The sequence below is a fragment of the Stenella coeruleoalba genome (assembly GCF_951394435.1).
Source record: "Stenella coeruleoalba genome assembly, chromosome: 3".
Lineage (NCBI taxonomy): Eukaryota > Metazoa > Chordata > Mammalia > Artiodactyla > Delphinidae > Stenella > Stenella coeruleoalba.
This window is the reverse complement of record NC_137148.1, coordinates 94798575-95086932: the sequence shown is the minus strand read 5'-3', so window position 1 is coordinate 95086932 and position 288358 is coordinate 94798575. Positions and strand designations below refer to the sequence as shown.

Below are 288358 nucleotides of genomic sequence, written 5' to 3'. Positions count from 1 at the left end.
CTTGTGTGTTTTGCTTGGCACTTCCTCAGACGTCCTTTATTTGTTTGTTTGTTTTACTTTAGAAAAAATGAATTCATGTCTTTCAATTTTTTAAACAGGCAATACAGTTGCATAGTTCAAAAACAAAAATAATATGAAAATGAATACCTGGAGAAATAATACTCACACCTTGGCTCTCATCTCCCTATTCTCTCCCTTCCTTACAGGCAACTACGTTTATGAGTTTCTTATGTATCCTTCCAGTTTGTTACATGATATATTTATTTTCTCCCTTTCTTATTGGACAGGGATGATACCACCCCCAAGGGGGTGAAAATTGGTTTTGGAAGGGAAAAATTCATACTCTTTTTATGTATAAATCACAGATATACATTACACATACAGCACATAAACAGATATATATGGTATTAAAATTTCATGGGGGGTGGCAATTAGAAAAAATGTCTTAAAAAGGCTTCTTGGGGGGTTATAATGAAAAAAGGACTGAGAAACTATGATATGGAAAGTAGCATACTATAGACACTGTTCCGCACCTTGCTTTTTTCACTTTACGATATATCCTAGAGATCTTTCCATATCAACTGATACAGATTTACCTCATTCTTTTTTATTGTGGCGTAGTATGTCATTATGCAGATGTACCATTATTTGTTTGACTGGTTCCCTATTAATAAATACTTGAGTTGACTCTAATCTTTGGCTATTGGACTATCACAGTGAATAGCCTTCTGTGGACATTGAATATATGCACAGGTATATCTGTTTATAGATGCCCAAAAGTGGGGTTGCTAGGTCCAAGGGTAAATTCCTTTAAAATGCAGGTGGACATTGCCAGATACCGCTCCATTTTGCAGTTCAACTGAGTCTGTCATCCAGTAAGTAAGAAACACTTTAGCTACTCTTTCAGTGGCTTTGTCTGATCCTCCCCTGAGGGGTGTGTGAATGGTTGCTGGGTTAGGGGCAAGGAGGCCACAGGGGTCTGGGGTCTTCTCTTGGTTGAACTGTGACCAGGGTATCCCCAGGCCTGAAGATGGCCAGTGTTCCCTTGGCTAAGCAGAGAGGGGGCTCTTTGTGACAGTGCTTCGGGCCAGGAAGGGAACCCTGCATCTTGGATGAGAAGCTTTCAGGCCGTTAGAGGGAATATTACCTGAGATGACCTCAGGCCACGGTGTGGGACTCAGCACCCTCCCACCCCTAACCTGGAGCCTCCAACTTGTAAGTGGGCAGCTCCCAGCACAAGCTGAATACAACCCAACCTTGACTTCCTAGCCTGGGAGCAAAGGGCCAGCCCAGGGAGGTTGTATGGAGTATTCAGACTGCCACACAGCTCAGCCCTGACACAATTCCCTTCCCACTGTCCTGCCCAGGAAGGGAAGTCAAGCTACAGTGGCCTCCTCTTCCCCAGACACTTTGGGGATCACACCTCCTCCATCACACATGCAAGCCCCGCTCCCACTTTAATCTACAGCTTGAGAGACATTTGTGCTTCACACCTCAACTGACTCTGCGAAGATGTTATTTGGTCCTTAAATTATTTAAACCAACGTAATCATATTTGCTTTCAACAGAAATCTGCTGTATTCACAGGTTTGAAAGTGGACTAAATGAAGCCCTGGGGTGGCTGGTTCTGTTTGGATCCCCTCCTAGAGACTGTCACCTCAGCAGGGGACACGCATCCCTGCTCTGCAGTGCCTGTTAACCGAGGTCGAATACATCACAAAATACCGCAATTTCTGCTGCATTACAATCACCTCTAAGCTATTGCTGGCCAGGATTTTGACTCTTCTAATTTATTCAAGACCATCTCTTCTTCCTCATTTCCCAGTCAGATTCCTGAGTCAGCCTGGTCCTTCCTGCACAGTTCTGTAAGCTACTCGGGACTCCCATTCAGCTCCAAGATTACTTCTTGGTTGAGTGAATGAATTTAAATAAATAAACAAACATCTGCTATCAACATGACTTCAAGGATGGAGTGGGCACAGTGCCTCCCCTCCCCTCTGCTGCTTCTCTCCACGAAGCTGAGTGTAATAAAGCTTGTGCCGGCGAGAAACACGACAGAAGTGTCCAACTGCATCAATTGGGAATCGTAAGTCACTGCTCCATTTGCTTTGCCACAGAGTAAAAATTACAGATTTTTCATCAAGAAAGAAAAGAAGAACTTTGAGCACTTCAGTATAACTCAGCTGCCGTGACATTTCCATCACCTGAGCTCACTGGCTGCCCACCTCCTCTGTCCCCACACAGCAGCCCGTCCGGGGCTGCACCTGCATGGCCAGTCTGTGCACACACGTTCCTCACTCTCTTCCAGTTTCCGTTGTTGTTTCATTCATGGTAACAACAGTGGAAAAAGATGTCAAAATCGAAATCTCTCCTTCTTCTCCCTGGTGATTTTCACTGTGGTTATTCTCCTCCAGTTCTTCTCTCTCTCTCTTTCTCTTTCTCCTCTCTTTCCCTTCACCACATTTTCTCCCACCTGCTCAAGAATCTCAGAAAGAGGTGGGACAGAAACTAACAGGGCCCAGACTTAGGAAAAACCACCACGTCCTTTTACAAAATGATCCTGAGGCCTACGGACAACAGTACTTGCGTGGGGCCACCTCTTAAAATTTGAGGGGGTCACTCTATGTCTACGAGAAAAATTCCATGGCTTCTCCAAGGCCTTCCTAGATCCCAGGTGTGTCTGAATCTCCAACTTCTACTTCTAGGTTGTCACACCTCTGGCCTTCCTGAGCCCATCTCTGCATAGTGGGCCAGGGAATACTGCCAGACGCCAGGCAATCGTAGACAGGCCTCCGCCCAGGGGTGAGTTGCTTCTTAATGGTTTATTGCTGGAAGGCTTGTCTTGGGCTACGGACTCTTGATACTACCTCTGAGCAATGACAGCATGGGCTGACATGCCGAGATGGAAAGGATGCCCGTCTGGTGTATTATGTTTAAGAAAATGTGTTAATACTGTCATCTGAAACCTAAGTCAGTTTGATCAAGTCCCCTGTAACTTAAAATTAATGGAGGAAAATGGGCTCAATTTGTTAGGAATGGAAGTCTTATTTATTCTTTGGCCATCTACTTGTTTATAAATAAACATCTATCAATATACAAAGTAAATTGACATATATCAATATGCAAAGTGCCATGTGGTGGAGCAGAAAGATAGACAAGATGGGCCCCTGCCATCAGAAAGTTTAAAGGAGAAGATATAATAATAATGATAACAATAGTAATAAGTAATAATAAGCCAGCTAACATTGCCGAGCCCTGCCTGTCACTGTCATACACATTCAACATGGATTTGCTCGTTTGATTTGCACAGCAGTCCTGCACGGTACTTCATTATCATCCCATCTCATAGATGAAGAGACTGATGTGTAGAAAGGCTGGTTAATATGCCCAAAGCCACACAGCAAATGCCCAAACCAGGGTTTGCTCCCAGAAAACCTGCCTCCTGAATCCACCTACTTAACCACTATACCAAGAAGCTAGGCAACCATTAAACGATGCAGAAATGAATGGGATCCGTAAAATAGGTCACAGTAAATAGCTATGGGGATCCAGAGGAGATGGAGATCACCTCTGGGTGGGTCTCAGCTGAGGCTTCACCGAGGATTCGGCATTTGTGCTCACCTTTAAGAAAGGATGAGTTTGAAAAACTAGTACCTCTGGAGGCGCTTTTCAGGTAGAAATGTTGTCTTAGAAGCAACAGAGAAACACAGAACAGTGAAACATCCAGCTAAAGGGTTAAAGGAGAGTCGTCTGAGGTAGAATTGAAAATGGTTTAGAGAGAGGAGGTCATGCATTTTATACTGTACAACAAAACTCCCAAGCGTTCCAGGGCTCATTTAGGTCCGATCCCCTCACAGAGAAGCATATGAATGGCAGGATGGATGAGCATCTGCCTAGGGGTGCTAGGAAAATGAGGGGGGCTGGGGACACCTGTCAGTGGAGTATTGAACCCAGGCAGTCAGTCACCTTTCTGCTGTCACTGCAAAACTCTCCTAGGGCAACATAACTTTTTTTTTTTTTTTGCAGTATGCGGGCCTCTCACTGTTGTGGCCTCTCCCGTTGCCGAGCACAGGCTCCGGACGCACAGGCTCAGCGGCCATGGCTCACGGGCCCAGCCGCTCTGCGGCATGTGGGATCTTCCCGGACCGGGGCACGAACCCGTATCCCCTGCATCAGCAGGTGGACTCTCAACCACCATGCCACCAGGGAAACCCAACATAACTTTTTATTAGCACAGTTAGACTAGGCCCGAGCTGATGCCCCAGACAGGCTCAGTTCCCTTTTAAAGGTGAAGTGTCATCAGTTCCAAGGAGAAGGGGCTTGGTCTCCGCAGGTGGCTACTTAGGCTGACTGGTGACCGGTCTCTGGCCACGTCCTGTGCCCTGAGTCTCAGGGAACGCATGCTCTGCTGGAGGTGGCTCGTAGCTTCTTTCCTCAAGTTTAACGGCTTGTCCCACTGCTAGGAATACTGTTCTCAAAGTAACATGGCCTCTGGTGTGCTGCTCGTGGCTGTCCCAGCCCCAGGGTTACAGGCAGAGAGATTTACTTCATGGAGAGCTGGTCCCTCACCGGCCCGGAAAATCCAGGTCGAGAGGTAACGCGACACCAGGGCCTGCCTAGGCCCAGCTCACAGCTCTGCCCTCACCCAGAGCGGGAAGATGGACACAAGGGATGAGGGTTTCCGCCGTCCTGAAACTGAGGAGGCCTGGCCAGAAAGGGCAGTGAGGGAAGGAGTGGGATGACTGAGGGCGACTGCCAGCCTCCTGGTTTATACAGGCTCTCAACTGTTCATTTGATTAAATAGCTAACTTAGGTGAACAGATGGTACGAAGATAACATCAAATGCTTCCACTTCCTCTGGCGTCTCCTTCCTTGTCCTCAAAAGAGTTCCAAGGTTTTTTTTTCTTTTTTTTGTTTGTTGTTTTTTGGTTTTGTCTTGCTTTGTTTTTTAACGAAGGAAATTAGACAAACCTTTGGCACACCATGTGTAAGGGTGAGGGGTGGTATGTGGTCTTTGCAAAAGGGCGGCTGGCATTCTTTTCTCTTCTGCTTGGATCCCGGCTAAGCAAAGGAATCTTACTAGCAAACAGGGCCTCAGATCCTGGGCACAAGACGGCAGCAGGCCTCTGTTCTCAGCAGGAATCTTCGGCAGGGCAGAGCCTGACAGCACAGAGGAGCAGGTGGCCATCCTGCAATAAATCCTCCATCCGAGCTGGGGAAAATAAAGCATTTTCTTACACATTCGTTTGTCAGGCAACTCGGGCATACTGAGGTGAGAGAGGGGAAAAAAAGTAACAGAACCCAAAATAGCACAGCGCTGCGTGGGAAGGATGATAAAATGACGGCACTCTGAGCAGTGACAGACAGCAAGGCTTCGGTTCATCACTCAATAAGTGTGCCCCGGGGAAGCTCCCTGTTTCCACTCCGTTTCCTTCTCCACGTCCCCATGTTTTCCTCACGTGAATGTGTACACTGTCGCCTATTTGACTTCAAATTTGGATGTTTTTGCTCATCTCGTGCCACATCATTCAAAGACCAGGTACGGCTGAGGCCCCTCTGAAGGCAAATGCATCCTGCGAATCTGGGAAATGGGATTTCCTGGTACCTCTTCCCACTGCCGCATCTCTAGCTTCCAGCGACGCAATCCGAAGCTGCTTTGCGTCTCCATCGTGCCAGTCTTGTGGTGAACAGCTGTTCCTCCGATGGTGCTCATGTGCACAGATTCTACCTCCTCTCCATTAACCCCAAGGCCAGCCTGAACAGCCCAGGAGAGAGGGGAATGGTGGGTGCCTCTCCCCCTGAGATGGGGGTTTTAAGGGTCCCTGCCACATCATTTGCATGTAAACTCTCTTAGGCGAGGTACGACCACTGGACCTGCACACGATGAGACTCCACAAGTGTCATGTGCTGCACTCATTGGATCGGGCAGGGTTTGATTGGAGAAGCAGGACCATTCTGGATGACTTAGATTCGGATCTGTTAGAGTTGACGGGAGTTAGACCTTCCTCAGTGGACGGATGTAGTCTGTGCAGCCTTCTGCTTTCATGTCTAGCGCTGGATCTGCAGTTACTCTGGGTCAGTCAGACCATCCGCTGAGAAGGGAGCAGATGTGGGTGGCAGCAAGGACAGATTGGGACCTACGATATGAACTGAGACTCACACGACATCTGGAACCGGGGGGATGCTGCTCTGTGTCTCGGCACCTCGACGTGGTGGGTGACGTGCAGGAGAAGTGGGGGTTCTATGCTACGGAGATGCACGCACACCTGGCCCAGGCCTTAGAGAGGCCGAAGGAGATCTGGTGGGGGTGGGAAGATCTGCACAGCCAAGTGCTGCCCTGTAGCACCTGGGTGAGCCAGCACATCAGCATCGGTGCGTGTAAGCTGCTACCTTGCTTACACCTCATACCCACATTCAGAGCTTAAGAACGGTGGCTCCTGGGAAAGGGAACCCCCCACACACACTGTTGGTGGGAATGTAAATTGGCGCGGCCACTATGGAAAACAGTATGGAGGTTCCTCAAAAAACTAAAAATAGAGCTGCCATATGATCCAGTAATCCCACTCCTGGGCATATATCCAGACAAAACTATAATTCAAAAAGATACATGCACCCCAGGGACTTCCCTGGTGGTCCAGTGGTTAAGACTTCGCCTTCCAATGCAGGGGGTGTGGGTTCGATCCCTGGCCGGGGAGCTGAGATCCCACATGCCTCTCAGCCAAAAAACCAAAACATAAAACAGAAGCAATATTGTAACAACTTCAATAAAGACTAAAAATGGTCCACATTAAAAAAAAATACATTTACCCCAATGTTCATTGCAGCAATATTCATAATAGCTAGGACATGGAAAAAACCTAAATGTCCACTGACAGATGAATGGATAAAGAATATGTGGTACGTATATACAATGGAATACTACTCAGCCATAAAAAAGAATGAAATAATGCCATTTGCAGCAACATGGATGGAGCTAGAGATTATCATACTAAGTGAAGTAAGTCAGAAAGAGAAAGACAAATACCATTATTGTATCACTTATACGTGGAATCTAAAATATAGCACAAATTAATTTATCTACCAAACAGAAACAGACTGAGACATAGAGAACAGACTTATGGTTGCCAAGAGAGAGGGATGGGGGGTGGATTGGGACTTTGGGATTAGCAGATGCAAACTAGTATATACAGAATGGATAAACAACAAGGTCCTACTGTATAGCACAGGGAACTCTATTCAGTATGCTGAGATAAACCATAATGGAAAAGAATATGAAAGAGAATATATATGTTTTATATATGTATGTATATATATATATAAAACTGAATCACTTTGATATACAGTAGAAATCAACATTGTAAATCAACTATACTTCAATAAAATAAATTAAAAAAAAAAAAGAACTGTGGCTCCTGCTTTACCTCCACCTTCCAAATTTTATCCAAAATGTCTCACGTGGCCAGTGCTCACCTAGAACCATACGGCACAGGGAATGCAGGAGGCCGTGGCTCCAGTTAGCTAAGTTGGTACAGTACAAACAACCGTAATACTTGTTAAGAGAGCCGTGATCTTCCACCCCCACATCCCTCTCCCACACCCGTGGGAGAAATACCAATGCCAATGCAGGGCATTCGTTCTCATCAACACCTATTTGTGTTTTGCTCACCACCATATCCCTGGGCCTAGAAGGTTCTCAGTCAAATTTGGTTGAATGAATCAACGCCAGAGATAATCAGAACAAACTCTGATTTTTGCACAAGTCTTCAGCCCTCTTTGTATTTTTACAAGAGTCTAAACAAGCATTTGCTAAGCACCTATTTTGAGCCCTTCACTAAGCTAGCGGAAAATGCAAGGAAAGAGAAAGCCACTCCTGACCTCAAAATTGTAGCCAGCTGGATGAAGAGGTGACACGGGGGGCTTCCCTGGTGGCGCAGTGGTTGGGAGTCCGCCTGCCGATGCAGGGGACGCGGGTTCGTGCCCCGGTCCGGGAGGATCCCACGTGCCGCGGAGCGGCTGGACCCGTGAGCCGTGGCCGCTGGGCCTGCGCGTCCGGAGCCTGTGCTCCACAGCGGGAGAGGCCGCAGCGGTGAGAGGCCTGCGTACCGCAAAAAAAAAAAAAAAAAAAGAGGTGACACGGGTCCATCTAAAGCTAATGAATATCACAGCATTACATTCAGTAAGAGGCATTCTTTTGTCATTTAATTTCAGTTATGATTAGGGAAGGAAACAGGCCAGAACTTAAACTAGGTAAATTATAAGAAAATTCTGCTGCCTAAGAAAGAGGCTTTCTCTACCCAGGAGGGCAGATTGGGGAGAGAGCCTGCATCGTGGTACCACACATATTTATCTTGGAGTGAACGCTCGGTACCTCTTTGCTTTTTAGTTTACAGGGGCTTTCCCTTGTAGATGACAGGTTTCTTTTGTGGAACATGTTTTCAGTTTATAAGGTAAAAAGCACTCGGTAATGTTGGTAATGAAACTGGGCTCGCACACATGAATCGTCAGCTAAGTGCCCAGCCTGTGACAGCCCTCCAGAGAGCTCAGAGCTGCCTCCAGCCTCGGGGGTGAGGCTGAGGGAGTGGAGGAGACCCCCCATCCCCCATCTCCAACTGCATGGCCAGAACTGCTCCAGCAAGGAGTGGCTAGGCTGAGGGCAACGAAGCAGGAATGGAAAAGCCGCTCGAGCTAGTAAGTGTGTCCATTTATTTGGACTCCCTGCAATTTAGAAGCTGATTTCAAAGAAAAATTGCTTCAGGCCTCAGACTCCTTCTGTTGTTGCCAACTGTGGCCCATTTTTACAGCTGACTGACCACCACTGCTAGAAAGGCAGGTCTCTGGTAGTCCCAGCAGGCCTTGCTGGCTCCTTGCTGTCCCGGAGCACAAGTCATGAGCATAATTACAGCTAATGGAGACAGGCTGGGGCAGGCTGTAGCCCACACGTCCCCACCACCTGCTTCCCCGGGGACTGGGCTGCGGCTTGTATGCGCAGCTGTTTGTTGTGAATCCCCCGTCAACAGCTGATGTGATCCATGAGAACGTCACACTCCTCCACTGCAATCCCCTCACGCCTCTGGAACCTTCTCTGCTATCCGTCAGGCACAACCCCGGTCCCTAGCTTCACGTTCCGGGCTTTCCCTCTCTCCCACCCTCGCCCCACTTGACCTTTAAGGTTAATTATGCTGCCTCTGGACCTCCACCCAGTAGGAAAATCAACAGTCTGATTTCGCTGGGAGTGACTGGCCAGGGGGGCAAGAAATCCACTCCCCACACACATAAATCATAGCAGAGTCCTTTCTCTTCAGCAGCTTAAATCTGAGTACCTCTCATTTAAAATCCATCTCTCTCCCATCGCCAGCCTGAGATTAGGGATAAGGGGTTATCAGACGCCTCTACGGTAATAAGGAACACATTAATCTCAGCTGAGTTTCCAGAGAGATTTTTTTTTTTTTTTTTGGTTCAGAAAGGGCAGTTATTTAAATAGAGTTGTTTGGAGGGTGAAGCATTAATACGCTGTCCCCTCAACAAACCCTTTAAGAACCTATTAACAGAGCCTTGGTTGTTCAGAGGGGTGATTCCTCTGCATGGCCTATCTCAGGGCGATTGGAGGATGTATTACCTCTGCTCAAAGAGAGCCTGTTCTGAGGAAACAGGCGATCTGGGGGAAACAGCAGCAAGGCGCCTCAGCCGGCAGGGTTATTCTAGCTGACGTAAAACGTGGGAGGCCAGAAGCAAACAGAAGCCCCCGCCTGCAGATGCGGCCCAGTGGACTGAGGGGTGTAGACCAGATGACCTTTCTTCTCAGCTGCACCCCAGCCCTGGGTTCCGCGCCTGAACTTTCTGCCTCTGTGAAGACAGCCATCTAGACAAATGTAGATAACCTTTCCAAACCAATCACAACCTTTCGCTCGGGCATTTGCATGCAATTCTTATGTAAAGGTCACCGAGAAAACTCCATGGTCAAACAGCATCCTTCCAAACAACAAATGTGACAATTAAAACAAAGCACCCTTCTCATTGGAAGGCGCGGAAGCAGCTGGGCTGGCCCAGGCCTGTGGCATTTGTTACCTGAGGGAAACAATAGCAGCTCTGTAGGCATTTCTGGCCTAAAGGACAGGAGCTGCTGGTTGCTCAGTTCAGGCCAACAAGAGAGGGGCACCAGGAGACTTCCCAACAAGACCGCAGGGGAGTTTCACATCTTCCGCAGCACCTGCCCCTGGCTCCCGGTGTGTACGTGCCAGTGATGAAGACTTATTCTGATTCCAGAGCCGGGCTTAGAGCTGGGAGCACAGGGTAGCCCTAGAGGCTCTGGGTGTGGCTCTTTCATTCCACTCTGAAATAGCCAGATCGTCCATGGCTTTGCCCTTAAATGGAAAATGTGTGTTGGACTGTTAGAGCCAAAGACACATTTTTCACCTTCTCCCAGCTTTTTCCGCTCTCCTATGGAACCAAGTCTTCCATGGGAGTGGTAGTTTATGACTAGTCAACGGCTCCTCTAAAAAGACTCTCCAATGCCCATAAATGCTGGCTATGTTGGTGGGAAGTTGATGCCTGCTTGGACCACACTCTGTTCAAAGGGAAGCTGGTCCACGTAAAGCCCTTGCTGCTTAGGTGTGTACTTTCGAACCATTTCTCTCCATCCATACGCCTCCCGCACAGCTTGTTGGACCAGGGCTTGGAGACCTGACCCACAAAAAGAACCAATAATTACCTTTCCAGTGACCTATGACCCATATATTTCAAAAAACAAAGAGAAGGAGAAGTAATGATTAAATTCTCTCTCTCTCTCTCTCTTTCTCTCTCTCTAATTATAACCATGAATCAGACAAAACTTTCCTGCTGGCAGGAGAAATTACTTCTGAAGAGTTATGCAGTAAATGTGGAGCTAAAGAAATCAAAAGTAAGGGTGAGCTAGGGCCATAGGCAAGCAAAGGAGCCACTAATTGTTGGGAGAGAGAGAGAAAGAGGCCATCACAGTGAATGTAGGTACTGTTGTCCCTTGGTATCATGGGGCACTGATTCCAGGACCCCCCAGATCCCATAGCCGGCCCTCAGCCTCCAGGGATTCCACCTCTGAGGATATGGAGGGTGGACTGTATTTCATCCTAGCAGAGGAGTGCTTGAGTGAGGACACTGCTGGAGCCCCTTTGAATCCTCTGTACCATTTCCAGGTGACCGAGCTATGCCTGGTTTTCTGTCCTAGGTTTTTGGCCTTCCTTGTTACTGCACACATACCTCAACATCAGTTCCCCTTTCCTGAGGCTCTCTTCCTTCCCTGAAAACTAGCCTGCAAAAACACAACTGACATCTTGGGAGACTTGTTTCCCAGGGCCCAACAAGAAAAGGGTGATTATATTAAGAACACATTTAATTGTTGCGGTTCTGTTTGATTAAACCAAGGAAGACAAAAGCCCTGATTTATGAGGCAATCACCAGACCCAGAGAGGATGATCCAGGCAGGCAAAGGCAGTGCCATTTATACAGATTGAGTAAACCTGATTGCCTCAGAGCGAGAAACACGGCATCTGATCTCTCCTGCCAGAACGGCTGTCCATTTGGAAACTCAAAACACTGAAGTCATACCAGGCAGCTCTCACGTCCCCTCCAGGCAGGGGCAGCACGGACACCACAGCAGATGTGGCCTGAGAAGAGGTCAGAACCCTGTTCTGCTTGATTCCTTTAGCCTCTTAGAACCTGACAGATGAGCAGCTACAGAAAGTTTAGGTAGATTCATATTCTAGGCTGTCTGTCAATCACTTCAGTGTTTTATCTTTTTTTCTGTTTGATTTACAATGAACATGCTCTAGGCTAGGAAGAATGCACAGCATTTTTATAAACTTCAAGAAGTTTCTATGCCATGAAATGTTCTTCACAACTTGTTTCAGGAGGCCGGCAGGACAAAGGTAGAGCAGACCATATAGTATAAAAAGACCTCAGCTAACCAGAATTCAACTAACCCAAACTTTTCAATTAATCAGACATTTTACTTTCTACTTTTATAGACACAAAAGGCCATATGACCAAAAAAAAATCAATTGAAAAGTGTTAAACTAGGTTGTGTCTTGGAAACTATGCTTAGAGAGCTCTAGGATGGTGACCTTGAGATACTGTAGCATCTTGAATCATGTGAAAATGTGTGTTATACTCATCAAACTCTTTCTATCTCTCTGACCCTTAATCCCAGGCCAGACTCAGGAGTTCTTCCAAATCCATTTGGAAGTGAGGAAGTGGGAGGCTTCATTTGGGGAAATGACGAGGGGCTTCCTTCCTCTTGGAGCTGAGTGAGCTCCCGCTTCAGGACTCCCACGGCCTCCCAGAGGCCAGGGTCAGGGCCCCGAGAAAGAGGGCAGAATCAGGTTTCCCTTTAGACCACAGACAACAGGTCTGATTCCTCCCTCTGGACCGGTCCCCAACTTGCATGATGGGCAGTCCAGTCCCAAGAGACGCCGAATCCAACACACTCTCATCCACAGGTGTCTGCCTGGGAAGAAGCAGGAGTCAGTAGAGCAGATACCACTTTCACTTGATTCCTGCTAGAGATCACGTGCTCCCAGAGTTCACAGCCAGCTGGAATGTGGTGGGGACTTGATGACTCAGGGGGATGGGAGATCTGATAAGATACACAGAAAAGCCTCTTCCTTCTCTCTCTCCCTTGACTACCTACAGTTCCTCTAGTGGAACTTCCCATCCCCCCTCTGATGTCTTTCAACTCGTAGTCACAGCATATCCTACCTAGAATTACAGTTTACTTAATCTTTTTTCTTACTAGTAAACTTTTAGTCATTAATAGCATGGGCTCATCTCAGACTACCTGAGTTTGTTTATTTATTTATTTATTTTTTAAAAGATTTTTTGAGGTGGACCATTTTTAAAGTCTTTATTGAATTTGTTACAATATTCCTTCTGTTTTTTATGTTTTGGTTTTTTGGCCCCGAGGCCTGTGGGATCTTAGCTCCCCAACCAGAGACCAAACCCGCCCCCCCTGTATCAGAAGGTGAAGTCCTAACCACTGGACGGCCAGGGAAGTCCCACTACCTGAGTTTAAATGCTGCTCTCCCAATTACTATGTAGGTGGCTTTCACCAAGTTACTTAATCTCTCTGTGCCTCAGTTTCTGCTACCACAAAATGGGGATAATAACAGCTCTTCCTTTATAGTGTTACTGTGAGGATGAAGTGAGTTTATGCATGTAAAGCACTCAGAACAGTGTCTGGACCATAATAAACGCAGCCACCCTGCTGCTGACTGCTTTATTATTGCTTTCTTATGCCTCAGTAACATCTCATCGTTAGCAGGGTTCTTCAGAGGTTTCCTCTTGGGAGAGAACGAGTAGAGACTGCCCAGTCAGCTCTCCACTCAGAGTTAATCCGTCACATTTTGACACACAGTCGGACTCTCTCTCCTGCTTATTGTGATCCCAGAGTGGCTTAGTCCTTCCTGTTCTTGTGACAGTTCCTCTTTCTCCAGAACGATCTGTTTACTCACGTTTCTGTATACCCGCCCTGCCCCGCTTACCCGGAGAGAAATATATATCTATATTTTATAAACAGATACATACTTAATTTTAGAAAAATGAAAAGACCCAAATATGTCAACCTCACCACCACCACACTCAGCCCTACGCCACGGCCCAAGATGGGAGCAAAAGGCAGCTCTGCTATGTTCCTAACTCTCCCTAAACGTAGGAGGCACACAGGAGACTGCTTTGATTTTTCTTAGCCATTTCCCCCTCTGAATATAACGGCTATCTTTTTTTTTAAGGCTACAACAGAGGAGTAGAATTAAAAAAGAATTCTCTAAGGTAAACCTGTCTTCTGTTGGCCACTTGGGTAGCACTTCTGCAAATAACGTTCCCAAGCCCCACATAACATGCTCTCCCTGCCCAGAGCCCCCCAACCTCACAGCCCACAGAGCAGGTAGGAACAAAGACCATCTCCACAGAAGGCGCTGGTGAAGGACCTGGGTGGAGGAAGCTACCTTGGATTTGCCCATATGTCTGTCTCCCCCCAGGTACCTCTGAGCACTCCTCACGATTTTTCCCAATCCGTGTGGCACAAGGCACTCCAGACATTTCCAAATAATTGCCCACCAGCTTCCCAGGGAAACAAAAGGAAAGTAGTTGGCACTTTCTGCACTTTCTTTTCTCTGTCCACCCAAGCTGTGCATGAAGGGAAAAAAAAAAATTTTTTTTAAGTCTACAAGTTGAAAACGGCTTTTAAAAAAGCCAGTACCCACATTAAAGGAAGACCGTTTAATTCTAGATCTACAGCTCGAAGATCAAAAATAGGAATAATTAAAACCTGAGATGTAACTGTTAAGAAAGGCGTTTTTATCCTCTTTGCCAAGTCCTTAAACAGGTAGACCACATAGTTAAAGAAAGCAATAAGACCTGAAAATCCCAATGGGAATTTTTTTTTTCTTGTTTAAGACATAATGAATTCAGTCTGCAGAGACGACGGAGCAGGGTCTGTTAAGCTCTCTGAACTGTCAGCTGAATAATTATCTAGCAAAGCCTGTGTGTAGGTGACTCCCTGTGATTCAGCTTCTTTCCTGTTTTGACACAGAAGGTTACTAACCTCTGGAACAAAATTTGGCAAAGCCAGGGAATGTCAGCCTTATGCACACAATATTTCCTTTTTGTGGCCTTCCTTTTCATCCTATGATATTTGACTTTTAAAAGTCTTATACATATACTGAACTCCACTCAAGTACACTATCCAAATGCTCCAGAGAGAAGTGTAAAACTTAAAAATGAAAAACAAACAAACCCTCCCTTTTCCAGAGCGGCTGGAGCCAGACAAACTTTATGTCAAATCCTATGGACAGCCTGACAATGTATATTCCGAGGAGAAGGTGAAGCAGACACACGAAGGGTCAAACACAAAACAAGAATTCTGAAAAAAGTCTCATCACTGCCAAACCTGTTGCTTTTATATATGATTATAAGTTTAAATTGTGGCTTTCAAATATCTGTCTGAGGGCTTGGATGTTGTTATAAACTCTCCACTTGGGAGCTTGCGGCTGTGGTCTCCTTTTCACCTACAAGGAACCTGAACAGCTGAAGAACAGGCTCATCCTTCTGCTGTGTGGACCTCATCATCATAGTTTGAAACTAGCTCATTCAACCTCCTTCCCCACAGGATGCAAGGAACCTTCCAGCCAAGACCATATAAGTCATTATCCTAACTTGACTGAAGGAATGAACTCGAGATCAGGTGCCAAACCCGAAGTGGAGCAGAGATTGTGTTGGGCTTGCTGGTGTCCCCAAAAGAACTCTGTCAGGCAGGGATGTTGGCTACACCTGACCAGGCAGGAGATGTGGGATTTTCGGAACAGAACACAAAAACTCAGTTCATTGTTGTCAAGGAGAAAAATCAACAGTCCACCTGTTCCAGAGCTGGCCAGCTTCCCTCAACTTAGTCAAACAGGATATTTTGTTGTTCTTTGCTCTAAAACCAGAAAACAACCTACTACTCTTGCAGCTGCTGCTGCCTGTGTCATCCAAATGGGCCTGAAGTAGTCAGGTGATTTCCTGCTTCGCTCTCGGGCGGGAGTGGAGTTGAGAGCAGGGCAGCGATCAGCTGTGCTCTCTGGATTCCTGCCGCCAGCAGGAAATCACTTACTACACAGTCTCCATTATCCGTGGAGAGAAAGGCAGTTGGGAAAAATGGGCAAGTGCCCAAAGCAGTTGTAATTGTTCCTGATGGGACCTGATTTCTAGACTCATCCACCTGGACTGTGCTCTGGGAACTGGAACCTGAGAGGTACGCTGTCAACATTCACTGGGCGAACTGACACGTGAAGAAACAAGCCTGCAGGAGCCATGTGTCACCATGTTTCCCCCTGGAATCAGAAGCTGTTAGAATGTTTTAATTTTTTTCAGGTCATACCAGCCCTAGAAAGGCATATGTTTTTATGACTCCCCAACAACTCAAGACGAGTGACCAGCTTCTTGGGAAAAGTCTCTATCCTGACAAGCGTGCCTCCAAAGTTCGGGGTTGGCATTCATCTGCTCTATACCCAGGTTGCTGGATTATCCGTGTTCCAAGAACCTTAAAAGTCAAAGTCTCTTTCACTGTTTCTCCCCCAGCACTTCAGCTGACCCCCAAGGCGGGCCCTGCTGTCTTGGAGTTCCCAGCTCGGATGTGAAGATTAGGCCTTGATTAGTCTGCAAGGCCACTTTCAAACGTGCGGCACACACATATAAACCCATGAGAGACTGACAGCTGCCGTTCTTGATGGCAGCCCACCTCTGTAAGGAGGAAAACGGCACACGAACTCAGTCCTCAAGAGATGCTGAGAAAATATCTCAGTGTGACCAGAGGATGGATGTTCCTCTAAACCCCCTGCATACTTGGATGAGGTTAACTCCACGGCTCCGTGATCACTGGTCTTTCCAAATCACGTTGCAGCCAATCCATCTTCCCCTGCTGCCTAAAAATCAGCCAAGGGCTATCTTCACCCCTGCAACTCCTTTCTAGAAGCTATAACCATTGTATGACACGTTTGAACCGACCAGTGAATAAATGGCCAGAGGTCATCTTGAGGATTAGCTTTCAGTTCTCCAAAACCTATAAATCAAATTAAAAACCAGAAAATACAACAGCTTGGATTCATCAGGGTAAGGGGTTAAAATAATATCTAATTTTGACAGGTGGATGGAATTGTTGCTTTCAATTGTGCAAAATCTATACAAGAAAAAGCAAACCCATGGTCTTGATGAGAATTCACTGGTCAAATATGACAGTGTGGACCCATCTCACCCAGACGTGTCCCATCATAACTCCCTCTACACAGATATCTAAGCAATTCATCAGTGAGGTTTCCCTAAGCCTTTAGGAAATTGTTTCAGCATTTTTTCCCCAGGTACATCTTACACATTTTTTATTCAGTTTATTTCTGGGTGGCTTACAGTTTCAAAAAGGTCATCTTTTTTTCTCATGACATTTTCACAGTTGCTTATTAATGGGGTATATAGTCTCTGGCCAACTGGCTGAATTCTCTTATTAGTTCAAATCATTTTTCAGCTGATTTGCATGGATTTTCTAAATAGACAATTATATTATCTGCAAGTAAAAATAATTTTGTCCCTTCTTTTTCAATATTTATGTTTTCTTTTTACTGTTTTATTCCATTAGCTAGGATGTTGAATAATAATTGTGTAAATGTTATGTCTTTTCTTCTGATTCCAAACTAGTGATTCACCATTGAATATGATGTTTGTAGAGGGGTTTCTTTCCTTCATTAAAATGGGGCTGTTTTATTTTAATTTCTATTTTGTTAAGTGGTTTTTAAAATCATAAATGGGTCTTTGTTGAATTCATTAAATTTTTTTTAATCTATCAAGATGATGTTATCATTTTTCTCTCTTAATTCTTGATCAAATGAATTACATTAATAGATTTCCTCATGTTGAAATATCCTGGCATTCCAAAGATCGGTCCTACTTAGTTAAGATGTATTATTCTTTTAGTACACCAATGGATTTAATTTGCTAATGTTTTATTTAGGATTTTTGTATCTTTGTTCATAAAAGTGATTGATCTATAGTTTTCTTTTCCCATGATAGCTTTGTTTAGTCTTGGTATATGGTTATGCAAGCCTCACAGATGAGTTGACAAGCTTCCAAGTTTATTCTATGTTCCAAAAGAAGTGATATAACCCCTAAATTATCTGTTCCTTCATGATCTGAGCTTTATGACTAACTTCGACTAACTGTTAAATGTTTCTGCAATTATTTCTCTCTCTTTAATCTTTTTTTTTTTTTTTTCTCGGTACGCGGGCCTCTCACTGTTGTGGCCTCTCCCGTTGCGGAGCACAGGCTCCGGACGCGCAGGCTCAGCGGCCGTGGCTCACGGGCCCAGCTGCTCCGCAGCATGTGGGATCCTCCCGGACCGGGGCACGAACCCATGTCCCCTGCATCGGCAGGCGGATTCTCAACCACTGCGCCACCAGGGAAGCCCTCTTTAGTTAATTTTAGAATTTATATTTACCAGGAAACCACCCATTTTTTAATCCAGTTTTTCAAATTTATTTAATGAGGTTGAGCATGGTATGCTTTTATGTTTCAAATCTCCTAAGAGAATATATGTGCTTTCTTATTTCTAATGTTTCATTAATTTCTTCCTTTTCATAATTGGAAGGGCAAAGCCTTGATTAGTTTTCCTTTTTTGCTTTTATTCCATTGACCCCTGTATTTTCACATGTTTATTAATTCTTTCCTTCTACTTTTTTGGGGAGTTACCTTATCATTTTTTACCTAACTTCGATTCATAAATTTAGTTCATTGAAAAAAAATCTTTCTCATTGTCTAGTTCAGACATTTAAAGCTATAAAATGTTTTCTGAGATCATTTTGCATGCATCCCACAAACTTTTTGTTTAATGCTGTGCTCACATTTTCATTTATTCCCAAGTTGCTTGTAATTTGAATACGATTTTCTCTTTAACCCAGGAGTGACTTAAAAGTCTGTGCTAAAATTTCCTGGTAGGTGTATCTAGAATATTTAAAGAACTCCTACAAATCAATAATAAAAAGACAACCCCTTATAAAATAGGCAAAATTTGAACAGGCAACTCACAAAAGGAGATATCTGGATGGCCAATAAACATGTAAGAGGTATTCAGTGTCATCAGGGAAATGCAAATTCAAACTGCAATGACGTACCGCTTGACGTCCACCAAATGGCTGCCATTTAAAAGATGTAAAGTATCAAAGGTTGGTGCAAAAGTGGAACAAAAACTCTTGTACATAAAAGAAAGTATAAAATGGCACAACCACTTTGGAAAAAAGTGGTTGTTTGGGGCAGTTTCTAATAAAATTAAACATACCCCTACCCTACAAACCAGAGATTCTATTATTAGGAACATACACAAGAGAAGTGAATGCATGGGTTCAGAAAAATTCTTGTAGAAGAATGTTTCTATTACCTTTGTTTACAATAACCCCAAACTGAAAACCAGATTAGCAAACAATAATATATTCACACAGAGAGATACTATATATAGGAAATGAATAAATCAGTAAGGAAGGAACTGCTGCTATACACAACAACAACATGGATACATCTCAAAAACATTATGCTGAGTAAAAGAAGCCAGACACACAAGGGTACAAGCGGCATGATGCCACTTACATCAAGTTTAAGAACAGACAGTCATTGTCTCTGGGTTGAGGAATGACTGGAAAGGGGCGTGAGTAGTCAGTAGTCTTTTGGGAGTGGTGGAAATGTTCTAGATCTTGATCTGAATGACGGTTACTTAGGTGTACACATCAAAATTCTTTGAGCTGTACACTGAATACTTATACATTTAACTGTGTAAATTAAACTTAGAAGAACAAGGACAACAACAAAAATGTGGTTTTTTGCCCTCCTATTATCAGTTTATACTATTATTACAATTAGCCAGTAAACTTATTTAAATACAATCAGCTTATTAATATTTATTCAGATTCTTTGAATCCTATTAAATAGTACATTTTTGTTACTGCTCCATGAATATTTGAAAGAATATGTTATTCTGTTAGAAATAACATTTTTAGATACAGCTTGTAGTTTGTTATTCAAATATACTATTTTTCTTTTAAAAATGTATTTCTATTTCTGATAGAACCATGCTAATATTGTAGACTTGTCACTCATTTCATCCAGGAAACATTTGCTGAGTTCCTACCCTTTGAGGGACTATACATTAAAGGTTGAGAGCAGAGAGTGTGGAACCAGACAACCTGGGGTTGAATCCTGGATCTGCTATCTACTAGCTTTGTGACATTGAATATGCTACTCAACTTCTCTGTGCCCCAGTTTTTATGTCATTAAAATGTGGCTAATGTAGTAACTGCCTCATATGTTTGTCCTGAGTATTAAATGAGTACATGTAAAGTCCTAGAAAAATGTTTGCATATACTAAGAACTTAATAAATTTCAGCTATTATATGACAGGAACTATGTTAAGTCCTGGAGATACTGTAATGAAAGGGAGAATATAAGACATGATCTGAGACCTCATGGAGCTTACCTTCTAGTGGAGGATTCAGACTTTTTGTCAATAACACAAATAAATGTGTAATTACAGCTGAGATAAGTGTAATCAAAGAGAGACAACAGTATCATAAGAGCATATAACAATGGGACATGATCTATTTTGAGGGAGTGGAGAAGACTTTCCTAAAGGAGTAATATTTGGGCTGATTGGAATCTGGTTATGCCTTTAGGGTACAAAAGGACTTTTTAACAAGTTACAATAAGTGTAATACAATAATAATACAATACAATAAGTATAATCTATAGAATATGATTGCATTAAAATTTAAAACTTGAATAGTTCAAAAATACCATAAACAAAATGAAAAGACAAATCAAAGACAAGGAGAAGATACTACTATCTAAATTTATAAAGAAATCCTACAAACCAATAAGAAAAAGCCAAAATGTATAAATGTGTGGCCAGATGACAGGAACAAGCCATTCAAATAATAAACTGGAATAGCAAAAAAAAAAAAAAAAAACAACCCAAAACAGAAAACCCCACACATATAAAGATGCTCAACCTCATGAGTAAGCAAAGTAACATCAAATACAATAATAATGAGATAAAATTTATACCCAGTACACTGGCAAAAATTTTAAAGTCTAACAATATCAGATTTGGCAATGGGAACTCTAACACGACTCTAAAGGTAAATTAATACAATTAATTTGGAGAGCAGTGAGGCAGTATCTAGTAAAACCAAATAGGCACATACTCTTTGACTCGGAAATTTCACTCCTGGGTATATACCCTAGAAGTAGTGCTTTCCAACCTTTTCATATCATGACCCACAATGGATTCTATTTTACCCAATCTGTGAATCTCTGTCTTTCAATAGGGGAAATTTGATTCATTTACAAGTATCATTATTACTAATATGACTGGATGTGTTTCTACAATCTTATGTTTTCCATGTATCCTACTTTTAAAAAAAATCTGTTAGTTTACCTTTTTTTTTTACCATCTGTTTTAATTGATTTTGAACACTTTGAATTTTTTCCTCCAGTAGTTTGGACATTATATATCCTATTTCTATTTTTCTGTTGATTATCCTTGTATTTAACACACATTTAAGTATATGTTTTTCTAGGAATCTATGGTTATGTTAATGTCTCTATACCTTCCCTGGAAATTTACCTATTGATTTGATACAATTCCAATATTAGTCTGCTATCACTTTTTTCTCCATTCAAAAGGCACCATCTCGAAATCATTTGGGACTTTAGTTTTAGCTTAGTTATAGTGATAATTTTTTACTTTGTTCTGTCAAAACGTTTTTAGATTTAACTATTAATTTTACAGGTTTTTGTATTTACCACTTCCCTGTTACTTGTTGATACTTAAATTCATTTTTCTTCTTACTAGAAATATTCAAATACATCTGCTCAGAGAAGGTCTGTAGGTGGTAATCTCTCAAGTCCTTGCATGTCAGTGATTTTATTTTGTCCTTCAACTTTTCTTTTTTTTTTTTTTTTTGCGGTACGCGGGCCTCTCCCATTGCGGAGCACAGGCTCTGGACACGCAGGCTCAGAGGCCATGGCTCATGGGCCCAGCTGCTCCGCGGCATGTGGGATCTTCCCAGACCGGGGCACGAACCCATGTCCCCTGCATCGGCAGGCGGACTCTCAACCACTGCACCACCAGGGAAGCCCTGTCCTTCAACTTTAATGCTAGCTTGACTCAGCATAAATTTGTACTTCTCTGAAGCCATTCTCTTTCCTGCAATTGAAAGCCAATGAATTCCCCTAAACTGCTAGGTGAATTTTTTTGGTCTACTATTGCTTTTCCTTAGATTTTCGTTTAACAAGTATTTGTTGAGTCCCTACTATGTGCTGAGTACATCTCTACATGCTGTGGATACAGGTGACTAAGTGTGCTGGGTTCACTCCCCACCACTGGGCCCATATCTCCTGTGTTTCCCCCACTTGCTGGCTAAGGGGCCACCCTCCTCAAGGATGACCAATGCCTAGGCTAGTCAAGAGCATGGTGTTGCCTGATATTAAACAAAAAATCCAAAACAACAGCAACAAAACTGAGCTATGCTGATTCAGTTCTCATTCTTATGCATGTGAATGGGGAAGTGCCCAAAGAACAAGCTGTAAAAATAATGCTGCCTGCTCTTTGGCCATCAGCCCACCAAGGGCAGAGCTCAGGGCATCTGGTGCCTCTGATAAATGCTCCTACCCAGCTCTGACTGACTAACCACGTCTTTCTCACTATCACTTTCTGAGCGATGACATTTGGGAGAGGAAAGACTAGCTTCTTGGCAAAGCGATTCCCCAAAGAAAGAAAATAGGGTTGGGGGTGGTCACTTATTAAATCACCCAGAGGGCCTTTTCAAACTGCACATTCTGGGTCTCTACCCCCAGAAGATGAGATGTGACCTCTTGGGGACAGGGGGAGGAGAGAGCAAATACACATGTTTTAAGAAAGTGTTTCATAAAATTAGCATCTATTTTTTATGCATGACCACTCTGCCACCTTGGAGTTGACAACCAGTGATGCTGTCTAACCTTGTCATGTTATAGATGGAGGAGCCATGATCCAGAGAGAGGAGGTGATTGATTTGTCTAAGGCTACACAGTTAGTTAATAGCCGAGCCAGGATAAGACATAAGACACTCGATTCCTAGACCAGTGCTTCTTCTGACATTCCCTGTAATTCAGCTTTGACACCTGCTCTTCTGGCGATCACCGTCAACACCAGCACCATCATCATTATCTTTGCCAAACCCCCTACTGGCCACTTTACATAAAGTTACCTCTCAAATTTGCAGTAATCCTACAAGGCAAGTATTATTTCTGTTTCTCACTCCCTGTCGTCCATGTTCCCAACTTTTACATACTATGTACCCTGACACTTGGGATCTGTCATCAGCAAGTACCCTTTACCTTTCATCCTTTTTTTTAAGGTCGCTTCATATCTTGCCCTAATGGAAATTTGGCTTTCCCTTGCAAATACCACCCCATCTGCAGCCTCTTGAGTGGAGGCCATTCAGGCCCCACCTCCACTGTCATTTCTAAATGTTGGGGTGTAGGGGTGACTATATCCCAGAGGGCTCAAGGGTGGGGTAGGTGTCCCATTGTACTTGCAATTCAGTTATCTTCCCTCCTCCTTCAAAACCCCCAGACCCTCTGAAATTCATGCCCGCCTTTAACACCTACCATCTGTCCTTGCTACTATTACCTCCTAACCTACCCTCCTTTCCTTAATGACTTAGCACTTGGCTCTCAACCCGTGTCCCTGTCACCATTCTTAGTGATTTAACAACCTTGTAGAATAGTGACCCATTCAATACTTTGCCTTCTGAGTCCCACGACCTCCTCACCTCCAACAGTCTTTAATCCCTATGCCATTTGATCCACACTCTCATGCTTGTGTCCCCTTACCCTGGCATCACCACTCTCTGATATCAATCCATTGACCCTACCATCCCCCTCTGTATCTTTGTAAAGGTGCAAGATGTATACAAAGACTATATCTATCTATATCTGTCTATCTACCTATCTTCTCTTTATATCCTCACTTGCCTCCTTCTTCCGCTTAATTCCATGGTTTAACATTATAATTACTGCTTTGTGAACTCCCTTATTTTTCCTGCCTTTCTCTTTTCATCAAATTCATCTGGCAAAAAGTTATTCAAGATTAAATTCATATCCACACATTTTGTGATGACACTGAGATGCTCAAGGCTGTGGTAGAAAATACAAAAGAGCTAAGGCGTTTACCTTGAGCACACACCCAAAGAGGAACCCAGCACACTTGGCAGTCTTAATGCTACTTCGGTAACGTTCCTACGTTTCCATTCTGTGAAGATTGTTTCACACCTTCTTCTCCCTCTTGAAACTTTATACATGGCTGTCTTAGCCTGAGATCCCCTAAAAGCTGTGCCTGAGATACAGGCTTACCTGAAGGTAGTTTATATGGGAAGTGATCTCAGGGATGCAGAGACTGGCCCTGAAGAGCGAAACGGGAAAAGTGGGGAAAGCAAAGGCACATCACTGGGTTGGCTGCCCCCATGGGCAACAGATGATCAGTCCTGTGGGAACTGCTGTGGAGCCTGATGGGATGTAGCTCAGATTTCTCTGCTCAGGGAATGAAATGGGTAAGCATTTATCCATAGGCTCCTGTCTTCCATTGGTCAAGGGTGGCCCCTCACACTAACTGCCCCACATCTCCGGTTATCACTGGGTTAGCGCCCGTGAATTCGGGGACATTCACACAGCAGCTCCAGGGAAGCCCTGGGGCGGGACACTGTCACACTGCCACTGAGCTGAGCTGTTCTGAAGCCTGTACAGACCTGTTCCCTGCAACAGTCAGCAAAGTAAGGAGTGAGGCTGAGAGGATTTGAAAAAAGGCACAAGGAATGTCCCTCACATCTCATATCTGTCACGGACCCTCTAAGTCCAACTGGGTCTTTATTTAAGTCTGCAACCTCTGACAGGACTTAATGCAAGAGAGTGAGTGAACAAGCTCAGGTTCCCTGCCCCAGCTGATCTCAAGACCATGATTGATACTCTTCATCTATTTCTCCCACCCATTTTCCATTTCCCTCACTCTCTGCCAGCACTTCACTGGTGTAAGTCGATTGCTCTAGGCAGTGACAAACACCTTTATCCCCCGGGAGGTCTGATCCTCAATGCCTTGCCCTCAGCAGGTCATGGTTGCTGAGCTGCCTGTTCACCACAGTTGTTGGGCAAGAAAGCGTATTGCTTCCGTATATGCCCTAGCTTCAGACTTAAGACCCCCTGCCCTCCCTGGCCGGCTAGCAGTCATCCAGCCTCACGGCAACAGGGGCCTAGAGCAGCATGAGTACGAGGGCATCAGCCCTGGGGAGAAGGGAAGAGGGAAGAAGGTGAGAGGCTCCGAATGTTCTCCATAGGAGCGGGATGGGTGCCAAAGCCCTTCCTCATTAACTTCGCAAAGAAGGGCCTGTCTTTTCCTGAGCACCTACTGTGGGTCAGGTGGTTTAGGTGACTTGTTTTCATGTGAGGGTGATTTTATGATTTCTGTTTGCATAGGGGCAATAGAAGCTCAGAGCAGGGGACTAACTTGCAGAGCCAGAGCTCATAGCCAGGACTGACTGCAAAGCCCCCCACTCCGTCTGCCCTGTGCCTCCGCTCTGGGGGGCTGAGGCCTATGGGGTGACGTGTGGGCAAACTCCTTCCAAAAAACAGGGAGCTCAACCTGATTGACGCGTGTAAAATTGGTGAGACGCGGCCAGCCACAAGCTCGCTCCCTGAGGCCTCTCTCCCTCCATCCTTTCTCCACCACGGTTTTTTTCTTTTCTCACTGTTCTTTTGGGAGTGGGGTGTCTTGGGCACACCAACTAGTGTGATTCCTTCTAACCCATCCAGGGAACACATCTTTTTCCTTCAAGTGACTTTCTTCCCGCGCTTCCCCGTCTAAAACACCCAGCCTGGGGCACCCTTCTCAAGGCTGGATGAAGTTCAGAGGGGTGGCCAGAGAGTGCTGTGGCCACCTCCTTACGTGAGGGAACCTTGGTGTGTGCTGGGAGCAGTGACACCACAGCAAGGACAGTGGGCAGGCAGGGCAGGGAGGGCTGCAGGCAGGACCCCAATGACAGACTCGCTTTCATCAAGGAGAGGCAGGGACGGCAGCCGAGTCTCGTGAAAGCGGCTGGGGCAGGAGCAATCGGCTGGAGGGGCCCTGAATCTGGAGATGTTTAGAGAAGACAGCCGCCGCCAGGGCAAGCTGTCAGGTCTGACCTCGCCAACTCCTCAGAGCTGGTCAGAAATAGACCATGTGGATTTCAAGAGCATCCCTGAGGGAACGGGCCAGGGCGGCCCCAGTTCCTGCGTCCCCTCCTCCGCCCCTCGGGTGCCCCACTGACCTTGCTTGTGTCAGCGCCTCGCGTGTCCTTCCTGACCCAGCAGCCTCCTCTGCTCACGTTCGTTCTTGCACTGTTTGGTAGCCCCCATGTCGCTGTCCTTCCAGAGAGCAGCCAGAATAACTCCCCGAGCAGCTCCGGCAGCCGCAAGGCAATAAGAGGGAGGGCCAGTACTCAGCGTGTGCTTTTCCCCACCAGGCGCCAGGAGCTTCCCCGCTTTCTTAGAGGCAGGATTGCACAGGCTAGGCGTGCAGGCTCTGGGTCGGACTCCTTGCGTGGAGTCTGGGCTCTGCCACTTCCGCCACTTCCTGGATGGTGAGACCATGGACAAGGCATTAGCTTCTCTCTGTTACCAGCCTGGGTCCTTGGACTCTTTAATCAGTAGAAATTGGTAAAAAGGCCAGATGAGAATTTTAGGCAAGACTTTACTGGGGCTTGTGCTGCAGCACAGGAAGCAAAAACAAGAAACAGGTGCCCTCGCTCGCTCCTGGAGAGGAGCTGCTTAGGTCCTTAAATGAGGTAACAACAGGGGGTGGGTCCGTGGGTAGGGCAGGAGGCGTAGCTTAGGTGGTCTGCCCACCCCCTTGGTGGTACCATGCGCAGTACCCTACTTTTGCTCCTGGCACCTAAGAGACGGTGGTTGGCTTGTGGCCTTTTGGTATCCTATTGTTCATAACTGCCCCAACTGTGCAGGCGTGGAGTTATTTTTAGTCCCTTATAGTTTCTTTGTATTCTGTTGCTGGAGAAGATTTTGTCCAGGTGCAGGCAATCTGGTAGCGGGTCCCAGGTCCCAGCCTATGTCGTCTCTGCCTCATTTTCTTCCTCCATAAAACAGGGATGCTGATGGCGATGATGACACTACTTCCTCCTAGGGTTGTGTGGATTGAATGAAGTCATACGTGTGGAGTCTTAAGAGAGGTGCAGAGCTGACATGTGTTCTCAATCATTTCATTTACTCTTCGGAACAATGTGATTTGTCATGTTTTATAGAGGGGAAACTGAGGCTCCAAAATGAATAGGCACTTACTGGTTGACATACATCAAGTGGGAGCCCAATTTGAAACCCAAACTTTGTGACTCTAATGACTATGCTCATTTCGGTCTCTCAAAGTCAGAGACACAGACAGGCAAGTAAACGGGCCGAAGTCCCCCTGCTGTGGCTGGGCTGGCCCTGGACCCTTGCCAGGAACGGGGATTCCTAGTGTTACTACTTCACTTTTACTTCTACCTGGCATTCTGGATCCAGACCAGGGTCTGGAGCCAAAATTCCTGCTGCAGAACCAGAGGCCTGACTGCAAACTAGATGAAAGCAAGAACAGAGACACAGGTGATCTTTCCTAGCCCTTTCTTTTTGCCCTCCTGGCAAGCAGAGCCTCTGGTACCCTGGCCACCTGCCCAGAAGCCATGGCCCCTGTGAAAGAAAGATAGGCCACTTGTGAGGCTTCCCCTGAAGTAGGAGTTGCCATCTAGTTTCAGAATCACATCAAAGTCCTTCCCTCGGCCTTCTCGAGGCTCTGTTTCTGGACAGAAACCAAGTACAAGGATGGAGGTTGTGGAATTTCTGCTCTGTGCAAAGGCTCCAACCAACCACATTCTTCACGCTCTCCCAGGTCTTGTCTTTCTCCTCAGTTTACTTCTTGCAGCCCTATGCTAAGCATTCACTTAACGACCCTGCTTCTGCTCCCTCCCCGGCCAAATGGGTGCCAGATGCACCTTGGACAAAACGGGGAAAAGAAACTTTACTCAGACAAAGCAGCTGAGAAGAAAACAATCAGGCAAAGCAAACAGAGCTGAAGAGGCCGTAGGCAAGCCAAGTGCCCAGGAGCCCACCTGCAACACATTTCCAGGAGCTCCTCGAAACCATCCTCTTCTAACGAGGACCGTATGGCAGCCCCTGCCCAGTGAAGGGAGGCTGCGAGCATAGCAAATCAAGACAGCCGCCCGACAAGGGCTGGGAAAGTGGGAAGAGGTGAGTTTGCCTGTGTTCTACCCTAGAGTCTCCAGGAAGGACGTAGGGCCCGTAGCTGCTGTAGAAACATGAGCACTCGGTGCCAAGAGGTGACCAGAAAATTGGCCCAGCTCTTTCCTTATCTTGCCTTCTAGACCTCCAGCTACAGCCGGGAGTTGCCATCACTGGAACAGGGAGGGGTAAAGGCCAGGTTTGCAATAATTCTTTCTTTGGGAGGCCTGCTCAAATCACGGAGCTGGGAATAGCAGCTGCTTCCCTGGGGTGGAGGGAGGTGGGAGGCGGGAGGCGGGAGGCGGGAGGATCCCTGACAGGCTGCTCAGAGCATTAGGCATGCCTGAAGGAACTTCTGCCAAAAGCAAACACCTGGAGCCCTCAGTAGTGTGGGAGCAGAGCTGAAGGCAGCGTTCATTCCCCCTCCACCAACATCACAGATACGAAAGATCCTCTTATCTCAGAAGGCAGGACAGTGCCAGGAGGCAGTGCTCAGAGCACAGCCTTTGGGATGAGACAGGCCTAAGCGCAAATCCCAGTTCCACCACTTATAAGAAGCTGTGCAACCTTGAGCAAGTTGCTGAACCTCTCTGGGTTTGTTTTCTCATTTGTAAATTAGAGATGTACACCTAAAGTTGCTAGGAAGATTAAATGACCTAAGTGCATATATGATGTTGAACACACACCTGGCACAGAGCTGGGGCTCAATCAACGGCAGCACGTTTGTGCTGAGCTTTTTAGAAGGACCTAAACACCTACTGAAACAAGGAGGTGGGAGAGAGAGGAGTGAATATGAAGGATAAATCTGCAGTTGTGAGGTGTGAGGAGACGAGAAAGCTACAGTTGAAAAAACACAGGAAAGTGTTGATAGAACTACGTCATCTGCGCCCTCTTATAAAGAGAGGGACAGAACTTTGCTAGCTTATTAGTAGGGGAAGTGTTCTATTTAAAAAACCAAAGCAGCCCAAAGTAGACATCAACTGTACTGCATTTACATGGTGGAAATGATCACCTAGCTCTGGTTCTTTTCCATCTCCAAAGACTTGCATGATCCCTGAGCTGGCTTCCCACCCCTTTCTCAAGCCTTTGACCCACAAGGACTGCCTTTCCTCTTTCCTGTTCACTCCCCCTTTGTTACAGAGATGATGCCCCATGGAAGTGGTGGATTCCACCTGGAAAGGAAGGTGTCCCCGGGTCTTGCAGGAGGCGCAGTCTCATGGCTCAGTCTCAGGAGCTGGTCTTGACAGCCCAAAGACGTGGCTGACATCCATGGTGGGGCCAGAGGAGGTCACAACCTCTGTCCGTAGGTCTGACAGCCCCCCACCCCTCGAGTGTGGCCAGCATCCTCTGTGCACCACTCCTCAGGGCCGACCAGAGCTGTGGACCTCAAGCACTCACAGGGAGAGATGGAGGGGGGCAGCCACATTGCTGAAATCTAGGCAAACCAGGCCAAGTGACAGCACTTGTATTGGAGGATTTAACAGTGTAACAATGAATCTCAGTCTGGAAAATTTAGCTTTTCCCATGCACCTGTATAGTCCTATAATGGTCCAAGGGCAAGGGAATGAATGGGCTGGCTGAGTTGCCAGAAAAACGCCAGGAGATGAGTCAATACAAATTGACGGCCAGAGACTAGCTCCTGAATGACAGAAAGGCAGCAGGGAGTCCAGCCTTCGTCCTCTGTGTCCTAGGACAACATCACTGATATTGTTCTTAATGGCATGTGATCAGGTGCTCTTCTCCACCCAGAGGGCTTGGGGTGGTGGAGAGGGTACCAGCTTTGGAATCAGGAGGCCCGAGCTTGAATGTGAGGCTAGCATCTTCTGTGCGGCCTCAGGAATGGGACGTAGTCTCTTTGGCTTCAGTTTCTCATAGTGCTCAACTTTCTGCAAGGAGTAAGTAGCGTAAAGTGTATACAGAGCCTGGCTCAAGAAGTGCACATTCCCTTCTCTTTGGTTTGGGTTCACAGACCAAGCTTGCAGGGTCTGGCCAGACTTACTGTGCTGTCCTTTCATTCCTCAAGCCCCCTGTGCTCAAACACCATCCCTGATTGCCCCTTGCCCTCCCAACCTACATATGCAGCTCCTGCTTCCACCCGCAATTGCCTCTGCCTAGCTCCTTGGTCTCCACAGCAACGGGCTGCCCAAACCACACTCCAGTGGACAGCCTGACAGAATTTACCCTCTTCATCCCATCCTGAATCACCCAAAAGCAGCTACTTAGAAATCAGGAACAAAATATTTTCTCTGGCCAGGAGCAAAATGGAGCTAAAGTCTTTTTCTGCGAGAACCTGGACAGGATAGTATGAAGGAACAGCATGTCCGTTTTTCAGGAAACGTAGAGAATCACACTGCTCTGAGACGCAAATTGGACTTCAGATCTCCCAGACAGTGGCTTGGGTTCAGTGGGAAAGAAAAACTGACAGGGTAAATCTGCAGGGAAATATAAGTTGGCTTCTCTGATGAACAATAACCCAGAAGCTCTGTCTTCCTTGTTTTCTCTTTTCGCATGTCCATCCTGAGGCCAAAGGAGAAGTCACTTCCTACCGTGTAGAAAAGAGTCCTGCATTGGGCAGACCCTGAGAAGCGCTCTCAGGTCCTAAACCACTTGGGCCTCTAACACCTACGTCACTCACCCTAAACCGACTGGATGAAGCACAGTCACATTTGTATTTGAGACCGTCACATCCCTCTAAATCCTTAAGTTACTCCAGCGCTCAAGGCAGCATTTTACCAAACCTCTTGTAAAGCCCGCCACCTGTTTCAGAACAACAGCTGATGAAGACAAGCTCCATGACATCAGGGAGCAATCCTTGTCTGGGATCATGTGTCCAGCATCTGCCCCAGTGCCTGCCACCTCGGAGGTGCTCAGTGAATTCTTGCGAGACTGAGCTCCCCTGGTGTGCGGTGGATCCGACTGTGAGGCAGACAGTTCCGGGAAAAGAGATAACACAGGTAGACATTTTCAACTCTGCTCCATGGGGCTTCAAATCCAGAATGACAGGCTGTGTCCCAGAAGGGGTGTAGAGGTAGGGGACTGAATAAATGCAAGGAGGGGAGAGGAGATCTCAACTACTAGAGTGTTCACTTGTTTAGAACCAGAAGTCCTTGAAAGCCCTACATGAAAAGAGAAACACTTGATAGCTTTATAAAAACAAAAAGAAACAGCCATGCCTCAGACAATGGGTTTTAGATTCTTTCCATGCATAATAAAAAGGGAAAGGATGATCTCAAATTTTAGAATTTCCAGTAGGATTACCTATCAACCTAGCCTATCCCAGCTCTTCCAATCCAGCTGCTAAGAACGAAGAACAGCAGCCTGCCCCTTCCATGAGACGTGGGATGCTACCCACCGGCACCCAGCATGGCAGCATATTGGACCTGCCCACCCTACCGGTGAGGGGAGCCAGTTCCCCCGCTAGGAAAAGCTGAGTCCCGAGGCCTAAGTGCAGCCTCCCTTCCTGATGCCAGGCATGCAGCCAGTTTCCCAACTGGCCCTCCACTTCGGTTTCTGATTGGGACTTTAATTCTCTGCCGATCCCAAGTTAGCTAGCTGGGGCTCCTACCTCTTACTAAGAGTTACCTGCACTAGGACATGTGTTTGACAACATGTATTTGTGAGCAGCATGTGTTACAAGGAAATTCTCGCCGACTCAAACTGTGTGGAAGGTGGAATGTCTCTGTTCTTAAAAGCTATGAAATAATACCACCCTAACTTGGCAGGGGGAGGCAGACAGCAGGTGATGAGGGAAGAAACACAAGCTACAGAGCCAAGGCATGAATACCATGTCTCAGCAATAAACTCTACAAGAAAATCTCTATCAAATGCCCAACATGGGCGACATGCCTGCAGACTGAGTAGCTGCCATTAAGGGAGCACGGGGCTAAAATGAGATGGATTTTATCCTGACTCCCATCTAGTGCAACATTTTCCAGACTTACCTAACTCTTCCTAACAACTATGTTATAAATTAGTGCTAACTTTAACCCCTAAGAAGTCAACATGGATATCTAGCAAGATTTTAGTAACTAAGAATGCATAGGTACAAATGAATGCTTTCTAACATCAACTGTTCCTCTTAATTTATGTTTTTCCATGTATCATCTCAGAAACGCTTATATTTTAAAATCCAGTTCTTGTTTCTCCATAACTATCCACAGACGACTTGTGGCTTCAGTACTGAGAGTTCTCTGTAACATCCAGAGGCTCCCTTAGCCTGTTTTTTCTGCCCCCATGAAATGTAGGTGGCAAAACAAAAAACAAAAACGACACCAACAACAACCCAGAAAAATGAGCCTCGAATCAACTCCAATCAGTTGCTGTTCAACTGCTTTGATCTCCCCCGATCAGCGAGTGTCACCTGCCTCCACTCCCTGGTTTCTGCTCTGTTTCTGCAGCTTAGTTTTAATAGCCTAACCTCACCCTTAGACATAGTTCTCTAGCTTGCCCCGCTGCTTGCCTCTGATTTGGCAGAACAATTAGGACCTGAACTGGCTGAGGCAAAAAGGTAAATCTTTTGGAACAGAAGGGAAAGGGAGGGAAGAAGCTGACCCTCAGGGCTGACGGAACAAAGAACTTGAATACTTCCAAGTTTTTCCTTCTCTAATTCCCTCTCTGATCCCCACTGGTGTTTAGTTCATTTTCTAAGATGAGCTTCCTTCACATGGTTGGAAATTGGCCATCTGCCACTCCCACAATTCACATCTTTCCATCAGAGAGGGATTAACCTCATTCTATAGCACCAATTTAAAAAAGAAAACGCTGGGGAAGGATTCTGATTGACTTGTTTTAGTGCTATGGTCTGAATATTTGTGTTCTCCCCCATCAAGTTCATACGGTGAAATCTGAACCTCCAAAGGTGATGGTATTAGTAGGTGGGGCCGTTGGGAGGTGCTTAAGTCATGAGGGAGGAACCCTCATGAATGGCATTATACCTTACAAAAAGAGGCTCCAGAGAGATCCTTAGCCCCTCCCACCATGTGAGGATACAACAAGAAGTCCGCAGCTTGGAAGAAGCCCCTCATTCAACCATGCTGGCTCCCTGATCTCAGACTGCTACCCTCCAGAATGGTAAGAAATACATTTCTATTGTTTATAAGATACCCAGTCTGGTATTTTGATACACCTCCCCAAACAGACTAAGACACTCAGGTATGTGCCCATCTCCATGACTACTGGGTATTATGATTGAAAGTACCAATAAAAGCATATAGATGGAGTGGAGGATAAATTCTCCCAAAGAAATGGGAAGTGTTATTCCAAGATGAAAGGAAGGGTGATTACAGGCAAAAGAAAAGTGATGTCCACTATACCTTCCTTGATGACAGTCTGTTATCTCTCTAAATATACTGCCTAAGACTGTTGTGGCTCAAAGTATACCTCAGACAACTTTCCTGTGCCTACTCTTCCCACATTGACAGATGACATTCTCACCATACTGTCTCAGCGCTCACAAGAAGGATGTTTTATATAAGCAGAACACTCTGACATAAATTGTAGCAATATTTTTTTGGATCTGTCTCCTAAAGCAAAGACAATAAAAGCAAAAATAAACAAATGAGATGTAATTAAACATAAATGCTTTTGCACCGTAAAGGAAACCACTGACAAAATGAAGAGACAACCTACAGAGTGCGAGAAAATATTTGCAAATGATATGACCAATAAGGGGTTAATATCCAAAATATACCAACAGCACATACACTTCAACATCAAAAAAACAATCTGATTAAAAAACGGGCAGAAGACCTGAACAGACATTTCTCCAAAAAGGAAATGTAGATAGCCAACAGGCACATGAAAAGATGGTCACATCACTAATCATCAAAACATTAAAATTAGAACTACCATATGACCCAGCAATTCCATTCCTGGGTATGTACCCAAATAAATCAAAACCAATAATTTGAAAAAATACATGCACCCCAATGTTCATAGCAGCATTATTTACAACAGCCAAGATATGGAAGCAACTTAAGTGTCCATCAAGAGATGAATGGGGGTTTCCCTGGTGGTTGAGAGTCCGCGTGCCAATGCAGGGGACACAGGTTCGTGTCCCGGTCCAGGAGGATCCCACATGCCGCGGAGCGGCTGGGCCCATAAGCCGTGGTCGCTGAGCCTGCACGTCCGGAGCCTGTGCTCCGCAACGAGAGAGGCCACAACAGTGAGAGGCCCACGTACCACAAAAAAAAAAAAAAAAAAAAAAAAAGAGATGAATGGTCCTAACAAGGACCTCCTGTATAGCAGAGGGAACCCTGCTCAATATTCTGTAATAACCTAAATGGGAAAAGAATTTGAAAAAGAATAGATACATGTATATGTATAACTGAATCACTTTGCTGTACACCTGAAACTAACACAACACTGTTAATCAACTATACTCCAATATAATATAATTTTTTAAAAATAAATAATTTAAAAAAGAGATGAATGTATAAAGAAGATATCGTATGTATATACAATGGAATACTACTCAGCTATAAAAAGGAATGAAATTTTGCCATTTGCAACAACATGGATGGACTTGGAGGGCATTATGCTAAGTGAAATAAATCAGACAGAAAGACAAATACTGTATGATATCACTTACATGTGAAATCTAAAAAATACAACAAACTAGTGAATATAGCAAAAAGGAAGCAGACTCACAGATATAGAGAACAAATTAGTGGTTACCAGTGGTGAAAGGGAAGGGGGTAGGGGCAATAGAGGGATAGGGGATTAAGAGATACAAACTATTATGTATAAAATAAGCTACAAAGCTATATTGTACAACACAGGGAATACAGCCAATATTTTACAATAACTATAAATGGAGTATATAACCTTTAAAAACTGTGAATCACTACAATGTACACCCTTAACTTTTATAATTACATACTATAATTCAATAAAACTATACTTCAATGAAAAAAGGATGTTTTCAAGCCCTCAGTTGTTCATTATGTATGTGTGCACACATACATACACACACACACAGAGTTGTATTTTAATGCTGTATTATAAAACCCCCACAAGATATTATTATTGTTTATACAAAGTTCATTTAGGTTTACATATTTTCCCCTTTATTTCCTCTTTATTCCCTCTTAGACTTTCCACCTGGGATCACTATCTTCCTGCCTAAAGTACGTCCTTTAGAATTTTCCTTGGTGTGAGTACACCAGTGTCAAAATCTCTCCATCTTTTTGTTTCAGTTCTAGATTTTATGTTTGCCCTTATTTCTTCTTTATTCTTGAAGAATATTTTAGGTGGGTATAGAATTCTATGTTGGTAGATTTTTGTTCTTTTAACATATTGACTTAATCATTTTACTGCTTGTTAGCTTCCAGGTGGCCACCAAAAGTCAGATGTCAGTCTGTTGTTCCTTTGATATTAATCTGTCTTTTTTCTCTGCCTGTTTTTTAAGATTTTCTCTTTGGTTTGATTTTCTGTAGTTTCATTATGATGGAGTGGATTTCCTTTTATTTATACTGTTTGGCATGTGATGAGTTCCTTGAATATGTGGGTTTGGTTCTGGAAAATTATCAGCAATTATCTCTTTAAATTTGCCTCTATCCCATTCTTTCCCTCCTCTCCTTCTGAGATTCATTTTTACCTTATTTTAGGTCTTCTTACTCTATCACTCATGTTTCTCATCCTTTCTTGTATTTTCTTTAATTAATTTATTTTTTGGTCTTTCTGTGCTGTAGTTTAGATAATTTCTTTCAATCTATTTTCTAATTTACCAATTCTCTCTTCAGTTTGGTCTAGTTTCCTAATAAACCCATTTATTAAATTGTTAATTTAAGTTATACCATTCTTAGTTCTAGACATTCTATCTGGTTCTTTTAAATATCTACTGTATTGCTTTTTATAGTTTCCTGTTTCCTGTAGATCAAACTGACTTTACTACTAAGCCTAAGAGTTTTATATTCTGTGTTTGATAATTCTAATCTTTTAAATCTGTTTATGTCTTTGAGCTGGTTCTTGCTCAAGGTATCTTGTTTCCTTGTATGTTTGTTTATCTTTGAAGAATGCTGGCCATTGTGTTTGAAAATAAAGTTGTTAGAAATAATTTGAAGCCAACTTAGATGAAGTCACCTTCCTTCCAGAGAGGATTTTTGTTTGCTCTTGCTCATCACCAGTCTGGAACCACTGTAATCTGAATTCAGGGCTTTAAGGTGTCTTGGATTATACAGGTGATGTTAAGCCAGGTTGCCAATCTGAGAAGAAAAGAAAGCGGGTGGGGGGGGGGAAGGAATGAAGGAACGAAGGAAGGAAGGAAGGGAGGAAAAAGAAAACAAAAGAGAAAAGAAGAGAAGGAAGGAAGGAAAGAAACTGAATAAAGACAGAATTACTGTTATGCATTCTTACTCTGAGGATAAAGCCAATCAGGACACCATCCTAATAGGTATATGGAAGAATGAGTGTTAGACTCCCATCTTGAGCTGCAAACCCTTGTCTTTAACTTCCCTTCCCCTTGTCACATGCGGTCATCAAAACTACAGCTCAGTTAGCAGTTGTTTCTTAACATATCAGCAAATGCCCTCAGAATCAAAGTTGCTTTGAGTGAGTCACTTAACTTCTTCCAAGATTTTGGATTAGTAATTCCTCCCTATCTAGTTGGCTCCTTATGGCTTTAAAATTGTGATTTTTATATTTTATCCAGAGCTTTTGTTTTCCCAGTAGAAAAGCTGATTTACATTTCCTAGCTTGCCATTTCAGGAGTTATTATCTTATATGTTAATAAAAAATATCAAATCAGAAAATAGGGAAAAAGAAAATAAATAATCTGAAATACGACTCTCAGAGATAGCCAGCATTAAAATTGGAGTAAACATCTTTTCAGAATTCTATGCATACAGTCAAACATAAATTATTCTACATAAACATAAACCTATATTACTAGCTAGTCTGTAACTTTTGCTTGACATGATCATTTTCCATTGTGATATTATCATCTATAATGTTTACATAATAATATCTAACACTTATTGAGTACTTATTAGGTGCACGGGCTTTCAATGTATTAATTCATTCAATCTTTGTCACACTTTCTGAAATAGCTTTTATAGATTATGTAGCTATTTTAGAGGTTTTTAAAACATTTTATATATTAGGAAACTTAGGCAAAGAGATGTTAAATGATGTGATCAAAATCATACTAGTAGAGCCAGATTTAAACTCAGACAATCTGACTCCAGAGCCTATGCTTGCTTATAAGAGATACACAGTGCATAGTATTCCACTGTATGGATGTACTTAATTTATTAAAACAAGCACCTCCTCATGGATATTAAATTATTCACAGGGCTTTTCTTTTTTTTACTATTATATAAAAATAGCTTTTAAAAAATCCTTGCCGGGCTTCCCTGGTGGCGCAGTGGTTGAGAGTCCGCCTGCCGATGCTGGGGACACAGGTTCGTGCCCCGGTCTGGGAAGATCCCACATGCCGCGGAGCAGCTAGGCCCGTGAGCCATGGCCGCTGAGCTTGCGCGTCCGGAGCCTGTGCTCTGCAACGGGAGAGGCCACAACAGTGAGAGGCCCGTGTACTGCAAAAAAAAAAAAAAAAAAAAAAAAAATCCTTGCCATACATCTTAATGTACTCGTTTATTTATGTCCTCAGAGAAAATTCCTACAAAGAGATTGCCCTATCAAGGCTATATACATTTAAACTTTTAAATTTTGGTACATATTGCCAGACTGCATTCCAGAAAGGTTTACCAATTCACAGTCCCTCCACAGTTTATAAAACTGCCTTATGCATTGTCATCCTTTTTAGCACCGAGTTTTGTCAATATTTTCCTTCTTTGATGTGCTGAGCATTATTATTTGCATTTCTTTTCAAACTGTGCTATTGAACTCTTACTGTCTAGTGAGCTATCTGGATTCCCTTTTGTTGATCTCCTCTATACAGCCTTGGCTTTGTCCTGCTTTTTTCTCTTCATCAGTTTGTTCCATGAAAAATTCAAAAATTCTTTTTGGTTATGTTTCCTTTCAGAACAGAAAGCAATCTTTCAGGATGCAGGATTATTCAGAATCTCTCCTAAACCATATTTTCTGATTAGGATGCAGCTATCTGAGTGACTAAGATGCTAATTTCAGAGCTGTAATTCTTTTCCCTCTTTATGCTCCAGAATCTGCTCACTTCACTTCCTTTCTCTTCTTTCTAGTCAAAGAAGCTGAGTGATTGGCAGTATCTCGACAGTTTTTTCCCAAGCCCATACAATCTTCTATTTACAGTGTGCAGGCTTTAGAGAATGCAGATTTAAACCTGTTACACTATTAAAGGTGACTAGCATAGTCCATCTGTTGGGCTGCACCCTGCAGGCCTGCAAGCCCTGTGCTTGCCCAGCCTCAAGACCAAAGAAAGAGCCTGGAGTCAGCTACAGAGACATCGGTGGTTTAACAGATAAGGGGAGCTTACGTGTCTGAAGCAACATCCTGGAGCAACACCCCACCGTGTGTGGCAGACAGTGGGCAGGGTACGGCAGTAGTCTTCACAACCGAGGGAGAGGGAGGTTACCAACTATAGGGGGAACTGACATCAGGTTGGCTCATCAGTTACCAGGGAAACCAGCAGAGGAGCATGCCCCTCACCACCCCTTTAATAAACTATCAGATAGAGGGGAGATGGTTCTGATCTAAAGATTAGAACAATCACTAGCTGGGGCAAGTATGTAGGCATTTACTGATTAGGTTCAATGATTTAGGGGGAAGGTCAGCTATGTGAGTGGGGTGTAGGTGAAGCAGGGACTGGTCCGGCAGGGGATGTTCAGAGAGCAAGAAAACAGCCATCTTGGGTGGCCTGATCATACGCCATCTAGGAGCTATGTTACAATCAAAGAATTTCAGCTTAGCAACCGAAACAGAATTTTCAAGGTAGCCTACCGGACTTCCTTCCTTCCTTCCCTCCTTCCATCCACACACATTTATCATTTCTTGAACACTATGAAGATAATACCTATTTCAAAAGATTAATTCTTAAAATCCCACTTTGTCTTCCTTCTACTTCTCTTATATATTCCATATCCCTCCCCGTTGTATCTCTCTTCCAAAATTCCTCCCAACATCTTGCCTGTCACCTCTTCTTTCCCCCAAATCTGCATCTCTAAAGCCCAAAGAATACCTCTAAAAATGGAAGAGACTGCATTGGAGAGCAAGGAAGAGCAAAGAACTGAGCAGAGGAAACTGAAAAACCAGATTCCTCTTCTAAAGGAGATGGAAATGCTGGGAAATGGGAAAAAATTATGTGCTAATAATTTTTGTCCTATCAGAAAGACAAGTGCACAGTGTTTTAGTATGTGTCCAAGTACTTTCTGGTCCTTTCTTTCTGACATGCTGATGGGCAGGAATGATGATGTACAGGTAAACTCTGCTGCGGGGGTGGGAGTGCTCAGGACAATGAAGTGATCAGGTGCGATTTCTTGCCTTGGGGAAGAGAGGAGAGTCTGCACAGCTCTCACACTAGTTGTCACTGCTGTTACAGGGAGCGAATGCCATGGAAACAAACAAACAAACAAAAATTAGAGATCAGAGAAAGGGGTCTCCAAAATTCCTGAGCTCATCATGTTCTAAACTATGTCCTTTGGAACACTAGGTCCACATTTAGGTATTTAGAGAGGGGGGAGGGAGGAGGAGGAGAAAGAAACTATAAAGAGTTAATTTTCCTTACTGCAGGATCACTCAGAAACGTTAATATTAATTACATAACTCTAAGAGGAAGAGACCATGAAATACAGCTTAATGTTTCTTTAATTTATTTGACCACAGAACTCTTCTCTTTCTGGAACCCCTAGTTTTTACAAGATACTTTCATAAGAGGGGATATATTTGTATTTTTGCCTTCATTTTTATAGATGAGATGTGTTGTAGTGCCACATGTTTTATTTAGTAACAATGTACAGAATGACTGTACAATAGGATGCAAGGTATGTCTTTATGTTTAAGATACTGTAAAACATTAAAAATTTAAATTTTTCTAACAGATTATTTCTGACAGTTATTCTTACAGATAATTATCAAGAAGATACTGAAAATCATATCAAGATGAGAGTGAAATTCCACAATATTATCATCCAGAGATAATCCTCTTAACATGCCACATATCTTTTCCCTGTATGTGTACGTAAGCCATGTGAATGTGTACACACTGCTTTTCAGAAAAATTAGGGTAATACCTTGTGTGAAACTCTGCATCTTACTTTTCTATTTATAATGTTTTGACTATGCTATTAAAATTTTTCAAAGCTTTATTTTAAATGGCTATTCCTTCAGTTGTATGACTGGACCAAATTTATTTAACTATTTCCATTTCACTGAACATCTAAGTTATTTCTAACTTTTCACTATTATAAATAACACCATGATGAGCATCATGTGTATAAATCTTTGTTTTCATCTCTGCTTATTTTCTCAGGATAGATACCGAAAAGTATAACTGCTCTATTAAAGGTAAGAACTACGTAAAGGTTTTGATTACATATTACCAAATTGCTTTTGATAAGGACTATTCCAGCTCAGTATTATCAATAGTGTATAAAATAGCCTGTCTCACAACACCTCAGTAAGTGTTTTTATGGCATTGAAATTTAAATTTATTTACTTATTTAATAAGAAATACTGTGCATAAACAAAATTTTTAAAAAATTTTAAACACAGTGAAATTTCCCTCCCAACCCTATTTTCCAGGCTTCCTCCTCCCCAGAGGCAACTGATACTCCTTGTGAATAGGACTTTGTTAGCAAATATATGTAAATACATTCTCTTCTCTCTCTCAAAATCTTATTTCAGTTAACAATATTGCATGGATCTCACTCCATGTTAGGATATAAAGGATGTTCTCATCTATTTTAACAGCTGCTTTACATTCCACTGTATGAGATGTACTACATTTTAAAAAACCAATCCTCTATTGACAGACATGTGCTAATACAAAAAAAAAAAAGAGCGTACAATTTCACATGTGTGCAAAAATAACTAGGCCATGTACCTAGAAGTAGGATTGTTGCTTTAAAAGGTGCAATTAATAACTTTGCTGGACTTTAATAAAGTGCTGTGTGGAGATTGTGCTATTTATATTCAAAACAACAGCAGTATGAGAGAGCCTGTTTCCCTACTCTTACCTGGTGGTGTGTTGGTAAATGATTACCAACTGACTTTCAGGGAAGAAAAAACTTGATTTGTAGCATATGCCAATTTCCATGATATAAATAATACTTTCGTCATCGCTGATTTTTTTTTTTTTTTTTTTTGTGGTACGCGGGCCTCTCACTGTTGTGGCCTCTCCCGTTGCGGCCTCTCCCGTTGCGGAGCACAGGCTCCAGATGTTCCAGCTCAGCGGCCATGGTTCAGGGGCCCAGCCACTCCACGGCACGTGGGATCTTCCCAGACTGGGGCACGAACCTGCGTCCCCTGCATTGGCAGGCGGACTCGCAACCACTGCGCCACCAGTGAAACCCATCATTGCGGATTTTAAGCTATCAACATGAAGTCACTAGATGAGGAGTTGGGAAGAGATGTTCATTATCAGCTCTTACACTGTCCTCACCCACACAGCATGTTAGCAAACGTTTCAATCTTCATCATCTGACAGTGAAAATTAATATTGTGCATGAGATTGAGTATACTTTCATATATTTTAAAAACATTTCTTTTTCTAGAAGCTATTTATGTCTTTTGTTTATTTTTCTATTGGGTTAGGGTCCTTTTCTTGCTTATTTGTAGAAGCACTTTAAATATAATGGTTATCAGTTTCTGTATGGTTGGAGTAGCAAATATCTTCCTTGGTTTATTTACAGTTTGAATTTACTTATGATGTTTTTGCATTAGAAATTTTTACTTTCCTATAGTTATATTTATCTCTTTTTTAAATCTCCACGAGTTGCATGTTGTACTTAGGATTTCTCTATCCTAAGATTAAAAACACAGTAAAACACATATGATTTCTTCTCACATTTTTATAATTTTATTTTTTATACATAAAATCATAGAAACTTTTTCTTTCCTGTGTTTCATCTTGGGTGGCACATCATCTACGTGTCCATTAGGTCAAGCTGGCTGATAGTACTGTTCAAGTCTCCTATATATTTACTGAATTTCTTTTGTGTGCTAGTTCTATTAATTGAAATCTTCAACTTCATCTGTGGATTTGTCTTTTTCTCTTTTTGGTTCTATCAATTTTTGCTTCATTTTTTTTAAAGGTCTGTGATTAGGTACATATACATATAAGACTGTTCCTTCTTGTTGATATTTTGAATCCTTGATCATAATGTAATAGCCTTCTTCATTCCTGGAATAGTACTTGTCCTGAAGCCCACTTTATCCTATATTAACATAGCCACTCTAGCTTTCTTTTCATTTGTGTTTATATGGGACATCTTGTCTCTCCTTTTACTTTTAATCTATCTCTGTCTTTATATTGAAAGTGTGTTTCTTGTAAACTGTTACCAAGTTGATTTTTATTTATTTTATAATCTGGTTTTTAATTTCAATGCTTAGACCACTTATATTTAATGCAATTATCAATACAGCTGGGTTTATATCTACAATATTCCTGTTTGTTTTCTATTTGTCACATTTGTTCTTTGTTTCTTTGTCCTTTTTCCTGCATTCTTTTGGATTAATTGAATATTTTTTAGTATTTGCTCTAAGGTGTACCATCTATATCTCTAATTTATCACAGTCTACCTTCACATAACATTGTACAAATTGGCATATGATTAAAGAATCTTACACCAGTATGCTTTCATCTCCCTCTTCCTATCCTTTGTTCCCATACATTTTACTAGTACATATATTATAAGCCCTACAGCCCGCTGTTGCTATTTTTGTTTTAAACAGTTATATTTACAAGACAGTAAAAATTAGAAAAAAAATTTCTTTTATATTTACTCACATACCCATATTTACCATTTCCAGTGCTCTTCATTTGTGTGTGTGTGTATGGCAGGGGGGGTTCAAATTTCCATCAGAAACCACTTCACTTCTGAAAAGCTTCCTTCAACAGTGTTTTCTAGAGCAGATCTGGTAGCAATGAATTTTCTTAGCGTTCATTTGTCTGAAATTCTTTATTTTACTTTCATCTTTTAATGATGTTTTCATTAGGTTTAGAATTCTAGGTTGACAGCTCTCTCCCTCACTTTAAAGGTATCATTTGAATGTATTTTCGACAAGTCTGCTGTCATATTTTATTTCTCTATATGTAATGTGTGTTTTTACTCTGGATGCTTTTTACCTTCATTTATTTATTCCTTTTCTAATGGAATTCCTTCTCTAATTCCTTCAATTATTTACCCTTCTCTAACGTTCTTCCTTTCTTTATGTAAATTCAAGCTTCTGACCTATACCATATTCCTTCTCTCCGAAGAACTTATTTTAACATCTCGTGCAAGTCAGGTCCACTGGCAGCAAATTCCGTCAATTTTTGTTTGTCTGAGAAAGCCTTTATTTCTTTGTTTTGAAGATATTTTCACAGGACACGATTCTAGGTTGGTGTTTTATTTCTCTCAACACTTTAAATATTTCACTTCATTTTCTTCTTGCTCACATAGTTTCTGAGGAAAAGTTGGATATAATTTTTACCTTTGCACATCTATAAGGTGTTTTTGTTCCTCTGCTTTCTTTCAAGATTACTTTCTTTATATTTTAAATTCTGCAGTTTGAAGATGATTTGCCTAGATGTAGTCTTTTTGTTTGTTTTTTTGAATGTGTGGATTTGGGGGGGGGTTGTTTTGTTTTGCATTTATCCTGCTTGGTGTTCTGTGAACTTTGGATCTGTGGCTTGGTGTCTGACATTAATTTGGCAGAAATTCTCAATCATTATTACTTCAAATATTGCTTCTGCTCCTTTCTCTCTTTCTTTTCCTTTTGTAGTCATCCCACAGTTTCTGGATATTTTTTCAGTCATTTTTATCTTTGCTTTTTAGTTTCGTGAGGTTCTATTCATACATCCTTAAGCTCAGGGAGTTTTTTCTTCAGCTGTCCCAGTCTACTAATGAGCCCAGGAAAGGCATTGTTCATTCCGTTACAGTGTCTTTGAATTCTATCATTTATTTTGATTCTTACTGAGAATTTCTATATCTCTGCTTATATTACTCACCTGTTCTTGAATGTTGTCTCCTTTTTCATGAGAGTCCTTAGCATATTAATCATAGTCATTTTAAATTTCCGGTCTGCTTATTCCAACATTCCTTCCATAACTGAATCTGGTTCTAACATTGCTTTGTCTCTTCAAACTGTGTTTTTTGTCTTTTATATGCCCTGCAATCTTTTGTTGAAAGCCAGACGTACTGTACTGGGCAAAAAAACCTCTGGTAAACAGGCCTTTAATTATGATGCGGTAAGACGTGAGGAAAGGGGAAGAATCCTATAGTTCTGTGATTAGGTCTCAGTCTTTTCATGAGCCTGTGACTGTGAACTTCACAAGGGCTTCTCAGTTGTTTTCCCCTCCTAGGTGGGATAGGATGGCTAGAGGGGGCTGGAGTTGGGTGTTTTTCTCCCCCCAGGTTGGTTAAGCTCTAATAAAGCCCCAATAATTTAGGCTCTGGTAAAATATTTTATCTTAAGGGCAGATTTTGTTGAGAAGAGAATGTTCTGGCATATCTGAAAATGGTTACTTTTCTACTCCCCTTACCAGAAGCATGAGGGATTTTTCTCCAATATTCACCATGAGAACCTGGTGGGGCTCCTGGAGGTAAAACCCAACCAGTATGTTTCTTCTGGTCGAGGTTTATTGAGCTTCTTGGATCTGTGGGTTCAACATTTTTTCCAAGTTTGAAAAAAATTTGACAATTTCTTGAATTTTTTTTTTTTTCTGGCAGGTAATTCAGTTACTCTCACATTAATTTGACCCGTTTGAAGTACCTTTTAGAAGTTCTTTTTAAGAGGGCTTAGAAGAGCCCTTGTTTCGAGCTCTTTTGCCCCCCTTCTAAGGCTTGGCCCTTTTGAGGTCTCTACTCTTTTTTTTTTTTTACACTTTTTTTTTTTTGCGGTGTTAAATGTCTTTTAATTCAACAATGTCTCTTTACTCTTGCTGGATATTAGTCAACACTCTTCAGTCCTGTGTGAGCTCTGGGAATTGCTTATTTTACAGTTTCCTTGTAATTACTTTACTTTGTCCAACTTTGTGGGATGTTTTCCATTTCTCTCCTCTTACATTCATGTTTCTCCTTAATTCTTTGAACAGAGCACGCACAGACTGCTAATCAACCAAAGACTCACAAAATCCCCATGTGCACTTCTATAGCAATTAATCCTTCAGTAACAGAAGCAGAAGCAGCTTTATCTATGTTTAATGGGGATAGAAGGAGATGCAGAACTGTCCTTGCCCTCAACTTCAAATTTCTCTAAGATTCAAGGGACCAAGGGTTATTTTTAATAAATGTTCTCCAAAATATTTATGTCTTGAAGATTTAGACCTAATTCCTAAAAACAAGCCATTCAGGACCATATCTAAGTTGCTTTATATCCAATATTAGTTCTCTGGCCCTTGCTCTATATAAAGCAATGATTACATGGTGAAGGGGGTTAGTATTTGAGCACAATAAATGGCCCAGCTTTTTAAAGTTATGTAAAATCTATTGTGCACTCTGTGCCTTTGTGAATAGGGCTTAGACGTTAACCTCTATAATGTAGTTGGGTCAATTCCCACCACTTCGTGACAATGAAAATATTTAGGGGTAACAAAACAACACTGCTCATCCCCTCCCCTTGCCTCCTATCACTCAGAACAGAAATGCTCACAAGGACTATATTATTACAAAGACTTCTTTCCACATCTCCAAATGTCTCTTGGGTTATCCAAATCTTCTTATGTCAACAACCCAACAGCCTACTCTCCTCTGACCTGTGAACAGCTCTGGCCAGGGCATATCAGGATTTTGGAAAGAGAATCCACTGCCAGAGATACCTCAGCAGCAATTCTTAAAGCTATTTTGTCTAATAGATGGCACAGGGCCAAATCCTGATAGCATACTCAGTCCTGATCTCCTTTCTGCTGAAGATAGAGAAATTGGGAAAATAGTATTTTATGAAATGAGATAGTGGAAAGGAAATAGATTATACATAATCACTTTAAATGTTGGTATCAGCAGAGCTGGAAAAATCCCCTGGCTAAATCCCATGGTGAAAATCCACTAATTTTGAGGGGATTAAATCAACTGAATAATTTTGGATGGGCAGATAATGGAAGCATCCATTCTTACAGTTAAACTACTCCAGGGAAGGAAACTTAATTTTTAAGTCTCTGGCAAAGAGTGCAAGTAGAATTTAGTATTTTTTAAGCTACACAATTGGGACTGATACAGTTTACATTTCTATAACCTCTGCATGCCAGTCGTGTTAACATTTTATTCAGATACAAATTTATAACTTAACTATTATTATCTGGAAACCATTAGATGGTAATCTCCCATTTGCCTTATCAAAAAGAATCCAGGCATGACTGTATCTGGTTGATATAATAATCCCTATAAAAGATTTCCTTTCCCATTTTCAACACAGTGGCAAAACTCTGAGAATAGTATTAATGTTTAGCAGAGGATAGTGGCCTGTGGGGTCAGTTTCAAGCTATGAGAAGTGCAAAACTTTCTCATTTCTCTTGCTTACAAGTTTATGCCTGCTTAGCTGGAGAGATAGAAAATTGGCAGAAGATACCGGTAAGGAGGAGAAACAAAGGATATCTCACTGAGCATATTACTAAAACTCTTCCCTTAGCAACTGCTAGCAAGGGCCTCAAAAATGCAGAAAAAGCTGTGATGAGGAGTTGGGAGCTCCTTTTGGGGCAGAGAGTTGTGTTTCATTTTTACTCTGTATCCTCAGTGCCTAGGGCACTGCTGGGTAGAGCAGAAGCACAACACGTGATACATGATCAGTGGTAGAGCCCTGGGCAGCCCCCTCTCTGAGAAAAAATGTGCTGCTCCCTCTTTCCTTGCTGAAGTGATGGACAAGAGACAAAAATGGACTCAGATGGGTCACTCACTCTTCCTCTTCTGAAAGACACGTTTTCCCTCATAGACTCATCCTTTACCTTTATGGTCAAAGTGTGAAGTCTTAATTGTTTTTACCTGTCTTCATGTCTTGTGTGAGAACTGGGATATTTCCCAGAAGAAGGAACAGCATGAGGTAGGGAGACATGAGATTATGTAGAATGTTTGTGACAGTATTGTATCTCTCTCTCTTTCTCTTTTCTTTCCTGTTTCGGCTGTCAAGTGTGAGTGCAGAGGTTAGAGTGAATCATAGTCCTATGTTCATGGCATACTATCATAATTGATCTGTTCAGGTTTCTCTCGTTTCATTTATACATCTATTACTTTTTCCCATAGACTGGCTTTTAGCTTGTGACATACTAAGCCTCCCACTGATAACAGATAACCCCTGTAACAAAAGGCCACATACTTTTTTTTTTTTTTGGAAATCATTTGTATAAAGACATCTGAGGGGATTACAAGGGTTAAGATTCTGGAGAAAGACTGAAGAGAAATGAACTAACCTTCCGTAACTTCTTTTTCTCTGGAGGCATTTGTTGATTTTGGCCAAAGGGCAAGCACCTGATTCAGGCTTTACCTGAGCGGAGTGAGAGAAACCAGAAGAATTTTTTGGCAGTTGCACAGGGCTGAAAATCTGAGTGGCCTCAAAACACCTCCAGTTTTTCCCAAGGACTTCTGCCAAATTCTGAAGTTTGTGAGCCAAAAAGCCTAAGCAGAAAGGTTTTGAAAAGCAGAATGGACTTTGGGGTGCTCTCACAGTGATGAAGAAACAAAGAATAGAGCCCAAGACTTACCACGATGGGGGAGGGGGATCAATGACCATACCAGAAAAGATTTAGAGAACAATACTCTAGGAGTAGGGATGAGCCAGAGGTAGACTGAGACTGACAAAAATCTCAAGTAAGCATTTTCTTAGCTCAGTCCCTGATTGGATTAAGCCATCAATCCCCATTCTGTAAGTCTCACAAAGGAAAATGTAAATTAATTCTAGTGAAAGATAATATCATTTGAAGCCTCAAAAATGTTTAAAATCTACAATGTCTAGTGTACAATAAAATAAAACTAGAGTGGAGAAACAGGGAAGTGACTGACAATCAAGAGATAAAACAGTCATTAGAAGCAGACTGAAAAATGAACCAGACACTGAAGTTTGTAGACAAGGGTTTAAAAATAAATAAGATTAATATAAAGATAAAATGGGAAGAAGGATGGAACTACTGAATGGAAACAATGAAGCATTATAACAAAGAATTTGAATCTCTATTTAAAAAGACTCAAATTGGCATTCTAGAACTGCAAAAAAATATCTCAGAGGCTCTGTTTTTAGTTTAGAAGGACTGAGCTACTAATAAATCCCATCCTCCATCAAATAACAGCTATACTCCCTGAAAAAAAAAAATAAAACAAAGGGGAAAAAAACTATCTGAAGGCTCTGAAGATTGAAAAACACAGGCCTGTTATAAAGGAGTTGAAACTTAGAAAAGTGGTCAGCACAGAACGAATTCCATTTGTGTCACTTTACCCTGAAGGCAGACCACAGACATGGTGGCAACATTGCCGGGTCACTAAAACTCCAATAGGAAAAGCTATCACATACTGTTGAGAGAAAGCGGGGCTAGATGCATGGGAAAACCACAGCCACTGAAGAACAAAGAGGGAACCTTAGAAAGGAGAGAGTTGGAGAGAATTACACCTAAATTCTGTGTGTAAACTTAGCCCAAGTCTATGACTGATCAATGTATCATGCATGCTGGGGAGAACTGGTAGGAGCTTGTAGATAAAACTTAGAGAACTAAATTGAGAACCAAGTCACCACCCACCCCAGGCAAGACTGTATGCGATTTGAGTCTAATTATTAATGAGTATGATCCCCTTTGTTCCAGCTCTTGAGGTCAGAATGAGCTCAAAATCATGCTTCAACTGGGGCTGTCAGGATTATCACAGGATCTGAATCATTAACAGGAGTCTGTTGAGACTCGCATGAATTTAACTACCACCAGTTGTGGAAAGAGGGTTCAGAAATACAGCTTTAGTCATTAACTGATCTGTCATTTCCCAAACCCCTACTACTTTTCACACTGATCTGGCTCTCTGTACTCACCCACATGCCCATTTCTTTCCTTAGCAGGATATAAATATGCAGTAGAGACTTGTCCTGGGCTCGTAGAAAACACTATTTCAGTTCCTGGACTGTGGGAGGGAGATACCCCACAGAGTCTTGAGACAGGCACCATGCTTTGTGTGCTGCCAGATCCCTAGTAGCTAGCACAATGCCTGACCCAGGGTAAGCGTTTACTTAATAAATGACCACTGAATTGAATTGATCTGAGGCCTTTGGAGTAAGGTTCAGTGACTTCACCCCAGTTCCCTCCAAGGACATATTTTTCCTGCTATCTGTCACCCATAATTCCTGACTGGGAATCCCTCAGGCTTATGTATGTAGATGAATAGTGGCTATATGGATACCAGGGCCTTCAAATACTTTATACATATAAAGGAGGAGCTCCAATTATTTTCAATCCTTGCGCAAGATTCAAAATTCTTGCTGGAATCCACATAAATTGTGTTCCTGGGTTCAGGCCACATCTACTTTCCAACAAGTGGACAACAGTATGTGTTAATCAAAGTTATGCCTACTGGATTTTCCTGCAATTTGTCTTTCAAGGTACCTTGAGTGGGACCATTATACTGTAGCTGATCTATCCAGCGTTTGCAGCTGCCAACATATCAAGCAAAACCATCTGCAACTGGGTCTGAATTTTTATTTTCCCTCTCAGGTACCTGGTCACAGGGAACTTTCCATGAGGCTTCATGGATGTGGTGGGATCTGGCCTCATAAACATCCCTTCCATCCAATAATGGAATGCTTCTTGGCCTGCTCACCATGACAGATAGAGCAGATAGTATTCATGGAGGGGCGTGATTTGGATCATATGGTCACTTAGTGCCCTATGTCCAAAATCCACCAAAGCCCAGCAAAGAGCCAGGAGCAATGTTTCAAAGGAGAACAGTTACCTGTTAAAGGCTTTGCTCCAAAATCTTAATGGCCTCACTACAGAATCGAAACAATACTCCAAGTTGCTGCAGATACCACAAGCCCTTCTGGAATCTGCTGGGTCATAAGCACTAGTGCCTGGATCCACTGGAGAGCCCCCTTTTCCTTAAGATCTACTCAAACCTCACAGCTTTTTTGCCACATGGGAAATGCAGGCTAGATTATCCACTAAGTAGAATAAGAATGTGCTTAGGGGGAGAAAGACAGAGACAGAGGAAGAGAGGGCTATTGATTTATTCACCTTCAGAGAACTTACCTTGATATTTTGAAATCTGAAAATTTACAAAGAAATTCTTAATTTTAACAAACATCCTAATTGTGCCTTTTCATTAGCTGGGATTTTATTTTGGATTACTTAGTAGGGAAGCAAAATCTTCTCAGTATTTAGGTCATCTAAAGGTCTTAATCAGGTAGCTATTGAATGGGCTAGAGCAGCCACCCTAATGAGAAAAATTTTACTTGCAGAATCCAAAGCAGCCCAGCAAGCATTAAGCTCCCTCTTTGATGGATTGGAACACAAGATTCAGCAACTTATTTGGCAGGTACCTGACAACTAACCAGATTCCCACGTATTTAATTGCGGTGAAAACTCCCTGTACTTTCATGGATGTAGCTCTTTCCCACTGACATGTGCATCTTTTCAACTTTTCAAGCAGTAAGCAACCTAGTTGAGGGTTCACAAATCCTCTACAGTTTGCTCCAATAGACAAGTATTTTCTGTGTGCAGCAGGATGTGAAAAAAAGTTTGGGAGGCACTGAGGTAAGTGATGTATTTTAACAAACAGCAACGTTTGGTAAAAAGAGTTAACATTTTGTTAGGGGATATGTTGAATTTTGCTCTAGCATGCTCTGATCAGGGAAAATTATGTATTTCCAAAAACACATTCTGAGTAAATAGTAAACAATTTTGTAGAAAATACTTTAATAATAGTTAATCTAGGGACTTCCCTGGTGGTCCAGTGGGTAAGACTCCGCGCTCCCAATGCAGGGGGCCCGGGTTCAATCCCTGGTCACAGAACTAGATTCCGCATGCAGCAACTAAAGATCCCATGCAGCCTAAATATATAAATATATTTTTTAAAATAGCTGATCTAATTCTTAAGGAAAGCCTAAGCCCTGTGCCAATTCGGCCACCATAGCCATCACCATTCAGTGGGGAGAGTCACCAATCCTAAAGCACAGGAACAGTTAATCAGGCTCTAGAAAGTTTGTCCCTATAACTTAAAGCTTTTAATGATAGAGAATGTCACTTAAGGAGAAAAGAAATCTAAACTATACTCCTTAAGTCCTCTAGTCATGCAGCCTTGTATTTTGGACCCAAGGTGTCTTGCCACTTGACTGAGAGGCCAGAGGGTGGGGAGAGTCATTTTACCTCTGAACTCCCAGAACAGTGTCTAGAACCACGATGTTTACAGAATCCTTGATCAAACCATAAACAGACGTTTGGCCTTTTCGTCCTGGGATTCACTTCCTGGATCTTTAAGATTCAGTTTTCAGTTTCATCTTTTCAGTTATCTCACCAGCACTGACACATAAAAGGTGTGTTTTTTTTTTCCTCTTTGAGCATAAGAATTATAGGGGAGAAAGATCACAGTGAGATTTACAGTGCTAAAGCAAAACAGCCAAATAATAAGTGACTGCACACACCCCTGTTAAAAATGTGACCTCTGGGGGTTGGGGGAACATAGTCACACAGGCCCTTCCCATCCCTCTGTGTGATTCCCACAATGCAGGGAGAGCCTGGCAAACTCATGGAGGTCAGAGAAAGGAGACACCAAAGTGCCTTCAGTCTCGTTTCTTCCTCCTGGTTCCCCTCACCGGAAGGAGCTGAGAAGATATTATGGTGAGCATTTTCTTCCAAAGTGGTACCTTTTCAAGCCTTCAAGTGGTCATAGAGTAGTGGCTTCTTTATGTTCTTATACTCTCAACTGTAGGACCTGGTCAGCCCTGGGTACCTTTTCCTATGGGGAACAGGCCCCAGAATCCTTCTGGCTGTATTCAAATGAAAGTTAATAGATAATCTTTAAAAACAGTACACTATACCTAGCTTAGCCTTCACTCACAGACTCTGGGAGACAGTGGAATAAAACTTTATGAGGCCCTTCTGTGAGAAGTCTGCGAGGCACACATTTCCTTGATCTAAGAGCTCTGGTGGAGTGTGTGCTTTACTGCTTTTTTGTCTAAAATAGAAATTTTCAGAATGTTTTTCATCCTAAAATCCCTCTGCATTGATATTAGGGTTACTTATTTCAATGTAAATTATTAAAATTTCAATTTTTTCAGCTTCAAGATATAGAGAGCAAAAGTCCTTGGACTGAGGTAGCTGAGTGAAGCATTTTCCTCAGGCACAAAATTTAAGGGGACTCTGCAATCAAGGTAAATCATATTATAATGCATTATTTAAAAAAATCAAAATTAATGCAAAAATTTCATGATGAATAAAATATCAAAATTTTAAATACAGATCAGTAATAGTGCTGTTCTGAGCTATATTGGAATGTGAAGCAAATGAAAACTCAGCAATATTTTGTTCATCATGAACACATGACGTCTCTTCACAATGTACCAAGAGAAAGTAATGGTTGGAACCAGACTCAAGTATGACACATGCTGGAACTATCAGACAGGAAATTTAAAACATCTATGGTTAATACTGTCAAATGCTGTAATAAAAAATGTAGACACTATAAAAGATCAGATAGATAATTTCAACAGACAAATGGAAACTATAAGAAAGAATAAATGGAACTTTAAGAAATAAAAAACACAGTAAAAGAGATGAAGAATGCTTCCAATAAACTTATCAGTAGACTTGACACAACTGAGGGGAAAAAAAAATCAGTGAACTTGAAGATAAGTAAATAGAATTTATCCAAATTGAAACACAAAGACAAAAGAGAATGGAAAACAAAAACAAAAATCTAGAACAGACATCAAAGAGCTGTGGGACACTATTAAATGGTGCAAGATTAGAATCCCTTGAGAAGAAGAGAATGGGTCAAAGTAAATATCTGAAGAAATAATGGCAGGATTTTCCAAAATTAATGACAGACACCAAACCCAGTTCCAAGAAGCTCAGAGAAGACTAAGGAGGATTAAAATAAAAACTAAAAGTCCCAGACCCAGGCATGTCATAGTCAAACTGCTGAAAACCAAACACCAAAGAGAAAATCTTGAAGGCAGCCAGAGGAAAAAAGACACATTATCAATAAGGAAACGAGGAAAAGAATTAGAGTCAATGTCTTATCAGGAACCAGGCAAACAAGAAGACAATGGAGTAAGATCTTAAGTGGGCTGAAAGAGAAAACTGTCAACCCAAAATGTTCTATGAATTGAGCACTATATACTAATCCTATACACTACACAGTGACAAAGTTGGGTTTGTCCCAGAAATGTACAGTAGGCTGAACATTCAAAAATCAATCAATGTAATCCATATTATCAACAGAATACGGGAGAAATAAAAACATATTTTCCTCTTAATAAATGCAGAAAAAGCACCTGTCAAAATTGAACATTCATTCATGATAAAAATTCTCAGCAAAGAACTTTCTCAGTCTCATGAACAGCATATACCAAAATTTAAAGTTAACATCATAGTTAATGGTTGAAAGATAAGAAAAAAGGCAATGTTGTTTGTTCTCATCATTTCTAGCTAATACTGTCCTGGAGGTCATAGCTAGTACAATTAGAAAAAAATTGTGGAGATCAGAAAGGAGGAAGTAAAACTGTCATTTTCCCCACACTACATGATCACATGTGCAGAAAACACAAAGGAATACTCAAAAAGCTACTAGAACTAAGAAGTGAGTTTATCAAGGTTACAGGATGCAAGATTAAAATACAAATATCAGTTGTATTCTTATATATTAGCAGTGAACAATTAGAAAATGGAATACAAAAAACACCATTTAATATAGAAGTAAAGGGCTTCCCAGGTGGTGCAGTGGTTGTGAGTCCGCCTGCAGATGCAGGGGACACGGGTTCGTGCCCCGGTCCGGGAAGATCCTACATGCCGCGGAGCAGCTGGGCCCGTGAGCCATGGCCGCTGAGCCTGCACGTCCGGAGCCTGTGCTCCGCAACGGAAGAGGCCACAACAGTGAGAGGCCCGCGTACCGCAAAACAAACAAACAAACAAACAAACAAAAAATATAGAAGTAAAAATGAAATCCTAAGGAATAAATTTAATAAAACAAATATAAAACTTGTACTTTTAAAAGGACAAAACATTGCTGAGAGAAATTTAAGAACTGAATAAATGGTAATTCACTATTGTTAAGATGTGACTCCTTCCCAAATTGATCTATAGATTAAATGCAGTCTCAATTGAGATCCCACTGGCTTTTTTTTTCCTTTGTAGCAACTGACAAGTTCATTCCAAAATTTAGAGAAAATACAGAGGACCTAGAATATTTTAAGCAGTCTTGAAAAATTATAATGAAGTTTATTTCATGACTTATTATAGAGCTACAGTTATCAAGCAGTGTGGGTTTGGTGTAAGGATAAACACGTACACGTTTCAAACAGAGTCTAGAATAGACCCTCATAATCAATGGTCAAGTGATTTTGACAAAGGTGCCAAGATAATTCAATGAGGAAAAGATATGTATTCTTTTCAACAAATGATGTTGGCAAAACTGGATACCTGTTTAGAGAAGAAATGAATTTTGGCCCTTACCTCACACATCATTTATCAAAATTACCTTAAAATGAATTATCGATTTAAACATAAAAGTTAAAACTAAAATACTTTAAAAAGAAAGTACAGGAGAAAATGTTTGTGAATTTGAAGACGGCAAAGATTTCTTAGGACGCAGAAGGCACAAACCGTAATAGAAAAAAATTGGTAAGGGTAGACTTTTTAAAAATTAAGCCCTCTGCTTTTGGAAGGCAAGCCACTGACACGGAGAAAATATTTGCAATAAATATGTCTGACAATGGAATTGTTTCCAGAAAATACAAAGAACTCTTATTAAAAAGACAACCTAATTAAAAAAATGAGCAAAATATTTGAAAGGACAGTTCTCAAAAGAAGATATTAAACAAGCACATGAAAGATTGCTCAATATCTTTAGTCATCATGGGAACGCAAATTAAAACCACTACATACCTAGAAAAGCTGAAATTAGAAAGACTGACAATACCAACTGTTGGTGAGGACGTGAATCAATGACAAGCCTCATAGATGGATGGTGGGACTGTAACATGGGACAATTATTTTGGAAAACAACTTGGCAATTTCTTATAAACACTTCCCATGTAATTCATTAGTTCCTAGGCATTTCCACAAGAAAAATGAAAACATGTGCTCTCCCAAAGACAGACACAAATGTTCACAGCAGCTTTATTCATAATAGCCCCAAACTAGAATTAGTCCAAAACCCATCAATAGATAAACAAACATTTTGTGGCATATCCATGCAATGAAATACTCTTCAGCAATAAAAAGGAACGAACTTCGGATATATACAGCAACATGGATAAATCTAAAAAATATGCTGAGCAAAAGAAGCGAGACACAAGAGTACCCACTGTATGCTTTCCATTTACATGAAATTCTAGGATAGGCAAAACTAATCTATAATGACATAAAAGGAATCAGTGGTTGCCTGGATTCAGAGGTGGAAAAGATTGATCGCAAAGGAGCACAGGGGATCTTTTGGGATGATGGAAATGTTCTGTATCTTGACTGTAATGGTGGTTACACTTGTGTATACATTTGTCAAAACGTATTGAATTGTACAATTAAAATAAATATATTTTATTGTATATAAACCGAATTTCAACAAATTTGACTAAAAATATAAATCCTAGTTATTTTTATATTTAGTTTTCAGACAGCTGGATCTCAACCACCAGAATGACACATTGCAATGGAATAAGCTATGCCATTCTAAGGCCTGAACTCTAGCCAGCTGCTGGACCAGAGGCCTGGGACCACCTTCCTTTCAAAAACAGTAACATCCCAGGTCTAAAGTCCACTATTCTGAATGTCTCTGTTTATAGAATCCTATCCTAGCTGTTAGAAGAGGGTGATGAAGACTTGGCTAATAAAGAAGTCCCATGAAGAGCTATTGTATTCCTAGAGCTTAGCACATGCCTCTTGATTGAATAAATAAGACAAAAGAAGAGTACAGGCATACCTCATTTTATTGCGCTTTGCTTTATCGAGCTTCACAGTTTTGTTTTTTTTGTTTGTTTGTTTTGTTTTTTACAAATAGGAGGTTTGTGGTAACCCTGTGCTGAGCAAGTCTATTGGCGCCTTTTTTCCAACAGCGTTATTTTAAAATTAAGGTATGTATATTGTTTTTTTAGACATAATGCTATTGCATACAATATACGACAGAAGAGTGTAAATGTAACTTTTATATGCACTGGGAAACCAAAACATGTGTGTGCTTCGCTTTACTGTGATATTCACCTTACTGTGGTGATCTGGAAGTGAACCCGCAATACCTCTGAGGGATGCTTGTATTCCCGGAGGAAAGCTTAGATCTCTAGAGCAGTATGTATGCAAGGACTGAGAGAGTCAGGGGTGGAGAGAGGGAGGCAAAGCAGTGGCCCTGAAGGAAACCATGAAGCCAGGAAGCGCCTCAGGACTGGCTCTTGGAGCAAGCCCAGGTTATGAAGCGTACAACTGGCTGCACAACGCAAGCATCTGTAAATCCTGGCAGCGTCCTTCCTCACTGATTTCACTGGGCCAGGTAAGTAGAGCCATCCTAACTGTAACAGAGTCCCTAGTGAGGAACATTTTATTTCCTGGGTACCTGCAATTCCCAGCAAGATGCCTCTCCAGCCAGGGCCAGCCTGCAAAGTGCAACTCGCATTTCACTGTTACTCTTTCCAGAGAACCTGGCCTCTCCCAGGACGCTCACAGGCAGGCCTGTTTTCTCTTGCTTCCCACCACAGAGGTGTATGCACACCCGAAATCAATTAATCAGCATAGGCTCCTTCCCAGTGACAGCCAACAAAGACAGTCTAAACATGGCTTGACTTAACTCACACAGCTCTTGCTATATCCACATTCCCCTTTGGCTCATACGTGACCCATCTGTTGGTGAAAAATTAATGACACAGTATGTCACATATGCCCATACATTCATTGTAGGATTCAAGCTAGAAGTCATGCTTTGGAGAAGCTCCAGAGGAGCACGTGGAACAGGCTCTGTTGGCGCTCCCTCACTTAATAAAAGATTCCATACCTTGGTTCCCTGGACAAACATCTGATCAGAAATAGCAAAATGTCCTGCTAAGTAAACCAACATGATAAAGGAAGATCTTCAGGACAATTAAGCAGCAGATGTTGGAGAGGCTTTACGTGCGGGTGTAAGACCACCTCAGAGAAACCTCAGTAATGCTTTGAGGAGGGTAGGACGAAGAACATTTTGCTTTGCCCCAAAAGCCTGGGATGCTGCGGATTAACAGGTGGCCGATTACCTTGAGGAGAGTCAAACCCCAAACTCAACGTATTTGACAGACTGCTAGTTGCTCTTCCAAGGGTAACAGCATGAGCAGAATTTTTTGGATCCCCCAGACTCTTCTGAGCTACTAGGGAAGGGACAACCATTGTCGGGGCATTTCCCCCCATCTCCCGAGATGGCAGTTTGTATCGCCACCCCTTCCCGCCCCACTTGAAGAAGCAATGCAATGCAATGGTTAAGGGTTTGTACTGAGGACCATGAGACCTGCTCTCTGCTCCTGGCTCTACCAAGAAGGGGCCCTGTGGCCTTAGGTAAGTCACTTACCTTCTCTGAGCTTCACAAGTGGTTAGACCACTTGGTATTCCCCTAGTTCCTTCTGGGTCTTTTCATGTTTTCAGTCTTCCAGAATGTTCTTTATCTTGTCCTCTTGAGGCAACCATTTACTTGGTCTCCCAGTTAAGGGTCAATGCTGCTGTTTGACCTGCCCTTGGAGCCAACGCCGGTGTTCCCAAATGAAATTTGATCAATTTCATTGAACAAATGAGTGGATAACCACATGCATACATAAATTCAGGCTCCTTCCTGCATCTCTGTGGGCTGCTATTACTTCCATCAAACAGGGGTGTTCAAATTAACTTCAACTGTGCTCAGTTACTCAGTCCTTATTCAGGACCTTCTATGTGTCAGGCATCAAAGTAGGCAGGTGCTTGCAGTGATCAAAGACAGATGACAAGATCCAGCCCATAAGACACTTTAGAAACTTTAACTATTTCCTGTACCTTGTCTGTGACCGCACACCAACAGTTGGTGAGTATGTCAGTCAGGGTCCAATCAGGAGACAGAATCCAAACAGTGATTTAAATAGGGGAAGTTTAACATAAAGAATTATGAAGTTGTGATAAAACAGTAACTCTAAGATATGAGAACGTTATAGGGTACCACAGGTTTGAGGGAGAGCCCAAGGAAGACTGAATTTGGAAGGGGATCCCCCCACCATCTCAAGGCTGGGGTTCATACCTGGTTAGAGAAGGTAGTTGAAGTCTACTGGATGGAGGAGAACTTTGTTGGTTTTCCCAAGACAGAGCTGGTCTACAGCCACTGGGAGAGCAGGAAGCAACTCTCTGGCAGGTAAGTAAGCTCCAGCCAGTGACCAGATGTGTCCAGCTGCAGAGGGAATGCCACTGTTCGTAGGAGGCTTGGGACACCCACAGTGTCAGAAGGGCAAACTGGAGGGGCAGGGGGCATGGGTGAGTCATTGTCGGGGGGCCGCTGTGTGGGCACACGGAGGAGCTGGAGAGGACACGCAGTGTCTGTGTTGGGAGAGTCACGGGAGAGTGCTCACCAGGCCATGCCAGGCTGCAAGGCTGCGGAGGACTGGGTGCTCTGGAGCCCTGGCTGGGGCAGAGCACCACCTGATGCCCTCACCCCTACACCGGTGACCAATGGGGCAGCTGGTGGGACCTGCAGAAGCCTCTTCCTCCTGTACTGTCCGCCCAGGGCCCTCCACTGAGAAAGCTTGACATGGTGCTCTCTGTAGAGGAGAAGAACTGGAAGGAATTCCAACCATTATTGCCAAGAGGCAAAAATGGACATCAACAGAGCCTTAAACCGGGTGTCAGCATTCTGAGCACAACTTGTGTACTCTCAGGCAAGTGACTTAGATGTCTCCGTTTCAGCTTATTCATCTACAAAATGGAAATAATGCTTGTCCAATTTACTAAACAACAATACTGTGAGGATCAAGTAAGACGAGGAGTATGAAGGGCTTTGTAAACTGTAAAGTGCTTCACGTTTCCAATGGGCATGGCTGTTAGCTGTATTCAGTATTCCACGTGCTGTCCCTCCAAGCTGCGTGATGTTCCCCTGGTATTAAGGCCGAAGACATGAGACCTTGTCTTATTTCTTTTGAATCCCTGACACCTAGCACACGAACTGGCACAAAGCAGGCAGTTAATCTGTCTTTATTACCAGACCTGTACTCTTTTACTTACTTACTGATGGTCACATTAAGTGAGGAGCTGAAGCTTAAGGTAAAGATGTGTCTGACCAAGCAGGGACAGACCGTAGCTCCTCAGAAGGGGCCCCACTGGTATTTCCCCATCTTTCAGCCAGAAAGCTGCAGAGGAGTCAGTAGGGAGAGCCCCTTGGCCCCCTGATCAGCCTCTTCCTGAGGCCCTGGGGCAATGCCTTTATGGTGTTATCAACTCAAGGAGCTTCCAGAGGACCTCACTTGCCGGCCTATTAAACAGTTGGTGGATAAACAGATGTATAGATGAATGAATGAAAAAGCAGAGTTGCCCAGCTAGGGTCTTGCCCGTATGAATATGATAACCATAGGGTTACTAAAATCCATCTTTTTGTTAAATGTAACACCTTAGCATACACACATGCACACAATCCTTTGTCCATTCATTTCTCCATTACTCCCTTTAAAAAAAATAATAAATGAAGAAATTGGGTACGCATGCAAAGCAACTGCTAATTTACTCATTGATTTATTATATTTTTGAAGCAGAAACCTCACAGAATAGAGCAGAGCTCTGTCTGGACACTGTGGGCACTGCTATCCGAGGTCTGAATCTGTCTGAGGTGTCTCTCTCTGCATGAGGGGTAAGCTCCTGGTCATCTGCGGCTCCCACTCTGCCTACCCTGGGGCTGCTACAGATTCATATGGGGAGGAAGCTGGGAACAACTGGAGGGGATGAAAATTGAGGACATGCTGATTGGTCTGGGAGAGGAACTTCCTGCCATCGGCCACTCCTGTCCCACAACGGCAGTCCTGAAGAAGCAGAAAAAGGCAAGCAAGTTTAATTACTCTGAACGTATCCTGGGACATTTCAGAGCCCCCTGCACGGAACTGAAAGGTTGCATGTTTTTTGTGTTTTTTTTTTTTTTCACATACACACACTGTATTTTATTTTTACAAGAGATAAATAAACTGACACCAAGCACTGTGTTGCATGTTTTTTAACACGAAACGTCACTAACATAATTAGAAATTTTTTTTCTCCTGCTTATAACACATTTTAAATGTGGATGAGGTTCAGCCAATAAGCACTTTCATCGATTTGCACAAGGTAGTGGTTAATTGAGGCAGAAACAACTGGCATTGCAAAATCAGTTTGCTCTGCTTTTGATTCACACTGGTATGGGTTAAGTACTTCAGGGTGAAACTAACATATGGGAAGAAGCCTTTAATTCAATCATTCCCCTGCCTGAAGCAAATCCTGTGGGTTTCATATGATGTGAATCAGCCCCACTTGCAGATAACTAAACACATTTAGAAAAAGAGGCACAAAGGTAGCCCTGAAGTGGCTTGGACATCTGTTACTGGAGCATGTAAGGGTAACTTGATCAGTCAATTAGTATCTCGTCCTCTCTTCTTCTCAGTTTCCTCCTTAGCTGTGTTGCTTTGTCAACGCTTAGCCTGGAAAGAGAGAAGGCTAGTTTTCGACCGTTTTTTTCCTTCCACAAATTCAGCAAATGATCAAAAGACAGAATCATGTCAGTCTACCAAAGGTACATTCCATACCTCTTTAGCTTCCTAAGGAGCTTGAGGGAGAGGCTGAAGTTCAAGTTCTCAGAAATACAGAGGAAGTGGTGAATGTGAGGTCAACTTCCATCCTCCCTTGAACTGGTCTCATTGGTCTGTTGTGGCCTTTGAAACTGATTTAGCAACATCTCCCCTCTGCTTTCACAGAAGTGTATATTCTGTTATTAAGAATGTCAAGCTGGTTTTCTTCAGAGAGTCAGTCCCTGATTTTAAAGCCTTCTGTTACTCAGTGCCCATTTGAGAGTTGAGGTATGAATGACGCCTTTGATATTTTTGTCCATAGCTCTCTACACATGTTTACCACTGAAAAATAAGACAGATTTGCTAAGAAAAGGGACAGAGGAGAAATTGTGATTGCATTTAATGGCACTTGACTAGAGAACCTCCAAACACCCAAATCTTGTCCTGCCAATCACTCCTCAACCCTTGACATCCCCAAGGGAGCTGCATACAGAAAGACTGATAGCAAATGAGAAACAAAGTAACACTTTATTATTACCTTTCAGAGCTTGATCAGGCTGGGTTAGAGTGCGAGGTTCACTCTTAAGGCCTGAGAAGGACCCTCCTACCCCACACACATCAGCGTCGGCTCAAATTCTGGACCATCACTAGTCGCTGCCAGCCACATGGCACAAAACTAAAGCAGTGATGCTTTTCTGAGGCAGAGAAAGATGGCTAGGCTCTCTTCCCCTGGTGCTTCTGGCAAGTCCAACCCACGGAGCAAAAGCAGGGAGTGCAAGAGAGGGTCACCCCTGCACAAACGTGGGCTTTTTATAGAACTCTGCTCATCGGTAAACATCAACCAATACTTTATAATTAACCAAACAGAATAGCAGATCATTCTCCCTTAAAAGATGTAAGGGAGCTAGAAACGGAGACAGTAGGAAAGTAGGTAAAGAAATAGAAACATTCCGTCCCCTATGAAACATTCACCCTCTCCCCACAAACACGCTCTATTTGAAATCCTACACAGAGAAGCTTATGAAATAGACGTGGCTTCTTTAGGAAAGCCTGAACACATGTAATTTAGTCTTAGAAAGCTGATGAAATAAGGAGTAATTATTTAATTACAGGAGGATTTTTTACTTCTCAAAAAACGTTATAGGGTACCACAGGTTTGAGGGAGAGCCCAAGGAAGACTGAATTTGGAAGGGGATCCCCCCACCATCTCAAGGCTGGGGTTCATACCTGGTTAGAGAAGGTAGTTGAAGTCTACTGGATGGAAGAGAAATTTGTTCGTTTTCCCAAGACAGAGCTGGTCTACAGTCACTGGGAGAGCAGGAAGCAACTCTCTGGCAGGTAAGTAAGCTCCAGCCAGTGACCAGATGTGTCCAGCCGCAGAGGGAATGCCACTGTTCGTAGGAGGCTTGGGACACCCACAGTGTCAGAAGGGCAAACTGGAGGGGCAGGGGGGATGGGTGAGTCATTGTTGGGGGGCTGGTGTGTGGGCACACGGAGGAGCTGGATAGGACACGTGTTTTTTTAACGCATTTTGCATTATCTATGTGAACTTCAGATTTTTGTCCAGTCTATATATGCATGCTAACTTGGAACAATCTGTGTCATGTAAGGGGAGACTTCTTTCTAAAACTTTGTCATTGAATTACCCACACCAGTAAGGAAAGCCTCTTTGTAGGTAGTGTGTGTATGTGTATCTTAATCAAGACAAATTTTTCAATAGGAAATTAAAACCTGGGTAATGAGCTCACAAAATCTGTCCATACTTAACATACATCTCAATATCAGAATGTTGCCAATGCCTTTCTGGAGCATTCCATTTGACCCTGTAACAGACATCTCCTCCGAATTTGGTAGGAGTGTGATTGTTTTTCAGACTTTGCAGCATCAGTACCAGAAGCATATCTAGGTCAACGTCATGACCACCATAAATCTCCTCACAGCAGTGGGAGAACCTGCTCTAGCATTCTGGATAGGAGAAATCTGGCAGGTTATCAGGCTTTTATTCTACTCATATATCTCTCCTTTCATTGGTGAATGAAAGGTTCAGTGACTTTAGGTGATCCTCCCCAGTGGATCACCTAAAGCCATTTGAAATCTAGGTTTATGATGGTTTTGTTTGTTTTTAAGAATTCAGATGGTACCGTGCAAATAAAAGCAGCAGAGGGAGAGAAACGATTAATGTACTCCATTAATTCGCTCAGCCAGTATTTCTTAAATACCCCGATGTTCACAGGACTACTTACATCAGCACGTAACAGAGAGGCTGGACTGCAAAGTGGAGCACATGGCCTGGGATGCTATGAGTCACTACTATCTCTGATCATTTGGAAAATTCCTGTGCTCTGCTGCCAAAGCAAAACTGCATTCCTGGATGGGGAGAAACACTGAACCTTCCAATGCTAAAGTGTGAGAGCAGCCTGTTTCTGGGGACAGCTTTCTGCTTTGTTCATACGTAGCCTGGTTGAACCTGCAGGAAGAATCTGAACTGTGGACTAGAAAGAGAGCACAAAGAAAATCTGTTTATCTCAGAAGCAAGGAGACATGGGGAAAGACCCTGAGACATCACTGAGCCCCACGCCTCACAGCAAATCTACATTTATTAAAGATGAGAAAAACCTTATTATTGACTTTTCCTTAAACAATGCAGGAAGGATGTATTGTGTTCTTTAATACTCAGTTTCAGAAATAAATGTAACTATTAAAAATATTATTAATTGCTTTCCCCTTCTTTCCTTTACCTAGATTCCTTTGAAGAAAAAAAAAATTTAAAAACCCAAGTCATTTATAGAATGAGATTCTCATACTCCCATTAAAAGACAGCTTCTTCAATAAGTGGTGCTGGGAAAACTGGACAGCTACATGTAAAAGAATGAAATTAGAACACTCCCTAACACCATACACAAAAATATGCTCAAAATGGATTAAAGACCTAAATATAAGACGGGACACTATAAAACTCTTAGAGGAAAACATAGGAAAAATATTCTTTGACATAAATCACAGCAAGATCTTTTTTGACCCACCTTCTAGGGTAATTAAAATAAAAACAAAAATAAACAAATGGGACCTAATGAAACATAAAAGCTTTTGCACAGCAAAGGAAACCATAAACAAGATGAAAAGACAACCCTCAGAATGGGAGAAAATATTTGCAAATGAAGCAACGGACAAAGGATTAACCTCCAAAATATACAAATGCTCATGCAGCTCAATATCAAAAAAACAAACAACCCAATCCAAACATGGGCAGAAGACCTAAATAGACATTTCTCCAAAGAAGACATACAGATGGCCAAGAAGCACATGAAAAGATGCTCAACATCACTAATTATTAGAGAAATGCAAATCAAAACTACAATGAAGTATCACCTCACACAGGTCAGAATGGCTGTCATCAAAAAGTCTACAAATAATAAATACTGGAGAGGGTGTGGAGAAAAGGGAACCCTTTTGTACTGTTGGTGGGAATGTAAATTGGTACAGCCACTATGGAGAACAGTATGGAGGTTCCTTAAAAAACTAAAAATAGAACTACCATATGACCCAGCAATCCCACTACTGGGCATATACCCTGAGAAAACCATAATTCAAAAGGACACATGCACCCCAATGTTTATTGCAGCACTATTTACAATAGCCAGGACATGGAAACAACCTAAATGTCCTACAATAGATGAATGGATAAAGAAGATGTGGTACATATATACAATGGAATATTACTCGGCTATAAAAAGAAACAAAATTGGGTCATTTGTAGAGATGTGGATGGATCTAGAGTCTGGCATACAGAGTGAAGTAAGTCAGAAAGAGAAAAACAAATATCGTATATTCACACATATATGTGGAATCTAGAAAAATGGTACAGATGAACCTATTTTCAGGGCAGGAATAGAGATGTAGACGTAGAGAACAGACATGTGGACACTGGTGGGGAACAGGAGGGTGGGACGAATTGGAAGATTAGGCTTGACATAAATACACTACCATGTGTAAAATAGATAGCTAGAGGGAACCTGCTGTATAGCACAGGGAGCCCAGCTCGGTGCTCTGTGATGACCTAGATGGGTGGGATGGGGGGTGGGGTGGGATGGGGGGTGGGGTGGGAGGGATGTCCAAGAGGGAGGGGATATAGGTATACATATAGCTGATTCACTTCATTGTACAGCAGAAACTAATACAACATTGTACAGCAATTTTACTTCAGTAAAAAAAATAATAAAACAGATCCGTTTTGAAAAAAAAAAAACCAAGTCATTTATAGAATGAGATTTTTGTACTCATTAAAAGCAGCTAAAAATGACTGAACTCTAGTTTTACTAAGGGAACATTATTATATATTCATTATTTTTCCTGCTTTGGAGATTAAAACAGTTTCTCTAATCCTGTAGCATCCTCTTACCTACCGTTACATAGCCTGGACCTGCTTCAACTTTCTTGTCTTTGCAGACTACTTCTTTTCAAATAAAAACTAATAACTTTCTATTTCAAATAAAACAAAGCAAGCTATGAGAACAGCCATCACTTGGATTTGGATCATAGGTCCTCGGTCAGCTAGTACAACCTCACACTTCAGACAAAAGCGAAAGACCTTTAATAAGATTCAAGAGTATGTATGACAGGGGAAGGGGGGCGGGAGGGGGAAGGAAGCAATGATAAAATCCTTGAAATTCTCCCAGATTATAAATGCCATTAAGCTTTACTATAAAATCCCTCAAATTAATGTGTTTCTAATTTTAGCATTAAATGAGGCTGGTGTATTGAGTAGAACTATTTGCATAATGATGACAAAAATCAAAGTTTTAGAGAAGCAAAATTGACTCATTTGAAACTTAAATTCTAATTCCTGAGCAGCTTCTGACTAATGAGTCTGAACAAGTCAGAAATGTCCTGGCCCTCATCCTCAACAGTGGAAAAGAGAGTATGTAAACATGTTGGGGGAAATTTACAACATACACCTATGGTTTCTTAAACTTTCCCTTCCAAGTAGCAACACTGGGGGTGGGGATTCATATATCCTCTCAGTAGCTCTGAGAGTTTAGCCTGAAGTCGCAGGCTGCAAGCACAGTGTTTTTTTTTTTTTTTTTTTTTTTTTTGACGTTTCCCCATTTTCTCTTTGACTTTTATATGTATTTCGAACTATATGCTGTAAAATATTCATCTCTCTTTAAAAATATACATGCTCTAAATTACTGGCTAATTAAAATGTTACCCTCATATTAGTTAGGCTATAGGCTACGCTGCTATATTAAAAAGATACTAAATATAGTCATTAAACAAGATGTTTTATTTCTCATGTAAGGGTCTGGAGGCAGCAGCTTGCCAAGGGCATATCAGCAGTACTGCTCCATGAGGATAATCAAGGACCCAGCTTCCTTCCATCTTGTTGCTCTCTATCCCTTAAGGCATTATCCTTATCTGCTCAGTCAAACCTAACTTAGCTTCAAATCTATGTTTCAGTCATAGAAAGGGCAAAGAAAAGTGAAGATGAATATAATTTTCACTCACATTTCACTGGTGAGACCTAGTCATATGGCTGCAGTAGCTACAGAGCATGGAAAAATATAATTTCCAGTTGGATGGCCATGTGGCTGGCAAAAATTAAAATAAAGGTGATGCTACAGAAATATATACCACACCTGTCTTACGGATTTATGTATCTACCAACAGCTATATTCCTCTGGAGGTGCCCTAGAGCAGCACGGTAATAAGGAATGGGTCTGCAAATGTTTCATGTAAAGAGCCAGGTAGTAAATATTTTAGGCTTCCTGGGTATATGCTCTCTTTTGCAACTACTATTGTGGTGCAAAAGCAGCCGTAGACTGTATGACTATAAGTAAGCGAAAGAACATGGCTGTTGTTTTAGTTATCTATCACAACATAACAAATGACTATAACATCAGAAGTTCAAATCAACACACATTTATTATCTCACAATTACCATGGGTCAGGAGTCTGGGTCTTCACATAGGATCTCACAAGGCTGCAGTCACAGTCAGTTGGAGTGTGTTCTCTTCTGGAGGCTTGACTGGGAAAGAATCCACTTCCAAACTCACACAAGTTGTTTGCAGATCTATTTCCTTGTGGCTGTAGGGCAGAGTGCTTAGGGCCTCAGCTTCCTGGTGGCTACTGGTTGCCCTCAGCACCTACAGGCCACCCGTAGTTCCTTGTCTTGTGGTTCTGTCCACAGGCCCTCTTACAACATGGCAGCTTGCTTCTTCAAAGCCAAGAGGGGAGAAAGTCTCCAGAGTGACTTTGGTAGCATGACAGAATTTCACATAATGTAAGTCACGGGAGTGACATTCCATTACCTTTGACAGATGATTGGGAGTCTGTCCAGCAGAGCTGTGTTCCAATAAAACTTTATGAGAACAACTGGTGGGCTGGATTAGGCCCACAGGACATAGTTTACAGACCCCTGGCATAATAAATAAGGTGTAGAAGCCATTGTTTAAGGTAAGAAAAGATAAAAATTAATTGAATAGAGTTAGAGAAAAAGAATCCTCAGAGCCAGAGGAGCTTTGTAGAAACACAGTCATAGAAAAATGCATTTCTGATTCTGGTCCTATCCCATAATACACCTATTACCTTGTTAATGAAAAATTAAGAATGGGATAGATGAGCATTATGCTCAAATTTATTTATCATAAAATAGAGCTGTTATTGGAACTCTAACTAAATTCAAAGTGAAGGGGCTTCATAGCAAGCTTTCTCCGATTTTAGTTCAATTCAAACCTTACCTCGAATAATTTCAACAGAAAGCCTGGTCATTTTCTTACTGATTATGAAAATGACAGCTGACACTTACAAGATTATTGCAAATCAGGAATTATGCTAAATGTTTAACATGAATGACCTCATTTAATCTTCATAACACTCCCATGTAATTTAGATTATTATTATTCCCACCACAAAGATGAGGAAGCTGAACTTTAGCGAATTAAGCAACACAAAAAGCAGCAGAACTAGTTTATGACTCTTAGTCTTTCCTGAGGGTCCAGACACTTAAATTTTATTTGAAGTGTAATGGGAAGTCTTTGAAGGGTTTAAAGCAGGGAGGTAGTGTAATTAATATGATTAATGTTTTAAAAATATTAGCTCTGTGTGGAGACTGGACTGAAGGGGGGCTAGAGGAAGCAAGGTAGTCCAGGGCAAAGATGATGGTAGCTTGGAAAAGGTAGTATCCTAGAGATATATTTGCAAGATATTTAGGTGGTAGAAGTGACAGGCTACCTCTCTAATTGAAAAGCACTCCACTATTCCCTTGTTCACGACACTCTAGCCACACTGATCTTTGGTTCCTGAAACGCGCTAAGCCTTTTCCAATCTCTGAGATTCTGCATTGGCCATTCTCTCTACCTAGAATGCTTTTCACTGTATTCTGCTATTGCCTCATTCTAACTCATCTTACAGGACTCAGCCCAAATCTCACTTCCTCAGAGAGTCTTTCCTTGATGCATCATCTAAGTTTCATCCTATCTTTTATTTTCTCTTAAGAGAATCCAATTATTTTTCATCCCATACTTATTCACAATTTATTATATTTTGCTTTTTTTTTAACTTTTCATTTTTTTTAAACTTTATTTTATTTTATTTACTTTTGGCTGTGTTGGGTCCTCGTTGCTGCGCATGGGCTTTCTCTAGTTGCGGCGAGCGGGGGCTACTCTTCGTTGTGGTGCGCGGGCCTCTCATTGCAGTGGCTTCTCTTGTTGCAGAGCACGGGCTCTAGGCACGCAGGCTTCAGTAGTTGTGGCACGCGGGCTCAGCAGTTGTGGCTCGCAGGCCCTAGAGCGCAGGCTCAATAGTTGTGGCGCACGGGCTTAGTTGCTCCGTGGCATGTGGGATCTTCCCGGACCAGGGCTTGAACCTGTGTCCCCTGAATTGGCAGGCAGATTCTTAACCACTCCACCACCAGGGAAGCCCCTAACTTTTCAGTTTACATTGGAGTATAGTTGATTAACTATGTTGTATTAGTTTTGGGTGTACAACAAAGTGATTCAGTTATACATGTATCTATTCTTTTTCAAATTCTTTTCCCAATTAGGTTGTTACATTTTGCTTGTTTTTTAACTGACTAACACATTACACTTCAAGACGCCAAGAACTATATTAATTTTGCTCATCACTGTTAACATAATGTCTAGCATACACACAGTTCCTGGCACTATAGGCAGTTACTGAATATTTGTTGAGGAAGTAAATGTTTGACTTCAGTGCTTTTACGCTTAAACACTGTGCAACTGTTTTTCACATTTGCTGATTTTAGAAGAAATTTTTCTCTTCTATCCCTCTGGAATTATCAACATAACATATCCCAAGTAATTAGTGATGCTTCAATCTCCAACCCACTCTCACTCCACACTCTTCCCAAACCCATTCCTAGATTTTAAAAAATGTTGACAATAAAATGTACAGTAGGAGGAAGAGGGTGATGAAGCTGGCTTGAGGCAGGTGAGTTCTCATTTATTGTTGGTAAGAGTATAAACTGTTATGAACCTTTGAGAAAACAATTTATCAATATGCAAAAATGGCCTTAAAATAAACGTAAATAGGGACTGCCCTGGTGGCACAGTGGTTAAGACTCTGCACTCCCAATGCAGGGGGCCTGGGTTCAATCCCTGGTCAGGGATCTAGATCTCACGTGCATGCCGCAACTAAGAGCTCGCATGCTACAACTAAGGAGCTCACATGCCACAACTAAGGAGCCCACCAGCCACAACTAAGGAGGCCATGTGCTGCAACTAAGGAGCAGCCTGCCTGCCCCAACTAAGACCCAGCGCAACCAAAATAAAAAATAAATGTAAATAAATAAAAACATATACAAAGAGAGGTGTGTGTGTGTTTGAATTTACATGAGATATCTGAAAAGATATAAACCAAATGTTTCTAACTAGTTAGTTAGGTATTTCTAGGGAGTAAGAGAGCAAAATAGACTTTTTTAAAAACACTTTTTAAAAAATATAGGCAATTTTATATTTATAATAAAATCCCATTAAAAGTAAAAACAGAGGGCTTCCCTGGTGGCGCAGTGTTTGAGAGTCTGCCTGCCGATGCAAGGGACACGGGTTCGTGCCCCGGTCTGGGAAGATCCCACATGCTGCGGAGCGGCCAGGCCCGTGAGCCATGGCTGCTGAGCCTGCGCGTCCGGAGCCTGCGCTCCGCAACGGGAGAGGTCACAGCAGTGAGAGGCCCGCGTACCGCAAAAAAAAAAAGTAAAAACAGAAAATAAATCTTCATACTTTTGGCATAATAATCCTACTGCTGGGAACCTATATTAGTAAGGTAATGAGAAATGTGGTTTAGGGTTTATTTATAATGATCTTTACCAGTTGAGTTCTTTAGTATTTTAAAAAACTGGAAATAGTCTAAATGTCCAACAACAGATTGAATAAATAAAGTGTAACTCATTCAAATGAAGGACTACTTAAAGATAGGAGAGAAAGATATATGAATAGGAAAAAAAACAAAAAAACCTTCAATAAAATCTACCAAAATGTCATTAACGGTTGTTTCTGGATGTTGAGAGTCTATGATTTTAGGTTACTCCTTTATGATTTTTTTGGTGTTTCCTACTTAAAAATAATCATATTTAATAATTGGAGAATTGCAAATATTATTTGTAGTACTCCTTTCTAACAAGTAATTTATATTTTTATTCAATCCTCATGATAAGCACTCATACAAAACATGTTTATTTGCTAAGACAGTAGGTTTCAGTTCCCACTTATGGCTCCACCCACCTTATTTCTATGAAAATGTAACACACACCTTAATAATCTTTGGGAATGATATCTTCTTTTACTTGTGTATCATAACAATGGTGGTAGCTTAAGAAATAAAATTATCTGGAATTAAATATATTTCAGGAATAATTATGTTCTTAGTTAGAATTAGACCTACTACTTACTTGTCCTTCCTTCAATGCCTTTGGTCAGACTTTCCTGAACTAGACGGATGGAGAGAAAACTATTTACCACTATTTTAAGCTACAAATAGGAAATTTCATCATGAAGTGTCACATTTAACTTAGATACGTACACTGGGAGTTAAGTTGGCATCAAACCAATGAAAACTTCTACCTATTCATATGGTCACTGTTGGGAAGGCCCAACAAATTCAACTTGAAATGATGTATGTTTATTTGTAGATAAGAAGTCTGAAAGAATATTTACCAAAATGTTTACAGTAGTCAGGTACTTTCCTCTGGGGCCCAGCAGAACAGAGCGTAAAAATATAAGATAGATCCCACAAGCTACATATGGAAACAAATCCCATTATACTATAAACACGTCTTCTAGATATCCTATCAATGGAAGTTTGAGTTTAAAAACTTTTCAAATCAACCAAGTATGGACAGCCACTATAATACTTACATTCTGAAATAATCCAAACACCTAATCCTTCTAAGCAACAACATAAAAGCACACATATAAATAAGTAAGGGCATAAATTCCATATACTAAACATTTATTTGGGAGACATTTAACATTCATATTACTCAGATACCTCATATAAAGAATGTGATTTAAATCCAGTGGTTCTGTTTAACTATAGGATATTTCTGAAATCAAATTCTTTCACGTGAAGTCATATTTGAATCTCTCTGTCTCTCTCTGTTCTCTCTCTCTCATTTTCTCCCCCCCTCCCCTCTCCCTTTCTCTCCTTTCCTCCCTCACTCTGCCTTTCTCGCTGGAAATAATATAGTGCAGACATTTCATTCATAAAAATTCAACTGATATTATTTTCTGTAGGCAACCATATTCCCATTTATATAGATCTATAGCATAAAATACTGTGCACTTCAGTTCAACTAATTCTAAGACATAAAAATCTTCTTGGCTGAAATTAACATATTTACAAAAAGAGAACATAAAATTTGTTTTACATTCTGTTTTAAAATTTTTCTCCCACACCTTGAAATGAATCATTATTAATTTTCAGTACAAAAAAAAGCACACAAAAACCTGAACTGTTATTAAATCATTAAACTCAGAGAAAAAATGAAAGTGCACAGAGATGCTCATACTGGAGTTGGCTGATGTACTAGTACTAGCTCTATTTAAAATTTATTTCCTATATTATTTCCCAAGCAAAATACACTCATTATATTAAAGGAAACAAATGTCATAATGTATTTAATTGACTGTGGCTACTTTCTTATTTTTATTAATGTAATTAAAGAAGTTCTGTGTTCTAAGGTACATATTACACCTTGTATCCATGGACCCTTCTTGATACATAGAAGTATCATCAAGTATGTAAAAAATAAACAGGTCAGGCAATAAAGCAAAAATAGGACAGTAAAAACAATATGATATTCACTTTTGTTCCCCTTAAAACAAAAATGTTCTTAACAATTGCTTGCTGTTGGCTCACAGAACTGGAGAATGTATATTAGAACTCCAGTACTCAAAACAATGATCTTCCTTGGCTGTTATTGTATAAGAAGCAATAAAACGTATAATTTACATGAAGAAAGCTAATGAATCCTTCAGAAAACAACCTGGCAGTTTATCTTCAATGCAAAACAATGAGGTGGCAGGAGTGTGATAGAGAAACCAGTCTTTGAGAACATCATGTAAGGGAATCCAGCTGTGCTTGTATGGTCTCTAGCTATTTACAAAGACAAAAAAAAAAAGAGAAAGTTGGTGAAGGGAGAGAAATTCATATGAAGTGTTGTATAGAAACATGCAAATGAAAGAAAAGAATGTAACTGGTAACTATGTATTTTAAATGTACTCACATAAGCAATAAATATACCACTTAGAAAATTTTTCTTTTTATGTGGATATTAGAATTCAAGCTTGCTATCTGTTTTCAAATTTGTAAAAGAGGATTTCTAAATAGTACTGTTTAAAATGCACCCAGCTCTTTCATTTTAGATTTCTAAAGGGGGGAGGGTGGTAGGGGGGCAGTGCATTTTCCTTGATTACAAAATCAGTATTTACAAAGAAACACGAAATATCCTCAAAGATAAATCTTTAAAGGCCTGGTATCTGCCTTTTCCCTTGGGCCCAGAAATTAAAATATTTAACATTACCTATCTCTAAAGTGCCAGTGTGGCTAGGTACCACACAGTTTATTATTTAATGCTTTACATTAAAACAACAATCCTACTGCTTTAATTAAAACCATATCCACTCTCTTCCTGATTTAGTTTGTCAGATTCTCTTCATCTTGGCAATGCTTCCTACTGTGAAACATAAGATGTTTATAAGGGAAGTTTAAAGAACTCAGCTCTGTAATGGGCATTTAAAAATAAGAATTCATAAAGTGGAGGAAACAATGTGAAAAACCCTACATTACCAGAAATTATTTAAAAAATACAGACCTTGTTATAGAAATCAAACAATTCCTTGTGACTGAATTCCACAAGAACTTTCTTCAGGCTCTGTAAAGAAAAAAGAAAGAAAGAAAAAAGTTTAGTTGTGTACAATTTACATTGCATTTTTTTCCCCTCTCCAATTAGCCTCAGAATATGCCATATTATTCTGAGTGGTTTAAAAAAAACAAACAAACCAAACTTACCTCCTCTACTCAACCCCACTGTTCCAAGAACTCAAAAATACATTTACTAACACTCCACTTTAGCAAAAGGTTTCAACTCTATAGGGGCATCTGTTCTTTAAGTTGACTCCACAGAGGTTAATAAAATATATTCCAACAAGAGAACAATTTCATTACGTATTTTTTCAAGACAGAGATAATACATGAGATTATATTTCATCTTTCTCAGCAGTCCATTTGAAATCTAGTAAATACCATTACACAAAGACACTGGAGGCAGCATATCTGATTGAACTCATCCAGCCATTAATGCCTCACATCAGCACAGCTGCTGCCTCCAAGCATTAATCTAACAGTTATGATCTTAACATGCTGAGATTGTTACCTTTTGTAATGTACAGACTCAGCACAAGTTAACAACACAACAGCTTCAAAGCTGGGACTTAAACCTGCTCATTCCTTTCACCTCAAATGCAATAGAGAAATCGTTATGGATGCTACAGATGCTAAGTAATATTGTGTACGTGTGCATGATAGTGCAGTAAAGTGCGACATTAACCCAACCCACCCCAATCCGCTTTTGGTTGATTTTGTAAACTGAGGAAACACTGTTTCTGAAAATTGTTCAAACATGTTTATTTTACTCAACGTACCTTTGGGAAGTGAAAGTTAATGGGGAGAGAATACCAAGAATGTATCACCCGCTCTGACCATACTGTCATGCTCACGTGACATACAACAGGCACCATGAATTGAAGAAGTGGAAAACTGCTGCAAACAGACATTGATTCATGCACTTAATTGCCTATGGTCATTTCCAACACTGTATTAATTCTATTTCTCAGTTTCTATGCTCACTTTTTTTTGTTTTATTTGTTTTAATGATTTCCATTTCCATTCACAAAGCCAACATTTTCAAAACAAGTTTTCTCCTAATTTTAGGAGAGTCAGTGGGGCTCTGCTCAGGAACGGCACCTCCCTTTCCATGAAGCCTAAGCACATAGGCTCCAATTCCTTTCTTTGTTTTCTCTTATACACCCATGTAAGTTTCAAAATGAATACCGGCTTTAAAGCCTTATCGTTTATGAATGATAAAAAAAAGAACTATGAATTTTTCAAATCATATTAGAAGAATCAGTTGGTTAACTGGCACATATCCTGAAACCTCCAAAGGCTGAATTGGCATTATCTAGCAGTGCTATATTTCCTTCCAGCAGTTAAAGGGGAATGATAAACCTAGGTTTACCCTAGGGAAAAGCAAAGCAAGTTCATTTCTTTACCACCCCCTCCCCAGCCGAAAGTTAGGAGAGACTGAAGACTGAATCAGTATGTGAACAGCTCATTTGATGTACCCCTAGAGGTAGCAGCCAAGCTAGGCTCTTGTTTCCTGTACTTTGCTTTGCTTTCTTTCAGGGTAGTGTTTTCTAAAATGCTACCCTGAGGAAAGGGAAGGAAGGTAACTTTAAAAAAATACTTCTTAAAATAACAATAGCTAAAATAATGTGTGTGTGTGCATGAGTGTGTGCATATATATGGATATGTTATTTTACACACACAGGCACACACACACATACACCTATCCATCCATCCATAATAGTAATCCCTCAGTATCTGCGGGAGACTGGTTCCAGGACCTGCTGTGGATACTAAATTTTCCGGATGAAGTCCCATAAATGCCCCTCCAGATCTGTGGTTCCGAATCCGTAGATTCAGACAACCGTGGATGAAGCAGGGCCACAGTATTTATTGACAAAAATCCAAGTATAAATTGACCTGTGCAGTTCAAACCTGTGTTGTTCAAAGGTCAACTAAATTTAGTCTTACTTTACTGAAATACTTAGCCCCACGAAGGAAAAAAACTGATACCTGATATAAAATTTCTTATGCTTGACATAATAATGGGTAGCTATTATCATTATCATTTCCCATTCAACTCACAATGACTTAGAGAAGACCATGAGAATATGGAAGAGTATGGGAGTGGTTTTAAGTGTTTCATGTCTATGTGTAGAGAGATTATCCCAAATTTTGAGAATCTATGTTTACCTAAGGGGTGGCCAGTGGCAGTTGTTTTTTAGGTTTAGGGAAGTAAGGATGGAGCTTAGATGTGTAGGATAAAAAGGAAAGGGGGGGGGGCTTCCCTGGTGGCGCAGTGGTTGAGAGTCCGTCTGCCGATGCAGGGGACGCGGGTTTGTGCCCCGGTCCGGGAGGATCCCACATGCCGCGGAGCGGCTGGGCCCGTGAGCCATGGCTGCTGAGCCTGCGCGTCCGGAGCCTGTGCTCCGCAGCGGGAAAGGCCACAACAGTGAACGGCCCGCATACCGCAAAAAAAAAAAAGGAAAGGGGGGTGCTGGCCAGGGGACAACTTCCCACATTGTCATGTTCTGACATGCAACCCCACAGAGTCTAAGAATCTTAAACTCAAATCTGGCCTTCCAGGACATTGTACAAAAGTACCTTATCAAGAAAAAAGTACAGTTCACGTTTCATTTAACAGTTTGGTAACTTTATTTATGACTTTAAATTTAGAATGGATGATGGCCTCCATTTTTACTCTTTCTTCAGGTCCCGTAAATATTAGGAGTAGACCTGATCAAAATCTCCCCTGGGACTCCAGCATTTTTGGGAGGAAAGCACACTCCTAGATTTCCTTGAGAATATAACCAGAAAGTGACAAATCTGATTATCAAATGAGAATCAACTCTTTAAACTTCATTGTTTACTCTTCAGAAAATGTATGGAAAGGTTCAAATCATTATGTTGTACACCTAAAACTAATACCATTTTATGTCAATTATATCTCAATAATAATAAAAAAAGCCACCTGGGTGGTAGCATTTGGCTGGGGAGAAGGAGGACACCATCAGGAGACCCTCAGATGCCAGATTCGATTGTTAAAAGGGACTCTAGCCAATGTGAATGATCTGGAAGCCTGGCTGGTGGTGGAACACAAGGGTTGGGGGTGGGGGAGAATAATTAGGAACAGCCCTTTTCTACCTTTCTTGGTAGGGTTCCTGGCAGTTCCCCCAGCTGAAAGGGGTGCATCCAGATTGCCCATGAGTACCCTGGACTGACAGTCTTGATCTGATTTGAAAAAAAAAAAAACAAGAGACTTGAACAGGCACTTCCCAGAAAAGGATGTCCAAACAAAAACATATGAAAATATATGCTGGAAGGGGTGAAAATTTTCTAACTACCCTGGAAACTTGTCTGGCATTATTTACTAAAGCTGAATATATACACACCCTATGACCCAGAAATTCACTGCTAGGTATTAATATTGAGCTCAGTAGAAATGTACACATTTGGGCACCATGACATAGGTACAAGAATATTGATAGTATTATGATTCAAAAGAGCTAAAAATGGAAGTAACCAAAATTTCTTTCAACAGAAGAATATGTAAGTAAGTTGTAGTATAGTAATACAATGGAATGTTATACAGACATGAAAATAAACTACAGCCAAATACAGTATCATGCATGACTAACAAAATAAAGTTGAACATCGGGGCGGGGGGCACAGAAGAACATGTATGATTAACTGCATGCATATGAATATTTAAAAAATAACAGAAAAGGTTTTAGAGACAAATGCTTAGGTGGTAAAAGTATAAAGTAAAGCAACAAAAATACTACCAGAAATACCAAAATACTGATCACCTCCGGGTGACTGCAGAAAGGAGGCAGTAATTGGGAGGAGGCATAAGAGAGGCTTCTGATTTCTTCTTATTATTGACTGTTATTATAAATTAGGCAATAACTTATTTCTTGATCTTGGTGGTAGGTAAAAGGGTGTTCTTTTTTTTTTTGACAAATTACTGTGCTCTTTTTCTGTATGTGTGCTATATTTCCCCAATTAAAAAAAAAACCCGGCACTGTTATGTGTTAAATTCATTCCTTTTTATTCAATAAACTTTTTTTTTTTTTTTTTGTGGTACGCGGGCCTCTCACTGTTGTGGCCTCTCCCGTTGCGGAGCACAGGCTCCGGACGCGCAGGCTCAGCAGCCATGGCTCACGGGCCCAGCCGCTCCGCGGCACGCGGGATCTTCCCGGACCGGGGTACGAACCCGTGTCCCCTGCATCGGCAGGTGGACTCTCAACCACTGAGCCACCAGGGAAGCCCTCAATAAACTTTTATTAAAGGCCTACAGGCCTGTTCTGGGTGCTACGTAAAGAGCAATGAGCAATAGAAATCAAAATCCCCCATATTCTAGTTGAAGAAAACAGACAATAAACAAGAAATGTAATAAAGACAATAATAACAATAATAATAAAATCATCATCATAATTCACAACATACATATAGAAATGTTTGTTGGTGATAAATGCTAGGAAGAAAAATAAAGCAGGGAGAGGGAATGTGTGTTTGGGGGTAGGTAGGTGGAGATTCAAGGTTAGATGGTCAAAAAGGGTCTCACTGAGCTGATAACATTTGAGTTAAGATTTACAAGAAGTAAAGGAGTAAAAAAACCCCACAGAATAGGAGAAAATATTTGTGAATCATTATCTAATAAGAGTATAGCACCCAGAATATATAAAGAACTCCTATAATTCAACAATAAAAAGACAAACCCGTGTGGGTGGACCCTAATCCAATATGACTACTGTCCTTATAAGAAGAGATTAGGACACAGACACACACAAAGGAACGATTGTATGAAGACACTGGAGGAAGATGGCCATCTACAAGCCAAGGAGCGAGGCCTTAGAAGAAACCAATCCTGATGACACCTTGATCTCAAACTTCTAGCCTCCAGAACTGTGAGGAAATAAATTTCTGTCATTTAAGCCATCCAGTCTGTGGTACAGTTATGGCAGTCCCAGCAAACTAACAATAGGCCCCATCATCTCTTCTGGGACAGAGAGAAGATCTTTAAGAGCAACGGAAAGCCACTGGAGAATTTTAAGAATGATGTAATTGTATTTACATATTAACGAGTCACTTTCGGTTTTATTTGTAAATGGATTAGAGCTGGACAAACTAGATGTGGAGAAACCAGTTAGGAGGCTATATTGCATTCGTCTAGGCAAAAGATAGTGACCTGATCTAATGTGATGGCAACAGTGATAGAGAAAAGTGAAAAAAACTTGAAAAATGGTTTAAGAGGTAGAAGAGATAGCATTTAGTGAAAGATTTGAGCTGGGGGAGGAGGTGAAGGAATAGGTGGAGTCAAGAATGACTCTCGAGTTTCCGGCAAGAGAAACTGATGGATGCAACTGAGATAGGAAACTAGAGGAGTAGATGCGAAGAAAGAGAATCAAAAGTGCAGTTTCAGACACAATTAGCTTGATATGTCTGTGATATTTCCCTGAAAATATCTGAAATAAGTCTGGAAAGACAGAAAAGGAAATTAGATAAGAGATATACATTTGGGAGTTACTGATATATTGCTATTTAAAACTGAATGAGACTGCCCAGGAGAAGAATGCAGTATGAGAAGAGAGGGCAGCCTGAGACAGAACCCTTCGGAACTCCAATATTTAAGGTAGGTAGGTGTTTCATAAATGATGAGTATCACCAAGTCCACAAATGTTTTCTGCATGGTATGTGGAAATATATGGCATTTATGATATGAATCAAAATAATTTAGTAAGTTGGCACACAGGCAATAAAACTATGTGGCTTGCCTTCAACGTTCCATTTTCCAGTAAGACCCATTAAACTCACTAATATTGTTAACTAAATATGCACAGACTAGAAGATTTACTCTCTTTCTTCTGCTTTATACATAGAAGATTGCAACCAAGAACCCATTTAGGAAATTCATTACTTATGTTGTCTAAGCTGGTCTCATGCATTAATACCACGCAGACTTCCTGCACCCTATCTGAAAACACTGCCAAGTGAAAATGAAAGTGCAAAGAGTATCATTCTGCCAATTTCTTAAAAGAGAAGAAAGATGTATTTGTTCACCCATTTCTTTTATTTTTAATTTGTAATCCTGTCTGCAAGCACCTGGATAATGTTGCACATACCCATTAGCAAAATTCCCATGGAAATAGAATTTAGTAAGGTCTTCAGAGACGTCTAACTTGATGAAAGCTGACAGTAAAAAGATCGTCTGCTTTCCCATTAGTTAGAAATTAGGAACACATACATTTTCCAAGAGAGAAATGTATTAACCTCATCACAAATTATCTAAGCAGAAATAACCTCTAAATAACAGATATAAATAGATAAGAATTAAACCAACTTTACATTGCTTAGCTTTTAAAATTAAGTAGGATATTAGAATTAGAAATCATACAATTATCTTTTCATCTAGAAAATCAGGAGTAGAGGATTCCAGTAAAAGAAAAACTACTAATCTCTTGTCCTGGTTAAATCTAAAAATAATTTGCTAGGGACTTAGAGAGGAAGTTTTCTCCTTTTCACTTACAGAAATGATGGATAGCTATAATATTTAATTAATATTTCAAGTTCTACTGAATGGGTTTATAAAACAAATCATTAGGTACCATTTATTAAATAAATACATCTAAAAATTGTATTATCTACAACTGTACCTATATACAGTTACAGATCACTGTAAAAATATTCCAGTATTTCTATTATTATTTGTTGACTATCTTCACTATTATTGAATAGTTAGTGAAACTCTACTCATGTACATGAACATGAACCATTTCTGCCACCCAATAATATACAGTTATTCAATAAACATCTAAACGGTACTGATACAGAGATGAATAAGCCATATACTCTTGACCAAAGAAAGATCCTTTTCTAGGTAGGCAGGTTGCCCTTTACAGCTAAGCTTCCAACTATAAGAAGAATGTACATGGAACAGTGAGAAAGAAGGGATTCTCTGCTCATTGTCAGATCAATGGAATTAATCCTAGCAACAAAAGGGGTTACAACCAGCTCCGATTCAGAGGATGCTAGCTTGAGAAGGTGGAAGCAAAACATTCTAGGTAGAGGGAAAGAGCAAATTTCCATTTTTCTGCACGGCGGTTGGACTACACAATCTCCCAAGGTCCTTTTCAATTCTATGACTCAAGGATGTTGAAAGGCACACCTCTATAAGCAAAGTAAATTGGGGAACTGAGGGAGTTAGAGGACCAAAAAATGCCAGTAAGAAAGAGCTTTAGGAATAACATAGTTCAACCGTCTTACTTAACCGATGAGAAAACTAGTCTTAAAAAGATGAACTAACTCATATAAAGTATACAGCAGTGGAACTAGTCATTCTTCTTTCTACTGCATTATTATGGTGACTCAAGATAAAACAACACTTTCACCTGCATATCAAGCTAATTTATAGAAAAAAAATTCTTCCCATGAATTTGCACAATTGCTTCCCTTCTCTAACTCATTATACACAGAAATACATAAAAGCTTTGCTGAGGGTAAATAGTTTGATAAATATGGCTGATGAGATGCCAAGTAAGAGATGTAAAATGTCAGGTGAAGGTCTTAAATTTCTCAAAAATTTTCAGAAAAAAATATAAGCAACTCTCTTTGTCTCAGTTACATTATTTTTTTTTTAAAAAAAGCTACTGTGAAAATTTCACAAAAGTTAACACAATACAATTGCCATGTTTAAAATTCTAATTCCAATTATATAAACAAAACTGTTAGCCCAATGAATATACTACATCATACAGAGAAACGGAGCAAGAAAATCACTACTTTCACCTGAATATGGAGCTGATTTCTGTTGCTCCCTCAAGTCCTATGATTCCAGAAGCTCTTCATGAAAACATTGTCTAGCCTAGCAGGCTCCAAAACCTCACAGGCATTGGCCCTGCTTTTTGAGGAGGGCAGTGGGCAAACTGAAAACCCTGAGCTTATGTCAAAGTTTGATAGACGTTATAAAAAGACGACTGCAACAAATACAAGCCACAAAAGGCATTTCCCCAGGGTCAAATCAACCAATTGTAACTTGTCTTTTTTCAACCTTTGAAAAGTATAGTTTGACAAAATGCTTATCTGTTTAAGAATACAGGCAGTACATAAACAGCAAAAGCAAATTTCTAGCTCATTAACATGGCACTCAAGACTTCCAAAACCTGGCCCATGACTCCACCTATGGCCCCATCTCCTAATACCCTCCTAATGTGCTGCATGCACCAGCAGTACCAGTAGCATTCTGCATACTTCAGGTCTTTGTTCACGCTGTTCCCTGTCTTCTCCCAGTAATGCTCCCAACTGCTCCTGTGTGTGCATGGACATACACACATGCGCATATACCAGCTATTTCATTTGGCTAGATCCTTTAATACTCAGCTCAGTTGACACTGCGGCACCCTATGCATACCTCTATCTTTGCCTTTCCCTATTATACTGTATGGAATTACTTACATTTGTTCCACTGATGGTAGGCTCTTTAAGGGAGGGGCTAGCCTTTATTTTCTTTATTGTAGTCTAATAGCCTAGTATGGTACTTGATCATAGTACTTAATAACAATATATGGTTATTGAGCTTAATTTTAAGAATTAAATTTAAATATGTTCCCTCTCACCCCACTGGGGGAAAATATTAAAAAATATTATATATGGAAAGTATCAGAATAAATGGATTTTGCCTGATGACAATGTTTTCAAAGTATTCTATTCCATTTTCCCCAATGCTGACAGCAGACAGGTCTTATAACTCTTGCTTACTCAGTAAATATGTAGGCTAAATAGGACAAAAATTAAACTCTAAGTATTGATTCTCTAGTTAGCTTGAAAAATGGCTTCTCATACTTGAAGGTGCCTGTCTCAAACTGGTGAAAGCTGAAGACTCGAGGTTTTGTACATACTTAGCTAAAAATACAGCAGTTGTGGCTGTCAACGTAACAATAAACCACTTTTGGCCAGAAATCTTTATTCAATATAAAAATTGTGTAAAAGTGTGTATGAAATATTGCCACTAAATGTTTAATCTGGGATATATACTTCAGCTGTTAGAACATTTACTCCGTTATCTGTGTACGCTCTTTTCATTCTGGCTAAAATATTACTTTATTCTTGCGTAGACAAAACAATATGCTTGGCAGTCATATCATCACCATATTTTCTGTCCTTTTAAAAATTAACAGTGTACTATGCATGAGCAGATCGCAAACTTGGAGCCAATCAAAATGCACCTTCTATAGTATTCATTAACTCTAATTTATTATGTGTATGCTGATATGTCATTACGATTTTCAGCTTTGGTATTGAAATATTTAGCTATGGTTGCTGAATATAATCAGCAAGATAAGAGGTTTTGAATATGATTACATGAAGCTCCTTAAATATAGTAAGAAATTATGTTAAGAAGAGCACTGACAGCAAAAAAATGGAGTTTTTTCCTGTATAAATATTATAAGTGATGCTATCTTTTTCTGAAAATTATACTTTATTCTAATTATAAATACTTATCTGATTACTGAAGCATTATCATTACAGATTTAGGAATAGCTGCATTACTTAACTTCTCAAAACATGTATTAGTATCCTAGCTGAAGGATTCCGGGTAAACTACAGATATCAAATTGAAATCATACTATGTTTTCAATACGTAGTTTTAAAGACTATGAGCTCCAGTGTCCAAGTTTGGGTTTCTCCTTTGTTCATAAAATCACATTACTGTACTCATAGTAAATTCATAGAAATTTGGATGGTGTGTGTGTACTTTCAAGAGCTACTATGTACTTTGCATCCTAAACTAAACAACCTAATGTAATTCGCAGTGTTGAGGAAAAAACAATTAAAAACATAAGTCGGTTTAATTTTTTTCCATATTGTGCTGTCAGGTCAGTCTGCAAGGAAAAGAGAATGAATATGTGCACCTAAATGAGTATTAATTTCACAATTTCGTTACAATTTACACTTCTTAACAGCTAACTGGAAGCTCTGTTTCTGAAAAATAAAAATGGTAGTTCAATATTTGCTCCATGTTCTGGAGGGCACTGAATTTATCATGTAAGCGCCATCTGAAAATCCACTGTTAACCTGCAATATAATAATAGGAAACTCTCTATTTCACCCTCAACACATGTGGACCCCAAATCCTAAAGACAGGCAGCTTTAATACTAATTTGATTATGGGTTAATTTAAGGCAGTAACCATCTAGAAGAAATTGTTAACTTGTAATCATGTTGTTCCATTACAAATTTTTAACTTGTAATGGTGACAGATGAAGATTGAGCTCATTTTTTTGCATCCACGTTAGTTCCCTGCTAACCTCATTACCTGATTATAATTTGCAAATTCCTCTTGGAATCATCAAATGAACTAATAATGCATATTTTAACAAAGAAATGGTTCTAACAAGTTAATATTTTTCTATAATTCTGAATATATCTGGAGCTCAAATAAGATTTTCATTTTACATTTAAAACGTAGTGTCTGGGGCATGCTACTATGAATTCAGAACAGCACTGGGAGATAGTTCAGTCTGTACTATGGTACTTGAGTAAAGGGTGGAACGTAGGTTTAATTTTTAATTTAGGAAAAATAATGACATTGGAGAATTTAACTTACTTACACTTTTTTAACAGCCTTATGAGGATGATCATACACCATACAATTTACCCATTTAAAGTGTATAATCAATGGTTTTGAGTATATTCACAGAATTGTGCAACCATCACCACAATTAATTTTAGAGCATTTTCATCACCCCAAAAAGAAACTGTATGCCCTTTAGCTATCATCCACCAACCCTCCTAACTCCTTGTCCCAACCAGCAATCTACTCTCTGTGCCTATAGATTTGCCTATTCTGGAAACAATATAAAATTTAAATGGATCCCTAATGCACACTAATATTTAAGGAATAGGCTATAATAAAAAGTGGAGCTTTGCAAAAACAAAACCTGAGGAATGCCTTGAGCAAAGTTGGATAAAAACTATACAAGTGCTATCACACACCCTAAAGAAAGAGTTTTAAGAAGGAAGGTATGATTCAAGTGTCAAGGCTCCCCAAAACCAACTGAGAAAAGGACTGGTAAGTTTTTATTTTAGATGACGAAGAGAATGCTACTGACATTGGCAGAAGTATTTTTGGTGGGTTGGTAGGGAGAAGCCAATACCAGTAGATTAAAAAGGTGAGTAGAAAGTGAGGAATTCAAATGAATGTAGACCAGGGGTTGGTGAACTACAGTCCACAGGCTAAACCTGGCTTGCTGTCCGTGTTCATAAATAAAGGTTTACTGGAACACAGACACACTCATTTGTTTATGTATTGTCTGTGGTTGCTTTTGTGTTACAATAGTGGAGTTGCACAGCCTGGAAGCTTTTAAAAAATATTTACTATTTGGCCCTTTGCAGAAAAAAAGTTTGCCAACCCCTATTGTACACAAACATCTCAAATTATTAGTTCTACTTAACAAAAGTGACCTAATAAGCATTCATATTCCACATTATGTTCACTACTACCAGTTTAAAAGAACCTGCTGTTTATATGTAAGTGGAAGTAAGTAAAATCATCTGTCTTGAATACGGCACAAATACTCATGTCAAGGTTGAAATTTCAGGCCCTCTTCACTATCATTTGATGCACTGCTGTTTTATAGGAAAGGCCTAGAGACAGCTGCAGAGGCTGTTAGATCTTTGGAATAAATAGAATACATCACTTAGGAGCTCACATTTATATACATTTTCAAACGGTAGTAAGACCTTATATCATGCAAACTTCTTTAAGAGAAAAAAAATGTGATTTTAAAATTGGTATTTTTAAAAATCAAGCTTTATCTTTTTTTTTTTTGCGGTACGCGGGCCTCTCACTGTTGTGGCCTCTCCCGTCGCGGAGCACAGGCTCCAGACGCGCAGGCTCAGCGGCCATGGCTCACGGGCCCAGCCGCTCCGCGGCATGTGGGATCTTCCCGGACCGGGGCACGAACCCGTGTCCCCTGCATCGGCAGGAGGACTCTCAACCACTGCACCACCAGGGAAGTCCTCCCCAAGCTTTATCTTTTTTCTAAAGTTTATTAATAAAAAATGCTTTTTTGAATGATTAGCTCCAAGTGTTTTATTTTAATGAATTATATATTCATACGAAGTCCATAAAAAAATTGTTTGCGTGTCAATTTTAAAACTCTAGTTCCTCTACGAAGAGAAATAAAAAGCCAAAGGTTTGAATCAGAAACATTAAAACTGGACTGTTCAGCTCTTGCTTGTTGTATGTGGTCTTTGCCTAGAATGATTCATAACATAATAAAGCGACACAATTTGGTTTAACGTTTTGTTTCTGTTGATGATTAGAGAGGCTACAAGCCTCTCTAGCCTAGTCATTAATATTAATGAGCTTTGTGACCTAGGCCAAGTTAATGAAACAAACCTTTAAATAACATATTAAAAAGTCAATAATAATTTTGAACTTGCTTTATAGAATTTCTAGCATTTTACAGTGCTAGAAAATAAACAAGGATTTCAAATACATTTCCTAACCTGGATGGGAAAAAAATGACAGTATGGTAAAAGTATCCATCAAACATCACTTTTTGATTATAGGTCACATAGGGCTGCTTTAAAATCAGACAAAGGTAACAGGGAATTAAGACATAGATTATTCCACAGATGACTGGAATACAACCTAATTTAAGAACAGGTTAAATCTGTGTAACCCCAAAGTGATTACAAGTAATTTTTACTTTCAAGTCACATCTGAGTTATTAACAAATGAAAAATTGATAAGGTTGGTGGGATTTACCCAAAATAGTTGTGAAAAAACTACTCAGTTGTGTCACGGAGTTGGAAAAAGTTAATGATTTTGTAAAAATACAGGGTATTCGTGTGGAGCAATATTATTTTAAGTGGGGTGAAATAATGGTTTAAAGGTTTCTCTTTTAGCCATTTATGAAGATACTGGCTTAAAATAAAAGTCTGTGGAAACCTGTAGAAGCAGCCAATGACTATGTCGCATGTCAGACCTCTTTCAAATAGACAAAGGCTACTTCTAGATGGGCCAGACTAATTGGAAAACAGTATTATTGGTAACAGAGCTAACTGATGCCCTTCTTAAAAAATGATCTTCCATGTGGGTGGCTTGGGAGTAAGAACCATATTACTGGTCATGCTCTCAGTTTGGTCTTGGTTTGAAATGTTAGCCTAGTTCATGAAGAGCACTTGTATTTATGCAGCAGGAACTAGCTCTGAGGTAGGCTCTCAAGCACACGAAATGCATTATGCAGCATTAGTAATACACCTACGCTTTCATTTGGGAATGCTTACCAAAACTATTAGACAAAGCAGCATCCCTTGCCCTTTCCTTCCTATTCCCCCTGGCCTAAGCACAAAGTCCTCAAAAATTAGAATGCTGAATTCGCTTAAATTTCTTTTCTTCAGTCTCATTATTCTCTAGATTCTTCTAAATACAGATGCCAAATTCAGTTTTTTAAAGTGCCACTTTCATCAAGTTGCTTTTCTACTAAAAATAGTATCTCCCCCATTACCAACAATTGAAGTTCTACCTCTTTTGGCTAGAAGTCAAAGCTTTCCATAAACCTCTCCCAGTCTACCTTTTCCTTTTTAATTATGAAATATTTAAAATATTAAAAATTTACAGAGACTAACAGAGCTGACAGGCATGTAACCCAATACCCAGATATAATTCAGGTTAACATTTTGTCCTTAAAAAGAGTAAATAGGGGCTTCCCTGGTGGCGCAGTGGTTGAGAGTCCGCCTGCCGATGCAGGGGACACGGGTTTGTGCCCCGGTCCGGGAAGATCCCACATGCCGCAGAGTGGCTGGGCCCGTGAGCCATGGCCGCTAAGCCTGCGCGTCCAGAGCCTGTGCTCCGCAACGGGAGAGGCCACAACAGTGAGAGGCCCGTGTACCGCAAAAAAAAAAAAAAAAAAAAAGAGTAAATAAAGAATACAGTTAAGTCTGCCACCACTCATCTTGTTTCCTTCCCTTTAGTAGAAGGACAAAGATTTACTAGAAATAAAAATACAAAGACGGAAATGAGAAACAACAAACAAAAGACTTAAAAATGTACAAATATAGTTCTTAACTACATCAAGATTAATGATTTTTTAAATGCCCTCCAATTATTAACCTTAGATTAGAAAGTTGAAAAGAAAGAGAAAAAATGGCAACTAATATCTCTTTTACTTTCATTGCAAATTTGTAATAGAGGCAAAATTAGACCTAGTGTTTGAAGATGGGATTTGAATATGCAGAAATGGGATAAAGAGTATTCACTACTTCTCCCATGTCTATCCCTTATTCCTCTAATAAAAAATAAAAACTAAGACTGGCAAGGCACAGATCAGAAGACGTGAGAGCCCATTATCTTCTTTAATAACCTATATGTATGTAAGCTAAGATGGCTTACAATCTAAGGAACCAAAATAATGGTTAGAAATCATTCTCAGTACATAGCACATGCATGGAAAGTTGGGAGGGAGGTGATCATTAGGAAGAGGCTAAAATAACCAAAAAGAATCAGTATATTTAGAGTTGTTTTTAGAAAAGGATAAGGGACAAATCTAAAAATATATCACTTTATTATACAAAAATCATAAAAAGTAACATGAAAATGATTGAAAAAAGATACTGGACAAAAATATGGTACAGAATAACTCAATTTTTTCTAACTTAAACTAAGATTTTTAAATTTTATTTACTGCCTGAAATCCAAAGGTCAACATAACCTATGAAGTAAAATATGAAAATCATTAAGGAGAAATCACAGCCTGCATAATGACCTCAGTATAACTTGGTTGACAAACTGGGTTAGGAAGTCACAGGTTTGGTGAGTGGCCCAAAATTTCTCCAAGTGTATCAGCTTTCCCCTGGCAGCCATGATAGGAAATCTTTCCTCTAGAAATACTATGTTCAGAGAATACTGTTTCAGTGCTACGAAGTAAGGTATTCACATGTAACCATTCACACGACTAAAGATGAAATTGCGTTTTGAGTGCAACTCTCTTTAATGTTGTACTTTACATATTGTCAGGTTATGGAAAGAGATTTAAATGAAAGCATAATAGGAGGAGTTCTTTAGAAGGTATCAACAGATTTATTTCTGTTGCATCAACTCAGACCTATTACTTCAGCTTAAGAGGATATCTTCTAAGATTAGATGTAAAACATTAAAATCTATAAAATATTTTTTAACATCTTTATAAGAAAGAGATGTTAAACCTTGTCCAGATTCCATCTTGGATAATCCTTTCCATTGAAACAGTCTCCTATAGTTAAAAAAGAAAATATAACAATTCCATTTTAAAATAATCTATAATTTGAATCTGTAATAATACCAGAAAACTGAATTCTAAAGTTTAAATGAAAACCTATGCATATTTAAGGGTCTGTGTAAGCACGAAGATCTTTCTTTTCCGTGTATTCAAATTAACTTCAACCATCCTAGTTTTCATTTAGTTACAGAGTAAAATATATTTCAAATATCTGACGCAATTACTAAATATGCTCTCTGCCCAAGTTTTAAAAAGTCTCATGGCCGTTCTTCTCTTCCCCCTTCAGTCCATCCAACTCTGATCATGAACTTCTTTTTCTAGAGTTTAGATCCTCCAAAGATTCTTCATTACTGGCAGAAGTTTAAATTCCCCAGGTTGCCACTTTAATCCTTCTACAGTGCAAGTTGAATTATCTTCTCCCTGCTACCTCTACAAGGATGCTATACAAATTTGCTTATTACTACCCTTGAACACTTCTGTATTTTCTCAAAACAATGCCTTTATTCCCACTTCCCCTTTCAATGGGAATGTACTCTTCTAACTTACACATGGCAAAACCCCGCTGAGGCACCTCTTCCATGAGGCCTTCCCCCATCTCCCCAAAGAAATGCATGTCTCCTTCTGAGCTCCAATATCTTCCACACTTCAGCTAGTAGTGCAGCATCTAACATATTCTACCTTGTACTGCATTTTCCTTGTGAATATACCATCACTTTTCTAGTAGGACGCAAGCTCCTTTATGGTAGGATCTTGAGTGTCAAACTGCTTGTGTTTTAAACCCATCTTCACAAGTCACTGTCTTGAACAAATTATGAAATGTTCTATGCCTCAGTTTCCTCATTTGTAACATGGGGATAATAATAGCACCTACCTGACAGGGACAGAAGGATTAAATAGGTATTATGTGTAGAAGCATTTAGGCCAGCTGCCTGACCTGGTATTCAGTAAGTAATCAATGATTGCAAGTGTTTACAATCCTTGTCATCATCATCATAGTCACCATTGCTTACGCTCCACATGCACCTAGCCCAGGGTCTTGAACATAACAAATATTTAATAAATGCTTACTAAATTGAATAGAATCTTTTTTGGCTTTTCAAATCAAGTGGAAAATAAAGCCACATGGAAAATACTGAGCAGGGAAAACCAAAACCAAAATCTCTCTTAAATGTAACATTTTAAATGAGCAAGTAGTAGATTAATAATTAAATACAAAGAGTTATATAAATGTTGTCTAAATAAATTACTTTCCAGAAAAGATGTAACATCCTTTAGATCTAAGCTAAATGTGGGTTACGATTCTGAAAGTTAAGTATTTTCATACCTATGGGTTGTCAGAGAGGGCCTTTCCATATACATTTACATACATTAATACAGTAGTTGACCCTTCAATGACTAGGGTTTGAACAAAGCGGGTCCACTTATACATGGATTTTTTCAATAAATACAGTCAGCCCTCTCGGTCAGAAGGTTTCGTATCTGCAGGTTCCCCATCCGCGGGTTCAGCCAACCACAGATGTGGAATCTACTGAGGGCAGACTGTTGGATTTGAGCATCCGCAGATTTTGGTAGCCGCAAGGAATCCTGGAACCAATCCCCTGCTGATAGCAAGAGACAACTGTACTATAATGAAGGTCCATTTGAATAGTACTATTAGAACTGCATGAAAACTCCTGACTTTCCAAGGCAGTGAAAAAAAGCCAGTAAGTAGAGAATTATGTTTTAGGCAGAGAGCATGCAGAGGGTTGGTTTCCTTTCCCACATGACACTGCTTCACACTAAAACTGCATCTTCCAGCTATTTTTGGATGTAATGTCTTTTGTGCTCAGACTACCAAATAATGCAAAAGTATGTTACTGTTTTGTGAAGTAGATAAAACGTCTTTAATAGAATGAGTCTATTAGGTCCATTTTCACTGGTGACCTAATCCAGAGATTAAAACATAATATTAGTATTAGAAATATTTTCACTATTCTTTTTCATGAATATGTGACACAAAATGAATGCCAGCTACTCTGAACACAGTATCTTAGATTTTCAGGACATGAACTCATGTATGGTAAGCACTATGTGTCATTTACATAGTACAGACTTGCTTTAAAGAACTAAATATTCTTTTCAATGGCAAGGCAAATAATTCAACCAAGTCTTAGACTAAAAGGACTGACCATGTTTTGCATTTAGATGACACATCTTTCAAGGAACTGAAGACACTGTGCAAAATCTAACAGAAATCTTTTCTCTCTCCACCAAGCTCCTAACTAGGAAAAAAAAAAAAACATGCTAAGAAAGGCCAGTGAGAAATTAGCAATATGATGCAAGGCCCAGATCCAAAAGTCAGAAAGGAGATCACAATGCTGTCTCTGTTACGTCAACAGGTGGGCCTCAAAACTGCAGGCTTCTGTTTTCAAATTAAACCTTGATTTGTCTTTTACATGGCACTGTAGCTAATGCCCTCTTATTGCCTGATAAGAGAGGAAACTGAGAGTTGTAGAAAATCAAATCTCTGCATGCTAAGTGCTATGGTGGAGGTAACAGTGATGTGAGGTGCTGTGGAATGAATTATAAAATGACAGAGCTAGATTTTAGTGAAGGAATATTCTGACTAGCTGAACTTTAAGCGGTAATTTTTTAAATACTAAAGGGAACTAGAATATTAAACAATATTATGGTTTCAAATATACACTGAAAATTTGACCTGAATTATTGTTGAATAAATCTGCAAAATAAAACCCTTCTTTTCCCCCAGCACCATGTCCTGCATTTTAATCACTAGGATTCATCTAAGGAAAATGTACACCTGAGAAAGCAGGGCCAGATGGATCCTGAACGGCAGGAGGTGGTTTGGACCTGAAACAGTTTCATTTGATGTAGGGGCCGCACTGTGAGTTAAAGGCTCTCAAGCTGGCATTTTAAACAACAGGGTACAGGTTCACACTACGGATAACGTCCAGCTCTCTCTAACTCTTAATCGTCTCAGGAACTATGGTTTGCTGCAAGTCAAATACATCTGTGTTTAACACGTTTTTAAGAAAAGTCCTCAAAGAGCAAAATAGCAACTATTCACTTTCTAAAACGTGTGCGTATAAATAAAAACTTGCTTATATTACTAAACTTCTATAAAAGCAGAGAAATTTTTGGTCATGACAACCAAATAGGAAAACTTATTTCAAGTTTTTTCCTTTGCTAGATGAACTATTCCTATTACAGTCACTAAAGAAATAATTTCCAAAGCACTGTTTATTAATTTTATACTCATTTTTAAAAAGGAAACAATGGCTCCTGATAATACATGGGACATATTAAATGCAAGGTTGTAAAATATTTGACATAGAAATACTGCCAAATATTGTACAAACGGGCCTAACTTGTACCTCAAATTATTTTGGAAATGAGTACTGAAGTTATAAAAAATTATTTTCATCCTGCTGGTACAAAATGTAAAGAACAAAATTCATAGGTATTTTATCTTTAGCTTAGTTATTAGAGTAAAAAGACATGGGAATGCATAGACTAGGACCTGACAACCAATACTTAGACAATAATCCGTTTTATAATGAGTAGAGTTACACATTTTCAAATAATTAACATGGAAAAAACTGGCCTTAAATTCAGTCTTAAACTCTAAGAAAAGCATATCTTAATTGTTAATGATGAAATCCAAGCATAATAATGTCTTGTTATAGTATTGGCAATTAGGAAACTGAAGAATTATGGATAAGATAAAAACACCTATGTAGGTTACTTCTACATCCTTTTAGGTCTAACTTTGAACCTTATAATGATTTGCTCTCCTTAAATTTAATTTCAAAGGACAACAAAAAGAAATTTGTCCATAACATGTATTAAACTCCTAGTGGGTTGAAAAGTACTGACTGATACTTGGACAGTTTTGAGGAATACAGAAATGTTTAACATAATATTTAGGTAAGAGTGGGCCAAATGAAAACATAAAAACCTAGACTCAAACTGAAAAAGATGAGAGAAAACACTGATTAGAAAAGCGATGTAGCGTCTAGAAGTTGAAAGTACCAGTTCTTGAGTCAGACTGCCTGTGTTTCAATCCTCGTTTCATCACTTAATAGTTGTGTGGCTTCACACAAAGTAATTCATCTCTCAGTTCCTCACTTTCCTTTTCTGTGAATGGGAATAATAATAGTAACTAATCTCAGGATTGTAGTAAAGATCATATGACATGAAAAGTGCTTGGCATAGTGAATGACACAAATTAAGTGTTCAATAAATGTTACCTAAAATTATTATAAAACTAAGGAAAAAAATATTTCTGAAGTCAAAACACTAAGAATGGCTAGCCAGTAATACCAAAGGTTGATGAGAGATCAAGAAGATGCAGAACAGGAAAATTGAGCCTGTTGGTAAACCATAAACAGGGACAATTTTAGTTGATAAGTGAAGATAAAAGTCAGGCACTAAAAATTTAGTGCTGGTTGATAGGAATGAAGAAGCCAGAGATATGGACATATACAAAAGGCTGCAAAATAAAAATGAGAAAAGGATACACAGAAAGAAGAGAAGAAGAGGCAAGAGTCAGGTGTTTTGGTCAATAATAACCAGAAAGATGTCAAATAAATGCAATGAAATGAAAACTTCTACTCATGATAACGTATTTTTAGAAATACCCAGCTACAGGTTATACTGATCAATTTGACAAAAGAGTTTTACTAAAATATAAGAATACACTGTAGGGCTTCCCTGGTGGCGCAGTGGTTGAGAGTCCGCCTGCCGATGCAGGGGACACGGGTTCGTGCCCCGGTCTGGGAAGATCCCACATGCCACGGAGTGGCTGGGCCCGTGAGCCATGGCCGCTGAGCCTGCGCGTCCGGAGCCTGTGCTCCGCAACGAGAGAGGCCACAACAGTGAGAGGCCCGCATAATGCAAAAAAAAAAAAAAAAAAAAAAGAATACACTGTAACATCACTCTAACCTTACTAAAAAAATAAATATAAAATAAAAGCATCACCATCTCCCCACCCCAACAAGAAAATCCTCCCAATGCCTGTAGAAGAGCTACTTAGTATTACCCTAGCAAGATCAGTAAAACCTTAAAAGGAAACAGCAATTGTCACATCAAGATTTTCAGAATCAGTAACTCCATAGGTACACCTCTGATTTCTGATTGCATCCAGGTTTTCTATTGAATAAACAGTTTTGAACATTATAATCAACTTCTTTTTAATCAAAACTAGTCATATTGGCAAATTAGGTAGTACTGAGAAATATAATTCATTATGGCAGCTTTCTTTTTCAGTAGGTTTTTAATCAGTTTTGGATGCAGGTGCACTTTTAAAAGAAAAGCAACAAATTTCTATGGGCTACTGATGTCTCTAAAGTAGGAATTGGTTTTTCTAGAAAAAAGTAAAAGACAAAAACGAAATCAAATTTTGTAAGTCTCCATGAAGCAGTCCATGTACAAAAGCAATCTTACTGACTTGTTAATAATTTCTAACTTTCACAAAGAGAACGTGTTGTTCCGCGTCTTCCTATTTTTGAAGAGTTTAATGAAAAAACATATAGTACTTACACCATAAGTAAACCAGAACTATGTAAATGACAATATTTCCTTATTCTCTTCTAAATACTTATTAGCAAACTTTGTTTCAAAATACAATTATGAAAAATATGACATTCAAGCCTGGGGTCTAATTTAAAATTGCATTCATTTTCCAAAAATGTAATTAATTAAAATGAGGTTATAAAAAAATCAACCTGTCCATTTTAGCAGGCAGGTAATTTGCACAGATTGGTTATTGCTTTGCATGACTATTAATATAATATCTGATTTTTGCTTTTTACTGAATCTTGCCTGGAACAAGACAGTGAAGTTATTTTATAATCCCCATTAAAGTACCTAAGGTTTACTTCTTTTAATATTGCTAAGTTAAAATTTACCAACCAAAATGCTGACTTGCCATGCTACTTTTGAAAATAACATGTCTACTTTAATAAAATGGATCAATACTGAGTACTGAATATATCAAAATAATCCATTTGTTACCATGAAATAAAAATACCACTTAAGCAAGTTCTTCTTAAATAGGATGACTAACAATAAATACTGCTCAAGAAATTGCTCCAAAGTCAGTAGCTTCAATGTGTTTTCTTGGGGGAAAAAAATGAACTCATGAAGAAGGTTAATGATAAATAAATAGCTTTTATAAACTCATTACGTACTATAAACATTCAGCACATTTTCGTTCTTTTAAAATGTTGATAAACCTCCATTAAATAGTTTCATCATCTTTTCAGTTCCTCTTAATTTTGAAATCTATACTTTTTTTTGTTTGTTTTGTTTTTTTGCAGTACGTGGGCCTCTCACTGTTGTGGCCTCTCCCGTTGCGGAGCACAGGCTCCGGACGCGCAGGTTCAGCGGCCATGGCTTATGGGCGCAGCCGCTCCGCGGCATGTGGGATCCTCCCGGACCGGGGCACGAACCCGTGTGCCCTGCATCGGCAGGCAGACTCTCAACCACTGCACCACCAGGGATGCCCCTGAAATCTATACTTTTAAGAGAAAATGAATCATGATGGCAAATAAGGACACATTTACCTCTTCCCCTTCCCTTCAAATTCCACAAAAAATACATTTTTTAAAAAGAAGAAACATTGGGCTTCCCTGGTGGCGCAGTGGTTGAGAGTCTGCCTGCCGATGCAGAGGACACGGGTTTGTGCCCCGGTCCGGGAAGATCCCACATGCTGCGGAGCAGCTGGGCCCATGAGCCATGGTCGCTGAGCCTGTGCGTCCGGAGCCTGTGCTCCGCAACAGAGAGGCCACAACAGTGCAAGGCCCGCGTACCGCAAAAAAAAAAGAAAGAAGAAGAAACATTAACATGCAGGAAAATAAGAAAGAATAACACTGCAGGCCAGAAAATCTGAGGAAGTTTTATAAACTAAAAATCAGAGATTTGATTAAAAAAATAATAATAAAATGAGAAAACTGAATCTAAAACAAGCAAAGAAGCAGCTACTGTAGAGGCCCAGAGAAACATAAAGCTCATGGTCAACAAAAGCAGGTGTTTATTTTCTCAAATGTGATTTATATCTATGGAGAGTCCTGGAGTGGACAGGGGGATGAGAGGAACAGAGCAAGATGGCAGGCAATTTATGGGAAAGGACTCCCAAACCCAGAGGACAAAATCCTGCAACAAGGAACACCCTGCCCAGCGGTATTCCCTCCTTTTGCCATGCAGTCATTGGATGAAGGTTTCTATAATAAGAATCTTATTACCCCAAGAGGGATGGAGTCTCACCTGGGCTGAGGAATAAATACTTTCCAGCCATGAAAACTCCTCCATCTATGTTTTCAACCATACATACTAATAACCAAGAATCACCAATCATTTGAAGAAAAATTAGCAACAAAGCCATTGAATTTAAACTGAAGAAATACCATTCAGGCAGAGTAGAAGAAAAAGAAAACTTTAAATATAATTGACATTCTCAGTGAAATGAAAACATAGTACATCAACAACAACAACAAAAGAACAGGCTATTTTGAAAAAGAGTTCTACAAAATTAAAAATATGCCTGATAAAAAAATGATAAAACAAAGCCTAAAAAAATGGACTGATAATTTAAAGGGACCAGCTAAAGAAAAAATTATTGAGCTAGACAAGAAGGACAAGAGACTCTCCATAACCCAATGCAAAATTAGGAAAACATAAAGAAAGAGAAATGGAAGGCAGATTTACAAGTTCCAGTAGCTACCTAATAGAATGACAAAACTGAAAGAACTGGATGAAAAAGTAATCAGAGAAATAAAAGAAGAAAATTTCCTTCTTGGCTGAAGATAGATTCAGGGGCAGAGGCACCAGAAGAACACTAATAATTAAAAACAGACACTTAATCACATCTTAGTGTAATATCAGGACTCTACAGATACACATTTCAAAATCTTTGGCTGCAGGGGGACAGACGGAGGGAGGGAGAAAATGGTTATTTACAAAGGAATGAAAATCATATTATATATCAGAATTCTTTTTAGCAAAATCAGATAACAGAAGCCAATAAAGCACACAGTGGTTAAGACTCCACACTCCCAGTGAAGGGGACCTGGGTTTGATCCCTGGTCAGGGAACTAGATCCAGCATGCCACAACTAAAAAGACCCCACGGGCCGCAACTGAAGATGCTGCAACTGAAGATCCCGCACGTGGCAACGAAGATTCTGCATGCCACAACTAAGACCTGGCACAGCCAAATAAATAAATAAATATTTAAAAAATAAATAAAGCACAGTCTTCAAAATTCCAGGTGAAACTATTTATATGGAGAACTCTGTCAAGCCCAATTAGCAAACAAGTGAGAGATTAAATAGACATAGTCAGGAAGAGACTCAGACTAGTTCAACACCTTCAGGTATAATCTAAAAGAATTACTAAAAGATCAATTCTAGTAAAACAAACAAGAAACAATGAGGAAGATGTAAAATACAAGAAATCGTGATGTCCAAAAGCAGTAAAACTAAATTTACTAAATTACTAAATTAAATTTAGTAAAACTAAATTTATATCATCACTGATGCATAATATTAAAAAGAAATAACAATCTAAAATAAAGTACAAAAGTATTTTAGAATGACTGTCAGGGAGGAAGAAATACATACATACTAAAAAAACTCTAGACATTTTTAGAAAAGAATAAAAACATTCATTAAGAGAAAATATTCCTCAAAATATTCCTTTCATTCATTTACACAAAGAGATGCCTGACAATGGAAAAAGGATCTAATTTCTGCACCTTTAGATTTAATATGAATTTGCTTTTCTCCACATATACCCACACTTGTACATCGATAAACCCTTACTGGTGTGTAAACATCACCACTGCACTGTTCCTAGAGGTTCTGAATGCTCTTTAAAACTAATTAGACAAAAATGGTTATATATAGTTTTGAATGTCCATATGGAATGGAACCAAATAATGAAATCAGGTATATGACTTTGTAACTCAGAAAGTTTCAGTACTAATTCTTGGAAAATTACTTCCTCCAAAGTTCAGATGACCACAGAAGCTTTATATTGGAGTTACATTACATAAAAACAGTCCATACATGAGAATATTCAAACTATCTCTTACAATGTTCCAACTAGAACTGACCTGAACCACAACAGTTTTCATTTTGTTCAGTAAATAAGTTTGATGTCTATTTTTCTTCCCGAGAAGTTTATCTAATTTTGAAAAGAACTGGTATTTACAAAAAAGAACATGTAAGTCTTAAACTGGCACCGTGATTTCAGGCAGAGGGCCTGTTGCTAAGAATGCTCATGAAAGTTAATTTTGAAGGTCTAAATGAGCCTTCAATTTACAATGAACTCATTAAGGGCAGACCAAGTGTCGAAAGCTGTTTTGTCTTCATTGTTTTGCTAAAATGCCGTCTTGTGCACATTCGTTTCATAAATTTCAGATGAAAATAAATAAATGTTTCTACAGCACAAGGCATCTGGAAACGGGTTAATACAGAAGTTTAAAATATTAAATAGAACAAAAAAGAACTCGATCTTTCTACTCAGTAGACAATAATAAGCTGTATATTTAAAATATCTATAAAGGGTCTTTACAAGATCTAAAAAAGCTTGTTTGTATCTTGTCTCTAATGTCAAAGTGAGACAGAGGCGGGAAAATGCCCATCCTTTGACTTCTTGAAGCACAAAACCAGGGACCATTAATTAAGACTTTTCAGATCTCAACTGTCATAAGGATGCATGGGAATGGTAATTTCTATAGAACCCAAAGTACAAAATATGAAAGTCTTTTATAGATTAAAACCAATATCCAAAATATACTTCAGCATAATCATGTCCATGCTATTGACCTTCAGGAACAGGTATAATATATTCTTCATATACTCAATAACTCCAAAATGAATTGAAGTTTCCGCTAGTCTCCAAGGTCAGTCTCATTCAGTGATACAAGATCATTTTGGACTTTACAACAGTATGGTTAACTTTCATTACATTTTAGATTTGTTCTTCTGATCATATATCCATCCAGAAGCTAGGCCCAGCATTTAAATCAAGTAAAATATTATGGATCTGCCACCCTTGGGATATTTTTCAAATGCTTTTGGAAATTTTTATAGAAGGTAATTTCAGTCATGCATATTTGGACTAATTTATTTAGCTGAGAATGAATACAAAAATAGTTCCATACGCACATCCATGAAAATGTAAGGAAATGAGAAAAATTAAGGTTGGGTCTACCTGCAATGTTTCTGAACACTACAACTCAATTCACATTACTAAATGTTTTAGAGACAAGAAATATGTTCTTCTCTTCCACTTAATGAGATAACATTTCTCACTGCTTTAATAAAGCATTCTGTATCTCTTACAGGCAAAAAAGATAAAACCCAAAAGGCTAAATAAATCTGAATTTGCAGTTAGCATATGTGTACATTATTAAATATCAGGGTGAGCTTATGCTATGATTAAATTCAAACTAAGATTATGAATAATAAAGACTAATTGTTCCTAAATCATATCCCACTAATACATTAGCAAATGAAAACACCTTGGGAGGAAAAAGCAGTTTCTGGTAGAGTCCTAAGATTGGGCTACCAAAATGAATTACCCTTGAAAACAGAATTTGCTTCCGTTTATGAAAAATCTGTCAAATAGGGGACAAATACTCAGTGAACAATCAAAATGATAATAAGAACATAACAGAAATTTAAGCATTTGTAATAACATGAGGGCTTCAGAAACAATAGACAAGCATAATAATGAAAATAGGTTTCATCTGTCTACTTGGTGGCATTCACTAGAGCTCTGTGTACACTGGCATGTTTGGACATGGGCAAGCTTCACTTTAGACAAGCGCTGTAGTGAGCATGCAGGAAGCCAGCTGTCAGGCTGCAACCCTTCAAAGGCCAGAATAATGTAGACTTATTTGTAGAGTGCCAAGATGCACAACGGAAACCTTACTCCCTCCCATATGGTTCACTGCCTTTCTTCTGAGATGAGGCTCTGGTTTCTGGCCTGGGGATGGAGAAGTGGGATAGGGGAGCCAACTGTTCTGCTTTCAGGGACAGACCTTTAATTAATCCTCCTGTTTCAGCTCTACATCTTCCTCTCTTACTTCATACTTGGCAGATTCTCAGTCCAGAGGCTCTTTCGGGTTCAGATAGGCGATCAGTTTCCTCTCACCTCCTCACAGCTTGTTTCATCAGTCTTCTCACTCCCATCTTTCCTTCTCCCAGTAATTTCTTGAAAACTTACAAGTACTAGTAAGTCTCTCTGATTTTCTTTGCTGCATCAATCTATTATGTGCTTTTACGCTTCTATTTTAGGGATGTCTCAGGAGGGACAAGAAATCAACATGTATGCGCAGGCCTCCATCTTACACCAGGTGGGACAACTTTCTAAATTTTTTAACCAGTCTACCAGCTAGTGCATATAATTGTACACAAAAGTCTTACCTGCTAACTTGTAGAACAGCTAACTTTCCTGAGACCTACACAAAATTTAAAACTCCTCAGCATTTCAATTTAATATAAACTGCTTATGGATGGGAAATCAGTTATTTTTATACCTGAAGGATAAAAAGTTACTATTATGATATCCAATGCTTAATTAAGAAAACCTAATCCATCTAGTGAATCTCAAAAAGATTCAGTTTCTGTTTCAAGTTCAAAGGATTCCTTACAAACTAAAAGATAAAATGTATTTTTTCCAATTATCTCAGCAACTGAATAATTAACAATTAGCTGCAAGATAATGAAAACTAGATGTCTGAAAGTAAGAATTTGCTTTTCTTCCCCCCAAAGAAGGCATGAGTAAAAAGGATCAACTACAATAGTTGGAAGTTTGGGGGAATATAAATTATTATTCTTCATAAAATCAAATTTGAAAAAACAGCAACAATACAATCCTTAAAAACTGTGGAAACAGATATTAACTTTGTGACAAACATACCACTGAGTAACAAATATGACTGTTAAGTGACTTATGTGAAGCACAATTAATTGAATCATTATGTTGATTTATTACTTTACTGCCATTGTCTATTGCTGGTTCATAAAATCAGATGTGGAACTGGTCTCAAGCCAAGAATCCCCAAAGAAACAAATATAATAAGAAGCACAAGTCATCTAAAGGCGGCTTAAAATCTGCACTGTATTATACACGTTAAGATTTTAATTAACTACAGAAAGAGAAAACTGTTTTTTAAAATTACAAAATAGTATAGTTTACTTGATGTAAACCCAAAGAACGTCTCAGCCATGCTGGCATTATCTTTTAATCTTTTAGAATTCAAACTTTATGTAGTGGAGGAGGAGGGCCATAGTAGAAGTAGGGAGAGGGGATATACTGACCTCAACTATCTTTTCTCATTTCAAAATTCTCTAGTCAATTTCACAGTCTCAATTTTTTATTTACTAATATTTTAATACTTTATTACCATTACAAATAAAAGTTGCTTTTCATTTATATCACAGTAACTTCAGAATCCTACATTAGATAAATGTGTTTAGAATTAAAACCCTACATTAAGACAAATGAACGCTAGAATCTCAGACTCAGCAGTTTGCCATGGCCAGGTCATCTGATTTACCCACATGTCTGACAGATGAAAGATACCAATGCTAGTGCACAATAATCACTGGAATAATGTTTGGGAACCTACCTGTTGTCATGAAACAAAAAGTAAAGAATTTTTCAATAAAAAGTAAATATTTTCTTGTAATCATTCATATATTTGAAACAGCCCTAACCACAGGAGTCCTGAATATACTAAGGTAAACAGAATATGTGGTAAAAGTTTTGACGTTAAAGGAAGAAGATAACTGGTAACCATGCTTTGAAGTGAACTAATTAGTTTAAATATTCCTTCATTAAAAACAATAAAAATTGCTAAAGACAGCATTACTGAAATTTACCACAGCATAAAATTGTAATAATGGATATTGTACTATTGTTAGTTTTTATTTTAGTGTTGTTTTAAAAGATCAGTGGGAAAGTAAAAAAAGTAAGATGATCTGCACAGCCATGCCACAGTAGTTCTCAACTTTGGCTCTAATAGAACCAACAGGGACCTCTATTAAAATTTTTCTATCCTCAGAGCCACTCCCAAAGATTCTGTGAATCTTGAGGCCACGGCAGCTCTATTAAAACAAACAAAGCAAAATTTCATCAACAAAACAAAACTGCAAAAGGCTATTTTGATGTGTAACTAGGATCTGGCACACCTGGCACAGTTTACTTTCTTCCCTTACCTTTCCCAAGTCTTTGTTGTAAAAATTTCCATTCTTTCTCATCCAGTTTACCTAACTTTCGCGTTATACTTTTTCTAACTATTCCTCACAGGGTCGCCTTGTAGTTCATCTGTATCATTGAAACTTTCAGTGTTGCCCCAAAGCTACACTGAAGTCTATATATGCACTCTAAATTTTTATTTAAGGAGAATTCAAGCTCACAGAGGTATAACTGTTTAATGAATATTCTGACGGGAGCACATGGTAGTACAGAGAATAGGGAAAAATACTGAGGTTTTTAATCCTTTATTCAAGAAAAGCAACACATGACAAAAAGCATGAGATTCTGGTGAAAAGCTGTGCAGGTGAATTCAAAGACAGATCAGTTTATACCTGGCAGATTTCAGTACCCCAAAATGTGTTGGTTTGGAACTCAGCAATATGAAGGAAAAAAAAATGATAATCTTTTGAACAAAAGCAATCTCTCAGGGATAATGAAGGCTTCATCAGCTATTACAGGGGATCTCTTGTAGTGGCCTTTCATGGTACCCCTCTTTAAATAGATTACATGGCCTAGAAGTGGTTAGATGCATTGCGGTTCAGTTTAAAATTTATGTTTCCAATCTCTGTCGTTTACATTTTTGGACATTTTTAAAAATACAATGCTTTTCAAACAGACTTTATTTTACTTTAGTAATTTGTAATTGCTTACCTATTTTGCAATTAGTAAGCTCACTGACTATCTTAATAACAACTACTGATCTTACGACGCTAACATACAACATTTACCAACCTTCAGTCTGTGTATACATATTAACAAAGTGCATTATACTCTAGAAGTTGCCCTTAGTACAATAAATTTTAACTACATCAGACTTTTGCCTTTGTTGTCCGCTCTATATCCAAACCTAAAACTTTTTTTTTTTTTTTTTTTTTTTGCTGTACGCGGGCCTCTCACAGTTGTGGCCTCTCCCGTTGCGGAGCACAGGCTCCAGACGCGCAGGCTCAGCGGCCATGGCTCACGGGACCAGCCGCTCCGCGGCATGTGGGATATTCCCGGACCGGGGCACGAACCCGTGTCCCCTGCATCGGCAGGCGGACTCTCAACCACTGCACCACCAGGGAAGCCCCAAACCTAAAACTTTTTACTTTAGCTCAAATGCATTAAAATTGCACCTCACCAGAATTCAATTTTTCTGGTAACTATGTAACCACCTTTTTTTAAAAAAAGATTTATTTATTATTTATTTTGGCTGTGTCGGGTCTTAGTTGCAGCACACGGGATCTTTGCTGAGGCATCTTTCGTTGCGGCATGCGAGCTTCTCTCTAGTTGTGGTGTGCAGGTTTTATCTCTCTAGTTGTGGTGTGCAGGCTCCAAGGCACGTGGGCTTTGTAGTTGGCGGCATGCAGGCTCTCTAGTTGAGGCGTGTGAGCTCAGTAGTTGTGGCGCGCAGGCTTAGTTACCCCGTGGCATGTGGGATCTTAGTTCCCTGACCAGGGATTGAACCCGTGTCCCTTGCGCTGCAAGGTGGATTCTCTACTACTGGACTACCAGGGAAGTCCCTGTAACCACCTTTAAAAACTATGGCTACATAGTGGAGGTTATTGGGAAACCGGATGCTTAAATAATTCCAGGAAACCTATCTCATTCTTGATTGTTTTGAAACCTAATTAATAGTAAGATATTCTTTAAATTGTTTTTCTTTGGACCTTACCCTCACATATAGGTTAAGGGGAAAGTTCGTAAGATTTTATTTTTGACACAGAGGAATACTCCAACATTAAAAGGATAATAATTTTAGAGTCAGAAATAACCCTTTATTTTCTATTTTTTTGGTAAAGATTCCAAATTAAGTTGTCCAAGCTATGAATAGATTAGAAGGTCAGATAAACAGGTAAATCTGAGTTTGTTTTGAACTGAGAGAAGATTTCTTTTAAAATATGTCAACTCTCGCAGAAAACAGATAATATGTGATCCTATTCCAAAACACCATTTAAATGGTCTAATTTGGGGACTGCTGATCCTGCATATAAGAAGCTTTCTGAGAGGGAGAGAAAGAGTTGGAGGATATTTACTGGGCTTAGTGACTAAAGCCATCTTAAACCACAAACTTATTTACTGAAAACCAGAACAATTATTTTTTTAAAAAGTCTGTGTTTAGCTATTAAAAAAGAAAGGAAAACTGTGCAATTTGTTTTCTTTAACTTTTCATGATTAGTGCAAGCCTTTTCTCTATCTGAGCAAATCTTATGAGAATAAGAAAATCTTCAGACAAATATATAATGTAAGGAGATGTTTGTTAAATTTGAGAATTTAAAGTAGGGAAATAAAATGATTAAATATGCATTTTGGAAAAAATCAAGTATCTGCTGACAGTCACATGCCTAACTAATTTGAGACTACGATATTTCCTAAATTACAGTATGTGAAAATTGGGGGAATAACTTCTGCCTTATAGAAAACATATTTTCTCAAATTGATATCAAGTGAAAATTTCCAAATAAAAGCTTTCTGACTGGAATATCAATGAGTTAAGTTTCCTACTTGACAGTTTAAGTAATTTACTTGACAATATTATTTGATTCTAAAAAGGCTGACATAAAATGTAGTGTGTATAAATCAGAAAATGCACAATACTGGGTGTATCATAATACTGGGGTGTGGAAAAAGGACACTTATCTACTTACATACTTATCTAATTCTTTTCTTTTTTTTGTTTGTTTTATGTAAAAATGAGTATACTGTACACATATGATACATATAAATAAATTATATGTATACAGAAGGGTGCATACACCTAAATTTTTATTGATAGGCTATATAATACCGGAAGGCTGGAGTAAAACAATAAAATTTTCCAACAATAACACTGGAAAATATTTCATGACATAAGAATGTAATTACTTCTTAAATATGGCACAGAAAGTAGAAACCATGAAGGAAAAGATTGAGAAATAAATCAGAGAAATAAGATCATATTAAAATTAAAAATTTCTTTTCCTCAAAAAATGCCTTAAGACAGAAAGTAAGCCACAGAGTAAGAGACAATAATTTCAACATATACAATCAACAAAGGGCTGGTATCTAGAATATCTACAAATAAATATGAAAAACGGACAACTCGATAGATAAATGGACAAGAGACTTGAAAAAGCTCTCTATATAAGTGGGTATCTGAATAGTCAATACACATGTCAAAAAGTGCTCAACTCACTAATAATCAGGGAAATGCAAACTAAAAGCTCAATGTGATGCCTCTCTACAAACTCACCAGAACGGCTGAAATTAAAAACAAGGACAATACCGAGTTTTGGAGAAGATGCGTAGCAACCACAAGTCTCATACACAGCTGATGGTAAGCAAATTGGTATAGTGACTTTGGGAAACTTGATTATCTACTAAAATTGAACTTGTGATCTAACAATTCCTAAGTATATGCTCAACAGAGATGCACGTGCATCAATCATAGTACAAATTCAAATTTCTATCCATATGAAAAATGGTTAAACACACTACGGTATGGTCATACAATGGAATACTATGCAGCCAGGAACAAAAGTACTGCTACACAAAACATGGAGGAATTGCACCCATGTGATGTTGAGCAAAAAAAAACCCAGAGAGAAAACTGTATATTCTGACTAATTCAATTTATACAAAGTTTATTAAAAAGGCAAAACTAACTCATGATATTAGAATAGGTGGGAGGGTGGTTAACTTTGGGAAGCAGGAAAGGGGCAGTGGTTAGGAATCAGTAAGAGGGTTTCCGGGGATGCAGATAACACTTTCCTTCTCCAATGGTTGGTGGTTACACAGGAGTGTTCATTTTGTGATAACTCATTTAACTGTGTGTATGTTATACTTCTTTAAAACATATGGAGACCAAAGACTAACTTTAGTGGCTTTAGTCTGAAGACAAATTTATTATTTTCTTAAACATGGGCAAATTTTTCTCCTAACCAAAGAATCCTACTGACTAAGAAGAAGGGCAAAAATTATTTTAGTGTAATAGCTAAAATGTCCTCATTCTTTTAAAATCATCATTAGCAAATATATTATTTATTTTAATTTCTATGTAACTGTCACTGAAAACTTAAAAGGCTTCAAAGAAACCAACTGGGAAATAACAGTTGAACATGAACACTGGAGTAATTACTGCCGTACAATCCAGAAACTAACAGATGAAGATACAAATGAAATGTTTTTAACATAAAAGAAAAGTCAAGTTGTATTTAAAGAACTGTTTGAGATATGTAGAAAAACAACTACTTCTGAACGAAGGATACTACTTCACACTCCCTCCAAGGCAGAGAGGTTATCTTAAGCAGTGATACACAACTGTGTCACGCTAAAGAGCCACTTCATACTGAGCTGAATTGTATATGGGAGCTGGAGAGCCACAGACTTCACTGCCACATTGTAAAGGGCAGAAACCCTGTTTCTGACACTACATAGCATGTCAGGATTGTACACTTATTTCAGAAGTACAGGTTATATTTGCATATTTGTTTTGTTACCAGCAGCAAGTAAGCTTAAGCTGCCCTTTGTGATTTATCCATTGTCATACTGGTTTGAACCAAACTGGGTTAAACCAAAAAAGCAGCTCTGATCAGAAACGGAGGGCTTTGAGATGTTACAAGTGGGGGCCCAGAAGTAGGTATATATAATACTGTACACATACAAGTTAAATATCTCTGTCCTAAAGAAAGTATTTTTTATGTTAAAGTATCAAAACCATGATTAAAAAAAGATAAACAAATGAGTTAGAAAAAAATTCAACCCATGGTGTTGGGGCTTGTACTTTCCACCTCAAAAGAACCTTAGCATAAATATTCAAAAATAACAATGCTCAGTAAGCTGAAAGAAACGACTAAAGCAAATCTGATGATGTTGAACATTTCCGTAGACATCAAATTACAGAATACTATGTGTGCCATATACTGTTAAAATTGCTTTACATATATTAATTCATTTAATCCTCAAGCAACCTATGAGATACAGGATGAGACACAGAGAAGTTAAGTACTTGTGCAAGGTAACAAAAACGGCATTTGAACCCACGCAATCGGATTGTTTAATTCCATGCGCATAATGAAAGAGACCGGTCAACTCTAGCTAAAATGTATACCCATATAAAATACTGAACACAGTCGCATTTATAATATTCATTCATTCAACAAATACTTATTGAATGCTTATGACAGGCCAGGCACTATTCTAGGGGCTCAGAATTCAACAGTTTATAAAACTAAAGTTCCCTGCTCTTGTGGAAGTTTGCATTTTGGTGGAGGCTGACAATTAATAAATAAGTAAAATACATAATTTGTCTAATAAAACAGATAGCTTGTCTGAAGCTGTGCGGCATGGGATATGCTGGAAATATGGTACCCTGTTATTTCTTAGGGTGGAAAGGGAAGGTCTCATGGATAAGGTGAAATGTGAGTAAAGATGTACAAGAAGTGAAAGGGTAAACCATGAGACTATCTGGGAGTAGAATGTTCCAGACAGAAAAATCAGCAATACAATGTTCCTAAGGAGAAACTGTGCATGGTATCTTCAAGAAACAATAAAGAGACAGTATGACTGGAACAAAGTAAGTAAGAGGGAGATTAGTAGATGATTAAGTAAGAGAGGTAGTAGTGGGACAAATTATATAAAGCCACTGTTAGATCTTGGCTATTGTTTTCAGATGGGGAGCCATTTGAGGGATTCCCACAGACAACCAAAACTTCAAAGAATTTTGGGCTTTAAGGGTTCTAGAAGAATCTGTGGTAACTGGAGAAGTGTTTTGCATTAAAATAAGAGATGAAATTAATAAACAAAAAGAGGAGGATTGTAATCAGTGAGGTTACCATTTCTGAAGGGTCGGGGTCTCTACTGGCAGAGAGAAAGGAAGTGGCAAGAGGCTAAAATTTTCACAGGCATTGTGGTGGGGAAGAATGGGATCTGAACTAACATCTGTTATGAAAGCCAAAGTGACAGTGGAGGCAGACATAACAAAGGAAGGTAGGGAAATTCTCAGCAGCATTAGAGTAATATAATGAATTCCTCACAGAAATACTCACAGGGAAAGACAAGAGAATGTCACTGGACAGCAATACCAATCAACTAGCCAGCTTTGCTAGCTAACAGACACTTGCAAGTCAGGCATTTAAAAGACTTGCCCGCTTTGAAAACAAACAAAAAAGTACTAGATAGCGCTGAAAGGAAAACAATTTCAATTTTGTAATAATCATTAAGAGAAGGTCACATAAAGAGGAAAAAATACCCACAGTTCACATATAAATTCTCATGGTAGTAATAATCTAATGCATATGGTTTTGAAGATGGGTAAAATTATTACTTTAACACTGTAAAATGGATGGTAAGGAATGATATAAACTGCTTATGCAAATATATTTGAAATGAAGTAAAATTCAGTGTTCAAATGCAGAAGCTATTGAAGTGTCCGTAATGATACATTTAAATAAGGCAATTTGGCTGGAACTGCATTCATCTGTAAATAATTTACACACAGATCGAGTTATGAACTAGCTAAAAAACAGTATGAGTTCTAAAAACATACCCAATAGGATAATTTTGGCTCCAAGGTCAGATTTTTAAAGGGTCTCAGAGTCCCTTTCATGAAGAGATCCTTTAAAGTATAAATGGTTGGCAGAGCACAGGAAGCAGCTGACGTGGAGCCTCAGGAGTGCTGGGGGAAGAAGAGCAACAGCTCTCCTAACCAGTCACTCAGAAAAGAGTCCGGGTCTGAGCAGTCTCGGAGGGTCTGAGGCTTTTCATTTTGCTGGAAAACCCTCACCCAGTCTATCCAACAGTCTACATCCTACCTATGAACTTCCACCTTGAAGGTACTATTTGTAAGAGGACACAGAAGTCAATCATTTCTATAATTGCAGATCTGTGCTTTTTCTACATATTTTGCAGTTTTTTCCATTTGTGAAATGTGCCAGAATCTACTCATCTACTTTTTTTTAAACAAAGAACACTGATACAATTAAGAAGAGAGAGTGTGGGCTAATAAGCAGCAGCTCATCAGTTAAAAACAGATTAAATGGAGAACAGGTTGATAATGAATACTTTTTAATTCCCTTGAGGAGTCTTTCTGGGTCTTCAGGGTTCAGAACTATAAAAGCTGTAATTCCCTTTGACTGCTAATTGTAGGACTGCTGCTTGTTTGTTAGATTTTGAGTTCCAATTTGAATCAGTTGCCTTCTTGGATAACTGCTGAGCTCTCACTTATATTTTTGGGGTATTTCACTATACTATTACACTCTGGAGTTAGAGTCACTGTTTCTTAACTCTCACCTCTTCATCTATTATGATTTTATTGGAGACGCACTTTTAGAGTTCTTTCAAGTCTGAGTTATCTTTGTTTGCTTTCACATTTCAAGCACAGTTTTGCTTGGTATATAAACTTCTAGTTTCAAAATCATTCTCCTGCAGAACCCTAACATTTTCTACACTATGCCCTAGAATTCAGGGTCACCCATGAGAAGTGTAATACCAGTTTTCATGTTCTTCCGTTGGTAACTTTTTTTTTCCTCTTTGGAATCTCAGGATTTCCTTCTTTATGGTCAGGGGACTGAAATGCCAAAAGTATGCATTTACATGGGAGTATTTTATATTCATTCATTCTGCCTGATACTTGCTCAGCCCTTCCATTCAAAGACTAATACCTTTCCTCAGGTCTTGTGATTCTGTAATTATTATTTCCTGAACTTCCTCTCTGTATTACACATACATCATTACCTTTGAACACCCTTCTGTGTTAATATTTCACACATTATGTTCTTTAAAAATAAGAGCAAATTTTATAGTTTGTTAGGAAGTGAGAGATGCTATTGAAAATGAAAAAGTAGAGCAGAGTAAGTTAGTTCAGGTGCTGTGGGCAGTGTGGGGAGTGAAGGATGACAAACGCAGGCCTGCCTAAGAAGCTGACATGTGAGCACTGAGGAAAGGCTACACGGCCATCTGAGAGAAGAACACTGCAGGTAGAGATACAACTAGTACAAAGACTCTAAAGCATAAAGTCCCTGGAATGTTCGAGGAACAGTAAGATGATTAGTGTGACTGAAGTGAACTGTGTGAGGGAGAGAGAGTGGTAGAAAATAAGATCAGAGAGAAAACCTGGAGGGGGCCATATCATTTAGGATTTTGTAGGCTAATGTAGAGACTCCCCAGTCTGTAAAATGGGAAGCCTTTGCATGGTAGAATAGTAACAGTTAAATCTGAGCATTTCCCCCTTTAATTGGCAGTATTACTAAAAAACAGATTTAATGTTCCAGTCATAAAAATCACGATTTATTTTTACTTTATTTCTATCACAATCTCAGAAAGTTTGAAAAAAACCAATACCACACCATGCTTTTATTCTAAATTGTAGATGTTATAAGAACAAAAATTGTATGCAATATTTGAGGCTGAAGTAATCTTAGAAAATATTCCCATCATATAAGTAGTTATCTTTAATCTGCTTTTTATTATATGGTCAAATTATTACTTAGCAAAGTTCATTTGGTTGTATTTATTTTAAAAAATGGATTAAACATATTTTGCATTTCTCGCTAAGTCAGCAGTGATGTTAAACCTTACATCTCTTGATTTGTACCAATACCATCATCTCCTACTGAGAAGAGTTAGGATAACAGTAGAAACCTTGGAAAAGATTAAATGACAGCAAAGCTATGGGGTCAGAATATAATGTCTTAGTTGTTTCAAAGCAATTTTCTTGGTTGTAATCAAAGTAAATTTAATAAAACTAAAAACAATCTGCTCCTAGAATGTTCCAATCTCCTGTTTTGAATAAATTCATATTATCTGGAAATCAATATGGCTCATGTTGCACACAAACAAGGTCTGAAAATAGTAATACCCCAGAGCTCCAACAGGATGCCGTATCCTTGAACTTTCTAGACCAAAATGAAAGGCTATTTCCTGGAAGAAATGATGCTTCTGAGCAAGACATTTCTTAAAACACTATTTCCAGAATTACTTGCCACCACCATAATAGAACATTATCAGGAAATCGTCAGCCTGATTGTTCACAGCATTGGTGACATAGAAAACTGCTCATATTTACTGGACCGCATGACAAGTAGGAACAGAACATTTTTCTTATTAATAGATTAAAAGTCAGGAGTTTTCAATGAACCTAACTTGAGCAACTTTCAAATCTCTGATGACTGTCCTGACCACTTTTAACTAGTTTAAAGTAATTTGAAAATGTTTCTAAGTTACATTTGTTAATAGTTACAAACCAGCTTAAATTCCCATTAAGTTTTATTCAAGAAACCTCAAGATTCTGCTCTGAGAACCTCATAAGTAAGTACCCACTACACTGTAACAGGATTAGTAGTGTTTTTCAACATTAATCTAACAGTTGTTTTTTTGGGGTTTTTTTTTTTAACAGTTGGTTTTCAAAATTTTTTTTAATGTGTAGGCTCCCTAGGAGTTCATATTCAACCAAACAATATCAACTCCACTCAAGCCATAAAAACCCATTTCTACTGGCAACAATATGACAACCAAAACTTATTACATGGGGCAAACTCCCAGAGAATGAGTCCAGCAAAGCACAGAACCAGGAATGTGAGGGGACCCTGCTTTGATAAAGTACCACTGAATAATACTTAAACCAGTAATCATTTCTGTCATTTACAAATATGGATCTGTTTAATGTCTTCAATTATTTAGATTAACCATTTGGATGATCCTAAACTGCTTTGAAGCCTCTGCACTTAGCTTTCCAAGTTTTGGGTTTTGGTTTTGCTTCAAGCTTAAAGTAATTCTAGCATCCTATAGCAATATATTGCATCAAAAAGTTGATTTTTAATAAATATGTCTTCTATTGAAGGGATCAATGTTCTTCACTGTTGTCTCTTTAATTAAAGAGAAGGGAATAGCAAAGTTTGTTTTTAAATGCCAATCACAAACGTATACTCAATTTGAATCATGGCTTTCAACCAAGAATGCTATACTAACATAACTCTTTTCACACTAAGATCAGAGTAGATTTTATACACTCGTAGTTAATCAACAATCCTCACAAGATTTGCTGGAGTTAATAACAAATATTTTTAAAAATGAACCTCTATTTTGCCCATCCAAACTCTTATTTCCCTTCAACTTTGTTTCATAAAAATGAGCACAGGAAGGACAGGCAGACAACAGGAGATCACTATATGAGCCAGGGTGTGTCCTTTCTTAGACTGTGTAAAGAGAAGACAGAACGGCAAGTGGATAAAGCACATAAATGTGAGAAAGGAACTGAATACAGGTGAATGAAGAAAAATAGGGGAGGAAATGGAAGAGGTAACATCGGGATAGGAAGATAGATAAGTGGAGAAAAACATGGGAAGAGAAAGGAGAGCTTAGGAGGGCAAAAAGAAAACAGAATGAAGAGAGAAAAGAATGGAAAGCCTTCAAAAAATATTTGGAGGTCCATCTGAGGTGGACCTTAACAAGCTGATAAAATTCTGATTAAATTGAAGTAACTTATCGGGAGCCACATTTGATGAAACTGCTTGAATTTTCAAATGCTAGTTAAAATGTTTGTTTTTAAAATGTTTCCTTTAATCCTCTCATTTATGTTTATAAAATAATGCTATGGACAGGAATTAAGGGCAGAGCCTGAAGTGATGTCCAAGAAGCACTTCTTACAGGAAAAAAAGAAAAAAAAAACTTGTCACATTTTAAATTTATGATAAATACTAACCATACTATGTATGAACTTAGAAAAGTGCAGTTGTAGCTACTACATTCTGCAACATATAAAATCCTAGATATGATTTCAGTACTTTTAAGGCTACTACACTATAGTCAGAAGAAAGCCAAAAACCAGGTGTTCACGGAAAACCTAATTAACAAAAACACAAATTTCAAATTATACTCTTTTAAACTGAACTGGAGAATTTCTTGTATTCACTGCCAAGAAATAACACCTACAGAAGTGAAAACTTTGATATCTTCATTGCTGAAATAATGACTTTGAAGAAAATAGTTCAAAACAATAAAATACAAGAATCCTCATTTGTCAGAGAGTGTATGATTTTCCAAATATTCTGGTGTCTAAGGACTTAAGAAATAAAATATAGTTTGGCCAAAAATAAACTAGCTGACATTAAAAAACTCTATTATGAAAAACTGCAACACCAAAAATTCCAGGTGAACAAGCAATAAGTTTATTAACTGTATTAATTATTGTATTTAATGTCAATTACATTTAGCCAAAAGTATAGCACTAATATATACCACCGATAGGCTGTGGAATCAGCTTGACCTTATTTTAAAAGTATCTAAGAGCTAGCAAAACCATTTTAAGAGTATGGAGTGATGGGGAGCAAACTGTATTTATTTGGATTTGATCTACTCCAAGCCAGCCTTATAAACAACCTTAAAACAGAATAAACAGAGACTAAATACTAAAAAAAAAAAAATTTAATGCAATTTAAAACTGTATCTGAAATCATTAAGTCAAGTGGAAAACTGGGAGGAAGGCAAAGTCAGTTAACATTGGAAAAGCTGTTTCTAAGGAGGATGAGTGTGTGTACACACACATAATATATCTATATATCACATCTATATTTGGACTGATTCAAGCAACTTTAAGAACTGTTGATGGTGTGGAGAAATGAACATCACAGCTTTTCATATTAGTTTTTTCGGAGAAAATTATATGGTAGAGGTGGGGCTGTAAAAGAGGTAGACTTTTTAATTTTAAACTTGTATACATCACTGGATCTTAAAGATCCATACCCCCTGGACACTTAATGATAGGATGTACCCCATGTTTATTTTAAGAACTAAATGCAATAACAAATTTTTACTAGCATTGTGATATATAACAAATTCATATATTTTATTCATTCAGTAAGTGTTTATTAAGAATCTGCAATGCACCAAGAACTATGTGAAGTCCTGGTGATACGGTAAAAATGCCAACCTAGTGAATCAGACAAATGAATTTATTAAAATAAATTAAAATACAATGACATATGTCATGATAGATGTGCAACGGGTCTGGAGGTACAGTGAAGAAATATCTAAGGAGAGACACAGAAGAGAGAAAGCTTCCCAGCCAAAGCTGAATCTGAAGAGTATTTTAAGAGTTTACTGAAGGATGAAGTAAAATTATCTCTGTTTCCAGATAACATAATCTCATATACACTTAACTCCAGAGATTCCACAGAAAAAACTGGACAGAACTAATAAAGAAATTCAGTAAAGGTGAAAGATTAAAAAAAAAATCAACATGCAAAAATCAGTTATACCTCTATGTACTAAAAATGAACTATCCAAAATAGAAATCAAGAAAACAATCCCATTTATAATGCCATCAAAAAGAATAAGATAGTTAGGAATAAATTTAACAAACAGGTGGAAGACTTGTATACTGTAAAGTACAAAACATGATGAAACAAATTAAAGAAGACACAAAATAAATGGAAAGAAATCCCATGTTCATGGCTTGGAACACTTAATATTGTCAACATGTCTGTACTACCCAAAGTGAGCTACAGATTCAATGGCATTTCAAAATACTAATGGCAGTTTTTATAGAAATAGAACAAACAATCCTATAATTCGTATGGAAACACAAAAACCCCCAAATGCCTAAAACAATCTTGAGAAAGAAGAACATGGCTGATGGCATCACACTTCCTGATTTCAAAATATATGACAAAGCTACAGTAATTAAAACAGCATGGCACTAACATAAAGACACACATATAGACCAAAGGAACGGAACAGTGAGCCCAGAAATAAACCCATGTATATAGGCTCAACCAATCTTCAACAAGGGTACTGAGAATACATAGAGGAAACAATAGTCACTTCAGTAAACGGTGTTAGGAAAACTGGACATCCAAATGTGAAAGAGTAAAACTGAACCCTTATCTTACACTATACACAAAAATCACCTAAAATGGAGTAATAACTTAATCGTAAGACCTGAAAATGTAAAACTACTAAAAGAAAGAAGAGGGAAAAAACTTCATGACATTGGTCTTGGCAATGATTTCTTGATCGGACACCCAAAACCCAGGTAACAAAAGCAAAAAAAGACAAATGGGGCTACATCACACTAAAAAGTTTCTGTACAGTAAAGGGAAGAATTAAAAGAATGAAAATAGCAACTTACAGAATAGGTGAAAATATGTGCAAACCATATATCTGATAAAGGGTTAATATCCAAAATATAAAAGGGATTCTTCCAACTCAATAACAAAAACAATCAAATAAAAAACAACAAAACCCCAAAGCCCGAAATAACTCATTAAAAAATAGGCAAAGGACCTGAATAGACACTTTGCTAAAGAATACTTACAAATGACATGGATAGACCTAGTGATTGTCATACTGAGTGAAGTAAGTCAGAGAAAGACAATTTATCATATGATATCGCTTATATGTAGAATCTAAAAAAAAATGGTACAAATGAACCTATTTACAAAACAGAAATAGAGTTGCAGGTATAGAAAACAAACATATGGTTACCAAGGGGGAAAGGGGTGGGGAGGGATAAATTGGGAGATTGGAATTGACATATACACACTACTATATATAAAATAGATAACTAAGGAGAACCTGTTATATAGCACAGGGAACTCTACTCAATACTCTATAATGACCTATATGGGAATAGAATCTAAAAAAAACTGGGTATATGTATATGTATAACTGATTCACTTTGCTGCACAGCAGAAACTAACACAACACTGTAAATCAACTATACTCCAATAAAAATTAATTTTTAAAAAAAGAATACCTACAAATGGACAACAGGTATATAAAAAGATGTAAACATCACTAGTCATCAAGGAAATGCAAATCAAAACCACAATGAGATAGTACCTCACACCTGTTAAAATGGTTACTTTTTTGTTATCAAAAAGCAAAAGGTAACAAGTGTTGGTGAGGATGTGGAAAAACTGGAACTCTTGTACATTGTTGGTGGGAATGTAAAGTGGTGTAACCATCATGGAAAACAGTATGGAGGTTCCTCAAAAAATTAGAAATAGAACTACCATATGATCCAGCAACAGAACTTCTGGGTATTTATCCAAAAGAATTGAAATCAGGACCTTGAAGAGACATTTGCTCTAATGTTCACGGCATTATTCACAATAGCCAAGATGTAGAAACAACCTAAAATATCCATCAATAGATGAATGGATAAAGAAAATGTGCTATACTCTTAAATGGAATAATACTCAACTTTAAAAAAAAAGAAAGAAAGAAGGAAATTCTGTTACATGCAACAAGGAAAAACTTTGAGGACAGTATGCTAAGTGAAATGAGCCAATCACAGACAGATACTGCATGATTCCACTTAGATTAAGTAGTTGAAAGAGTCAAACAAATAGAAGCAAAGAACAGAATGGTGGCTGCCAGGGGCTGGGTGGGGAGGGAGACTCAGGAAATGGGGAGTTGCTATAAAATCAGCATAAAGTTTTAGTTATGCTAGATCAGGGGTCCCCAACCCCTGGGCCGCGGACCAGTACCGGTACCTGTTAGGAACGGGGCCACACAGCAAGAGGTAAGCAGTGGGCCAGTGAGCGAAGCTTCATCTGCCGCTCCCCATCGCTTGTATTACCACCTGAACCATCTCCCCCCACCCCCCCGATCCCACGCCCCGTCCGTGGAAAAATTGTCTTCCATGAAACTGGTCCCCGGTGCCAAAAAGGTTGGGGACCACTGTGCTAGATGATTAAGTTCTAGAGATCTGCTATTCAACACCGTACCTACAGTTAACAATACTGTATTAAAAACTTAAAATTTGTTAAGAGAGTAGATCTCATGTTAACTGTTCTTACCACAATTAACAACAACAAAAAAGGAATCTTCTAGACCATTACCACTGAGCAAGCAGTGGAGAAAAAAATAACATAAACAGAACGTAATGAGGCTGCTTTGCTACATGGCCTCCTTACACAAAGCTAAGCAGATGACTGTGCTCTTTGAGACCTACTTTTTAAAAAATACAATTCAGACTACCTGGACATTGGAAAAATAAACTTTATTTAGAATATATAGAAGACACTGCAAAAGAGCCATTAAAAGGAAGCAATGTATTCTTGAATCATTTAGTGTCTCACGTATGAAGTGATCATGTACGTAACTGGTGTTTAGACTGGGCTAAAGGATAGTTTAAATAAACATCTTTTAAATTACTTTTTTTTTTCATGTTAAATAACGAAAAATCTCAAATACCCCAGGCTATGTTACTTTATGTCACCACACAGAATTTCAAATCATACAGATATGTCTTTTCATCTGCTGGACAAACAACTGTGCTTGTATTTTGTTTGATTATATATTGTCATATTTTGTTCTCCAGCTGTTTCATGTATGAATCATTTGTCTCCCAAATTACATGATAAACTTCTTTAGGGCAAATCATACTATCTTCTCCTTTTGTATCTATTAGCAGCTAACACTGTGTTGGGCTATAGAATTGCTCAATAAATGCTTGTTGAATTGAACAGTACCCTTAATCATTGCCATTTCTTTTCTCAGAAGTACAGTTGAATAGATTTAATGCTGTGGTATTGTCAGCTTTTATACTTCATCCTGCTTCTGTGACCACCTTGCTAGGAAAAGGCAAATTCAATCTTCACATTTGTTCAATCAATGCTGCTCCTACCAGGATTATCAACAACAATGACAATCAATGCCAATTCAAGTGGTGAGTTTTATTACACAGGAATACCTGTCACCTAGAGACTGAACCCCAAATATTATATTAGACTGAGGCATTATTAGTCTGTACCTGATTGAAAACAAATGACCAATCTTAAATATAAGTTCACTACCTGTATCTTTCATTCTGTAAGTGGGAATAAAAAAAATAGTAAAAAGGGAGATAATTAAAATACTTTAAAAGTAGATAAATTATAAATGTCCTCTACATACTGGCATTTTTATGCCCAATGTGAAGGCAAATTAGTTTCTTATAAAGTGAAATTCTTCTACTTTACACTGTAACATCTATAAGCACATATTTATTTTATACTATTTTACAAGAAGATAAAATAATCTACCTTAATCCTATCACAAGTTGGAGGTCAAAATCAAAAGTATGATTCTCAAGTTAAGTTAATCTTTGAAATATAAGAGTATGTCTTAATACTTATTTACTGCAGTGAAGAATTTTTTCTTTGCAAATGTAGAAAGATTAAACTGAATTAAGAAGTAGTTAAAGCTTGTTTATAATCAAGGCTAAGTTATCATATGAAACAAGCAAGGCGACAGTCACAGTGATCCTAAAGGTCCTATTTTAACAAGCATGAATCAGTAAAGGAAAAGGATCAGAATCCAGACATAACTGTCATTCACAATCTACAATTTATGACAAATCCCAATTTATGCAACCATGAAAAGAGTCATTTAAAATCACAGCAGGACTGTATTATCTCTTCAGGTTTAATTGAAACTTTGAAGAAAAAAAAAAGCAGGAGCCTATTAAAGGTTCTTTGACAAATCTATTTTGTTACACCTTTTATGTCTATAATTCTTTCTCTTGAAGTAAGGGAAAAAATTACTATATATAAACATGAGAAATGTGATATTTCCTTTCTTCAATTACTCTGCCTAAATTAATTTAAATTAAAATTAACATCTAGTTTGTGAGGTACAAAATCAACAACAATGAATAAAATTTTATTATTTTTTTTAAATTTTAAAACTCTGGCCTAGAATATGAATAATGTTAGTATCAAATGGTGGTTTTGTGGCTTACATTATATCTCATTCCTCTTAACCCACTTTTTAAAGGTGAATTGGAAGTGTATTTTTAAATCAAGCCGCTACAATGACTGTTATCTACTTTGCTGAAAAACTCTTATCTGTACTAACCTCCAATAACAAAATTGAGATTTTCTTTCTAATTTAAGGAAACCAGGGGTGAGACCAAATTGAACGCTTAAGAGTCATAGTGACAGTAACTGTATTCACATTTATCACTACAATGAAAAAATAATCCTGCTAATCCTGATTCCTATAAAAGATTTTAAGTTCCATTGAAATGTAAGCACATGTGTATTATTCTGATGACATTTTATTCCCTCTCGCGCCTTGCTGACATTTATAACATGACCTAGTTGAGCTGAAATTACCATAGTAAAGAAGTAGCTGCATTGTGATAAGTGATTTTACCTAGACATGCTGTCTGGTTCCCACTGGTATACACAAACTGACATCCTTGGGTGAGAAAGACTAATTCCTTCTACTTGTCTTTTTCATGACAAATGGCGCTGATAGTGACTTTTAAAGTTTCTTGCTTATAAACTGAAAAAGTGAAAAGCTGTGAATATTCAGCATCACCAATCAAGTCAGAAAACTAAACCCTGTAATAACACAAGGTTAAAAAAAAAAAAAAATCCTGAAGCCAACACCTTGGGAAATGAAGATAACAGAAATGAAATCACATAAGTGGGTGGTCTTAGTATTTGGGGTCACATTCCCTACTCCGCGCAAGTAATAGTGGGCTGGCAGCTCGGAGGCATATGAGACAAAACATAAATATGGAATTTCAAGGATAGTACTATTCTATGTTAAATTATCATGGAGCATGAATTGAACAACAAGACTTTGCAGATAGTACCAGATTAAAGATGTAAAATAAAGGTGTCTTTCAAAGGTATTGTGAAAGATAGAAAAAGGGAAATAGAAGAGTATCTATAATGAACTGTTGGAGAATAAAGAGGATGGGTAATTACAATTTACCACAAGTTATTAAAATTATTAGTAGGAATAGTAATGTCTGCTCAAAGAAATCCAAGTCATGTTGATTGAAAATGTGAAGCTCCATTAAGGAGAAAATTAGGTAAGAGGCTTGGCGGCCTGAGACAAAGAGAATAAATTTCTGTCAGTGGGCTGAATCCAGTACTTAGTGATATTTTTAAAGTATCACTCTAACTTATGCCAAGGAGAAGTGAAATTGTAATACAGATAGAAACGGATCCTGCTTACCAGTACTGTGAAGCAGGAAGGCAAAAGAGAGTGACAGAGAGCCAGACAGAGTATGCATAAGGGAAGTAAATTTACCTAGACTTTGGCCCAGGGCACAGAAATAATGTGAATTTGTGTGAAATGGAAGTGAAATTAGAGAAAATCTGAAAATAGTCTTTAATGTTTTAAACTATCAAGATCAGCAATTTGCCTGTATGTAAAACTCCTAATATCATATTAGGGGTTATAACCAATCATATAGCTACTACTTTTATGAGTAAACACAGAATATAAGTGCGAAAGTTACTCTGGAATTCAAAGGTGCCTGGATGTCTGTAGCAGGATACTACTGTCAAGCTGGTAACGTATCTAAGCTGTGTGCGTGACCTGACTTGCGCAGGGGCTGGAAACCCAAGGGATGCTGACTTGAGAGGGAGGTTGCAGGGGAGGGGAGAGAAAAGACTAGGCTGGACCTATGGAAATGTCTGTGTCTAAGGACATACGTTTATGTCTATAAACCCATAGCACAAGTTGTTTTCAGAAAGGACTCTGTGAAACATGGAGTCCGAGCACAGCGGGGGTAACTATGGTAAATGTAATGCCATTTTACGCGCTCCAGATTTGCATCTGTGAGAGTAGCAAGGGACAGCATCTCTAATAGGGAAGCAGCTACACGTGTACATTACAGAGGTGGTGGTAAGGGTCCGCCCTCATGCGACCGAATGGGAAGACAAGAGTAAAGGAACAAGTAGAGCCTGTGTGTACTAGTGAGATGGCCCCCGGGGACTACCAGAATAAACTGTGGGATACTTTACAGGAAGGTGGAGGCCTTGCATCATTTAGGTAGGACATGAGCCAAAATAACGGAGTTATTACCATTAATGTGACTGCACGTGGGTCTCCGGAATGGTGAGGCATGGAGAAACTGAGGTTGGGCATAATACATGTATGTCTTGAGACTCTGGGAATGTTCTATTCTGATAGATGTGACAAAGTTAAGAATGATTTAGAAAAGAATAGAGGTTAGGGGAAGAGTACATATCCTAGAATAGACTTACTATTCCAGAATGCTTAGAAAAGTAGTCTTCTCCCCTATGACCGTCTTTATAGCATCCTTAATGGTACTGGGGGGGGGGGCTGGTTTTCTTCATGATGATGAAAACCATAACAAATGATATTTGCCTAGTGCCACCTGATGTGAAAAATATTTTATTATTCATTAACTCAAAGAATTCTCGCAATAACGTTATGGGGTAGGTGCTGCTATTATTAAACTTGCTTGATTAATAATGGAACTGAGCTTAGAATTTACCTTACACAAAAAGTAAGTGGTGGTAGCAGCAGCTTAGGGGCGTTTTGGCAGGACCTCTGCCCCAGAAGCATTCTGTTTGGCAGCTCCTCGGAGAGTGCACAGAGTGGAAACCTGAGAGTATCATTAGCCAAGGCTAGAAGCAGCAATAAGGGATACGACAATGAACCACGTCCTCAGTCTCCTTCTTGAGGCTAACCAGGAGGCGCAGAATTCAAGTACCCTGCATAGGGCTGTGTAATACTTAAAGTGTTTCCATAATATGCTGGAATTCCCCAACTGTTCTACCCACACCAAGAAGAGTCACTGCTTTTCAGAATAACGGCAGAAGATGAATTTCCTCAAATTCAAGAGGCTTGGCGTGAGGGTAAGAAATGAAGTCTTAAGTCTTATCAGGCTTATCTCTTGTTTCCCCTCAAACCTTGGGAACTCAACATTCCACATCATGAATGAATGAATGAGAGTGTTGATCCCACAACTTCAAGGTCCTCCCCACAACCAAAACACATTAATATGCCCAACTGTTTGTACTGCACTTCAAACCCAACCACCACTCAGCTTCTAAAAAAGTGAAAGTTAGAAAACTGTTTACCACTTGAATTATAAAAACTCTTTTGTAGTCCATAGGAAATAGACTACATGATACACTCAAAATAAGTAATAAATGAAAAGCATAAATGACACAAAATGTCACAAATGAGAAAACCAAATACAAATTGGTCAAGCTAATTTATGCATAATCATTTAAAAATGATAAGTCTTTTACCTCTAAGCAACACAAAAAATTTTCAGTTGATAAGCAGTCTGGAACACTAGCACTTAAATCTTTAAGACACATTTACAGTCTGCTGTTACATTCTGAATGCCATATTTAATAGTGGCAAAATAAATTTATGGCTACATCCAAAATGTAAGACTAGATGATAACATTTTACAGGTTCTTTCAATTAATTAATTACAGTTTACAAGTTCCTTTCTTTCCCCCACAGACTCTCTAGCTTAAGCTGAACTACTTGTCCAAAAAACTTTAACTTTTACTCAAGCAGTTGGTGAAAACCAAATGCTTATTATGAGCCACACAGTGCATTTAGGGTCCTTTTACTCTCATGAAATTTAAATTTTAGAAAGACAGACAAAAATACAAGAAAACAGGCAAAATAACTGCAAGCTGTTCGCTAAAAAGGAAACTAACAATAAACTGGGATGGGCATGGTGCTCATGGTATGCCTCTCCAAGGATATAATATTTGAGTTGATAAAGTGAGAGAAGTTAGCTATGTGCAAAGCAGGAAAAAGACTTCCAGGCAGATGAAAAAGGATGTGAAGTAAACCACAGCAGAAAAACACTAGCATTTGAGGAACTACAAGGACATCAATGTGATTGTGGTCAATGAACAAGATCAGGCTGGAGAGCTACAGAACTGGGCTCAATCAGACAAGGTATCATAAGCCATGGAAAAAAATCTGGATATTATACTAAGCACAACAGAAAGCTATTGAGAAGTGTTTTAAGCAGGGAGTAATGTGATCTAAATAATATTTTAAGAAGGTCAGCTTTAAACTGTGTATAAACTATGTATAAATGGATTAAAGGGGCTCCAGCAGGAGTTAGGAAAGTTAAAGGATGATGATACTTTGAAATAGGTGGCAGGAGATATAAAGAGATGAGGGTAGATTCAAGACAGAATTTGAAGACAGAAGCAATTAAGCTAAGAAATGAATGGGGAATACCAAAAAGGACTTAAGGAATAAATCCTAGGTTTCTGCCTTGAGTAATTTTAAGGTAATATTATACCAAAAGTTCTTCAAGACAAATATCCAAGTCCTAGCACACTCAAAGGGTCATTTAGAAAAAGAGCTAAGATTTAGAACAAGTATTTAAAATAACCCACTAATTAAAGAAAGAAGGATGAAAAGGAGGAAGAAGGAAGGAAGAAAGGGGACAAAGGAGGAAGGAAAGGAGGAAAGAAGATAGAGAGGGAGAGAAACAGGGAAAGAGAGAGAGCGGGAATCCCTGCCATCATTAGGGGCATTCCAATATCCCAACCATACCTCACAACACTAGATAAGTCATTGTACAACATGCCTAAACTGATTCTTGTTATTTACCTGCCCATCTCCATATTTATTTTCCATTTACAGATAATTTGCATAAAATAAGCACACTCTAAAATGAAAACTCATGTTGGAATTAATTTCTTCTACAGTTGTTACAAAAACCACACCTACAAACTTACTGATGTTCCATTCTAAGTAAAAGTTTAAAATATGAATTTGCAGCTTATAAATACTCTGAAACCTGAGGGAGAAAAAAAGGAAGCTGTACATGCTAATCAAATCTGAGTAAGAAAATTTTATAATTGTGGGTGGGATGGTTTCTTGAAAGGGACATGAAAGTTTCTTAAAAGTGACATTATTATAAGTTTTTTGAGGAGGGAATAGAGTTAGATATAGAAGAATAGTTAATGAAGTAAGGTTTAGGAGACCTGGGTTCAAGAACTAGTTCTGATACTATATATTAATAATCAACTGAGTAAAGTATTACTTTACCTGTTTGTACTTTAGTTTTTCACCAATAAAGTAAGCAGGTCATAGTACTAATCATTTGTTTCTCTTCCAGCTCTAAAACCCAACAGTTTTATGAAACTATATTTAGAATAGTTAACAATAGAGGTTAATATGTTAGAAAAGCTGGAGAGACAAAAGTTCCAGTTTCATCAGAGAAAGCACATTCCTACATGTAAATAGGGGTATTAATCCACATAAAATACAAAGGACAGTAACACATTTTTATTGATTTAAACTGGGAATAATTCAATAAATTGACTGCACATTAGTAGGTACAATGCTAGCCATTAGAGAAAATATAAAAATTGGTTAGATTACAATAGAAGAAAGTGTCCTACAAAACAGTGTAACATAAAATGTTCCTTTGAGAATAAAAATATTTGCACTGTCTTTTAAGTTCCCCAATAACATCACCAAGTTCAATGCCAAACTATTTCCCAACCAAATGCCTAAAACTCCGACAGATGTGAAGAATGAACAGTGACTTTAATTGTACTATTAAACACACACACACGCACACGCACGCAAACACACACACACACACACACACACACACACACACACACACACCTTACAGAAACTGAAGAGCCTATCAGCTAAAATATAAATTTGCTGTCCCCTAAAAACAGTATAAACTGTCAACATGAACCTGGGAGAACTGAGGTATAAGTTAATACCTAAAAACTTCACTTATATTTTACTGAATGTTTAGAGGCTTTTTTAAAAAAATGTATCATTAAAATCAATAGAGATGAATAAGTTCAACTTCTGGTCATGGTGGATGACTGAAGTGGTCACACAAAATGCCAGAGGTAACAGTGATAAAATACAAGATTAATACAAACAAACTAACTATGACACTGGAAAGTATTCAGAAGCACATTTAAGGCTAAAGAGAGTTTAATTTTAATTTTGAAAAATGAAAGTGGAATGGGTTAAAAGTTCATGGCTTACTGGTCCCAAGGCACTGACCAAGCTCCATAGCTACAGCTACAGCTGCAGAAAATGGAGAAAAAACCAAATGCAGCCACACTGGCTAAAGATGTTAGAAATCAGAGTTTAGGGCTGGAAAAGCAGCTGAAAATTTAAAGAGGAAATCTTGGCAGCAAGTCAACCTCAGAAGGCATGAAGACCCAAATGCAGAGCATAAGCTACACAAATTCCTGGCTGATGGCAAAATTACACATGAACATAGGAGACCCATGAAGGCTGATGAAAAAGTAGGAAGAGGAAAAAAAATCAGGTTTTTATTTGCAATGCTATTATTAACTGAGTTAATTCATCAATCATTTATAGCTTGAGTGGGAAAAAGATGACTGTGGATAGCCTTTACTGTCAGAAAAGACAGCCCAAAGTCACTGGAGCCACTATCATTTAGGAGGGAATCCTTAGAAGCAAAGAAACAATACAAAGCATGAACACCATCTTAGCCTAAATCCTTGGGCTAATGGCCAAATTTTGCAGGCACAAGGGAGACCTACAAGGGTTCAGGCTAAAAAATGAAAACATTAGTGGGAAGCTATAAGCTGTATAATGCATAGGAGACAACATTTGTAGTTTCAGTTCAAGGAAGCCTACTGGATCAAAAAAAAAAGGACCTCTAAATAATATGACAGGGACTTCCCTGGTGGTCCAGTGGTTGGCACTCCACGCTCCCAATACAGGGGGCCCAGGTTCGATCCCTGGTCAGGGAACTAGATCCTGCATGTCGCAACTAAGAGCCCGCATGCCACAAATAAAAGATCCCACAAGCTGCAACTAAAGATCTCACATGTCGCAACTAAAGATCCCGCACACCATAACAAAGATCCGGCACAGCCAAATAAATAAATGAACAAATAAATAAAAATTTTTTAAAAACAAAGAATATGAAAGAACTCAGAGTTACTTCACCATATAATCAACAATGTCCAGTTTACAATCAAAAATTTCTAGACATGCAAAGAAACAGGAAATGCTACTTATGTTCAGGAAAAAAAGTGCACTCTGTCTCAGAAGCTGAATTTAGCAGATAAGATAATTCAAAGAAGCTATGATCAAAAAATATAAGGAAAACATGCTGTTAGTGAGTGAATATAGAGGAAATCTCAAGGGAAAAATGGAAGCTAAAGAAAAAAAAAAAAAGGAGACTCCAGACCTGAAAAGTACAGTAATTGAAATAAAACATTCCCAAATGAGCACAACAAAGTGGAGATGGTAGGGGAAGAATCAGAAAAATTGAAGTTCGATTAATAGAAATTACCCAAGCCAAAGGTAAAACAGAAGAAAGACCAAAGCAAAATGATCAGAACATCAGAGATGTTCATATGAGACAATATGAAATGATCCAACACATGCAATTGGAATCTTAGCAGGACAGGTGATAAAAGACAAGAAAAAAATATCCTTAGATATAATGGCTGAAAAATTCCCAAATTTGATGGAAAATAGCAGGTTAAGGCCCAAGAAATTAAATAAAATCTAAGCAGGATAAATACAAGGAAAATTTATACTAAAAAAAACACAGTCAAACTGCTGAAAGGGCTTCCCTGGTGGCGCGGTGGTTAAGAAACCGCCTGCCAATGCAGGGGACACGGGTTCGAGCCCTGGTCCGGGAAGATCCCACATGCTGCGGAGCAACTAAGCCTGTGCGCCACAACTACTGAGCCTGTGCTCTAGAGCGCGCGAGCCACAACTACTGAGCCCACACGCCTAGAGCCCACGCTTCTCAACAAGAAAAGCCACCACAATGAGAAGCCCGCACTCTGCAACAAAAAGTACCTCCTGCTCGCTGCAACTAGACAAAGCCTGCATGCAGCAACAAAGACCCAACTCAGCCAAAAAGTAAATAAATAAATTTATTAAAAAATCAAACAAACAAACAAACAAAACCTGCTGAAAGTCAAAGATAAAAACCAAATCTTGAAAGGGGCCAGAGAAATTCCATAAAGGGGAAAATGATAAAACTGAATTCTTTTCAGAAACTATGGAGCCAAAGAAATTGAAACAACACAAAGTACAGAAACCAAGAATTCTATTTCCAGGAAGTCCAATCCTTCAATAATAAAAGTAAAATAAGGACATATTTAGGTAAACAAAAACAGAATATATTGTCAGCAGGCCTGAATAACAAGAAATGCTAACAGAAATTCTTCAGTCTGAAAGACTAAAGGCAACTCAGGTCTACAGAAAAGAAGAGTATGAGTAAATATACGGGTAAACATAAAGAGTATGCAAAATTTTTCCTTTCTTCTCTTAATTAAAGAAAATATATAATTATTTAAAGCAAAAGTTATAACAGTGTATGGACTTTATGTTAATAATAATGTATTAATATTGGTTCATCAATTGTAACAAATGTACTGCACTAAAGCAAGATGTTAATAATAGGAGAAACTATGCAGGGAGAGATGGGATAGATGGAGACTCTGTACTTTCTGTTCAGTTCTTCTGTAAACCTAAAATTGCTCTAAAAATAAAGTTTATAAAAAATTTAATTACTAACATAAGGTAATATAATAGTGATTATATCATGACTCCAACTTCTGAAGAATTGTTTGGTGTAATAGAAATCCTAGCATTAAACAAAATCATCTTCAAAACAACAACAACAACACAACAATAAAATGTTTGTACTCTCAGACATATGTAAAAAATCCTAAGAAATTTCCCAAAACAAACAAACAACTAGAACTAGTAAATGCATTTAGCAAAGTCACAGGGTACAAGGCCAATATTAAAAGTATAAATTGGGAGATTGGGATTGACATATACACACCTATTTTATATATAAAATAGATAACTAAGAAGAACCTACTGTATAGCACAGAGAACTCTACTCAATACTCTGTAATGACCTATATGGGAATAGAATCTAAAAAAGAGTGGATATATGTATATGTATGACTGATTCACTCTGCTGTACAACAGAAACTAACACAACATTGTAAATCAACTATACATATGTAAATTATGTGACTATATGTAAATCATGTGACTATACATATGTAAATTATGTAAAATTGTTTACATTATGTAAAATATGTAAACTAACACAACATTGTAAATCAACTATACATATGTAAATCAACTATCACAACACTGTAAATCAACTATACAATTAATAAAAATTAATTTAAAAAAAGTAAATTATATTTCTATATACCACCAACAACTCAAAAGTGATATTAAGAAAATAATTCTACTCATAGGAGCTCTAAAAAAAAATCCTTAGCAATAAATTTAGCCACAAAAGTACAAGAGCTATTCACTGAGAACTACCCAACATCTTTAAGAGAATTTAAAGAAAATGTAAATAAATACATAGCTACATTTCATGTTTATACGTTGAAAAACTCAAAATTGTTAAAGTGGATATTTTCCCCACTTCATCTGATAAAACATAATCTTTAACAAAATCCCAATAAGTATTTTTGTAGAAATTGACAAGCTGGTCTTAATTTATATATGGAAATGCTAAGAGTATAAAGTAGGCAAAATAATTTTGAGAAAGAACAAGGTCAAAGGAATTACACAACCCAATTTCAAAAACTTGCTATAAAGTTACAATAATCAAAACAGTGTGGTATTGGTCTAAAGATGAACATATACATCAATGCACCAGAAGAGAAAAATCCAGAAACAAAGCCTTTCGTTTATGACAATTTGATTTTAGACAAAACAGCCACCAGGAAATTATCTGGAAATTAATGGAAAACCCATATAGCCATCTAATTGTCTCAACACTCCTTGTTGAAGACTTTTTCCGCTATAAAATGCCTAGAAGAAAACATCCATAGGAGAAAATCTTTTTGATCTTGAGCTAGGCAAAAGTTTCCTAGATATGACACTAAAAACATAATCTGTAAAAGAAAAATTTGATAAATTGGACCATCAAAATTAAAAACTTCTGCTCTTGAAAAGACATCAGAAAGAAAGCAAAAAGACACACCATTGACTGGGAGAAAATATCTGCAAATCTGATAAAAGTACTTGTACCCAGAATATGTAAAGAACTTTAACAATTCATTAATAAGAAGACAAACAGCACAAGAAAAAACAGACAAAAGATTTGAATAGACGTCCCACAATAGAAAACAAGATGAGTACATGAAAAGTACATGAAAATACTCCCAACGTCACTGGTCTTTAAGGAAATGCAAATTCAAAACCACAATAAGACACCACTACAAATTTGCTAGAATGGGTATAATCACAAAGACTGATGGTATCAAGTGTTATGGAAGAGGAAAAACTGAAAGGTTCCTACTTTGCTGGTGGGAATGTAAAATGGTACAGCCACTTTGGAAGAGTTCAGCAATTTCTTAAAAATTTAAACATAAACTTACCATATGACCCACCAATTCTACTCCTAGGTTTTAACATAAAAGAAATGAAAACATGTTTCCCTATAAAGACTTGCACATGAATGTTACAGAAGCATTATGAATAACAGTCCTAGACGGGAAAAAATCCAAATGACCATCCATTGCTGAATGGATAAACAAAATAGGATATATTTGGACAATGGAAAACTATTTAACAATAAAAAGTAACCAATCACTGATATATTCCACAACATCAAGGAACCTCAAAAACATTATTCTAAGTGAAAGAATTCAGACAAGACCATATATGATTCCAACTGTAGGAAATTTCCAGAAAAGACAAATCTATATACACAGAAAGTAGATCAGTCGTTGCCTAGGGTTGGGTGCAAGGACTGACTGCAAATGTTCCAAAGGGAACTTTTAAGGATGATGCAAATATTCTAGAACTGGACTGTGGTGATGGCTGCACACCTCCATAAATTTGCAAAAATTTATTAAAGTTTATACTCACAATGAATAAATTTTATGGCATGTAAGTATTTTTTTAAGAGTTTGATATGACTAGAAAAATTTATAGTCTCCCTACAAATGAAAGTACCGTAGTTTCAAGTATATAATTGCTTTGTCTGATTTCCAATAAACCTAAAATATAAAAATTCATGAACAATCCAATTCTTGTTTTTTATGTTTTTTATTCTGTATGTCCTCTTAATATCAAACCCACACTGATTTCAAAAGGAGCCTCATAAACTAAAGATTCACATATAGTTTCTTAAATGATACATATAATGTTAAAATAATATTCTCACCCCTCTTATATTTAAATTTAAAAGATTACTCAAATCAACTATAATACTTCATTCACCGAGGCCTAGATTTTAATCACAAAACCATGGAACTATCAAATAGCAGGGCTTAAAAATAAAATTTAGTATTAATCCAATTAACAAATATTTATACAGCATCAATAAGACACCAGGCAATGAAGGGCACTGGAGATACAATGATGACTAAAAACACAGATGGTTCCTTTGTACATGTAGTTTTCTAATTCTAGTGAACAACAACAAAAAAGCAATTTCCCTCCTTATATAGATTAACACTTAATTGAGCAGCAAGAATTTATGGACTATTTCTCAATGAAAAAATATTGGTTCAATGTAAAAAAGGGTTGAGTTAAATTCCAAACTCGTTTCCTTACAGGACCTGGACTGAAGGACAGAAAAGATCATACATAATTAAGGGAACAGACCTGGAGATGGAAGTTTAAAATGCTTTGCTCTTTAAAAAGCACAACAGTGGTGTGTTAGTTTCTGCTTTATAACAAAGTGAACCATTGTAAAGCAATTATACTACAATAAAGATGTTAAAAAAAAAGTACAACAAAATAGGAGATTAATAGTAAAACCATTTCCATAGACTTACAATGATGTTTCTAATAAATGATTTCCTTTAAAAAATATGTAAAATGGGGCTTCCCTGGTGGCACAGTGGGCTTCCCTGGTGGCGCAGTGGTTGAGAGTCCGCCTGCCAATGCAGGGGACACGGGTTCGTGCCCTGGTCCGGGAAGATCCCACATGCCACGGATCGGCTAGGCCCGTGAGCCATGGCCGCTGAGCCTGCGCGTCCGCAGCCTGTGTTCCACAACAGGAGAGGCCACAACAGTGAGAGGGCCGCGTACCGCAAAAAAAAAAAAAAAAAAATGTAAAATGAATTCAGCACTTAGAAACATAAAAATGCTTTTAAGCAATTAGGCAAGGAGCACCAATTAAAATACCTGCATTCTCACGGCTATGCTGAGTACCTTATTTTAATCAGATGATTTCAAGTGTTGCCTTTTGAATCGTTCCAGTCTGGCTGGCTTCACCTCATCTCACTGCCTCCATTCGAGTGATCATGAACATCTTTTAGAGTTTCCTACATTACTGTCTCTACAGGGTTTTTGAACATGCAATTCCCACCGCCTACAACTCGCTCCAAACCCTTTCCCTCTTGCTGGCTCTGACTCAACCTTACAGTTTCAGCTCATGTCTCAGCTTGCATCTTTCCTGAGGTTCCCTGGACTAGGTTAAGCTCCCTAAACTGTGCTTTGCACGCACCACGACCTTTCCCTTCTTAGAACTCCTAAAATTTCCAATTATAAATGTAATGTCTGATTCACCAATATGTTTGCAAATATATTCTCAGAGCCTAGGAAAGACTCTAACACCAGTTTGGAACTCAACTGTCGTTTGCTGAATAAATTACATTCAGGTAAAATATGGATAAGCATACTCATTTCTTGCTTCACATTTTACTTTGCAGTGACAACTTTTTTCCTCTGGTATGTAAATTCAACTTATTTTACATTCCTTATTACTAAATAAGTAGAAATCCACTGATGTTTCTAAAGTAGTTCCTAGATTTCATTTCTTCACATTTTATCCTGTTTTTTCTTTTTAAGAAAAATATTTAAGATAGAATATATGATTCCTTTAAAGACTGGCAATGTATAATTTATATGTGGACAGTAAAAATACAGTAAAATATGTCAACTTAAGAGAAATAAGAAACACAGACAACTAAAACAACACAAAACACTATTAAATATTTTATATAGTCTAATTAAGAGCAATCTGCAGATACCAATCAAATAAAATAACCATAATGTAAAAAACAAAGTCTAAATGTTGTTTTCTTTTGAATTCTAGTTTCTTCTGTGAACAAAAGGTCAAAATGAATACCCAAGATAATTTCTTATGAGTCTCTTTCTGTCCAGCCGTATGTTCCTGAATAGAAGGTTAAATAAATTCACTCATTAAACCCTGTGTCAACTTTATGATTACAAGTAGACTCTTGTACTTCCATTCTACTATCCCTCTTCTAAAGACATACTCCCATTTAACTAGATGAGTCAATGAGTCAAATTAATATCATTTGGAATATAAGAGTTTGATAGCCTGAGGGATACAGAAACTATAATTGTCAACCAAAATAAGTCTAACCCATGTTAGAATTGTTTTTACTAAGATAGATTTCAAGATGAACAGATTTCCAAATTAAACTATTAAAATTTAACTCCAACACCCAAAACTAACTTTTCTTAAGATCCACATAAACTGTCTTACTACTTATTCTTTACAGCTTTGGGAATATTTTCATGAGAACAAAGAGGTTTCAATTGGACTTAACTATCACTAGAGAGTAAGTCATCATAATTTCTTCTTAATTGTGCTCTGTGCCCTGACCCATCTCCTTAATACCCCAGGGAGTGTTAACATTTTCTTTCTTCCTTTCACCACATCTCTATTTGGAATTATCACACACTTACCAGCGCTGGCTGATGCTCTGAGACTTACTCACATCCACCTGCTCACTAAAGGACATGCATAGATCAATGGACTCAGCACATTTTCTCACAAACCTGCTACACAGTTTTTATTATTATTATTTTTTTCTTGTTGAACTGTGTCTTCCTATCTAGTTATTTTTCCTCTGGTAAGAAAAATTGTGGAAAACAAACAAAGGTCTCCAAAAATTCACCCTTATTTTCTTCTTGACTTACTACCCATTTAAACAAAGAGTGGTGGCTAGAACTAAAACAACATCCAAAACAATCAGCGGGACCACCTCAAAAATAGTTTACTAAATTGAAAGTACAAAAAAACTTTTTGATTTAAGAACAATTTTATAAAAACAGGAGCTATCTTGTTAACTTTCAAAATACAACAATATAACTTTCAATCTATGCACAGCTCAAGGTCAAAAGGTGCAGGTATCTATACTTTTTCAGTTAAACACCAGTAATTAATGCTATAAATCTAGGAACTCTTCTTCATAAAATTTCTAAGGAATCTTGAAAACACAGGCTCTAACCAGGAGTCTGACTAACCAGATGTGTAAACATGAGTAACAGTATAATCATGAATATCCTCAGCAGTAAGAGAAAGTGATTGGTGTTTGATTAGAAGACAGTCCCTTTGCAATTGAGTTATTTGTAATGAGGTGGATGGACCCAGAGTCTGTCATACAGAGTGAAGTCAGTCAGAAAGAGAAAAACGAATACCGTATGCTAACACACATATATGGAATCTTAAAAAAAACGGCACTGATGAACCTAGTGGCAGGCAGGAATAAAGACGCATATGTAGAGAACAGACTTGAGGACACAGCGGGGGAAGGGAAAGCTGGGATGAAGTGAGAGAGTAGCATTGACATATATACACTACCAAATGTAAAATGGATGGCTAGTGGGAAGCTGCTGCATAGCACAGGGAGATCAGCTCGGTGCTTTCTGATGACCCAGAGGGTTGGGATAGGGAGGGTGGGAGGGAGGCTCAAGAGGGAGGGTACATGGGGATATACGTATACATATAGCTGTAAGTATACATATAGCTGATTCACTTTGTTGTACAGCAGAGACTAACACAACACTGTAAAGCAATTATACTCCAATAAAGATATTAAAAAAAAAAGACAGTCCCTTTAAAACAAACAAATGAACAAAAACATTACAGACTACCATGGAATAGTAGGTAGATTAATGTTGCTTGAAAACATTAAAAACCAAACAAATGTACTACAAATTCAAAAATATAATTGTTCAGTTGATGATATAGATTTTTTAACGAGATAATTTTTAGTGTTTAGATAATGCTTGGTTTGCATATGGGTCCATGGATCCTCAGTCATATCTCCACTCCTTTTTCTCACAGAATCCAAAGCCACAGTTCAGAAACTCTGATCTACACAGATATTTTCCTATCATCCACTAACATTCCCAAAGTTTATGATTCTATGATGCCTACAATTCTTATGATTCTCTTCCAAACAAGAACAAAATGGAATAAAAGAATCAGAAGGCAAAGATAAATATGGTCACCTTTCAGCCACTCACTCTTTAGTGGCTTAGTGTGCCTTTGCTTCCCAATGTGGGTTATGAATGTCCCATAACCCACATAAGCCTTCACTGCTGAAGAACATGAATGAAGTGGAATACGTTCGAGAAACTCAGTACCTGGATTTGTTATCTGAGACTGTAATACCTGATTATGTTTTATAGGTGACTATAGATGACTATTAAATGTACTGTTATGTCTTATTATCTAAACCACCCCTTTCATGAGGTTTCTACTGCTTAAGAACCAACAATAGTTCCCAACTGCCTACATAGGAAGCTTTAGCTTTGATGCCTGGCTTTCAAAGTTAGCATAATCGGGGCTCCAGCCACACATTCAAACAAATTTGACATAACCTTATGACCAAAATTTGACAAAGACAGTATGAAAACGGAAAACTAGAGGCTAATTTCATTCCTTAATTAAAAAAAAAATTCTAAGTAAACTATCATCAAAATATTATCAAATTCACTGGTGTATTAAAAAAATCAGAATTAAGTGAGTTTATCCAAGAATAAGATGATGGCTCAACAACAGAAAAATAATCAACATAATTCATAACTTCATAAAATAAGAGGCAAATCTCATATGACACAAAATCCTAAGATTCCTTCAACACATGCTGAAAATTATCTGGTATTTTTAGTAGCTATTTGTTTTAGTTTCCTATGGCTGCTGTAACAAATTACCACCAACTTGATGGCTTAAAGCAACAGGAATTTATTCACTCACAAAACCTGAAAACAGTTCCATTAGACCAACATCAAGGTGTCAGCGGGGCTATGCTCCCTCTAGGAATCTTCTTCTTGCCTATTCCAGCTTCTAGTGACAGCCAGTATTCCTTGACTTGTGGCCATATCTGGTCTCTACCTTAGGGATACCATCAACTTCTCTTATGTATGTCTGTGTCAAATCTCCCTCTGCCTCTCTCTCTTATAAGGACACTTTTTTATTGTGCTTAGGGCCTATCCAGACAATCCAGAATAATCTCTCTATCTCAAGATATTTAACTTAATCAAAACTGCAAAGACCCTTCCTTCCTTATAAGGTAACATTTACAGGGTCCACAGATTAGCACCTGATATCTTTGGAGACCCATTATTCTTAAAAAAAAAAAAAAAAAAAAGCTTTACTCTCTATTAAGTTTGCTAGGGCTGCCATAACGAACTACTACAGACTGGGTGCCTTAAACAACAGAAATTTACTTTCTCACAGTTCTAGAAGAAGTCCAAGATGAAGGTGCCAGCACGGTTAGTTTCTACTGAGGCCTCTCTCGTTGGCTTGCACATAGCCGCCTTCTCCCTTTGTCCTCACGTGGTCTTTTCTCTGTGTGCATGCAATCCTGGTGTCTCATCTTCTTCTTATAAGGACATCCCTCATATTGGTTTAGGGACCCACCCTTATAACCTCATTGAATCCTAATTAACCCTTTAATGGCCCTATTTCCAAATACAATCACATTAGGGGCTACGGCTTCAGAATATAAATTTGGGGGGAATAGAATTCAGTCTATAACACTCTCTAAGAAGGTTCATGTCAAGGAGGCCTCAAGACCCTATTCAAGGCTAGTTGAATTTTTCTAATGACAAAAGACTGAATATAAGTTCTGTTTGAGTCTTTATTTCTTTACTACCCAAGGTTGGGCCTAAAGGGTTCTTACAATATCTTTCTTCTATCCTGTCTCGCCAAGAGACTACTTCCTGGAAATATGGTTCCACTTTCCCTGCTTTCTGAAAATGTATGCCAAACCTCGATTAGAGAAACTCCCTCCTTACAGCTAGCCCATGTACTCTTCCTGAACTTTTGAATAAAGAACTGTTGGTTTTGTTTACCAAGTTGGGTTAATTTATTTAGAAAACTGTGTTGTGCTGTCATTAGCAAGTATCCTTAGAAACTGTGCAAGACATAACTATTTTTGTGAAAATTTATAAACAACCCCAAATCTACATAGTAGTCAATATCTGTGAAGAGTTCACTATTAAGCGATTGATTTTGGGTGGTAGAATCAGGGTGATTTCTTTTTTCTTCTTTATATTTCTCTGTATTTTCCAAATCGTCTATTATAGTCATCTGTTACCTTCAGAATTTAAAAACACTTTCATAAAAATACATAAATCTTTGGGCTTTTTAAATGGCTATTTAATGTTTCAGTTTACTCAAAAGGATCTTCAAAAGGATCTATTAAAATCTACCCTCTGCCCCCCCAACCTTCTGAATTCTACAATCCCAATTTAAAAGTTTTCATCTTTTTAGTACTAAAGATATAGTACAGAAATTATAGGATATAATAAAAACTTGAAAAAAATTGTAATTTAGAACTGCTATGTTTAATTTATATCCACTTTGGAAAGTTCTATCTAGACGTGTAAAATTTACTGGTGATTAACTATGAAGTTTGTAATAATTTTGGTAAAAACACAGGTCTTGGATAAAAAACCAAACTATTATTTTGGAAACTGTTCCTATGAGAACATCAGATTTGTCTTATATTTCTATTGAAAGCCCAAGGACAAAACTTTCTGGCTCGTGTAAATATTACATATATGCATCTTATGTGATCAACTTTTCATCACTCTTGTATTGTATATCACTGAGAAGTAAAATAATCTGAATCAACAGAACCACAACAGAAAATTATACTAATAAAAACTATGTAGAAATTCAAATTTTCTCCGCAATGTAAAATCTTCTGATCAGTTTGCTATCTATTCCTTTTCCAATAATAAAAACTTTTACATAATGGTTAAAAAATATAAATCTAAGGTAAAAGAATTTCCTTAAAGTTAAAAATGCTGCTTCTGTATGCAAAAACACTGTATCAAAAAATACTGGACATTGTGTTCTTTTATGATTAAACCTCTAATCTACTTGGAGAAAATTATCAGTGCTGTAATGGTCTGGGTTGTCTTACTTCAAAACAACTGCCCCCTTGATATCAAATTCTGTAAATGATAAGGCTTTTCCTTTCCCACAGGGACAACTTCAAGAGCTGCTTTTCTAGTCTGACTTCTATATTAGGAAGGAAAAATATTGTTTTTCTTCTACGTACTCAGTCTATCTTCTAATATTCATACCAAAATTTTCTTCACAAAGCAAATCTTCATTTGAAAAACAACAACACACACTCTGGATTGATCTAAATAATTAGGCAATATTAAAACAGTGATTATAAACAAATAAGAATAAGGAAAAAAGCCATTTATTTTTAAATATAGTACTACACCTGCATAAACAAAATATTTGATATAATCTTCACAGACTCTTAAAATTGCTCCCTTTTATAAAAGTTAGATGTAGTAGGACATCGCTTAATATTATTTTCTATCATATTCCCTTCAACTAAATGAACTTGACCATAATGCACCAATACTTGCTATTAACACTTCAAATATGCTGAGGAATTATTATTTAATGTACGTAACCTTTCTTCATATACATAGGTCTTTATAAAATGCTGACTATACAATACAAATTTTCATTTCTTTTTCTCATATTCCACAACATACAAATTTGTTATCATTCACAGAATTAGCTACTATTTTAAAATGAGGCTGATAGCAAAGTGAGAGAGGGAGCAAAAACAGAATTATGGTATATCCATAAAATATACTCTCCTTCCCAAGAAACCAAATCAAAGTAAGCAAAAACTGTATTACAGATTGTTTAACTACCCCAATTATTAAGAAAAATAAGGATCCATCTCTAGAGGCAAAGAAAGCTGTACAGAAAAGACCTTCAGTATTTCACCCAATCGCCAGTCCAGTAACTGGTGATTAATTAGGAGTGGAGGCATAAGAAATCTACTTCACTAACCTGTTACATAGGATTATATAAAATAGGTCATATTTCTCCTAAACAATCTTGCTGACAGGGTAGCACATATTTCACTGGGGACATTTCCATGTTATATGTATCAAGGCCTGGGGTCCTGAGGCCATAATTTAACCACAGATAAATGGGGAAATGGAAACACTAAAAAAGGAAAGGATAAGAGATTCACAGATATCAATGCAATTCAATTTAACAAATATTGAGCACCTATTATTCCCTGGTTTTGAAGGTCCCAAAGAACACCTTGAACAAGCTACTCTTTTTCAGTTTCCTCATCAAAATGGCAGTATTATTTATCTCACACAGTTGTAAAGATCAAATGAGGTAATATGTAAAAGTGTCTATAACAAGGAAACACCCCAAAATGGCTATTAATTCCAGTATTTTTATTAATTAACATAACCACTGTGCTTCCTTTCTTTGGTGACAGAACACAAATTTCTTGTTTTCAAAAATTTAATTCCTAAGTCAGCAAAATAGCTCCACATTTGCTCATTAATGTAGGTGATAAATTTTATGACCTTGGGTGTTGGAATTTTCAAATAAATTACTCATTGTCTAGTTCAAAAATATTAATTAAGGTTGGACTGTAATTACATCTTCTAATCCTCTTGTTCATTTTCAACTCTCTCTACAGTTCCACTTTCTAGGACGTTTGCTTCCTTTGGGCAACACAAAGGTCCAGGAAGCAATAGCTAAAGCTTTAAAGAAGAATTCTCACTCTATTGTCAAGTCCAATTCAAATAGGACAAAATATTCACATACACTCATAATAATCAACTATGGTTTAGTCTGTATATTATACTACCATTTTCTGCATAATAAGATCCTATTTCTACAGAATGTGTTAGGGTTTAGTATTTCCATAAAAGCAGGTATTTTCTTTTAAAAAAGAAAGGCAGGTGTTTTCTGAATATGAACATTTTAAATTCAATCCAAAATTTATTTTAAATTATTTTACTTCATAAAACAAACTACATGTAAAATATGAAAAATTCCTTCTTTCCCCCTTTAATAATGAATTCAGGTATGTAAATAATAAAACTATGTAAAGCATCATTCACATTTTATCAATCACATTCACTCAGTGACACTGAATTTGCATTAAAATATGATTTCACATAAAGAAGAAATACCACTGTACTATGAAAAGGCCACAAATTTTCTGGACTGTAAAATTAAAGTAAAATTGATAAGTAAACAAACATTGTATCCTCATTCCTCTGGAGGTACATGCTGTATATCAAGGAAATGAGATGGCAAACCTTTACTGTATGTAAAAGACTTCTGAAGAGGTTTCGAACCGATTGGTCCTTAACCTTTCTTGGGTTACAGACTTGATAGTCCTTGTAAATGCTATAGACATCTTAGGGAAAAAATGTGTATGCACATATACACAAAATGTAGCAATTTCAGGACTTTCATAGACCTTCTGAAGACAGAATCTATATAGGTTAAGAATCCTTATATAGGGGCTTCCCTGGTGGCACAGTGGTTGAGAATCTGCCTGCCAATGCAGGGGACACGGGTTTGAGCCCTGGTCTGGGAAGATCCCACATGCCGCGGAGCAGCTGGGCCCGTGAGCCACAACTACTGAGCCTGCACGTCTGGAGCCTGTGCTCCGCAACATGAGAGGCCGCGACAGTGAGAGGCCCACACACCATGATGAAGAGTGGCCCCCGCTTGCTACAACTAGAGAAAGCCCTCGCACAGAAATGAAGACCCAACACAGCCAAAAATAAATAAATAAATAAATAAATTAAAAAAAAAAAAAAGAATCCTTATATAGACCCTTGATAGTCAGTGACTATTTTCACAGTGACCCCAAAGTTCAGGGCTTGTGGTAATTTATCATTTTGCAGAGGCACACATTTGAATCATGCTAAAATAAAGCTGGAAAACGGATGTGAAATAGCAAGTCACCCAGATAGTGAGGGAGTCTGGCATTCACCTCTCAGTTTGACTCTGGCATCTTTACAACTCATTATTAGAAGAATAAATATCAAGAAGTGCTTTGGTGGTAATCATTAATATATTCAGAAGGTCTCTGAACTTCTCATACTCAAAATGGTCCACTGTGCTTTCATATCCTAAGTCTCCTGGGCAAATTATATCATGCTGATTCTCTAAGAGAAAGCAGGCTTATCAAAGATAACAAACCAGTAAAAGAAATAAAGTATATTATCTCCATAGACAGCTATTCATTAACATATTTATTTAATTCCCATTTTGTAGAAGGAATGCTAGTCATAGTGTAGTTTACAGAGATAATCTTCTAAGAGCATTCAGTGTTATGCACCAAGTTTATTCCTGAAAATACTGACCACAGAGAACCACGTGACGGATGTTTTATTATAGACACCCTAAAACAGGTAGTTTTAAGTGTCAGATATATTTACAAAACTCTTTATTTCTTATAATCATTAAAGTTCTATCATGGGTTTGCTGATAGCCTTTAATGTCTTTAAACTTTAACTTCTATAACAATCCCACGTTAAAACAAACAATTGGAAATCCAGTTAATTTTCTTAAAATAAAGAAGATTGGGATGATAAAATGTGATACATTCATTATCTAATCTCAACGAAATGCCAAGAGTATTTCTTGAAATAGTGTACAGCAGGCATGGTTATATTTTTAAAACTCAGAACTTCTACTGCACCTGTAACCCTGGCCTACAATTTTACGTCTTCCACTACCCATCTCCCCACCCCAACACCCTTTCCCCCGTCACAACATAGCATTCCAGCACCTTCTGTCATCAGAACTTCATTTCCAATCTTCACTCCCCTTGTAAGCCCCATTCCGCAAAAAGCCCCAGCCCCAGGCAACCAGAGCTACTAACACAGGCTTACATATATATATATATTCATTCCTACTCCTCACAAGATAGAAGGGTGGCTGGGGACAGGATTATCACTTCTATTCCTAGAACTTTAAGAGGAGAAAGTACAGTGGACCCTCCGTATGAGCAAGTAATGCATCTGTAGGTTCAACCAACCCCAGATCAAAAATATTTGGAAAAAATAATCCGGAAAGTTCCAGAAGCCAAAACTTGAATTTACCATGTACCAGCAACTATTCACATAGCATTTACATTGTATTCATAGCTATTTACATTGTATCAGGTATTATAAGTAATCTAGCAACGATTTGAAGTATATGGGAGGACGTGTGTATGTTACATGCAAATACCACACCTTTTTATACAAGGGACTTGAGCATCCACAGATTTTGGTATCCACAGTAAATCCTAGAACCAAGCCCTTACAGATACCAAAGGATGACTGTATAGCTTCCAGCTTTTCAAACTGGAACACTGTCTGACTATACTTTTCTATCAAACCACTGCTACAGATGGTCATTTCACTCTAGGTACTATGTATATTACTCTGAGTTACATTATGAATCAAATAAACTTTTGAGAGCTGAATCATAAACTTCAAATGATACTTATCAAATTGTTTTTCAGGAGAAAGAAGTTAGAATTAAAATATTGATGGTTTCCTGAGTATGCTGTGTATGAAGGCACTGTACTAAGTAGTTTACATAGATTCTCATTTAATCAACAAAATGAAGTAGGAATTATCACTATTTAACAAGATCTAAGAAAACCAAGGCTTAAAAGGGTAAGTTAACTTGCCAGGGTTGGAATTCAAATGCAGTTCTATCTGATCCAAGTCTGTGCTCTTAGCCACTACACTTCATTATCTTGTATGTGTATTTCAAGTTTTAAATATCACTGTATAACATAATCTTATTTCATGAATTGTTGAGTACGTATGTGTGTGTAAAATGCAGTTACAAACAGATATGTATTTAACTTTCCTGACCTTTAAAATCCATGTATTTAAAGTTTTCCATATATTTGAAAAGCAACTGAAAAATTTCATCTATATATGTGATTTGAGCCTCACTAGAAATTCCTTTACACAAATTTATATTAATACACTAATGAGTAAAAATAGCAAGCTAAACAATAACCATTACCAAACTCTTCCATTTAACAACGTGACCTCCTGGTAATCTATCAGGCAGCAAAACTGAAACTTTGCCTAGTTAATGGCAATTTCAAATAACATTAACTTTTTTTTTTTTTTTTGCAGTACGCGGGCCTCTCACTGTTGTGGCCTCTCCTGTTGCGGAGCACAGGCTCCGGACGCGCAGGCCCAGCGGCCATGGCTCACGGGCCCAGCTGTTCTGCGTCATGCGTGATCTTCCCGGACTGGGGCACGAACCCGTGTCCCCTGCAGCGGCAGGTGAACTCTCTACCACTGCACCACCAGGGAAGCCCTCAAATAACATTAACTTTTATACTTCACCTTTCTTCCCTCAAACCTCTACTTAAACCCTTGCAGAAGAAAGAAACTGTACTACAGTATTTTCTCTGTAGAGATACTTTACAGGTTATGATAATATTTCAGCCTTTCTATTTTCATTACATTAAAAATGCATACTACTGTTTTAAAATTTTATACAATTCTTGTTACTGTGCACTTCATTTTGCAACTTGTCTTTTTGTTTTTTAATCTGCACTGATTTTTGAAATTTATCTACCTTGGCAAAATGGAAGTCTAATGTTTCCATTTTGACTGCTATATGATGTCTCACATTACAAAGCAACCTGCTTAACTATCCAGCTAGAATAGGCCACGATACTGTTTTACTTTGTCACTACTGCAAATGTAACAATCATCCTATTGTTACCGAACTCAGGTTCAGGCGCTCATTGCTCAAAAGCCAGTAGTCGACAGGTAGAAAGGAAAGTTGCTTAATCAGAAAGCCTGCAGTCTGGGGAAAAGGTGGACTCATGTCCCCAAAAAACAACTCTGAAGATTCTGCTCAGCCATGATGATTTTTAAAGGGAAAAGGGGGAAGTGATCTCAGTTAATAATTGAGACAGAAGGTTAAGTTCTGTGTCATTTTCCACTGCATGAAGGCTGACTGACTCCTAATGATCTTTCCTCAGATGTTATCTTGCCCATGTGGTCTGGCTGCAGGATTGCTAAGGGGGCTGCTACAGTTACAGAGCTAGTCATTCTTTAACTACTTAATTCTTCATTCCTTCTTCTTTTAGTCTAGGGAAAGAATCAATAGGTTAGGCAAGGTACTGTATGCATTTAGTAGAACATAAGTCAGGAGTTAGGTTAAATGTTACCTCGTGATCTCATTTTTATAATTAAGGCTTAAGGGGAACAAAAACAGACAAACAGGAAAGGGGCCAAAGAGCTGCTTACAAATCCCCACTTGTCGGACATCATTCCATTTCTACGGGATCAGGGGCCAAGGTCTGTCTTCCGTAACTTCTTCACACTTACGTAGGGTGCTGTATAATTAGAGTGGAAGATGGGTCTGGAGCACCTCTTTGCTGACAATTTTAGTTGCCTGTTATGTATACAGGCAGAACAAGCTACTTCCTTTGATGACCGCAAAGATGCAGATTATTCTGAGCAATAGTGTTAATCCCATTCTCTTAAGGCCAGTTCTTCAAACAGTGCTAGCTATAGATTCAGTACTGCTCAAGATGGAGCAGCTTATGTCACGGCTACAATCTGGTTATCATGCAGTTAGCTTTTCCCCTCTGATGGGAGTTATAGTATCCGTAAAATAACTCAAGAATGTGCACCAGACATTGAGTCTGTGACTCTATTATGCTAATCATTAACTGCTTCAGCCTGCTCTTTTGTGGCTCAGAGATGACTGGGAGACTTCAGTTTTTCTACAAACAAAAGGCAGGGGACAAAGAGGAGCGTTTGTATTTGGGGTGGGGGTCCTGTAGGGTTCTGCTTGGTTCCACTATACATGTACAATGTTGGCTCATGCTGACATCCAGAGAGGTGAACTGCAGAGCCATAGGGTTTGTGCATCTCGAAGATTACTAGGTGTTATACAATTGCTTTTCAAAGTGGCTGTACCAATTTACTTTGCAACCAGAAATGTATAAAAGAGTTCTCATTTCCCTATATAAATATTTGGCAAATACCAGACCTTCACATTTTTGTCAATTTAATGGTTGTGCCAATGCTATCTCATCCATGTTTGTTACCTGATATTCCATTGGTTCATCAGTGAAATTTATTACTGATATAAAATTTTATTTTTCTTAGGGCTGACACTGTATTGTGATAGTGTTTACATATTTTATTAATCGTTTTCAACTTGCTGTGATTCAAAACATTTAAAAACTCAGTTTTTAAGTATGGAAATAAAATCTCTCTTAAGGAATGTTCTAGTTTGCCATAAGTTAAGACAATGTCTCTTAAAAAGTGCTTGGCCTCTTCATCATAAAATTATCTGGTTTTGAGGATTCTATTAATTAAAAAGAAAAGAATTTCTAAGTTTTATGCTATAAAAACATTTGGTAACCCACCTAAGGAGGTAAAAGACCTGTACTCAGAAAACTATAAGACACTGATAAAAGAAATCAAAGATGACACAAACAGATGGAGAGATATACCATGTTCTTGGACTGGAAGAATCAATATTGTGAAAATGACTATACTACCCAAAGCAATCAATGCAATCCCTATCAAATTACCAATGGCATTTTTTACAGAACTAGAACAAAAAATCTTAAAATTTGTATGGAGACACAAAAGACCCTGAATAGTCAAAGCAATCTTGAAGGAAAAAATGGAGCTGGAGGAATCAGACATCCTGACTTCAGACTATACTACAAAGCTACAGTCATCAAGACGATATGGTACTGGCACAAAAACAGAAATATGGTTCAATGCAACAGGATAGAAAGCCCAGAGATAAAACCATGCACCTATGGTCAACTAACCTATGAAAAAGGAGGCATGGATATACAATGGAGAAAAGACAGCCTCTTCAATAAGTGGTGCTGGGAAAACTGAACAGCTACATGTAAAAGAATGAAATTAGAACACTCCCTAACACCATACACAAAAATAAACTCAAAAATGGATTAAAGACCTAAATGTAAGACCGGACACCATAAAACTCTTAGAGGAAAACATAGGAAGAACATTCTTTGACATAAATCACAGCAAGATCTTTTTTGACCCACCTCTTAGCGAGTAATGGAAATAAAAACAAAAATAAACAAATGGGACCTAATAAAACTTAAAAGCTTTTACACAGCAAAGGAAACTATGAACAAGATGAAAAGATAAACCTCAGAATGGGAGAAAATATTTGCAAATGAATCAATGGACAAAGGATTAATCTCCAAAATATATAAACAGCTCATGCAGCTCAGTATTAAAAAAAAACCAAACAATCCAATTCAAAAATGGGCAGAAGACCTAAATAGACATTTCTCCAAAGAAGACATACAGATGGCCAAGAGGCACATGAAACGATGCTCAACATCACTAATTATTAGAGAAATGCAAATAAAAACTACAATGAGGTATCACCTCACACCGGTTAGAAGTGGGCATCGTCAGAAAATCTACAAACAACAAATGCTGGAGAGGGTGTGGAGAAAAGGGAATCCTCCGGTACTGTTGGTGGGAATGTAAATTGATACAGCCACTATGGAGAACAGTATGGAGGTTCCTTAAAAAACTGAAAATAGAACTACCATACAACCCAGCAATCCCACTACTGGGCATATACCCTGAGAAAACCATAATTCAAAAAGAGTCATGTACCACAGTGTTCATTGCAGCTCTATTTACAATAGCCAGGACATGGAAGCAACCTAAGTGTCCATCGACAGATGAATGGATAAAGAAGATGTGGCACATATATACAATGGAATATTACTCAGCCATAAAAAGAAACAAAACTGAGTTATTTGTAGTGAGGTGGATGGACCTAGAGACTGTCATACAGAGTGAAGTAAGTCAGAAAGAGAAAAACAAGTATCATATATTAACGCATATATGTGGAATCTAGAAAAATGGTACAGATGAACTGGTTTGCAAGGCAGAAAATAGAGACACAGATGTAGAGAACAAACATATGGACACCAAGGGGGTAAAGCAGGAGGAGGGGTGGTGATGGGATGAATTGGGAGATTGGGATTGACATATATACACTAATATGTATAAAATAAATAACTAATAAGAATCTGCTGTATAAAAAAAATAAAATTCAAAAAAATTTTGATGCTTATGACAAAGGTTATTAAAACTATTAGCGGTATTAAAACTACTTACTTTTATCTTTCCACACACCTCAACAGAATTATTTCATCCTCTGCTCGTTCAAAGCACTTTATACATTAGTTATTTTAGTCAGTCTAATGTTAGTTTGTTGCTCCTTCATTAAGTTAGTTCTTTTAAGACTAGGATTGTCATGTTGTACTATCTTTAATACATAAAATACTAGAGTACCTCCTCACGTCCCCTTCTAGTGCCATCCCTTCAAGGATAAACACTATCCTGACATCTAAAAACATAGATTTGGACTTTATGTAAGTAAAATTACACAATATGTGTTCTTTTGCCTCTGGCTTCTTTCACTCAACATTATATTTATATGATTCATCCATAGTTTAATACAGCTACAGTTTGTATATTCTCAATGATGTATAGTATTTTGTTGTATGACCATACTACAATTTACTTATCCATTCTACTATTCATGGGCATGTGGGCAGTTTCTACATTGGAGCTCTCATGAATAGTATTACTATGAACACGGTTGTCCACAACATACATGTCCATTTCAGTGGGGTATACCCCTAGAAGTGGAATTTCTGAGTTACATGGTATAAGTATGTTCAATTTCAGTAGATAATGACAAATATTTTTCCAAAGTGGACTACCAAAGCCTAATTTTTACATTCATTTATTCACTCACTCCCTAATTTTTAAAAATGTGTTAAGCAAAAATGTATTACATGGCTTGCACCAAGTTCCAATATCTCCACAGCACTAATTCCTTCCTACATTCATTTTCCTGAATAACTAAGGTGTGCCAGGTAGTGTTCTACATTTAGTGACCACTGGATTAATAAGAAAGACAAAATCCTCACCCTCATGGTGCTTACAATCTAATGGCAAAACAAACAATAAACCACAGGTGATAAGTTTTAAAAAAAAGATATAATATCAAAAAGTGGAAAGTTCTATGAAAAAAAAATAAAGTGGAATAGAGGGAAAGAATGTGGAGTTGGGAAATAGGGTCCCAATTTAGATAAAATGCATGGGGCAGGTGTCTCTCAAAAGGTGAAATCTAATTTTGAAGTAGGTGGTGGTGAGAGAAATTACATTTAGCATATACTCTGAAAGTAGAGATAACAGGATTTGTTGATGGATTTGATATGGAGTGTGGGGACACTGATTATGATAGTTATTCATAAATATTTGGATGAATAACATTATCTGATAGTAAGTTTGTAGCATGATCTACTACCTGCCAACAAATGCACACTCATTTATTAGGTGGTTTTTAGGCAGTTTTCAAAGCACTGAGTACATCCTCTACAATAATACTTAGATTGTATTTCAAATCTTCCTCTGTTGTCATTCCAACAATGTCAATAATAACTTTGTAAATAAATATTATTTTTCCTAGAGAAAAGATTTATAAATAACACAAATAAACATGAGCATGTCTGTATATGTGTGTATTTATATACATGTATATACATAATCTTAACATCAAATGCTAAAGTTTAACAATGCAAGTGACTATATGAAAAGTTATCTTTTATTTAGTATGTCACTATTTCAGTGAATGAGCAGCTAACAGTATCTTAAAGAAGACTGACAAATAAATCTGTCAATAAAATTTTTTTTAAGTACATAAAACCAAATCCTTTAAGAGACGCCTTGAGGAAGTTAATTTAAAATGTTTTAATGAGCATACTGTGACTTGAGGTAATATTTCATGCCCTGTGCTAAATTACCAATTGCTATTGTATTTTTAATGTTGACTTTTTTCTTAGCATTTTCATTTGAATTTACAACAATTCAGCAGGAGACAGGGAACTTGGGTTCAGATTCAGTAATACCAACACATACTAGCCAACACTAACCACATGAATGGAGAAATAACGCATAAATCTCTTTAATTCTCCTAGTCTACTTTTTGCTCTCTAAAATGAGAACAGTAATACTTGCATGCTACATCCTTAGAACTAAAAATCATACAGAGTACTCCACAGCTTTGATTTTGCGTTTCCAAGAAATACTATTTGGAAAATCAGTCTTAAGGGACAGATTTGTCACATTAAACTGGCATCTTATGTGGTTAGTAGTCAGTTGACAACCTCTTCTCTTGTAAAACAGTGAAAATATTAAGGGCTAGGTACACAAAGCCTTAATATGTACTTATCCAGAAAGTTTTACACTTGATCTCTAGTTTTTGTAAAGGAAGGAAGAAAATAAAATGAAAATGAAAATTTCCAGACAGAATTATAAGAAGAAAGGAGAGTAATTATTTATTAAATGAGTCAAAGTACAGCATATAATATGCAAACTGCAAATAAAAAAGAAAAAATGAAGACACGGCTTAATCATAGGGTGGTTAATAAACATAATCTAATTGTAGAGCTGTGAATGGCTTCTGAGTAAGACTTGGAAGAAAGTGATTGGCTATGGGAAAGTAGTCAAAGAATCAAAAAGCAAAACAAAAGTAAAAATTTAGAAAATTACTATTCACAATAAAAGACATTCCCAAAGTTTAATCTAACAAATGAGCTACAATGGAGAAATACTACACAGTTGAAATTGGAAAATATGCAGTTAAAACTGTTAAAACTTAAGAACGAAAAAGGTAATTCATTTTACAAAGGGTTCAATAGAACTTGATACACCTCTGCAGCTAAAGGATAAGATGGACAGTTCTGACAGTCCTGTTTGTTCTCAACCACGTAAACAGCCTGGTGAAAGAAAGCTAGACTCTCCTCTACTGAGAATGGAAATTGTTTTCACTTATTTCAATCATTAAATGCCTACTGTGCAGATTGCTATGGTGTCTTCCCTTCTAGGTGTTTACAAGAGACAGATAATAAATAACTAAAAAGATACTCAGCAGTCACACCTCAAATAAGTAAATAAATAATCCACATTAGCAACATGTACAAGGAAGGAGTAACTGCACATTACTGCACAGCGTGTAATGGGAGTCATGAGTGTTACATGGATAGGAATATCTAGCCAAGAGCTGTTAAATGGGGAAGCTTCCAAGAAACGAGAGAATACCAGGAGCTTTGAAGGAGAAAATAAAAGGTGACCAGAGTGCATTCAAGAGGTTGTATTATACTAGGACTGGGAAAAGGCTCCAAAAGCTAAATAAAAATATTATAACTAAACAAAGCTGGTCAAATCACTTTTTTAACAGGGTTAGAGATAGTAGCCTAGAAGTTTCCTCTCCTAACGTGAGTGCTAAATGTTTCACATGCATTATCTCATTTAATCCACGCATCTTCTCATTTAATGTAGAGTTGTTATATTCATTTTAGCAAGAAGGAAATTGAAACAAATGATTAAGTGACTTGTCCAGCTTCACCAGGAAGTGGTGCAACCAAGAGTAAAACCCAGGCAGTGTGACTCAGGAATCCACGTTCTTTCCTGCCTTCTCTACTAAACTGTAACTCCATAATGGTCAGAATGGTTAAGGTCACATATTGCCAGAGCTTTGTACAACTTCTGGTTCACAATAGGTCCTCAATAAATAATGGCTAAAAGAAAGAATGGGAAGCAGTGCTAAAGGTGGGGAGTGTGATACAGAAAAAAATACTGATATTCCCCTCTCTCTCTGATAATGTAATGTTCTGAAATCAATGGAGAAAACTTGGTGAATAAGACAGAACACCTATTATCATCTTTATGCAGTCTCTTGAAGGACTAACAAGAAGGATCAAGAAAGTCAAGAAATCTCTAATCCTACTGATGTCCTTCCCTAATACAAAGGATTACTCATTTCAGTGGGTCAAGACTTGGATATATAGATTCATCTAAACTATTAATAAAAAAAATACAATTCCCATTAATTAAAAACACAGCTATTGGGCATTTGTAATGCCTAAAAATTAAATGTTTATTTCAGTATTATAGGAGTAAAAAGACGAATGGTCGTAGTAATGCAATAATTATATTATATATATGCAATATTATATATGCATATATATGCAATATATATGCATATATATGTATATATATGTATATATTATATATTATTATATGTATATTATATGTATTATATATATGTATATATTATATATTATATTATATATTATATATATGCAATAATTATATTAATAGATCTAATTCAAGTAAATCAACTGAAGATCAGAAACATGTGAAAGAGTACTTTTAGGTTCTCTCTTAAGTTTGCTAACCGTAATTCTTAAAAAATAAAAAGGCTTATTAAAATAGGAAAAGAAAAAAGCTAGATTGTATCTTTGCAGTTATTTGGACACAATGTTTCTATTTATAATTTGGGGGGAAGGAAGGGAGAGAAGGGTGATTGCTTCCTCATGCCTGCCAGCCCAACACCATAGGTTGTCCCTGCTTCTCAAAGGAAAGTCAGACCAAATACTCTACCATGGTTGGATTATATCCCTGATTCAAACATCTACCAAAGAGGTTTGCTTCTGGTAGTTTATCTCCCTTAGGGTGAATATAAATTTTATTTTTATTTCACCAATCCTATTTTCAGGAAAACTCCTTCCAAATATTCTCTCTCCTTTGAATACAAAGCAACTCACCAACTTTCTACATTTTTCCAGTGCTAAAAATCAATGATAAATGTGTGCATGGGTTCACCTACCCATAAGGGAAATGGAAACCGCTGTTTTAACTCTAAGGCTACTCAGTGGAACAAATGGATTAGGAAGTTTAAACAGTTCCATTGGCCATAAATTCATGATAAATCTGTAGAAAACGACTTCATGAATTCTGCACAATACACAACCATAAGCCCACCATAACTGAATATGATGTGTCTGGTAACTGATATCCTGAATGCTTGACGTGAAGATAACTCATCAACAAGATAATAACCTCAGTAAACAATCTCCAGAATCAAGAACAATGAAATTTTATTCAACTTTGTTTCTAAATTGCTTTTTTACTTTCAGATACTACCACATAAGTGAGGCATGTAAACAAACGAAGGAGGGAAAAGAATCAGTGGAGGGGGAATTCAAAGTGTTTTAGAGAAATGAGAAACACTTACAATAAAAGGAAGCAAATACCAAACAAACTTTTTGGCCAACCCGCTATAACTGAGCGAGTCAAGAAAACAAAGTAAAAACCAAACAGATGCTAAAAAATGTCTAAGCCAAATTAAGTCCTCTAGTTTTCTTAATATCTGTGATGTGAAGGCAAAAAAAAGTGGAATAACAACTTAGTTTCTTAAAAGAAGCCATCTTGATCTTATATTTTTGTTGTTATTTATATTTTCCAAGGTATGAAATAGAATACTATTGAGAAAGGAACATAAATATATACATACAAACAACACACACATACACATGTATATATGTATATATATACACACACATATGTGCATATACAAGTACACATATACGCATGTGTGTATGCACATGCGTATTTTCTCAACAAATCATGTTAACTGAATATATAATTTTTTCCCCAACATATCATGTAACTGAAGGAAAGACTAGAAAAAATGCCTAATGAAACAGAATGCTGGAATTTTTTCCTCCAGGTAAGGAATGATTACTACACTGCCTTTAGATGCCTGCAAAAATTCAGTAACACCAGATGCTACTATAGGTAGTACGGCTAATTAAGATTTAATGTACTTTTCTACTTCAACAAGTAAATGGGAGGAACTGCAGGGAATTGTTTCGTATTGCTAGGAAAATCATATAATGGTCAGAAAAGTGAAAATAAATTTCCATGAAAAACTTTGTTTTCTTTCGTATGTTTGAGGAACGTTTTCACTTACGAAGAATCCCCCTCCTCCCTTTAACTTGGAATTTAAAACTTACGTTGTACATTTTAGTCCTTTCAGAGTAAGAAGGTGTTGAACACACCAGCTGTATGACCACCTAGGAAACTGATGTTTAAGGGCATAAGAAGAAGAGCCGCTGGAGCTTGGCAGCCATTTTATCACCGTCTGATTTAGCAGCATCTAACAGAGATGACAAGTTTTATCATGCACCTTTAACTATTAAATTCACAAAACAAACAGAAGGTTTACCATGGGAGGTAGAGAGTGATCAGACTATATCCTCTAGTTACTCTTCCAGTAAAACAGCATGTGTTGTCTAAAATTGCTATGGGAACCTCGGAGCTCATAAGAAAAATCCAGGTCTAGTTGAATGTCTTCTTTAATATCCTATACTACAACCTCTATAGTAAATAAAAAGTTTACATGCAGACAGCCATTATAAGTAAGATTAAATATTAACATTAAAATGGAATACAATGATGTTAAACTTTGCAATTTAATTATGGTGCTGAATTCTTATTAAGCATATAAGTAGTTTCATTGTGTGATGTTTTTGTTTGCATATTACAATTATTTTTAACATATTCTGTTATTCAAATGAATAAGAGGGAAGACAAATTTGTGCTCTAGTTCTCCTTCTACCTGTAATATAAAGTAGAGAATGAGGGTAACATTATTAGACATTTTCTCCTCAAAAATGGCAGGTATTTCTCTAAATATTCAACATAATCAGGAACCAGATCCAAAAGAAAAATTAATGCAGAAGGTACAGAAAAGAAGGGTTGAAAACACCTAAGTGAACATGAGATAAGAAACAGTAACTTAAGCCTCATTGCCACATTTCCCTATATGAACCACTCATATTACTTTTCAGAAAAACGTAATTTAGTGCAGTAGAAAGAGAATTTGATTGAGAGTGCAAATATTTAGGTTCTAGTCCCATCTCTGTCATTTACAGGCTGTGTAACTTTGGGTAAACCAAAAACCTTCCCAGCATTTGCTTTACAGACTTAAAACCAAACAGCAACTTCTCCTTCTCTTCATTTAATGCTGCAGTATGGTCAGGGTGTCAGTTTATAACATTAAAATGATTTCCACAGCAACCAGTTGGTATCAATACAGTATTTATAATTCTTTCTATTCAGTCAAAGGCAAGAGACTGGCTTCTAAAGGTGAACATCTATTAAAAGCATGCATCTCTAATACGGAGCAAGGAGAAAACCAAAATGTACTTGAAAATTAAACTGCTCCTTCTAAGTTTCCTCTTCTCTCTCCAGCTGTGACTAATATTAAAGTCTTTCTTTTTAAGGGTAACAATGGACCTTTCTGAGGATAACTTGACTTAAGACTATGAAATTAAGTTTTAATTGTAGCAGGCAGTATATATATGTGGTTTTAGATTTATATATACATGTGTATGTATATCTATCTCAAGCTAACTAAGACTATGTGTGTGAGAGGGGAGGAGAGGAGAGGGGAGGGGAGGGGAGGGGACATGCATCTGAGCCCACTCTCTTTACATCTTTGGTTGTCAAACATTTCACATAATAACCACAAAGAAAGCATCGCTCTGGCTCTGGGCTGAACCGACTTGAGAATTAGGGATTCGTACAGTGGAGCAGGACCTTATGGGGCCTTCCCAGGACAGACTCCCTGCCCCATATCCTCTGCTCTAGCTCCTCTTTGAAGTACCTAGATAATAGTATCTGATGCACATTTCCTATGTTGTTCTACAGATGCTAAAACCACCACCAAATGTAAGAAATTAACTACTTGATGATCATGAGCACATAAGCCCCCAGACGTACTGGTGCCTAAGGACTGATAATGTTAACCCCTGTGATATCACCCATGTTACCTCACCATCAACCAACCAGAGAATTATGCATGATCTGACCACATTCCCTGGGATGCCCCTCCTTCACCTCACCTTTAAAAATGCTTTGCTGAAACCCATGGGGAGTTTGGGTGCTTTGGGCACTAGCTGTCCTGAACTCCTTGCCTGGAGCCCTGCAATAAATGCTGCACTTCTCTCCACCACAACCCGGTGTCAGCAGATTGGCTTTATTGCGAGCAGACCCAAGTTTGGTTCCGAAACACTAATACTTCAATTCTACCTCTACTACTAATTCTATATATATAACATAGGCAAGTCATGTAATCTCCCTGTGCTTCAGTATCTGAACTGGATTCTACTCAAACGGTAACTGGCTCCTTCCATGGGGGCCTATGGTAATTTACACTTTATCGCACTTTCAGAAAGATAGAAAAAGTAGCAGAGTTCTTCCACAGATTTTCTATTTCTTTAAAAATAAAATTGTCCTCAACTCTACTTATAATTCTTATTGGCAACAAAGATAAAAAAACCAACTGTTTAAGAAATACAATGACATTTTAGAAAGTAAAAATTGTTGCCTAAGGTGTTAATTTCATATTATATCTGCAAAGCACATTACCATTACCATCAAATGGATGGGGGATAAATGGAATGACCTTTTTATGCTCTCTTCCAAAACTGAAGACTATGACTGTGAACTAGACTCTGCAAAATGTGGCAAACAACCCCACATATTAAAAATGCCACAAGTGTTTACTGCAGAAAACATTAAAAAGGATGGATACTTATTTGGCAGAAACAATTATCCTTTCTTGATTATATACTTCTGATAAAAATTACTGACAATCTATAAAAAGAAAACCTGTATTATCAAGATGTTATTTTTGCACATGCTGAAAGAACAGGAATACAGGTATATTCTAAGTGCATCTAAGCTTTATTTAGAAAATCATACGTCACACTAAAACAATATCCATTATTTCTTAGGTTTTGCTTAGTGTCTCCTTTTCCTGATAAATTTGAAAATCTGTGCTATCGTTTATATATGAAGATAAAAATTCATCATTTAGAGTACACTATATTAATTGTTTTCCTAATCATTATATTAGATTGTGACAAGCCATCCATACACACAGATTTAGTATTTCTGTGACTAATAATAGCATGAGGGATGTTTGAATAAAGTATCACTGTCTATAGTCATAAATAAATTTTCTTAAAGGTAAGCTAGTACAATATCAACTCCATAACTCTGACTTCTTAATATCATGATAATCACCTACATTCACCAAAGCAGGTATGGGAATGTTAACACCGTTGGCTATCAAGTTTTTTATACTAGAAAGTCATCATTTTAGTTATGTGTGTCTAAGATTATTTATGCATGAATTTATTCTCATTAATAACAAAACAGCTGAATTCTATGCCTGCTTACCATAACCACATTTCCTCATACTGAGTCAGTAAGCCCACCACTGTAAAGGGCCACAAGTTATGACAGGACTTTTAAAGTGAAATGTTAAATATCTGACTACAAAAACAAAATGAAAACGCTTGAAATTTCATCTGTGGCTTAATTAGGCTCTAAGTTAAGCAGCTCTCCCGGCAACAAGTCACATGGCTATGACACAACTTATAGCCATCAGCAGCCTCTGCGAATATATTTTATTCTGCTAGGATATACTTTAATTCTAGCATTTTATTAAATAGATTCTGACCCTTACTTACTTGATTGACCCTCATAAAAGGAAAAACTAAATATAATTTAAAAAACAACAATAACACAGCAAAGAGAAGCAAATTCCACTGAAGTATCACTTATGTTACAAAAATATATTTTCTTCAAGTTCAAGAAAATTTTCCCCATAGAACCAACATTATGAACAGCAATCAGACTTCCAGACTCACTTGTAAAATCTGATGTCAACCTTAATGTAGCTGAACTACAGAACCTTTTCAAACTCTTAATCCTAGGTAGTTGGGAAGCATTTGGGAACAAGGGTGGCAAGAGACAGTGTTTATTATTATTGTTATTATCAGTGCGAATCATAATATCCAGTAAGCTATCACTTACCAAGTACCCACTACATGCTAGGTATTGTGGTAAGTGCTTCACATATTTTGCCTCATTTAATTTTCATAGCCACTCTGTGATATAGGTATTATTTTCATCCTACAGGTTAAAATAATGAAGACTTGAAAAATTAAGTGACTTGCCTAAAGTCATATAGTTGGGAAGTGGCAAAGTCATACTCAGGTCCACAAGTCCATGCTGTCTACCACTCTGCTACACTGCCAACCTTCAAAATACCTACTTTCCTTTCCAGAGCCAAAATTTCCAGTCCTTAAGCACAGGTGATCCCAGCTACACACTAGAAGAAACCTTTCTGATATAATTTGCACTGGATATAAATAACTAAATCCTACCAGAAGTAGCATTTGCATCTTTTCAAAAGGAGGCAATTGAATTCAACTGAATTCAAGAATGATGTATTAGGTAGTGAAACAAAAGCAAGCAGAACAGCTTGCAATGGGAAGTAAATCAGCCCTACTGGAAGAGGACTTCTATACTTGTCTCACTGGCATCTTTTCTTTTTTGGAAATATCACAACTCCATTAGAGCTATCAATCATGTGGCCTTCCATCCCCACACCCTGGTGGCCATAAGAATCAAGCAAGGCCAATAGTTTTTGGGGTTCCCCCACCCCCTGGAGATTTTTTTAAATTGTCACTGGGGAAAACGACAGTCATTCATACTTATCTGAAGTCTGGAACTATAATGATAGACATTTGGACACATGCAGTCCATAGAGAGTACTTGTTGGAGAATAAGGCCATCACAGAAGAGTAGTAAAACTGAACAATGTAGAGACAAAGCCGTGGTGATACTGCTTGAAGCCCTGCATCCCACCATGACTGAGGTTAGAGATTCACCTCTTGTTTCACAGTAGCTATTTGAGCCAGCAAATTTTGACTAAGTTAATTTGTGTTAGATCTCTGACATTCACACCCAGAAGAATCCTGACTAACATAGGTTTTTGAGAGTTTGCTCTTGAGGGCATCTTCCCCCTGGAGTGCTTTCACTGGTTCTTTTCTTTATCCATTCCAAGCAAGAGGGAAATGAAGAAAATCAATTTCAATTTCAGACCAAGAATGATTGGTAAAGGGAAAATACAGGGATACTGAATGATGTTGGGGCAGTTAAAGGCACTATTAATAAATATACTTTCATACTTAAAATATTTATGTACAAAAATCTGGAAATAGCATGATTCTCATCTGTACGCTCATATTTTCAGTCATGATGTTTGATAGAAAATCACAATGTTTCAACATCAAAACTTCAGAAAGTTATATAATAAGGCAATAACAGTATAAAATGTAGGGAAGTGCTTATTACAAATCAAATACAATTCAGCAAATGTTTGTAATGTGTTTAATTTGACTTTTTAAAATACGCATTTTACATGACTATAATATTCTTTTTAAGTTTTGTTTCTCAACTTGGGTTTTACAGATTTAAGTCATACAGAAAGTAAAAATGCAGCTATCTTAAAGTTTTATAGAATTCAAGGTTTGAATTCTCATCTCTTTCTGGATTAATTCTTCACCTTCAAGTATCAGTTGCTTTTCCTTGTTAATATTTCATGTATAAAAGGTATATATAACTAAAATATAAATAAAAAGCTAACCTTAAAAATGTGGTGGCAATAATCCGTGATGCCAATTCAAGATGATTTATCATCTACATCCCAAAGAAACTAGGACTCTTGGTTGCCAACAACAGAAATCTATACCCTAAACTAGCATAAGCAAAAAGGTAAAGTATTGGCTCAAAGGATTAAAATGTATGAGTAGGAATGGCTTCAGGCATAGCTGGATTTAGGCTTCAAAATATATCATCAGGACTCAGTTTCTCTCCCTCCATCCTCTAAGTTCTACTTTCTGATATGTTGGTCTCCTTCTCAGGCTCCATGTGATACGTGAGGCTGTAGTGCTTGAAGCTGCTACAGCCATCTTTCTATCAGTATATACTGGTATATACTTACCCAATCTGAACCAATCCATGTATGTAAGGAGACACAATGTGCTGATTGCTTAGGTATAGGTCACATACACCATCTCTGACTTGGCTGGTGGGTGTGGCCTTACCCTATGAGCAAGGAAGGGGTGGATTCTTCAAAATAAAATCAAAGGGATGTTTTCCATAATATCAGGAACACATGCCCAATACAAATTATATCTTTTCATAATAAAAATTATGTGAACAAAAAATAACATCTACAAAAAAATGTTTTAAGTTTTTTAGAGTGGAAATATATGAACAATTTCTTGAAAATAATATTCTTTTTTTTTTTTTTTTGGCGGTACGCGGGCCTCTCACTGTCATGGCCTCTCCCGTTGCAGAGCACAGGCTCCGGACGCGCAGGCTCAGCGGCCATGGCTCACGGGCCCAGCCGCTCCGCAGCATGTGGGATCTTCCCGGACTGGGGCACGAACCCGTGTCCCCTGCATCGGCAGGCAGACTCTCAACCACTGCGCCACCAGGGAAGCCCGAAAATAGTATTCTTAATTAGATGTTCGTTGTTTCCTTCTGATGCCACGACTGAAATAATTAAAACCTATATTTTCCCCCTTTCAAATTCCCTTTTACAACGTTAACTTAAATTCAGGGTTTTGACAGCTGTAGCTACCAAAAAAAAAAAAAAAAAAAAGATATATTTCCAGATAGAGATTAAGCCCAATTATTGCCACTAATAATTGTACCAGTCAGAATGCTTGGTTGCAGGAGCAGGTGCAATCTGTTAAGTTAAGCAGAAAAGGACACATAAATGATGAAGCTGAAGAAACAGACTTAGGAAACAAGCTGGAAGTAAAGAGCACTAGAAGGCCAGAAATGCCATGAAAATCATGCTGAAGGAAAGAAAAGTTGGCTTAGGAAGGCTCTGCCGAGAATGTTGGCACCACTACCACTGCTGGTACCAGTGCCTCATTTGTAACTGTCCCCTATTCCTTTGTATTGCTTTTTTCAGATGTGAAGTTTCATGCAGAGATTTCTAACCAGTTGAGCATAAATCATGTGCCTGAACTCAAGCTGTATCAAGAGGTATGAGAGGCATGATCGCAGCATTATGGCTTCCACAGAAGTAGGACTTCAAGCACTTAGAATAAACCCTAACATATAATAAGCCCTTAATAAATGTAATTTATTATTCTCATAAAAGCATGGTTTAAGTAATTATGTGGCAAATAATGTTTTTACCATGATACTATATGAGCGATAGATCGTTTTCATTAAAGAAAAAAAAAACTCAACAAAGATATTTACCAAATCACACAATTATTGGTAGAAAATAAGCAAAAACTGATTACTCCAAATCAACTCTTGGCTCCAATTCCTGCAGAAAGAATTCCTTAAAAATAAACTCCACCTCCTTTCCCCCCAGATATATCCTGCCTTTACCACATAATTTAATTCAAATGGACATACTAAGGCAATCAATAAACAGGAGGCAATCAAAGCTTGACCTGCTGGGGTAGATTATGGCAGGTCATGAACAAGTTACTTCTTTCTCCACCATGAGTATAATGGGTCAAGTAGTCAGTCACTTACTGCAAAGTAAGTAGCGATGTTCACCTAGGTTAGTTTCCATTACAGCTACTGGAAACTGACAGAGTCAATTTTCTGTTGTAAACTGACAGAAAGACGTGTTATCTCACTCCTAAAGATTCCTGTCCAGACTATGGATCTATATACTTAGAGGGAAAATGCTGTCACTTGGCTCCTATATTACCATACTGCTTTTTTGATTGCAGGGTAAAGTCCATTATTACTCTCTTAGAATTCTACCCAAGACACAGAGCTATAATTTAAAGAAAATAAAGTATAAAATATAAAGGAAGTATTTAAGAGGAAAATCTGGATTACAATGCACAGTTGTTGTTTTAATTAAAGTACAAGTACTTGGAAGCCAGCAATTTTATTCACAAAAAAGCTCTGTTTAAAAAAAAAAAGGCAGAATTTAATTACTACCATATGTTTTCTCAACTCAGTTAAATATAAACTATATTCATTTCTAAATTTCTGTTTTGAGTTTGAATTAGAATATGCTGGGAATATAGTTACATGTAAATGTTAATATGAGAAGTAATTAAGAGATCATTTAATCTGCTTCCTAGTGATAAACCAAATTCTGTCATTCTTTGTCATATTCACATGTAGATATGTTGACGGGGATTTTTTTACAGCACTAAAGTAGCTCTATAAATGATATAAAGGTTATTTTAAACACTAAAGTATCTTCAGAATTCCACTTAACACTCTTTACTAATCCATAAAACACGGTAGCAATCTCTGTACATATGTGCAATATTTGACTGTACTTAAATGCACATACCATTATTATTTTGTGTAGAAATGAGAAATCTACAAAATGAGTACAATGTCACTGCTCTCTATTCCTTTATATATTCATTAATTTACCTTATACTTTTAGCTGTACTTTCAGGTGTCAAATTGTTCTTCATTATAAAAGTTTTGTAACATTTTATTTACTAGAGTATTAGGAGCTGAGAAAAGTCTAATATATTTAGGTAGAAAACAGAATTTCTGGTGTCTCTTTTGGATGTATGTATTCCTTAAATGTTTTTAAAGTGTATTTTATTTTTAGAAAAAAATTTTTTGGAAAATTGATAAAAATCTTTTACCTATATTTTAGTTTTTCATTTAGGGGCATACACTAAATAGTAGTCAATAAATATGTGATTTAATTTAAAGTGCCATAAGAAACAAAATACTCAGCTTCTTAATAAAAAAGTTTGAAATTATTATATATTTCTAGTTTTTTTAAAAAGCAAAAAGCAGTGGATGATAAAGAAAAAGTGTATATGCTATACAGCTATTATACCCTATTGAGTACACTGCTTAATAACTCTAGTAGAAGAACTAATTGTTGCACCTCCACTTAAAACTTATTATACACTGCCAATGAAAAGAAGCTTCATAAGGTCAAAGATACACTGATCTACAGAGCTATGGAGAAATAAAGTTGTTCACTTATTCAGTCATTTCTTCAACAAATATGTCTTGAGCTCCTTACAAGTATTAGGCCCTATGACCAATGAAATCCCTACTCTTTAGAAGCTAACACTAAAAGACATGGGAAGAAAGACATTAAATAAATTACTACAAATGTGACAAGTGCTATGAAGATAAGGTATAAAGTAGGAAGACTAAGGCATGTCAGGTCAGGTCAGGGAAAATCTCTTGGGAAATGACATTTGATAACTGAACAGTATGTTCGAGGAGTTGGGGAAATCGAGGAGAGTGTTTTCTAGATAAAAGAAACAGAACCTGTAAAAACCCAGAGAGAGAAGAAAAAACTAGGTATATCTGATGAAATGAAGGGAGTGCATATGACAAGAAAAGGGGAAACAGAATGGTATGAATGTAAGGCTGGGGATATGAGACTCTCTCATAAAGTAATGACAAAGCTGTTAAGCATTATTAAGCAGGAAGGTAAAACAAATTTACAAAAGCAGAAACAGTACTGGAATGGTCTAAAGACCATGAAAATAAACAACTTGTTTAAAAAGTTTGTGAGACTATGAGAAAGAGGGTGGCATCTCAAATAGCAGATGGACTCATCTGTTACTTTTATTTGATGCTGGATTCATTTGAGTATGCTTAAGTGTTGATGGTAAGAGGCCAACAGAGAGGATGATGGAGGAGAGAGAAGTCACTTGGACAACTGAAAGAGAAGGAACTCAGAGCTCAAGAAATTATTAGGCAACTCATCAGCCAGGGTGTTATTTTCTCCAACAATGCTTAATGCTTGATGGCAGAGTAAAGTCAGATAGATTTATCCAGAAGCACAGTTCTTGCTGGTGGGTTCAGGGAAGACTAGGACACTGAAAAGAGAGTAAATGATGGATTAGAGTCTTAGACAGATAAAGAAGAAAACGAAAATAGTAAAGGTCAATCAGAGTTCTCAATAAGGACAAATAGGAGAAAGTAATCAGAGGCAAGATGTCTGTTTTTGTTATTTCAAAATTGGAAAATTTCTGATCATGGCCCAAAATGTGCCTCTGTATGGGCAGAGATCAATCCTAGAGCTAAGCAGGTCAAGGAACTTTTCTACCAGGAGTGCCCTCTTTGCATAGGACCCTTCTTCTGTGATGTGTTGTTGGCTGAGAACTCTACCAACAGCCTGAGAAGACAGCCTGGAAAACTCGTCCCTCCTCCCTGCCCTACCAAGGCTAAGGAGAAAGCAGAGTGGGACCCGAGAGAAAGGGAAGTCAAGGAATAGTACACTTGAGCCTGCTCTTGGTTTTCCAAACTTTCTTGAAAGACACCGATCCTTTTGTTCAGACAATATTGTCCACATAAATACAAAAGCTAAAACAGAAAAATATAGGTGGAAGTAGGACCAGAGGCCCGTTAAACTCCCCTTGCCCATCCTCCATCTTCCCATAACCTTGTATCTAGCAGCCACCTAGGACCTCAGAGCGCAAACTGACTTTTTGCTCAAAGTGAACAAAAAAGTAAAAATTCTATGCCTTCTTAAAATACTCATCCTTGTTGGGATCATTATGGATCACAGGTTAAGACAATATAGAGATCTATGGGCACAAAGCTCTAGCAAATCACGAAGAAACTTTTTTTACGTCTTCCTTTCTAGACTTAGCAATAGGATCTATTTGTCTTTGGAGAAAAACTTAATGTGCCAAATTTTCATTAGGCATTTTGTGTATATACTTGCATTCAACTCCCTCAAATCATATTATTTCCATTTTGCAAAACAAGAAGTTGAGGCCCAAAGAGGTCAAGTAACTAGACCACAGTTAGGGGTCAGAACTCAAAGCATCTGCTCCTGAAGTCCCAAGTCCGTTACATCACATTGCCTCCAAGTTCATAAATGTTACGCTGTCCCTCTATTACCATTTATATATAAAATTCTCTGGCTAAAAGCCCATAAAATGTTTTTGCATTAAAAAAAGCTCAACCCTTGAGAATTATCATATAACTTTTAAAAAATAATAATAGCACTTAACATAGTCAAATCTCTGCTCAATCTGTTTACTTTTGGTAAATAATGATCCTCTCCAGTGCTGCTAGAATAAAAGATGATGTTGCTTCTTTAGTGCTCCTTATGTCCTATCCTACATCTACATGATTGATGAGGTTCTATCCTAGAAGCCAGGGTAAAGCAGTATTATTGACCCAGAAAGGTTGGCTGGAGATGAAACTCCAACCACTAAAATATGTCTACATAAAACTAACCAAGGTCTTGGAAACAAGTATTTGAGAAAACAATCACTGAGTAACAGGATCATGAGAAAAAGGAGCCCAAATTAATTTCAAGTATTGTAGAGGAAAAGTTGATTTTAATTAAGAGCTTCAGGAAAAGAAAAAGTCAGATACATAACTAAGCAAAATGAAGGAAGTATGGATACATAACTAGGAAGTAAATACAAAAGAACACGCTAGATTTTTTTTTAAGAATAGAGAACTATGGACCAGATAGAAATATCTGTCATTTTTCTACATGTGACTAGAGTAATAAGTACATCTACTAAACTTTCAAAAATAAACCAAGTAAAATGAGGTCCTGGCATATCTCATTATTCATATAACTGTTTCCAATATTCTTTTACAGTATTTCTTCTCAAAAGCATCATGAATTCAATCCTTTCATATTTGGAACTGAGGGATGACACAGTGGACTGTAGATTATTAGCTATAAACAGGAGACTGATCAAAATTCACACAAATTCGAAAAGGAATTCATATTTGGCTTAACATGACATCAGTCTCCTCTGTAATGCATGGAAACACAATCTCAAAAATGTTCTAGCCCTTTTCTGATCAACACTAACACTATTTAGGTATAGCCCTGCTACTGTACAATACCTGAATGCACTAATGGGAGAGAGATCTCCTCACATACCACAAATGAACTGCTTTGTAGATTATCAGCTTTCCAGAAAAAGCAAAACGGAATGTAAAATTCATATTCATTCATCCATTTATTCATTCAACAACTATTGACTAAATGTTTACTATGTGTCTGGCACTGTGGTAAGTATGATGATACATAAGTGGCAAACAAAACACCAATGTCTATTTCTTCCAAATGTAAACAACACCGTATTCTCTTAGAACAGAGTTTCCTTCTGAAAGAAAGCCACAAGTTTAAATTGAACACTACTTGGAAAGTCTTTACACTTTTTTAATTCAAGGAGGCCTATATAATTCACTTTCATAAGGATACGGAATATTTAAATCCTTCCGATGGTCCCTTAGAGATCTGGGAAATATCACATTAAAAATAAAAACAAGATTGACTTTCATTTTAATGAGCTAATTTTCTATGTAGTCATTGAAATTCTAGGGCATTGAGCTAGCTAAACCCAGATTTTAAAAACTATTTTAGGCATTTAAATTTTATTCTCAAGGAGTTTGCTAAGATTTTTAGGTTTTAGGTCTTAGAAACTGCTTTTTCCTTTCAATTCTGACACTGTCCCTTTAGTAACCCCTATGGATACTAACATTTCATATTTCAACGATAATGTTAGATATTCTATGTCCGTGGTAATTATTTTCTATAGTTTCTGAAGAGCCAATGGCCTCTCTCACCAACAATCTATCTTTATGATTACATATTAATTTATTATTTTCACTTCCCTTCTGGACAATCTGCCTTTTTTCCATTTGATTAAGAATTTTAATTTTTTACTTGACTTTCTAACTTTTTAATCTTTGTGGGTACCAATATTACTTTAAACACCCCCAAAATTAGGGGATCTCCTAATCTTAGTAATAATGAAAGTTTCCTCTCTGTGTAATCTTAATCTTACTGTGTAATCTTACTTTAATGTAGTAATTATTTTAATCACCTTCATTGACTGCTTCTTTGACCAAACTCTCAAAACACAGCTGAGCTCCCCGACCCTACACACACACACACACACACACGCACGCACGCACACACACACGTTCTTCCCATTTCCGTAAACAATACTACTATTCATCTATTTACATAAACCAGAAAGCCAAGGATTGCCCTTAATTTCTCTCCTCTTTCTCCCTCACCTCCCCCCTGCCTCCCTTCTCCAAACTTATAAGCAAGCTAGTCTACTTTCAGTTCCTAGAATAAAGATTTTTCATCTTGCCTTAGGGCCTATAAATATTTAACTGTCTAAGATAATACTCCTGCCTCCTCCTCTCAACAGACCTAGTTCCTTCTTTTTGGGGTTTCAACTTCAGTGTCATCTCTTCAGAGACCACCATACCTAACAGAGTCTGGTCTCTGATACTCTCTATCTTCTTTCCCTTGTTTGTGCCCTTCACATGACATACTTCAACTGGCAACTACATAATTTGCCTGTTTACCTATTTGTCTCTATATGGCCCCCAGGAGAATGTAAACTTCATGAGAGCAGGAGCTAAGTCTGTCTTACTCTTTATCTCCAGTTCTAAATATGCCTAGCACATATTAAATATTTAGTAAACATTTATTGAGTAAATGAATAAATAATGGGAAGTTCAGATGAAAAAATGCTGAGATGCTGGCCAGTTTCATAACACACTACCATTGTGGTAAATAAGACCATGGATGCCAGAAGTCAAAGATCACTTTCTTAAATTAAAAAATCTTCCTTCTCATTCTCATCTGGATAACTTCAAACATGTCTGTCAAGGTCTGTAACAGTGGCTCTCAAAATGTGTTCCTGGACCAGCAGCATCAGGATCACAATTCTTCTACACTCTCCCCTTCATTCTCTGCATTAAACTAAAATCTAGTCCTATTGCTTTTCTCCCTAGATATGCCTTGTGGGTTTGAATTTTCTACTTCATTCCTACTACGACAACCTGATAGCTCTATCTATCCTGCTTTCCGCCCCCTGGTATTACCTTACTTCAATCCTTCATGCTCACCATCACAGAATGATCTTCCCCAAATACAATTTTATCAAGTCATTCTGTTTCAGAAATCTATAAAAGCACTCCAGGGCCTACAACATAAAAAGTACATGGTTTGCAAGGATCTCCTTAATCCAACCCCAGGTTTCTAACAATTCCTACTATGTGCCTTCCGCTCTCATTAGGCTGCTCCCTCTATTCTTCCCCAAGGCTTCTAAGCTCTCTCCCTCATGGAGCACCAGCTCTTCTCCCCACCACCTGTTCATACCCTTCAACATCTCACTTCTTCCATGTGTCTTGAATAAAGCCCTCTCCACATATGCTCATAGGTGCTTACAAACAGAAAATACTCCGCTACGGTCAGGAAACGTGGGTTCTAACTCTGCTTCTGACATTATCCAGTAGTGTGACTCTGGGCAGATTTTTGAGGTAACAACTAGTTGTAAACTCAGCAAGACACAGCACAGTGTTTGACAAGCAGATCCTTAATACCTGTGACTGATTAACTCTGACAACTCCTCTGTCTATATCAAGCAAGATAAATAAAGCAATACTCTTTTAAGTAATAAAACCTTAAAATAATTTCATAATTTTCAAAATCATGAAATCAGGGTATGAGGGGAAGTTTATTTTTTTCCTTTCCTTTTCTTTTCTTCAATTAATTTAGGTAGCTAAAGATAAAACATGATCTGAGAATTTCTTTTTAGGAAGCCCATAAGAATATATTTGGTAATGCTTAGCTATATTCAGTATTTCAGATAATTACTCTTTGAAAGAGTGGCAAACTCTAGCTCAGCTCTTTTAGGAACTTCTATAGCAAAATACTGTTCGTTTTTATATTGGTTCCCTTTCAGTTATTTTATTTTGTTTCTGGGATTATAAAATTACACAGATAAACATGAAGCCAGAATTACATTTAAAAACATGCTTATTGGACTCCAAGAGGGCTCACGCCAAGGAGTACTTCCCAGAACTTCTGCTGCCAGTGTCCTTGTCCCCACAGTGAGCCACGGCCACCCCTTGCCTCTGCAGGAGACCCTCCAGCACTAGCAGCCTCGTGGCTGACAGGGCCTTGGTGTTCCGGCCAGGTATGAGGCCTGAGCCTCAGAGGTGGGACAGCCGAGTTCAGGACACTGGACTCCCAGCCCCACGTAATATCAGTCGGCAAGAGCTCTCCCAGAGATCTCCGTCTCAACACTAAGACCCGGCTCCTCTCAAGGAGCAGCAAGCTCCAGTGCTGGACACCCCATGCCAAACACTAGAAAGACAGGAACACAGCCCCACCCATTAGCAGAGAGGCTGCCAAAAACATAAGTTCACAGACACCCCAAAACACATCATCAGACTCGTTCCTGCCCACAAGAAAGACAAGATCAAGCCTCGCCCACCAAAAAACACAGGCAACAGTCCCCTCCACCAGGAAACTTACACAAACCACTGAACCAACCTTAGCCACTGGGGGAAGACACTAAAAACAACGGGAACTACGGACCTGCAGACTGCAAAGAGTAGACGCCAAACACAGTAAGTTAAGCAAAATGAGGAGAAAGAGAAACACACAACAGATGAAGGAGCAAGGTAAAAACCCACCAGACCAAACAAATGAAGAGGAAATAGGCAGTCTACCTGAAAAAGAATGCGGAGTAACAATACTAAGATGATCCAAAATCTTGGAAACAGAATGGAGAAAAAACACGAAACGTTTAACAAGGACCTAGAAGAACTAAAGAGCAAACAAACAATGATGAACAACACAATCAATGAAATTAAAAATTCTCTAGAAGGAATCAATAGCAGAATTACTGAGGCAGAAGAATGGATAAGTGACCTGGAAGATAAAATAGTGGAAATAACTACCACAGAGCAGAATAAAGAAAAAAGAATGAGAAGAATTGAGGACAGTTTCAGAGACCTCTGCGACAACATTAAATACATCAACATTCAAATTATAGGTGTCCAAGAAGAAGAAGAGAAAAAGAAAGGGACTGAGAAAATATTTGAAGAGATTATAGTTGAAAACTTCCCTAATATGGGAAAGGAAATAGTCAATCAAATCCAAGAAGTGCAGAGAGTCCCATGTAGGATAAATCCAAGGAGAAACATGCCAAGACACATATTAATCAAACTATCAAAAGTTAAATACAAAGAAAAAATATTAAAAGCAGCAAGGGAAAAGCAACAAATAACATACAAGGGAATTCCCATAAGGTTAACAGCTGATCTTTCAGCAGAAACTCTGTAAGCCAGAAGGGAGTGGCAGGACATATTTAAAGTGATGAAAGGGAAAAACCTACAACCAAGATTACTCTACCCAGCAAGTATATCATTCAGATTCGACAGAGAAATCAAAACCTTTACAGACAAGCAAAAGCAAGGAGAATCCAGCACCACCAAACCACATTTACAACAATTGCTAAAGGAACTTATTTAGGCAGGAACCACAAGAGAAGGAAAAGACCTACAATAACAAACCCCCCAAAACTGAGAAAATGGTAATAGGAACATACATATCGATAATTACCTTAAATGTAAATGGATTAAATGTTCCAACTGAAAGACACAGACTGGCTGAATGGATACATTAAACAAGACCCAATATGCTGTCTACTAGAGACCGATTTCAGACCTAGGGACACATACAGACTGAAAGTGAGGGGATGGAAAAAGATATTCCATGCAAATGGAAATCAAAAGAAAGCTGGAGTAGCAATTCTCATATCAGACAAAATAGACTTTAAAATAAAGACTATTAAAAAAGAAAAAGAAGGACACTATGTAATGATCAAGGAATCAATCCAAGAAGATATAAAAATTGTAAATATTTATGCACCCAACATAGGAGCACCTCAGTACATAAGGCAAATGCTAACAGCCATAGAAGAGGAAATCAACAGTAACACAATCACAGTAGGGGATTTAACACCCCACTCTTACCAACAGACAGATCAACCAAAATGAAAATAAATGAGGAAACACAAGCTTTAAATGACACATTAAACAAGATGGACTTGATATTTAGAGGACATGCCATCCAAAAACAAGAGAATACACTTTCTTCTCAAGTGCTCGTGGAAGAGTCTCCAGGATAGATGATATCTTGGGTCACAAATCAAGTCTTAGTAAATTTAAGAAAATTGAAGTTATATCAAGTATCTTTTCGGACCACAATGCTATGAGATTAGATATCAATTACAAGAAAAAACTGTAAAAAATACAAACACATGGAGGCTAAACAATATGCTACTAAATAACCAAGAGATCACTGAAGAAATCAAAGAGGAAATCAAAAAGTACCTAGAAACAAATGACAATGAAAACACGATGGCCCAAAACCTATGGCATGCAGCAAAAGCAGTTTTAAGAGGGAAGTATACAGCAATACAATCCTACCTCACGAAACAAGAAACATCTCAAATAAACAACCTAACCTTACACCTAAAGCAATTAGAGAAAGAAGAACCAAAAAAAAAAAAAACCCCAAAGTTAGCAGAAGGAAAGAAGTCATAAAGACCAGATCAGAAATAAATGAAAAAGAAATGAAGGAAATAGCAAAGATCAATAAAACTAAAAGTTGGTTCTTTGAGAAAATAAACAAAACTGATAAACCGTTAGCCAGACTCATCAAGAAAAAAGCGAGAAGACTCAAATCAACAGAATTAGAAATGAAAAAGGAGAAGTAACAATTGACACTGCAGAAGTACAAAGGATCATGAGAGATTACTACAACCAACTCTATGCCAATAAAATGGACAACCTGGAAGAAATGGACAAATCCTTAGAAAAGCACAACCTTCTGAGATTGAACCAGGAAGAAATAGAAAATATAAACAGAACAATCACAAGCACTGAAATTGAAACTGTGGTTAAGAATCTTCCAACAAACGAAAGCCCAGGACCAGATGCCTTCACAGGCAAATTCTACCAAACATTTAGAGAAGAGCTAACACCTATCCTTCACAAACTCTTCCAAAATATAGCAGAGGGAGGAACACTCCCAAAGTCATTCTACGAGGCCACCATCACCCTGATACCAAAACCAGAGAAAGATGTCACAAAATAAGAAAACTACAGGCCAATATCACTGATGAACATAGATGCAAAAATCCTCAACAAAACACTAGCAAACAGAATCCAACAGCAGATTAAAAGGATCATACATCATGATCAAGTGGGATTTATCCCAGGAATGCATGGATTCTTCAATATATGCAAATCAATCAATATGATACACCATATTAACAAAACTGAAAGATAAAAACCATATGATAGGGCTTCCCTGGTGGCGCAGTGGTTGAGAGTCCGCCTGCCAATGCAGGGGACATGGGTTCGTGACCCGGTCTGGGAAGATCCCACATGCCTTGGAGCAACTAGGCCCGTGAGCCACAACTACTGAGCCTGCGCGTCTGGAGCCTGTGCTCCGCAACAAGACAGGCTGCAATAGTGAGAGGCCCGCGCACCTCGATGAAGAGTCGCCCCCACTTGCCGCAACTGGAGAAAGCCCTAGCACAGAAACGAAGACCCAACGCAGCCGAATATAAATAAATAAATTAATTAATTAAAAAAAAAGTTTAGGGCTTCCCTGGTGGCGCAGTGGTTGAGAGTCCGCCTGCCAATGCAGGGGACATGGGTTCGTGACCCGGTCTGGGAAGATCCCACATGCCTTGGAGCAACTAGGCCCGTGAGCCACAACTACTGAGCCTGCGCGTCTGGAGCCTGTGCTCCGCAACAAGACAGGCTGCAATAGTGAGAGGCCCGCGCACCTCGATGAAGAGTCGCCCCCACTTGCCGCAACTGGAGAAAGCCCTAGCACAGAAACGAAGACCCAACGCAGCCGAATATAAATAAATAAATTAATTAATTAAAAAAAAAGTTTAGGGCTTCCCTGGTGGCGCAGTGGTTGAGAGTCCGCCTGCCAATGCAGGGGACACGGGTTCGTGCCTTGGTCTGGGAAGATCCCACATGCCGCGGAGCGGCTGGGCCCGTGAGCCATGGCCGCTGAGCCTGTGCGTGCGGAGCCTGTGCTCCGCAACAGGAGAGGCCACAACAGTGAGAGGCCCACGTACCGCAAAAAAAAAATTTACCATTCTAACCATTTTTAGGTGTACAGTTCTGTGGCATTAAATACATTCACATAATTGTGCAATCATCACCACCACCCATCTCCAGAACTTTTTCATCTTCCCTAACTGAAACTCTGTACCCGTTAAACACTAACTCCTCATTTCCCTCCTCCCCTACCCCTGGCAACCACCATTCTATCTACTTTCTGTCTCTCTGAATTTGACTACTCTAGGTACCTCATATAAGTGGAATCATACATTATGTGTCCTTTTGTAACTGGCTTATTTTACTTATTAGGACAATGTCTTCGAGGTTCATCCACGTTGTAGCATGTGTCAGAATTTCATTTCTTTTTAACGCTGAATAATATCCCATGGTATGTATATACTATATTTTTACCCATTCATCTGTCGACAAACACTTGGGTAGCCTCCACCTTTTGGCTATTGTGAACAATGGCACTGTGAACATGGGTGTACAGATACCTGAGTCCCTGCTTTCACTTCTTCTGGGCACATACATAGAAGTGTAACTGCTGGATCATAAGGTAATATGTTTGATGTTTTGAGGACTCACAATGCGGTTTTCCACACTGGCTGCACTGTTTTACATTCCCACAAGCAATCCACAAGGATGCTCGTTTTTCTTTTCATGCTGCCATTTAATAAACCCCTAATTCTGTGCCATGTACTGTGCTATGTTTTCACATAAGGACATCTACTTAAAACCATTCATACATTCAATTCATGTGTAGTTATTTACTGAGTAACTACTACATGCTGAGTACTGTTCTAGCCCCTGTGACTACTGCAGTGAAAAAAAAAAAAGCCACTGCCTTAATGGAGTTTATATTTCAGTGGGCTGATAGACACAAAAATAAGAAACAAGTATGTATCAGATAATGATAAATTCAAGGAAGACAAATAAACAAGTTAAGGAGCCAGAAAGTAATGAGCAGGTATTTTATATGGGGTGGTAAGAGATTCCTCTTTGAATGATGACATTTAAGAAGAGGACTGAGGGAAGTGAAGGAATTAGCTATGAGAGACTGAAAAGAGCAAAACAGACTTGCTCCCCAGCAAACTAGTCCTCCATATCTGCATCGGCAGGCTGTATTTTATCTTATCTGCCATAAAATACAAGTATTAAAAAAAAGTTAATCTACTATTGATTTAAAAAAATCTACTATTGATTTAAAAAAAAGGTACAAGGGGGGGTCACCTCCATGGATACATGGTAACCAAATGTTATGGACTAAATGTTTATGCCCCCCAAAATTCACATACTGAAGCCCAGCCCCAGTGTGGCTGTATTTGGATGGGGCCCCTACAGAAGTAATTAAGGTTAAGTGGGGCCCTAATCTGAAAGAATTAGTGTCCTTATAAGAAGAGACACCAGAGAGCTAACCTGCTCTCTCTGAGCATACACACTGAGAAAAGTCCATCTAAGGACCTAGTGAGAAAGTAGACGTCTACAAGCCAGGAAGAGCGCCCTTACCAGAAACTAAATTTACTGGCACCTTGATGTTGAACTTCCCAGCCTCCAGAACTGCTAGAGATAAATGTCTGTTGTTTAAGCCACCCAGTCTGGGGTATTTTATTATGGCAGCCCTAGCAAACTAATACACTATGTATAAAAGACCTATAAGAATAGCTAATTATTAATTTATAATAAGTACACTTACCAAAAATATGATATGGTCAACTGTATTCCTTGTTAGAACTGTGCTTGGAGCCAAGAAACAAAACCAGGGGAGTTTGATGAACAGGATATTTTAATGGCCTGAAATATCCTTCTCACCACAGGAACTCCCCTCAACAATGGAACCAGATTATTCAGACTTTTCTGAGTTAAATGTCCTTTCTTCATGCACTGCCAATTCTGGTCCTTGTCTCAGAGATCTCTTTGGGCTTCAACAGCACAAGGCCATTTGAGCAGCTTCAGAGAAGCACATACTTCTTTAGATATGTTGATAAACTGAAAAAGCTATAACTACAGACTAAGATAAATATTGACTTTATCAGTGACTTTTCATATGTTAGCCATGATTCATTTTGTGTACATACAAGATAAGTCTCAGAGGGACTTACCTTGTATGAAGCATTTTCTTCATTTCCAAGTCTTTAGGGGGTGCTTTACTCTAGCCTCCAAGGACTTGAAATAGATTCCAGGGTTCAGACTATAACTCCTGTTCACTCTATTTTACCAAGAGCACATTATAGCTTATTAAGCGGCTGTATGTCAAATATCATATTTGATCTGTACAACACAACCCCTTCTAAGAAATATATACACTTCCCTCTCCCCAAAATTATAAAACTGAGTCTTAGTAAGTGGTAAAGCTCAGAACCACACTCTTTTTTTACTTCATATACTATGTGTAAATAAATGAAGTATCCCAAAATTTCCTTGAAATAAAGATATCTGTGGTCATTTGTAAACCATGACAGTTAGCTTTTATAATTAAAGTTTAAAAGGCTAGATGGGTACTATTTTAGCTTAACGTTTTTATTTAATTAGCAGTTATGGCATGAAGATTTGAAAACATGGGCATGCTCATTAGGACTTACTCTAAATTGATGAAATTTCATCATAGATCTATCCACAGCTTTGAACAAACAATTATCTACTACCCACACTTACTTGGAGGTAGAGCACAAGTTAACCAGTAATTTGAAATACAGACTAATCCAGAGTTTGTTTCTATTGGTGAGGGAGAACAGTTACACAAAGTAATCTCAATCACCCCGCGTGGCTATAAACCCATAACTTCAGTGGGGCAAGGGGAAGAGACTAGGCTTATTTACTCACATACAAGACATAACCGGAAACTTACACAGAAATTTCATTCAAATGGAAATTGGGTGGGGTATTTTTGCACATCATTTAGTTTTTAAATTAACATAAATATATCATTTAATGTATTTCAGAAAACATAAGAAGTGTTCTATACCAAAAAAATGGTTTTAAAAAGTAAAATAGCACTATTTGGTGAAAGTAATCTGACTAATTCAAGAATGTAATGCCACAAAATAAATCCAGCCATAAACTATAAATTATTCACAAAATAATCAAGAACTTCTCACACTGATTTGAGGATTTTTTTTTTTTTAAATTACAAGATGCTTTCAAGAAGAAAAAGCCAACATTTAAAAGATAAACTTTAGGAAGATACTTTTTTTTTTTAACATCTTTATTGGAGTATAACTTCTTTACAATGGTGTGTTAGTTTCTGTTTTATAACAAAGTGAATCAGTTATACATATACATATATCCCCATATCTCTTCCCTCTTGTGTCTCCCTCCCTCCCACCCTCCCTATCCCACCCCTCTAGGTGGTTACAAAGCACCAAGCTGATCTCCCTGTGCTATGAGGCTGCTTAGGAAGATACTTTTAAAAGATTTAAGCATATCTAGATAAGAGGTACTAACAGATATGTTTTATCTTTTGACATTAAAAGCATTTATATATATCTAGTTAACTGCTGTATTATTTAAAAATTTCTCACTAAGGTAAATTATTATTTCCCTACAGCTTACTCTTTAAGTCAAAAGATTCCTCTTTTCTTGTTTGAACCTCTAAAGAAGTGGTAAGGAGCCCTAAGGGTGGTAGAGAGATTTCTAGGAATTAAGGGGGGGAGTACGAGCAGGCCAAATAAACTAACTATGCCTGGCTACCTCACTCCAACAAGAGTTGCTCCATTTTGTCAAATATTTACACACACACACACACACACACACAGAGAGAGAGAGAGAGAGAGAGAGAGAGAGAGAGAGAGGGAAAGAAAGAGAAAGACACAGAGAGAGCGAGGGAGGAAGGGGTGGGGGGAAGCTGAATGACTACCGGGATAAAAGGTGCTGCATCTAAAATAGTTCCAAAATTACTGCTCCAAATTAGATCCCGTACGGTGTCCTCTCTGTGATAACTAAACACTGATTGGGACATGTACCAGTATCTCTTCCAAAAGACTTATGCTTCTTAACTTAGTCTCACAGATTTGACAAGAGATATCACCAACTGTCCTTTCAGACATCAAGGTGCACATTTTTGCTGCTCATTAAACTGCTGTGTTATCCATACTTTAAAGTCTTTAACCAAAATTAGTTCTAAATTAACCAAGTTCAATTATCGAGAATGAGGAATATACATAATCCATCCAGCTGGGCTGGGGCATGGTTACCCTCTACCTCCAACCAATATATTCTTTCTTATAGCAAAGAAATTTATCAAAAGCTACTGGGTTAGATCACAGTCTATATGGGTATCTAATTATAGAGACAACAGCTACCAAAGGTTACAGCGCATGCTCAATTAAAATGTTAAACATATATACACTATATGTATGTAAGATACATATATCTTGTATATGACACAGTTGACACCGTGTGTGTGTGTGTGTGTGTGTGTGTGTGTGTGTGTGTGTGTGTGTGTGTATGTATATATATGTCACTAAATGAGAGCTGGTTTGCATATGTTTGGCCCAGGTAAATTATTTTACACAGAAATCTCCAGGTGTTTAAAGCAATTTCAAAAGGTTTTCTAAATATTTAAACCCAAAAATATAGTTGCTCATAAACGTGAAAAAGATATCTAGATCATCTATTCCAAGTATCTACACCAAGAAGTATTTTCTTTGGCTGATTTTATCCAACTGCCATGGCATCAACTGTTGTCACTGTAATTCAGCAAAAGCAAGGGAGTTCAGTGAATATATTCTGCTTCAGAGTTATAAGGTCATTAATGTGACCCTGGGGAAATCATCCTCCTTTTTATTAAATTCTGAATGTATAAGAATAAGGATTAAAATGTTTCATAGGGCTTCCCTGGTGGCGCAGCAGTTGAGAGTCCGCCTGCCGATGCAGGGGACAAGGGTTTGTGCCCTGGTCCGGGAGGATCCCACATGCCGTGGAGCGACTGGGCCCATGAGCCATGGCCGCTGAGCCTGCGCGTCCGGAGCCTGTGCTCCTCAACAGGAGAGGCCACAACAGTGAGAGGCCCGCGTACCACCAAAAAAAAAAAAAAAAAAAAAAAAGTTTCATAGAAGGCAAAAGGGAAAATAAAATACTTAAAATCACTGGGTCCTCATAAAGTTGTCTTTGTCATAATAATAGCAACAAAAATAAAAGACAATTATACTAGTATACTAGCTATCTTAAGATCTGGTCTGATTATCACTTACTAACCATGACTAACTATGCTAGTCACTTAACCATCTTACCTTCAGTTTTCTCTCATCTATTAAACTTAATAAAATATTAATATGCATAGTACATATGTAGAAACATCGAAGTCACAATGTGTGAAAATACTTTAAAACAAAAAAGAACACATTTTTGAATTATTATAAATTATTGTTATAAGTATAACGAGATTGGAAAATTTTTTAATACTTTTAACACTTTATTAAAATGTGTAATGTAAAAATGGTGGATTCTTCACCACAGTATTTTGTTCATTGCCTGATTCACTTTACTACAACAATAAAATTTTTAATCTTTCAATTTTTCTCTAAATTTGATTTTTCTTTGTTTTATGACTCAAATATTTTATTAACTCCCTTATCCAACATTTTCAAATAATTTAAAATCAATACATAGTTATTAAATTCCAAATATGTACAAGGCACTATGTCATATCCCTTTACTAAGAGGCTCATCAAACGGTGGATTGCCAAGGCTCTTTCCTTTCTTCATCTCTTCCTCTTGGATTTATATTCAATTTAAATGGTAACTTTACCTGAGATTCCCTCTATCCCCAACCACTAAGAAAGAAGAGAAGGAACTAAATTCATTCAGCCCCTATTATACTCATGGCACTACATTTACACTTACATTACCTCAGGGAATCCTCACAACAACGCTAAGAGATAAGTATTCGCATCCCATTTTAGAGATAAAGAAGATAACGATAGCAGAGAAAAAATTTAAACCAGGTTTGCTGAATCCAAAGCCTATGATCTTTCCATTAAGTCAGTACTTTCCAGACTTTTAGATTTTACAAACCAGAACAACACTCACGCGCGCACCCACACACAATTGGTGGTCTTCATGTGGCTGGCAACATTTTACTTTCTATGAAATTATATATTTTTTAAGCCCTACTATCTACCATCAGCATTATTTTATAAAACAAAAGGATACTAACATTAAAAAAAAAGAAAGGAAAGACAATATCAAAAGAAAGACAATCTCAATATCAAAGAAAAGACAGACATTTTCACCACAGAACAGGTCCTCCAAGCGGCAAATGAGAACAAATGCACTGAAGCACGCTGTTTCCCATAGAGAGAAGTAGAATACAGAACCTGAAACGCTCTATTTACTCCTACTAATTTTAGTACAAAGGTGAAAAGAATGCATATTTCCTCGACTAAAGAAAGCCATGGGCTTTCTCAAAGTTTTATATATATGCTGAGGCTCTGAGGACAAAGACAACTTCAGAAGCTTAAATATAAGTTAAGGAAGCTTCTGGTATCAACAGATCAACAATTCCAGTATTATTATGTATTTTCACAGATAGCAGTCCTTCTTTAGGCTTTTCCTTCAAACAAAATCTGCATCGATGCAATCAAAAGAGTGGTTAAAGAATACAGATCTATTACCTCACACCTAAGAGACTCATTTGTCTTCAGTTACTTTCCTGTCTTTCCAGCCTTATCTATCACACTTAATTAAGAAGAGCAAGAACCTTGTCTTTCTCATGTTTCTGATGCAGGATCTGATATTAGGATCCTAAGTTACTGTTTTAGGGTCAATTACAATGACTTTATTAGCTCAATGCCAGAAAAAGTGTAAAACATTAGTAAGTGTGAATTTGAGTTAAAATTTCGTAATAAATCTACATTTTAAAAAATTCATAGTTTGTCTTCCAACAGTGACCAACAGGAAAAGTCATAACAATTCTGAGACACATATAACCTAAATACTGCAGTCTCTTCCATATCTCTATTTCTAATTTCATCTACTTACTAGGCAGAGGATGGGTTCAAGAGTCTAGGATGGGAAGCAGACAGACAACAACTCGCTATGTGTTGTCCAATGGCACTTGGAACTGACCTCTAAAACTCATTACCATTTATGAGCATCTAATGTATCAGGCATAACATTAGGTCCCTGCTCCATCACTATTCCATTCTGAATTGTCCTAAAAGTCTTAAGAATGGAGCATACTCACTAGACGCCTGAAGCTTCTAAATGATCACTTGGCAATAGAGTTCAAAGTTTTATGAAATAACTCTTTTAGGCCAACATATTTGGCAATCCTCTCTTTTAAGGATTAAATAGTATCCTGATTGATCTACTGTACTTTATATGGTACAGTTAGGTTATGTATCTACATTGCTCAAAGATAAAAAAATAAAAAATAAAAATTCCTGATTTTGTCAATGACTCCCTGTCATAATACAATATTATTGGAACAATCTACTCATACAGTAAATGAAACACCTTCTGTTTTTTTTTTTTTTTAAGCTACAAGGGAGGTAAATGAAGTATCTTTGTGGGCGTGGGCAACATATTTAGGTTTTAATCTTACTGAATTTAGTCATTGTGTATACTCTTCCCTTTACTCAGACTATCCATTCCTTTTTTCACTCACTTTTTAAGGCCTAAATCAAATATGTACTCCATTGTGGACACTTTCCTATGAATCTACATAAAATCAATACCATACATTGTATATTCACACTGTACTGTGAATAAACGTCCATAATTCATCACCATTTATAAGCTTCTAGTATGTCTGGCACCATTTTAGGTGTTTAACATATTTCCCAATTAACTGCATTGTTTCCAAGTCTTTATCTATCATATATCATTGTCAGTCTGTCCAGAAGAGGAAGTTTAATAACCATTTTTATCCACTCAGCACCTATCACAGAGCTTGGGACATAATAGGTTTTCAATAATGTTCATACTTTATTAAGAATACACATTTTAGGAATATTACTCAGCCATAAAAAAGAATGAAATACTGCCATTTGCAGAAACCTGGAGAGACCTACAGAATATTATGCTCAGTGAAATAAGTCAGACAGAGAAAAATAAATACTGTATGAATCACTTATATTTGGAATCTAAAAATAATACAGATGAATGTATATGCGAAACAGAAACAGACTCACAGACACTGAAAACAAACTTGTGGTTTCCAAAGGGGAGAGGGGAGTAGGGAGGGACGAATTAGGGGTTTGGGGTTAACTGATACAAACTTCAATATATATAATAGATAAGCAACAAGGATATACTGTATAGCACAGGGAATTATAACCAGTATCTTATAATAACCTGTAATGGAGTATAATCTGCAAAAATACTGAATCACTATGCTGAACACCTGAAACTAAAATAATTCTCTAAATCAATTATACTTCAGTAAAAAAAGAGTACACATTTTGTTATCAGAAATATACAATTGTATTTGCCCAAAATATAAGGACTATAATCTGATCAGAATCTTCAAGTTTTATTATTCTAATGCAAAATTTGATTCTTGATTTTCTTCAACAAGTGAAATTGATATAAATAGTTGCTTAGCATCAATATATTTTCCACGTCATATCCTCATTTCTGACTTTTTTTTTCCATTTTAAATAGAAAATCAAGTGCTGAAATCATTTCGTCTCTCAATCAGGAGAGTTATTCACTGAATGCTTTATTATAGTCAGACAGACCTGTGCTTAAATCTTAGCTCAGTTACTTACTAGCTATATGATCTTGTTCAGTTTCTTCTTTATAGAATGGAGATAATAAATGGTATCTATTTCATAGAGTTACTGTGAAGAGCAAATTAGATAATATATTTTAAGCAATGGCACATACTAAACATTCAGTAAATATGCAGCTGTTGTCCCTGTTAGCGATTTGTTCCTAACCCAGCAATGATTACAGTCTTACTTTAAACCAGTGATACTCAAAGAGATGTGTCTAACAAAGAACACAAAAAATACCTGTGTAACTGATAAAAATATAACTTATATCCCACACCTCATTCTGAGATTTGCTGTTGGTGCAAGGACAAAGGAAGTAAGGTATAGGCACACAGTTAGAAAACTACTCCCCAATGTCTTTGAAATCACAGTTGAAATCACTAAATATTAAATTTATTAAACATTTTATATGAGTCCATTCCCAAATCCATTTACTAACAGTTAAAATGGTGGATTTGTTAAAATGCCAAATTTGAATTTTCTATTTCCCATTAGACATATTTTATTAAATATTTATTTATACAACAAGCTGTCTTAAGCAATAAATGCTTAATTAAAATAATTATATTGTTTTTAAATCCTTGTAAAGATTCAAGATGCAGAAAAAATATTTTCCCTCTGTAATCTATTCCTAATTTGGGGTTTATTGGTTTATAAAATCAGAAGGACAATGCCCTGTCAACACTGCCACTGCCTGAAGAAAGATCTTTAACATTATCACCATGGCCAGATGTGCTCAGGGCTCAAAGCTGCTCTTCTACTATGTCAACAAAGGTCTCAGTCCTATCTGCTGGTATAAGTTTCTATGTTTTACTGCTGTTCAACTTAGTTATTTAGCTCATCAATTTAAAACAGTCTCATCAATTTAAAACAGTTTAAAACAATTTAAAACAGTGTGAAATAAAAATACTGCAGTAGCCACATATTCATTCATTAAAAATATAATAATTGAAGGTCTACCGTGTGCCAGGCACTGTTTTAGGCATGTTTCTGCACTCATGGAGTTTACTTTCTAGGACAGGGGAACTGTAAATAAACATATTAATAAATAATACGTTAGGAGATGACAATTATATGAAGAAAAACAAAGTAAGTTAAGGGGGATAAAGAGTGACAGGAGAGATGCTACAATTATTTGTAAGGTGTTCAGGGAGGGCTTCTCTCTGAAAAGATATCTGAACAGAAAACTAACAGAGGGGAAATACCAAGCTATGTGGCTATCAAGGGAAAAAGCATTCTAGAAGAGGAAATAGAAACTGCAAAAGCCGTGAAGTGTTCCAGGAAAAACAAGGCAACTTCTATGGATAGGGCAGAGGGAACAGAGGGGAAAAGGTATCAGATAAAGTTAATTAAACAGGCAGCATGGGGTTATATCCAGTAGGATCTTACAGGCTATGCTAAGGCCTTTGAGTCTTACTTTTAGTTATAAGGGAAGCCCTTAGGGCTTCCCCGGTGGCACAGTGGTTAAGAATCCGCCTGCCAACGCAGGGGACATGGGTTCGAGTCCTGGTCCGGGAAGATCCCACAGGTCACGGAGCAACGAAGCCCGTGTGCCGCAACTACTGAGCCTACGCTCTAGAGCCTGTGAACCACAACTACAGAGCCCACGTGCCACAACTACTGAAGCCTGTGCGCCTAGAGCCCATGCTCCGCAACAACAGAAGCCACCACAATGAGAAGCCCACACACCGCAATGAAGAGCAGCCCCTGCTCGCTGCAACTAGAGAAAGCCCGCGCGCAGCAACAAAGACCCAACGCAGCCAATAAATAAATAAATAAATAGAAAAGGGAAGCCCTTAGAGTATATACTGAGCAGAGAAATAACATAATCTGAATTATGTCTAAAAATTATGACTGCCATGTGAAAAATAAGCTACACAGAACAAAGGCAGAAGCAGGGAAACTAGAGGCACAAATGACAGATTCATGTCAAACATAAGTGATTAGCCACAGGAGAAATAAAATTTCCTGGACTTAATTAATGAACATGATGACCTAGACCCTCTATTCCCTGTGACAAGACTGTAAAAGATGTTAGCACCTGTTACATGTCAAACACAACAGAATTGTTTGCTAACAGATTATTCAGGCCTCAGGAAAAAAAAAATCATTTGCAAGGCAGATGATATTTCATTTACAAAGGTCTTTCCATAATGTACATTAACCCTTAAATCTTTAGATAGGCATCCCTAAATCTCTCAGATTCATGAAAGTCAAAACTACAAAGAAATAGCAATGAATTATTCTACTTCCAGGAATGGGAGCCTAAGACCAACTCTCCCACTAAGGATTAACTAGAAAAACTTACCAAGAAATAATTAAAAGCAAAAACTTAGAAACATTTGCTTGAAGGCACTGGATAGCTAACAACAAAGTAATGATTTACAGCTGAGGGTCAGAAGCAGCTCAGAAGTAAACTCTCTTCTGGAGGTACTTCTCCCCTCCTCCCTCACAAAAGCAGATATTCAAACAGCCAGTAAAAGGGGAAAAAAGGAAAGCCATCTTATTAGAAATTAAAAAAAATAAATATTGAAACCACAATAAAATACCACTGGACACTCAGCAAAATAGCTAAAACTAAAAAGATTCATTACTAAGTTCTGATAACAATGCAGAACAAATACAACCTTTATACACTGTTGGTGTGAGTGTAAACTGTACAACTACTTCAAAATTAAACATATATATACTTTAGAAGACTGTAAAAATAACTTCAATTCTCCACCCTTTACTATAGACATTACCTCTGAAATGTGACTCTGTAGCGTCTCTCATCCATAATTAGAATCTATTTCCCTACTCCTTGGATTTGGCCTGTACGTGTGACCTACTCTGGCCAACAGAATGTGTTGAAAACAACCGTGTGCCAGTTCGCACCTAGAGGCCTCAAGAAGCCTTGCGTCTTGCATTTCACGCTCCCTCTGAACCAAACGAACAAGACCAGGTTAACTTGCCAAATGATGGAAGACGTGAAGCCCAGCTACCTGAGTTGCCACAGTGACTAAAGCCATCCTAAACTAGTGTGGCCCCAGCAAACTGCTGACACATGAGCAAGCCCAGCTGAGACCAGCCGAGCCCAGCCAGCAAACTACCTTGCCCACACACAGACCCATGATCAACAATAAATGGTTACTGTTTTAAGCCATTGAGTTTTGGAGGGGTTCGTTCTACAGCAATAGCTAACTGATGGTATCAGAAGTGAGGTACTGCCACAATTTTAAAATTAAATATGTAATATTGGTTCTAGAACCAAACAGTGGCCTAAGGCTTGAAAAATCGTGAGCAAACTCTTAGCAAAAGCTGGAAAAGGGTAAGAAAATTTTCACCACATGCTGAAAAAATGGGAATTTGTGCATGTAGTAACAAAATATGTGGCCAAATTGTGTTCTCTATAGTACTCAGAAGATGAAAAAGTTACTTAATAAACATTTAGATTTGTCTGAGATTTCCAGGCAAATGTTAAGGCAGCTGGTTGTTCCCAGCTGTGCATGACTAAGGTAACAGGGAAAAAAAAGAGATGAGCTAAAGAAAAAGTGATCAGTTTACAAGCAAAATTTAGAAGGAATAAAGAAGGGCCAGGACTTGTTGGTTTGGAAAACACAACTGCTTCTCATCTCCAGTCTCTCAGCTGGCAAAACATTCTCCAAATGTATAGTCTGGGACTGCAGACCAAATCAAGACGTAAAACCCCCTCATTAACGTCTCTAAAAGAATAATGAAGGGGCCTACAAGACCCCCTCAGCTAAATAAAAGGCCTTCTGTGGTCTTAAAGGAGTTGTCTCACAGAAGTCTGACACACCCAAAATAAGTCTAGAAAAAGTGTGTCTCAAAAACAGTTGTAAGTTTGACTCTTCGCATATAATAACACCCAGCAACTCTACTCCCAGGCAGATAACCAACAGAAGTGGGTGATCATATGTAACAAGAGGCATGCACCAGGATGTCCACAGCAGTAATACTCATAATAGCTAAAAACTGGAAACAACCCAAATGCCTATCAACATTGTAATGAATATGAATATAAATTTTTAAAAACTGTACTGAATAAAATGTGTTCTTTCATATAATAATATGTTATACAGCAATGAAAATAAACTATATCTATATGCAACAAAAATGAATAGCAAAAACACAATTTTGAAGCAAGCAACACAGGAAAATAATATAATTCCTTTTAAATAAAGTCAAAAATAAAAGTTAAAACTAAACTGTGGTGTTTAGAGATGTATGATTAAGGGGTAAAAATATAAAAACAAAAAGAAAATATTATCATAGAAGGTAGACTACATGAGAGGGAAAAGAAGGGGAAACTATTTAGAAGAGGCCAAGGAGAGTTCTGGCAAACTGGCAATGTTTTATATCTTGATCTGTGTAGTAGTTACACAGATGTCAGCTTTGTGATTAACTGTACATTTGTGTTTTATGTACTTTTCTGTACATACATAATTTAACATGTATAAAAGATGTGCATCAGTGAGACCAAAGGACTGTGGCAGCCAAAGAACTAGGAACGTGTCCAGGTTCAAAAGCACTTTAGACAGAACTATTTTGTTTAAATGATATGCTCTGCTGAGATTTTATTCAATTCATGTAATCAAAGCAACACTGATTTATTCTGTCAGCCTGTTTAAGACTAAAGGGGAAGAGAGGATTCCCTGTGTTTGCTTAATGATTCAGTAAAATCTAGCAGGTACTATATTATGAGATGAACTATCACCGTTTCTCATCAGGAGCACCATTCACTTTCAATAATAGTTCTTTTTTGTTTTCTTTTTAAAATTTGTTTTATTTTTGGCTGCATTGGGTCTTCGTTGCTCTGCGCAGGCTTTCTCTAGTTGCGTCGAGCGGGGGCTACTCTTCGTTGCGGTGGCTTCTCGTTGTGGAGCATGGGCTCTAGGTGCGCGGGCTTCAGTAGTTGTGGCACGTGGGCTCAGTAGTTGTGGCTCGCGGGCTCTAGAGCACAGGCTCAGTATGTGGCACACGGGCTTAGGTGCTCCGCGGCACGTGGGATCTTCCTGGACCAGGGCTCGAATCCATGGCCCCTGCATTCACAGGCGGATTCTTAACCACTGCGCCACCAGGGAAGTCCCTCAATAATAGTTTTTTAAGATGTGTGCTCAATAGCGATTCAAAAAGTCCTGATAAAATATTATTCCTCCATCATTTATCTACTTGTTCTTCAGAAGTTCCTTGTGAAATTTTACTGTGATGAGAAACATTTGACTAGAATTGCCTCCTAGCCCCATTACAGCTGCAAGCAAAGTCCTAGACTTTTTCTGCCAGGGAAAGAGCAGAGATGCGAGAAGCCACAAGAGATGAGAGAACCTTCCCTCAAGGCTTCAGTATGTATCGCAGCTGACGATCAGCTTGACTACGGTGAGAAGAGACATGTATACCACAAAATAATAATATGCTACACTTAGAACCTTCTCTTAAAGAAAAAGGCACCACTGTAAAAAAAAAATGCTGAAAAATCATACATCATAACTTATATTTGTCCAGTTCATATTCTACTGCTACACCATTTCTGAAATCTGTAACACAAAGTATAAAAGAGGGTTACAGATTGATTCAGTTAAGAAAATACTTTTCTTTAAAAATCTAAACTCATTAAACAAGAAAAAAATCAGCTTTAATCACTAGCTAATAACTTTAATTAAATTTAATTTTTAATTTTTAAATTAAAGAATGTACCAGTTGGCTGATGTCAGTATTGGATATAAGACTGTTATAAATAAAACCTTAGATTTTCCCATAAATCTATAATTGTGAAATGGGCTACAGGGTTGGTAGCATTATATTTCGAAAGAGCATTACAAATCAGACAAAATGCAATTTTAAAGTACAAGCTAAAATGTTGAGATCTGTGGTAGATTTAATTTTCCAAATATAGACACAATATCTTTTATCCCACAGGCCCCTCTTTCAATATGACCTTAACACTTCTCTCATAGAGAAGTGTGGTCAATATCTCTGCCCCGTGAAGCTTGCAGACCTTTATGACTGCTTCAACCAACAGAGGACAACAGAAATTATGCTATGTGACTTACGAGCCTAGGTCATAAAAATGTCATGCACGTCTGCCTTAGGATGCTCTTGGATTTAGCTGCCATTGGCATTGGATTCAGGTTAAAGCCTAAAGGGCACTGAGGACAGTGTTAGTGGAAGCCTAAAAGGACCAGAAGGGGTTGTTGGTAAGGGTTTAAAAGTACGGAAATGTGATTGGAAGCTGCAAGAAAGGGGTTCCTTGTTTTATTTTGGAGGGAAGTTTAGAAATACTGTTGTTGGCAGAAAAATTGAAAATGGGAAATGTTCCTAATGAACTCAATGACTAAAAGTGCCACTGGGTTTCTTCTCGTTGCATATAGGAAAGAGATAAGCTAAAGAATGAACTATTAGCTCCAAAAGAGCAAGGACTTGCTGGGTTAAATAAAAGTGTGTGAAGTTACAAGGACCTCCAGATGACAAAACGATTCTCAAATAACGAAATGGCTTTCAGGTAAAGATCAAATCCAGAGTAGGGCTGTAACATGCTGTGTTAAGATTTCAGAAAGAGCTAAGACAAAGCCTCATAGAAATGTTCAGATTGACAAAAGGTCTTATAAGTTATATTAGTATGTTTATTCCTATATAACTAATTACCACAAAATGAGTGGCTTAAAACAACATCAAATTATTAGTTCATAGTTCTGTAGGTCAGCAGTTCAGACAGGCTTGGCTGGCCTCTCACAAGGGTGTAATCAGATGTCAGGCAGGGCTCTTATCTGGAGGCTCTGGGGAAGAATCTGTTTCCACACTCAGTCAGGTTGGTGGCAGAATCTAGTTCTTGCAGCTAATGGTCTGTGATCCCTGTTTCCTTGCTGTCAACCAGAAAACACTCTCTTCTCCTAGGGGTTGCCCTCATTCTTTCTCACCAATGTCTCCATCTTCAAACCAGCAACACGCAGAGTCCTTTGTATGCTTCATATCTTTCTGATTTCTCTTCTGCTACCAGCCAGAGAAAACTTTCTGCTTTTAAAGTGAACAGTTTGGGCCAAGCCCACCCAGAAAAACCTCCGTATCTTAAACCAACTGACTTGGGACTTTAATTAAATCTGTAAAAGATAATTATCTATTTAAACAAAAACAGTATAGTGTAAGGCTTATAACATATTTAAGAAAAATATGTGATAATAAAAGCAAAAGGCCAGGGGTTGGGAGGAATGAATGTATACTACTGTAAAGTTCTTAGCAGTGCCTGGACCTTGACACTAAAGGAAAAACGCGTGCCCCCATTCACGTTTCAATGCATATTTTAACGGTTAATATTTTTCCAGAACATTATTGAGAAACTGAAATTCATAACATTTTAAGTTTAAATATTTTATTTATATCAACAACAGCATGTTTTAAGTTTACTTTCCTGGTTTTATGGAAGTAAACTTATCAATAATATTTTTAAAATCTACTTCTTTGTTTATGTTATTATCAATTGAGGGAAATGCCATGTTAAATAATTTCTCTTGACAAAGTGACAATCATAAGTAACTTTAAATTAACTTCAGTTTACTGAAACTTCTTTCACAGGACACCACTGTAACTGGTATTGTTTTAAAAAAAATTCTCAAGGTCACTAACAAATTTGGGTAAAACTGCACTAAGCAAATTTCAAAACAGTTTTAGAAGATCCAAACATCATGCTGACTTCATAGTATAATTACTGATACTGCATGCTGCTAAAACTATTTCAGATGAAATTCTTACAGGACTTAAATAATCTAACTTTTTTAGAACCAAGTCAGTGGCTGTTTTTTGTAAATAGAAGTACTCAGAAAATAACTTTTCTCTGGTTAAAAATACAAAATTTGAAGACACTTCATTTAATTTTTCATACCTTCATAATAATGTGAGATTAGGATGCCCATAATCTCTCTAATTTCTATTTTATATAAACTTCCCAATAATAATTTATACTCTCATCTGGTGATCTGTATATTTCTAACTTTTCATTTTTATTTTAAAATTGAGCAGGTATATTCATAACTCTTGTTAACGTTCTGCATTCATCAAACATTCAAAGTTATATTCTCCCACTTGTTGTAAGCAAAGGGACAGGCTTTTTATTAAGTATGCAGCTTTATTTTTAATCAGATCATTTTACTGTAGAGCTTTATTAGCCTTTTTCACTTGGTTCAAACAGCTAGGAAAAGAAGGTCACTAGCATCAAAGAACAAAATTCAGTAAGGTCTTTTAATAGACCTAATCTTCCCTTAAACATTTTCTTCCTAAATTTATCCTAAAGATATTAGACAAAAAAAAAAGGAAGGAATTATCTTCTTTATGCCTTCTACTTTCACAACTAGTTCTACTTCTGGCAAAACTTAATAATGGCCTTATAAAGAGTTAGGCATTTCAATTTTGCTGCTCTAAACTGGAAAGACCTCTTTAAGTAATGAAGATACCAATGTGCTGTATGTAATAGACACTTTTACATTTCCTACCATATTTAATTCTCAGAAAAACCTTGGAAGGTTGCTATTATTGTCCAAACTTTCAGATCAGAATTTGAGCCTCAATCAGGTAAGTAACCGCTCGAGATTCTTTAGCTATTTCCCAAGAGGTAAACAGTGTGCTTCCAAAGCCTGTGTTGCTTTTACTACATACCAATGCCACCTTCAAAGTCCTTTACATTATTCTGTATTATCTGTCAAATGTAATACAGAGCTATTTTTTAGCTGAATGGTAGAAATAACTAGGAACCAGAGAAATGCTTTGTCCCAGGACACACACCTATTTAATAAGGTGTGTATGTAGTAACAAAGTCTAAACCTTCTCTACAACAATATTAACATGGGAGAGGTGAGGGGGGAAGGAACCATGAATAAAAATCTTCAACCAGACCTTTTAAAATATAAGAAATTAAAATCACAGTTGTTCACAATTTTTTTGCTCCACAGTTTATTAGGATAATTGATTTTTATAATTCTTATACTAATGTATGTGATATATTTTAGCGACCTAAAATGAAAAATTAATAGGTGATTAATGCTGCAAATATAAAGGCAAACCCCTACTGTGCAAAGCAGTATAAGTAGGGCGTACAAGAATGGAAGCCATGGAGACAGTCATGTCTGAATCTAAATCCAATTAAAATAACATGGCTGGTACCAACAGAACCCGGCTCAATAAAATTTGAAGGAAAATAGGGAATCATATTAGAATTCTTCAAATTGGCATTAACTAGGTCAATATACTCACATTCCTCCCTGTCAAATTTAAAAGTTAGGAACTACCATCTATACTATCTTATCCCCTCCTTTTTTCACTAGGACACACAGAATGTTCGTTTACCTATAAGATTTTTACAAGAATATACTTCCCTGACAAATATAGAATACCAGTGAGTTTATATTTAAGAACCTTTTTTCTCTCCTAACAGGCTCTAATCCTATAAATCAGTAAGAGATTGGGAATAGGCAGGAGACTTTCTTAATGAACACACTAGTACTTTTAAATTCTAAGACAAGAGAACTTGAAGATTCTGAAGGCATAAATTAGTAAAACATAAGCGGGACCAAAGCACAAACAAGTCATCAGTTAATACAAGTGACATATTTAATTCATGTGAATTTAACTGTGATTCAGCTCAATTCAACTATATATATATGGACTTCAACTATACACTCTGCAAACAGAGATAGAATACTAATTAAATAATGCAAGCAATGAGGCCCACCATTCCCTGAACGAGCGTAACTCCTGGAGTCAGTGTGAGTGTGAGACGGAAAATGTGAATCTTCTGTTTCCTCAGTCGATGCGTGCTGAGGCCTCATGTACTAAGGTGATTCTAGGGCTAAAAGACATACGTGCACTGTAAATCTAAATGTTCAACTAAAGAAACAGCAAACTGTTCCAACAAACTTCTGAAGAAAAATAATACCGCTGAAATTGACTTAATAAGAAATGCTATGATGGGATCCAATGTGGTACTTTCCTAAGGCATTTCCTCTCCCTCCCAAGAAGAGTCTTGTCTCTATGAGATCATCACCTTCTGCACCGACATTAGAGACCCTAAAACCCATCTCTCCGTAAGATTCCTTATATATAAAAGAAAAAAAAAGAGGACATCACTCTTTTTAATATTAATGTGCAAAAAGAAAAATAAGAAATTTTATGGGAGAGGCTGGCAGAAATGAGGATTAGGGAAAACTACGTGGGCTAAAAAAGGCAGTCTTTGTAGATTTGGGCCAATTTGCAATATGAATCGCTTAACGTAAGTTAATGAATTATAAACTGATAGAATTTTTTAATGTAAGTTAATGAAATATAAACTATCTGATAGAATTTTTACATCAGAGTTTCAAAAATTACCTAAAACTATTTGTAAACCAAACTTCCCCAAAAAGAATATTGGAAGCGAAAAGCACCCTCAAGTAAACAGGTCAAGTTTGCCCTCTGTCAATATATACAATTGACTGGTAGACACATTCTGGTCAGGAAATGTTTACACTTTCATGCAAGTGGCTATGGTTAAGTTGCTAAGTACAATTTTCAAGCTCCAAATTCAACATCCCACCAGCAATTAAACAACAGGATAGAGAGAATTAGGTATAAAAAAAAGATAAAATATTTTACAATTTCTACTTCTTCCCATTTCTGAGGGAAATCATGTTTCCTAAGCCTAACTCACATCCTGGCGCTGACAAAAAAAATGATCATGTTTGTACTTTACAGTGTGGTTAACCAACAAGGCAGCCTGAGGCTGGGTGACTGGCTGGGCCCTCCAGTTCCCCCAGACACTGCTTGGCTGCCCCAAGGGCAGAACAGGGCAATCAATATTCAGCTAACCTGCCTACTTGCACTTCAGCTGAGCAGCTATCATCTAGAAAAATCCGGTACAGACTCTATTTTACTACCAGAAACTCCCTGATTCTCTAGTACTATGAGTACTTCATCACCCAGACAGCCCTCCCAGAAAAGAATAGGAAAACTCTCAATGCAATCGTCTATCAAGGTCATTCTCTCACTCCTCACACTTGGCAAATAGAAATAAATCACCTACCCTCCAGAGGGTTTCATGACTATCAAAACAAAATGTTTAAGAGCAAGATAAAACCATACAGACTATGAGAACAGGCACTAGCCATGGACCTCACTAAAGACAGACGGCAAAGTAATCACTGTGGAAGCACAGTGGTTACTTTATTAAATTGTACATTATTTTCAGTCCTTCTGGGCAAATAAACAAAAAGTGACTTATTGTTTATTAATTTCAAGGGTCCGATGAGACAAAGTATAAAAGCACGTAGGATACCTGGCATATATTAAATGGTCAATAAATGTTATCTATTATCATTACCTTAATTGTTTAAATGTGGCAGTATCAGGCATAGTGGTTACTTTCTGTGCACTGCAGCTCTCCAGACACTCAGCTTTAATGAGCCCCATCCACCTAGGCTGACTAGAATTCAGAAAAATACAAAGTGGCAGCACTTAGGAAAGAGACAACGAGGTATCTCAGCCACCTGCATATTTCATATAATATTATGAAGAAATTAGATGTCCCCTCGGCCTCCAAATAGGTCATAATCCATATGAACTGACCCAAGGCAACTTGTGGGTTTACTTCTTAAATAAACAAAATTTCCTTATGAGAAATGTTTACCTTTTTTTAGGAATTACCATTAATTAGACCGCATTTTAAACTGTATTTTTAAACTTATTTTTAAACTTGTTCTTGTCCTATATAATATCCCCTCATCTCCAAAGATCTCTACTCTTTAGAAGCAGACAGCTGAAATACATAGAATTAGGTAGTACTTAATTCATAGATAACATGTGTACCATCAAAGAGAAGTGTAAATACACTTATACGGCAGCAGTGTTATTGTTACTCATTACCATGCCAACCTAAAACACCTGAGGAGGTGACTATAATTTAACTTATAAACGAATACACAATACCCACGCTCAAAGCTAAGGAATCTATAAATTATATCTAAATATAAATTTATATATAAATCTATAAATTACTTATCTGTCTACAGCAAAATGCTTGATAAATTTAAATCGTTCAAGCTACTTTAGGTATATGCTTACAATGTTCATATTTTCTTGTACTTCGGAGTCAAAAGAAGTCAATATACATAAAAATCAGTTGAAAAGTAGAGAAAATACCCAAATTAAAATGAGGATGAAAATCTGAGCCATCATTTACATGAGGCAGAAGAACTTTTGATTTCTCATTTTAAAACAAGACTATCGTAAAACTAGCAACAGATTTTTGGTAGACTATTTCTTCTATTATTATACATTAACAATTAAATAATATCCTCCTCCTCCTCTCTTAACTAAAAAGGATGATTGCAATATGCCTGCCTCACTGGAGTGTTTTGAGACTCAATATTTGTAGATTTTTGAGCCTTGTGGCTGAAAGAGTGAATACAAAGTATTATAATCAAGAATAGCGATATAAAAACAAAGATGGTTTAAGATAATAGAAAATTACATTTATAAGTGGCACAATGCCATACTACCCCTGTGGACTTGTTCTTTCAGAGTACATACTCTATGAAAGGTCACTGTGGGTGAAAAAAAAACCCCACAGGGAGTTCAAGTAGCCTACAATGCAATATTAGTAATTAAGGAAGTGGTATTCTTCCTCTATATTCATTTGGGAATCATTTCTACTAATTAAGAGAAAAGGAACAGTGATTTGTTAAAAATGATGGTTACAGAAAATTCAATCTGAATTCCAACAGCCTGGTTACAAAGGAGAATACTGTAACACTGAACAATTTTTTTAATAAGGGCAAACTACTATACAAGCCATCAAGTCAGTACTCAACTATCTTCCAAAATAATATACTCCTAAAAATATTTTCCAGAATAACCTGTTCCTAACACAATGTTGAACTATAGCACTGCAAATGCAAATTTAATTAACATTAAGTGCCTACTATGTGAGAGTCATTCTATTGATAATAGGCACTTCACAGATATTTAATTCTATCAATAATCCTAGAAGACAGGTATTACTAGCCACATTTTCAAACTGGGAAATTTGCTGCAGAAAGATTCAGATTCTTGCCCACAGTCTAAGAATTTAAACTCAAGTCATCTCACTGTTACACTTTAAATCCAGTGTACCCCCTTCATTCCGTCAGACTAGGGTCTCATCTGGCTATGCCAATAATCAACTGACAAACCATTCAGCCTCACTGGGCCTGAGTTTTCTCAGTAAACTTAAAGGGTTGAAATATTCCCTAAGTTGGTCTCCTTCATCCTCCTTCTCTCTCTCTCTCTCTCTCTTTCTCTCTCGCTCTCTCTCGCTCTCATTCTCTGTCTCTAAAATGTACTATTTTAATCCTTTTAAAGTATACAATTCAGTGGCTTCCAATACATTCACAATGCTGTGCACTAATTTCAGAACGTTTTCACTACCCCAGAAAGAAACCAATAACCTTTAAGCTGTCAGTCCCCATTCTTTCCTTCCCCCAGGTCTTGATAACTGCTAACCTGCTTGTTGGTTCTGCCAAACCTGGATATTTTATATAAATGAGACCATACAATATGTGACCTTTTGTGTCTGGTTCCTTTTACTAAGAAAAATATTTTTGAGGTTCATATACATTGTAACATGTATCAGGACTTCATTTCTGTTTATGGCTCAATAATATTCCATTGTATGTGTATACCACTATTTGTTTATCCATTCATCCACTGATGGGCATTTGAGTTGTTTCCACCTTTTGGCTACTGTTATGTACTGCTATAAACATGCATGCAGATATACATATTTGAGTCCTTGTTCTCACTTCTTCTGGGTATATATCTAGGAGTGAAACTGCTGAGTCATTCAATAGCTCTATGTTTGAATTTCTGTGGAACTGACAAACTATTTCCCATAGTGGCTGAACCACTTTACATTTCCACCAGCGATATATGAGGGTCCTAATTTCTACACATCCTCACCAACACTTGTTATTTTACTTTTTTTTGTTTTTAATTATAGCCATCCTAATGGGTGTGAAGTGGTATCACTCTTGTTTTGATTTGCATTTCCCTAGTGACTAATGATGTTGAGTATCTTTTCATGTGCATGTTGGCCATTTTCATATCTTCTTTAGAGAAATGTCTATGCAAGTCCTTTACCCATTTTTTATTTGAGCTGTTTGCCTTTTTGTTGTTGAGTTGTAGGAGTTCTTTACATATTCTAGACACAAATTCCTTACCAGGAATTTGCAAACATTTTCTCTCATTCTTTAGGTTACCTTTTCTTTTTCTTCATAATGTCCTTTGATGCACAAGTTTTTAATTCTGATGAAGTCCAATTTATCTATTTTGCCATTCATGCTTTTGATATTATATCTAAGAATCCATTGCCATTTCCATCTAAGTTCTCTTTGGGCTGGAAAATTCCATCAGCCTTTGCTCATTCCATAAATAAAGTTGTACATGAATAATAATTCTATTTGTTTTACTGCTGAGAATTATAAAAGGGTTATTTTTGGAGTTATTATTATCTTACCAAGGAAGTGGCAGTATCTTAACTTTGGATAAAATGGCCCTTTAAAGATGGATAGGTTGGAACTCCTTGAGATAAAATGGAATAACACTGAAAGAAACTGCATTTTTGCTCGATTATAAAAAGAAAGGAAGAAGTGGAAAGAGAGGGAAGAAGAGAGGAAGGGAGAAGATTCAAATAAAAAATTCCCAAGTGACCCTGGAACTAATGTGTCTGAGGGTCCTCTGTATGACAAACGACTCAAGGGAGCCTGCGGCTAGGGTTCCAGTTTTATAGCCAGATTCTCACTCTCCATCACGGCACCCACAACATACACCATATCCTCACTTTCCAACTGATCTGATTTAGAATCTATGGTCCATCACTAAAATCACTCCCTTGTACACAAGGCCAATCCTTTGTCCCTTTCTCCCTTCACCTGATACACCTGGCAAAGATGAAACGCTGATTAAACCCAATTATCTACCTACTTCACAGTTGCATCACAGCAACTAAAAATGGATGAAGGAAAATGTACACCACTTCAACAGTTCTCATTTCAAATTCATGGTCACAAATCTCAAGTGGGCAATAAGCACTGGCCAGTAACAGTGAAACAGCCTAAAATAACTAGTTTGTTCATTTTCCCAATATCCAAAATAACTGTTTCATACTTCCTCCCCTGTTCCCAAACCTTCTAGACCTACCCACTACCTCAACTAATGACTGCATTCAGAAACAGAAGCAATCGGACACAGCTTCCTCTTCTACCACCCAAACTCCCTACCTAAGCCATTCTCTTTCTTTTTTGCTGTTACAACAAATAACGTGTTCCCACTTTCATCAAAGTCCAACCCTTTCATTTGTGCTCTGGCCCTCTTATCGTCTCACTTTCTCATGGAACTTGTATCCCTCTCTGTCCTGCAGCGTCAATTTCTCCCCAATGGATATGGAATTGGCATACAAACCTCCTCTAGTATCTCCAGTCACTGAATCCACATTCCCCTACATTGACTATTCCGTTTCTGTTTCTTGAAGGAGTTACGTAGGTGGTTGCTTTCACTTTTTTGCCTCATTTTCTTTCCTCAATTTACTCCAATCAGGATTCTTTTGCCTCTCAATTGTGATTGAGACCACAATTACCAAGGTTATCAGAGAAGTCCATCTAACCAAATCCAAGTCATATATATGTCTGTTCTTCTCTTTCCTGGCCCCTCAACAGTATTCAATACCGCCCTCCGTCTCGAAACACCTCCTTCTCCTGCCCCACACAGTGATCACCAGTGACCTCCATGACACTAAATTCATTTTTTTTTAAAACTGCTATATAGTGATTATAAGTTCAGGCTATTGTGGCAGGTGGACCTGGGTTCAAATCTTGCCCATATTACTTTCTAATATCCAATCTAGGGAAAGATACTTAACCACTGAGACTAGTCTTCTTAATCTACAAGCTAGGGAAAATACTAGTACTTAATTCACAGCTGTGAGGGTTAAATTAGTATCTTTTTATTTTCCTCTCTTTTACCTCTTACAGCATGTAACATTATTTACCCCCGACGAAATACTCTCTTGCTTTGGTCGCTGGCTGCTCCTTTCCCAATCACTGTGATAAGCTCCTGTAGCTCTACTTGCCTTTTAAATTTGGGAGTTCATCAGCTTCTATACTTCCTCCCTAAGTGACTAACCTCTTCCATCTCATAACTGAAATGATAATCAAAACCTCGATGATTTCCAAGTCTCAATTTCTAGTCTATAATCCACTCCCCACCTCACCAACTGCCATCCAAACAATCTCCACCTGGATATCTCAGCTACCTCATACTCAACATGCTCAGAAGATAAGCCTCTATCCTTTTTCATGTGTTCTTTCCTCCACCTGGATATCTCAGCTACCTCATACTCAACATGCTCAGAAGATAAGCCCCTATCCTTTTTCATGTGTTCCTTCCTCCATCTGAAACTCCCCTGCCTGTTGCAGTCTCCAACTCCTTGCTGTCAGTTTCCACAGTTCCATGTATTTCCTTTTGTAACAGTCACTAAACTTAAATATATTTACCGGCTTAATGTATGCATTCCCTTTTAGACCATAAGCTCCATGATGGAAAATAAAACCTGCCTATATCACAAATACCTTGCCTAGTACCTCATGCATGGTAAAGGTTTAATAAATGTTTCTTGAATTGAATTTGAGCTATTTTAAAAGTTGTTGCTTAATTTATTGAACTTTAATTTATTGAATTTTATTTGTTCAGATGTCTAATTTACTGTTAACACTTTTATTTCAAAGTACATAAGCCACTCATTTACATTACTATCATTTCTAATCCATAAAAATACATTAAACAAAATTTAAAGGTACTTTTAAACATATTCTATTATGTTTGAGGAATTCTACAATTATCAATTGCCTCCAGATTTCAAAAAAGTAAAGAAGTTCAGAAGCTAGGAAAGACAAGTGAGGGTGATACTGTTTGCCTACTTTGAAATTTCACAATTTTTTTTTTTTTTTTTTTTTTTTTTTTTTTTGCGGTATGCAGGCCTCTCACTGTTATGGCCTCTCCCGTTGCGGAGCCCAGGCTCCGGACGCGCAGGCTCAGCGGCCATGGCTCACGGGCACAGCCGCTCCGCGGCATGTGGGGTCTTCCCGGACCGGGGTACGAACCCGTGTCCCCTGCATCGGCAGGCGGACTCTCAACCACTGCGTCACCAGGGAAGCCCTCACAAAATTTTTGAAAAGAATTTTAGTAAAAAGATGATTTTTTAAATTATGAAATACATGGAGTATTTTTTAAAAGATTTTCTCCTCCAAGTCGTTTTTATCATTTTCTCCACATGAATACTAACTTCCATCACACTCTGTGTATTAATATTTCGTTTTTACTCATCAAAAATACACAATGTCTAAAACAGTATTTTTGCTAGCTTAAAAGTCTTATCCATAGATAAATGCAGACTTTCCATTAGGCAATCTAAAGTACAGAAAAAGACTTATACATACATACTCTTCACACGCATATAAGGGGGTTCATTTTGTGATACCAAGGAGCTACACACGTATTATTTGAACACTTCAATATACTTGAATACTAAGATCTTTAAGAAAGTCATACTGATCACAAAACTAAAAAAAAAGAAACCACAATAAATTAAGGAAAGAGTTTTGTATTGCTCTCATTTAGAACACATGACACCTTAAAGGATACTATCATTGAGAAACTGATCACAATGAAAAAGGATACAAAACAAAATTAAGAATCAGAAAACTAGAGTCACAAAGCCTTAGGATTACTTAAATAAATAAATTTGATTGCAAAGAACCAGGCTTTTTTTTTCAAAGTATATGGGCAATTGTCTACCAAATAAGGGTTGTTTCTATTTACTCTAACTGCTAGAATATTTTATGAGATTGCTTCTACATGTTCTATAATAAAATAAAACACATACAACAAAAGCTTCTTTAATGTGTATACTAAAGGAATAAAGAAATTATAAATGAGAGGGCTCTATAATCTTACAAAAATACCAGGGCCTTTCACTGGTCTCCTAAAATTATCCAAAATAATTAACTAGTTATCAAAGAGCCTACTTTTGAGATAGTAATGTTACACTTTTCTCCAGAAGCTCTTATATTCTTTGAATGCCACCTTTGAGTGTGTGTGTTCCTAAAACGATTATGAAAAGCCAATTATCAAACTATAGTAAAGACCTTTTTTTAGTTTACACCCTTTCACCCAGTAATTACACTCCTGAAGAATAACCATAAATTCCAAGGATGCTTTATTCATTCATTCATTTGTTCATTCATCATTCAATAAGTGTTTACTGAACACCTACCATGTATTTATACACAAAGATGTTTATCACAATATAATAGGAAAATACTGGAAGCAAACTCATTATTTGACAACAGAGGAACTGGTAGCAAATTGTAGTAAGTCATAGCCAAAACGTGATGCAGTCAATCATTTAATGTATTAATGATGAGTCTGAATATGGAAAAGATCTGTTACAGAGTTAAATGAAGAAAGCAGAATATAAAATCAAAGAAGACTTTCAAAAGAAAGTAGCTATTAAAAAAAAAAGAAAGTAGCTATTGAATGAACACTGAAATAAAAGAGACTGCACAGTGGTGGTAAATCTGTGACTTTTTCTTTCCATATCTATAAAATTTTCAAAATAAATGTATACAACTTAGGTAATAAAAAAAGAACCAGAAACATCTTCTTTAAAAGACAAGCAATATTCATCAATCATTTCATTTCAAAAGTAAAAACCACTGACCTGTCTTAAAATTCTAAACCCTGAATAAAACCATCCCAAATGACACAAATAAAATTATCTTGACACAGACCTGCTCATTATACAAAGCTAACTTTATAAATTTCTGATCAAAATCAGTGAGTAAAAAAGCCCAAGACTTTATAGAATGTCTTTTCAGATCATAAGATAGTACACTTTAGAAAATGAATAACTGCTATTTATCAAAAAAGAAAAAAAAAGTTCTGACTGATGAATGAGACTACCTTCTCATACCACTGAACAGTAATAACAGTACTGAACAGTAATAACAAAACTTCAATTCTTTTTCTTAAACCAAATGCAAACATCACTGTTTTTTAAAAAATCACTTATAACAGAGGTATAGGAAAAAAATGACTGGAAGGTCATATAACAAAACATAACAATGCTGTGGGTACTAGAATTACACTTGATTTTAATTGGCTTTTTTCCCCTATATTTTCCAAAATGTCCATTATAAATATATACACAAATATTGTAACACAGAAAAATAAATTTAAATTATCAAAAGAATATGCTGAAATATATTCACTAGATTAGATTAATAAAAATACAACATTTGTAAAATTTAGACCTGTTCATCAAAGCAGCTCAGAAAAATCTGAAGGTCCTTCCGAATCAGTCAATACAAACATTACCTTTAAGAAGATCAAAATACTTTAAATTTCTAATACAAAGAGTTCATGATTTGAACAGCATATGTGTGTTTTTCTCTTACTGAAAAACCTGTCATATATACAGCTAAGGATGTGTTTTTAATGATATACCCTATTTCTTTGTTCACGACACGTCAACATCAATGATGTCATATAGCCCTTACAATAAGGTCTGTTAATAAATGCAGTTCTATTAAACTGAGACAACATCAAAACATACAACTTTACTTACCACATAAAAGAATATATGTGTCTTTCATTGACTTTAGTATAAAATTGTTTCAATTTAGTCAAAAAGGAAATTTAGAATCCATGTAATTGTAGTTTTATGAAAAACAATAATAAAACAATCATTGCATTTTAGAAAAGCTTTCAACACCTTGAAACATATGCACATATTACAGGATAACTGCTAAGTTATTAAATAAGCAAAATGATACAGTATCCTAGCAATAAATATAGCATAGGTCTCTGAAATAAAATTGCCTGACTTCAAATCCTAGCTCTGTTTATTAGTTGGGAATAACCTAGGAAAATAAACTAACCACTACATGTTTCCATTTCTCCATCTATCTATAAAATACAGATAATAATAAGAATTCATACCTGGAAGAGATGTTTTTTAAATATCAAAGGAGGCAATACCGTATCTACATAGAGTAAGCAATTAAAAAAAAAGGCTTTTTTCCCCCTTTTTCTCAATCTAAATAGAATTTGTCATACATTTTGAAAATAAGAATGAAGACCTCTAATTTTAAAAATTGGTATTAAAAGTCCTAAGTTCACTCAAGACCATAATTACCCTTCTGCAATCTGAGCACAATCCAATGGAACACTTAGATAAATGTTTAGAAAGTTCTCTTGTCAAGGTGACTTTATCTCAGTTGTTTCAAAAGAAGAAGAAAAAAAGAATGAAACACAAGGATTCTTTCTTAAGGGATGAACAAAAAGAATTTAGAATCACTGCATTTACAAAATATGATTGTCTTGAACAGCAAATTAACTGAGGAAAATGCAAGATTAGTAGTAAAATTCAAATATTTTAGCGTTTTTAGGATATTCAGTTAAAGTGTTGATGCCATCCAAATTACCAAACCTGTTACATATAAAATTGCTATTCTCTATAAAGAAATTTCAACTGTCTATGACTAGTCTGGAACCAGTTATGCTCTAACCTAACACAGCCATTCAACTATCTTTGGGATTATTGTATTCTCTTTTCTCATAAAGAAGTTAATACAGGTGGCAGAATGTAACCAAAAAAATCAACAGTGTAGAAGGCTTTTTAATAAATTTCATTTTGGCAAATGATCATATGCAAATTAGCAAATATTGAAATCAGGATGATTTTATTTATTTGTTCTGTACATATCTGATTAATAGGCACTAATTTTGTTGATGATAACAAGAGAACTCTATTGTTATATACAGATTAGAAATGTAAACACTTAGCATTTCCCACAACTACTGACTTCACAAATTATTTTGAATGTTATTTCAAATAACACTGTGAGTGCCAGAGGTTAGGTAAGCAAAGAGCTCTACTGCCCCCTAATGAAGTAAAACAAAAAAAACAAAAAAGCCCAAAAACTCAGAAAACTTGTTTTGAGGTATGTGTGGAACAGGAAGATAATCTTACTTTGCTAAATGCAGTAGACAAACAGTAAGAAAATTAACTGAAAACAACTAGAATATCTATCAAAATACTATAGGAAAAGCTAGAATCATCCAGTTTTCATGATAAAATTAGTAGCAAAACAGGAAAGCCTCCAGACAGAAATGTTCTAACAGAAAGGAGGCCAGTACAACAATGTTATCTAAAGTGACAGCAATTAAAACTTCACCTCAGGCTACACTTTTCATGTGTATGTTGGAAGGGAATGAGAAGAAAGAGATTCTTAGAAACCATGCTTTTCAGTGAATTACTGTAAGTTTTCAGTTCAGCAGCTCATACGTATTGTAAATACTATCAAAATATTCTCTTACAATTTGCACTGACTCTAATCCTCTCAGAATTATTTTAATATATGTGTACTTTCAGGATAACCACATTGTAAAACATACATTTGATGGAAAAAAAAACCCATACATTTGAAAGAATTTTACCTGTTTCCTGTTTTAAACAAATGTCAATTTCTTAAGCATGACAACTGTGTACTTTATGATACTCTGCATCATAAACTAACCAGCGATAACTTTTAATCTTCCTTTTAATAAAATTTCTCCCTTTCTTTAACAAATTTGGTTTTTAAAACATGTTCCATACTCATGTTCCTTTTACCTAATACTCTAACCTGTCTAGAATTCCCGAATTCTCATTCAGAACAGAGCAAATGTTTGGGGGAAGAGCAGTGTGTGGTCCTTAATAACAGAAGTTATGTAAAAATTAACATCAAGGAATCAGATATAACAAGAGTACAAAGAATAGAATACCAGATCATAAAAACATGGAGAAAAAGTAAAGCTTCCCAGCAGCAGTTCACTGAGGGGAACAGAGGTATGGTAGATAACTGTTCCTTTATAGCTAGGGCACATGTCCCTTGGAGAGGGCCTGTTTTTAACCAGGTTGACCGTGGTTGTACATTCCACTATATGTCTGTTGTTTACAATATATAAGAAGTAGGGACCAAATCCACAAAATGCCACAGGGGAGACAGGAACACAGAGAAAGAGGGTCACTTAAGTCTGCATACGAGATGAAAATATCCTTTACATTCCTGTGCTACTGCTTTTCTCAAGTGTCCGTTAAGGAAAATGGTTCTCTAGCTCTGCAAGTCATAAGGGTAACCAAATGTTCATTCAAAATTTTAAAACAGCAACAGACAGAAAAATACAAATGTACTCCAGCCTATACCTCAAATGAGTTGGATCTCACATCTGTATAGATTTCCTGAATAATATGAATGAATTAAAAACATGACTCTTTTACTTGAAGCATTACTCATTCATTCCTACTGCCTAAAGATATAACTGACACAGAGACATGTTTTGAAGACACAATAAAGAAGCTGGGAGGACTCAAGCATCCCAGAGTTAAACACTGCCAAAGTTATAATGCTTAAAGTATATCAAATACAGAGTCAAAATTGTATCCTTCCAAGCTATAAATTCCATTTAGCTACTCAGACTTAACATATGATAGTCACGAGAAATAAAGCAGTGAACGTATACCTGGAGAACGCATATATGTATGTGTGTATATAGGTGTGTGTTTTCCCTCATGGAAGAGTCTCAGTCCACACCAGTGAGTTTCAGGTTATTATCCTAAAGCTAAAGGAATGCCTTCCCTAGTTCACGGAGAGAAAAAAAAATAAAGGACTTTCCAGGCTATCCTTTCCCTCCTCTATTCTCAGAAGCATACATATGAAAAATATCAAAAATTAAAGGAAGAAAGAATGAAGAAAAGGGAAAAGGTTAATTTCATCAAGAAATAAAGTTAGTGGCAGCTTTGGTTTAAAACAAAGAGATTTATTTATTCATTAGCCCAAGAAAACTTTTATTGATGATGATGAAGATGGCAGCAGCCAGCATTTATAGAGCATCATGTACTTTACATACACTGAGTATCTGATCTTCATAAAAGCCCTGTGAGACAGATATATTATTCCTGTTTTACAGATGAAGAAACTGACACTCATAAAGATTAAGTAACTTGCCCAAGGTTAGACCGCTACTAAATTGCAGAGCATATATAATATTGCAGTCAATTCGACACTTAACTATTAAGTTTATGTTCTTTTCTGGTCAAAATGTGTGAAATGAAATGATTCTTTGCAAACACTGTAATAAATTAATAAATTATACATGTTAAGATCCAATTCAATTGCCTAAAATTCTGTGGACATGTAACCTGAGCTAGGCACTGATGCCAGTTCTTATGGAAGACAGAAATGTACAAGACATAATAAACAGTGAAAGTGCTAACAAAGAAGTAATAATATACACATCCTTCAATGCCCATTATAAATAATAACATTTCTTCCACTATTCTCTGATCACATACAGCCACAGTAACCTCTTCTTCTTCAGATCTTCCTACCTCACTCTCACCTCTATTTCATTTGTCTTAAAATGAGACAGTCTCATTTATTTAAGGAAAAAAAGTCACTCCTCCTGCTCTAAGATATTCAATTGTAGTAAAAAATATATAAAAATAGCATTCAATGACAACTGAAATACACATTTCTCAATATGCTGTAGTATATTGTCCATAGCAACTCTTTTACCTTTGATAACATGTTCAGGTTTTCTTAAATTAATACTAAAGAAAAAAATCACCATGCAGTTTAAAACTAATCCAAAATTCTATTTTGTAATAGCTGAGATTTAAACACACACACAGACATACTATACATACACAAACAGAACTCAGGTCACCTTCATATTTCAGGCATTGGCTGGACAACATTATTCCCTCTGCCATATGTATGCAGCTTAAAACACAAAACACCCAGAAACATTCACAATTATCTAAAACATTAAAATCATAATTTTATATGACCATTACCAATTTTTTCCATTGCAGAATTTAAAAGACATTATAACATATTCTTGCAAGAAAAGTACCTTGTAAGACAACCTGTTTTTTCAAATAAATAACAAAGTGATATGTAAATCTGATATCAAAACTTGTCACAAAGATCTGTCATTTTGTTAATCTTTCATTTTAATTAAATTATGTGTAAACCTTCAATTCAAAGAACAAAGACCTTGCTAACAATAAAGTACAAGATCTAGTAAACAAAATACATCCTTTCAATGGGATACCCTTTCTTACCTTCGAATCCTCATTGCTCACTCCTAGCTGTAACACAGCTTGAGGAGATTTTAGTTTTGCTTGGGCAGAGTGAGCCATCTGAAGGTTAAGCTGCCATCCAACCGTCTCCAGCTACAAAGGACAAGCACAGATTGGAATCAGATGGTACAGAAGGAAGAAAACAGTCAACTTTAAGCAAATCTCCAATCAGCAGGAATGAACATGGATAGCCTGGACTCTGTGGAAAGTCAGTTCCAGGGCTCCTTTAACCTGCACACTCTGTACATTCTCCCTTTGGGCTCATTAGATTGGCCACGTGCCATGCCTGTCAAATTCAACAGTAAAACTGGCCTTTAAATACACTCTGTTCTAAAAATAAAAGTTCTGAGACTAAGCGATGAACTACACTAAAGGAGTCAATGGTTTTTAAATAGTAAATTACTATTTTAAAACAGTATATTTTAGGGAATTCCCTGGCCGTCCAGTAGTTAGGAGTCTGCGCTCTCACTGCCGAGGGCCAGGATTTGATCCCTCCCTGGTCACAGAACTAGGATCCCACAAGCCATGCGGTGCAGCCAAAAAAACAAAAACAAAAAAACAGTATATTTTAAAGCCAATGGTTTTTAAATAGTTATAAATTTGAACCAGTAAATAGCATATACTGGTGATAAGTACTTTAATGACTTCCTATTATCTTTCAAAACTCTTTGCAATAAGTAGAACACGGTAGAACTTTTTTTTTTTTAAAGGGAAATTGAAGTGCCCAGATGGTAAGAGGTTCACACATTTAGACACAGTTAGTGAGACTGGAATAGAGCCAGGCAAAGAATTGATATCTACTAGTGAGCAGGTGTTATCATGCTTTCCAAAGTATTCTAACTTACTATGGTTCCCAGTTATGACAGAAACTAATTAGAATACTTCCTTTGAATTTATTAATTAACAACAGCAAAATTGAATCAGGAAGGCAAAAACAGTAAAGACACACTAAAACAGCTTAAGTTTCAAAATATTAAGCAGCATAAATGTGGCTTTACTGAACAAGACAGATTATTGGTTTCTCCAACCTCAAAACTATGAAGTTTTAAATCTAATTTCCAATAAATCTAAAGTATCAATATTTTTGTTTTGTGACATGTAATTGTCATATACCTCTGACAACATGACTCTAGTAATTGATTTAGTAAAACTACCTTAGCTACACTGGTAAGAATGGCAGCCTCACAACAATCTTTACTTAACTGGAATACTAATTGCTAACTTGAAAGACTGTTCAACAGCTAGAATCACAGCAGTGACTCAAAGCCAAATTGGAAAGAGAGCAATGAAAGTATTATCTATTCGAGAGAGGATGTGATGAGAAAATAAAGATACAATTCTGTACTTTCTGGCACTGAACCTTTTAGAGTTTATGGGTAAAAAGGGGGAAGATGTTGCAGAGACATAATCCATAATACCACAAGTAAAAAAATCAATTTAATGGTACATGTTAAGGATCCATAATGTACTGATCTTTAACACTGATTACAGTAGTAACATAGTCTCTAATAGCAGCCCACTACTTTCGCAACAGTCACATGCAATAGACCCTCCAATATAACAGGAAAGAACATGTCATAACTCTCATATATCCAAGCATTTTGATACACATCATCATCTTAATTGAAAAGCACCCTCTAGGTATTTCTATGGACCTGTAAGACACTGTTTTGATCTCATTTAACTAATCCTATCCCTGTCCTTTAAGCACTTAAGATAAATGACAAAGATAAATATTAAGTGAATAAACTAAAATATGGTCCCACTATGGTCAGGCCTTTGCATAAATTAATGTATGCTCAGTCACTGCACAGAGGTAGAACGGGAGAATTGAGATCACTGAACTTAAAGCTTATGCTTTAGTTCATGCTTACGCTGTCACTCACTAGCTAGGTGACCCTGATAGTTAAGTCACAATCTTTCAAGGTCTCAATTTCCTCATAAAAAATGGAAATAAATCTACCTGAATTATATACTTTTCTGAGTTACTGATAATATCAAATAAGAAAATGCATATTCAAATTGCTTTGGAAACTGCAAAGCATTATAAATATAAGGCATTTGGGTCACCTAATTTTTCCTACAGTATCTTTTTTTAATAGTATGTTTTAAATAGAGTTGACACTCTATATCTATCTGCTGAATTGAAACAAATCAAAAAATACAAGGAAAGGTAAATTTTTAAAACCATCATAACTAAAAAGAGTTCGTTGGTTGATGTTCTTAAATTCTAGAGCCTTTTCTATTGAATTTTGTGATTTAAAAATATTTGTCCCGGGCTTCCCTGGTGGCGCAGTGGTTGAGAGTCCGCCTGCCGATGCAGGGGACACGGGTTCGTGCCCCAGTCCGGGAAGATCCCACATGCTGCGGAGTGGCTGGGCCCGTGAGCCATGGCCGCTGAGCCTGCGCGTCCGGAGCCTGTGCTCCGCAACGGGAGAGGCCACAACAGTGAGAGGCCTGCGTACTGCAAAAAAAAAAAAAAAATTGTCCCATGCCCCCATGAAAGAGTAATTTTAAAAGTAAAAACAAAAAACTGCTAAACTCATATGTAGGTATATGCACATACACACACCCACTCATAAAATTTCATAGAAAAAGATCAGTATTCAGAAAACTTAAATGAAGAGGGAATAAAGGATAACTAGAATTATTTTAAAAAATACTTTGCAGTTTCACAGAATAGTAAGAAAAACAAAACTAACAAAATATTTACAGTGAAACTAGGAGACAACAGCAACACTACTTGAGATAGGTACTCTTATTATCCCCATTCTAGAGATTAAATATGTAAAATGTAAACAACTGGTGCATAGGAGTAAAGAGTATATGAAGATTCCTTATGTTATTATTCCCACTTTGTTTGAAATTATATCAAAATCAAAAGTTACAGAAATTAAAAAAAAAAGTTACAGAAATTGATTCAAGTAAAAATCATCCATGGATACTAAATTTAAGTGGAGAAAGTTTGATTTGAAATGAACGGTCACAAAGTTTCTGCCCACAATTCCTTTTTAGTTGCAAAAGAAGAAAATAATTATGCAGTTGAAAAAAAAAAGCAACATTTTAATCAAGAGATCAAAATTAACATCACCAAAAAGTAGCAAATGGACAGCAGGTGCCTCTAGAAATGATATCCTGCGAAGACCAAAACATCATTTACATAACTTTCTAGCCAAAAATCATAACTAAATTTGATCATGAAGAAACGACAGAAAAAAACAGAGAAACACATAAAACAAGTGGAAGGTACACTTGAAAAACATCAATGTCCTAAAAGACAAAGAAAAGCTGAAGAAAGAAGGAATTCCTTAAACTGCTTAGAACATATATTATTTTCTGGGTCTATAATAGGCACTGGTAATACAAATATGAATAAAACAAAGGCCCTTTGCCAAGGTGAAAATCTTACAGTATACTATTTAATTATTCCTCTGAGACTCCTAAGAAACAAATATGATAGTCATCAATATTTAATTACATAGGAAACAAAATCTAGCACAGAATTTTGACTTAAGTTAGCTAAACTACATTTGCTTCTACTTAAAAGAAAATTCTGTATAGTGTATATGAGGCATTTGTACATTAAAATACCAGGAACCATTTTAATATAATTTGTTTTGATATCTCATATTCAAATTTAAATCTGAGGGTGTTTATACCTTAACCAACATCTTAAGTTTAAATGTCATCAAAATAACATGAAACACAAGGAAAATGAGCCACTAATATTTTTAATGTTTTCCAACCCATGCCAAAACTGTTTACATGATAGTTCTTAGGCATCTCATTTACATTACTTATTACCTGACAATGTCACTAACATGTCAGTTCAAAATATAAGGACTTCATTCTCCCTCTAACTTCCACATAAAAAAACTCAGCATAAGCTTAAATTCTCGTAATTGCTTTGTAAACCACAGTTCTAAGCATATGCAAAATTAGTCAAAATTACAATAATATTAGCTCTTTTAAAATGAAAAAGAAAATGTAAAGTTAATCACCATACTTTAACTACTGGATCTCTCAAATAGTAGCCTCTGCTTGGATCATATCACATAGTAAGAAACACTTTTTTATGTTGCAAACTGATATACATATACAAAAGTGTCATAAAACAATTTTTACCCAGAGCAGTAATACAGAATCTCTACTATGTTTCACTTTTAAAATACTAATTCAGGGACTCCCCCAGTGGTCCAGTGGCTAAGATTCTGTGCTCCCAATTCAGGGGGCCCGGGTTTGATCCCTGGTCAGGGAACTAGATTCCACATGCTACAACTAAGAGTTCACATGCTGCAAATAAAAGATCTCACATGCCGCAACTAAGACCCAGTGCAGCCAAATAAATACTTTAAAAAATAAAATAAAATAAAAATTTAAACAATTTAAAAATTAAAAAAAATAATAAAATACTAATTCAAAACCCTCCAAACTGATTTCATTACCTACTAAGCCACTAATAGGTCAAGCTATCTATCTATAGTTAGAAAAAATACTGCTCAGAAATACTGAATGAGTTTTAGGAATTATGTGTATGGATATTCATGAAACAATTATTATTTATTATAATGTCATGAAAACACAAAGTAGAACTGTAACTGCTAAAAGAGAAAACAGTACCTATATTTTGTCGCTATAATCCATCATTCATTTTATAACTGGCAAATACTATAAGCAGAAATTCTGTATATATATATGGCTTATTACACAAACTATACATTACTATTTACGCCTATGAAATATAAAACTTAGGAAGTTAACTAAACATTTAATACAAGAAGAGCATGAACCTACCTGTTTTTAAGGCTTAGCTAAACACTTGCTCTATAATTTCCTTGACCATTTCTCTTGACTTCAATGATTTCTTCGTATATAATCTACTGATTAATTATAGAAAATTCCCAACTTAAAAAAATTCTAGTTGGCTTATTCTTTGTTTTCTAAAATTATACATATAGAATAAAGCATGATATTAAGAACTTTTTCTAAATCTTTCATACAGGGGAGAAGGGCATTTTTTAATTCAATGTAATCTGCTTAATAAGGTTAGCTTTTAGAAGCATTTCTCATTATAACCCTGTATCACCAAGAAAGGAATACCTGCTGGGAAAATCAATTCATGAATGTATAAGAGGTCATACTTATGATCCCTCAATTATGGCATGTGTATATGTATATAATGAAATCTTTAAAATAATAGATTCAGAGTAATTTTACATTTGTCTAAAATAGAGAAGTTTCCACTATTTCCATAATGTATAGAGATCTATTTTCTCAAGTAATATATGTATCTAAGGAGTTTGCCTAAGGACACAAGATGACAGCACCAATTTAGGAGTACATTTCATTGGAAACATTCTATATACCAGTGAACAATAAAGGCACTGATGATTATACCTCAAATTTTCACCTTTTTCCTTTGGAAAGAAAATGCTGTAGAAGAAATGAAGAAGGCATTTATAATCTGCTCAAATAGGTTCATTAATCAAATCAGCAAAAATTTAAACAGGCTGTCATTTGGAGGCCCTCCGGGAGATGCCAAATTTTATTCCCCATTTTTAAGCTGGCAGTGCCCTATTTATAAAATCAGATTCTAAAAAATCTATTTGTTTGGGACTTAGAACAAATCTGCAAATATAATAAAATTATAAATGGTGATTAAATTACCAAGTAATTTAACAGAAGGAATGCAAGTGGTTCCCTACTTTTGTCCTAACTAGAGGAATATCTAAAACTCAAAAAATAATAAATTCCAGTTCTAAATGGCTAAAAACAAATAATACCTTGGCATTAAGAAAAATCTTCAATTTCTGGCATTTTATATACGTGGTTTTCTTAACTATTATATACAATAGATATCAGCCTTAACTTACAAGCATATAATTTGAGAAAAAGCCTGTTGCTTTCAGGACACTAATGATTCCCATCTTTATGTAAATACTACAAATTGTATGCTGATGAAACTTACACTTATCAGTAGAATCAGACTTTCATCCTAGTCTTCTATCCATTTTTAAATAATAATGGCACAATGATATAAAGACTGGCCTATGCAAATGAAAAAACAAACAAAAACAAGTTTACCATTAACTGAGATGAGAAAACTACAGGAACAGTTTCAAGAGGAATGATCCAAAGATCAGTTTACTTTTTTAATGTTAAGCTTGAGATGCCTATTCTATATCCAATGAAACTATCAAGTAGGCTAGAGAAAAAATGTTTTATTAGAAAATAGTTTTTAAACCCAGAAGCCTAGATGTGATTGCCAGGGAAGTACAAAAGAAAAGTGAAGAGGATCAGGGACTGACTCCTGGCACAATACAAAATTTAGAGGTTGTAGAAATGAGAAGAAAGTAGCAAATATGACTGTCTAAAAGAAGCAGGCAGAAAGGAGAAAAACCAGAAGAGCACAGACCTGACTTTTGTACCGTCATAGATGCTGGGGACATAAAAATCAATAAACTTACAATCTCTGTCCCAAAAGCTCCAAGTCTAGTGATGAAGACAAACATACACAAAAGTAATTTTGATATAACACATACGTAGAAAATCCTAAGTAACTGCAAAAAAGCTACTAAAACTAATGGCCAGTTTTAAGAAAGTTATGGCAAAAGGTTAATATGAAACATCAATAGTTTTCAATATACTAGAAAGAAACAATTGGAAAATGTCAAAAATGCAATTCCATTTTTAGTGGCAACCAAAATCATGCAAATACACAGTCTTAGTCTGTTCAGGCCACTAAAACAAAATACCACAGACTGCATAGCTTAGTAATAACAACATTTATCTCTCACAGTTGTGGAGATTGGAAGTCTGAGATAAGGGTGACAGCAAGGTTGAGCGAGGGCCCTCTTCCAGGCTGCAGACTTCTTGTATCCTCACATGGCAGAAGGAGGCAAGGGAGTTCTCTAGGGCCTCTTTATAAGGGTACTAATCCCATTCATTAGGGTTCTTTCCTTATTACCTAATCACCCCCTAAAGGTCCTACCTCCTAATATCATCACCATGGGGGTGAGGTTTCAACATACAAATCTTGAAGAGACACAAACATTCAGTCTATAGCATAAGAATAACAAAATTTGTGCAAATCCTGGTCACTGGAAAAACTACAAACATTACTGGAATAAATTAAAGAAGATATCAATAAATGGAGAGATATACCATGCTCATGAATTTAAAGATTCAATATTATTAAGATGTCAGTTCTTCCAGAAATGATCTATAGCATTTAGGACAATCTAATTAATTCCCCAGCAGGAATTTTTTAATAGAAACTGACAAGCTGATTCTAAAATTTAAATGGAAAGGCAAATGACCTAAAAGTGTCAAACCAATTTTTTTAAAGAGTTGGAGGAGCTATATTACCTAACTTGAAGAATATAAAACTACAGTAATAAAGACAATGTGGCACTGGCAAAGGATAGACATAAAGACCCATCAATTGACTTCTAACGAAGGTACCAAGGTAAATGATGCTGGAACAACTAGATATCTACATGGAAACAAAATAAAAAACAACCTCTACCTAACACCAAACACAAAAATGAACTCAAAATGGATCACAGACCTAAATGTAACTGCTAAAACCATCAAACTTCTAGAAGAAAACATAAAAGGAAATCTTTGTGATCTTAGGATAGGCAAAGATTTTAAAGAGAGCCATAAAAGTATGAACCACAAAAGAAAAAAATTATAAACTAGACTTCATCAAAATAAAAAATTCTGTTCTTCAAAAGTCACCATTAATAAAAAGGCAAGCCACGGACTAATAAAATATTCACAATACATATACCTGACAAAGGACTTGTATCCAAACTATATAAATAATTCTTACCAAAATAAGAAAATGAAATCTACCCCACTGTAAAGCAATTATACTCCAATAAAGATGTTAGAAGAAAAATAAATTAAAAAAAAAGAAATCTATATAAAAAGGGCAAAGATTGGAACAGATAATTCACAAAAGAAGATAAACAAATGGCCAAAAAACACATAAAAAGATATTCAAAATCCTTATGTTCAACATCCTTATACCCATTAGAATGGCTAAAACTTTAAAGAATGGCAGCACCAAGTGTTGGCCAGGACATGAAGAAACTGCTGGTTGGAGTGTAAAATAGTACAACCACCTTGGAAAACTGTTTGGCAGCTTCTCATATAGTTAAATATACACTGACCCTACAACCCAGTCAATCCACCCCTAAGAAATTACTCAAGAGAAATAAAAATATATGTCCTTAGAAAGATGTGTACATGAATGTTAACAGATTTATTCAAAATAGCCCAAAGCTGGAAAGAGCCCCATTATCCATCAACAAGTGAATGGATAAACTGTGACACATCCGTATGACAGAACACCACCCTGCAATAAAAAAGAATACCAACCCACAATGAAAAGGAGCAAACCATTGATACATTGATACAACATTGATACATTGATACAACCATTGATACATTGATACATTGATACAACAACACAGATGAACCTCAAAATCATACTCAGTGGAAGAAGCCAGAGGAAAGTACATGTGTATAATTCCATTTATATAAAATCCTACTAAACACAATCTATAGTGACACAAAGCAGATCAGTGGTTTCCTGCAGCCAGGGTTTAGGGAGGAAAGAACTGCCAGGGGGCATGAGGAAACTTTTTAGCATGATGAAAATGCTCTGTATTTTAATTATGACCATGATCTCACAGAAATAATGCTATCAAAATTCACCAAATAGTGCAATTAAAAGGATACAGATTACACTATGTAAATTATAATTTAATAATGCTATTTTTTAAAAGATACAATATATTAAAGGCCGTAACAGAGGAATGTATAGGTGCGATGAGAGAACATCTTCAATCTCTTTGCCATCCTCTAGTCATGGGCAAGAACAGGAGGCAGTAAGCCTCAAAGGAACAAGCCACACTACTACTTGCCTCCCAGAGAAAGAATTCTATACTGTGACATCTTTAAGTATACGAAGACAAGGTCAGGATCTCAGAGATGACTATTATGCAATACAGTATCCACATTACAAGAGGTATAAATGCTTTATTACAAATATCACAACTTAGGGATACTCTCTAACCTATACCCTCAAGTTTAGATGCCACAAAAGTCAACCTAGTGTCATTGCTAGGGTGGCATGAAACTTAAAATTATACTCCTTGACCCACAGACTTGGCCAAAATACCTAATTGGTCTTCCTATCCAAGTTATAAAGTGATGAGGGAAAACATCAATGAATCATCATTCAGACTGCTTGCCACCTCTGCATACCATGAATATATGAAGACCATAGTACAAGTTTACTGACACCGAAATGTCATTCAGCTAATGCTCTCACAGTTGACAACACTCTGAAAAAGTACATCAATTCTATTTAGCAAGTGCACATCTTTGACTACTATGACATAAGAGTGATTTTGCTAACAGCACAGTTCTTTGGCATTAGTAAAATCTTAATTTAATTTGTTAATGGTCTGGTTTTAGTCAATTATTTATAAAGCAGAGAATACATTTCTACTTCAAATTAGACTGATTAAGGGTCTCTTAGATCTAAAGTTCTTTAAATTGATTGCTGCATCAACAGCTAATGACATCACCTTTTTTCCCCTGGAGAATTTCCATTTCAAGCTAAAGCAATTCTTATTATACATATTCCCACTTTTAAAGAGGAAAAATGTAAATGACTGAATCTAGTATTCCAGCAAAACTCAAGAGTCATGAAATAAATGAACCACAAAAGGCTTAAAGTACAACCAAAATGAAAACACAAAAGAACACTAAGAAATACAAAATATAATCCATACCCTCCTCTCTTTACTTTTCTAACACCAATAAACACAAATATCCCTCTTTATAAGAAAACCCTATAAACTGAACCTCAAAGTAGCACAATTAGTAAAGCAGGAATATTGTGCATTTATTTAATCAACAACTATTTTTTGAGAACCCACTATCTACCAAGGGCCATTTAAAGTAGTGAAAATACAGTAGTGAACAAAACAGACAAAAATTCCTGCCCTTGTGGAGTTTATAGTTTAGTAGTAGAGACAATTTAAAAAAATGAACACGTAGAATATATAGAAGGTCAGATAAGAATAATGAGTATTATAGAAAAAAACGAAGTAAGAATGTACCATAGAGGTGGAAGCACTTTTCACTATGATGATTACAGCAAGGCTCACTGATAAGTGTGATATTGCGCAAAGAGCTGAAAAAGATAGGAAGCCAACCACATGAACATCCAAGAGTTTCTGAGGTAAAGAGAATAGAATTCTCCAAAGTGAGCCAGGTGGAGGTCAACAAGATAGTGGACCAAAAGGGGTTACTGATCATGTAGGGTCTTAAAGGCAATTTTAAGAACTTTGACTTCCATTGTAAACAACACGGTAAGACTTGGTGGATCTGGAGCAGAGCAAAGACAGAATAAGACTTACAATTTAAAAGAAGCACTTTTAGAGTTCCTAATCTGATAATGGTAGGAAGGAGTTTATATCACATCAACTTCCCTTGCAAATAAAAAGTATAACTTCTAGGGCTTCCCTGGTGGCGCAGTGGTTGAGAGTCCGCCTGCCAATGCAGGGGACACAGGTTCGTGTCCCGGTCCGGGAAGATCCCACATGCCGTGGAGCAGCTGTGCCCGTGAGCCATGGCCGCTGAGCCTGTGCGTCCGGAGCCTGTGCTCCGCAACGGGAGAGGCCACAGCAGTGAGAGGCCCACGTACCACCAAAAAAAAAAAAAAAAAGTATAACTTCTAAAGAAAATATTTTAAAAACAGTGATTTGAAGGCATTGGAGAATGACTAAAAGCAGAAAGAAGTTAAAGTGAAGGGATCCACACAAGGTGACAGATTCACAATTATATGACTCTTTACATTTATATGACTTTTTCCCAATCCGTGCAGCATGGACTGGCTAAAACTCAAATACAAAGCCTCAGATTTGGCTTAAGGGGTCAGCAACCCCATTGCTAGACATTTACTCAAGGGAAATAAAAACATATGTCCACAAAAAGACTTGTACACAAATGTCAAAGAGCAGTCTTATTCCTAATAGCCAGAAACTGGAAACAACCCAAAAGTCTATCAAGAGGACTACAGATAAACAAACTGTGTTATTTTCATACAAGGAAATATTACTCAGCAACAAAAGAACTGCTGATACAAGTAACAACATGAATGCATCCAAAAAAACATTATGTTGAGAGACAGTAGACAGACACTTATTTGAGTTCATTTATATTAACTCTACGAACAGAAAAAAAACAACTTACAGTGATGGAAATTTGAGTATGAAGGTGGAGGGAATTAAAACTGGGCACTTTCCAGGTGATGAAAATTTTCTCTATTTTGTTAAGGAGAATGATTAAAAGGGTATATATAATTTCTGAAATTCATCAAACTGAACACACTTAAAATCTCTGCATTTTCTGCAGGTAGATTATATTTCAATAAAAAAACAGTAAATGAATATAGCAGCATTTAAATCTCACAAACATTTACATTCAGTCAATTCCAGCATATGGAAAAACCATGGCTTTCACTTCATTCTTAACATGCCAACAACTAACGCAACAAATGAGGCAGAAACTTGACTTGTATATGGATATAATTATAACAAAATACCTTTCCTATAAATGCAGATGATAATGTTAAGAAGCGTTTAAATCTTGAAAAAGCACTCAGATATGTATTCATAGTTACGTATTTAGATTTAGCTATATGAAGTATGTTTTTTCTGTTCTCTTTTTAATAAAGCCATTCATCCATCCTTAGAATTCCAAAAGAAATGAAATAAGAATATAAAAGAAAATAATAAAACAAAAGAATACACTAAGTTTTAAAAATGTCAAATCTAAATTTCTTATATTACATATAAAAGACAGATATTTAACAATTAATGAAGCAAACAATTAGTTGTTACACTTAACAATAAAGTAAATCTTATTATAATGGCTTAAAGAGGATTTTTTTAAAAGACTGTTTAGGAACATTATTATCTTAAGAACGTTAGCCATCCTTTTTTTTTTTTTTTTTTTTCGGTACACGGGCCTCTCACTGTTGTGGCCTCTCCCGCTGCGGAGCACAGGCTCCAGACACGCAGGCTCAGCGGCCATGGCTCACGGGCGCAGCCGCTCCACGGCATGTGGGATCTTCCCAGACCGGGGCACGAACCCGTGTCCCCTGCATCGGCAGGCAGACTCTCAACCACTGCGACACCAGGGAAGCCCTAGCCATCCATTTTAAATGTAGGTTTCTCAAGAACATATGAGACATGATGAATTTTCACTACATAATGAAATAATAAATTTGCTATGTAACTGGTAAAATTAAGAACACTCTTAACAGGACGAAATCACAATACACACATTTTGAGCATTCAAAACAAATACAACTGTCAAATTTATCCTTAAAATCTTCCTAACAAACATACAAGTACATTTTAAGAAAAGGAATCAGTACAGGAATCAGTAGCCTTTAAAGAGCAGGCTACTCAGAGTGCTAAAAATATGCCTTATGTATATTTCTCATAATCATATCTGTTACTGAGGAATAGGGTGAACTTCAAATGTAAAAATGTCTTAGAAAAAATATCATATAAAAAAACACAATTCTTTTCCTTAAGGTCTCAGAAAAAAAGAGATGTATCAATATGTCAGTAATATTTAACATATAAGTTTTTACATTTTGTATAGCAGGAATATACATAAAGGAACTCTAACCAGAATTTTAGGAGTAAAATTAAACATAGTATTCAAGTTCTGTCTGAAAGGGTATTCATAATTTAATAAATGTTGTAACCACACAGGCATTTTAACAAAAATCAAACAGAAAATCCTGTTAGAAGGACACTGCTAACATAGTCAACACTGATAAAAGAGGGAAGACTACCAATTCTAATAAGCAGTGGTAACATTTCAGTGTCCAAAGAGGTTAAGATAAAAAAAAAAAAAAAAAAAAGTGAGACAGGATAAAATTTTTAAATCCCTTCAATCATATCCTGTAAAAAGCTATCCAATCAATTTTCAATCTGCCTCTCACTTATTAGATTTAAATAACAGAAGATGAAAAGAGGTGTTTTTAAAAACTGAATTAAAAATAAGTTCCTTTTGATTTTTTAACTTGTTATTTAACTGAATCTGACTCTCTTTGAATTCAGAATTACACAGATGTTCCACTGCAAGCACCACACAGTTTATGTTAACCTCTAAATGACTATAAAACAGTCTTTGCAAATACAACTTTTGTTCATTATATAATAAATCACTGCCATATATTTCTGTTACAATTTAAATGACATGATCTATTTTCATCCACAGCTATTTTAGTCACCATATCTTAACAGTCAACAGGGCAAAAAGGAAGATAACATTATAGTTGTCAGAGGTACCATGACATAAAAGGCTCAATTAAGAGAGAGACCAATCTCGGACTTCCCTGGTGGTGCAGCAGTTGAGAATCCGCCTGCCAATGCAGGGGACACAGGTTTGAGCCCTGGTCTGGGAAGATCCCACATGCCACGGAGCAACTAAAGTCCATGTGCCACAACTACTGAGCCTGTGCTCTAGAGCCTGTGTGCCACAACTACTGAGCCTGCATGCCACAACTACTGAAGCCCATGCACCTAGATCCTGTGCTCTGCAACGAGAAGCCACCGCAATGAGAAGCCCACGCACCGCAACAAAGAGTAGCCCCCGCTCACCACAACTAGAGAAAGCCTGCACGTAGCAACGAAGACCCAATGCAGCCAAAAATAAATAAATAAAATTAAAAAAAAAAAAGAGAGAGAGCCCAATCTGATTCCCACCTCACCTTCACCATGGACCACTTGGGTTAACACGGTAAAGGTACACGTTCGAAAGTTTTATTTCTTTTTCAAAGATATAAAACACACATATACACAAACTATGTAAACTACCCTGCATAAAGCCTGACACAGAAAAATTTTGCTGCTAACATTTAGGTGGTAGTAGAGCACAGTGGCTTAGGAGTGTAACTACTTTGTTAAATCCCAACTCTACCACTTACTTAGCTGCGTGACCATGGACCAATTATTTAATCTCTCTAATCCTCAGTTTAATTTTAAATATAAACTAGAACTATTAATGGATCTTACAAGATATAATGCACTGAGTAGAGTTTTTGGTCCACTGTAAACATAAGAAATGTTTGATATTATTATATGATCTTAATTAGCATTTAAGGTATTAAAAAATGTATTAGCTACCCTCTCATATACTCTGTATTGGCAAAAGATAATTTCCTACATTCTCAAGGGACCAGTGTCATAGGGACCAATTAATCATATCCAACTACTTTTTTGCATATTTTATATAACAACTGATCAAACTACTTCTTAAACAGAAGTTAATGTAATACAACATAAGGAAGAAATATTACTTTTTAAAAAAATTTTTTTTATTTATTTTATTTTTGGCTGCGTTGGGTCCTCACCACGACGCGCGGGCTTTCTCTAGTTGTGGCGAGTGGGGAACTACTCTTCGTTGTGGTGCATGGGCTTCTCATTGCAGTGGCTTCTCTTGTTGCGGAGCACGGATTCTAGGCACACAGGCTTCAGTAGTTGTGGCATGTAGGCTCAGTAGTTGTGGCTCGCAGGCTCAGTAGTTGTGGTACACGGGCCTAGCTGCTCTGCGGCATGTGGGATCTTCCCAGACCAGGGCTTGAACTCGGGTCCCCTGCATTGGCAGGCAGACTCTTAACCACTGCGCTACCAGGGAAGCCCCAGAAATATTACTTTTAAAAAAGCAACAAACTATCAGCCAGAAAATAATAAAAAATGACTTACTATCAGAGGTGAAAAAAGAAATATTTTTAACTATACAAGTATACTGTACTTATATAAATGCAAGAAAAAAACATAAGAAAATTATATAAATATAAAAAATAGGCAAATATTCAAAGACAAGTAGAGATTTTTTTTTTTAATGGCAATGGTTAAAAAAATTTTAGGGATAAAAAATGGAAAACAAAATCTGTACAGGGTACAGGAAAAAGCAGAAATTAAAATGAAAAATGAAACTGTGATGTGGAGGACACTTGAGAGCTCTTAGAATGTACAGTTTAAAAGAAAAAGAGAGAAATGAAAACAATACCAGGGCATTTTCTAAAAACCCATACCTAGCATCTTTTTGTTTCTACTTTATACATTAGATCCCCAGAATTTATTCATCTTATAACTGGAAATTTGTATTCTTTGAACAACATTGCCTCCATTTCCCTACCCCAGCCCCAGTCCCTGGTAACCACCATCCTACTCTCTTTTTAATTTTTTTTGCCGTACCACCCAGCATGCAGGATCTTACTTCCCTGACCAGGGATTGAACCTGTTCCCCTGCCATGGAAGCGAGGAGTCTTAACCACTGGACTACCAGGGAAGTCCCCAGCATCTTACTTAATGATGAGAGACTGAATGCTTCCTCTCTAAAACTGGGAACAAAGCATGATGTTCAAACTTACCAATCTTATTCAACATCATATTATAAGTCCTAGTCAGTACAGTAAGGCAGGAAAAACAAAAGGTGAACAAACTGAAAAGGAAGAAATAAAACTATCTCTATATGCATGAACAATCTGACTTTCTACAAAGAAAATCACAAGGAAAACCACCAAAAAAACTGCTATAACTAATTTGTGAGTTTACCAAGGTCTTGAATACAATATCAATATATAAAAATCAATTGTGTTTCTATATACTAGCAGTAAACAACTAGAAACCAAAATTTTAAAACCAGTACCATTTACAACAACTACAAAAAAAAAACTTAGGTTAAGATACAAAACCAAAGGCAGTATCAATAAAAGAAAAAAATGATAAATCAAACTTGATCAGATTTTAAAGGTTTTACTTTGCAAAAGACACTGTTAGAAACTAAAAAGGAAAGCTACAGACTAAGAGAAAATATCTGCAAATCATATATCTGACAAAGGACTCAAAAGATTCACAAAACTCAACAGAAAGAAAACAAACACCTTCTACAAATTGTAACAACCAAAAACACAAGAACAAAAACAAAACCCATGCATTTCTGTATGCTGGGATTTACCCTTGTAATTGTCCTTTATATTTATATTACTATAATTATCTGTCACAGTGTGGAAATACAGTTAGACAAAAGATCTGAACACACACTTCACAAAAGGAGACATATGGATGGCAAGTAACTACATAAAAAGATAATCATCATAATCTGTTATTAGGGAAATATAAATTCAAAACACAAGATATCATTACAAAACCTAAAAGAATAGCTTTAATACAGACAACTGACAATACCAAGAGCTGACAAGGATTTGGAACTATTGGAACGCTAATATAATGCTGGTGAAAATGCAAAATAACACCAATCACAAATATTTCCAGAAAATAGAAAGAGGAGAGCGGAACTTTTCAGATATAATAATTTATGCCATACATACACATTGAAAAATATCTTTTGAGTAGTATATACTATACCTTGTGGGGTGCAAGAATCCTCTGCCTGAATTTTTCAATTGTTTCTTGGCCCATAGAAGACCAAGCACTGACAAATGCTTCTGCTTTGTCTTGTCTAAGATGAATGTTCTCTAACTGCTGCTGCAAAGCTGCTGGCTTCACGTTGTAATATACTGCCTATTAAAGAGGAAAAAAAAATTATATATATCCCTACTGTTCATACAGAGACCTTGAACTGTAATCAAATACAACATTATTTTAAATGATTTAAATTTTAAAAATTTCATATTTCTGCTGCAGAATTTTTTTTATTTTACAAATAATAATATACTCAACCAAGGGCTGGAAGATTCAGAATTAAATGGCCTAAATTATTCAAGCTAAACTGCTTCATTTTTGCCTGTGGTTTAAGTAATACTAAATCCACTTAAGAGAAAAACTTCTTTGCTTTGGCTATGTAAATGGTATCCTAATTAAAAGTTCATTTCCTTATTTCATTTCATTATTTCAAATAAGTACACAGTGGTTTTGTTTCTCAACTATCAAAATTTTTCCAAGAAACACTTTCTCAAAACCACGTTCATCTACCAACTTCCTAGGTAATATATGATAAAAAACTGAAAACTTTTTTACGGTGATACCTGTTGTTTTTTACATTATTCTGAAAAAACTTCCTCATAAACCCCAGGCTGCTCTGCCCTATTCAGTTATCCTTTTCTTCTACTGAAGGTTCACCAAGGATAAGAACCATAATCAACTTTATGATCTGTAACCTGTATAAGGCTGCATGTAGTAGGTGCCTAGCAGCTTGTCCTCCTAACGGTATCTATTCACTAGAATGCCCAGAAAGCTACAGTATTGTTTATTGTGAAATAAACTTTTACTTCACAAGTATTCTACTTAATCAAACAACAGGAATTTATTAAGAATCTATTTTTATAGACACTACGGAGAACAGTATGGCGGTTCCTTAAAAAACTAAAAATAGAACCATATGACCCAGCAATCCCACTACTGGGCATATACCCTAAGAAAACCATAATTCAAAAAGAGTCATGTACCACAATGTTCATTGCAGCACTATTTACAACAGCCAGGACATGGAAGCAACCTAAGTGTCCATTGACCAATGAATGGATAAAGAAGATGTGGCACATATATACAACAGAATATTACTCAGCCATAAAAAGAAACGAAATTGAGTCATTTGTAGTGAGGTGGATGGACCTAGAGTCTGTCATACAGAGTGAAGTAAGTCAAAAAGAGAAAAACAAATACTGTATGCTAACCCATATATATGGAATCTAAAAACAAAGGTTCTAATGAACCTAGGGGCAGGACAGGAATAAAGATGCAGACATAGAGAATGGACTTAAGGACACGGGGAGGGGGAAGGGTAAGCTGGGACGAAGTGAGAGAGTAACATTGACATATATACACTACCAAGTGTAAAATAGCTAGTGGGAAGCAGCTGCATAGCACAGGGAGATCAGCTCAGTGCTTTGTGACCACCTAGAGGGGTGGGATAGGGAGGGTGGGAGGGAAACACAAGAGGGAGGGGATATGGGGATGTATGTATACGTATAGCTGATTCACTTTGTTATACAGCAGAAACTAACCCAACATTGTAAAGCAATTACACTCCAATAAAGATGTTAAAAAAAAATTATTTTTAGCCCAGCAATGTGCTACATTTACATAAGATGCACAGAAAATGTGATCCTGGCCCCATACAAATTCAAAACCTAGTGAAGGAGACACAACTGACATACATGAAATAATGAAAAGACTAACAATGTGCTCTACCATGATGAGCCAAGCATAAAAGGAATCCAAATAAGGGGAGGACTGCAAATATAAGGGGTCAAGGCTGCAGTGGGAGGAGATGTGATTTTAACAGAACAATGAACTTGAACAATGAACTGAATTTAGATGTAAAGAAGGGATGCAGAAGAACAGCTCAGCAGGAAGAAATAGTATGACAAAAGGTCCTTTGACAAATATTTCTTTTCTAAATGTTTTATCAACCTAGTCAAACAGATCCTCCAAAATCATTTATTAAATTTCTTAAATAAAATGTGTTCATTTTTCCAAATTATTATACCAAGTAACAATAAATTTGAATCTTTTTTAACTGTCTCAAGTCAACGAAGTCTTGATTCATACTGTCAAATACTTTACTCACGCTGCTCAACACTAAGACTGTTTTAGTAGAACGCAATACCATGGAAAAAAAATCACACATTCAAAATTTTTTTACTACATAAAAATTTTTTGATAAAACATATTCACAGCTTCCATCTGTATACTTGAGAAAAAAAAGATAAAATGTTATAGATATCACAGCAATGCAAACATGTAGTAAACCAACCATGGTTAGGAAATTTGGGGCAATAAAAATACCTGTTCTAAAATAAAAGATATTGTTTCAAGAACTAGGTGAAGATCTTGTCTCTCCAGAGAAAATGCAGCTTGAAGTTTTTCTTCCTCTTCTTCGCTGAAACTATTCTCAGCCTACAACACAGAAAGCAATCGATTAGCATACACTCAGGTATTCAAAACTCAGATACTCAACAGAAGATTCATTTATTCATATGACAATGAGAACTTGAAAGAAAGAAAGTAAATCCATCCTAGAAAGAAACTGATGTGTCTCTAAATTTCAATATCTTAAAATCATAGTACAGTTCATTACCTGGCTCTTGGCAAATAAATTTCATTTAAAAAACCCAGTATTTTCAATTCTATGATGTATAGGAGGTGGAAAATAATGGTAAATAACATAAACGATGGACATTTAACATATACACTAATATGTATAAAATGGATAACTAAAAAGAACCTGCTGTATAAAAAAATTTTTTTTAAAAATGGATATTTAGAAAAAACAATACTACAAGGTAAAACCCCAAAATGTTAACAATAATTAATAGTAATCTCCATCTTTACTCACAACATTATAATCAACTATATTCCAGTATCAAATAAAAATTGAGACAGAAAATTTAAAAAACATTGGGGGGGGGGACACCTTCTCTGCAATAATACTATCCAATTATAATGGGCCCCAGCAACTCTTCTAAGAGCCCAGAGCAAAATCTCCATTTAAGAGAACAGCATTTTAAGGCAGAAAATACCTGGGGCTCCTTTCCTTTGGTAGCTCTTTCCTCCCCCCAACTCACCCCAAAACCTCTGCCAGTATATGACCTTACCTAGCCCTAAGCCCCTGTAGGCATTTAATAAGAGGGAGCCTACCCTGGAAGCATTAAACAGATAAAAACCGTTAACCTTGGGAACCTTTATCTACATCCTCCATTACCTAGCACCAGGATTCCCATCAGATAGAGAGGTGGCAACTAGTTTAACCCCTAGGATTATTTTATTAAAAGTCAATGGGTTATGGGATGCAGCAAAAGCAATTCTTAAAGGGAAATTTACAGTGATACAGGCTTTAAGAAACAAAAAAAATCTCAAACAATCTAACCCACCACCTAAAAGAATTAGAAAAAGTAAAACAAAACCTAAATTCAGAAGAAGGAGCTAATAAAGGTCAGAGAGGAAATAAATAAAATAGAGATGAAAAAAACAATAGGAAAAAAAATCAATAAAACCAAGAGCTGATTCTTTGAAAGGGTAAACAAAATTGACAAACCTCTGGCCAGGCTCACTAAGAAGAAAAGAGAGAAGACCCAAATAAAATAAGAAATGAAAGAGGAGAAATCACAACTGATACTGCAGAAGTACAAAAAAAAAAAATATATATATATATATAAAAATATATATATACACACACACACACATATATATATATATATATTTACTGAGTACTTATTATGTGCTACATAGATAGTTTATGTCCTCAGGAGTACTATCGTCTAGTTAGAAAGACAAATTAAAAACAAATAATTGTTCCAATAACTTCCCTTTTTAATGAGTTTTGCAAAAGTATGGATTATTATAAGAGCATATATAAAGCAAGAAATTAAGTCTTTTTGATAATTTTAATATTTTCTAAAACTTACACATTACACACATTACTTTTATAAGCAATATATGAAAGAAAGAAGTTAGCCATCTGAGTATAAGTTCCAGCTACTCTCCTTTCTTTCATTTCCAAAATAATCTCCTTGATCTAAAGACTGGTTTTTCAAGTATGAAAAATATACACTATTAGAACTGCTTTCAAATAAAAATACTTTATCCACACATACCAAAAACAACTTTCCCTGCTGCTGCCTCTCCCCAACAGCTACATGGAGAAGTTTCAGAAGTCCATGCCTTAACAGCTTAGGATGAGGTACAACTTTACAATTGCTCAAGTGAAGCAGCATTAGAACTCTAAGCTGGCATATTTTTGGTTTGGGGAGGCTAGTCACCAGAACTCCCAGTATCTACTACCTGTTTTATGACTGAGAAAAGCATGAACCCTATTTGGCCAAAATGCCAATCACTTACCTCAAGAGCAATGTTTTGATTTTAAAGTTCCAGAATTTCTGTGATTACCATACACCTTCTTGAAATAATGACCTACAGTACCAGACTTTATCAATATGAGGAAGAGAATAACAGTATTACTCATGTACAATCAATGAACCACATGTTGCATTAAATTCAATGGATATGTACAATTTAACTTCCAAGTTTGTCAATCTGATTCCTTTAAATATACACCAAATGAGATATTTTGACAAAATAAAAATAGTGATTGAGCACGTAGAAAAATAAACTTCAGTGTCCTCAATATGTACAAGAAAATGAGACTTTTTTTTTAAGATTTTTTTTTTTTGATGTGGACCATTTTTAAAGTCTTTATTGAATTTGTTACAATACTGCTTCTGCTTTATGTTTTGGTTTTTTGGCCACGAGGCATGTGGGATCTTAGCTCCCCGACCAGGGATCGAACCCACTTCCCCTGCATTGGAAGGCAGATTCTTAACCACTGGACCGCCAGGGAAGTCCCGAGACATTTTTAAAAAGAGCAAGAAAAGGGACATTCTCAAGATCTTCAAGGACATCATATTAATAAAGTGCTTTGGAGTGAAGGGAGACAAGGGAACATGTATCGCCCCCCATCCACTGGTACATGAAACGTGCACCCTTAAAATAAGGTGGCGCTTAAAATATGTGAGCAGAACAACAAATGGAGAATAAAATACAGCCATGAAACAAAGTTCCAAATCCATAGTCAATATCTTGCTCCAGCAAGGACCCTGGGTAGATCAATATTAAATGTAAGTCACTCTATTTGCTTCCAGACAGAAGCAGGTTAACTTCTTCCTAGGTACCAAAAGTAACCCACACATACTTGGGTGTTGAAGAGAAAGTAAAGGAGATATATTCGTTTTTACCCTCTCAGTGGGAGAAATTTAAGGCCCACGTTTATAAAATTAGAGAGCAAGTGTCCAAGAAACAAATTTTTTGGGTTTTTTTGTGGTACGCAGGCCTCTCACTGTTGTGGCCTCTCCCGTTGCGGAGCACAGGCTCCGGACACGCAGGCTCAGCGGCCATGGCTCACAGGCCCAGCCGCTCCGTGGCATGTGGGATCTTCCCGGACCGGGGCACGAACCTGTGTCCCCTGCATTGGCAGGCGGACCCTCAATCACTGTGCCACCAGGGAAGCCCAAAACTTAAATTTTAAATGGAAAATGGATGTTAATTTTTTCTATATATTTAAAAAGCATATGCCATAGACATATATACACAGGCAGAAAGGAAAAACAGTATTTAAAAAGAATAACTGCTGTATGACTTGACATGGAAAGATCTTTGATACAAGTGATAAGTGAAAAAGGTAAACAGTATAATGCCACTTATGAACGCATTTATATAAAAACCAAAAAATTCTATTTATAGATGTGTGCACATGTTTGCACATCTGTATTTATTAATACTTGGAAAAAAGACCTGGAAAGATGAAAACCAAAGCGACAACAAAGACTCCTTCTAGGGAGGTGTGGTGGTTTTATCATATCTGCAAATTCTTTTAACACTCCTCTGTTCAAAAGACGGAGCCTAATTTCGTCTCCCCTGAATATGAGCCAGACTTACTGACTTACTTCTAACCAGAAGAACATAGTAAAAGGGAAGGTATGTGATATCCAAGCCTAGGTCATGAAAAGGACAGCACCTCCCTCTCTTGGACCACTCATTCTGGAAGAAGACAACTTCCGTGTCAGGAGCAAAGGCCCATGTGACAAGGAACTAACTGGTGCCACCATGTAGCCATGTTAGACGGAAATCCTCTACCCCAGTCAAAGCTTCAGGTACCAGCTGCCCCAACCAACACCTGAGAGCAGTTTCATGAGAACCCCAAGCCAGGACCACCCAGCCAAGCCAAATTCCTGCTTACAGGAAGGGTGAGAGATGATAAATGCTTATTGTTGGTTTAATCGGCTAAATTTGGGGGAAATTTGCAATTCAGCAATAGATAACTCACACAGGAGAGAATCAAGATGGAGGAAGGGGCAAGAGTTAGCCAAGGGGGGCGTTTCAGTTCGTCCATGTTGTTTAAATGTCTTAAAACAAAAACTTCCTCATAAACTATTTGTGAAATTTAAAATGTAACTGAAACACTTCACTTATGCACTCTATTTTGAACTTTAAGGGCACAAAAAAATAACAAATCAAAAATCCATTCTTCCAACTTTTTCTTTTTTTGAAGAATTTATTTTCTTAACATGCACGATGAGTGAACTCATCTTAATTCCACATATAGTTGAAATCAGGTCACATTCCTCAGAAAGTTATATGGATCTTCTATTCTATGAAGACAGTATACTATCTAAATAATTATGAAGGCAATTAGGTTTTAAAAACTCCGAGCATGGCTTTAGAGACAAGAGAGGCCTGTGGTCCAGAATCCAAGCTCTGATTCACATACACAGGCATACACACACACCAACACCACAATGGAAGAACACTTGGTCCTAGTAGTCTGCATATGCCATAATTTAAAATGTATGTATATATCATTTTAACCTAATAAACTAAGTTGTAAGAAGCCCTCCAGCTTATATTAAGTACAAAATAAATGCATTTTCAGAGATAAGCTACTCTTTTCTTTTTTTGTCCACATAGGTGAGGCCAATTCTTCTTTGAACAGGACCGTGCTGCACATCGTTAGGACATTTAAAGTCCCAGGGCATTAAATGCCAGCAACACCCTCCATACACTGTAACAACAACGACAACAAAATCCTCAGGCATTTCTGTATGCTGGGGTTTACATCTGTGACTGTCCTTTATATTAATATAATGAGACTTCTCTATCTGTCATAATGAGGAAATATGGTGGTACCCCCAAGTCAATCTATCAAATAAAAGAACTTTTATTTTAAACTTTTAAAAGCAATCTTTCTGAAATGTACGGCACCGATTCTAGACTTCTGTAAACAAAGTATACTGGATTACACTAGATTCTTGCAATAAGTCAGATCATAATTACGAGCATCCAAGTTCCGTGCTGCAGTTAGTTTCCTAAAGAACTGCTAAGATACACTGATGATTTTTCACATCAGAAAAAACCCTCAGATTTCTTTGCTTTTGTATTTCTTGTGTCTGATTTTCATAATTCTTCCACTTCAATCTATACCCAGCAGTTGATTCTTGAAACTGCCTACATGCCCCATCACAGGAGCGCCTTCACCCCCCAGTTTGCTGTTGCTAGTCGGCCATGGCCAGAAATCCAGACACCTCATCTTGCAGAACTAGACATATAACATAGTAACATCAATAGGCTTTGTGGGAGGGCCTAAGAGTCTCTGGAGCAAGGTATATGAGGGTTTTTTTTTTAATTGCATGAGTTGTGACAGCTATTTTAAAAATGTAGAGGCCACAAATGTTTGTTTTTAAGTTCACATATAAGGAAGTTACTCTGATCTCCTTCAGTGTTTCCCAAGGCAGACTCTATTAGCATGCAGGATGAGACAATTCTTTGTACAGGACTGTCCTACTCACTGCAAGACATTTAAAGGTACACATATACAATGGAATATTACTCAGCCATTAAAAAGAATGAAATAATGCCATTTGCAGCAACATGGATGGATCTAGAGATTGTAAAACTAAGTAAAGTAAGTCAGACAGAAAAAGACAAGTATCAAATGATATCGCTTATATGCAGAATCTAAAAAAAGATATAAATGAACTTATTTACAAAACAGAAACAGACTCACAGACTTAGAAAATGAACTTATGGTTACCAGGGGGGAAGGGATAGTTAGGGAGATTGGGATTGACACGTACACACTCCTATACTTAAAGTGGATAACCAACAAGGGCCTACTGTACAGCCAGGGAACTCTGCTCAATATTATGTAACAACCTAAATGGGAAAAGAATTTGAAAAACAATAGATCCGTATATACGTATAACTGAATCACTCTGCTGTACATATGAAACTAACACAATGTTGTTAATCAACTATACTCCAATATAATATAAAAAGTTAGAAAAAACAAAGTTCCTGGGCATTAAATGCCACCAGCACCCTCCACACATTGGTAACAAACCACCCAAAATTCCCAAGTATTCCTATATGCCACGATTGCTCAGGAATAGATGCTCAGACCCATACTTAGGCATGCCCATATTCTATACCTAAGCTTATTTTCCCCATGTTTATTTCTACTAGAGATTTCAAGGAACCAGTCTGGACAAAAATAGATACCCTCTGCCCACAATCCCATTTTACCAAGATCAAACTTGGTAAAATCAAAGTGTCAAGCTGATAACACTAAGAATAGCAACCAAATCCCTAAACCTCTTCACCAACTTACCTGCATGCAGTTTCACCGCTCTCAGGACTCTGCTTGTCCCAAGGCAAAGGCCAACCTGACAGACCAACAGTACATAAAAGAAAGCTGGCAGATCTGAGACGTTGCTGCCAACTCTTTAGTAAGAGCCCTTATCACAACTGGAGTCCCTCTGGAAGAACATTCCCTAAAACTGTCCGGGGGGGTTGGGGGAATGGGATGGGTTGCCCCTTTCCTGACTTTCTCTCCTGACTTTCTGCAGGCAAGTAATCAAATACAGATGCTTCTGTCCTCAGCTGCTTCAGCTCTTCAACAACCACACCTTCTCACCTCCACGCCCCACCTCTGAAGGCACAGCATTCAAACACCTCTGTGGAATGCTTTGGCCATTCAGTTACTCTAAGATAGATATTAATGTTTTCTCAACTCCAGAGGGTCAAAGACAAACTCCAGAGGGTCACGAGTTTCCTGCAGATGTTCCATCCTCCCTCAGTACGAAGAACAAAAGATGTATGTAAGTGTTCTGTGTTCCGTATCACTTTGTGTGTGTTTAAGAAGGCAGCCACCCACAACACTGTAAATCAACTATACTTCCAACTGAAAAATACAATAAAATAAATAAAATAAAAAAGAAGGCAGCCGCCAACTCAGACAATCAAAGAAACTCTGTATCAACTGCCTGCATCATTCCCTTTGGGACTGATTTATATACCGTTTCACACTCTTTCCTGCGCTTTACTGTAATGGGTCAGAGGGATGGATTCTGGAGCCAGACTGCCTTACTAGCTAGCTGTGTGACCTTGGGCAAATTACTTCACTGGTCTCTATCTCAGTTTCTTCATGGATAAAATAAGGATGACAACAGTTCTTACTTCCTAAGGGTGCTGTGAGGATCAGATGAGTTAATACCACAAAGCCATTAGAACAGCACCGGTCACAGAGGGAGTAATGGAACTGTGAATAGCAAACACCACAGAATGTAGCTGCTATTGTGACTGTGGTTGTTCCTCCTGCTTCTCCTTCTACATCACAAATTCCTTATAGGCAGGAATTCAGAGAACCTATATTCATTTTGTGTTTCCCATGGCAAGGAAAAGAATGAACTCCAAGTATAGCTATTGAGTGCCAACTGCATAACTATCAATGTATCAAGTGTGAGAAATATAAAGATGAGTAAGACATGATACTTAAAGTATTCAAGGTCAGAGAAAGACCCTGTAATCATGAAACAAATACTTATGATGTAGTACTAAAGTGAGGTGAGGACGAACCAAGTGTTTTAGAAGCAAAGAAGAGAGGATGAGCTGCTGAGAGTAGGACTGTCAAATCCTTGAAAGATGAATAGTTTATTCACTAAAGAAGGGAAGATATTTCAGGTAAGGGAAAGAGTATATTACACAGACACCAAGTCGAAAAAGTTCACAGTACGTTCCAGTAAAAGAGCATCCAGGGTAGCTGAAACACTTGCAAAGTGGGGAAAACACAGACTGTACCTATATTGTAACGTTAGTGTAATACAATGTTAAGGAATATGAACTTTTTCCCATGAGCAATGGAAAGTCATTGATGGCTTTCAACGCTGTAAAGATATGATCAACTTTTTTTTTTTTTTTTAGGAAAAAAATATTTGGAAAGATAAATGGAACAGCACCATGAAGAAGTGATAAGAAGGTAGAAGACTACAGACAGCAGTACCAGTTTGAAGGTAACTGTTGTAGTCCAAGGGAGAAATAATAAGGCTCTGAACTCAGATTACGAAGAGAACTTGGATTTGAGAGATACTTCAGAGGGAGAAAGGGCAGGGCTTTGGGACTGGTCTCTGGCCAGGAAAAAGAAGAGGTAAGAGTCTGGGTTCTCATTTAATGGTGATACTTTGCACCAGGTAGAGCAGTTAATGGGCACTCCTTAAACATATGTTGAATGGAATTAAATTTTATTAACCTGGTAAAGAAGTTAACTAAGTAATGTTAGCAAATTAACCAAGTAATGAATTACTAAGCAACAATATATCCAAGATAACCACACCCTTAAAATAAAAGTGGAAGAGAAAGATTAAATGAAAAATTACATATTGGTTGATAGCAAAACTACAGAGTTATTTTTAAGACAAAGAATGAAATCATGATATCAGAATTGTCCCAAAGCGTGTTCCACAGAGCCTTGGTTCCAAAATAAATACCATGATAAAACAGTTCCCTGGTCAAACACATTTGGAAAATTTTGCACACAACATTCATGCTTAAATATTTACTATTAACACTACCATAAAATATACTCTGAAAAGTTCCATGATTTAAAAAAATTAATTTGAATGAAGACAGAAGTTCCCAAACTTTTGACCGTGGGATATTATCAAATTTTCTAGAGACCCGGTGTTCCTGAGGACCTGCTGGAGAACAATACCTCGCAAAAGGTACTTCAAGTAGAAACCTAGAGTTGCAGTGGAATCACAAGAATATATTATAATCTATAGAAGTGCAAACATACAAACCTTCAGGTGAAGTTTTTGAAGAATTCGGGTGAGCAATCGTGGAAATCTTCCTATATCTATTTCATTTATCAGCGACACTGCTTTTTTCATGCTAAATAAATTCATAAAACAAAGTTTTAAAATGAGTTTTCCCCAAGTGGTACTGTAGTTACTGTAAGTACAGCTGTCTGTAAGTTTTCATTTCGACAACTCTGCTTGCTACAAGGTAAGTCTGAGTAAAATAAAGAAAAACAGATGATGGCCAGCAAAGGCAGGATGTTTCCAAAAGATACCTCCAAAAGTATATCTGTTGAAAAGGTCTATCTGGCAAATTTTCTCTTTCTTCTGGGCAAGGCAAACGACTAGGAGAAGCTTGCACTCTGTGGGGAATGGTATTAATTTAGGAGTGAAAGTTTATGTATCCACTTAACTCAAAACAGAACTTTGAGAAGAGTGGGAGAAGGGAATTGGCAATTACACCAAAATTAGAAAGAAAAGACTGCTGCATGGCAGGTAATGGAATAAAAAAAAAAAAACTACATACAATATCATTTGGGGTCACTAAGTACACAGCTGTTTTAAAACCCTGTTTCAATTGTAATAATCAACTTAAATTATGTGATAAGAACAATTCTACTGCACCACGTTGAATATGGTTTACTGATGTGATGTGTTACCCAGGGCATTGGTATGAGAAAAGGAACTGGCTGTCAGAACTCAAGTAATCAAAAAAGGAAAAACTTCAAAATGACAACTCTCTTCAAAAAGACTCCTGGTCCAATCTAGACACAAAGTTATTCTCCAGCCTCAATTATTTGCCTGTATACTTCCGCACTTTTCTGCATCCACACACCACCTGCACTATTATTTTTCATTAAATGGAGTCACTTTTACTTAAATAATTTTATTTTAAAACATAACTACCTCACCACCATAGACAGCCGACCTTACTTATCTACCATAAATAGAAATGAACTAAATAAACAAATGAACTCAAAAGAAATCAAATGAAAACAAAAGCAATGTTACTCAATTCTGGCTAGGTACTGTTACAAGCCAAAACTCCTGGCCTGAGGCCTAGTCTATCTCGATTGAAAAGGTATATTAACGCGTGTTAAGTATTAAAAACCATCCGGGACCAATAGGAGACTTTCTCATAATCAGGAGGTCTGAAAGAGAACTGAAAACGGAAACGGAATACCTTTCCACGTGATTTCAGTGTTACTCCAGGCTGGGTTGGGTACCTGCGATACAGACTCGGGGAACGGTGACACTGACTACACACTGTCGTACGAACCTCAGCTGCCCAGGCCCACTGTAAGTCCACGCAGGTGAACTACCACGCAGGAGGAGGCACCCGCAGACTCGCGCAATCCCGCGGGGCCCGCACTGCGACTCCGCCAGCCCCTCCGGACACGCGCGGCCCCGCACCTGCCCCTCCGCCCCGGCCCCCCACCCGCGCCTCGGCGACAGACAGCAGCAGCATCCTTACGCCTGCCCTGTCCGCGCTGCCCCCGTGCTCAGCCGGGGCTACCTGGGGCTCTCCCGCAGAATCAGCGCCGCGGACGCCGCCATCCTCGAAGCTCCCTAGCCCCGCCGCCAGGATCAGCTGTCTGGAGTCCAACCAATGGCGGCGGCAGCGGCGGACGGCAAGCCGGAAGGCTCAAGCCACGCAGGGGCCGCGCCGCTCCGGTCCTGCGATCCTGGAGGGGCGAAGGGGCGTTCCCGTCGTCCTCCCCGCCACTCCCGCCGTTCCGAGTTAAGGCTGTACATATATTAATTTATTTATATGTACAATTTGCCTATTTTATATATATACGCATACCTGGATATGGTGTGGCTATTTTTATGTATTATGTAGGTAGCGTGTGTGTATAAACATATACATTTACGCGTACGTACATACACACATACTTTTTTTTTGGAAGAAAAAGTTTAAGCAGTGTCCGCGGTGTCTGGCCTGCGCTGCAAATGGGCAGGCGGTGGAACGCGCTCCCCGAAGGAGCCCAGGGCCAGCTCCACCCTGTGCCCTGCGCCACCAGCCCTTCCTGTATCTACACCCCTGGAGCTCTGCAGTGCCCCCACTCGGAGCCTGGGCTCTTTGTACTCTTATTCGTTCAGTAGTGTTCTTTGAGCACCTACTGTGTGCCAGGCACTGTGCTAGACACTCGGGATACAAAAGACCAAAATTCCTCCTCTTGAGGTTTGCCAGCAGGTAAATGGGCAAATGTTCGTTGTGCCTTTGTTTGTGGTCGGGCACTGAGCTAGGTACTGCGGAGCAGAGAAGATGAATCGCTGCAGAAACTGCGATTAAGGACATCTCAGGAGAATAGAGAGACAACGCGGGTTCAGGAATACCTTTGTCTCACTTAGAGAAAAACATGTAGTGCATTAAGGGGATTCAGAGCTGGGAACAGTGATAAGGCATCCGAGGTTGGATCAGAAAAACTTCCTGGGACAGATGGCATGAAGAAGCCTTGAATGATAGGTTGTGGCATGTACATTTAGTCTGGTGAGAAATGGGGAGCCATTAAATGTTTTCAAGCAAAGAAATTTTTGTGAGAACTGTGTTTGTTTGTTTGTTGAAGATTACTGTAAGCAGAATGATTATTGGATGGGAAAGAGGTAAGCAGGAAAGCCAGATAGGGAGCTATTGCAATAATCTATGGAAAGCAATAAAATCCTTGGTAGTAAAATGGCATTGGAGAATGAAAAGATAGTGGATGAATTAGAGTTACATTTCAGCTGTAGAATCTTCAGGAGCTGAGAAAAGATTGGATTTAATTTTCGTACCCAATTATGTTTTACTTAAATTATTATTTACATTAGTTGGCATTCCTAGAGCAGCCCTGAAACATCCTAACTGAAAGAAGCCAGATTGCAAATTAAAAGTGAATAATCCCCACATGGATAATTGAGTCAATTATACAGTGTATTGAACACATACAAATACATATGGTTCGACAACACACATTTCCCAATTTGTGCAGCATCTGAAAAAAATGTGTGTGGATCTACATAAATTATAGGTGTCCGATACAAACACAGATTACCTTACCTGGCACATTAATAGAGTCCCAGTTCGCTCAACTTTTGAATCATTTCCCTTTTGTCTTGATTCATTGCCTGAAGTAGAGCCACTAACCAGGTAAAACTATTTTGAATCTCTAGGAGGAGGAGGTGAAGTTTACCTCCTCTTCAGTTCCCTTCAAAACTATAGCTGGGATTTTGAGCCAAAGAACCTCAGGGTGGTTTGAGCCCTGAATCTGTGTAACCTGGAACAAAGCACTCTACCTCACCAAGTTTCCTCTTACTGATCTGCAAAATGGAGGTGAGAGTAATGTCTGCTCCCCTGGGCTGTGGTGAGAATTAAACAGCCTGATGTGTATGTGCAAGAATCACTCTACCTTCCCTTATCTTTATAAGCACAGACTTCCAAGATTTTAGCAAAACTGTGTCCAGTGGACACAGAGGGCCTCTCACTATATTTCTCTTCATTTTCACTGACAGGGTGATCACTTTTTTTAATATATAAATTTATTTATTTATTTTTGGCTGTGTAGCGGTCTTCGTTGCTGCGCACTGGCTTTCTCTAGTTGCGGCGAGCCGGGGCTACTCTTCCTTGCGATGCACAGGCTTCTCATTGCGGTGGTTTCTTTCATTGTGGAGCACGGGCTCTAGGCGCGTGGGCCTCAGTAGTTGCGGCACGCGGGCTCAGTAGCTGTGGCTCACAGACTCTAGAGCACAGGCTCAGTAGTTGTGATGCACAGTCTTCGTTGCTCCGCGGCATGTGGGATCTTCCCGGACCTGGGCTCGAACCTGTGTCCCCTGCATTGGCAGACGGATTTTCAACCACTGCACCACCAAGGAAGCCCCGGGTGATCACTTCTTATTACTACTTTTTCCTATAAAGGCTTGATGCAGTGAATAATTTCAACCCCTAAATGAGACTATTACCCCAAATATTTCTGTAGTCTCTGGAGTATACCTATCCAAAGCTACAAGCCATCGTAGTTGTCTTCCTGTTGCCACCTGCTGGAGGGCAGGAAATGTACCTCCTGGAGGCATAATTCCATAACCACACTTTACTCCTACCCCCCAACTTGTCAACCCATCTTTATGATAGATCTGGAGCCCAGATCTGTTGCCCCTGATCTATTAGGGCTACTAAACATGCTCAGTGCGCTGAAATTTCTTCCATACCGTTGACTTTATTGCAAACTTCTGCCAAATTCACCTTTTTTTATATTCTGTGTTAGCCTGGGTTCTCTAGAAAACAACCTGAGTTGCATGCTGGTGTTTCATTGGGGGCTGTAATTGTAGGGAAGTAGGAGTGAGGGCAAAGGGAAGGAAAGGAGGAATGAAGGGAGGAGGAAAGCAAATAAAAGGTGGCATGTTATCCCAATTGTTACAGCTTCAAAACCCAGCTTATTTCTCAGAGAGACTATTTCAAGTTGCTGTATCTTGCAACAGCAAAGAGATAGCAATGGGGGGAAATTTTTGTCTGCAAACTCTTTCCAATCTGCTGTCTTTTTTTGGTCCAAATTTGTCCTATGGTTCACACCTCCCCTGAACTCCTGGGCTATGTCACCTGGCACCTCTAGGCAGCCACTGGAAAATCCAGAGCTTCCATGAGTCGGGTAGAGTAGGAACTGAGTCTGGAGCTGTTAAAAAGAGCCCTTGGCTCAATCCCTGCCAACACCCACCTCAGATGTCTCCTCCCCAACCCCTGCCCCACCAAGGCTGGCAGCAAGTGACAGGAGATTTAAGACCACGGGAATAATTCAGCATTCCCAGGGCTCACTTTACTGGGAAAGTCAAGCAACGGGCTGAAGCCTGGGATGCAGTGGGGTGAGCGTATCTGGGGAGGTACATAGCCTGAAGACAGTTTTACTCCTCAAGTGGAATCTCAACACAAGAATTGCTTGGGCCATGAGTGCTTCAGCTCTTAACTGATGGACCTTTTTCAATTCACGTGTGCCTAGTTGTTCTACCAAAGTCTATCAGAACACAGGTTGGAGTGAGGTTGGTGACCACCCTCCCCTCTGTCTTTAGAGCTAGGTATGAACTTTGTCCCATTTGGAGCACCTCCTTTTTGTGTTTTTTTTTAAGTTTGTTGTTGTTGTTTTTTGATATGGACCACTTTTAAAGTCTTTATTGAATTCCTTACAATATTGTTTCTGTTTTATGTTTTGGTTTTTTGGCCGCGAGGTATGTGGGATCTTACCTCCCCAACCAGGGATCGAACCCACACCCCCTGCATTGGAAGGCGGAGTCTTATCCACTGGACCGCCAGGGAAGTCCCTGGAGCCCCTCCTTTTTGATGGGTTCCTTCCCAAGGGCCCCATGGCAGTATCCAGCAATGTGGCCTCAGTCTGCACCCGCCTTCTCCCTACTAGGCATGATTTATATCTTTAACACTCAATGAAGTAGAGCGAAAGTCTGGGAATATTTTTTCCAGAAGTCTCCTCCAACGCTTAAGAAAACCCTGGGTACATCAAGGAACCCAGCCCAAATCCATTCCTCAACATTCCAGCCACAAATGTAAATGATTATCTTTGGAGGAAAGGTAACACCTACTCAGCCATCAGAACGGTATCTGAGCCCCAGGAACCTAGTCCAGCTGAAATGACCTTTTAAGTAAGCTCTTGATATATACTGTCAAATTGGGGGGTTGGGGAGGCCAGGTGTAAAGGGTTTTATTACATACCCAGATTATTCTGGCAATGGGTTAGCTAAGTGTCTGGCCCAGGACCCTAACACTATGAAAGTCTGCAGTCCTACAACTCACCTTGAGTTTCCCAGGTGAGCTATCAAAGGTAGTTTAGAGTCACATCAGGGCAGAGGCCTAGAACTGCCTGCCACTCATGGCCTATACCCAGATGACTGGCAAATACAAAAGTCACATTCAGCTGCTTTGTCACACTCACTTGCAGAAGCCATTGGCCCAGTTTTCCTCCTTCCCTCCACCTCCCGGTCTCCACACCAGCATCAGTCACACTCTCCAGCCCTGTTTTTAGCTCTGTTGTCAGCACTTACCTCATAAGTGTGAGTGAATCAGTTGGGATGTAACTGAAGAACAGCCTTCTACGTGGTAAACGTGTCATTGTTCCACATTTTCTCCCCAGATTCTCAGGGGAATGAAGTTTTAAAATCACATATTCTAATTTAAGAGTTGGTTATGTGAATGTTCCTGTTTAATGTGAGACACATTAGGAATCAAGAAAGCATAAACATAAAGTCTTCTCTGAGTATTTGCATACCAGGCTGTGATGTGGAAAGGAAGCAAGAAGCTTAGAAAAAAAGAAAAGAAGGAATGGTATCAAGGGTGCAGGCCACATTTGTCCATACAAACAGTATTTATGTGCACCCACCCTTAACTGAATGGAGGGTGGGGAAGGGAATGGGAGGGAAACTTTTATTAAAATGTAGCAAAAATATACTTTGTGATATATGAACAGATCTCTGTTCTAATCTATTCTCCAACTTCAAGTTGAAAACCATCTCAAATTATCACCCTTCCATATTAATCTGTACCTAATTTCCTTCACTCAACCTCTCAGAGGCCCGTGCCATTAACAGGACTGATATTTACACATAGGATGTGTGAAACATTGAATGGTTTCTTCAGTAATTTTCACCGGTGAGCAGAGTTTGAAAAGAATTAAATGGCGCTTCCCTTATAGACACGTACACAGAGGCACAATTGCAGATTCCCCTTTACCCAATGACTAGGAAAGGAAATAAAAACAGTAAACACCACAAATAGGCAACTGGAAAAAAAAAAAAACTACCTGTTGACAGCAAACAAAGGAAGAAGCATAGCTTAACAACACACTTGAGAAAGCATCTGCCGAGAAAAAAAAGAACGTCTGCTTTGGCTAAGCTGTATCTTAAAGGTGATCCCCGCACTGCTGAAACAGCACTAGGAAAAGAAGGCGTCCACAAAGCCAGGAGAATTCTCCTTCTACCCCGTACCTTAAAGAGGAGCAGAAGTTGGGGGGGTAAATAGTCAGCCCAAGGGGAGTCATGGGACATCCTTGGAGAATGTATGTCTGTGAAGGCAGGTGCAGGTTGCCACGGAGGGTGGAGGAACCTACAAGAGTCCATCTTTTGGTGCCCCTGGGGGAGGGGAAAAGTAGAACAAGGCGGAAACAAAACAAAACTATATCTAATATCCCAAGTGATGAATGTGGAGCTGGAAATCTGAAGAGAAAATAAGAAAAGCTATCCTGAGGGAAAAAGCCAGTGGAAAAGGTTACATCAGAGCTGCAGTGAAAATAGCCTTTCTTCCACCCCGACCTCCCCACCTCATTGTTAACACTGGGTGAAACCCACGGGCACCCCAATCCTTCCCCCATACTACGTGGAAATAGGGGCGTGAACAACCAGGGCTGACTCGGGGGGAATCAGAGGCTCTGTGGTGCCACAATTAGTGAAGGCTTTTCCCCCTTCAGGGACTGGGGACGCCCCTACCAAGTGGAGTGAATCCTGACACAGAACAGTTAAGTGAACCTCAGAGTTGAGACAGCGAAAATTAAATCCACCACCAAGTGCTCAGTCCCAGCTTCCCTCACTTAAGCTTTTGTAGGAAGAAGAAGGAGGAGGGGGAGGGGGAGAAGGAGAAGAAAAGTAGATAGAATGCAATTCTGAGCCACCGGGATGGAAAAACAGATCTCACGCAAACAGGCAAAGGAAGTAAGGTGATTAGGCACTACACCAGAGACAACAGAGGTCTGGGCAGAACTGTCCACGCTAAACATAAATAGGATGAGAAGAAAGGGCATAACAACTATGCAATCATCCTACAGAAAAAGAGGGGTATTCAGTATACAAGAAACAGGTGAAAAGTTCAACCTGGAATAAAACATAACCTAAGAGACAGAAGAAAATGCCACGTGATTGCTCAAGATAAAATTTAAGACGAAAATAAATTCAGTGGAACAAGAGCTAAAAGACAACTTGATGAAACAACAAAATTAGATGTAAAAGGCATGGCAAAACCAAAGAAAGAAATGGAGGGCTAAAAGCACACCATCTCCTAATTAACAGGTAAATAAGAAACAGAAGGAAACAGACTAGGTACAATTGCAAATTGAATTACTGACAGAAAGAAAGGGCTATTCATGTTAAACGAAAAGGAGAGAGACAAACACAAAGTAGATACTGAGAACAAAGAAAAGCCAACCTGAGGATAACTGTGTCCCCAAGACAAGAACACAACAAAAAGACACAAAAATACATTCAATTACTGTAATAGTCTGACTCCATTTCGATGTGACTGCTGACAGCTTTCAAGCCCCCATCCCTCCCTCTCCCTTCTGCCCCACATCTGGGCAAACTGATGAGGAAGCCCGGTTGCTCCCTCCTTAGGCACTGGCAGGATGTTCAAACCACACAAGCCCCTGCTTGCATGGGAGAACCCTAATCCTGGCCCCACTCCCTGAGCACGATAAAACCCCAAACAAGTCAGACTTCCTGCTCTCCCCAGATGTTTTTTGACCTGCTGGGAGCCTGTCCTGCTCACCCCAGAAAGCCTCATGATATGAGTAATAAACATTTTCATAGCTTCTTGGAGTGTGTGTGTGGTGCCACCAGTCTTTTTTTTTTTTTTCTTAACATCTTTATTGGAGTATAATTGCTTTACATTGGTGTGTTAGTTTCTGCTTTATAACAAAGTGAATCAACTATACATATATCCCCATATCTCCTCCCTCTTGCATCTCCCTCCTAGTCTTCCTATCCCACCCCTCTAGGTGGTCACAGAGCACCAAGCTGATCCCCCTGTGCCATGCAGCTGCTTCCCACTAGCTATCTATTTTACATTTGGTAGTGTATGTATGTCCATGCCACGCTCTCACTTTGTCACAGCTTACCCTTCCCCCTCCTCATGTCCTCAAGTCTATTCTCTAGTAGGACTGTGTCTCTATTCCTGTCCTGCCCCTAGGTTCATCAGAACCTTTTTTTTTTTTTTTAGATTTCATATATACATGTTAGCATACAGTATTTGTTTTTCTCTTTCTGACTTACTTCACTCTGTATGACAGACTCTAGGTCCATCCACCTCACTACAAATAACTCAATTTTGTTTCTTTTTATGGCTGAGTAATATTCCATTGTATATATGCAACACATCTTCTTTATCCATTCATCTGTCGATGGACACATATGTTGCTTCCATGTCCTGGCTATTGTAAATAGTGATGCAATGAACACTGTGACTCTTTTTTTTTTTTTTTTTTTTTTGCGGTACGCAGGCCTCTCACTGTTGTGGCCTCTCCCGTTGCGGAGCACAGGCTCCGTACGCACAGGCTCAGCGGCCATGGCTCACGGGCCCAGCCGCTCCACAGGCTCAGCGGCCATGGCTCACGGGCCCAGCCGCTCCGCGGCATGTGGGATCTTCCCGGACCGGGGCACAAACCCGTGTCCCCTGCATCGGCAGGCGGACTCTCAACCACTGCACCACCAGGGAAGCCCCTGTGACTCTTTTTGAATTATGGTTTTCTCAGAGTACATGCCCAGTAGTGGGATTGCTGGGTTGTATGGTTGTTCTATTTTTAGTTTTTTTAAGGAACCTTCATACTGTTCTCCATAGTGGCTGTATCAATTTACATTCCCACCAACAGTGCAAGAGGGTTCCCTTTTCTCCACACCCTCTCCAGCATTTATTGTTTGTAGGTTTTTTGGTGATGGCCATTCTGACTGGTGTGAGGGGATACCTCATTGTAGTTTTGATTTGCCTTTCTCTAACATTAATCATGTTGAGCATTCTTTCATGTGTCTGTCGGCAGTCTGTATATCTTCTTTGGAGAAATGTCTATTTAGGTCTTCTGCCTATTTTTGGATTGGGTTGTTTGTTTTTTTGTTATTGAGCTGCATGAACTGCTTGTAAAGTTTGGAAATTAATCCTTTGTCAGTTGCTTCGTTTGCAAATATTTTCTCCAATTCTGAGGGTTGCCTTTTGGTCTTGTTTATGGTTTCCTTTGCTGTGCGAAAGCTTTGAAGTTTCATTAGGTCCCATTTGTTTATTTTTTTATAAAATTATTTATTTTTGGCTCTGTTGGGTCTTCATTGCTGTGCACAGGCTTTCTCTAGTTGCGGTGAGTGGGGGCTACTCTTGTTGGGGTGCACCGGATTCTCATTGCGGTGGCTTCTCTTGTGGAGCACGGGCTCTAGGCACATGAGCTTCAGTAGTTGTGGCTCGCGGGCTCTAGAGCGCATGGGCTTAGTTGCTCTGCGGCATGTGGGATCTTCCCGGACCAGGGCTCGAACCCATGTCCCCTACACTGGCAGGCAGACTCTTAACCACTGCGCCACCAGGGAAGTCCCTATTTTTGTTTTTATTTCCATTTCTCTAGGAGGTGGGTCACAAAGGATCTTGCTGTGATTTATGTCAAATAGTGTTCTTCCTATGTTTTCCTCTGAGAGTTTTATAGTGTCTGGCATTACATTTAAGTCTTTAATCCATTTTGAGTTTATTTCTGTGTATGGTGTTAGGAAGTGTTCTAATTTCATTCTTTTACATGTAGCACCACTTATTGAAGAGGCTGTCTTTTCTCCATTTTATATTCTTGCCTCCTTTATCAAAGATAAGGTGACCATGTGTGCGTGGGTTTATCTCTGGGCTTTCTATCCTGTTCCATTGATCTATATTTCTATTTTTGTGCCAGTATCATACTGTCTTGATTACTGTAGATTTGTAGTATTGTCTGAAGTCAGGGAGCCTGATTGCTCCAGCTCCATTTTTCTTTCTCCAGATTGCTTTGGCTATTCGGGGTCTTTTGTGTTTGCATACAAATTGTGACAGTTTTTGTTCTAGTTCTTTGAAAAATGCCATTGGTAGTTTGATAGGGACTGCATTGAATATGTAGATTGCTTTGGGTAGTGTAGTCTTTTCACAGTGTTGATACTTCCAATCCAAGAACATGGTATATCTCTCCATCTGTTTGTATCATCTTTAATTTCTTTCATCAGTGTCTTATACTGTTCTGCATACAGATCTTTTGTCTCCTTAGGTAGGTTTATTCCAAGGTATTTTATTCTTTTTCTTGCAATGGTAAACGGGAGCATTTCCTTAATTTCTTTTTCAGATTTTTCATTATTAGTGCATAGGAATGAAATCTATACACAGAGATTTCTGGCATTAATTTTGTATCCTGCTACTTTACCAAATTCATTGATTAGCTCTACTAGTTTTCTGGTAGCATCTCTAGGGTTATCTATGTATAGTATCATGTCATCTGGAAACAGTGACAGTTTTACTTCTTCTTTTCTGATTTGGATTCCTTTTATTTCTTTTTCTTCTCTGATTGCTGTGGCTAAAACTTCCAAAACTATGTTGAATAACAGTGATGAGAGTGGGCAACCTTGTCTTGTTCCTGATCTTAGAGGAAATGGTTTCAGTTTTTCACCACTGAGAACGATGTTGGCTGTGGGTTTGTCATATATGGCCTTTATTATGTTGAGGTAAGTTCCCTCTATGCCTACTTTCTGGAGAGTTTTTATAATCAATGAGCGTTGAATTTTGTCAGAAGCTTTTTCTGCATCTATTGAGATTATCTTATGGTTTTTATTCTTCAGTTTGTTAATATGGTGTATCACATTGATTGATTTGCATATATTGAAGAATCCTTGCATTCCTGGGATAAATCCCACTTGATCATGATGTACGATCCTTTTAATGTGCTGTTGGATTCTGTTTGCTAGTATTTTGTTGAGGATTTTTGCATCTATGTTCATCAGTGATATTGGCCTGTAGCTTTCTTTTTTTGTGACATATTTGGTTTTGGTATCACGGTGATAGTGGTCTTGTAGAGTGACTTGGGAGTATTCCTCCCTCTGCTATATTTTGGAAGAGTTTGTGAAGGATAGGTGTTAGCTCTTCTCTAAGTGTTTGATAGAGTTTGCCTGTGCATCCATCTGGTCCTGGGCTTTAGTTTGTTGGAAGATTTTTAATCACAGTTTCAACTTCAGTGCTTGTGATTGTTCTGTTTATATTTTCTATTTCTCCCTGGTTCAGTCTCAGAAGGTTGTGCTTTTCTAAGGATTTGTCCATTTCTTCCAGGTTGTCCATTTTATTGACATATAGTTGCTTGTAGTAGTAATCCTTCATGATCCTTTGTATTTCTGCAGTTGTTACTTCTTTTTCATTTCTAATTCTGTTGATTTGAGTCTTCTTGTTTTTTTCTTGATGAGTCTGGCTAGTGGTTTATCAATTTTGTTTATCTTCTCAAAGAACCAGCCTGTAGTTTTATTGATCTTTGCTATTGTTTCCTTCATTTCTTTTTCATTTATTTCTGCTCTGATCTTTATGATTTCTTTCCTTCTACTAACTTTGGGGTTTTCTTGTTCTTATTTCTCTAACTGCTTTAGGTGTAAAGTTAGGTTCTTTATTTGAGATGTTTCTTGTTTCTTGAGTTAGGATTGTATTGCTATAAACTTCCCTCTTAGAACTGCTTTTGCTCCATCCCATAGGTTTTGGGTTGTCATGTTTTCATTGTCATTTGTTTCTAGGTATTTTTTTGATTTCCTCTTTGATTTCTTCAGTGACCTCTTGGTTATTTAATAGCATATTGTTTAGCCTCCATGTGTTTGTATTTTTTACAGTATTTTTCCTGTAACTGATATCTAGTCTCATAGCGTTGTGGTCAGAAAAGATACTTGATACGATTTCAATTTCCTTAAATTTGCCAAGCCTTGATTTGTGACCCAAGACATGATCTATCCTGGAGAATGTTTCATGAGCACTTGAGAAGAAAGTATATTCTGTTGTTTTTGGATGGAATGTCCTATAAATATCAATTAAGTCCATCTTGTTTAATGTGTCATTTAAAGCTTGTGTTTCCATATTTATTTTCATTTTCAATGATCTGTCCTTTGGTGAAAGTGGGGTGTTAAAGTTCCCTACTATGATTGTGTTACTGTCGATTTCCCCTTTTATGACTGTTAGCATCTGCCTTATGTATTGAGGTGCTCCTATGTTGGGTGCATAAATATTTACAACTGTTATATCTTCTTGGATTGTTTCCTTGATCATTACATAGTGTCCTTCCTTTTCTTTTTTAATAGTTTTTATTTTAAAGTCTATTTTGTCTGATACGAGAATTGCTACTCCAGCTTTCTTTTGATTTCCATTTGCATGGAATATCTTTTTCCATCCCTTCATTTTCAGTCTGTATGTGTCCCTAGGTCTGAAGTCGGTCTCTTGTAGACCGCATATATTCGGGTCTTATTTTGTATCCAGTCAGTCTATGTCTTTTGGTTGCAGCATTTAATCCATTTACATTTAAGGTAATTATCGACATGTATGTTCTTATTACCATTTTCTTAATTGTCTTGGGTTTGTTTTTTTAAGGTCTTTTCCTTCTCTTGCATTTCCTGCCTAGAGAAGTTCCTTTAGCACTTGTTGTAAAGCTGGTTTTGGTGGTGCTGAATTCTCTTAGCTTTTCCTTCCCTGTAAAGGTTTTAATTTCTCCATTGAATCTGAATGTGATCCTTGCTGGGTAGAGTAATATTGGTTGTAGGTTTTTCCCTTTCATCACTTTAAATATGTCCTGCCACTCCCTCTGGCTTGCAGAGTTTCTGCTGAAAGATCAGCTGTTTACCTTATGGGGATTCCCTTGTATGTTGTTTGTTGCTTTTCCCTTGCTGCTTTTAATATTTTTTCTTTGTATTTAATTCTTGATAGTTTGATTAATATGTTCTTGGTGTGTTTTTCCTTGGATTTATCCTGTATGGGACTCTCTGCACTTCCTGGACTTGATTGACTATTTCCTTTCCCATGTTAGGGAAGTTTTCAACTATAATCTCTTCAAATATTTTCTCAGACCCTTTCTTTTTTCTCTTCTTCTTCTGGGACCCCTATAATTTGAATGTTTGTGTGTTTAATGTTGTCCCAGAGGTCTCTGAGACTGTCCTCAATTCTTTTCATGCTTTTTTCTTTATCCTGCTCTGTGGTAGTCATTTCCGCTATTTTATCTTCCAGGTCACTTGTCCGTTCTTCTGCATCAGTTATTCTGCTATTGATTCCTTCTAGAGAATTTTTAATTTCATTGATTGTGTTGTTCACCATTGTTTGTTTGCTCTTTAGTTCTTCTAGTTCCTTGTTAAATGTTTCTTGTATTTTCTCCCTTCTATTTCCAAGATTTTGGATCATCAGTCTTAACAGCAAACTAAATTTGGGGTGGGGAGTCCATCTCCGCTCTATGAGATGATCACAACAAATATACACTAGAAGACAATTTGCCTACAATGTTGGAAAAACTGAATCTGTACTTTGATGAAAGAGTAAATTGTTTTCTGGAAGAACCTGATATAGAATGATGATGCTAGGACAAATTCTTGTAAAATTATTAAACTCCTAGGATAAAGAAGAATTTCTTCAAGCATCCAGGTGAAAAAAGTAAGTCACTTACAAGAGGAAAGAAATTAACAATTCTCAGACTACTCCATAGCAATGTCTACAAAGTTTTGAGAAAAGTACATTCTGTCCAGCCATGATGTAATTCAGTTATTAAAGCAAAAGTCAGATATACTCATATATGATTGTAGTTATAGTTTTCATGAGTTCTTTTTGGGAAAACTGATAGTTAAAAACAAGCCAACCAAGAGATTAATAAAAACAAAGAACACAGGAGCGGAGGTGCTACGGCATGTAGTGAACATTAAATCCATTTAGAACCAAGATTTAGTAAAAATGGGAATTATGCTTATGAGATTAAATATAAACATTATAATATTTGAAAATGTAAAATTAGTATATAGCTAAGAAGCCTAATTTAAAATGCACAAAATAAGTGGAATAAAGTTTTAGGAGTACTGATTTCTTAAACTTTCATGGCATAGTATCAATAAATGCTATCTTAAATGAAATACATCACTTAAAAAATAAACTGACTGTAACTTCTTAATCTTTTCTTGATCTTTCCAAGGGTAACAATGTAGAGAGCTGTAGTCTGAATATGGCTAATGGACTATGGAAATATTTTGCTTCCTCATTTTCTTTGACCTACTCAGTGATGACATAGGCAATGTAATCAGAGAGATTTTTTTCTTTGAAAACAATAGCAGCAACTTGAAATCTATAGCATGCTTCACGAATCGTATTGTCACTGCTCGTAAAGGCACTTGGGTTTGTGACCCCCTGCCTTAGAGGAATATTTTAGGAACACACATAACTTTGTTAAAGAAACCACTTATTTTTTTAAAAGCAATTTCTTCACTTTCTTTTCTCTTATCCACTTTGATAAAACTATTTCTATATAGCCATATATAGGTGTCATAGACTGCATACAGTTTGAGATCTAGAATATCAATATAGAGATTACTGGAATTTGGTTTGGCTAGTGTTTACAGTATTACCTCTGGTGGCTAAGATTTTCTATAATTTTTTACCTTCTACTTTTACTTCTCTGTACTGCTTGAATTTCCAATAATGAGAATGTATTATTTTAATAAAAACAATAAAATCATTATTCAAAATATAATGAAAACAAAGTGAATTAGTTACATGTTCAAGTTAGTTTTTCTATATGTATTAGGTACTAAAGGAGGTTACATATCAATAAAAATACTTTGGTGACCCAAATATTAACATCATTCTCAAGGTAATTTGTAAATAATATTAATTTATTAATCATTATCAAAATTTACTTAAGTTTTTTGTGTGTGTTCAAGGAAAGAAAAGCCCCAAAATAAATTATTAATATCCCTGCATTTGAAAAGAATGCAATCATATATCTCTTCAGTGTAACTGCCCCTCTTTTATTTACACAGGATCTTTAAAGGTTTTTTCTTTATCGTTTGCTTCGATTAGCAAATTGATGAGACGGCATAGTTACTATCCCCCAGGAAGTGTCAGCATAGCATCAGTAAAGACAAAGCAGTGCTTCTAAAGCCAAAGAGGCAGAGAGGCCCCAGTCTGCTTCATTAGAGCCACAGGTAACAACATAGGGTTTGTTTGACCCTTCTCCCCGTTTCCTCATTGTTCCAAACACATGCCTGCCCGTTCTCAGTTCTAAATCCGGAGTCGAGGAGGTTCTCCTTTGTGATTTGAATAAATTGTGGATTTTAGTTAACAATAATTTGTTGGTATTGGTTCATTAATTGTAACAAATATGCTATACTAATCTAAGATGTTAATAATAGGGGAAATTGAGTGTGGGGTACATGGGAACCTTTTGTACTGTCTTTGCAAGTTTTCTGTTTTCGAAAACTGTTCTAAAAGAGAAAGTTTAGTTTTTTAAAAAAAAAACCTATTAACTATTTGCAACTTTTTAAATTATAAAGGAAATACTGCTGTCAAAATGACACATATAAAACTTAAAAATATCATCACCTCCATGGTTTCTTATAGCAGCACGACTAGATCACAGGGACCGTTGCGGATGCTGTGCTGTGCAGCCCATATCCTCCTCCAGGAAGGAGGGCTATATTCCCCCAGCTGCTGGGAAGGTTGCTGGCTGACAGCTCGAAGCTGTCAAGTGTTCTTCAGGGATCTCCTCACCTAAAGAACCCCACCCAGCTCAAGGTCACATACACTTCTCAGGGCAGCCTGTCTCCAATATCTATAACGTAAACGCTCTCACCATAACCTGTTTCGAGCTACCAATGTTTTGTCAATGAATGCACACTTGGGAAGAGATGTATGCAATCTCTCCTCCCCAGAGCTAGTAGGAGCCAACTCCAGCACACCACTGTGTCACCCTGAAGTCAAACTGGGACAATGTCAAAGAACCATTTCAGCTCCAGAGCTTCCTGGGGCTAGATGAGTGCCCCAGGGAGCTGACTGGTCTGACTCCATCACAGCCCACCCTCCCCCTCCATCGAATCCTGCTTTCTTCCCACCCCTTTCCAGGTGTTGAACTCAAGAGCCCTCCTTAACCAACTTCCTGCATGCTAATTTCAGCTCAGATTCCACTTACTGGGGAACCCAAGTTGCAGCAGGGATTCTTACTGGACAAACTGATCAAGATTATTACTCAATGACTGCCTCAGGTACTTGAAGACAATTATGATGGTGATGATGATGGTAGAGGTGGTCATGGTGATGGGAAGAAGAAGGAAAGGAAAAGTTTTTGTCTGATAGACTCTTGAATTTTACTTGAACAAGGATTCAGGATATTTGTCAGGTGGGATTGAAAAAATAAAAATGATAACCAAACATCTTAATGAAAAGAATTTATGTTACTATCTAGGAAACCCAGAGGACCTTTCATAACCATGCCCACTTTACTTTCACATTCCCCTCAACATGTGATCCATGATGTCACTCACCTTCAACCAATGTGCTTTTATCCAGCATCTTCTTTGTGCCAAGCTCTGTGCTAAGGATCTGGTGTCCAAAAAACACAGTCCTCCCCAAAAGGAAGTTACTAACTAATGTGAGGTCTGAAAAAGGACAATACAAAGCAAAAAAGTGCCATGATTGATGTGAGCACAAGGCAGGGTAGATGCTCTGAATACACAATGATAGCCACCATTTATCAAGCTATGCTTACTGTGTGCCCGGCATTGTTTTAAATGCTTTGCAAGCATTGTTTCATTAAATCCCACAACAATCCTGTCGGGAGGTCCACTCTCACAGAAAAGAAAACTCACAACGAGAGTCTGGGTGGCTTTCCCACGGTGACTCAATGAGTGGTGGGTAGAGCCATGATTTGGACCCCATGTGCTAACTCAAGACCTAGAACTCCTAACCACCGTCCTGCTGAGGGATGGAGAATGACTGAATCTAACAAGGAGTGTGTGATTGGGCTGAAGACAGAAACTCTGTAATGAAAGAATGGCAAAGAGACCACAAAAGAGATTGGGAAAAAACACTCAGAGAGGAAGGAGGGGAAAGAAACAAGGGTAGAAATGATTTCAAAAAGCAGAGCATGGTCAGCAGAGTCAAAAAGCAAGAGAAGGTCAACCAAAATAAAGATGTAAAGGTCCTTGGGCTTTAATCACAGTGCGGTCCTTGGGGATCTTGGCAAGGGAAGTTTTGGTTGACTAGGGGGTAGGTGGAGCTGATCACAGTGAGTTGAGAAATAAGTAAATAAGTGACAGAAATGGACACAGTGAGTGTTGAATATTATTTCTAGAAGCTCGGCTGTTCGGAAAAGAGGAGGGGGTCAGTAGACACAGGTTTAAAGAGAGATCTTTCTACAATAGGCTTTGCTTTGGTTTTTCTAAGAAGGGAGCATGGGTAGTTCATGGCTGTTGAGTTGACTTGCCTCGCTTCTCTTCCACCTTCTTTGTAGCAGCCCCTGATTTTATTTGGGCTAATCCCCTTCTCCCACTCTATGCTCTCTTGGTGGGACTGCTAATCTGGGAGGGTTTTGACCTACTGTAGGACCGTTCAGTACTTTCCCAGGGACTGATTGACACCAGGACAAAAAAATGGTTAGAGTTGATTCACCCCCACAGTGATGAGGAGTCCGGCTCCTGGTTAAAAAACCTACATATGACTTTTCAGGCCTGACCATGGGCCATTACAAGAGCTCTCCCTGGACACCTCATGGAAAGGCTGCCCTCCCCACACTGGTGCACAGCCAGGACACTGTAATCTCTGAGGGGTGTTGCAGTCAAGGATTCGGGCCTCTCAGACCTGCGCTTTGCACATTTGCATTCATCAATCCTTGGTGTCTTTATCTGAGGCCTTGGGCAGACCTCTGCTGAGCCCTTCTTATCGGGAAGAGGAGGGAATTCTGAAGACATCTTTCCCCTCTCTGACTCAATACCCAGTACTCATCCATTCCTAGCCCTCACCCCCTGGCCTCACCATCCCAGGGTCCATAAAACTGCAGGAGCATTTTGTTCAGGGCTTGTCAACAGTAAGATGCCCGCCATGACGGCACTGATCTACCTGACCCTCCACCATGGGGAAAAAGGAACGGGGTTGGGGGTGGTGGTGCATCGTTTGGTTTTAGCCTCTTACTTATACAATCACAGTAAGTGATTAAAGACTTAACTCTTTCCTTTTTGGCTCTTTGCTTTAATCGGCTGCCGTGACACCTGACAACTCAGCTGTTTCTCCCAGCTCAGCTAAGCTCCCGACAACTGGTCCTGAGGACACTGTCCATCGTGCATTGCTCCCCGCTCCACAGCTGTCCTGGCACCTGCTTTTCCCGAGGCGAGCTCTTGTACATTTCCTTACATGGGGTGAGCCCTTTTTTGGCTTAAATTAGCCAGAACTGTTCGCAGTTGAAAAACCTTAGCTGACATAAGCATGTCTGTATGCTGATCATGAAAAGCCAACAACGACTAAGAGCGCAGAGATATAGAAAAGAAAGAGGAGAAATAACAACGGTGAATAGAGTGGGGCTCCTGAAGAATCAGGGGAAAAGGGATCCCGTGGTCATTCCAACCGACTGGTCCTTGACAGGAGAGAAACTTGTTTCACTGAACCTAGAGACACGGAGGCAAGAAAAGGATAGAGATTTGTCTGAAGACTTGGGGCAGGGGAGATAATCAGGATGTCAAAGTTATTTGTGTTGGGTAACCTCTATCATTTCTAAGAAAGAGGAAACGTTGCTGAGAGGATGAAGAGGTGGTGAGTTTAAAAGGCTAAAGGTGGGGAAAGTGGGGGGGTGGTTGTGGGATGAACTGGGAGATTGGGATTGACATATATACACTAATATGTATAAAATAGATGACTAATAAGAACCTGCTGTATAAAAAATAAGTAAAATTCAAAACTTCAAAATAAATAAAAGGCTAAAGGTTACAAGGTTGCCGTGGCGAACAGCTGAGGAGCTCATTTGACCAAAGGAGGCATTGCCATGGGAACAGGCAACAGCATCAGTCTGCTTAACTAGTACCTTCATCACAGAAAGCTTGAGAAAGAGACATAAAGGAATTACACATTTTATCTGAAATATTTTCTAAACTTGATGTTTTGGCTAAAATGTAGCCTTTTTTTTCAGTTATAACTCTAAAGAAAAAAAAACACCAGAATAAAAATGTACTTATGAAACTTGAAAGATTGTCAAGCATTTGGAAGCATTAAATTTGCAATAAACTTTGGTGGGAAAACCAAAATCTATTTCAATAGGGGTGTCTCGGTTTTGTTCTCTAAAACTTGAAGTACATATGAATGGCCAGCTGAGGGAGCCAAAACCATGCATATAATTTTTCTATAAAGCTTTTAGGAAAGTGGATTATTAAAAACTGCCAATGCAAATGAAACTCATCTTCCAAGAATGTATGCAAAAATTACAGAAATCATATAATTTAATGCTACTCTGATGCCAAGTACATTAGAGAAAATTTCAAAGCTACAAGGGGATTCTGAATCTCAAGTAGTTCAAAAAAGAAGCGTTCCTCCCACCCTCCCTCTCTGTTTCTCTCTCCTCTCTCTGGGACTGGTTTGTAGTGACTCCCCAAAGCTAGGTCATTTGTATTCTATTTCAGCGGAAACCTTCTGTGAGTTGTATCAACACTTGTTCAGCTCCTGCTGCAGGGAGCATACTTGTTACAGGTGTGTTGACAAGAAACAGGACAAGAAGCTCTGGCTCAGACCTCTTAAGTCAGGCTTCAGGTATAACTTAGGAAAGAGAAGGGATGGATTTCTCATGGAAGTCTGCTAAAAAAAATTGCTGCCACTACATAGAAGTGTCTTTCCATTTTCTGCATGATACCTGTGTTAGGGTATCTTGTTTATGAGCAAAAAAATCCAATTCTGACTAACTTAGTGCGGAAAGGAATGTATTGAAAGGATGCTGGTTTGTACTATCCTTTGAATAGTTTATAACTAAAATTTGGGGAAATATTTTATAATGAAAAATGATAAGAGTTTATTTTGAACAAACTTATGTTCACAAATTTGAAAATTTAGATTAAATGGATAATTCCTAAAAAAAATAGAACTCTCCAAAATTGACATTAGGATGGAACAAAATAGAATATAACTGTTTTTACAAATGCATGTATTATTAAACAATTGTATTATTAAACACTTTCTTATAAAAACCAACCAACGAACCAACCTCAGACCCAAATGGCTTCACTGGCAAGTTCCAGCAAATATTTAAGGAATATCTGGAAACCAAAGTCATCTGAAACAAAGCCTTCCAGAGAAGAAAAAAGAGATAGTAATCCACAACTCCTTTTGTGAGACAAGTATTACCTCGATATCAAAGACCACAAGGGATTCCACTTCCGGAAAGATGGGGTAGATGTGATAGGGACAGAGTAAAGGGACAAATTAGGTAATTAAGTAGTTAATCCCCCTAGGGGATTGTAAGTAAAGAAACAAGTATGGGAAACCCCTGTAAGTTAATGATCACTCAGGAAAGCAGATTTGCTTAACCACAAAACCAAGCAGGTCTGCTTAGCAACAAAACCATCCAACAGAAGCATCAGACATGCTCCCAAACAATAAAACAATGATGGCATGAGAATCACATCCTGCCCAGTGAGCTCAGTAAGTTAATGACCCCTAGGACATGCTCTCTGCACACATAAAAAACAATAATTTATTGAAAGGTGATATTTCAAAGTGAAAGACTCTCATTGTACTGAAACCTAAAATAATTTTTCCATAGTGCCATGGCAGTCCTGGCTTGACGATGTAAGGAGAAGAAAACTCCCCTGCCCAACCTGGAGGAGGACTTGATGGTGGAAGCATGACATCTACTCAAGAATGAGGAAGATGGCCTTTTCCCTCTCCCTACTGTTCCTTTGATTATAAAACTGTAGCCCACTAAGTTCTCGGGGTGCGGCACCCTCGCACCCACCCACTTTTGAGCCTCACAAGTGTCCCTATTCTAATAAATCAGTTCTTATTTACCACTTTGCCTCTTGCTGAATTCTTTCTGCCCTGAGACTGGAGCTCCTTGGAGCGCCCCCCAGAATGCCACCTAGTGGTATCAGACGTATTTTTTTCCATTTCTTTCGCTAAGTATAGGTTAAAAGGCTAGACATGATTAATAAAACATACACAAGATGACTCTGAAAAATAGAGAGAGGAAGGCAGACAGGATAGGGACCTTGGATACGAGGAATGACACAGTTTAAGTAGCCTGGGTTTTCTTTCTACTTTATGTATCCTAGGTTTAAAAAATTTGTTTTTCTTACCCATTGTATCCTTGGCACCTAGTAAAGTAGCTGGCAGATAGGAGGTGCTTGATGAATGGATGAACGAATGAATGATCACTAAGTAGTATATCTGTTAAGCATTCAGGGCCATTGAATTCACTATCAAAGGAAAAACAAAGGCAGTCTCTGATCTCTTTGAATTTATTATGTCTGACATAAGCATCGGCCAATTTTCAAAGAACCATACAAAGTGAGGAGGGAAATTCTTCTGAAACTACGAACTATAAACACAAAATAAACTACCTGTTAGACATGAATAGTGATGATAAGAGAGTCATATCCCTTGCACAGAGTGAAAAACAATTATTATGGTAAAAGCAGAATTTCAGGAAATCTGTGAATATGAAAAAGAATATTCCAAATCTAGGATTAAAATATAGATTATGAAAAAGAAACAAAGTATGAAAACTGTTTTGGCTCGATAATATATTTGGAGTACTATTCGAACTAACCTGAAAATTGTAGTCTGCGGTTATAGACACCACAGAGAATGAAGGAAAAAGAAACAGTAGAAGGGGAAAAAGCAAGATGTAGGGATATTCTTTTAATCATTTTATACCAGATATAAGCTAGTGTAAAGCACTCAATGCCTAGCATATACTGAGTGTCCATAAATACTAGACAATCAAGAAATCCACACATCAATGGCACCTGCTAGCAGAGCCACTTTGCTGTGGGGGCACTGGTGGCAGTGTAGCCCATGTGAAAGGCACCCCTGGACATGTGCAGCCAATAGCCTGCATAGCCAAACACTGCAGTCCTGCTCACGTAAGTGTTTACGTTGCCGAGGCATTATAGAACTGCGATCCATGAGAGCCACAAAATATCCAAGTTGGCAGTGTTCACTTTCCAGGAAAAGCAAATAAATATATAAAGGAGAGCTTAAATGATTTTTTTACGAGTTAGCATCCCAAGGTTCATACCTGTAATGGATCCAGGAGACTGTATTGGGGGGTGGGCGGGAGGTGCCTAAGGATTGTCTCAGACGCTGTATGGATTCTTTCTCTTACAAATTAGACTTAGATAAAGTATTCTGCAAATTGATGTGAAACGGCATTCCACTTGTAAATCCTTGTGTAAAGGATTACTGAGTGACTTGTTTAAATCCTTCAGTAAATAACAGTTTATATTTAAACAACCTTCTGTGAAATAGCTTTCCTTGCAATTTCTATACATATTCATGAAGACACACTGTCAACACTGAAAGAAAGATAGCCACACAGAAAGAGAAAAAAAATCTGATTACACTAAGACAATTTCCTTAATGTAATCAGATAGTACAACTATATTCCTTGTTAATCTGAATTTAGTTCAAATAACTAAAGAGCTTTGTTCACTTTGTGATAGAACTAGACACTTACAAAATAAGTTTCTGAAAATTCACATAAACTTATTTTTGCAAGAATCATTTTAGTGCAGGAGGCTTTTTAAAAATGAATTGAATTGGCAGTAGATCAAGATGAAGTACACTGATTTATAAAAAAAGGACTTCATCAAAGGTTTTACTAGGCTTCCATAAAAGCAGTATGAGGTGTCTGCTTAATAAATATGTGAATTTATTTTATTTTTTGCTTTACTTGGAAAACTTACCAAGGTAATTTGCCAACACGTGTTTTAAATGAGATCATTTTAAATCAGATCCTCTCATCTAATGTTTAAGACTGTAGGAGGAGACAAAAGGGAAATACACTTTAATATCAATTTGCCTGATTATTTTTTAATACGAAAATAAGACAGCTATGATAAGGCAGTGTTTCTCAAACTTACCTGATCATGAGACCTACTTGGGGGTGCTTGTTTTAAAGTATGGATCACCAGGCCTCATCCCTAGAGGTTCTGACTCCTGAAGTTTGGGATGCGGTTCAGGAATGCATATTATTAAAAGCACCTGGATGAGCCTTACAATCAGGCCAATTAGGGACATACTTGGTGTCATGGAAAGAACACTGACCTAGTCTTAGGGTTCAAAACACCGAGGTTGCCAGGGCTTCTGCTTGTCCTTAACCGAGTCATTTTAATCTCACTGGGTCCAAATTTCCTCAGTTGTAGAAAAAACAAACAAAACAACAACAACAAGACTGTTTTTAGTTCTATAAACCCCATGAAGACCAGGACCAGCTGAGTTTTACTCACAGCTCCATCCCCGAGCCTGGCACAGAACAGCCTCTTGGTTATTATTTGTTGACAAGTCACTAGTTAGACAACCTAGAAGATTCCTTTTCAACTTTAAAATTATATGATTCTAAAATAAATAAGTGAAGAAACAATTCACTTGGTCAGTCATTTACAAAACAACAATTATTCTCAAAACAAAACATAATATAAACCAAAAAAGGCCCCTACTCCTTTGGACGGGTCTCAGGGCTGCGAACTCCTCATGAGCACTTCAAAGGATCTGACTTGGGTATTTGATTTCTTCCTCCCAGGGCTGTGATGGTTAAAGGTAGTGAATTGGAAACATGTAGCACAAAGTTGAGTCTGGAAAACTCAGTAAATTCTGTGAAAAACAGAGTCAGTTCTCCTGCTGCACATACAGGAATAGTGCCATCACAGCATGCCTTGCAGGATTTTTGCTACTTTAGTCCCAAAACATACGGTCAAGTAACAAGTCTAGAATTATCAGGAACCTTTCCCGGCATGCGGACTGTGCAGTAATAAGTGCTTTTGAAACTGATTGGGCAGGAAAAATAAACTCTGAAAACTAACATTTCAAGTCCCCACAGCAGTGGCATCAACATCACCTGGGAAATAAAATTCTTGACCCCTGCCCCAGACCTAATCAGAAACTCTGTGGGTGGGGCAGAAAAATCTACCATACAACCAGTCTTCCAGGTGATTCTGATGTACACTGAAGGATGAGAACCACTGAGTTAGGGTAAACAGGACTCATAAAGACAAATTCAAAGAAGGCTGAGTGGAAGTTTCTATAAACCTCCTACAATGTATCAGAATTGAAAAAGACCACATCATGTATCTAGTCAACCAGGTATCAAGGCTCTCAATTAGCCAACACGCAACAATGTGCTTTCATATAATAACTTAAGTTTCCTCCTTTTGAAAAAATATTCTGAAATACTGATCCTGAAATAAAAAACAATGTAAACCACTGGCTTTTAGGATATTCAAGTCCTAATGTTTCCATTTCATAAATAAAATATAAGTTTTTAATAAAAATATTGCCAAGTATTACATTGCCTTTTAATATTATTAAAATATCAATAATAAAAAAATGAGACTGTGGGTATGCAATAAAAAAATGAGACTTGGTATGCTAAGTCACAAGGTTTTGTTTTTTTCAAGCCAAATAACAATTCTGATTTAGAACTAGTGATGTGTAAGATTCTAAGGGTAACTAGCTATTATAAATGTATGATTCTATGTTCTATGTCAAGACAAGCTCCCAGCTACAGAATTCTGAAGATCTTCAGACTCCATTTCCTAAGATACCAGCAAAGAGGAAAGGGATTTTTAATCTGAGAGCAAAGTAGTGATGGAGGTGTCGGTGCTGATATCCATCTATGGGCACTCTCTTGGGTTACAAGGAGAGGAATTTGAGAGGAGGTCACAGCAGGAAGGTTAGAGAAGGATGGCCCATTCCCTACTGTTCTATGGCTTCGCAGAACATGAGTCTTAAGTAAATTTTTTAAAACATTTTCCCCCAGCCCTAAAATTCACCCAAGAGAAAGAGGTTGCCTTAAAGGTAAAGAAGAAACCGATCAGACCACGAGGGCAGCTCCTAGTCGGGAACGTTGAAGGGCAGCGCGCTGATGACCTCCCCAGACTCAGTGACGATGGCATCGTACACCCAGCGGCGGTTGCAGCGGCATTCAGGGCCACACTTGTTGGAGTTACACTTGGGGCAGGGGTAGAAGCAGCCCAGGCAGTTCTTCTCCAGGCAATCGCACAGGTCAGCATCGTTGCAGATGAGCCTGCCGCTTTTGTCATACTTCTTCATAACTCTGCAAAGGAAAAGAATGACACTAACAGGACAGTGCAGTTTTCCTCAGCATTGAGAATAGATTCTTGTGTAGCAATCTTCCCAGGTAGGCTCCCTTTACTCTGAGGAAGCAGCACCCTAAAGATGGTCCAGCAACACTTCAGAATGCTATAAGGCAACATGTCCTGGGAAATTCAGTCAATATGCACCAATCACCAAGGCAGTCAGGGCTGTCACCTAGAGTAAGGCTTCGTTTTTTCCAGTATGCTGGGGAATGTAATATCCCACCTAAGCAAATTTTGAGGAATAGCTGATTAAAGGCTATTAAAATTTCCTTCTACAAGTTTTTACTTAAAAATATAACCATCCTTGATGGAATTTCCCCCGATAAATTACATCCATTTTTCCTTTCTTAAGAAAAAGCACTATATACAGCTGAAACTAACACAACATTGTAAATCAACTATACTTCAATTAAAAAAAAAGAGAGAAAAGAAGAAGCACTACAGTGAATACAGTCACATTTTGAATGACTCAAGAGAAGCATTGGAATTGTCCGTTACTATACCAACATCATTAAAAACAAAAACAAGCAAACTGAAAATTCCTCTGCTAACAGTCTTCTCATACCACTGCTTCTGTCCCTTTCTGATTCTGTTTTTTTTACCCAGTGTGGGGGGCAGAAGGTGTCATAAACTCTGAGTGACAGCAGGAAGTTCTGTACCAGTGAGTACACCGTGCTTTGTGCCCCGACACTGCCCCTGTCGGCCTCTACAAGTCCAGGAAGCGAAAGGATTCTGCCACCTTCTCAAAATCAAACCATCTCGAAATAAATCCTTTAGTACTGAGCTGCTTGAAACCCTGAGAATGACAAAAGTACCTGTGTAGAGCCTGTATCCATTAGGACCAGTTGAAGTCAGAAAAGGCTGTGAAGTTATGACCTTCTGCACCCTTGGCCCCCAAGCAGGCATAACACCTCCTTCCCTTCCTGTTAGGTAATGCTATTCCATCCTCTTCCCTCTCCCAATAAAGCGGGGAAGGTTAAGGATCATTATGCAGACTTGCCTGATTATCTTACTGTAGCAGGACAGCCTTTCCGATGAGGATTGACATTTGAAGCACTTCATCTGAAGCATGAGAGCTCCTTCACCCACCAGGAAATGCAGGTGTCAACAGACAAGGAGGTGTGAAATCTATTATGGGAATGGGGAGTCATGCAGCCAACAGAGAGCCTAGGTCAGACTCTGTCCTTCTCCCTGTGCCTTCACCCAAATACTCCCTGCCTTTACTCAGACATCAAGACACAAATCTTACAGTTTCCTGCCCATCTGATGCTATACTCTATATAGTTCTGAGCTATCATAGGTACACAAAGTGCACAAAACATACATGCAGAGATAAAGAATAAAACACACTTCCACATATCCCAGCTTAATAAAGAGGTTTCACGCCTTTGACAACCTCTTCACGCTCCATCCGTTGTATCCCTCCACTCGGCCAAAAGGAACCATACCTTGATATCATAAAAGTCATCTCCTTGTTTTACTTTTCATTATGCCATAGGTGTATGTATCTCCAAGCGCACCGCATTTTCCCTTCTGTAATTTGCTTTTTTAATTTGATATCATGATTTGAGATTCATCCATGGTGGCACATGTAGCTGTTTTCAGATATTTTCACATCTATATGTACTCCACAGTACAAATATACCAGCTACTTAATTTTTCCATTATGGGTGGGCATTTGGATTATTACTACTTTATTTTCTTTGCTATTGCAGGGATGCTATGAATTTCTTGAACATGTCTCCTATTGTACATGTATGAGTTTTTGCAGGATAGACACCCAGGAGTGAATATGTTAGGTCATAAGGTACATAGGTAATGCCAAGCTGTTTTAAAACAGGGCTTCCCTGGTGGCGCAGTGGTTGAGGGTCCGCCTGCCGATTCAGGGGACACGGGTTTGTGCCCCAGTCCGGGAAGATCCCACATGCCACGGAGCGGCTGGGCCCATGAGCCATGGCCACTGAGCCTGCGCCTCCGGAGCCTGTGCTCCACAACGGGAGAGGCCCCAACAGTGAGAGGCCCGTGTACCGGAAAAAAAAAAAAAAAAAAAAAGAGGCTGTACTATTTTACACCTAATTCATGTCCCATAGCTTCATGAACAGTGATATCATAAGACTGAACTCTTTGCCCATCTGGTCGGGGGGGGCACTTCCCCATACTGTACCAATGACTAAGGTTTAGTATCCTGAGTGTTCACTAGCCTTTTCTTCTATGAAATGCCTGTTCATTGTTGGGTTCGTTTTTCTCTTAGAATGTTTATCTTTTTCTTATTGATTCATATATATTTTAGATACTGATCTTTTAGATCATAAATAACTTCTCCCACCTTGTGATTTGTCTCTCCTTATTTTTAGAATGTCTTTTAAAGGGCATAAAGTCTTAATTTTAATGTAGTCAAATATATCAACCTTTTCCTTGATGGTCTGCTTAATTTATGCCTCTGGTGTGCTAGCAACAATTGAATTTATGATACTTCTGTGCCCATCTGATACTGGAATTCATTCCCATGGTTATATTATTTCTCCTTCTAATGCACATCTTTCTTACTTTTAATCATCTCTTCTACTACAGCCATTACTCTAGTGCAAGGACTTCTGAAGCCTGTTTTTAAAAAACTGACGCCTATGGCTGGGCTTCCCTGGTGGCGCAGTGGTTGAGTCCACCTGCCGATGCAGGGGACACAGGTTCGTGCCCCGGTCCGGGAAGATCCCACATGCCGCGGAGCGGCTGGGCCCGTGAGCCATGGCCGCTGAGCCTGCGCGTCCGGAGCCTGTGCTCCGCGACGGGAGAGGCCCCAACAGTGAGAGGCCCGCGTACCGCAAAAAAAAAAAAAAAAAAAAAAAACACACACAAAAAAACTGATGCCTAGTTGGAGATTATAGTCTATTTCTTGAAATTGCTAACTTCCAGACATAAGGGGTGATACTGTACTTTAGAAAATACATCTTTAAGTAATAAAAAAGTGGCAACATTTAATTGCTTTGTCAAGGAGAATTCATGCATTTTGTAATCCCACGGATTAAATATAATAAATCATGATCTTACTTGTACTTCACAGAAAAATACTCATTCATCTTTGACATTCGTGCTTTCTTTTTCTGCTGCCTTGTTTCAGGATTAAAGTCTGCTACCTGTGGTCCGGGATTTTGAAATGCCAAGCATTTTAACTGTCGCTCTATCTGTTGCTATGAAACAAATAAATAAAATATATTAGTAGTAAGAACCAGGTAATTTTATCTGCTTTACACAGAATCAAAATGAAGTTTCTGTAACTTTTACCATAATGGCATGAAAGCTTAGTTGTTTTAGCTAGAGTAATAAACAATTTAATCAGATTAAGTTTCAAAAGATGATGTAAAACTTTTCAAATTAGGTCATTCTTTCTGAATAAACAAATACATAGTGTAAAACTATGTATAATAAAAAAAATAAAAAACAATCAAGGGGGAACAGAAGAATTCCCTTTATACCTGCAAAACACCCCTTGGCTTCTCAAATCTGCTGGGGATGAAAGTCAGAATTACCATTTTATGGTGGATAATGACAAGGGAGTAAAAGCCCTTCTGCCCAGGTAAAGTATCTCAAAACACAGTGAGAACACACAGTACACACAACCCTCCCCTTCAGTGCTCTAGGGCATCTCAGTACTCACTGCCCTGGGAGTGTGGACCCCATCAGGGCTCTGATGCAGAATGCAGCCACCTGAAGGATCCCCTCTCAGTCAAAGCCAGACTGCAAGAAGAAAATCTGGCTTGAATGACAAAATAGCATGTTAGTGGACATTTTCACAAGTCTCTGTTTGGGGATATTTATAATTCGAAATTAAATGGGGCCTAATTGGAAAGACAAGCAATAAAGATACTTCAATCAGTCCTGATAATTAATTTTGAACATACAGCACATATGTCAGGAGTGAAGGGAATGCTCCTCTGAAGGATTTTAGAAGAAAATAATCTGAGTGGCCCCCAAACACTTAGGCTAACACATATATGAAATACTACATTTTGAAACCAAAGGGAAACTTTCAATGTATGAATTTCAAGGTAACAAATTAGTAACAGAATCTCGGGCTTTTCTGCAGTTTCTTTAGCTTAATAATAGTCTAGTCAGTCTAAAATAATATAGGTATGTTTCTTTAAAATTTCATTTTGGTTTGTGTGTATGGGTTTGTTTTACAAACAACCTTATGAAATGATTCTGTATTTAGGTATAGCTGCTCAATAAACACAACTTAGCACGATCTACTATTATTCTCAGTAGCAAAGCAAGAGTTTAGATGCCTCTGTTCAGATCTTGGCTCTGCCACTTGTTACTGGAGTGCTTTGAGCAAGTTCCTCCTTCTTCTAAGCCGTGGTTTCTTCTTTTGCAAAATGGGTTAACAACGGTATCTTGTGATAAGGGTTAGGTGAATTAACATATACCAAGCTTTAGAACAGGTACTAGCATATCATGGGAAAAAAAACCCCAAGGATTTGTTAAATAAAAATATTTGACCATATTCTCTACAAATTTCCTACTCCAAGGGTAGGATTTTATTGCACAGGATGCTGGGGACTGAGAGGCACAGAGGAGACAGGTAAGATGAGACCAGCTTCATGAAAGCAGGGTGAAGACGAGGAGAAGCACTAAGGAGCAGAGATCCTTCCTGTGGATTCCTGATGGGGCCTACCTTCCCACCCAAATCTGGGGCATCTCAGAGATCCCCAAGTTGCGAACTCCCCAAATACCACGGAATCATAGTATTCACGAGCCATACCAGTTGCTTCTGTCCGATTTGACAGTTTTTCTCAGAAGAACTTTGACCTGCATGTCTCTCTTGCGTGGAATTGTTTTTTTCTGATTGTTCACTCATTTCTGATCACAAAAAAAAGTAACTGGAAAAAAGTAAAACACATTAATATCACATATCCCAAGTAACTTAATCCTGTGACTTTCCTGCTCTCTCCCTACATCTTACTTTCTTTAAAAACCAGACTTACTAGAAAAGCCATTTGCTCCCCTGGCTTCTTTTTTTTTTACCACTCACTCTTAAATCCTGCATCTGACTCCCCCAGAACACTGTACTGATGCTCTTCTCAGCCTGGTGTTCCATGAGCAAATCAACTTCCATGAGCAAATCAACCGTACCTTTTACAGTTCTTAGCATCAGAGACCTCACTGGAGCAGGCAACCCTGGGACCAGCCACTCCTGCCCAAGAGGACTAGGAATTCTTAGATCTCCGTTCTTCCTCCTTTACACTTATTCCCTTGAAAGAGAAGAAGATACGTTAATGTTGTAGTACATCCCCAGTAACTTTGTGAAAATCTTCTCCGCTCCCATGGTTTCATTATAACCTTTTCAGAAATCATTGCCCAGGATGTCTCTAAAAGCTCCAACCTCCTCAACCGAGTTTTCTGACAAATTTCAAACACAACGTGTGCTAAATGGAAGTCATCAGTTTTCCATAAAACTCAGCTGCTTAAATGCCTGTAATTTAGTTTTTTTTTACATCTTTATTAGCGTATAATTGCTTTACAATGGTGTGTCAGTTTCTGCCTTATAACAAAGTGAATCAGTCACACATACACATATGTTCCCATATCTCCTCCCTCTTGCGTCTCCCTCCCTCCCACCCTCCCTATCCCACCCCTTTAGGTGGTCACAAAGCACCGAGCTGATCTCCCTGTGCTATGCGGCTGCTTCCCACTAGCTATCTACCTTACGTTTGGTAGTGTATATATGTCCATGCCTCTCTCTCGCTTTGTCACAGCTTACCCTTCTGTAATTTACTTTTAAATACTTCTATATGTGTATACATACACACACACACACATACAAGATGCATACGTGTGTGTGTGTGTCAGGTGAAGCTAACACAGGTTGACAATCACAAATGCACAGTCCAGCCTGCTCTGCAGTGTTCTGTCAGAAAGGACCACGAGCCAGAGGAGGCTTCCGCAGCCCTGCTGCCTCTCCCGTCTCTTGTCAACTACCTGTGCTGAGTGCAGGGCGCTGTTTCTACCAAAGGACCTGAGCGTTACGCTTGACCAGTTCATCTGGCACCGCCACTCTGCCTGCCAACTGGAAATTCCAATTCCACCAATTCCAATTCCAACTGAGAATTCCAATTCTCCATTTTCCCTATGTCTAGGGCCGCTAGACACGGATTGTTCACTCTTCTGTATCCTCCGCTCCAGTTCCCAACATTAGGTTAGGAAGACGTGTTGATTTTTCTTTCCTACCATTCCTAGCATTGATTCTTCCTTTCCATTCTGTATCAGGGAGAAGCCACCCTAAAGATAGCAGTAGTAGTAGTCATAGTAGTAAGAGTAGCAGTAGTACCTTACCCTTGACCAAGATGGGCTTATCGTTCCCCTCAGTTTGACTAAACTTCAGCCTTCTCCTGACTCTTTGCCTTGACCTCCCTTTGCTTAGATCCTTTACTTCAGAAGACGTGTCATCGTAAATTCTTTCTCTGCTCCATTGAGATGTAAATCTTCTCCCAGCCTCAGCCAGTTTTATAACCCCAGAAGGTCTTTCTCAAGGGCTAGGAACCATCCCTTTGAAATATAATCAGCCAGAAAGGCTGGGCTCCTATTTGCCAGTCTCTGTGGGAAGGTAGAAACCTAACTCGCTAATTGGTGGAATGGTGAGTGCCAATTAGCAAACACAGGTGACCTAATCACAGAGAAAAACATTTGCAAGCTCAGGAATTACTCAATGTGCCCAACACATCCCAGGGATCAATCTCTCCCCTGAAGTCCTCTAGTATTTTATTCCCACCTTTTATTTCAGTGGAGTTGAGCTCAGACTGAGTTCTGGCTTTCCTTCCCTATGATAGCCTTGAATAAAATCTACTTTGCCTGTTTCACTTGATCTGGCGCGGTTTTTGCTTTGACACTGTCACATGCAATTTCACATCTGATCAGCCACACATTCCCAGGGAGCATTTTCCAAGTTGTCTGGAGATGAAATCACATGGAGCTATTTTAAAAATGATAAATTCCCTGTCAAATGCCAGCCCTACTGGGGTTATCATTTGCAGAGGAAAATCGTGGTGATCTGTATAATTAATAAGTTCTCCAGGTGAATCCTATCCTTAGGCAATTATGGGAGATATTAGGATAGGTATAATTTTCTTCATCCAGTTTTGCCATCTGATCCTAAAACTATTGCCCATAATTTCTTCCTACCCCAAATTTGTCCAAAACATTGTGGTCATGTTGATATTCCTAAACCAAAAATGTCTTTATCTTATTCCTATGCAAGGACTTCCGTGACTCCCCTCTGTCAGTAACATCCCACATCCCTGGTGTATCAGTGAAGGTCCATCAAAACCGACTCCAGCAACGTGTCTAGGCTCACCTCCCTGCATTCCTTACCTTGGGCCAAAGCTACTGACCGCCCCACTCCTGTTACCATCCCTCCCATCTCTTACCTAACTCATTCCTTCCCCTTTGAACTCTGGTTTATCTCTCTGCTCCAAGAAGCCTCCCCATCATCTGATTCTTGAAGATTCCTTTCACTCTTGGGCTCTGTTTGAAGCTTCCTCAAGAAAATTGCCCCCAACGGGGCCCTAAACCTTCTAGCTTCTTCATGTAACAAATTTTCTTCCACATGGGAATAGATATGACTTTATGATCATCTTTGCAAGCAAGAAAATCTTCTGAAAGAGCAACCATTTAACTGCATTAGGAGAAATGAATATTTTATGCAAATCCTCCACCCAAGATGTCTTTGGTTAAGTCCTTCATGAAATGTAGGTCTCCAAATATAGATTTGGGGGAAAACTTACTCGTATTTATTCATATTCTGAATAAAGCAAATGGAAATTATAATAGAATTTCACCAGGGCCTGAAATTGTAATTGGATTTTACTAGGAACCCAAAATATCTGTCCCAGGAAAAGTAATAAAATGGTTCAGAACTCCCTTTTTTCCCTGCTCGGCATTTCCCAGGCAGGGGTTCTTAACCAGAGAAGGAAAGCAGGGGGCTCTTGAACTTGGATGAATAGAGAACACATATTTATTTTCACTAACCTCTAACTGAAATTCTGGCATTGCCTTTTATTATAAGGCAAACAACAAACCACAATAGTCTGAGTAGCACTTTTGACCGATTTTTTTTTTTTTTTTTTGCGGTACGCGGGCCACTGTTGTGGCCTCTCCTGTTGCGGAGCACAGGCTCCGGACGCGCAGGCTCAGCGGCCATGGCTCACGGGCCCAGCCGCTCCGCGGCATGTGGGATCTTCTCGGCCCGGGGCACGAACCCGTGTCCCCTGCATCGGCAGGCGGACTCTCAACCACTGCGCCACCAAGGAAGCCCCTTGATTGATATTTTTTTTAACCCATTACAGCTATTGTAGATATGTCAAAACGTTATTGACACTCATCTTCAAAATGATGGTAGATCTTAGACCTGCCGCTAGATCTTATTTGATATGTTGATAATAAAACATATATCACCATCATAAATTCTTTTTAACATTTTGGTAAGTGTATTTCAATATAATTGGTTTCCCTTGTAACCTTACAGATTTTATTTTATATGATTAAAACCATCATTCTGAAAAAAAATATCATCCTGAGAAATGGTCCATAGATACAACAGCTGACCAAAGGAGTCCATGACACACAAAAATAAGATGAAGAACCCTTGCAAAGAGGCAGGGAGAACCCACTGCTGCCACCTCATTGATCATGGTGATGAGAAACAACAGCTCCTGGCTGTAGAAGATGCTCATTTTCAAGGATAGGGCTGGAAGCAGTATGGTATATGCTGGGGAATTGCATTTAATGAAACACAAAGTGTATGACATCAAATTAACCAGCCCTCTGTTTTGTCCTAACATATGTCAGATTGCCTGTAAAAATCCACAATCTAGTCTAGCCCAAAGAGAAGCAGCGCCCCCAGGTGGCAGACATAACACAGACTCCAAGAGCAGCCATCCTTAAAGTATGGCCCAAGGATGGGGCAACAGTTTAGCACTAGGCTTGGGCCAGAATGGATGTCAGACACTTCACTGGGTACATTGGATAGTTTAGCTGATGTTTTTCTCCAGAGCAAGACTATCTATCTGGAGGAGGCAGTTCACTGATTTCCGATCTGGCCCAACCTTGATTCACCACGAACAGGAACTTTGAGTAGCACTGGAGTGCATTTTGGCTGCGACACTCATCTTCCTTCTGTGGTTAGTTCAACTCTCACGTGCAAGTTCCTCCCTCTATTAGAAATTTAGCTCTGGAAGCAGTCTTATACCTTTATCTCCCCCTAGAACTACTACTTTGTTAGTACTCAATTCATATTTCATAAATATTATGCTAATAATGCTAATTATTAGCCACCTACTATGTGCCAAGCACTTTGCTAACCGTTCTACATATATTATTTCATTTAATTCCACTGCAACGCTCTGAACTAGGTACTGTTATTTCTATTGAATATTTTACAGATGAGAAAACTGAGGCCCAGAAAGACCATTTAGGCCACAGGGGTTTAAAATCCAGACTCGTCTGACCTCCCAAACTAAGCTGTCTTGGTGATGTTACACTGCTTCAAGACTGATTTTAATGATGACCTCCATCTCTACATAGGCTGTTGCTAAGTGACCCCACAGAGCTTGTTCAAAATGAAGCCTGGACTAGGAACAGGGGAAGATGCATTTAGATGATCCTCTCCAGTTTGCCTCGTCCAGTTCCTCTGTCATAGCACACACCTCCAAAGTGTGCTGGGAAGAAGCTTCCCATCTCAGACACATGAGCCACATCTGACCTCAGGATTGGATTTGGAAGTCAGCCGGAAAGAAGAGAGTCACACGTAGACAAAGTCACCCTGGAAAATGCCTTCAGAAAATGCTGCCTGGGAAAGGCCCTATACAGCCAGGCCTTTCTCCAGTTTCTCAGGTTAGGAATCGGATGAAGTAGTTGACTTACTTACACACATATAGGAGCCAGCATGGTTGAATTATGTTTACCTTTAAACCTCAGATCTGGAACCCTGGCAAGTTCCACACTCTATGAGGCCTCAGGAACTAGGTCACCCTAGAAACAGCACTGGGTCCAGAGCCCCACCTTCCTGCTCACTCTGAGGCACAGGTCATCCAGGGAAATGCAGTAAAATGACTCACACCGTAAGCACTTACCCTTATCTTCAGGAGGCCTCCAGCACCGTAAGGTTGAATTTATGTAAGCAGATGGTGTCTTGCACAGGTGGAGTATTTTTTCTACTTTGATCCCTAAGGACACTAGCAAATTATCAAAAGAGGAAAAGCATTCAGTTTAAACGCTTGCTCAGAAGTTGGTCTCCACTTTTACTCAGTAGCAGATAAAGGGGTTTATTCAGAGACACTACCTGTCAGATACCCCTCAGAAAATATTTAGAAGTAAAACACACACGCATATTTTCATTCAAAGCCCTTGCAGGAGAGAGTCAAGCTATTTCAATCTCATTCTGTCTCTAGCCTCAGTTCCCATCCCTGGTAAAAATGACAGATCACTGAGATAATTGGCAGGTGAGCCAAATCCCACCAGGGACATATTTGGAAGAGAAACAACTGCTGTGCTGGTGATCAATTAAATCATTCCCTTGCTGCTCCCTCCCAGATGAGTCAACTGTTTTCGAAGCCACAAAACTTGTAACCTCCAACAAAATCTCCACTGGCATTTGTCTGTAAGAATTAAAAGTAATTTTGACCCAAGCCTTTGAGAGTGTTTTCAGATAAACAATGTTAATGCTTTAGAAACAACTTTATTTGCAGTGTGTAAAGATTCCTAGGAATACTTTTATTGCTGGATTTGCCAAAACACACACACACACACACACACACACACACCCTTCTGTGGCTCAATGTAAAATAATGTGAAAACACTATCATAGATTTAAAATAATTTGAAATGCACTCAGCAGAGAATCTGATAAGCTATGCAACCATATCATTGATTTTTTTTTTTTTGGCTAACACCAGGAAGGCTACAGTCTGGGGTAGCTCTGAAACCAAAACCCCTGCAGGGCTCTTCTGGGTCAGTTACAGATCAGCATCCCCGAGGGCCTCTCTACTCACACCTCACTTATAATCTGGATCTCTTGAATTATGCATTTAAATTCTTCCTTGCAACTTTAAGGATTATAAAAAACAGAAACCTGTCTGCTTACTCTGCCCCATCGATGGAAAGCAGAGAAGGAAGAAAATTCTTTTATGAGACAGCAGCCTGAGCCATTTCAGCCTTATGCTGATAAATATACATTCAGCATTGTCCTGATAAATATACTTCAAAACCACTCATCCCATATTTCAAGTGTGGAGGTCCTTTTTTCTAGATCCCTAACGTCTTTTTATGCTCATTTCTTAGTTTTCAGTTTCATGCCTGCAACAAAAAGAACCCCAACTCTCTTCTGCTCTTAACTACAACACATTAATATGGCAATTATCATTCAGAGTCAACATTCCGTGACCTGCTTTTGCCTCTTCTCTCTCTACCAGCCTCGGAGGAAATCAAGTTTAAGTGCATCATTTGAAAAGGAGCGTCTTTCCAATGATGATTTTCACAGTTTCGTTAGTGCCTACTTCTTAATGAGAGTTGCCTTGCCAAGCTGAAGCGGTGGGCTGTAAAGAGAAACACACATACCTTTAAGTCGGTTGACAAAGAAGGGAAGAATACTGGACAAAAAGAGAAACTGTAGAGCCTTGTTTCCTTTGTTTTGCTGAGAAACTATAGAACCCTCCGGAGGAAAAGTCAGAAGGCCCCTAAGGTGCTCCTTAACTCTTGTAATAGTGGCTGAGAGGAGGAGAGGTAGAAAAACGGAGCGGGTGGGAGGTGAGTGTAATTGCTAACTCTCTCTTCCACCATGAGTCTATCTAAAATCATACGAAATCAGGGAATGATCATTCGTCTGCTCATCCATCTTGCATCTGCAATAAGCAATGAATCTAGAGTTTACAATTTGACTGTACTGCTCGGTGTCGTATCTCGACTTCAGATATTCAACTAATGTTAACAGCCAATTGCTGCCCGGCTATTTTTATACTTCAGTGTAAATAGCCCAGTATATATACACCCACACACACATTATAGGTACATATATGTAGTATTCTTGCAAAGAACAAGAAAAGGAAACAAAATCGTCAGTTACAAGAGCTTCCAACCCATCAGGCAATGATATAAAGCCTGAAGGTGGTGCCGGAATTCAATATATTTGACCTGAACTTTACATCCGTTAAGTAACTGCTATGTTTTTGAGATTACACTGTAAGTACTGCATATAAAAAATATACACGATATTGCATATACATGATATTGCATCTATATATTTAAACTAAAAACCATTTAGGAAAAAACTTGGTTGTCCCAGGAGAAAACTAAAGCACGTTTATAAGCTGTGACTAAGACATATTAATCTCTAAATTACAGCCCTCTAATCACTGTCCTCTGCCACCAGGACTCAGCTATTGTGCTGTGAGTCATTAAAACCACTTCCCAGGCAGGTTAATACCCACCTCATTCATTTGTGAATTATAGGGTAAAAACCACCATTTCATTCCTAATTACTTTTGCAGCAAAAACAAGGAAAGGAAACAAAAACTTCAGTTTTAAGAGCTTGCAATCCATCTGGCAGTGATGCAAAACCTTAAGGGGGTACCAGAATTAAGTATGTTTGACCTGAACTTTAAAACCATTAGGCAAAGGCTATATTTTTGAGATTACGCGATAAATTCTGCCCATCAAAAATGTGTCATCTTGCCATTTAAGAACTGCCAATTCCATCTTGCCAAGTAAGGATTGATAAACCTCGAATCAGGTAAAAATCCTACCAGACTTTTTCCACAGTCAATCACACCTTACAAAAATACACGCTTTGGCCAACGTTTAGCTTTATTCTTGTTCTTTTTTAAAAAAATTAATTTATTTTTTTATATAGCAGGTTCTTATTAGTCATCCATTTTTTACATATTTGTGTATATATGTCAATCCCAATCTCTCAATTCATCCCACCACCACACCCCGACCGCCCACTTTCCCCGCTTGGTGTCCATACATTTGTTCTCTACATCTGTCTCTATTTCTGCCTTGCATACTGGTTCATCTGTACCAGTTTTCTAGATTCCACATATATGCGATATATATGATATTTTTTCTCTTTCTGACTTACATTACTCTGTATGACAGTCTCTAGGTCCATCCACGTCTCTACAAATGACCCAATTTTGTTCCTTTTTATGGCTGAATAATATTCTTACACACTTAACAGGAGAAGGTACTTTTCACGGATCTTACCACACAAGATGCTACAGAAAGAACAAACATATCAAGGGCCAAATACAAGGCAGTAATCCTCTTAAAACTGGAGGAAAATCTTCTAAAGGGTAAGGATTGTGACCAACCAAGAAATGTTCCAAGTGAAAACCTTTTTAAAAAATTTAAGTGCTAAGAAATAAATGTGCCACAAGTTCGAAAGTTATTATTCCTCTTATTTCTTCAATTTAGAAAAGAATATAGGGGATTTCCCTGGCGGTCCAGCGGTTAAGACTCTGTGCTCCCAATGCAGGGGACACAGGTTCGATCCCTGGCTGTGGAACTAAGATCCCACATGCCACCCAGCACAGCCAAAAAAAGAATATAAATTATGCAAAATAATTTCCTGTGTTATTTCCAAGTGTCTCAAGTAAAATCTAATGGCCTTTTTTTTTATAGCACAGGGAACTATATTCAATATCTTATAATAACCTGTAACGGAAAAGAATCTGAAAAACTATATATATATACATACACATATGCATCACTGAATCACTTTGCTGTACACTTGAAACTAACGCAACATTGTAAGTTAATTATACCTCAATTTAAAAGAAATAAAGGAGAGACCTGGCTAAAAAAAAATAAAATCTAATAGCTTTTCAAACTAATGATTTAAGTAGCAAATCTTCAGAGGAACTTTACATCATTTTTAAAAAAGATAACAGTATAATTTTAAAAGATGGAAGAGTATTTTTTAAAGTTAATAATACCTTGTTAAATTTGCTAGTCCTGAATTTATTGCACTTTGACGTGACTTTGACTAAGAAAAAAATTTTTTTTCCTCTTCAGATGTTCTCAGGTTTTCTAGACCTTAAGTTGATGTAATTTAAAATTGGTTGCTTTTTAAAAATTAAGGATTCACATACTAAAACATTCCTCAGTTACCTGTTAATTCCTGGAGAGTAAAATTCTTTATGCTCATGAGTTATATAATTTAATTTGTCAGTTTGTAGCTATCTGTATATGAATTTGTAACATACACTGTATGGTTGACCCTTGAACAACATGGGTTTGAACTGCACAGGTCCACTTATACATGGAATTTTTTTTTCAATATTAAATACTACAGTACTACACCAGCCACGGATGGTTAAATCTGCTGATGGTTGAATCCGTGGATTGTGAAAAACCTCAGACACAGAGGAACTCTGGATATGGAGGGCTGACTACAGGTTATACTTGGATTTTGCCATCATAGTGGGCCAGCACCCCAAACCCCACATTGTTCAAGGGTCAACTGTTACTTTAAAAATAACACCACTCATAAGCTTATTTATTGTAGTATTTTTTAAACTGTGAAATACTGGAATACCCAGACACAGGGGAGTGGTTGAATAAAGTATGGTACATCCACATGTACCATAAACATAGAGTACTATACGGCTGTGAAAAAAGAGTAAAGAAGATCTCTATGAAGTGATATAGAGTGATTTCCAGAGTATACTATTAAATGAAAATAACATAGTAAAAAGAGTATTTAACCTTCATGTAAGAAAGTATATGCTACCCTCATGTAAGAAAGAAGGGGATATAAGAAAATTTGTTACTTGTAGCCAAATAATCTTAATAAACTTAATGTGATGTAGGGTGTGGCTTATAAAATAATTAAAAAGTCACTGACTTTGAGAGTCATGAAAATCTAGGGAGGGGCTGTGGTAGGAAACTCTCTAGTTTAACTTCTTAAATGCATTAGCAGCCTTCTAAGCAGCTACTGAACAGGCTCTCACTGGGCTTGTCCAACCCTCTACCGGAAAGATGTCAAAGAGACAAATCCTTACTCTCTGGTGAATTACAGGTTCACTGGGGTTTTTATTTGATTAAGGTACTGTTACATTGTGAAGCTCTAGTGAGTTGTACTTTTGAAAGGACAAACTTCCTAGTGGGAAACACCGTGAAGGGTCAGAAGTGAATGAAGCTGGTAATCTGAACTTGGACCAGTGGCTCCATCACTGGAGGTGCTCACTGGGATCTATTACGACTACTCTTCAAATCATTCACTTAGCAAGCACTGATTAAATACCTCTATTGGTAGGCACTAATAAAATGACAAATAAGACATGGTTCTTCTCCTTAAAGAGCTCAAGTCTAGTAGAAGGAGATAGGTAAGCACGTAAATACAAGATGTGCATCACACGTGCTCAGGACACTGCCAGGGCCAGTGGAGGCAGTGGAGGAACAGCTGGTTTTCCCTGGGAAGAGACGTATCAAGAAGGGCTCCCAAGGAGAGGTGGCAATTGAGTTAATCTTAAAAAATGGACAGGGAAAACTCAGGTAGAGAGGGAGTGGGGTGTGTATTCTAGGAGGATGGAGCTGCTCCAAGCAAAAGCTGTATGTAGGAGGAGAAGAGACTAGTGGGAGGTGGGAGGGGTTGTCCTGGCTACGGTAAGGCTGAACTCCAAGTGCACTGCAATAGCATCTGTGTATTTAGATAGACTCTGATGAATGTCATTCACAATGACAAAAATAGGGTGGTTGGTGGGCAGTTGAAATAAGGCAAGGGAGAGGAGAATTAGCAGAGTTATGTAACTTCAGGACCCCCAGCAGCTCCGTTTTGGAAAACCATTAAGCTGGTTTTATACAATTTCTTACCTGAACAGAGATCAGTATAAGTGCACATGTTGTACAGGTGAACAATTTTCTTTTTAAAAATATTAAGTTGTTTTACCATATTACTATTATATTTACTACTATTATTATATATTTACTATTATTTGTTATTAGCGTTTTATTTGTTATTACTAGAACATAATTAATATTATGCTAATATTGCTCTACTAAATTGATTTACTAACATCATAGGGCACTTCGTGAACTCTTTCATTCTCAGAACACATTTCGTATTTGCTGCACCTAAATTCGTTCCTGTTACTCTTTCTTCCAGGAATGCCTTCCCATCACACCTTAAAAAAATTATAGACATTTGTTGTGTAACAAAAGCTTTAAAACAGGCATCTTTGACCCAGCAATTCCTCTTTGGGGAATTTCTTCTAAGAAAAGACAAAGCTCATTGCAAAAATTCACATCTTGTATAACTGCTAGGTTATAGAGCTCCTAGGTTGGGAGAGTAAAAATTTAATGACTTAATTATCAAACAAAATTATATAATACAATGTAGCCATTAAAATGATATTATGGAACTGTATTTGTTAATAAGACAAAAGATATACATACTTTACTGTTAAAGAAGTAGATTCCAAATGAGAATCTAGAGGGATTTTTTTTTCCCCTTCTTGAGACAGTTTTAGTAGGTCATATATTTCTAGGACCTTAACTTTAACCATTTCTCCAAAGTTTTCAAACTTATTGACATAAATTTTTTCATAATAGCATCAAGTTTTCTTTTATGTCTGCAGCATCTGTAGTTATCTCTCCCTTTTTATTCCTAGTACTAGTGTTTTACTACTTCTCCAACGTTTCTCATCTTGTCAAAGAAAAGCTCTCTCTTCCCTTTCTTTCTTTCTGTCTTCCTTTCTCTCTTTCTTTTCTATCTCATGTCCTTCTATTTTGGGTCTATTTTAATTTTATTTTTCCATTGTCTTAAGATGTATGCTTAGCTCATTTATTTTGATTCCTTATTTTTCTAATATAAGCATTTGGGGACATAAATCTCAGTAGGTTTGTCTCAGCCAGCTCAGTTTACTTTTTCTCTTCTTCTCTCCTTTTATCATCTCTCTTCTGAATCCTATCTCTGATTTGATTTCTTGTTTCAAAGAGGAAATGTTTCCTAATTTTTTTTATTCCATGGAGAACTTTGTTCATATTTTCTTCCGCTTTATGGTGTATTTGTCCTGCTATGTATTTTTTATCAGTTATTTGGTTTTGCTTTCTTCCTAGTGCCTTTGCAGAGGTTCCATTCTGATCCTTCCTGATGATCTCTGGTCTTTGCACGGAGGCCATTCTTTCTGGCTTCACATGTGCTCCTGACTTGCAATTCAGCTTGGAATGTCCCTGGTTCTTTTACTGATCAATACTAGTACCTGCAGGGCTGATTGCCACCCACCCTGTCTCCCCCATCCTACCACTCCAACAGCAAGTGTAGCTTGTCTGTGTGCCACCAAACTCTGCCCCATTTTCTCTGTCACTCAGGCCCCAGGGACGTGCTGGAAGCCTGTCTGAGGCTTTCAGTTCCAAGGAAAGTGTTTCTAGTTTCCCTCAGGGTCTGCTACTTCATTTTGGAAGTCTCTGCCTATCGTCAGTGATCCACAGAAACATACGTTCGCTCTCAGATTGCTTTCACAATTGGGTCCACATTTTACTTTATTTAGCAGTAATTATTCATGGGATGTGGTTTTCTGACTGTACTCTGTCTCCCAAGTACACTGAATAAGGAATTTTTATCTCTGTTTCAGACCCCCACAGTTAGCAGGTCACCTTGGGATCCTAACCTGGTTTCTCTGCCTTCTGTCCTTCATATCTCCAGATGTCGCTACCACGGTTGTCCTCCTAAAATCCTCTTACACCATGTCACTTTCCTCCTCCAACAACTTGGTGGTGCTCTGTGATCCTCAGCCTTTGATGACATGACCTATGTCTACTTTCCCAGCCTCATTGTCACTGCATCCTTCATTAACCTGACCCTAAATGACAGGAATGTTCCCACCACCAGGACCCACTTAATGCTTTCCTCCCAGTCTCCCTGCCCAATGAGGGTAAGCACCCCTGCTTCTATGTCTCCAAGCTTGTGTTGTAGTTAATTATCTACATACTTATCTCTCATGATAGACTTCTCTCACTTCAAAGCAGCATCTATAAGACTTCTTCATTCTATAGCATGTGTCACAGCAACTAGCACACCGGTGTTCAATACACGGACAGTAACAGAAAGGAGCAATGCCACGTTTACTGCTGGAAATAGTAATCTGGGGATCTGTTTCCTGGGAATCTGAGCAATATAATGCACTTTTCCTAGGGTCTAACCCACTCCCTCAACCCTATGTCTATCCCACCCTGCCCAGTTAAGTTGGACGGTAAGATCCCTGCCTTGCATAATTGGCAAAGCAAATCTTAAGGTTCACACACAACAGGGCCTGAGAGCACACCCTCCCAAAGAATCTCATATCTGTAATGTGTCCTCCCTTTTTACTACTGCTGTAACCTAAATCAGCATAGTATTGATCTCAAACTTGTGTTTTTCTTATTTAAAAAACAGAAACAGACTCACTGACATAGAAAACAAACTTATGGTTACCAAAGGGGAAACTGGGGGGGAGGGATAAGTTGGGAGTTTGGGATTAACAGATACACACTACACATACACACTGTACATAAAATAGATAAACAACAAGGAACTACTGTATAGCACAGGGAACTATATTCAATACCTTACAATAAACTATAATGGAAAAGAGTCTGAAAAAGAATATATATATATATATATCTCACATGGATAACTGAATCACTTTGCTGTACACCTGAAACTACCATAACATTGTAAGCCAACTATACTTCAACAAAAAAACCCACAAAACGCAAACCAAACCTCATGATAACATATTCTTGTATGTATAAAGAAAAAACGCTAGCTATTGACAGTAGATATCTCCGGATTTTTGTATTACATTTTATTATTTTATACACTTATCCATTTCCTGTAATAAACATGTACTTTACAATTTTTTAAAGTATTAATAAATATTTTTAAAGATACTTCTGAGAGTAAATGTACAGTTCTCCCGTAGTATTGCAAAAATAAATACTTCCAGCAGATGGCGCAAAACCTTAATCTAGAATTAAAATAGATTTAAAAAATAATAACCCTTACTACTGCAAGAATGCCATGTAGAGGGGATGTTTCTTAGTGACCAAGGATCAGTCAAAATGCACACTGGCTCTAGAATTTTTGTGTTCATCGAATGTAATTTGTTTTACTTCTACAGTCAAAGGTGAGTCATTTCAGAGGTAAATAAGGGGACTCTGAAGAGGGGACGTATGGAGGCTGCAGCCCAGGATGATTTATGTAGTGTCAACGTGATGTCGCACCTGCAAAGGGCTTTGCAGATCATACAGTCGATCAGTTTTCACACACTGCTTTTTAGATTTTTCTCTAAATAAACTCTAATATATGAAGCCAACAAAACTGGAGCTATCCTAATTGAAGTGGGGACTGGGGACAAGAGCCATCCCAAGCATTCTCTTTGTCCAAGCTTCTCCAACCCTCACCCACCCCCTCACCCGTGGCTGACATAATCAAGAATTGGCTATACTTAATCAACAGCTATGCAATCCATAATATACTTCTAAGAAGCCCTAGAGAAAACCACTAATGCAGTGCAATACTTTCACTTTGCTGCTGAGAAAAGGGATGCTCGGAGGAGAGTTTCCAATATGAAATGAGAACATATATAAAACCAACTAAAAAAAGTCATTAATTGCTTTTAAAAGAAAAACATCAATAAGGACATTCAAAATGCATCAATAAATTCAACACTAATAGATTCCACACATTTGACATCTGCAATTAGAATTTATGTTGAATTAAATTTCTGATATATTTAACTTAGGATTCACTTAAATCCTTTTTATGATTTAAAAATCCTTTTCAATCCTTTTTATGGTTTATGCAAACTATGGGAACTCAGCATTTCAGCTAAAGCTAGCTTTCATGAGTAATACAGCATATTCTTGGGTAATATAAGCATATTCATTTGTATCAATAAAGTTTACTTATGTCAATAAAATATCCTTAAGCTGTACTTCCTGTACAGTCTATATTTCAAAATGCAATTATAAACCATAACAAATAGTGATTTGACTGCATGAAGCCAGTTTTTTTAGAACATTTGCAATTCCATAAAAATCTGTCTAAATAATGTTTGCAAAGTAGAAGCAACAACTTATTTAAATGCATTCACCTAAAGTTTCTTTTCAGTACAAGACCAAATTTAACTTTCTTTAAAAAGTCATTTTCAGAGTTATCCTTTGTGTTGAACAACCATATCCACGTGAAGCACTGCCTGTTATTTCTAAGAGCTGCCTGCTGTCTGGTTTACCGTAGGTGTGTGTGGAGTAAAAATGTTCACCTGTGCCTTCTCAGCATATTAACCATGTCCGAAGCTGACAGTTAGAAAAACCCAAAGTAAATGGGGTTTGGCAGTAAACGAGTTGATCTTAAATTCTGACTTCTGCCTCTCCCAGCACTGTGGCCTTAAGCCTCTGTTTCCCCATGTGTTAAAATCAGAATAATTATACTGACCTGAGTAGGTTATTAAGCCATTATCTGTCAGTTCCAAATCCACCTTTTTATTCTCAGCCATGTAATGTTAGGGACCCTGCAAACCACACTTTGATTTTGCAAGCTCTGCCAACGGGGGGCGCTGAGGGACAAGAGAAGGCTGGAGGAGCAAAAGGGCTTGCTCCTTCCTGCTTGCTTCTTGCTTCTGCCAGCAACACCTCAGCAACGATTCTTGCTCCTGACAGTGGCTGCTGGATTCCAGTTCTCAGGATCCCACCCCCATCCCTTAGACTCAGCCTAACGTGTCCCCTCAGAGATATCAGCACCAGCTGCCCAGAGTCCCCAGCCCCATAGGTGACCCACAAACCGGAGGATAATCACAACTGCAGAGGTTCTCCCCAAGGAGTGAGGAGTCCAAGCGTCACAATGGACTTCCTGGCCCAGGGGTTCTGCACTGGGAAGATGAGCCCCCAGGACATCTGGCTTTGAAGGCCAGTGGGGCTTCCTTTCGGAAGAGCCAGAAGGCTGTGGGAAAGAGACTCCACACTTAAAGGGCGTGCACAAAATCTCACACTTTCCGGGACCCAGGGCAGAAGCAGTCATTTGAAAGGAGGCTGGATTAGACCCACTTGCTTATCCCGGAGAAGCAGGAGGCAGTTAGGACTCACCCTGGGGACACAGACGCTGGCAGCAGCCATTTGTGGGAGCTCATCCAGCCACGAGGACACTGGTGGTGGTAAACGCCATTTCAGAATCCTCCTTTTAGCTTATTAGTGCCGGGACCAGGCCCCACCCACCAGCCAGTCTGCACTAGACTTGGATTGCTCCGGGCCAAGCAGCTAGCTGGGAAGGGACACAGCACCACCGATTAGCAGGCAGCCTGCTGAAGGACCCCCTGAACTCCAGCCAGGTCAGGACACAGCCCCACCCACCAGAGGGCTGGCACTAACACCTGGGACTCCTGGGTCCCCACAGCCAGAGACCCCAGGACCCAAATGCACCCATCAGTGGGCTGGCACTAGCTCTAGCTTATCCCACCTGTGTGCCAACACTAACTTTGGGGCCACTGGGGCCCCACAGCTAGAGACCCCAGGACCTGGATCTGCCAGTAGGCCGGCATTAGCCCTGGGACTTGACCTCAACCACCAGTGGGTGGAAACCAGCCCAGGGAGCTTCTGGGCCCACGACCCCACACACAAGCAGGCATACACAAGCCCTGGGACAACTGAGGCCCCAAAGCAGGCTGTGTCAAGACCTGGTCCACTCACTAGCAGGCTGGTAGCATCCCATGATGTCTTGGGCCCCAGCCCTGCCCAATAGCAGAAGGACCCCAGTTCTGGAACACCCCAGACTCTGCAACCACAGCCCCACCCACCAGCAGGCTGAACTGCCTCCAGGAACCCTGGCCCAGCAGCCAGCCACCCTGGGACCTGGATCCACCCACCAGTGGGCCAGCACTAGCCCTGGGATCCCCTGGGCTTTGTAGCCAGCAGCCTCATGACCCAACCTTGCCCACCACTGAGCTGGCACCAGCACTGGGACTCCCCTGGCCATGTAGCCAGCCATGTCAGGATCCAGCCCTACCCACCAGTGCCTGGCAGCCTCCACACCAGGCAGGGCCTGGCAACCAACCAGACTAGGGTCCAGCCACGCCGACTGCACCCACAGTCGTCAGCCCACCACAACAGAAGGATCCATGCAGCCCACATAGAGGGCACATCTAGAGCATACAGCACCAGTGAGCAGAGGTGAGTGAGCTGCTGGGCCCCATGGGATGTTTCTTATATAAGGGCACTTCTCCAAGATCAGCATACATAATCAACCTTCCAAATATATAAAAATGAAAACAGTGAATTAGGCAAAATGAGGCAACAGTAGAATGTGTTCCAGCAATGCTAGCATTCAGATTTGAAGGAGAGCTCCAAAGTTTACCAGACAAGCAAAAGCTAAGAGACAGCACCATGGAACCAGCTTTACAAGAAATGTTAAAGGGACTTCTCTAAGCAAAAAAGGCCACAACTAGAAATATGAAAATTACAAAAGGAAAAATCTCATTGGTAAAGGCAAATATATAGTAAACGTAGGAGATCAACCACTTAAGAAGCTAGTAGGAAGGTTAAGACAAAGTAGTAAAATCATCTATATCCACAGTAAGTAGTTAAGGGATACACAAAACAAAAAAATATAAAATATGATGTCAAAAACAGTAAATGTGAGAGGGAGGGGGAGTGCAAGGTTGTTAAAATGGGTTCCAATTTAAGAGATCAGCAACTTAAAATAATCACATATTTATATGAATTGCTATATGCAAACTTCATGGTAATCACAAACCCAAAACCTATAATAGATAAACACACACAAAAGAGAAAGGAATTTAAGCATAACACTAAAGATAGTCATAAAATCACAAGGGAATAGAGCAAAAGAAGAAAAAAGGAACAAAAAAGAACCACAAAACAACCCTTAAACAATGAAAAAAATGGCAATAAGTATGTACCTATCAATAATTACTTTAAATGTAAATGGACTAAATGCTCCAATCAAAAAGCACAAAGTCACTGAATGGATACAAAGCCAAGACCTATCTATATGCTGTATACAAGAGATTCACTTTAGATCTAAAGACACACAGAGACTGAAAGGGAGGGCATGCAAAAAGGTACTCAATGCAAATGGAAATAACAAGAAAGGCAGGGTGGTAATACTTATATTAGATAAAATTGACTTTAAAGCAAAGACTGTAACAAAAGACAAAGAAGGACATTATATAATAAATGATCAATCCAAGAAGAAGATTTAGCAATTATAAATATATATGCACCCAACATAGAAGAACCTAAATACATAAAGCAAATATTAATAGACATAAAAGGAGAAGTTGACAGTAACAGAACAATAGTAAGACACTGTAACAGACCATTTACATCATTGGACGGATCATCCAGACAGAAAATCAATAAGGAAACACTGGCCTTAAATGACACATTAGACCAGAGAGACTTAATATATGGATATAGAACATTTCTCCAAAAGGAGCAGAATACATATTCTTTTCAAGTGTACATGGAACATCCTCTAGGATAGCTCACATGCTAGGCCACAAAACAAGTCTGAGTAAATTTTAAAAAACTGAAATAGTAGCAAGCATCTTTTCTATGCTTTCTACAAAGCTGTGAGACTAGAAATCAACTACAAGAAAAAAACTGCAAAGACACAAACACATGGAGGCTAAACTATATGCTACTAAACAACCAATGGGTCATTGAAGAAATCAAAGAGAAAATAAAAAATACTTGGAGACAAATGAAGACAAAGCATAATGATTCAAAATCTATGGGATGCAGCAAAGGCAGTTCTAAGAGGAAAGTTTATAGTGATACAAGCTTACCTCAGAAAACAAAAAAAGACTCAGATATACAACTTAACCTTACAACTAAAGGAAATAGAAAAAGAACAAACAAACCCAAAGTTAGAGAAGGAAAGAAGTAATAAAGATCAGAGCAGAAATACATTAAATAGAGACTAAAAAAAAATAGAAAAGATCAATGAAACTAAAGCTGGTTCATTGAAAAGATAAACATAATTGATAAACATTTAGCCAGACTCATCAAGAAAAAAAGAGAGAGAACCTAAATTGATAAAATCAAATAAAAAAGGAGATGTTACAACCAATACCACAGAAATACAAAGGGTCATAAGAGATTTCTACAAACAATTATACTCCAATAAGATGGACAACCTAGAAGAAACGGACAAATTCTTAGAAATGTACAATCTTCCAAGACTGAATCAGGAAGAAATACCAAATATGAATAGACCAATTACCAGTAGGGAAATTGAATCAGTAATTCAAAAACTCCCAACAAACAAAAGCCAGATGGCTTCACAGGTGAATTCTATGCAACATTTAAAGAAAAGTTAACACCTAACCTTTCCAAATTCTTCCAAAAAATTGCAGAGGTAACAATGCTCCCAAACTCATTCTACAAGGGCAGCATCACCCTGATAGCAAAATCAGTCAAAGATATCACAAAAAAAGAAAATTACAGGCAAATATCACTGATGAACACAGAAGCAAAAACCCTCAACAAAATATTAGCAAACCAAATCCAGTAATACATTAAAAGTATTATACATCATGATCAGGTAGGATTTATCCCAGTGATGGAAGAAAGTTTCAGTATCTGCAAATCAATAAATGTAATACACCACATTGATAAATTGAAGAATAAAAATCCTACAATCATCTCAATAAATGTAGAACACTTTTGACAAAATTCAACATCCATTTATGATAAAAACAGTTAACAAAGTGGGTATACAGGAAACAGCCCTCAACATAATAAAGGCCATATATGACAAGCCCACAGATAACATCCCATTCAATGGTGAAAAGCTGAACGCATTTCCTCTAAGATCAGGAACAAGACTCTTGCCATGTGTATTTAACATAGTATTGGAAGTCCTGACCACTGCAATTAGGAAGAAGTAAAACTGGCACTGTTTGCAGATGACATGATGCTACATATAGAAAATGCTACAAGACACCACCAAAAGACTACTAGAACTCATATAAGAATTCAGTAAAGTTGCAGGACACAAAATTAATATACAGAAATCTGTTGTGTTTCTATACACTAACAGTGAACTACCAGAAAGAGAAATTTTAAAAAAGAATCCCATTTATAATTGTATCAATGATAATAAAATACCTGGAAAGAAATCTAAGGAGGTTAAAGACCTATATTCAGAAAACTATAAGACATTGATTAAAGAAATTGAAGATGACACAAACAAATGGAAAGATATACTGTGTTCTTGGATTGGAAAATTAATATTGTTAAAATGAACATACTGGGGCTTCCCTGGTGGCGCAGTGGTTGAGAATCTGCCTGCTAATGCAGGGGACACGGGTTCGAGCCCTGGTCTGGGAAGATCCCACATGCCGCGGAGCAACTAGGCCCGTGAGCCACAACTACTGAGCCTGCGCGTCTGGAGCCTGTGCTCTGCAACAAGAGAGGCCGCGATAGTGGGAGGCCCATGCATCGCGATGAAGAGTGGCCCCCGCTTGCCACAACTAGAGAAAGCCCTTGCACAGAAACGAAGACACAACACAGCCCAAAATAAATAAATAAATTTTAAAAATATATACAGTGAAAAAAAAATGACCATACTACCCAAGGAAATCTACAAATTCAATGCAATTCCTATCAAAATACCAAGGACATTTTTCACAGAACTATAACAGATAATTCTAAAATTTGTATGGAAACACAAAAGACTCTGAAGAGCCAAAACAATCTTGAGAAATAAGAACAATCCTGGAGGTATCACACTCTCTGACTTCAGACTATACTACAAACCTACAGTAATTGAAACAGTAGGGTATTGGCACAAAAACAGACACATAGATCGATGGAACAGAATAGAGAGCCCAGAAATGAACCCACACTTATTCAGGCAATTATTCTATGACAAAGGAGGCAAAACTATACAATGGGGGAACAACAGCTTCTTAAATAAATTGTGTTGGTAAAACTGGACAGCTACATGTAAAAGAATCAAACTGGACTACTTTCTCATACCATATACAAAAATAAACTCAAAATAGATTAAAAAATTAAACTAAGACCTGAAACCATAAAACTCCTAGAAGAAAAGTTGGCAGTACACTCTTGACATCAGTCTTAGCAATCTTTTTTTGGATCTCTCTCCTCAGGTAAGGGAAACAAGATAAAAAATAAACAAATGGGACTGCATCAAACTAAAAAGCTTTTGCACAGTGAAGGAAACTATCAACAAAAGGAAAAGGCCTCCTACTGAATGGGAGAAGATATTTGCAAATGATAGATCTGATAAGGGGATAATGTACAAAATATATAAAGAATTCATAAAACTCAACATCAAAAAAACCCATTTAAAAAGCGGGCAGAGGACCTGAATAGACATTTTTTCCAAAGAAGACATACAGATGACCAACAGGCACATGAAAATATTCAACATCACCAATCATCAGGAAAATGCAAATCAAAAGCACAACGAGATACCACCTCACACCTGTCAGAATGGCTATTACCAAAAAGACAACAAATAACAATGGCTGGTAAGGATCTGGAGAAAAGGAAACAAGGGAACTCTTGTGCACCATATGACTGAGGAATTCCACTTTCAGGTATATATCCAAAGAAAATGAAAACACTAATTAGAAAAGATATATGCACCCCTATGTTTATTACAGCATTATTTACAATAGCTAAGATATGGAAGCAACCTAAGTGCCCATTATTGGATGAATGGATAAAGAATATTATATGGATAAATACAATGGAATATTACTCAGCCACAAAAAAATTAAATCTTGCATTTTGCAACAACATGGATGGACCTAGAGAGTATTATGCTAAGTGAAATAAGTCAGACAGAGGAAGACAAATACGATATGATTTCACTTATATGGGGAATCTAAAAAACAAGACAAATGAACAAACATCAGAAACAGAGTCATAGATACAGAGAACAAAATAAGTGGTTGCCAGAGGTGAGGGAATTCTGGAGAGGAGAATAATAGGTAAGGGAGATTAAGAGGTACAAACTACCAGCTACAAAATAAATGTCACAGGTATGAAATGTACAGCATGGGGAATATAGTCAGTAATTTTGTAATATCTTCGTATGGTGACAGATGGTAACTAGACTTATTGTAGTGACCATTTTGTAATGCATAGAAATACTGAATCACTGTGTTCTGCACCAGCAACTCTCATAGCGTTGTAAGTCAATTATACTTCAAAAACAAACAAACAAACAAACCCATATAAAGAGATCAGCTTTGTAATTACCAAAGGTGTGGGGTGGGGGGATGGGATGGGGGGTTACATGAAGGTAATCAGAAGATATCAACTTCCGGAGACAAGCTAATAAATACTAGGGATGTAATGTACAACATGATAAATATAATTAACACTGCTGCATATTATATATGAAAATTGTTAAGAGAGTAAATCCTTAGAATTCTCATCACAAGAAAAAAATTTTTTTTCTATTTCTTTAATTTTGTATCTATGGGAGACCATGGATGTTCACTAATCTTATTGTGGTAATCATTTCTGAAAGAAATAATACTTACTCTCTATTATGGAGCATTTTTAGGACAGTCTCCTAAAATGAGACCTAAGACCCCTGGCCTCAATAAGGACTGTTCTGGCTCATAGAAACTGATGGGACTAATAGACTGTGTTGAGCCCAGGTAAGATATGCTAAGATTGAGGGGCCATTGTAAATGATAGGGTGATCACTGCATGAGGATAAATAAAAAGAAACTTTTGCAAACTCCATGCTTAGTACTCATTTACTCCTCTGATATGTATCTGTCAACACCCAGGGTCCAAGACTCTTCAAGTCATCAAACTAGCCCACTTTCAGCAGAAGCCTGAAAGCAGAGAAGGTGATATTTTCATTTTATTCTTCTTGGCATTATTTGTGAGGGGAAGTAAAGCGAGAGGAAGCCTTTGACCTGTCTTACTTAGTATCCTGCTACTTTTGTGGTTGGCTTTTGTACCCTTTGATATGTACCCATCATTATTTGAGTACTTTCTTATCTTTTAGTACAAAGAGATGTTCTATCTCAAGCTGTCCCTTTCCTGCCCCATCCCTGAAATCAGCCATTTCCCCAAGAAGCCCTGGTTCTTTTAGCAGAGCATGGCATTTAGAAGCCAAGATCTGGGTACTGGATGTGCTCATTGTCATTGAGGTGTTGTTGCTCCCAGGCCTTCTCAGTTAGAAAGTTAAAGTCTATATCTATATCTGTATCTACATCTATTTCTATATCTATATTTGTATTTCCATCTATGTCTATATATATCTAGAGAGAAAGTGTAAGATACGTTTACAAACACACATTTACATCTATATGTATAAATCTATCCATGTATTGAGAACAGTGAGAACTGCTAACATCAATACCTCTAATTCCAATCCAACAAAAAAGGGTTCATTCTAGTTTTTCCTTTTGAATATCTGCAACTCCCTTCTCCAGCAGTGAGAAACCTGAATCTTATTATCATTTGTAAATTTTCTTATTTGAACCATACCCCCTGTGGTAACCAAGTTCCCATATCTGCCTCTCCCCCACCCCATGTGGATGGCGTCCTCTCCTGCCTCAGGCTCTGATACCTTATGTTGAACCCTCATCCAGTCTGAGCCTCCTCTCCGCCCCACTATGGGACTCCCCATTCTCACCCTGTTTGGGCTCTGACTGTCCATGTCGTAAGCTCCCTCCTTGCACTGTAGGGCCACTCTACTCACCCTTCATGGGCTCTGACATCCTGTGCCAAGCTGCTCCCTGGTGTGTGGACTCCCTCTTCACCCACTCAAGCTCTTACACCTCGTTCCAGGTCCTGGGCCTCCTCAGCTGCCCCTCAGCTCCCACTGGTGTAGATGCTTACCTTGCTCTGCCTCACCTTTAGGACTGACCTGTTTATAAAAGGAAGGGAAGAGGAAGAGTCCAAATAACTCTTAAATAAGAGTTGTGCTGTGAAGAACGTATTTGCTGAATGTTGTTGAATTGGTGAGAAGATTGAGCTGGAGGCATTATACGTGTAGTTTCAAATGCTTCTGACTATGCTACGTAATTCTTTGTATCCGGGGAAGCAGTTACATTCACTTGTAAACCTCCCTTAAGGCTTGGGATTGGACATGTTAATCCTGCTAGAGTATGGATGGAAAAAAAGCATTCACTGGAGTAAACAGGAAAAGTAATCAAGTAGAAATCCTTTTTAAAGCTCATTTTGCTTCTTCATTCATTCTTCAGAATAAACTGCTGTACAGATTGGTCCCAGAGCTCTGAATTACAAAGCATCTAGAGTGTTCAAGACTAAGGCATTTGTTCTCTCACTTAAGGTCAACAATGAAAAGTCACTGAATAGGTCTGAGGAGGAAAAAAGCATAAGATTATAAGGAAAACTTTAATTTCTGATGCTCAAATTAAAAAAATCATGAATACATTGTATATCTTGTTAACCTGCTTTAGGATGAACAGTATAAACTAGATGGGTCGAAAATATTGTGTTACAGTTGGTGTGCTAATAAATAAGCTGGTTTATTGGTTAATAAAGTATTTATACCATTTAGACAAATCTGACTCAGTATCACTCCCTGACTTATTGCTATCACAGTAATCAATCAATAATTACTTCTTTTTATACTAAGTATAAGGTACAATATAATAAAATAGAATGCTTATCTGGAGTAATTGGCTTCATCCAAGTAAGAAAATTTGTACATTATTCAAAATTCTTGTTCGTATTTAGAGGAAGGACTATTAACCAAATATTTGGGCATTTGATTTTGGATAAACATTTTTGGTGCTGTTTAATTACTACAGAAGCTAAGATATAATGGAATTTTAATTGTCAACAAATGGTCTGAAGAGCCCAGTGTGCTCCTTTGGTAGGATCAGGGCTTGGCATCACCAATAACAGGCATCAGAGCCCGCTCAGCATCTCGAGCACCAGCCTCCAAGCACACTTGGTCGAATGAGAGCACAGGAGGGGAGGAAGATCAAGGAGAGGGGACATGGACAACCAGGCAGAAGGAAGGCAGAGGTTACTGGAAAGGGAGAAGGAAGACAGGGGAACACAAGGGAGGGGGAGGGAGTGGAAGTGGAGGAGAGAAAGAAAGGAGGAGAAAGCAGTTGAGAGGACACGTGACATGGTTATCAAAAGATGAGATGGATGATTGGAGGAGATACGGGAAACAGAGAACGCACGTTTAAGAAAACACAGGAAGATACTGCACACGTAACAATTTGAAGACGTGGAGACGTTTTATTGCTTATATTTTAAATTGCTAAATTTAAAGAAAAATCTCTCTGACCTATGACCCATGGTCAAGTCTGTGCAGGCTGTGCTTTGGTCTGTTCTCATGGCCAAGTCCCATAACCTCCCATTCCCTCTCAGGGAGTATATTCTTGTGAAATGACTATGAAAGTGAACTTTTGTCTTGCATATTAATTTGTGGGTACATTAACTTACAGAAGAAATAGGAAAAAACCCTCAGATCACATTGCCTTGAGTTTATATGACATATTTAAAGGCTTTTCATTGACATAATCCTTAATTGTTACAGTATCACTTTGAGGTAGATAGAAGATCTGTAGTTTTACCCCCATTCTGTAAAAACAAAATTAAAGTGAAAACAAGAATTAAATGGTATACACACAAAATCTAGAGTAGGATGATTTGCCTTAGCTGTCCTGATTAAATCAGGGATAACAAAACTAAGCTAATTCCATACTTTGTGATTGATGAAAATGTTTAAAGTTGTCCAAACTACAAGCAGGTTCAATTTGGCCAAATGAAACCACATTTCAAACTTAATCTGCTGAGTGCAAAGCTATAAAGATTATGCTCTGGTTAATCTTTTAGTTCTATTACTCTTTATCTGACCATTGTCCTTTGCGATGGAGATTAGCCCATAATTGCTATTGTCTGTTGACATCATCATTTTTGCTGCTAAATTTTGGCTGAAAGAGTGTCTGTCCCACAGGTGAATTACAGTCAAGAGCTTCAGGGCAGAGCCTTGCTTTCCATTTGCTCTCCACAACAGCAATCCTAAGGGTACTTCATAGATCCTAGTCCAGGTCTCTTTGTGACACCATAAAGTTAGTAGCCAGTAAAGTGTGGCGTGATGCAGCAGGCACTGGGGAGAGAGAAATGGGCAGGAGGAGACACATTTCTTGCCTTTGGGGCACTTAATGTGGCTCACAAAATTGTCTGTTTCTTCTTTTTAAAACTTGCATTTCTTTGGCTTGTCTGTCTTCTAGTGAATATTATTTTTCTGGTTTCTATTTCTTTACACTGTTGTGTCATTTGCTCATTACTCTTTTAAGTATTGAACTAAATAAACCCTAGAGTATTGCAAATCTGTATTTCCCTCAGAAAAGAATGTGCTCATTACCCAATGATGTAATATTCCACTGGCCTTCACAACTGAACAAGCAAAACTTTCTACGGTAAATTTGTTTTTCCAAGGCATTTAAAGTAAATCATGTGGTTTATAG

General features: G+C 38.1%; 2 protein-coding genes across 4 annotated transcripts; both read right to left on the bottom strand.

Moving 5' to 3' along the window:
- Window positions 1–70576: 70576 nt before the first annotated feature.
- On the bottom strand, window positions 70577–232419 carry COMMD10 (COMM domain containing 10). Of its 3 annotated transcripts, none has more exons than XM_079918386.1 (9): window positions 232309–232419; window positions 230796–230886; window positions 221956–222066; window positions 219574–219729; window positions 203078–203188; window positions 151363–151505; window positions 76297–76383; window positions 73124–73183; window positions 70577–72405 (listed from the first exon to the last, which is right to left on the bottom strand). In XM_079918386.1, the coding sequence occupies exons 1-8, from the start codon at window positions 232347–232349 to the stop codon at window positions 73177–73179; spliced, it is 747 nt and encodes a 248-aa protein (XP_079774512.1). In that variant the 5' UTR covers window positions 232350–232419; the 3' UTR covers window positions 70577–72405; window positions 73124–73176. The 3 variants fall into 3 exon arrangements, with proteins under 3 accessions (XP_079774512.1, XP_079774513.1, XP_079774514.1); XM_079918387.1 differs by lacking the exon at window positions 232309–232419 and adding an exon at window positions 231976–232179; XM_079918388.1 differs by lacking the exons at window positions 76297–76383; window positions 151363–151505.
- Window positions 232420–256272: 23853 nt separating this feature from the next.
- ARL14EPL (ARF like GTPase 14 effector protein like) lies at window positions 256273–262202 on the bottom strand. The gene is made up of 4 exons (XM_079918530.1): window positions 261984–262202; window positions 261613–261730; window positions 259902–260041; window positions 256273–256813 (listed from the first exon to the last, which is right to left on the bottom strand). The coding sequence occupies exons 2-4, from the start codon at window positions 261706–261708 to the stop codon at window positions 256591–256593; spliced, it is 459 nt and encodes a 152-aa protein (XP_079774656.1). The 5' UTR covers window positions 261709–261730; window positions 261984–262202; the 3' UTR covers window positions 256273–256590.
- Between the last annotated feature and the right edge of the window lie 26156 nt (window positions 262203–288358).

Coding starts and splice junctions, on each gene's coding strand:
- COMMD10 (XM_079918386.1), bottom strand. CDS start 232,349: ATGGCGGCGTCCGCGGCGCTGATTCTGCGGGAGAGCCCCAG. Junction 230,887..232,308: donor ATTCTGCGGGAGAGCCCCAG/GTAGCCCCGGCT, acceptor GAATTTATTTAG/CATGAAAAAAGCAGTGTCGC. Junction 203,189..219,573: donor GGATTCTTGCACCCCACAAG/GTATAGTATATA, acceptor TGTCCTTTGTAG/CTGGAGACGGTTGGATGGCA.
- ARL14EPL (XM_079918530.1), bottom strand. CDS start 261,708: ATGAGTGAACAATCAGAAAAAAACAATTCCACGCAAGAGAGACATGCA. Junction 260,042..261,612: donor AAATCGGACAGAAGCAACTG/GTATGGCTCGTG, acceptor TTTGTTTCATAG/CAACAGATAGAGCGACAGTT. Junction 256,814..259,901: donor TATTTTTCTGTGAAGTACAA/GTAAGATCATGA, acceptor TTTCCTTTGCAG/AGTTATGAAGAAGTATGACA.